The 288,358-nt window shown below is 40.7% G+C and overlaps 6 protein-coding genes across 11 annotated transcripts in view; 5 read left to right on the top strand and 1 right to left on the bottom strand.

Annotated features, from left to right (window-relative positions):
* Positions 1 to 53,598, top strand: part of trappc9 (trafficking protein particle complex subunit 9) — a 257,722-nt gene extending 204,124 nt beyond the window's left edge. For both annotated transcript variants that reach the window (XM_030412357.1, XM_030412356.1), the window contains 2 exons: positions 47,210 to 47,433; positions 51,612 to 53,598. In XM_030412357.1, the coding sequence (XP_030268217.1) occupies positions 47,210 to 47,433; positions 51,612 to 51,791 (404 nt within the window). In that variant the 3' untranslated portion in view covers positions 51,792 to 53,598. The remainder of the gene's footprint in view (positions 1 to 47,209; positions 47,434 to 51,611) is intronic.
* Positions 53,599 to 66,401: 12,803 nt separating this feature from the next.
* kcnk9 (potassium channel, subfamily K, member 9) lies at positions 66,402 to 120,944 on the top strand. Its single transcript, XM_030413078.1, has 2 exons — positions 66,402 to 68,108; positions 113,403 to 120,944. Exons 1-2 carry the CDS (start codon positions 67,496 to 67,498, stop codon positions 114,284 to 114,286), a joined length of 1,497 nt encoding a protein of 498 aa, XP_030268938.1. The 5' UTR covers positions 66,402 to 67,495; the 3' UTR covers positions 114,287 to 120,944.
* Positions 120,945 to 124,873: 3,929 nt separating this feature from the next.
* On the top strand, positions 124,874 to 128,293 carry LOC115578508 (uncharacterized). Its single transcript, XM_030411504.1, has 2 exons — positions 124,874 to 125,158; positions 126,928 to 128,293. Exons 1-2 carry the CDS (start codon positions 125,144 to 125,146, stop codon positions 127,966 to 127,968), a joined length of 1,056 nt encoding a protein of 351 aa, XP_030267364.1. The 5' UTR covers positions 124,874 to 125,143; the 3' UTR covers positions 127,969 to 128,293.
* Positions 128,294 to 133,055: 4,762 nt separating this feature from the next.
* On the top strand, positions 133,056 to 191,336 carry col22a1 (collagen, type XXII, alpha 1). Of its 2 annotated transcripts, XM_030412406.1 has the most exons (66): positions 133,056 to 133,115; positions 133,215 to 133,333; positions 136,219 to 136,367; positions 136,454 to 137,020; positions 141,444 to 141,524; positions 146,823 to 146,934; positions 148,049 to 148,172; positions 148,578 to 148,853; positions 148,996 to 149,076; positions 150,474 to 150,590; positions 150,703 to 150,747; positions 150,849 to 150,911; positions 151,151 to 151,189; positions 152,852 to 152,905; positions 153,011 to 153,064; positions 153,147 to 153,200; positions 155,224 to 155,277; positions 155,368 to 155,412; positions 157,243 to 157,296; positions 157,414 to 157,467; positions 157,970 to 158,005; positions 158,657 to 158,686; positions 159,038 to 159,091; positions 159,220 to 159,273; positions 163,491 to 163,544; positions 164,178 to 164,231; positions 164,330 to 164,383; positions 164,510 to 164,563; positions 165,888 to 165,941; positions 166,069 to 166,113; positions 166,201 to 166,263; positions 166,617 to 166,670; positions 166,860 to 166,901; positions 167,046 to 167,078; positions 167,870 to 167,923; positions 168,527 to 168,580; positions 168,660 to 168,713; positions 168,809 to 168,862; positions 168,993 to 169,046; positions 169,692 to 169,796; positions 171,663 to 171,707; positions 172,230 to 172,307; positions 172,404 to 172,439; positions 172,518 to 172,571; positions 173,459 to 173,503; positions 174,079 to 174,114; positions 174,567 to 174,680; positions 175,002 to 175,055; positions 175,310 to 175,363; positions 175,512 to 175,565; positions 175,726 to 175,779; positions 175,961 to 176,014; positions 176,129 to 176,182; positions 176,333 to 176,386; positions 176,477 to 176,521; positions 179,523 to 179,576; positions 180,448 to 180,501; positions 180,665 to 180,718; positions 184,528 to 184,599; positions 184,697 to 184,732; positions 184,826 to 184,870; positions 185,302 to 185,481; positions 185,593 to 185,659; positions 185,793 to 185,975; positions 187,385 to 187,462; positions 187,554 to 191,336. In XM_030412406.1, the coding sequence occupies exons 3-66, from the start codon at positions 136,277 to 136,279 to the stop codon at positions 187,745 to 187,747; spliced, it is 4,869 nt and encodes a 1,622-aa protein (XP_030268266.1). In that variant the 5' UTR covers positions 133,056 to 133,115; positions 133,215 to 133,333; positions 136,219 to 136,276; the 3' UTR covers positions 187,748 to 191,336. The 2 variants fall into 2 exon arrangements, with proteins under 2 accessions (XP_030268266.1, XP_030268267.1); XM_030412407.1 differs by lacking the exons at positions 150,703 to 150,747; positions 150,849 to 150,911; positions 151,151 to 151,189; positions 152,852 to 152,905 and having other exon boundaries at positions 133,067 to 133,333.
* A 1,242-nt stretch (positions 191,337 to 192,578) lies between these two features.
* On the bottom strand, positions 192,579 to 229,414 carry col9a1c (collagen, type IX, alpha 1c). Of its 3 annotated transcripts, XM_030412408.1 has the most exons (38): positions 229,258 to 229,414; positions 224,663 to 224,751; positions 223,050 to 223,121; positions 220,940 to 221,069; positions 217,533 to 217,929; positions 217,068 to 217,148; positions 214,996 to 215,013; positions 214,012 to 214,101; positions 213,832 to 213,867; positions 210,846 to 210,917; positions 210,710 to 210,754; positions 210,588 to 210,623; positions 210,448 to 210,471; positions 210,286 to 210,339; positions 209,337 to 209,408; positions 208,644 to 208,682; positions 208,405 to 208,461; positions 206,695 to 206,748; positions 206,428 to 206,481; positions 206,278 to 206,331; positions 206,118 to 206,171; positions 205,965 to 206,018; positions 205,831 to 205,884; positions 205,680 to 205,733; positions 205,197 to 205,250; positions 203,897 to 203,941; positions 203,686 to 203,739; positions 203,524 to 203,577; positions 203,293 to 203,346; positions 202,650 to 202,721; positions 202,481 to 202,516; positions 202,330 to 202,374; positions 202,198 to 202,230; positions 201,794 to 201,940; positions 200,472 to 200,526; positions 200,141 to 200,335; positions 199,424 to 199,510; positions 192,579 to 193,513 (listed from the first exon to the last, which is right to left on the bottom strand). In XM_030412408.1, exons 1-38 carry the CDS (start codon positions 229,275 to 229,277, stop codon positions 193,314 to 193,316), a joined length of 2,841 nt encoding a protein of 946 aa, XP_030268268.1. In that variant the 5' UTR covers positions 229,278 to 229,414; the 3' UTR covers positions 192,579 to 193,313. The 3 variants fall into 3 exon arrangements, with proteins under 3 accessions (XP_030268268.1, XP_030268270.1, XP_030268269.1); XM_030412410.1 differs by lacking the exon at positions 208,644 to 208,682; XM_030412409.1 differs by lacking the exon at positions 214,996 to 215,013.
* A 7,312-nt stretch (positions 229,415 to 236,726) lies between these two features.
* On the top strand, positions 236,727 to 287,884 carry fam135b (family with sequence similarity 135 member B). 2 transcript variants are annotated; one of them, XM_030412396.1, is made up of 20 exons: positions 236,728 to 237,223; positions 245,951 to 246,047; positions 250,019 to 250,098; positions 259,605 to 259,744; positions 265,161 to 265,231; positions 266,277 to 266,450; positions 268,316 to 268,442; positions 272,089 to 272,248; positions 273,043 to 273,092; positions 273,634 to 273,789; positions 275,205 to 275,278; positions 275,361 to 275,515; positions 275,636 to 277,610; positions 279,319 to 279,485; positions 279,770 to 279,861; positions 279,997 to 280,094; positions 281,056 to 281,207; positions 281,353 to 281,463; positions 282,015 to 282,128; positions 284,001 to 287,884. In XM_030412396.1, exons 2-20 carry the CDS (start codon positions 245,971 to 245,973, stop codon positions 284,204 to 284,206), a joined length of 4,179 nt encoding a protein of 1,392 aa, XP_030268256.1. In that variant the 5' UTR covers positions 236,728 to 237,223; positions 245,951 to 245,970; the 3' UTR covers positions 284,207 to 287,884. The 2 variants fall into 2 exon arrangements, with proteins under 2 accessions (XP_030268258.1, XP_030268256.1); XM_030412398.1 differs by lacking the exon at positions 266,277 to 266,450 and having other exon boundaries at positions 236,727 to 237,223; positions 284,001 to 284,206.
* The last annotated feature ends 474 nt before the right edge of the window (positions 287,885 to 288,358 follow it).

Here is a 288,358-nt window from a genome sequence, read left to right as displayed (position 1 = left end):
AAGTACACTTTTACAGGCTTGCAAAGAATTGTTGTATCAAGAAAGTTGTTGCCAGGTAGCACACAAACATTTTAAATGACCTCCATTAAAAAGATCAATTTAAGATAACATTAATTTAAAACTAGAATATGATTCATTGTTACAGATTAACCTACCAAACGGTATATCAGCAGGTCATAATGCTTGTATTGCTGACTCATGATCACCACTGTTTATTTTCATTGGCAATGGCAATCTTAGAACATACTATGCGTTTGAATACAATTTTGATTGCAGAACTTGTATTATAGTACTTTCACACATATATAGAATGAAATGTTATTGACAGCATTCTGCAACTGCACTTATCAGAAATTCACAGTGATGAGCAAGTCTTAGAGAATATGTTGACAGTTTGCAGTGCAAGGTGTTAAGTCTGACGGCAGTTCTCTCTCATAAAGCATAGTTTTGAGTTTTGTGAGCTATTCAATGATTTTGTATGTTACCACTTCTGTAGTCTTGAGCCAGCTCAAATGGTGCAGTTCACAGACACCTAAAAGTTTCACACTCTTGATATGGATAAAATTTGAGTATTGGTGTTAATTACAGAAATAAAGATGAAGGGTGCCTAGTGCAGCTGAGGTCACAGTGTGCAGAGACAGGCAGTACACTTTGGATATTGTTCGTGGCTGGCGGCATGTAGGACACCTGGTGCTCACATAGAGCATATAGCTGTCCCTGTGAAAATTTATCAATACTGTCATGTGACCAATCATTGTCCCATTTACCTACATCTTGCTCTTCATCATAGCTGCAGGTTTGTGTGTTTACTTTAAAACAGCCTGGGGCTGGTTGAGCTGGATTCAATCAAGATAACTCGATTAATCTGGTGTATGTATTCCTACACGTCGCTCAAAATTAGAGACTGCAGATGGAAGCATATCTACCAGCTGTTAAGAGGGTTAATCACTTGAAAACAGAGGGCTTCATGCATGCAAGCTGTTGGGCAGAGAGGTTCTCAAAGCAATTAAATATAAATCTATATGTTTAGCTGCAACATTACTATAACTGGAATAAAATGCATGTTGTTGTTTATTTGTTTTTACAATTTAATTTATTTTGAAATTGAAAAATATCAGGGTCATAACTATCAGAAGCAGCTCTGGCCAATATAGTGCTTCTAGTGCCCGATGACAGTTTGGTTTGACATGTTCAGAGTGGGTAAGTAGCAGAAGGTGCACAACATTGTCCATTTGACACCAAAATGGCAGTGTGCTAATGGGTTACCAGAGATGCAAGTCCTGTAAGTCCTCAGACCACATATCAGTTACATTTTAAACCCAAATAACATCCCAAACTGCAAATTTAGAAAAGGGGCTCATTGTATTCATGCCTTGGGTTACCTGAGAGGGCGGGATGTAAGTCGGACTAAAGTTGAGGCTGATTGGCTGGCCGGGCCTCTGATCTTATTCCTGCTTGCTGTTAAATATCGTATTCACTCTCCTTACAATCACTGGTCACTACTGTGCGAAAGTTACACCGCGTCTCTTCTTACTGAAAAAACTTTAGGCATGAATGCCATCTCAAAGAATCCCAGTTTTTGGGTTAAGTCTGCACCCCCAGATGTTCCCCGACATGGCTGGAAATTATTCCACGGTCTCTTGTCTGTAACTTAAGCACCATCCCCTCCACCTCCTGATATGAAGCTTTCCCAAAGTAGATTATAGAGGTTCAGACTTTACTGATCTGGTAGAAAGTGTACCAGAATAATGCAGTATTAGTGGCACGTTTTCCTCTACGGAGGAGGCATAAAGGGCCTCCAATCTGCATTGATTGTTATGCAGATTTGTAGCACTGTGCTCTATTGACACCTGAGTCTTTGCATTTCTTCGTGTTTAGATGTAATTAAAAAAACTCTTTTTCAACTGTCACTCTCAACTAATAGCACTGGGATTGTGGGGCATCTTAAGCATCAGCTCACACATGCTATGCCGATGTTCATTCTGCAAATCCTCCTTGAAGCTTTCCTTTCCTGGACGTATTGATTAATTTAGGGCTGCAGCTATCGAATTTTTTTAGAATCGAGTGTTCTATTGATTATCCCATTGAATAATTGAGTATTCTAATAAAAAATAATTTTGCATTATTAAACAATAACAAATAATGGCATACGAAAATGGCCTGTTTAAAAGACCAAGCAATTTGCTTTTATTCCTGGAAAAAACATACAGGTATTTATTCCAACTCGATGTTGTCATGTGCTGAAAAAAAACAAAACATTTATTAATATGCATAACAAATGTCATGATGTAAACTAGCCCTATACTCACTTCAAAGTAATCATCTTAATATAGATTTTGTGCATCTGCAGCATTAACTATTACTACCAGATAACCTATTAATAATGTCTGGAGTAGGCGTGTGTTTGTGTGTGCACGAGTGCGAGAGTGAGAGAGACGAGATGTGTGTGTGTGTGTGTGTGTGTGTGTAAAGAAGTTATTTGGTGTAGGCTATCACTCTCTCGCAATGAAACACATATTAGTTTCCACATCTTAACATGATATCTAGTCATACCAACATCAGGCTACAGCCTCTACAAATACCATACATTTTAATCAGCGACGGTAGGCTACGTTAAATTAGCTGAAATCAGTTAGCTTGTGTCGGCAACACTTAGTGAGCTGGTGTTAACAGCTGGATGCTTTCGGTTCAGATGTTGAATCATTGTTGACGTGCTGTTATGGTACGCCAGTTCTGCTTTGCAGTCCACTTTGTTATCTTCTTTTTTAAGTGTGAAATGATCCCAAACTTCTGACATTCTCTGTCTTTTACGGGCGGTTCTTGGCTCTCCGCCATCGCGCAAGCTCAATTGTGAACGTAGTGATGTGTGTCCGCAGTAACAGTCTGTGTGGAAAAATGATCCCTGAGCTAAACTAGCCACATAACGCGGATGATAGGAATTAAACGAAGCCTCAAGGCAGAGATTTTGCTTCAACCATTTTTGGCAATCGAATTTTCAAGTTACTCGAGAAATCTTTTCAGCTCCAGATTCATTCAACCATTCATTCATTCATCCATTCATCGTTTTTATCTCATAAGTAAAAATCTTATTTTGGCTCTGCCATTTTCATTCCTAGAATTATTCCTGGATATAAAGCCCTTAAAATAGGAGGGTGATGCTGGAGAGAGCATTTCAGTACTACGGCCACTCGATTATGAAATGAAATTTCCCTAGTATTATTCTCTGTTGATTTTACTGAATGTTTTACTGCTTTCCTCCAGTGTCGAGGGCTGGGCAACATGGCTAAAAAATGTATCACGATATGAGTGTTTGATATCAGTCAGTCGATAATTATTGATTCTTTTTTCTTTTACCTATTTGAAATGAGAATATAAGTGAGGTCAAGCATGTGATTAAGACTCTTGTATCCAGACTTCTCAACTGTTTTCAGCAGTAGCAAGTCCTTCACTATATGATACGCCACTGCATCCATTATTTCTTTATAATGTTTTGATGGTTTGTCGCATGGCACTGCTGCAGAGTACCTCTCCATGGTGGTCTGTTGCCGCTTGTGTGGTGTTCCACATGTACAGGCAGATGTTGATGGCTGTGGCTGTTTGACGCTGCTGTACTCCAACGGATGAGAGCAGCTGAGGTGGTAAAATAAATTTGTTGTATTGCCAGACTTGATAGGGTCGACGACCTTGCATAGTTTGTAGACATCATTGATCTGACTCTTGTCAGATTTAAAATATCCAAAATACTGCCGAAATGGTGACGTGACCTTTCCTCTTTTATCTACAATTTCCTCTCGCGCTGTCGCACTCCTTTTCTCTTTTCAATCCACACCGTTTTTTGTTAAAGTAATTATGAGGCATAATGGCTAAACATGAAAGTGCTATTGTGCATGTCACTCAACAGGTTGTTGCTAGTTTACCAAAGAGCGAGTGAGTTTGTTCATGCCACCAACCTTGCTTAGCTGGGCCAGGAGAGGTTGAGAGGCTAAAGCCCTTCCTCTTTCTACATCCCCCAGAATGCCTTGCGGTTCTGGATCAGTGTTTTCTTCCTGTTTTTTTCTAATGGAGTTCCATGAAAAGATCGAACCTTATATCGAACTTATTTTCTTTTGATATTGATCACGTGTCTTTCGCAATAACCGAAGCCCTCGGTTATTATCATTCTGGCCTTTTGGTCAGCATCAGATGAAAGCTTAATTTGCAAAACTTTCCATTCTATTAGACCGAAGCCTGTGGGTTCATGGGAATGTGTAACAGTGTGGGATTCATGAAAATCACTTCTTTGCACTGTTTTATTGAAATGGATAGAAGAGAATGAACCTCACTTACCATGTGTTCAGCTCATTATGCTTCCTTTTGCACCGCTGGTCCTGATTAGTTTGTTGTTCAGCCTTTTCCAATAATGTAGCCTCTTTCTACAGTATTTATTTTCGATCTTCAACATATGTTAGCCAGAAGCAAGCACCAGAGCTCATTTTGTTATGAGACTGATGCCATGGGGAAATATGTAGTCTGCACTGCAAAGATTTTTGTGTTTGTCTTCATATTTACGTGTTTGCTTGCTTGTTTTTATGTCATGACTGTATTAGAGGTAAGTGGGAAAGTGATGCAGCACGAGATAACCAGCCTCTACTGTGAGGGGACTCTAGGGGATCTTCAGGGAGGTCAGGAGTGAGAACACAGCTGCAGGATATTAACCAGTTAAGAGCCTCTGAATTACTTTGCCACGGCTTATACTCCAACCAATACCTACTGAACCTTTAATGTATTACTTAAAACAAAATAAATGGAAAAAACCCTCCCATGTAGCATAGGTGCATGGGAGCTGTTGTCTTTGTCATTAAACAACCACCATTGCTGTTGAAAATCTATCCACTTTTTTCGAGGTTACGTTTAGTCTTTTTCATTAGCTTGAGTTTTAAACATCTCTGGAAACATTCAGGAAAATCTAAATACACAACTCAACAAAATAAATAACCAAGATCGAAGGGATTTTAGACATTTTAATACAGAATTAAAATAATAATAATTTTAGTAACACAATTATAGTTTTGTTGATAAAGTGTCCTTGAGGTGCATTCTGTCATTTAGGCTGTAGTTTACACTGGCGTTGATCAACATCGATGCAGCAAAAGCTGTTTTTTCACATTTTACTGCAAAACCAATGGCATTCCCATCAGCCTCAGCAGTACATACTCTTCAGTGCCATTTTGCAAAGTTATCTATCTAACATTACACCTGCTACCAACCATCTGTTTGCAGTGGGAGCATGTTAGCATATTAATGTCAGCATTTCACTCACAGCGCTTATTCATATTTGTTGTTGAAACTGTTTTACTTTGGTGATAGACTCAAAATATAACCTAGAAATATATTGAACTATTGACAAGGATAGTTAAGAGTTAATCCATCTGTTTTCCCCATCTTCCATCCCTAACAAAGGGGAAAATCATCACTTAGTACATTTACATTAACATTTACACTTACACTTACATTTAGGGCATTTAACAGATGCTTTTGTCGAAAGCAATTTACAGTAATTCATACATACATTCATACAGTGATGGCGGTGGCTGACATTCAAGGTGCTGACCAGCACATAAGGAGCAGTTTGGGGTTCAGCAGTGTTTCCCACAGTATTTCCTGAGACTATGGCGCTGGGGGGGGGGGTCATCATATTGTAATATTTATACTTTTGTCATATGCTACTTCGGGTATTTCATTTTTTTTCTCTGGTTGTAATACTCTCACGCAGCCATCATGAACTCCCCTGCATGGGCCTCGAATGAAGATTAATCTACTATTGTACATAAATACTATTTTTATTATTTGTTTCAAGAGAGGAGTTATCTAAGTCAGAGTCCTGCACGGATGACCCACACAATTTGGATGAAACAGGTGAAAAATAATGTACTGTGTCGGACACCGTTGCAGATCGGGTCGGACGCCTGGAGAGCACAGGTCGGGTTTTACGATTGCCATTTTCAAGGCGTGCATTTCAAAATGATAAGCATTTATATTTCATATGAGCTCATTCATGCGTGCTTGCGCCCTCCGAGAACTCCCATTCCCCACGCTGGCTTACTTTCATTTTTAAAAATTGCGTCCGTCTAAATTTCCTTCGGGTGCGGGTCGGGCATGGGTATCAATTTATGGCTGGTCAGTTCAGGTGCAGAATGAATTTTTGCTACTGTCGGAAAATGGGTCGGATGCGGTTTTAAGTATGGCGGGTACGGGCGGGTGCGGGTTTGCAAATAAGATCCGTGCAGGACTCTGATCTAAGTGACCATTTTAACTGGTAAAATATTTCCTTTCTCTAACACTGGATTAACAATAACAACGGTAACAACGGTTATATATGAAATCAAATTTTTTGTGAATATATAATAACAAACCAGATGTTTCTGATACTCTTCAACTCACCGTAACAGTAAGTCATAGGCGACATTTTTGTCATATTGTAACTAATTCGGCACACAGACACACACACATGGTGACAGATGGTGGGTGTGTGCGCGCGAGTAAAGGAGCCTCCGGACCGCCACAGTCTCGTCAATGTATGGGAAACACTGGGTTCAGTATCTTGCTCAAGGACAATTCATCATGCAGACCAGAGGAATCGAACCAGTGAGTCAAAATAGTCAAGTCATATTTCTTTATAGAGCCCGATATTTCAAATCACACTGATAGACCAGGGCCTAGGGGAAACCCTGGTGCAACATGAAAGTGAGACTCCCCTCTTCCTGTCCCCCAAGCACCACCAGCAGAAAAGCATTTTTAAATAGTTTTATAAACCAAACATAGTTTGTCCACAATCACAAATGCTGGCAATCTTAGACAGCAGAGGAGGAGAGCCTGCAGGAACTGGGAGGAGCTGAATCCCTGACCCTTAAACTCCTGGCATCCAGGCAGCAACCAATCACCTCTCTGGGACAACCTGCAACAACTCAGACACACCTGTAACCAATTACCCACACACACTCTCACTTAGGTAAAAAGAGGGATATATAAAGACAAAAATGAAACATTTATGACCTCTAGGGTTATAACACCTCCCCACTTAAAACTGAACATTTCTCCCCTAAAGAAATGTTCAAGTTCATGTGATAGGGTACTTTGCTACCTCAAGTCAATCACCCCCTTTCCTGTTGAACCACACAGTCACACACCAACTGTGGTAACACACACCAAAAACAGCAACAGGTGACCAACACAACCGTGGAGTGCAACAGCCACCACACAAAAGGAGTCACTGTGTAGTCACTACTACACACAAATGTTGCCAGCTTAAACCTAAGCTGCAACCACAAGAGACTCAACAAATGTGAACTGCCACTACCACACCCAAAATGGACACCTTGTGATCTGGAGTGTAACAAAAAAGACAAAGTGACCAAACAAACTGGGAAGCCATACCTACCACTCAAGATCCACTGATCTGTGGAGTGACGATCGATACACTAAAGCAGCAACACCTACATGACCACACCAAAAGTGGACTGCATCAACCACACACAAAAAGGCATCACACTGTAGTCACCACTAAACAAATATTGCAAGCTTAACAAAAGTGGAGTCCCGTTGCCACAACCAAAAGGTCACAAAGTTACTGCACACAAGTATTAATTAGGGCCACCCATCACAATGTGATCAACACAGAAGCAGACATCTCATCCAAAACTACATTGCTGTGCAAAGTATAAACGAAGGGAAACTGCTGAGACACCCTAACTTTACCTGCCTACCAAGATGGCTAACTCATCTAGCTAGTTTTCAGTGGCTTACCTAGCTCGAGGCGTCTTTAAAACGCTGAACTCAATGCATCACTGAAGACCGAGAATCTAGTCAACTGCAAAGCACCGAAGCTTACCTCCACTTAAGATTAACACCAAAAATAAGAAAAGCAAAATAATAAACATGGCAAATCCTTGAAAATGCCTGGCAGCTTTCTGTCAGGGTGATCAGACAGAGACACAACTAACATGCAGCAACAACAACTTAACAAAAGAGATGACCACTGCAAGGTCACTTACACAAACACAAACTAAACTCCTTTTCCCTTACCTCATGGACATTCAGATCCCGGACGAGCCCCCAATTGTTACGACCAGGGCCTAGGGGAAACCCTGGCGCAACATGAAAGTGAGACTCTCCTCTTCCTGTCCCCCAAGCACCACCAGCAGTGAAGCTTTTTTTTTTTTTTTTTAGGTTTTTTTTTTTTAGCCTTTATGGCTTTTATTGATAGTACAGCTGAAGAGGGTGACAGGAAACAGGGAGAGAGAGAGGGGGGAGTGACACGAAGCAAAGGGACCCAGGCCGGGATTCGAATCTTGGTCCGTTGCAAAGCCTCAGCACATGGGACGCGCCTCCTGTTATTAATAAACAAAGTTTGTCCACAATCACAAATGCTGACAATCCTGGACAGCACAGGAGGGGAGAGCCTGCAGGAACTGGGAGGAGCCGGCTCTTAAACTCCTGGCTTCCAGACAGCAACTGATCAGCTCTCTGGGACAACCTGCAACCACTCAGACACCCATGCAACCACTCACACACTCTCACTCAGGTCAAAAGAGGGATATTAAAAGAAAAAAAAGAAACATTTATGACCTCTAGGGTCATAACAACACATTTGCCTCAAAGGGCTTTACAATCATTACATGTACACATACACTATATGACCCTTCTTATTCTTCCCCTCTCGGATAAGGAAAAACTCCTCACACTAGAAGTCCTTGTAACATGATATGCGAATTGTAAGTAATTTGTCATTGCTGACTATCAACATTATATGTAACTTTTTTTTATACCACTGTTGTCATCATGTAACTCACTGTTGTTAGCTTGCATTCATGGCTAGTTCTAATCCATTACCTAAAAACAGGACCCTGATACCTCCCTTCAGGGTATGCAACTTGATAGACTTTTTACAGTACAATAATCCAATATCCATTAATGGCAAGCACCTTGTATAACCTCAAGAGTTGGTGTCATTTATTGATATTCGTGTTTTTCAGTTATGACTGATCATTCAACTGGATGTTAAAAGAAAATTCCATGGAATTCATTTTCTAAAAATATTATATATATTTTGTGGCTTCGTAACACATACCTGGGGTCGAAAATTTTCAGCAAGGGGAGGAATCTCCGGCTTTGCCACTGTATATACGTGTACCATATCTTTAGCCATATGTAGCGTGACTGCATCCGTAATAACTGTCCACCAGGATCCTTTCTTCTCATACGGAACACAATGATTAAATGATTCCGCTAATGTTGGCTGCTTTATAGTGGGTGTTTGTGGGTTGCCGCGCTCCTGTGCATCTCGTAGTGAACAACAAGTGTCCAACTGTGATGCAGGCATCTGTTTGAGATGCTGAAATAAATGGGTCGGTCCACTGCCTTTAGTTGCGACAGCCTTTGAACAAACTTTGCAGCGGTTTGTGGTTTGTTCCAGGTCCGACGCCACAAAACCAAACTACTGACGAGACAGTGCCTTTTGAGGCACGAACTCTTGGCTTGCTGCCATGTTGTTATGTTTGTTTCTCTGTGGAAAGTAAATGCCAATGGGGAGCAGCAGTGGAGCAAGTGAAAGAGAAAATTCTTTTTTTTTAATTGTCCAAAACCACAAACTCAACATAACATACCACTAAGAAATAGCATATGTCAGCAAACCAATACTGGGATGTCATCAGCCAGTTTTAAATCTCTGTGTGACTGACTGTCAGATCTGAAAAATATACTGCATCTTGTTAGCACTGTGAACCAGCCTTTAATGACCAGCACTAATTAGCTCATGAATCATCTTGCTGTATGCTGTATTTTTACCCAATGCCACCCTGGAATTATTCCACTTCTGCAGTTATTGGCACTGCTGCCTTTGACGCCACACTCTTGAAATAACCATTGCCAGCATGGTCATGTTTTTGTATAAGCAGTATAGTGTCGATGGCAAGGACACCATTTTGAAATCTGTGCAGAAATATCCATGTTGGAGACTTGTGAGACCTGCTCTGTGATACTGAGGTGAGTGTAGGGATACAAGAGACATAACAAACAAATCACTTTTAGCACTGGAACAGTCCAACGGTTTTGAAAAGAGATATGAAAATGTTAACTGGCACGGTGTGTGTAACCCAAGGAAGTGTCTGACATAAGCAGCCTCGCCTTTAGGGACCTTGCTGAGCAGTAAACATATTAGTCTTGTGAGACAACTTAAAGTAGCTTTTATACCAGCCACTGTAGTAAAGTCCATGACATTTAGGAGGCTCAGTAAAGGTGAATTATTACTCACAATAGAAAAAACAATATTTCTTCATTCCAAACGTACTCCTTACTTACACTACTGAATTATTACAACCAACAATGGCTAGAATATGTATTTTATAGATTGTTATTAAAGTAAGTCGGGGCTAAAATGAACAGATGTGATAATCTAGCCTCACCAACTGGTTTTGCTATGAGCCATATGAGCATGACAAGCAGTGACCTGGGAGCAGATGAACGACTGCGTCACCATCATTTTCATCTCCTCTGTTGATGAGGAAGGATTAGAAACATCAACTCCTCCCCATTTATATGGTAAATATTGTATAGTTTGGTATATTATATCTACAATTTAATCTGATATATATCAAGTTTACAACAGATATTGCTGGACTTAATTATGATAACTATAATAACTTGAATCTGTGATGAAATATTCTAAATTTAAGGTTTACTTAGGACTTTCATACTGACTCCTGTTCCATGGCGTTACCCTGGTGCTCACAGGCAGCTAATGTTTTCTGTTTGTGGTGTTCAATAAGTCTCTTGTCCAGGGTCCTGTCCAATTCACAGATGTCGTGTTAACCACATTTGCTCAGTTTTGGTGTTCAGCAGTAAAGTTCAGATGTGGTCATAAATAGCTAGTAAGAGGACTTTGAACTCTGAATAATTTACCACAAATGTTCGTTTTTAAAGAGCAAAATGAATGTCTGTGCTCAACTTACCTGAATTTCTGTTTTGTCACTAAATGATAAGAGAAGGACTTGCAGAAATGGACCACTACTGCTGATCTGTTTATAATCATAACTCCAGGGTGGTGCTGGGGTTGGCTCTGCCCTCCAGACTTCGCTCCGCACACACATCTGTCCTTCAATTTTCTATGGGTACATGAGGTATAGTGAAGTAAGAGTAGTGTAACCCTGTATCTAAAATAAAAAAGGCCTATAAAAAGACATAAAAAATTGTTGCATATGTTTTATGCTTCTATCTACACCACTGTAATCACAAGCTACTACAGTACAAGCAGCAGACTCTGTGATAATGAAAAAGACTAATGTCAAGGGAAAAAAGGACTGGAGCATGCTGGATGATTTGCAGTCTCTATAGTACAAACAGAGCACGAGTTGAACACTAGTGTGTCTTCATCAGAGTCAAGATGGACAAAGCCACAAGGCAAACACATATATATATCGTCAACCTCGAATAGGTGCACAGTTGACATTAGATAGGTGGTTGAACAGGACTTTATATCTGCTGGATGATGGATCCAAGGTAGTGTCCAAGTGGCGCAACCCATCCACTATCATTGCATAAGAAACATAAACATACATATCTTGTTGCAGACTTTTAAAAAGAATAAAATAATGTAGATAAGCTCTTGATCACGTCTGCTCCACTCATTTGATGTTTTGCTGCTGTGTTGACTGATCCCTGCTTCGCCCCGATTGGTGGCAGTAGACATTAATATTGCCAGCTATATCATTGAGGTAATTTGATAGTTCATTTAAAACATGATAGCTGAATTATAAAGGTGCTTATCTAACTGTTTCCTGTCTGTAGCTTCACAGTATTTAGTGTAGACATTCAAATGGTATTTGTCTGCTTATGTAACCCTCGGAGAGAAAAGAAATTTGTGTTCTTCCCAAAATGTTGCTCCATTCCTTTTATATCCTCGAAGGCGCAAACTGTGGTTGGAAAAAAGAACATCTAATTGGGACAACGTGTTACAGCACACAGTGACAAGTTGTTATTGTAAGTCTTTTTGCAAACACACCATACCTGCACTAGCATATCAGTGCTCAAGGGTGTGTGAAACATTACAAAGGAGCAACTCTGACTACCTCTGAGCTTTTGGTTCACTATCCAATCACCCATAATTCATTTAAATGCCAGGTACAAAGAAGGTACATTCACTAGATATCTGTAATGTAGTTCCAAGCACTGTATGAAGTAGCTGCAATTAAAGTACTAAAATATCATCATAGCGATGGCAGATTCTTGTGAACAAGACAACATACCATCATATCCCAGTCACATTGCAACTTGTGCTATGTTGAGAATCACACCACGAGGGTGCTAATGATGATGGCTATCGCAGCCCGTAACCAGAGGCAAGTGCAGCTATTCTTAGAAGCAGCACTTTTTATTTAGAAGGAGAGAACATGTCGTCGTTGGCATCGTCAAGCCGCCTGTTCTTTTTCTCTCACTTCATTAATTTGTTCATTTATTCAGTGGACTACTCCTAATCTCATTCCTGTCTCACTCATTCATCATGCTGGGTGCGTTTCCTCCCTCAGTTTCCTTTTGTGTCCATTCCTGGTTCAAGAGCAGTCCAAGACATTAGTCGTCACCATTGATTAAAAGAAAAACTCAGACATCAGCAACTAGGTCCATGAGTTTGTCTTTGTGTATGTATCATTTCTCAGCCTGTAATGGTTTCTTTACTGAATGGGCACACATACCTGCAGTCAGGACAGTATTTTGAAAATGCTGTGCAATTTGCAAACACATTTCAACAGGAAGCAAAGAATCTGCTGCGTAGTTTTCCCAGGGTGTTTATGAAGGACTCACATTCAGCAACAGGATCAAGACCCAAACAAGTATATATATATATATATATAGTGTCTTGGTAGGAGGACCACCGTTACTCTCCTGCCCATGAAGTCGCACTCGGGTATCAACACTTTTTGTCTGCCATGATGGCGGCGTGCCGCAGATCCAGCTACAACGGTGAGTAGTTCAAAAACCTTCTTTTTAGTAAACTCTCTGTACACAAACAATGTTCTCAATGCTCGTGTTCATGTGTAGAGATCCTGGTGATACTACGAGCAAAGTTTCATGTTGTGTCGAGCCTTCTAAGTGATTTAAAAATAGCGATTTTGATGCTAGCGTCAGAGTGCCCCTGCACCCCATTGAAAATTAGCTTGCCCGAAAACGAAACTACGGTAAATCTTAAAAGTGCCTCTTTCATCGTAATTATGCATTTACGCGAAGGTTTGACTCATATTCAATCACAAATAAAGCCTCGGTTGCTTTTTGGCTAGAGTTTAACTTTAAGTTGAAATGGCAACTTGTTTGCAAAAGCTTGTTTGTTTACACACCCAGCAGATTTGGAGCGCCATTAGCGTTCGTTTGGAGTTGTGTTCCAGGCTACCTGAAGAATTTCAGTTTAATGATTACTGTCCTTTTAGCTCTGTTTTGGTCTCCACCAACTTCAAAAAATATCTGGCTCTTGATCTGCAAAATGCTAATTTAGTCTGTCTTCTGTTTATTACAACCATTTTACATTGCCAGGAACTGATGCTGATGAGAGTGGTAAGAAAGAACAAATACTTCCCAGCTGTAAAACCAAAACAATAAGTTATAATTCTCTGTGAATTATATTATAAGTGACACTTCTTGCATACATGTAGAAAGAAAAATATTACAGTCTTAAAGTAAGCTTGCACGCTGTATAGAGTCAAATTAGAGTCTTAACCTGCATTTTAAGATCCAGCGGCAATGTCTTGAGGCAGTGTTAGTAGCCTGTCCTGTCAGTCCTGCCAGTCCTGCCATCATGGCTGCTTTTGACTGAACCCAAACTTCCAGAAAATTTGCAAGCCAACCCAAAGGGCACAAAGAGACATAGAACATCTTAAGCAATCCTTAGGGCCACATTGACAAATGTGATTCTGCTGTCAGCCCTCAGTAGACTTAGCTGATATGCTGTCAGAGGAAATTGCGTCTTCCTCCTGTGCTCATCTGTCATGCATGTCTGCATGTCTTGGTGTAATGCTGAATGGGCAGGGGCATCCATGCAGAACTTAATATGCATTACAGTCAGACCATCTCACACTACACTGAAGTCAAAACAGTGTCTTGGATGATGGGAAAATATAAGACAAGTCCAAATCACACAAGAGATATGTAGGAAGTGGGTCAGTGTCCCCACTCTTTACTCCCTCTCCCGGGTTATTAGATTGACATGCAGAAAGGGAGCCCATTTTAACTGAACTGGCTATGTGATTAGATTGGAAATTCTAGATCTAATTCTTGTGAGACTTTTTTTGACTACCAAGTGTCCTCTGGTTCTTTCCTCCCACATCATGTAATGGGTTATTTACCTTTGTCCTTGTAATGAATTATCGATGTGAAGCACTTCTGAAGCAGTAATTGTAACTCACAAATTCACAATTTCTATCACATTCAGCAGGCTGAAGATTCTGATTGTGTTTGCTGTGAAATAGCATTTCCTTGGTTTCGGTATTGGCAAGCACATTGCTGAATAAATATATGTACTACTTGGTACTATAAATACTTCACTGATGGGCTTATGTCTATGATATTTTTATGCAAGTATGTCTGTGCCAGAGAAACAGCTGCCACAGGTAGAATAAAATGTAAGCTTTTTCACCAGACTTACATAGTATTAAAAAAAATGGGGTACATTGTTACTCTGATTGCGAAGGGACTTTGATTAGTGACTTTTAATTGAGTGTTTAAGGTTCAAGTCATAACACAGGCACTCGTGTCCTTTGATTGGATGATTGAGTAATTTATTAGTATGCCTCACCTGTATTATTTTTCAAGTCATTATACACTTAATTATACTATCTTACAAAATTTTCATTACCAAAGGAGGCCACATTTTCTTCTGTTGGCAATCACGATATAATAAAGTGAGTTGGAGGAAGCAAGACTAAGAGTCTGTAACTGAGCTACTATCTCACTGATGCTATACTTAGAGACAGTGGTGCTAGAAGCAAAATGCTATATTGTCCACAATAACAGTACTAATTTGCTATGTAAGGCAAGTATAATGTTTACCATGTTATCATCTTAGTTTAGCATATGACCATGCTTGCACTTGCTAATTGGGGCTAAACAATCGGTATTTAAAGTACAGCTGAGGCTGACAGGAATGTCATTGTTTTTGCAGACATTTCAAACCTAAATTTGAATCACAAAAGTTGTCAATTCGTGAATGTTTTACCAATTTCAACGGTAATCCATCTACTACTTTTCAAGACTTTTCTCTCATAACCACAAATGTGAATATAATGATCGCACAGAAGATAAATTCAGAATGTCACTAAAGTCCTTTGCTGACCATGAATATCTTAAAAGTCCATAAAACAGCAATGCCTTGATGCATCAATAACAGTGCCTTTGTTAGCTTCATAAAGCATGACACCTAACTCATTCTTTTCTAACATTAGAAGACTATTTAAGTCATTTAAAACTCAAAGGCAAAGCGTTGAATTAGCCTCAGACTTTGTCTTATTTGCAGTGAGACTATCATCCTCTACCTCCCAATGGCGACAAAGATATTTATATCACCCTGAGAAGAGTAAAGCACAATGGGAACCTTCTCTGAGTGTCTGGAGGAAATTTGCCTACTTCCCCCTGCGGCACAGAAGCTTTGGGTTTCTCTACTCATATGTTCTGACAGAGCTAGTGCTTAAGATGAAGCCCATTTGTCTATTCTTCATTGTTGTGTTACTGAATTGTAAGCCAGCATGAAGATTCAATAATAGTAAAGGGGGGATAGGCACACTGACTGAATAATAGAAGAGCACCAGGCCTCCTTTATTTCAGTATTGTATTTTGTATTTTGTATTTGTATCAGTAGAGGTTAAAGGTTGTTTAGAGTTACAACTACTATTTGTCTATGTTTTGTCTTTCAACTACCTTGCTGAAAACCCCCGTCTGGACCACTTTTACAGCCATGTTTCTGTGTCTCAATCCAGACTCTCAAAATACATCAGCCTGCGTTTATTATAACAGAAACTCATAAATCATTTAGTGGATTTTGGTAACTTGGTGCCCTCATTGGCTGTTTTTAGAAGTCTGAGCTATTTCAGAGCCAGCACTTACACAGCTTGTATTAAAATTAAATAATTCAAGAGAAGTAGGGATGGGTGAAGGGAAAATGGAATGAAGAAATTACTTGTTTTTATGCACCACTTCTTTTCCATGATATTGATGGGTCTTTCACCTAGATTAAAGTTTATGTAGATTCTCATGTCTTAAAGTTGTATTTCAGTATGCTTTACTTCTACTTGAGTAGTATATGTTCATTCAAATTTTGTGAATGATGGTAACCATTTCATCACAGTTTACTCAATTTTCCTTATATGAAAATAGAAAATTACATTTCTTGATAAATATACTATAAACCAGTATCAAACCAGTAACGGTAATGTATGATGCATTGAAGTTTCGGCCTCATCCCTCATTAGTCAAGGCAGCATCTGCTTACACACTCTAATGTTTGAAGAAATGATTGTCTGCATCAAATTACCAATATAAAATAGTGAAGTGTTTTGGATGAAGGTACTTGATCAACAAGTTGTGCCTGATGCTCATCTTGGTCCTCGTCTGTGACACAGCCTCTCCTCTACCTCTTAATTATATCAACCTCAGGCAAACCTGCTCTACGTAATTAGACCTTGGCTGAGAGGCACAGAGGTCTCTCTCAAGCCTCCTGTGTAATTGCATCTGATATTCACTCCTTAACAAGATTTTGTTAACCATCTATTGACATTTAGACTATAAAGTCTCCTCCTGCTTTTAAGTTCTGATAAGAGCAGCAGACCTCAGTCGGCCAGTTTAACCTCTTCATCCTATCTTCACTAAAATATTTATAAATCTTTAGCATTAATTCCTCGGCCATGTTGTCAATGTCAGAAATCATAAATAAAAAAATGGGACTTTACATGATACTTTGTGATATCATCCCTTAGTCCGTCACTTCTTTTCATCAGTTTCATTAAAGAACAAATGACAAGAAAGTATCATAATGGTTTGATATCACTGGTCACAACAACCTGTTACACAACCCTGTCTCCTAAAAATCATGTACAACTCATTTTGAAACATTTGAAGAGGACCATAATGCCACCCAAATTACATTTTTATCAACATGATGAGGAAATGTTTTTCATTAACAAATCTGCAATGTCACAAATTGGTCATACTGAACATAAACTACCAAACTATATAATATATTGTTAGAATTTGCTCTACCTAGACTAACTACTATAAGACAATGCTGCTAATACATTTTTTTTAAATACAATTTTCTTGCTAATAGTTACGTTAAATTTCCAATGCAGAACTTACTTACTTATAGCAAAGTTTTAAGAAAGATAGACAGATTGCCAGCCAATAAAGTAAGATAAATTTTGAAATGTGTTGGAAATGCTTTATTGGCTCTGATGGAGCATTCTCTCTCTATCTGTAACCACCACTCTGTGGTAACACTCAGTGTCTAAATCTGCAAAGTTACTAAATACGTAATAATTGTAGAAGAGTGTAAGTATAAAGTAGCAGAAAATGGAAAAAAATCACAATTCTGCACAGGTACAGTACCACATTTTGACAACAAGACTTCTTTACTGCAAATATATATATATCCTTTTAGTTATCTGGAAGTTATTATAGTTATAGTTAAAATTATTATAATCAGTTATCTGTCTCTTTGATTACTCATAATTGGTATCAGTATCAGTATTAGCCCTGAAAAGACGGTTATGCTTTGTCTTCTTTTCTTTTTTTGTCTTGCTTCTTTTCCTTCAAAGAAGCAAAAATAATTCTTGTTGTATTAGCTTAGCGATTTATCTCTGGTCACAATATTTCATCATTGAATACAGAGAAGTGCATACTAAAGGTTACCGAACAACAGAAAATGTTTACAGATTGGACACTTCATGTGGAGCTCAGCAGAAGTTTACTTGACACTACTACTTCATTCTTTTCCTCTACTCCTTTATTTATTATAACCCCTAGGTCACTTATTTTAGTTTCTATCCATTCATATTTTCCCTACATCCCTGCACAATACTGTAGCTTATCAATGGAAACCAACCAGTGCTTTGTTAACAAAGCTACGCGTTCGTAAACTATTTCTTCATGAGAGTTTAAATACCAAGCAGAGTTTTTATACTCACCGTTGTATGTGGAGGCACAAATTAACTTGGAGAAGAGTGCAATCCAGCACCAGTAAATGAAACTATTACTGCTCTAAAATTCATGATACAGCTGGAACCTTTCTGTTAGTTTCAACAAGAATTGACCATAACATGCTTAACAAATGTCTCATTTATTGCAGGGCCATTGCATTGGATTGCATTACAGTGTACAGGTGTTCAGCAATAGCCATAACAAGTTTTCATGAGCTGGAACACAAGTTTGGCCCATGCAGATGGTAAATAATATAGACAGATGTTGGTACTTTGTACACAGGATTTATAAAGCTTCTGTTCCATGTAAGCAGAAGACCCTGTGAATTGTGAGACCTTGTAATACAATTGTTTTGCATCAGTTTTTCCATGACTATGATCTGGAAAGGGGTTCGTTCAAGTTTTAACATCAAGGACATGAGGGTCGGCAGCAGTACTGTATAATACATGTTGAGATTAACCTTGGGATTTATTCATTTGTCATCATTCTTTCATTACCCAGCTGAGGAGTGCACATGGAATTTTGACCAGATTCAGCTCTTCACCATTTCATTAGCTGTATATTTTCACATAGCTGAAAATTGACCCTAACATCATCTTGTTTGACTATGACAATCACAAAAATGCATTACATTTGATTTGTGGTGTTACTTTTTCTTCACTGAGGATATAAATGTTCATTCTGAGCACCTAGGGAAAAGGTTGATTGCATACATAAGACCTTATTGAGGTCTTGAATTTTAATTCAGACCTGCTTGATTGGTAGTATTTGCGACCACAGTTTGAAACAGTAAGTGTTGTGTAACATTTGGAAATGTTCTCTTTCCATCGGTTGTATTTTAACACAGCTCTGATACAGCTGTAAACTGAAACAAGGTCAATTTTAATCAAAATGTGAAATTAATTTAATCGTCATAAAGCAACACAAGATTGTATAATGCAATTCCTGTTTTAATTCCCTAAAATAACACACAAAAGCAAAAGCCATATACACTAATGAATAAATAACAATGAAATCATAAACATAAATAGAGCACGGGAATGGCAGAGCCCCCCACTAACGATGAAAACTACCATATGGCGAAGTAGTCACAGAATATTTTATATGAAATGGTTACTGCTGAAAAAAAGCATTAATAGTAGAAAAATAGGGGTTCTTTGGATTATAACTATATATTCCCAGTGTAAAGGTTTAATTAATAGTTTTCCGTCACTAATTAATAAACACTGGATTTTAGGGTCCCTGTTTGATACACGCTTAACATTATAGTAGCTGCAGGGGTCAATTGAAGGTGAGGTGGTATATTAAACTAACCTGTTCTTATTTTCAAGAACTTAAGTCTTAAATTTTTAAAAGAACCAGTTTGTTTCATCAAGAGGAAAACTTGCTGCAAATAATAGAAATATGTTCTATCTATCATCTTCAAGTGTCCTGTAATGCATGAGGCTGAACACTGCTTTGTGGCTTAGTCTGAAACTCTTATTAACCCAGAGACATTTATTTCACCCCTGGCTGTCTCTTGATGAATGCCTTGATGACCCCTATAGCGATTATATCCCACTTATCTGCTATAGAAATAATTGATAGCTCCCAGCATTCATTATGTTTTCCATATTTGTCATGAAATTCTCTATTGTTAACAAGTTTAAGTAAATACTTTGCAATGGTAGTATAATGGTCTGTTTTATTGTCTTTATTACCAATTAACATAAAACAATTCAAGCCTTTTTAGTTTTGGAGTGTTGGTCTCGGTAAAAAATCTGGTGTAGAGGAAGTAATGTGTTTTATTATTTAGGAAAGCTACAGTGGGTTGTATTAGATAAAGAGGGAAGGGTATGACTTCAGAGAAGTGAAGCACAAATCCTTAACCCTCCACAGTGAGCATTTGGCACAAGAGTTTTCAGATTTTTCAGTTATATTATTAGATTTGCTCAGCTGAGTGATCATCACACCCAAATCGTCTAGTCTTCAAATCAGTGTTTGTTTGTTTTTTTGTATAATAATGTATTGTGTATGTATAATGTATGTATAGTTAATAAAAACAGCACTCATAACAGCTTGTTAAAGATATCACCATTTGTAACAAAGTCTCACATAAGGAGAAGATATGACTAATGGAAATTAAAATGAAAGATTGTAGTGATTTAGCTGGTTAGAAGAGGACAGAGAGGGGTTATAGGTTCTGGGATAAAAATGAATGAGAAAGAGTAGGGAGGAGGAATTAACTTTGACTGAAGATAGCTACGACAAGCAAGTCCCACAGCATTAATGAGAGGGGGTGATAGAGTCGAGAAGTGACATAGTGAGGAATGGAGACGGAGTGTGGCTGGTGGACAAGTATGGAAGAGTTTCTACTGGCTGACTGGTTGATCTAGGAGAGGAGAAGGAGACGACAGGTACACAGAGCCCAGACTGATGGAGGGAGTGCATTTGGGTACCTGCTTTAGGTAGGTGATTGATGGCGGACAGGTTAGAGATGTAATGCAGTTGAGGGTGATTTAATTTAGAGGCTAGGAACTTAGATCGCTTAGCATAAGCTAATTCTTTTTGACCTTCTTCAGCCTGTTAGAGAGATTTCACATTATTTCCCCATTAATCTTGTTGAGTAAACTCACTCAGCTGGATTGAGTTGACTCCAGTGATTTGAGAGCTGTCATTCCCTGCTGTGGTAAAGATGATGTTGATAATTACCCCAGCTAGGTGTTGCATTAGTTTCACCAAGGCCAAAAATATTTAGACTCGGATGCCACTGGATGCATTTATAAAGGGTTACATACCCTGTCAATAACCCTGTTAAATATAGGACGCCTCGTCACTATATCTTCCCAATTAAACCCACACACATCAATTTCATGGTCAGTGCTCTTAGCAAGCTGTGTTAACATTTACCCTGTGAGTTAGACGACTACAAAATATGAAAAGTGTTACCCAGTAAAAGTGCACTGTAGGACATGCTTTAACAAACTGTCACAAAATGTCTTTACTGCTAGTGCATCACCTAATAGCAGTCACCTCTAAATAACCTTTTTTTTTTTTTTTTACTGATTACAATATAGAAAAATTATTTAAGGTATTCCAATGATGTATGTATTATCAACAAATATGAACGACAATGAATTGGTCTGATTTTCTGGATTTAAAAAAACTTTGAAGTTGACTTCTAGTGAAATACTAATAAAATATTTATCATTGACACAGTTAAGCCCAGATGAAAGGAAAGTTCTCTCTTACCCTATTTTCCTTCAGTTCAGTTTTATACTTCTTTAAAGAATCTAATTTCTTTAGCATTATGGAAACCCAAATTAGTTCTGTGGTTTATGTAATAGGTTGAATGTCAATTCTGATATTATTGTGTAGTACTCACTGGGGGTAAGAGGTCTTTGTTTATACTGTTTTCCCCACCTTGAATGATTCAGTGATTCCCTAGAAAAGCACTAATGACCCATTTGATGCCCTCCCAGACAGTCCTGGCTTAAACACTGCATACAAAGATCACAACAGAGACAAGAGCTCTGGCTGAACATGGTCATCTGATTTACCTTTGGGTTTAACAGGGGACGACATACACACACATACACACACACAAATAATGGCCCACAGCTGTAGTTGCAAACCTTGGACGTTCAGCCTTGTCAGACCTACTCAAGTTCATTATTCATTCTAACACACACAGCACTCACCCCTTTAGTAGTATATTCTCTGGTAATGAAAGTTTTGTTTACAAAGTAAGATAAAGAATATCTGTGGATCTGAGTTTATGTGAGTAAGGGGGATGGTAGAGCAAGTCTTAAATGAGAGGACTCTGCTTTTACAGCAGCCCTTGCTGAATCTTTGTTACCTCTGCAGGTGGCTGAAGTAACTTTCTAAAACAGCTATTGCCATTCATTCTGTAAAGGAAATAATAACCCTTCAGGCAGCTCTGCTGTCTCAACTGATTTGCCCCCCAGTGCAGTAGTGACAGCTCATTACCTTCTTGTTCCTGCTTCAACACTGACAATTTCACACAGAAAGTCGGACATGTCATGCCACTCGTTTTTTTGTTTGTTTGTTTTTTTCACCAAAATTGGTGATTCATTCATGTTGTTAAATGTGATTTTTACAAAAATTCAATTTTGTTTCAAATGTTTGACGGAATAGTTTGATAAGGACCTATCTCTTCAGACACAGACATGTTGATTGGTTTTCAGTGAACAGACAGATAAAGGCCAGGTCATACCAGCATTACTTGCAGCGCTTTCTGCATCCAAATGACTTCATTCCAAAGGATAGACACAGTTGATGGATTTGAGGTGAAATTGAAATTCTGAAATCACTTATTGTTATTTTGAAGTCTGACTATGAGATGTCATCTTTTTCAGATTCAGATTCAGATTCAGAATACTTTATTAATCCCCGGGGGGAAATTGTTTTTGTTCCAATGCCCCACGCAAAGTAGATATAGAAATACAGCATGAATGGAAACAAGAGATAAAGATGAAGATATAAATAAAATACTAAAATAGATAATGAAATAACTAAAATAAAATATTAAAATAGACATTAAATAAATAAAATAAAATATTAAGTAGACATTAAAATAAAATAAAATAAAATATTAAAGTAGACCATAGAATAAAATAAAATAAATAATAAAATAGCAGAGTAGACAATCTATTTATTTGTTTGAATTAATTTATTTGAAAGCCAGTATTGATTATCCCAGTGAGATATTTTCTGAATGTGAATGTGTAGTCAACATCGTGAAAAAGTAGATGAGAAACACTTTTTTGACATTTTTTTTTTATTAAAAATATTGTCAAACCTGTTCTTAACGTCTTTGTTAAAATCTTTCCAACCAAAAGCTGCTCACTTTTGTTTTTGTTTGTTTTATTTTTCACCTGCAAAAAATGCTGCTTTTCATGTATCATGGTCTCACACACCCATTATCAGTCAGGCTGTATTATGCACTGATTTACATAGGAATGTACCCATTTTTCTATCAATGTTTGAAGTTTCCTATATGATTTTAGATGGCACCTGCCAGTCAATCACAAAACAAGCATCTAGTACCCTAACCCTAAAACCTAAGAGTCCTTGCTTCCTCTATTCACCTCCCCTCTTCTGCTCTTCAAACACAACCAGCAGTCTGTTACATAAACTTTATATGCTGTACATTCTCATTCCTTGACAGTTTGTCAAAGTAAAAACGGTAGTTATAGACTCGTCAGTGACTTAGGGTTAGTTTATCTTGGCTGTAATTGCATCATAGAAGTACTGTAACCCACAGTGTCTGTGTGTGTCCTATTATGTACTCATGAAACGAAAAAGCAGCAACAGGAACATCGTGCAGCAGCAGATTGTGTGTGGGTGTGCAGGCAGGGCTTTGTTGTGCTCTTCTTTTTTTTTCTTTACATAAGAAAACGACATTCCCTTTTGCAGCAACCCCTTGGTTCCTTCCTGGGAAATCCTCTTCTAGTCAATGCTCTGTGTGCGTCATCAGGAGCAATTTTTATAGCTTTCAACTTCCCACATGATGGCAAGCTTGAAACACAAAGAGGAGGCGGATTGGGAAACAGAGGTGCTTCCCCTGACTTCTTTAAGACAGCTCATAGTCAGACTAACCTTGTCCTTTATAGTTTGTTTTAGCAACATTTTTTTAACTGTAAAACTCAATTCAGTGAAGAGCAAGTCTTTTTACCACCTGTTGAAAATGTTACCACTTCTTTAAGCCGTCATTTCAGATTTTACAATATCAATATATGGAATGAGAGTCTCGTACAGTTGCACAGAGTTTGTCTTTTCTAAGATCAATGTCATGAAAGCTAATCATGTTGGTGTAGGTTGTGCCTCATTAAGCAGAGATCAATGTTGATGCCAGCAAAACAACATGAGCAGTATTTTTTCTCACTTGTATTCAATTGACTTTGGGATTAGGACTTGAACAGGAATTCCACCACCACGCCTGAAGGTATCTACACATATTAGAGTTTTAACGTCGAAGGTAAAGTGGATTCATTTGCCTAATTAGAGGAAGAAAAGGCAGGGAGGCAGAGCATAGTAATGAGGCGGGGAAATGGGAGTAAAGTGTGCAGCGCAGCATATGACAGCAGCCATGTTTAGTCCTCACTAAAGTGAATATCTCACGGGGGGTTTGCTAATGATTTATGACAAATGATTTTTCTGGAGATGAGTCAAAACAGTCGCCAGCGCCTCCTCCAACTCCCCCACTTAAATCTGTCCTCCTCAAACAAGCACCTCCGTCACCTGTTGATGTTGTGCCAGTGTAGAGCGAGGAATTGACACAGCAAGCTATTGTATAGTGGTCTTGTTTGGTTTTCCATTCTTGGAGATTATGGCAGAGGAGGAGAAGGTGGATACTTGACAGTGCAACGTGTTCCTCGCACTGTCCAGTACCATAACATCCCAGTGAGCAAATATTTGATGGTGTTAGAGCCTTTGTACTCCATTGAAACCATTCGGGGAACACACTTCTCATGTGCAGCGTTTGAGTTTGTTTGCATCTGTTTGTTTCCAGAAGGCAGTCTACACCCCATTGTACATATTGTTCTGGCATGGTCAACACACTTAACTGCCCTTTACTGTGATTCCACAAAGATTATGTTTGTTTTGGTTTGTAAGCCCAGTTTATCCCATTATTTCACAAATTAAGATATATGATAAATTACAAAATAATCAAAGCAATTTTCAGTTTTGTATACTGTGAAATGTGTTCTTTATTTTAATAAGCTTCAAGCCAATTACATGCACCCTGAGGACTGCTTGCCAGGCCAGTTGTGGTACTGTAATATTTATCAAACCAGATGAGCCCCCATACACCCCGGAAATATGTCTAGTCTATTTCTAAGCCAATGGGCAAGATAGCACCCAATTAATTATAATGATACCTTCAAGAAACTGCCATTCAAGAAAAAAAAAGGAATCCAAATTTAATTAGGTGTGATGTGCACAGAGTTGTAATCACAGATATTACTCGGAACTGCATTACTGTATGTTCAGAGTTTGATATTCAAGAAGTGCTTTACAAAATGAGCGGAAAGAACAGAATCAAAGTGCTTGAAGCCCCTTGTGGGGAGATACACCACCCAGTGGAGCTGGAGGAGATAATGAAGGATAGGTTATCCCAGGCTATGTCTTAATTAGCCCCAGGCTATATGAATGAGATGAGTATGTATCGTTTTTATTTACTGGCTAAATGTTAACGCAAACGTTAAACTGGGAAACCGTGGGACCAACCAGCCTGAGTGATCTTCCTCTTAGCAACTGCACTCGCCAGTGACAGTGGCCCTCCCAGCAGGACAATGTTCCCTGCCACACTGAGAAAAATTGGTGGGGTGGCCCAAAAACATGACAAAGAGCTCAAGGCATCGATGTGGCATCCAGTTTTCCTGGACCCCAAACCAATGGAGGGTCTATCGCACAGCCTAGTGCCGACACCACAGGCCACCCCAGAGGTCCTGTTTCAATGCCTCAGCAGATCAGAGCCAAATATGATCTACGGTGGATGCCTCCATGGATTGGACATGTTTGGGGATGTCCCAAGGATGCTAGATCGCCATCTCAACACCTTGGGCTCTTTGTCATGTTCCACAGGCCATTCGTGAGCAGTTTTTGCGGTGTGTCAGTGTGCATCGTCCTGTTGGGTCAATGTTGGTGGGGTGCTGCTGCTATGAGGGTGTGTACTTGGTCTGCAGTGGTGTTTAGGTGGGTTGTGCTTGTAAAGTGGCATTAACATCAATGGCAGGACCCAAGGCTTTCAAGCAGAACATTTGATTGTAACGAGATGATCAATGTTATACAATCCACAAGTCAATGTTTTTAAGGTTGTAGCTTGTCAGTGTATATGAGATTAGCATTAATGTTTTTGCCTAACCCTCAGCAAGAGAGCAAATGATTGTTTTTCCTAAAATGTTGAACTATTCCTGTAAAGATTTTTGTTAATCAAATGAAAACCAGAATATTGTAATCACTTCCTATTGACGAACAGTGTCGTCTATCCCCCCAATGCCAAACCAACGAATCAATCATCCAAGTCATTACTTTATGAGCAGACGTTCTCAGAATCGTTCTATTGACAATACATGAATGAATGAGTTTATGGACTGTGACAGTGGCCAGAGTCAATTAAACACAACTTTGTACTTAATTTTTGTTTTCTGGCTCTACACCCAGTCAGCTTGATTTTCTAGAATTTTAATTTGGATAATGAGACCCTATTTTTTTTAAACACCTTGGATAGAGTTTGTCTTTACTAAGGTTAAATAGGGTAATCAGTGTGAGAGAACATATGCTTTACTGCGTGTAATAATTATTTTCGAGTGAAAACGATATCTTTAAGCAATGAAATTACAGCCCGTCACTGACCGTGAGAATAACTGTTCTGGTCGTGTTCAAATCTGCATACTGGATTATTTCATCTGATTTATTGCAGCAGCTGTTTTTTCCTGCTTCACCACCCAGGCTATCGACGTCTGCCGGGGGAAGATAGCCCTAATTTTTTTCCATCCATATGTGATTAACAGATATTTGCCTTTAAATGCTCAGTCGGCTGGCCTATTGAACACTTATCTCCTGTCCAAGTCAGCGCAGACACAGACCAGTAGCTTCAGACTCGCTCCATTAGCTCGTGGTTGACTGTGCTTCAAGCTTCCATGGGGATATGGGAGTATGAAATTGCATTAAGTATGACTAACAGTGTTTTAGTTGTAACTTTGTCTCAGCAACTTTGTGTTTGTTGTAAAAGGGTTTTTAAGGATTCAGCATAAATTTGGAAATGTATTGTTGGAAAGGTCAAAAAAGCAGGGAGGCGCTGCTGTTTATCATGGAAGCTACCACTGAGCCAAGGAGAGCTACTATTTGGCCTGTCTTCTCTTATGTACTGTAGATAGGGAATTGTTGCCCCTTCAAGCAGGTAAGTGCAAGTATGGGCTGCTTTGTTGGTTAGTCTTAATTAATTAGTTTTCTGACATCAATCCCAAACTGAAGGCAACAAAAAGGTGTTTTTTTTTCTCCCTCATTAAGGCCAAGTGGCGATAATTTACATTTGGAAAATGGAAAAATTACATCATTAAAGTACTGATGCTGTTAAGTTACAGGTGAATGTGTGTGAAGGGAAGCAGATAAGAAGCAGATGAGAAGGATTGTCAAAACCCATGGCTCATATTCTGTAGATGTGTAATGATGTTTACTGGGGAGATATGCAGAGAGGGAATAAGAACTCACATAGCAATGGGACTCTTGGAACAATAAATCCACAAAATTATAGTTGTACATGTCTAGGTTTTTATGTAAAAATATGCACAGTCTACTGGCTTCAGTTTCTTAGTGTAGCTGCAGAGAGGAGGGGCTTTCCTTTCTACCATATGAGATACCATGGCTTTCCTTTTAGTTTTTGCCAAGCTAGCAACATGGCTACAAGGAGAGCAACGTAGCTCAGCCGCTCAGTTGGTTGGTTCGAACTGAACTATCTCAACAGTAATTTTGTCATCAGAAAATGTTATACAAGCAATCAGGTATATTTAGTCCTTAAAGTCTTGCTATGGAACTTTGCTCTTTCATTGATTCTCTTCTTTAGGTTAATGACTTTTGTACTTACAGCATGTACTGTATCATGTTTTATTAATACTCCAAAACCGCTTTTGCACAGAATTATGTGGTCCAGATCTGAGCTCAAAGGAAGTGAGCTCCAATGCAGTTGAACCTCCCATACAGCCACAGAAAGGGATCTTCTTGAGTAAACACAATGATAATCCTAAACATAATTTTATTACCGGTCTATTTGGGATGACATGAGTGTTGTGTTTTTAAGTCTGTTTTTATTTATTTTTTTCGGTAGGATACGTTGATTTATTCTTGTCAGAATTCAGGAAGCATCATTTTGAAATAATGTGGCTTCTTTTACATCCAGAGCTCTTAGTTGTGGTAGTTAGAGTCTCATGTCTAATCACAACTTCTGCCTTTTATGGAAGTTTAATTGAACATTTATTCCATCAGCATACTATCCATAATACTGTGAATGTGTAGTAGAGTACTGCTGTATCAACATCTACAATATCAAGTCGTGGGTGGTTGCGGTGGGTTTCATTTATACTTACTGACATTTAAACCTCTGCGCAATTAGTTAAAAAGTAAGATTTTGACTGAAGCTTTTTACTGGCTAATGCATGAAATGAAGCAGAAAAACACATTCCTGCTCATAACAGATTGAAGATCATTTTCAGCAAAACACTCAAAAATCATTACACTTTCCACAAACTGTTATACAAGCATCTGCACTAAAACACAGTATTTTAAAGAACCCATTCCTGCAGAGTCGATGGGGGACCTTAACTTAACCAGAAATTATAGAGAAAATTACAGGTTGCTGGGTTGATAGGATGCTGCTCAAAGGCTGGAACATCGAGTACAAAAACTAAGGTTTTTAGGTATGGCAACGTCACTTTCCAGCACAATTGAAAACATGTTCCGGAGCTCGGTGGGCAAATTCAGAGTGGTGTTTTCAAGGTATCACACATTTTTAAAGTTTTCAAATATAAATATTAGTGTTCCCTAATTTGTAACAAGGAACTGCTTCAGTTAGGGAGTTGCCTCACACAATGTCACTTAATAGTTGAGGCTGAAGTCTAGCATTAACATTTTAAGAAGTTAGCATACCAAGACCTCTTGTTTTCATCCAGTCGACAAATTGCAAGACAACACATTTTTAGGATTTTACTCTATTAAATGCTTTCACTAGCAATATACAAACAAAATGGTGACATAGTTTTAGAAATTGCACATTGTACTTAAGACAAAGCATGAATGTTCTTCAGAAAAGCTGTAAAAACACTGTACTAGCAGTGTTGATTTAGTAACCCAGGTGCTTTGGTCATGGTTTTGGTGGCTCTCTTTGGTTGCTTCCATGTAAGGATGCTGTTGTGTCTTTGGAGAGGCTTCCAGCGGGTGTCAAGGTCAAATATCTGTTTTTACTTTCTGTTTGGGTGTTCTCTGGAGGTCACAAAAAAACTGTTATGTTTTAAGTTTCTGTTTCTACATTCTGCTTTAGCCACAGTTAGATCTGGCAACAGGTCAAGAACTTTATCTGTTTATAAGAGTTTTACAAAAAAGTGAGAGTTGACTAGTTGCCGCAGCATGGAGCAAAGGGTAACAGAGTGTCAAGGCTGATGTGAGATCAGTGAGATGAGTTTTTCAGTCAAACCCTAATTCATATACACGATTGCTGTATAGAATTGTCAGAATTCAAGGTCAATTCCAAGTTATATCATCAACTGTAGCTACAATTGAGTCCTTTTAATCAGTCCTTGAATAAAAAGGCTGAATCATCCACTCTTACAAATGTATTTTGCACCTGTATGATGACATATTCACTGCAGAGGTCATAATACAGGCACTGCTCATCTTTGAACAGAGTATTCAAAATAGTAGTTATACTTTTAAAAAAAGAGTCAGGTCCAATAATAATGCGTCTGCACAGCAGGAAGCCCCAAGCCAAGACAGCCATCTCAGTACAGGGCCATTAAAGTGTAATGGCACCCTGCCACCACATTATTGATTTGTTCTATTTTGGGAAGTTGCTGTGTTGCAAAGATACTAGACCTACAGCGTTATTGTTTCTGATCAGCCAAACTCACAGTTGAGTTGAAAAACTTGAAGAAATGTCCCACGTGGCTACGTTTTTTTCTAAGTGTTGTCAAACTACATCGCCCATTTCTTCTCTCCAAACCTTCCCTCTTTCTTCACTCTGGTGGCGGCAAATGGAGAAAAAATAGTTAGTCTGTATGTGGATATGATGTAATCCCCAAGACATTAAATGCTTCCAATTTAGAGGCAGAAAGGCAAATGGAAATATAGACTTAATAGCCACTCTATTAAGCACCACTGCTCATTAAACAGCATGATTCACTGAGTTATGTGGCTGCATATATAAAGAATACAGATCATTCATTCCCTGTTGGCATAAATATTCAAATGTGCAAGATACATGATCTAAATAAGGAGTGATTATTGGAACTTATAGCTGCAACAGCTTATAAAATGTATGTTTACAAACTGTTTACAGACTGTAAAAAGCGAGAAACATACAGAGGCAATTAAAAAGACCTTGTTGATAGGAGTGGTCAAAATGTTGGGGTTAGATTGGCTATGGTTTTTGGCACTTCATCAAGATTCATATTCAGATGTCTTTATGGTTTCAGATTATGAAATGATTTAAATGCATCTCGAAGCATTATATTTTGGGGATTTCTATACTTGATTATTTTTTTTCTTACTGTGTGACTGCTTGCTATGTTTAAAACCTAGCACATTTGTGATGGTCCACTGTTAAATTAACAAAACGGATTTACGGCCATTATCTTTGCTTTCAAGGTAGCCTACTTTAGAATGCAAATATGAGGTGCATGTTCACGTACATTTGTTAAGCCATAAGGAATGTACAGTCAGTGTTATAGAATTGTGACAGGGGATCATAATTTTGATAATTGGCTTTTAATGTCCAATTATTGTTTGGACATTCCTTTCTGCATTTTTTTTCCCCAACCATTAACTGTCACTGAGAAGTAAAGAAACCAGAACATATTCACATAAATGAAACTACAATTAGAGAGTTTAGACTTTTTTTCTTAAAGTGAAACTTTGGCCAAAAAGCAAACAAGGCTGTATTTGTGTTAGAATATGAGTCAGACCTTCGTGTAAAAGCATAATTAAGACGAAAGAGGCACTTTTAAGATTTGTTTTCGGGCAAGCTAATTTTCAATGGAGTGCCGGGGCACTGGTATGCAATTTACTTTTTTAATTTACTTTGTATTTTTAAAATGCTAAGAAGCCTCGACACTACATGAAACTTTGCTCGTAGTATCACCAGGGTCTCTACACATGAGCAATAGCATTGAGAACATTTTTTGTGTACGCAGAGCTTACTAAAAAGAAGGTTTTTAAAAAACTCATGGTAGCAGTAGCATCTCCGGCGCCGCCAGTGCAACTGCTAACGTGCTAACATTGCCCCCGCACTCCATTGAAAATTAGCTTGCCTGAAAACTAATCTATGGTGAATCTAAAAAATGCCTCTTTCGTCATAATTATGCTTTTACACGAAGGTTTGACTCATATTCCATCACAAATAAAGTAGGGGTGCACCGATCCGATATAAGGATCGGATATAGGCCCTGATATCAACAAAACGGCTGGATCAGTAAAATGAACAGATCCACGGGCCGATCCAGTTTTTTTTTTTTTTTTTTTTCTCCGTCGCAGCACATCCTATGTCATTTGTCAGCGTTAGTGTGTTGCATGCTGGAAGAGCACAAGTTGTTGTTTGACCAACTCTTTATTAGTTTATTCTCAGGTTCAGCTGCTATGTTTTATTTTGTCTTCCTGTTTGCAGGACTTTGCACTTACTCACATCACATTTCTCCGCTGATTAGCTAGTAGCCCCGCCATCAGCTGTTAGCCTCACCGATCAGCTGTTAGCCTAGCAACGCTAACTTTCAAACCGATGTACTCAATACTATGTGGGCTGCTGTCACTTCAACCCAGGCTTCATTGCTTGGATTGGATCTCTTGGTCTCCTGCGTCGCGCCGCTGTGTGCACAGAGCCTCCAGACGCTAGTTTGTACACGGACGGTGCTACTGACTTCGTTGCCAATGTTCCCTTTGTGCTGACTGACAGGCGCTCCATTCTTATTCTCATATTCTTTGTTTTGTTTGTTCCACTTTGTTACATGTATCCTTGGGTACCCTGACAGGCGCTATATAAATTAAATGTATTATTATTATTATTATTATTATTAATGTTACACATGTTTACAATGTTCGGTAACTGTTTGATTATTTTGTCTTAGTTAGGAAAGTCTGGTGCCTTTAGTCCCTTTCACATGGTGGAAGGTATACAGTTTATTATTAATTCAACAACGGAGTTTCACTTTAAAAAATGACAGGTGCAATTAATTATTTATCCAAATAGTTGCCAATTAATGGCTGACAACTACTCAAGAAACTGATTAATTGTTGCAGCTCTATTCTTGTGGATACATTTTGGATCTAGTTCAGGATTTGTGATATAAGAAATTGTGGCAGCCTGGGTCGGGCTTGACCCAAGCTGCCAACCCACAACATAACCATTTGTCGATCTGGGGATGAGGCTCAACAATCAACTTGCTTTCAGTCTTAACGGATCGTTTGGAATCTTTATAAATGCTGTGGCTCTCTGGATATTGCTCAGTTATTTAGTTTGTTCGATCACCCACTTTGGTTTAAACCGAATTATCTAAACTATTAGATAGATTGCCATGAAATTTTGTACAGACATTCATAGTTCCCCAGACATTGAATCCTAATGAATTGGTGCTCCAGGGTTTCCCTTGGCTCCAATGAGGTTGATGACCCAAAAACAAGCAGCTGTGGCTCAGGAAGTAGAGCAGTGGTCCACCAGTCGGAAGGTCTGTGTTTTGATCTCAGGCCCCTGCAGTCTACATGCCAGATTTCGCCTGGTTGCCCATTCATCGTTGTGTTAAATGAGTGGTTGTTGCTACTGATAAGCAGTGTCGGGGCTCGTTACTCAAAAAAGTAATATATTACTCATTACACATTATTCTCAAAAATAGTAATGCCTTACATTACATGATTACTACCTGAAGAAAGTAATTAGTTACATTACAAGTAGGGCTGTCACTTTTTATTCGAAATTCGAATATTCGTTCGAAAGTGGGGGGAAAAGTTCTTATTCGAATGTAATGACCTATTCGAATTCAAAAAGGATGTAACAAATAAGCGCAACAGACCGTTTGAAGTAGTTTGCCTTGTGATCCAACAGAGGGAGCTTTAAAACTTCACTATCAGCTTGACCTATTGCACGCCCTATTGACCCTTGACCTATCAGTTCAGCTAGTAATATTATGTTGTTTGCTACGAAAATGGATTTATTCGAATACATTCGAATACATTCGAATACATTCGAATAAATTGCGTGTCATTTCAAATTTGTTCGAACTTGATTTTTTGAAAAAGTGACAGCCCTAATTACTAGTTACATTACTCGTTACATTCATGTTGCTCCGCGGTTCCTTAGCAACAAGCTTTGTGTGTGTGCGTGCTGTCTCTGTAGGTGCCTCCGGATGCTTCGTTAAGTTTGAGGTAGTGTTAGCAGCGGTGGAGAGAAGTTTTCAACACGGGTAAAGTGTGCACCTTACAGTCAAGTTATTTTCCTTACGTTCAACAAATTCAAAGTAATGTTTGTATCTCCAACTGTCAAAAGTGGCTTTACGCAGCGGGAGAACTTCAGGCAAGTCGCATGCCGCAGCATGTTCTGCTCGTGTTGTTGACGCTGCCATTGTTATCCCATCCCCCCCACCGGGTGGCGACTAACCAATCGGTGATGGTGAAAGATACCTTGTGCCAAATCCCAACCAAACACTGTTCCATTATTGACGGCAAGGCATCTATTAGTACGAACATAGAGAAATCTGGTGCTGTTGGCAGCTTATACTATATTCATATTCATTATTCATCTCGGAGACACCTCTTAATATTTATGGCCGTCAGCGACAGTTATCATTAAAAGTACGTTTACCATTAAAAATATGTGAGATTCAGGCAGTAAGAGTTATCCTTCATAAAGATTTGGTCACTATGTCAGGTTACATTTGTAGTCATTCATTATTCCTTTGTTCTCACTTATACAAGAGTCTCTTCGGATCTATTGTGATACCCTTTTAGAGCACCACAGAGTGCATTCCTATTCCCACTTGTCGTAATGTTACGCAACAATAAGTTGCACCGTTGAATGTCTCAATAAGTGTGTGTAAGCATCTTACTGCTTGAATTAAGATACCATTCGAACAGCGAGCAAGCACAGTACACTTCTGTTCTTGAATGTTCTCAAACAGGAAAATAGAGAGATCCTTGGAGGTTGAAAGGAGAACTATTTTTTGAGTAAACATTAAGTCACATAGCCACCAGTGGGGAATGAAAGGGATGTTGAATGTTTGGGATGAGCAATGCTGTGACTCCAGTGGTCATGATGCTCATAGAGCAGCCATGAGTGTGTGCAGGCTGGGAGCAGCTCAGCTCAGTTAGGTGTCCTGTGAGGAGATGAGCCAATATTACGTTACCGATCTCACAAACTGTTGCTGCAACATACTGTGACCCTCAATCTTTCTGCCACAGGCTGCTGCTCACTGCTGATTGAAATTATAGCACCCGAGCAATTCTGCTTGTTTGGGGTGACGCTTTTTAAATATGTCCTGCTAACAGTGAAATAATTAGACACAGTCAGTGTTAGATCTCAAAGAGAGGCACAGATGGACAGCGATTACTCAGACCTTTCAGAGAGATGCCGCAGTGGGAGAATCTACAAATGTATGGTTAGTTTACATTACCTTAACCAATGCACTATGTATTAGACTGCAAATGTCTAGAAGAAGTGGATGTCTACAGTATAAGATGCATAGGTGATAAACGTGGAAATGTTTAATCTTAGCAGAATATTCAGACATGTTCCTGGCCGCTTTTCGTCAGAGCAGATGGAATCTTTAAAAGTTTGTTGAAGGAAAAGACAACAGATATCAAGTGAGTGGTTGTTATGGGGATAATTATTAAAGGGGCAGATGGCTTAGGGGGACATTGGAGGCAGCAGGTTATTTTTAGACTTACTGCAGCGCACCTCAACCTTTTAAAGCACATCCTCCGGCTCCATCAGAGCATTCATCAATGACCCTGCCTGGCTATCGGCTGCTGGCCGGGATGAGCTGTTAAACCCTCATGACCTGGTCATCTGGGCTGGACCACAACTCTTTGTTAATGCTCATCCGCGAAGAAGGGACACAGTAACTCAAGCACATTTAACAGGGTTACCTATCACTGTCTTTATATTTATCAATAGAACTGTTTTATTTTAAAATGTATGGCAAGTCTGGTTTCTGTTTTGAAGCTAAAGGCCACTTTTTTTAACAGTTGTTGATGTTGAAGGTTTGTTTTATATGAATTCAACATCTGTTGGACAGTATTCATGATAGCACATTGCAGCAATAATAAAAAAAACACTCACGCATTATTGTGCTTTGTATTCTAGAGTTGGCAGATCATCTCTGTCCACCCAGTGATTGAGTCACTGGTATGTTTTATTTATTAAGCCATTCTGGGCAAAATAACATCATATCTTTACCAATTTAATTTACAGTGTTCCTGTGATTAAGATCTCTGATCGCATGATATGCCTGCACGATATGAGAAAAAATCTTATTATTCAATATTGCGATGACGATATAACTTCGATAAATAAACAAATATTGAAGTTTGCATATTATCGTTAGTTTTGAATTGTTGGTGTAGATCTTCATGGTTGTATTGCAGGTGGTGATGGAGGTTGGTTGTGTTTCCTCTAGAAGTTGCAACAACTGCTCGGCATGTTTTACACAGTACCTGTGATTGTAACACAATCCAAAATAAGTCCATAGAGCAGAAGTTCTGTTTCGTTTCACCACAAGGTCTTCGTCCACCACATTTTCATCACTTTTCTCCCCCCCTCAGCCATCATAACCATGCCGATTAATTTTGTCTGGGCAGCTAACGGCTACCTGGGGCTTCGTCTGATTGGCCCTTGTATCCAGGGCTCCATGTGATAGGCTTAATGTTGGCATGCTCAAGGTGCATGCATGGCGCATGTAAACAAAATGATTTTTCTTGTTCACTGTGTGCCCAGCAGTCTTTTGCGATGTGTTTATCGCGATAACGATGAAAATTCAATTTATCGGGCAGCCCTATCACATGACATATATCTTGTCTCAGTCCATACAGACAGAAATGCCACTAGGTATCCATACCAAAAGAAAATCATTAGTAATGCTGTTGGCGCTACCTAGCAAGGCATCTCACTTTCTTTGGCAGCTTATTTATACAGTTCCTGATCGGTCCTTGGCTGCAATCAACATCCATAGCTGTGGCTGGAGGCCATCATGTTTCCATAGTTTCTCAGAAACAACAACAAATGTGGCATACATGTCTGCTTGGACTTCAGGATGAACTGATTAGACTTTTGTAATCAAAGGTCAAGGTCACTGCAAACTTAACACATTTTTGGCCAATACTTAACAATTCATGTGATAATTTCAACATTTTACACAAATGTTTAATAGGATGAAGTGATTCCATTTTATATTCAAAAGGTCGAAGGACAGGTTAATCAGGAAAAGCAACTTTTCTTCACTCTTCAATCTTTATTGCTACAACGTACCCTTGTAGTTGAGCAGGTTGTAGCAATGATCTCCTTATATCTGACATCAATTAATTATTTCTGTGAGATAGTTGGAGTAGTTACAAATTTTGCCATTTTAAGTACACAAATAATAGCACTTTGTGACAAAATTTGAGAGCTCGACCACAAAGATTCCGCGAGTTACAGGTACTGAGACAAAAAGTGTCTGGTCTCCCCTACTTAGAGAGCCTGCCCTAAAATATACCATACTGCTGAAGTAATCAGTTTTACAGCAGCAAAGTAACACCCCCCTTGTTTGATAAGCTTTTCCACCATGCAACCCAGAAATGTCATTTTTCATGAGGTGTGATGAACATGACATCTATATTTGTTCAGCTGCGATTTGTCAGCGTTCCCCTCTTGTTGCACAATATTGTGAGTGAATCTTAATGAGATGAATCGACAACCGGTGTGAGAGCGGTGTAATCCTGTAAACACTGGCAAACCTCTGAGTGTCGGCCGTCATCTTTATCTTCAGCGTGGGTGACAGCGCTATGACGAGAGGCGGAGAGGCTTGTTTTATCTCTGAGTCGTAGTTTGATCTGTGGCGTTCATACTCGTACAGGAGGGTAGGTTTCCTCTCTCTCTCTCTCTCTCTCTCTCTCGCGGTCTCTGTGATTCTCTCCTGGTTGCTGTGGCGACGCCTGCCGCAGCGCTTTGCCTCTGCAGACTCTGCAGCTGCGTGCTTGCTAATGTGGAAGCCAAACACAGCTACACGTGTTACGTCACATGTTGCAAGTGCTGTGCCTGCACATTAGAACAGGCAGGTATTTAATAAACAGATCAATTCCTCTTATTTCTCACAGTTTATTAATGAACCCGTCACAACACAACTAATCGATCCATTAAAAAATGAGCCGACTAGAGTCCCAAGTCAGCTCTGAACGAGCAGCGTCTTTACACACACTCAGCCTGTGGTGTACCTGTTGCTCGTGCAGCACTTGTTGGAGCAGCATTCTGTCGCAGTGATAATTCTCTCTCCAACTCCTCATCCTCCCGCATGATGACAGATACCTATTCTGTTTTTTTTGGTCTGTTTTATTAGCCCAATTCTCATAAATGGCCAAACTGCTCCTCTCCAGCTCTCCCTCCTTTGCCTCCACTCTCAAGCTAATGTCATCTTCAGGTGGTGAAGAAACTCCACACTTTATTCTTGTCTTTGGCTGCAGCCAGGATGTTAACTATGACATTTCTTTCATTTCTTTTTCAAAGCCTTGATTTTGATTGCAATTTGCATAATTGTCCTGAGAAGCTACAACAAATGAAAGTTTAATAATGACAACCAAGAGCAGCAACTTTACTCAGATGTAGTTAATTAATGTTAATTTTGTGTCAGAAAAAAAAAACATGTCGGTTTTTGAAGTTTGGAAATAAGTGGGCTTTGTGCTTCTGCTATTCATTAAAGACAAACAAAGAGTCCCTTACTACTTCAACAAATCATGCGTCAATACTCTGCCTTGCCATCTCAGATGTGTGGGCGTGGGGGGCGAGGCAAGCCGATGGCAGCAGAGCCAAGCGGCTCCTGCATTGGAATAGAGGTGATTATGTGACGTGATTCACAGCAAAAAAACTTAACTCACCATGTCTCAGTCTCCCTCCACTATAGTGTTGTTGTAGTTACTGTCTCTGTAAACGTATATTGACAAAAATCCAAGCAACAGTCAGAGTTTAGTTAACTTTTCCCACAGAAAACCGCATCAGTCACTGAGAGTGAGTCATACAGGGTCCTCTGTTTACTGATGGTGATTACATAATTATATAACTTTGTCATTTTCCAGGATGCGTGTCGGTCCGGATCTCACTCACAACACATTATCTAAATCTATATGATTATAAACTGTCAGCCGATACATGTTCAGATTAACAGGTAGAAACACGTTAATTAAAAAAAGACATTTTCAACGTCATGATGTGCACCGTCACGCCTCTTTTGCTTGGTTCAGTGTGAACAAACAAAGGCAACATAAAGGCGAGCCTTAGTCATGGCGATAATGCAGAGTCTCTAATCGATAAGGGCTTCTCTTTAAAGCTAATGTTAGTTTAGGCTGCTACAGTGCATGTCAGCCATAACACCAATACGAGCTATACTGGTCTTTTCCATATAGGAAACTGTATATAACACGTCCATACAAACGTGTGGAAGATTTGTTTATGTTGATTGATGCTGCTGGTCTATGTATTTCTTTTTGAAGGACTCAAGTTGTATTTTCTCTGACCATCCAAAGGATGTGACTCTCTGCAGGGTCTCCAGTGTCCTGTCTCTGTGCCTCTCTCCGCTCTGCTAACAGAGAGCAACAGTAGTTAACATATGTTTACAAATGGAGTTGAATGGCTTCCTGCACAACACAGTTGTTCCACAGAGCCCCTTTGATTAACTGATTAGTCTAAGAAAACATAAACCTGGTAGGGCCTCATGAATAAAAGAAATATTTCATCTGATAGCATGTAGAAACAAAATACATTTCTCATTTGTTGGTTTAATTGATTTCATTTTCAGTCACAATTGTGGTCCAAGCAATCGCAGCCAGAGCCTGAGGGATGTAACCTTTGCTCACTCAGCCCTGGGGACACTACAATCCTCAATATACCTACGTAAAGGAGAACTTTGGTCGTTTTTAAGTCATATCCCTGTTGATCGAGGTTACCGAGTGCTGTCAGTAGGAAAGATAACGTGAATTTTTTGCACGATATTGACTAGTTATCAGGGCGGCAGCTAAAGCGAACCTATGGGCAGACATCCTTAAGTTTCACTTTCGGTTATGTCTGCCCCCATAGGTTCGCTTTAGCTGCCGTTCTGATACTCAGTAAATATTGTGCCAAATGTTCTCGTTATTTTTCCTAATGACAGCACTCGGTAACCTCGATAGGGCTGCAGCTATCGATTCTTTTTGTAAACGATTAATCTGGCACTTTATCGGTCGATTAATCGATTAATCAGATACAATTTTTTTTTTGCATTTTTAAACAACCAAAACAAATAATGCATAACGAAAATGATTTGGCTGTAAAATGATCAAGCATTTCTCAAAAAAACAGAGGTATTCATAATAAAACAATATATGTATATATGTAAAAACAAAAAAAAAAAAAAAAAAAAAAAAAAAAACATGTAGAAAGTGTTCTCTGCTGTGCCCTGTGTTTTGGTGCTTAATGGGGGCGGAGCTGTCAATCACCCACGACAGGTTAGACTTAGCGACATTTTGGGAATCCATTGGTCAATTTGGATGATTGACACCTCTATCGAACCGTCAGAGCCAATAGAATCGAGGTGCAGTCCCCAAATCCATGATAACCACACTAATCCACCAATCACAAGGAGGCAAATACACTGTGTGCGAAGACTAGGGTCCTACCTACTCCACATTATACCTGTCCTCCTGGAACCGAAACTTATCCTGAACTGTCAGGAATCATTTCAAAGTGACACAGACACATTGAATTAGCCGGTGGAGGCGGTGCAATGCACTCAAACAGAGTTTATAATCACAAAACAGCCAATGTAGCATGTAATTCATGATCATGTCTGTATAAAGTGATGTTTATTTTTGCTCTTCTTCGACGGCTGTTTCAGTGAGTTTTGGGCGCAGAGTGATGAGACGTATACAGTTGAAATTTGTAGAGTCCCAGCTTTTATATGACATGCTGTATGTAGCGTTAGCCTGAAGTAGCGTAATCGCTAACGCCGATTTTTCCGACATGCGCCATTAGCATGTTTTTTCTACGTGCTCCTTTAGTTGCTTGGTGTCGGAATTGAGTTTCAATTAGGTGAAAATGATTATCATGAGCGTTTAGCCGAGCTTCTTCCCGTTAAGTGGGTGTGCTGCATTAATATGTTGCTACATGGTTAGCATGCTCTTATAGGGTGTATAATGCAACATGCGCAGCTCGGGTTGAAGAGGTTAAAAACATCAAAGCTAAACATCATATCTAGTCAAACCGCATCACGACATCGCTACAAATACAGTATGTTATTAAAATCAGTGGAACAATCAGATCCCTGCGTATATAGTGCGCATCATAGGAATTTAACGAGGCTTCGAGGCAGAGTTTTTGCCTCGAGGAATTTTTATAATTGAGTTAATCGAGTAACTCGATGAATCGTTTCAGCCCTAAACCTCGATCAACAGGGATATGGGTTAAAAACGGCCGAAGTTCTCGTATAACAGAAGCACTGTGGAGGCAAACTAGAGAGCATCGGTGCAGCATGACTACAGCACTCAGCTCTGCACGACAGGAAACGCACAGGTGATCCTTTTAGCAGCAGCGTTTTGTCATGCCCTTTCGTGTCCTCTGTGAAGATACACAGATGTTTGCTGAGAGCCTCAGAGAAACCTCGCTCTCTTCATTCTTAGTTGGTTTACTTGTTTTGAAGGTTACATAATGAATGAGTTGTCCACCCCATCTCATCTCATCAGTGCTAATTTACCACAATTGTAATTTTTTTTTTTTTCCAGAATAACAAGAATTGTGATATACAATTACGTGTCTTTGAACACAGTTGTAGCTGTTGTCATTGCAGCGGGCCACCAGTTCTTCCCACTGCTTTTTCTTGGTTATCCGAATGAGTTGATTGTCTGAGTGCTGATACACAATCCAGGATAGCTAAGTGGAGAAACTCTGTAGCAAATGTTGAGGCTGTGGGTGTGTGTGACTGAGGCTTGTGTGTGTGGGAGTTCATCGGCTCATTACAGACTAACCATTCTCTTTTGTTTGCTTTTAATGTGAAAGAATGTATTTCCAGTTTTAGAACCAATGTAGGCTACCTATAATTTGCACATCTCCTAGCAACAAGACTTTGAACAAACTAAATATAACTACATGCTAAGGTGTCACTATATGCTCAGCGCTACTGGCTAAAAGAGGATTGTGTTATATATGTGTGCATGTATATGAGGGTTTGTGTGTCTAAATGCACCATCACCAGAGGTCTTCCAGGAAAAGCAAAATGAACAAGTTTCCAAATGCAGTTCAGTGCAGGAGAGGCAATTGAAAGGATCTTCAAACAACAGTAGAAAATGGCAAAATGGTCAAACAAAATGGTCATATTATGACCTGAAGTTTATTGTCTTATAGAGCTGACTAATAACAATACTGTCCAAACACAATATTTATACATGTTGCCAACAAGGTTATTACACTGTAAAGCCTCATTCACATCTTGCATTAACAAGTGATCTGTATCTGGATACGTGGAAACATACATTGATTCAATTGTAAACGTGTGCAGTATGCAGTCACGTCAAGCACACCTGGGGGTGGAGATGGTCTAGTATGGATTGTAATTGGATCTCACCTGGGTGTTAAGACAGGCAGTTTGGTCACATTACTAAAAAAAGTAAAGGAATTGGCCCAACAAGTTCCTGTGATCTCAAGTAAGCCCAGCTAAGGAAAGGAAAATTAAGAAGAGCCCATCCAGCAACATTGCTAACAATGACACACATCGTCTCAGTTTGTTCTTATACAAAAGGTTTTGTCTCTTTCCATTTGAATTCTTCACTGCCTCATATAAGTGTTTTTAACTTTTTTACATCCATATTATAATACATCATTTGGCAGATATTGGCCGTTCACAGATATATTGGTATTGGCATAAACGTTAGCCGATATGCAACAGTATGAAAACCTTCTCTCTCTCTTTTATTTTGGAGATTATAATGCAGAAAAAGATTGTTGGGATAGTTTATAACAATTCAATTCATTAAAGCTGTTTCAGTTTATTGTTAAACTGTAAAATGTTCTGGAATCATTGCAAAAAATGTGTGTATAGAGGTCAATATAGCAGTATTGGAATGTTTACCCCGTAATATCGTTACTGGCATCAGCTCAAAAAGGCAATTATCGGTCTGGTTCTAATCCAGATCGTTTCAAAGTTAGAGTTTATCTCAATCAACCAGTGAACAAGTTGAGTAGATCGTCAACCACAGAAAACAAACACCACCACTCAATCGATAATATCTGAGGTTCTGGAGATACGAACTATAGAAACAAATGGAAAAAAATGGATCCACATACTGCAATAAGTCTTGTGTGGATGGTTTTTCATTAAACAAATGGCACCAAAATATTGAAAATGCAAAAAGGATGATCTGTACTCTACTTGAACTGTGTAGTTGCACTATTTGACAAAATGAAGGTGAAATGGCAGTGCTTCCCTCAGTGATAAATGATACATTGGCACCCTGTAATGTGAGATTTTATATTCAGTTTACAGGGTTTGTAATGAAATTAAAATGAATCACCACAAGGACTAATCTTTTTAAATGAAAAATGTTGGGGTTTTTTTGGGGTTTTTTTTAGATTTGCCTTGTTGCTCTCTGTTACTGCAATCACGTGTGACCTGAAAATTAATGACTGGGAATATACTGCAGTATTTGATATCTACTTGGATATTGTACAGTGTTCTGTTACAATACTGTGATTATATACCGTAGCTCATGTATAATGCTTGGTATCACTTTTACACTGTTTTATGGTGATATTAGAATAGTACCTGAGTTAAAGATATAATAAGTAATAATTCAGCAAATGTCTCAAATGACTTCAATCAAAATGTCACAGTAAAAACGATGTTTTCCCCATAAATGACTTCTATAATGAATAATGTACATGATGTAATCAGAGGAGAATAACATTTACTGAGTATTAAAGAACCTTTTAAGAAAAGGCCATTATTTATTTTTAGCTTTTTATATATTTTCATAACCAAACTCTTGAGGATAAAGACCTCCTCTGGGACACTCAGTGCGTGCTGCTGGTTGTCTGTGTTGACTGAAGTGTGCTTCTAATACAGACGTGGAGCTGAATGTCAACCTCCTGTAGCTGCAGCCTCCCTGGGGCTCTCCCAATGACTGTGACAGCACGGCCTCAGCCAGCCACACCCACAATCTCCCCTCTCTCCCTCCTGCTGGATTGTCTGTCTATCTTCCTACCCCCACCCGTTGACCCCCACCCTTTGCTGTACACCACAGATCAGCACACCAGCGTCTCCGAGCACAGCTCGCCTCTTTCATCAGGCTGTCACACAGCTGCCCTGACTCACAGTGTTTATCACAGCCGCTGGTGTGACACTCGAAAGCGTATGACAACCAGTTTGTGCGTGAGTGTTCGTGTATGTACGCTGCCATTTTTTTCTCGTAGGACTCATTACCCGGGTGATCTGTTCAAGCGCTCTTGAATCCCCCATCTTCGAAGTCAGTCTTCTCCTCAGCCCGGCAGGAGCGAGCCAGAGCTCAGTTCACTGCGCTCGTTGTTCAAAAACAAATCATCGTGTCTCCCTCTGTACCTTAGCAAAATAGGGGCCACATCAGCAGTGACTGGCCCCACATTAGCCAAATTGAACTGAACTCACTCAGTGCCTCTTGTTTGGTTGTGACAGGAGGGGAGGAGCTGTGAGAGGAAAGAAATTTATTTTAGGGTGGTTTAGGGTGTGTGTGTGTGTGTGTGTGTATGTGTGTACTGGTATATGTATCTAACAATGGCCCTCTGGATCGTATCAATCACACTACCAGGGGACTTGAAAGTCAACAGGGGACATTTTTCAGGTCCCTTCTCGCACGTGCCTTGAATCATGCCAGAATCATGCCTTAAAGGAGAAATTCGGTCGATTTAAACATGCAGCTTCATTGCTGAAGCTACCCTTGACTTGTCAGTACCAAAGACGCGAACACATTTGGTCCAGCCATTACAGAGCTCCGTGAAGGAGATTTAGCGTTTACAGCTAACAGCATGGGGTCAGAACTTTACACTGTGTTTTAAGCGTCTTAACATGCTCCACATCTCACACCAAAAGTTATGCAACATTACCAGACACCTTACAACACAGCACTGTAGCTATATGACTCAAAATGAATAAAAGAGTAGTTAAAACAGTGTGTTTGTGCAAGCAGCCACATACCTGTTTGTTGACATCGGCGTCTTCCGGTAGCTAGACCAAACTACTCAATCCGTCGAGCGTGCGCTTACTCCCTCACTGGCAGAGACGGAAACATATTCCAGCATTTTCGTGTTTCTGTTCATAATGTACATGTCCATGTTACAGCCTGTCATGAGAAATGAGCCTTACAAAAGCCTGTTAAGCCTGTTGAGCGCACGCTCGACGGATTGACTAGTTTGGTCTAGCTACCGGAACACACAGATGGCAACAAACCGATATGTAGCTCCTTGCACAAACACACTGTTTTAACTACTTTTTTATTCATTTTGAGTCATACACGCTACAGTGCTGTGTTGTTAGGTGTCTGCTGATGTTGCATAACTTTTGGTGTGAGATGTGGAGCATGTTAAGACGCTTAAAACCCAGTGTAAAGTTCTGACCCCATGCTGTTAGCTGTCAATGCTAAATCTCCGTTCACGGAGCTCTGTAATGGTTGGACCAAATGTGTTCGCGTCTTCGGTACTGGCAAGTCAAGGGTAGCTTGAGCAATGAAGCTGCATGTTTAAATCGACCGAAGTTCTCTTTTAAGCCTGCTGGTAAAATTTTTTTCGTATTTTCCAAGAGGGGACCTGCAGGTGTCTGTATCATCACACCTCTTTTGGATCTGCAGCGCTGACTTTCTGTGTGAATTATACACTGGTTCATCTTTACACTGGAGCTGCTTGGTTCTGTGTGAACAAACAATTGCAGAGAATTGGCAAACCACCACTGCGGCAATAATGCGGCGACTCTGTGTTATAAGGCCTAGTGCTTAAACATGAAAACAACAATCTCACAACTGATCATCTTTATTTCAACTTTATCCAGGTTGTTCCTTTTTATATTTTTGAATAAACATTTTATTTTGCCGCCTTTGCTGTACTCCTTCACTTTCATAAAGACTGAAGCTTTAACCTGGGAAATCGACTACTACAATGAACTTAATGCATTGTTATAAAAGAAAACAATATTTGAAGAGACAATTCAGTTGAGTTTTTTTTCACAAGTGTTATTAATGCTCCTGTTTTCTTCTATTCATCCATGTTGCAGTGTGAGTGTTGCTCCATGCTTTCCAAGAGGGAACTTGTGCTGTAAAATACTAGCTAACAGGGGACTCCTGGGGATGTTTCAGTAGCCCCATCCTCACGGCCCTTTGAGTGTGGGGATCCTGCTCCAATTCTCCACATGCTCCTCTTTGTGAAAGTCTCAGATGGAGTGAGGGGTGAAATTCCGCTGTGCTCTTTTGGATCCGAATGTGAAAAAGGCTAGTGCTTAAACATGAAAACAAAGATCTCACTACTACTCATCTTTATTTAACTTAATCCAGGTTGTTCCTTTTTAAAAAATTTAAACTAACATTGTTTTTTTTCCGCCTTCCCTGTACTCCTTCACATTAATAGAGACTGAAGCTTTAACCTGGGAAATCCACTAAAGTTGAGCTTAATGTATTGTTATAAAAGAAAACAATATTTGAAGATACAATTCAGTTGAGTTTGATATACTCCATGTTAGAGTGTGAATGTCACTCCATGCTATCCAAGAGGGAACTTGTGCCGTAAAATACTTACAACAGGGGTAACAGGGGACTCTTGGGGATGTTTATAATAGATCCATTCTTAGCAGTTAATTAAAAATTAAAGGAAACTATATTCCTTTTACTCTTGACTTTATCCTGATTGATTTTATCCTTTATTGGAAGAACTTGTTACTTCCTTTCACTCTGCTTGGCTCCTCATTTTAATACAGAGAAGATCTGGTAAATGGCTAAGCCATCCACTAGAGCTAATCCTTAATATTTTGATATTAAAACAGAATGACAAAGCAGGTTTAAAGAATATAAATGGCATTATTTAGTAGATGAATATGCATTCCCCTTAAAATTTGTGTCGTGGTGTAATTGATCACTAAAATGTAACTCTAAGTAAGTTAATTTGCTTATACTAATATTTGTGTATGCAGCCAAATTACTTCTAATTTACAGGTAAAACATATTCTTTATTTTCCAGAGAAATGTTTAAATATTGATGACATCAAAGTTAATTATCAACTTCAGAAAGAGACAATGAAAATCTCTTTAGTAAACAAACTATCATTAGGTGAAAGAATGGGTGCAGACAGCTCCAATGCAGGATATGGAAGTCCCCTCTTTGATAGGTAGACGTCGCTGAAGGATCCAAGTCCCCTCTTTGTTTTTTCTTTGAAAAAATTAAGAGAACACATTTGAAGTAATATTATGGTAAAAGACCTTAAAAGAAGCTATACTATTCTATTTTTGTTTCTTCACAATGACCAGAAACAGGAGTCCCCTCTTACATAGTTGAGCCTGACAGTGCCCTGTTGGCCCTGTTCACGTGTGTGTGTGTGTGTGTGTGTGTGTGTGTGTGTGTGTGTGTGTGTGTGTGTGTGTGCGTGTGTGCATGTGTGTGTGCATGTGTATGGCACTTTGCGATTGTTCCAACAATCTCATTCGTCCAGTCTTGACAGAAATTAGTCATGCATGAGATTAACAGGAGGGAATTGGGTTTAATACCAAGAGCTCCAGCACTCTCCTCTGATGTCAATAAAATGTATTTTAGGACAAACAAAGCCAATTGATCCTCCATGAGAAGCTTTATGACAGGCCATTAATGCTTGGGCCGAGTTTTGATGAATACAAATGAAGACTAGATTGGATGGGAATCCCATGAATGACCGTGCACTACATTTAACTTTTGGTTTGAAGTGTCTTATTCATGTTGAAACAATTTCTTCAGAATTTCATTTTTGTACAAAGTGCAAGACAAAAGAAGCACCCCCCTTCAGTGCCGCTAATCCCCTCTTTCTTTCCTTCTGTCTTTGTCTGTCTCCAGATGTGTTGGTGAATGGGAAGCCATGTGACTGTGATGTCATTGCCGACTGTAAAGTGGGCGACGCTGTGAGCCTGGAGGTAAAACTGACAAATCTGAGCAAGAACTCAGTGGGCCCCCTGGCTCTGACTGTGATGCCCTATCAGGACTTCCAGAACGGAGTCCAGAACTATGATTTGGAGGAGGCCGTCACCTTCATCGGCTCCAACACCTTCTACATTGACACGGTCAGTATGGGCTGGAGTATTTACCATCAAACGGGAAGACATATTCTGTACATTTAGCACAATTATGTCACATTATGTAACCAGAATGTTTCAGGTTGTTGCAGAATATGCCCAAAGTTATTTTCAGGAAAAAGAACAATTATTTGAAAGCATGGAGCTTACAGTACAGACACACACAATGCACTGATGATAAAGTAAATGAGCTGAATGATTAGTTTTAACACAGTTACACTACTTTTTCCTAGGTAACATTCTTTATTAATGTTTCAACTTTGGAATTAGTAAAATGAAATGTAAGTCAACACATTACAATGAGTGCAGGCAAAATTGACAAAGCAAACCTAACAGATTCCAGGGTTTCCTGCAGGAAAAAACTTTGGCCAGGGGGGAGGTGAGTGGGGGGGGTTCAACCCAAGAACGGTTGCCAAGAACCGTTCTCGGCAAAAAAAAAAAAAGGATAAATTAATTAATGAGATTGTTATATTATTATTTTTGCCCTCAAAATGAAAGAGAAGTTGCTTAATCAATTATCATTTTTGGCTCTCAAAATATGAGAGAAGTTGCTAAACAACGAACCCACAAACATGATGATGGAAAACAGGAACTGCTTATTTTTGGGGTCATGGCCTAATAAGTTTGAGAACCCTTGGCACACAAAGCAAACAGAAAATTCAGAAAGCAGGAGCAGAAACAGAAACAGGTATGTGACGCTGTTACTGTGATGATAAATGACACTTAAATATTGAATCTGTGTCTATAATAACTACACCCTGACATGTAAATGTGACATCTGTCTTGGTTCATTTAATTTAACTTAAAATTTGGACAACTGACTGCATAATATATGAATCAGAAACAGAAATGCTTTACAGCAGCTCCCATTCAAAGTCAAGAATATGCAGAAAAATAGTAGTCGTAATAAAAAATGATAATAATAATAGTAATAATGAAAAACTATATACATGCTGCATATTTATAATAGAAGTCTCCTGCAACTGTACTTTTTTTTTTTTTTTTTTACCATTAAATGTTATTTTATACATTATCATATTTTATAATATTCTGTCATGGACTATGTCACTTCACTGCTAACAGAAAAGAAAGCAGGCTCACTGCCAGTTGCAGCTTCTTATCTTGGTCTGCTGTCTTTGTTAATTTTTTGTCATGATTGTTATTAGTACTTAGATTATCAAAAATCACAGTTACATGTCAGGATGTGGTTATTATAGACAGATTAAATATTTAACTGTCATGTGTCATCACAGTAACAGCGTTACATACATTAGCAGCTGTAAACACATAAACACATAATAAAACACATCATGTGGTCCATCATGTGGTTCGCCTTTTTTACATATCGCGCTTGCTTTCTGTCAGTCATCACACTGATGATCGCCATGACTCAAGTGCAGCAAACTTTCTGTCTTAAAATATGCAGAGGAAAACTCGGTAGAAGCAGCCGCTAGATGTTTCTCTGTCAACCTCAAGAGAGCGAAAAAATAAAACTGAGCTTCAGCGTCTGTCTGAGGAGGACAGCAACAGGACCAGGCTGCCTGGTGGAGGGAGGAAGAGGGCTGGCGAGGAGCTTCAGATAAACATGCGGGGATGAGTTATCAGCAAACGAGCACGCCACGTGTCCTGCAAAATGATCAGGTCCATGGAGAAACAAATGTCCGCCACCGTGAGTGACAGCAGAGATGAGGAGTTTGCAGCGAGTGCTGGTCGGCTGAATCGTTTCCTCCGCCGCAACAACTTCACTCGCAGAGGACTACTGTTGCCCAGAAGGATGCCAGAGAATTCACAGAGAAGCTGGAGAAGTTTGTGACATTTTCATCCCGGATTTTTGTGAGGAGGGAATTAAACGCCTGTCCCAAATAAACACCTGGTCTGCTAAAACCTATTGGTGGTTAATGGCGGTCCTACGCCCCCCCACCGCCAAAAAAAAAAAAAAAAAAAAGCGGATTTGCATGATTCACAAGGGCATTTTCATGTTGAAAAATCCGGAAAAATCACATGCCTGATCTATGTGCGCTGGTAGATTAGTTCTTAAGCGCTGCTGTGTCGCTTGCATGCATTGCATCAATTTTTTTTTTGCCCGACATTCTAGCCCGGCCGCTACAGATTTCAGGCCGGGCGGGGTGCCTGGCCAAATAAGGTCTGCAGGAAACCCTGGATTCAGGCATGAGTCAATCACAAGAGGGGAACAAGGAAGGCCAAAGTACTTACTGATAAAGAGGAAAAACAGCAGACAATGTGTAAATCAACCAAAATGTGACACAAGTACAGGATAAACAAAGTAAGACATTTTTCCTCAAGACAGTAGAAATATTTGATTCCTTTATTTTTCTCTTTATGAAGATTAAAGAGTTAGACCAGATGTTGCAAAACTTGCCTTCTTAATTATAAATTCTTGCAATTGATGATTGGCAATGTCCATCATTAACTTTAACCATCATCGAAACCGGTCTTTGTCGGACTCTTCCAGTGGACAAGTATCATAGTTAGTCCCATTAAAATAATTTCCCCCTGGGATTATTAAAGTATTTCTGATTCTGATTTGTTAGCCAGAATACATGCTTTGGTGGGAAAAGTCTCAAAAAGTAAGAAAACAACCTTTCTGATTACAGCTGATGGGCAGTTTTGAGCTAGTTCCAAGCTTGGTACCTGTTCCAGCTAATTGTCTTTATCACAGGTTATTGAACACATCTACATGTAGGCTGTAATAAGAGGCAGCAGTAGAACCACTAACCATGTAAAAGTACCTACACTCAGTAAATGGTAAATTATAGTGGAGTAGTTATAAGGACATTTGTAAATGGGTATTAGTAAACAGCATTTGTCAACAACTATGACTTCTTCTATGAAGACACATTTTCATGCCTCCCTACCTGCTATAGATGTGGTCGGTGGCATTATGTTTTATTGTTGTCTGTGCGTCCCTCTCATTCTGGTGAACCTGATATCTCAAGAAGGCTTTGAGGGAAGTGCTTCAGATTTGGCACACATGTCAACTTGGACTCGAGGATAAGCTGATGGTCAAATGTCAGTGGTCACTGTCACCTCAGAAAACATATTTCTGGCCATTAACAATTCAACAATACAAATCATTTTTATGACAACATTTTACAAAATGTCAATTTGGAAAAATTGATGCAGTGATAAAATTTAACTTAAAAAGGTCGAAGGTCAGCTTCACATGACATGTTTATCCTTCATTGACATCACAATGCTCCGCAAAAAATGTGTATGGCCCCTTTTTCAACAACATAGCTCAGAAACAGCAACTTGACTGGTGTGTGGAGGCAAACAGCCATGAAGCAATAATTCAGTTCATTATTTCTATGTGTTAATATAGTTGTAAGTTGTACATTAATAAACATTTCTGCTGAGCTTTTGCTTGCAACAGTGATCGGAGTTATATGGCTTTGCCTATGGCCATAGTGGTTGAAACAGGGCATTAACAGTACATGTACATTCAAGACTTTGAAACACCATGTTCTAAAAGCATGAATTAGCTGTTCTTCCTTCCTAGTAGAGTGGTTCCCATATGATGCTTAACTTGTTAAGATTTAAAATTAGTAGTCATTACATAATCATGGCTGCTTTTTCTTTATTAACATTGTTTCATTTCAGTAGATCATAACATACACATTATGTACCTTGGGGAACAGTGGAGGCAGACATGCTGTTTGCTGGATTACATAACTGCAGCATGTTAACAGTCTTGGTAAAGTGTGATTCACATAAAAATCTAGAGTGTCCTCTGCTAAATAATCTAAAACGACAAAAACACAGGTGTGGTCCTTCACAGGTCATGACTGAAATCTTTGTATTAAAAAGAGCCGGATCAGAGGAGAGGCTTTGTCCGTAACAATTCTCCCTCCTGAATGAACATGCTGAAGGCGATGAAAATCGACTTGGTAGATGCCAGAACAAAGAGTTTATAGTCTGAAAAGCAGATGAAAGAATTCTCTATGTTCCTGAATGTGCAAAACATCTTCAATTTGGGAATTTTTCTCAACTGGCAGGGGGAAAAGCTGCACTCGCTCATATCTTTCCATCAAAGCCACCATCAGCTTCAAACTTCACTCCTGCTGGCTTCACTGTGGCTGACAGTGTGCCAGCTTCATTAAGGGCTGCTAATGAGTCCTCCTGCGGTCTGTCTTTGCTTTCACCAGGTTAAACCCAAAGAGAGCTCTGTCTGTGTGGGTGCCCTGCTCTTCCTCTACACCGGAGACTTCTACCTTAAGATCAAGTTCCAGGATGACAGCACTGGACGAGAGCTTCCTTTAGCCTGGTTCACTCTGCCCAGCGTCCACATCCGGTCCCTGGACACTCCGCTGCAGGCCGGGGCATGAGGAGCCTCTGGCTTCGTCATTTTTAGTTCTGAATGAAGGATAGATAGTTCTGATGTGGATGTTCTATGTAAATACACACATGTAAATATGATATTGTAAAAGGTTACAGCATGTGTGTGGGTGTGTGTGTGGGGATTTGAATTCTTATTTTCAAAACACTTGAGTGCTGTTACATGTCTCAGTCCGCAGATGTGTTCAGACAGAACTCAAAGCGAATCTTTAAATCTGGATTAAAAAAAGAGCTTGTCCTCAGGTCTTTTTCACACACATACAGAGAGGAGAGGAACAAAAAGAGAAACTGGACTGACTGACAGAACCTACTTGAGTTTGATATCAGTCAAAGCAGAGCACAAACACACTCCTGCATACACTCAGTGCATGTGTAGAGATATAGCTAATGATACAGCTATCATCTGTGCATTTGGCTGTGTGGGGTGATTAAAACCTGCCCAGTGGACAAATGTGCGCGTGTGTGTGTGTGTGTGTGTGTGTGTGTGTGTGTGTGTGTGTGTGTGTGTGTGTGTGTGTGTGTGTGTGGCTGTTAGCTTCTTTCTGAACACATTTTAAAGGCTTGGACCTAAATTGGTTAACTTCAGTGGACTCACTTGTTGAGGCAAATAAGATTCAAGTTATGTTTTAGTGTTGAGTTTATATTTGACACATGACCAACAGGAAACCACATTGACAATACTGATCTCCTTCGCTCCTCAGAAGACGCAGTGCATTTCAGCTGCGAGACAATAATTGATGCTACAGCTGCATTTCTTGAATATTTGCTGGTTCTGTTAGCCAGCCTGCTACGAATAATTCCAAAAGAGTTAGGACACTCCTGTTCTTCTTACTTTGCATGTCATAGGCATCAAATTCAAAGTGAGTGTATATTTACAAGAGGCAACAAAGTGAATCAGCTTGAAGATTAAATATATCGTTATTAATACTGTATTCAACTCCATATAAATTGAAAAAGGATTTGCAAAACATTAAATTGTGATTTTTCTTACGTTTCACTGCTGATGCAGTATGTAAGAATTTCTCACTTGTCAAAGGTCACTCAGTATCAATATGCGGTTACTCTGTTGATATACAAACTACCTGCCGCTGTGCAGCTAGCAGTCAACACTGGGGGCTCGGAGTGGTATTATGAGACAGGATGTTGCTGGTTAGCATGCTAACTTCAGTTGATATCCCTGCAACACAACAAGTAGACATCTTTGGTGTTAATCTTATTACCTCCCATTCTATCAATCATTTCAATTCAATTTGGACCTAAATTCCTACATATTGCACCTTTAACATGTGTTTTTGGCTGGCTAGCTGTAGCCTTTCACCAGCTAGCTAGACTGATCTTAAAGAATTGTTGCCATGCCATGAAATTCAATAGATTTTTATGTAACCAAGCTTTCAGCACCAACTTTTCCGCAAGAATATGTAAATGTCCACTTTCTGGTGTGACCATGCACTCATATTATAGTCACAGTTTTTGTTTTTGTTTTTTTCAATCACAGTGCCATTAATTCAGTGGATTCTCTAACAGTTCTTCTCTTTAAAAGTCAGAGGAAGTAGTGTAAAGGGACAGAAGACCTCAGAGTCGTCACTGAAGATGAGCTGCACACCAACCCTGAATATGATCTGCCAGAATGAGAAGCCAGTTGTGTACAATTAAATGTATTTATTTCTACTGCTGTATCGCAGTTTCTCTTACCTCTGTGCCACAACACTGAAACACCTGATGAACGAAACTGTGTTAGATTAGTCGGTCATCATGTGTGACCTATAATTGTTGTAAATAAATGTTAAAAGAACTCAACATTTGTTCATGTTCTCATTATTCAAACTCTGCTTCCGTTTGCCGCGGTCATTATATCTCTGCGGCCTCCTATCTTTTTCTACCTCCTGAGGTGACCTTTATTGCCTCAACATTTTCAGAAACTCCAGTCTGACATTCACAAACACCAGAATCCATAAACAGTGGTTACCGAGGAAAACACTGCTTACAGATAATCATTTTTAACATTTTTTTATACAGGGGAGGGTGACTAAGCAACATGATACCTAGCAAACTATGTATGATACTAACAGTGTGCATGACACCTCTCCCACTACTTCCTGATGCAGAGTTAACCAGTTTATCCACAGCACTTCTGGTGTGCCGTCAGGAAAACTACTCACCATTCTCCATCTGGGAACCTGAATCAGCCATCTTGGGGTAACAAACTCACTCTCCGAGCCTTTAGGTTACCACTGGTCCAAACAGCAGTTTTTATGGGATACGTGTTGAACGTTCACTGCAGGCCCTCCTCCCGTCCCCCCCACTGGTGGATCGAATGTGAACTGGGTGATAAGGAGATGCTGAGTGAAGACTAGCCTCGTCCAAGGGCTACACATGTCTTGGGGGACATTGGGAGGCCTGAGGGTTTTATGTGTCTTTGAAAAAAGGTCTATCAGTGAATTAAAAAACACAGTCAGCATGTGGTGGCCCAGCGCCTGTGAAGACAGCTCACGTCCCACCTCATGACCGGCCATTACTGGATGTCACTCTGTATATGACTCGAGGGGCCTGGTGTGGAATGAGAGGATCAGAGAGTGCTTTCTTTTTTACCCACACTGCCTGACCAATAACCTTCCACCAGGAACAAGCACCTATTTATTGAAAATAACAGCTCAGACATTGTGGTGGAGAGCAAGCTGTTATTGTAGAGTACATCTTTCTCCGTTCTCTTGGGAAAATGTCCCAAATTTCTGACGCGGGTGGCGTCTACGATCCTGGTGAAAGCACGAGAAGTGACGAGCGTTCTTTTTTCCGACTCGTGGCGTTTCCCCCGCATGAAGGTCACATTTGAAGTTCGGCGACAAAGCGGCTTTCCCATTCTGAGCAAATGTGTTGGTTTACATATGTGAATAATACATCAGTAAATACACACAGTTCATCAGTTATGCATACAACGCAAACAATTCCAAAGTCATGCCCTCAATGCTGATTAATTTGTTTATCAGCTTATTTATTTGATTAAGAATAGTGTGTGTGTGTGTGTGTGTGTGTGAGAGAGCTTTGAAAAGTCAAATTAAAAATGGAAAGCAACTCAAATCGAGCAGACTCCTGCGTGCAACAATGAGACTAGACTGCGTGAGGCCAAGTCTCTGTGAGCCCACCTCTCAAATGCAAATTCTGTCTTCTGCACGCTGTTTACCGACCCCCGTGGCTGTCTTCTTCAGTTAAGGTGACTGCGTCTTATAAAGCTAAATAACAGTGTGCCTGCAATTAAGAGTGTCCTATCCTCGCTTATCGAAACATAGATTCACCTCAGTCACACTAATTAAATTTTAAGGGTCTGGCAGGGACACTCTGGGAGACTTCAGAGCAAATAAAAAACAAAACCGTCTCCAGCAGCAGGTAAGACCTCTGTTCAGGGATTCATCAACAGTCAATGTTTTTTCTTTCTCGTGATTCATTAGAGCGTCACAGAGTGACCCGGTTGATAACCATGACAAACATTAAGGTAATGAGCTTCACAGTTTACAGTTTGCTATCAACAGTTTGGCTGGGGGGGGGGGGGGGGGGGCGGAGGAACACACCTGCATGGAAAATGTGGCTTTGGCGTGTGTGCTGCATGAAATATGCAGGTCTACAGTCTACAGGTTATTTGTATGCAGATTAAAGCGACTGGGCTGGTTCACTCAGTTACCATACAGATCCTTTTGATTACTTGAGTAATTCCATCCTGGCAAATGTTCCATAACTCTTGGCTTTAGTTATTGGCTAGGACACCCTAACCCTCATGTATTCAGGTGAGTTTCGCTGATAGCCATGCTCTCTTTTTCAGGAAGGCCTTGATCACAGTCACACATGGAAGATGCTCAGCACAAACACAGTCAGATTAGTTGGGGTTAATGGCACCTCAGCGGTGGTAATGAGGGAGGGGCAGGCATTGTCCTTCACTTTCCCCACCGCAGAATTAGACTGCCAGTCCAGGGGATGGACCTGAGAGCCTCTGGTTACAAGCTCACTCCTCTAACCTTCAGGCTACTGCTGATTTGATAAAAGACTAGAACATGTTAGAACATGTTTTACTTCCTCCAAAGCAATTTTGAATGGGTCTCTAACAGAGGTCAAATAACAGTAACTTGAGCACAGCCAAGAATTAACTATCAACTGTATTTTTTTTACCTAAATCTCCTTGACATGCCCAAATAGTTTACTTTTTTGTGAGGCCTTGCCTTGCATAGTAAATGCATGGATAGAACTAGACACAGTGCACCGAGTCAGGCTTGGTGCCCTTTTGCCTTAAGGCCCCCATACACCGGCCAGACTCAAACCAACAGCCAACTGCCTTTATTTGACCAATCCATTGCCTCTCGCCTGACCCGTTTGGCAGAAAAGTTGTATGGAAACATACCGCTTTGACGGCTGCCAAATATATAGTAGCGTGTACATTCTGCTTCACTAGTCTCGTGCCAGTAATCCAAAACATGAAAACAGGAAATAACTGAAGGGAGTGCATAGAAAAACAAAGCGCACACAGTATTCTGCCCTTCCCACATCGCGCTGATTCGCTAGCACACCGCCAATCAAAACGGTCATACAGCTAGCACACAGCCAATCAGGATATCCAGTGGCTCAGACGGCCAACAGCCAACGTTCTCAGACTTTGCATGTTGAATCAGTGCAGGCGCTGTCCGCACAGTCCCAAAAGCTTCCATTGCAGCTGAACACACCCAACAGATTTGTTCCCGAACTCGTCCGAGTCTCCCCAAACACTTCAGATGGCCAATATATATAGCAACCCATGAAGTTTGGATATCTATGAAACTTTCCAAGAGTGTGACATCAACCCAAAGGAACATCTGTGTGTGGACCAACACACAGATGCCAGGGACAGTGGGCGCCATCTGTGAGTCCAGTATCCAGTTCCTATGACAAATTTTTAGCTAGCCTACATATAGTACAGTATGTACTTATATTATAGTTTTTTTGTTTTTTTGTTGGGTTTCAACCTGGTTAATTTCTGAAACTTTATTGAAAAAAAAGCTCCCTCTGGAGCCACTGAAGACATTATTCAAGTAGGAGAACTCATGAGTCAGCTGATCTTGATGTTTAAAACCAGCAAAGTTTGTAGTGCAAGACCTCTATTTGGGTATTCTACACAATACTTTTACTCCTCTAAAGGTTTCCAGTATGCCTCTACTACCGTTTATTACCTTTTGAGCAGCTTTTAAAGTCTGTAAGTAAGATGTTCATGAGTAGAAACACAGAGCGTCAGTGTGCGCCAGGTTTGACGCATCGTCACACACATCACCGCCCTAAACAGATGTCTGACCTCCCCCGAGCCGAGGACACCCAGAAGAGACTGAGCATCCTGTCTGGAGTTTAAATGAGGATCCTTATCAGAAAATCCACCGCGCGTTATTAGCCACCAACCTTCATTACCTTGCAGCAAACCTGTAATTCTGATCGTAATCAGCCGCATAATCACCCATCAATCTGCCCTGACGCATCTGCCTTCCCCCACCTGATATTAGCTGCTAGTTAGGACAGTGGAGGAGAATGAGTTGTTTGAGAGCAAACAAGAGCCCCCCCCCCCAAAAAGAACTCTGCTGTAGACAATGTGGCGCCTCACTCTGCATGAAAACATTCATGCAAATGAATCTAAGAGAAGCCAGAGTTCAATTAAATCCATTTCTTCTCTCTGTCAGTATTGAGTGGTAAGTCGTGTCCACTCATATATATATGCAACCTTGATATGTAAATGATGTCAGGAGTGGAGTGGTGCGGGCGCTGTGGGGGGATTAGGGGTGTGTGCCAAAGAAAGACAAGCGATTTGACACCTGCACTGCTCTTTCACTCGCGCTGTAGCACTGCAGGGAGGAAGACTGGCAGAGGAGAAACGCATAGGAATCCTCAGCCGCTGTATTTTTACCGATCCACTGTGACTCTCCGACTTAATTAATACCCTATCTGCCACGGCACACGAGCTGCTCAATATGAAATAAAGCCCACCTGAAGTCTGGAATGTGACTGCAGCTTGTGTTTCCTCCTGGTTATAAATCCCCATGAAATGAAAAAAATGACGTTTTTTTTTCACCTTGTTCTCTAACGTTCCATGTCAGAGTGTGCACCTTTATCACATTCAGTCCTTGAAATTGACAGAAATGTGTTGTTTTGACCTGATGTCTAACCCAGAAACACCTTGGCCGAAGCTTCATTGTACGTGGAAGCAATTTACGTATTGACAGTGAAGAGATGCCTGATATTTTCTAGCTTCTTCTGCTTTCAGCTGAATCCCATGGTCTTCATCAGTGGACGGAGTTTGCTCTGTTAATGTTAAGTTGTCTTGTTTTTTGGGGAGAATAAAGACCTGGAGATGCAATGGAAAGCTCTAGAAAAGTCCGTTCATGGATCTTGTTTCGGAGTTATTTTGTCAAACTACTAGCCAAGGTCAAGATTTAACTTTAATATTGAAACTTAAAAGGAGTAAAAAAAATGAAAAAAATCATCATCAATCATTCATTTTTGTTTGCAGATTTTTCGCTCCGTGTCCTCCAGTCACTGAAATACTACTTATAAAAGAAGTCATGACCTCTGCATCTTCCGTTGTAGCTCCAGCCCTGAATGCTGTTGTTTGCTGCTCACACCGTTTATGTGTAATTCAGACAATCAGTGTGCTCTGCCTCTCTATCTCCGCCAAAGTGCGTGATCGACATGTATTAAAGGGAATTGATTCTCTTTTGGTACAACACAGAGAATTTGGTAAATATGTAAAAGGAGAGCCAGGGACCATGGGGAGGCTCGTTGAGCTAATCTTAAGAGATGCAGTTATGTTCAGCCAAATCAAATAAAGACGCTGATCGTCATCCAATGAAAGAATTATAAGAAATAAAGACTTAATTTAGAAACAAAGGAGTTCATGTCATATTCATCAGAATCATTAAAGCCGAGATTCTGCACGTATTGATTTTGTTGAGTTTATATTGGTTGCTGTGAAGCAATATCACAAAGATACCTTGTTAGTGTTGCTGGTATTGATGTGTGGATGATGTATGGCACTCTGCTGCGCAACATGCCTGTGGCGTAGGCAGGACAAAAGACATCTGCAAGGACTGTGAAGAAAATGGATAGCACCACTTTTCTTATTCTGGTGATACCAAAAAACCCCCACAAAAAACCCAACACTGTACACTTACATATTTCCTCTTCTTCTTACTTTCTTTTTTAAAATCAATTGCTACTACCCGATTTTGACTACAGGCTTGACGTGATAGCCTGTGTAACATGCTCTTGGCAGGCATAACTGCGATGAGCTCTCAGAGAAATAAATTGACAGCTGAGATGTGCAGACCAACAACAAAGCCAAAGGAAAAACCAACCGGACCAAAAAACACACACCATCAAGCAGCTGACACATGTCCTCATACGAGCAAAGCCAAGACATATTGACAAACAATACAACAATGTGTAGACTCAAGCGCACGTTCGGTAACCGCCTCATATTCATCATTAACTTTTAATGACCAGGGCGCTTATTGACATTCACGAGCCACAATAGGAATGAAAGTTGTGTTGTACATTGCGTTGTTTGTGTTGAGACCCTGCTGGCGTACATCACAACTTGAAGGCGGAGTGGCTTTGAGCTCAACATGGAGATCATAATCCAATAAATTTGCCAACTCATGTCCATTGACAGTAAATTAACTGCTGTTTGAATGATCAGTGCTGACCGGAGACGCTGAAAGCTGCCGTTGGAACTTTGGCAAAGACCCTTGAACTTCATATTCAGGCAAATATCTTGATGGCAAGTGTCCAGCATCGATAAAGAAATAGTTGAAATTTCTTTATTTATTTTCTGTAAAAACAGAGAAATACCAGTCTGTTATCATCAGATATAGGCAGTTTGCACATTTTTCCCAACCCTACTTATTGTATCACCTCAACTCCATTACAGCATTTCTTCACCTAACCAACACATCCCAACCAAGTCCAGTCCAATCAAACCTCCGCCAACCCCACCCAGCCACCAGATCTTAGACCCCAAACATAAGGAACAAAACAAAAGGCACGTGAACATGAGCAGAGAACATGCACACATATGTATATTCGTATAAGCCATACGTTAAATGAAAGTCAGGTCATGAAATGAACAAATGAGTAAATCACTGTCATCAGGTGAGTGTGTCTGTGAATCTTAAAAGAGTCCCCCCTGTTTCACTTCAATTAAAGGTCCAGTATGTAGGATTTAGGAGGATCTATTGGCAGAAATGGATAACATTGATAATTATGTTTTCATTACTGTACAATCACCTGAAACTAAGAATCAGTCTGCTTTTGTTACCTTCAAATGAGCATTTTATATTTACAGAGGGAGTTTGCACGCTTCCATGGAGTCAACCATGTTCCAACATTAGCCCAGGATTGACAAACAAAGCACTGGCTCTATAAAGGGTGTTTAAGCAAGGAGTATTCAGTCAGTCAATCTGCAACCTCACCATTAGATGCCACTTAATCCTACACGATGGGTAACAGTGTGTTATAGCGTACGCTGTTTAGTCAGATCATCTCTTGTTTTGTGCACTACTTTCTTCTCTCGTCACGGACTCTTTCAATATCTTTGCTTTGACATGTTAATTACAGAATGTAGAAGCTTTTTATGTGACTGCAAAGACTGAATGTTTCTGAACCTTGACCCCTGAGGGCACTTGGCATCGGCAAGCGCACACAAACATTTTTAAATGCAACTGTCAAAGGCTGCCCACCCGCACTGATGCTCCAGACTTCAAGTTGGTGATCGTACGCTGGTGACATCTCCAGAAAACAGATCATATTCACAGCTGGTAAAAAATGCAAACAGAAACAGATTTAAATCATACAGCAGTTCTGGATGTTACATGAATATTGTAAAAGCATCAAAAAGCTCAGTCGCAAGCTTGTATCCAGAAACTGTCTTTAACAAGCTGTCAGGACTTCTGTAAGGTTGTCATGTCACAACTATACAGTCATTGCTCTCAGCCACGCCACCGGCATGACCAGGGTCGTTATATCACATGCAGAGCTGATGCCTACTCAGGCCTGTGAGAGCTGACCAATCAGAGCAGAATGGGCTTTTTGGAAGGTGGGCCTTGAAAGGACAGGCACTAAAACACGGTGATCAGACAGAGGGTGAATTGATGTGCCTTATGACAGAAATGATGTGTTTTATGAATATTAAAGCATGTAAACATTTTCTGGTGGAGTGCATGAAACTAAAAATGGCTCCTTTAAAAGTGAATGATTTCTCTCCAGACTGTCGTCAGAATTATCAGCTGAGGCTCAGCTGTCAGTCAGTTAATCCAGTTGCATTTAAGCTCGGACATCTTCCATTCATCACCCCAAACTATGCGTGTCTGATGTGGCTGCTGTCAGTTCAGATCATATGTGGAGAAACTGTGCCATCATGCAGCCTTCACAAAGGATTTTTTCTGTGTCTGCGCAGGCCTGTATGATGAGCGGCGCGATCGCACTCTGAGTTCGGTGTCATTACCATGGAGACAGTTGCCGTTATTAAACTTTTTTCTCCCTGAGCTTCTCCAGAAATGCATTAGAAGTTCTGTAGGTGGGCTGAGCGGGAACTTGAGATGTGAGAAAAGGGGGAGCCAAATATAGCGCGGCTACATATCCAGACACTGTTGATTAGTGAAGCTGTTTAGACTCCTAAATGGCTGCGATTATGAAACACTGTGGTTGATGTTCTGGCTACTGCATGCACTCAGCTGTCTTACTGACACAAGCTTGTTCCTGTTTGTGTCTGTATCTGTGCACACAAGTGTGTTTTCATCAAGAACATGGACAATTTGCTTTTCTTACTTTTAAAGCTAAAATTAGCCAGGCACGAAAAATGGCTCCCAAAAGGCTTCTGTGGCAAATAAAAGCTACAGAAGTGAAAATCAATGCGAAGAAAAAGACCGATCATCTCTTGTTTTGTGCACTACTTTCTCCTCTCGTCACGGACTCTTTCAATATCTTTGCTTTGACATGTTAATTACAGAACGTAGAAGCTTTTTATCTAACTGCAAAGACTGAATGTTTCTGAACCTTGACCCCTGAGGGCACTTGGCATCGGCGAGCACACACAAACATTTTTAAATGCAACTGTCAAAGGCTGCCCGCCCGCACTGATGCTCCAGACTTCAAGTTGGCGATCATACGCTGGTGACATCTCAAGAAAACAGATCATATTCACAGCTGGTAAAAAATGCAAACAGAAACAGCTTTAAATCATACAGCAGGTCTGGATATTACATGAATATTGTAAAAGCATCAAAAAGCTCAGTCGCAAGCTTGTATCCAGAAACTGTGTCTTTAACAAGCTGTCAGGACTTCTGTAAAGTTGTCATGTCACAACTATACAGTCATTGCTCTCAGCCACGCCACCGGCATGACCAGGGTCGATATATCTGTGCACATGAGTGTGTTTTCATCAAGAAGATGGACAATTTGCTTTTCTTACTTTTAAAGCTAAAATCAGCCAGGCGGGAAAAATGGCTCCCAAAAGGCTTCTGTGGCAAATAAAAGCTACAGAAGTGGAAATCGATGTGAAGAAAAAGACTGTACAGATCATTAGTGATCTGGAACTTGATCAAAGCTTTTACATTTGCTTTCCTAATCACTGGGTTCCCTCTGGAGGAAAATTGGTTTACGTTAAGAGACAAATTATTCACAAATAGGGAGACCGAAACCTTTAAATAGCTCTAATAAAATAACATCTTTAAGGGTTTTTTTCTCATGAGTTTTTCCCTCAACTCTGTCCTATTCCCTTAATAGATGAGTTGAGGTTTAGGCTAAGGCTCTCTAGCTCCCAGTCGAGTGGGAAAAAAAGGACCAGCACAGGATTTGGTTTTATGGATCGATTCTCTGATGATTTCTTGCTAAAAATGAGAAAAGCTGTTGCACATTTGCCTTGAGTTGAAGGAGGCCATGGAGACCGGTCACTGGCATTAAATGTGGACAGGATGGTAATGTTTTAGGGGGATTGTTCGTGGATATTATTATTTTGTTTTAATTGGTTATTTAAATAATGACTGTGGGAACTTCTCCTGTACTGTTCCCTGTTATAATCTGTTATATGGTTTTATAGATAGAATTAGAGATACTTGCCTTTTCTTCTGGATGATTTTCTTTTTTTTTAAAAGATCCTAATCTTTGTCTGTTTAAAGTTATAAAAATATTAATAAAACAGAAACATGACTCGAGTTGCCACAGGAAGACACTAGATCAGTTGACAGACAGCAGGCAGCACACAGACTACATAACAACTGACAAACAAGACACAGGTGAACACAGTGAGAAGGGCAGGGAGGAGAGGAGGAAATGTAAATCAATACATGACAAATGAGGACAAAACTTCAAAATAAAACAGGAAATAAGAGAACCGCTAACTGAAACATGACCAGCCGTTCAATAGTAAATTAACTCAGGATCCCGATTACTTGATATTTGCAGTGAACAGACAGACAGCTCCCTCAATGAGAGGCAAAGGTTTTAAGATTAACACCAAAAGTCAAATAATACGCTTCACAGTCAGATTTAATGAGGTTTAGACCTGGAGATAAATGTTAACGACTTATAACAGGAAATAATGGAGAGTGATTCTTTATTTGATTATAATCCTCTCTCATGTTTAAAAGACTGAAACTATATCCTATTATTATTAGAATGTCTTATTGAAATGTAAAGTCTATGTACTATACAGTATATTGATCTTTGGTCTCCATGGATCAATAAGGCTTATCAAAGTACATCAGACTCTCTGTAATATCAGATTCTAAACAGCATGAATACAACTATGAAAACCAAAAGATGCAATGCTGAAAAACCTCCCCTCTACTGTTCATTTAGCAGCTGCTTTCAGTCAAAGCACTTGACCTTCAGCAGCACGCATCACAACCTCAAGTGATCGCAACAGACACCGAGGCTTTCTGTCAGAGGCGAGTAAGAGTATAAAAATCAATGGTGATGAAACAGAACAGAAAATAGATAAATAAATAATAACTATATACATATGTATATATATATATATATATATAAATATAATATATATATATAGATAGATAGATAGATAGATAGAGAGAGAGAGAGAGAGAGAGAGAGAGAGAGAGAGAGAGAGAGACAGCACATACTGAGCCTTTAGGTTCAGCTGAAGGAAGTGTGCCTTTTCAAACCTTTCCTGAAACCTTTCTGTCATCAGTCTGTCCTCTGCTGATGCCAGGGGGTAAAATTCAGCGGTCACGATCATGTGTCAGTTACATAACAGCAGTGGTTCGGCTGCAGGGATTAACTGCCTTGCTCAAGAGCACTTTGAGGTTTTCGAAGCCGGTTGTGGAACGTGCTCTTCATGTTTGCATCCTGTTGTCCTGTTCTCTCTGCAGGGCTGAAGTCTGCTCCTATGGAGCCCTGAGGCAAAATGAACTGTTGGCGCCTTATACTCCCCATATTTCTACTCTGTGCGGATTGTGTGTGTATTAATTGTAATAATTTAGTTTTAACTTGATTAAGTTCTAATTTATTCAGGAATGCGCAGCAGTTTTTGAACAATATACACAAAGCGTTTCATTAACCCAACGTTTAAAAATTGAAGTAATGAGTTTCTCTATATATTTTGATATAATCAAGAAATTTTCATTCATTTAACTGAACCTGTATTTTTTCAGACAAGGGGAACATTTATGCAAACAAACTATTTCTATAAACTATGAAAAAAATTATCATTATACTAATTATTTCCTGCTATTTCTTTATGTTCACACTTATATAGGAGTGCAGTATTGTATTATAATGATTAACGAGCTCTGGCCCTCAGTACACTGAGATTTAGTGAAAATAGGGTGAGTTGGGGCGATAACTAATCACTAATAGAACTCTGTGTAAATCACAATAACACGAAAGGAAGAACCTACATAGAGCTAGACTTGTCTATAAGTTTGTTGCCACAGTGCATGCTGGTAGGTTTCCTTCAGGCCTTATAAACTCATTTGAACCATAAATATCAGGTTGACTCCAATATAAATTTTTAATAGTTTTTCCTCCAGCACAAATATAATATAGTTTATTTAAAAAAAATAAAGAATAAGACACTTCCAAAACTCTAAAATCAAAAACTTTTGGGCTAGACAAGATTGAATAAAACACAAATCATTTTAGACTCTTGGAACTGCCAGATTTATTGCATCAGCGGCTGCGTTGTTACATTTTTCATCTAAAAAATGGAAAACACGAAGCCTTAGAAATAGTTTCTGGTGCCCCGACAAGATGAGGACACGAGATCAGGTTTCTTTAAAGGAATCACTCATCTGAAAATCAAAATGCAGTCATTATCTGCTTGGAGGGTCAATTTCATAGACCACAATGTTTTTTGTGAGAAAACAGCGTGCCAGCATTCCCTGAAACAACTGAGGTAGATGGGGACTTGTTTTAAAATGTCAAAAATAACAAAAGTTATGGCTCCATACAGCTAGTCCGACCTAATCAAAGTCTCTGGAAACCCCAAGATCCCAGATTGATTCAAAAAGACATTATTTACTCCTTTTCTTAAGCCAAAATATTTCCTTTTGCTCCAAAGCTAAAAGAGTGAGTAGAAGCAGGTGGGGACTTGTTTTAAAAAGCAAAACAAAATAATTTCTTTTTTAAATAAACTGAAATAAAACATTAAATTATTTGAAAAACATGAAACATTAAAAAACATAACATTATTTACACCCTTGACGCTCATGCACCCACTTTAAATAGGGTTCATGCTAATGTTTTAGCGTAGCAGCTAAGGAGATGATTTTGGCTTTAAAAAGGGTGTAAATAACAACTTTACAAAACAGTTTGGGTTCTACAGGCTTCCATAGACTCCGGCTCCCGCTCCGGCTGGGTGTTGTGCAGCCATTTTATGTTTTGTATAGAGTTGGGTTTATTTTATTTTTTTACATTTTGAAACAAGTCCCCATCTACTTCAAGTCGTTCAGGAGAATCCGGAAATGTTTTTTGTGGACTACAGAACTTCACCTGATTCTTTTGATCGGCATTATGAGCAGATAACGTCTGAATTGTATTCTATTAACAAACGATTTAGCAATTACTCCAATTTCCACAAGGTATTTGCTACACTGTGAACTTGCAGTGAATCTTTGGGGCCCTTGAGGCTCAGAAGCTCAGAGGCTCTTCCTCTGGTTTGTCGTTTTCTTTTTTCTTCCTTTTTTTGTGACATTTCTTTCCTGGCTGGATTGTCTTTAAACATCTCTGTGTCTCAATTCCTCCTTGTTGCATAAGACGTGTCTCTATGATTCCTCAGTGTGTGTGTGTGTATGCGTGTGTGTGTACAACAAGTTACACTGCATGTTGAGCAGCAGTGCTTCAGTCCATCACCTTCAGCACCTCGGACAGCGCAGCAGCCTGAGCATCTCATCTCAGCCTGTACTGGAGCGCTGATCTCTCTCTGCTGCCGGAATGTAAAAAAACAAAACAAAACAACACACACACACACACACACACAAAACCCCCACTAATGTGAGCATCCGAGCCTGAGTAACCCATCTCTTTCCATGTAATGAGTAGGAGTGGTCAGTGTGGGAGGGGTCGCTCGGTGTGCAGACTGGTGGGGGGATGCAGTCAGTCAGCTGTGTGTTTTTTTTTTTCTCCTACTTTCCCTGAGAGAAAGCTTCCCAGAGTCAGCAGCGGATACTCAGGGCCAGAATCTGGATGATTCGTGACACTTGGAAAGAGAGGAGAGCACAGAGACAGGAGGAGCAACGCCCACCGATTAGAGTCTGGAGTGTGTGGAGACATAAAATGTGGAGCCTTCAAAATACGAGCAGCTCGTGACACGCAAGGTTAAAGTCAGAGGCCCCCAGCACGCCGAGGGGAAACACGTGTATTGTTTATTTTTTGTTTTTGCTATACCTCTCTCTCCAGAATGAGCTGAAACTGATGCGCAGACAGTGCGGGAGAGGAGGCTTGGATATGCGCAACGGAGCATGAGTGCCACTGCGGGCACGGAGCGCGCTGTAGCCTCTCATCAGCGTGTTCACTCCTGCTGTAAAAGTCTCTTCTTCCTCGTCCTCCATCCTCTTCACGGCCCGATAAAGATAGAGATTTGGGGGGGGGGGAAACTCTTGTGGAACCTGTTGTCTTGCTCTGAGCTGTTGCGTGCTTGGAATTTTTTTTTTTTCTTATTCCTGTAACAAGTGGTGAGTTGATCCTGGAGCAAAGCAGCTGGAAAGGGAACTAAAGCTGTGTTCCAGGTGCTGGTTTGCGCTGATCTGCGCACTGTGAGAGCAACATTTCACAACTTGATGCTCCCCCGCGCTGCTCCGTGACCCTCCCGTCTTATCGGCGACTCAGCACATTTTCCCCCCTGATGAGGATGTCCTCTGTTCGCGAGGAAGATTTGAGGATTTCACACAAATGGGATCTTTTGTGCGAGAGGGATGGCTGCTAAAAATAGACTGGCTGCTGATGAGGCTACAATGAACAGGTTGGTGTTTAGCTGAAACTTAGAGCCCGGGTGCTCAGTGATAGGACATTTTAAATCACAGCACAGACAAAGTGAGAGTGGAGCATCAGAGGAAAGAAGAAGCAAGAAAAAAAAAGAGGAGCCGTTAACGACTATTTAATTGATTGGAAGAATTCACACTGATCAGCATTGTTCACTTGAGGGGAATAGAGACCAACAGGCGATCTTGGAAGCAGCTTGTTGATGGCACTGCGCACCGGGAGGACTTGGTTTGGGCAGGTCTTGCGCAGGGTCTTTCGGCTGCAGGGCTCCTGGTCCAGGCGATCGAGCAGTCTCTTGTGTCTCTCCGCAAACCAGGAGCAGGATCTTGGCTTCTGTCACCGGGATCACCACAAGGCGGGGGGGTACCACCGCTGCTCTGACTCCGGCGTCCACCGCGTCCACCGTCACCGGAGCGCACCTTTCTGCGCCTCCGCCTCCAGGCGCCGTCCACACGGCTTCCCCGACGCTTGCAGCGCCTTCCCGGAGAATCCGAGGGGACATGAGCCCCTCGGTCGCCGGTTCCTGTTGGCCATGAAGCGGCAAAACGTGCGGACCCTGTCCCTGATCATTTGCACGTTCACGTACCTGCTGGTCGGGGCCGCTGTGTTTGACGCCCTGGAGTCCGACTTCGAGATGCGGGAGAAAGAACAGCTGGAAGCCGAGGAGAAGCGTCTCCAGGGGAAATATAACATCAGCGAGGATGATTACCGCAAACTGGAGACCATCATCATGGAGGCTGAGCCCCACAGAGCCGGGGTGCAGTGGAAATTCGCAGGGTCATTTTACTTTGCCATCACGGTTATAACCACCATAGGTAAGTGTCAGTCTCTGTTGGTGAGTCCCAGTCTGATACACCAGTACAACCAAGCTGCCATAATCATTACAGGCGCGGATTATCACTGCTGCGCAACGGGACGTGATTTATTATGAGGGGGATGAGCCCGTTTTTGAAGCACATGTTCATTCGGTCACAAACGTTCACGTTGTGCCTCAAGTGCTCACATAAAGTTTTTAAAGCAACATGTTGCAGCACTCTGTCTGCGCTCCACGGGGAGCTGCGCCGCCAGGACCGTCACACACAATCCAGATTCAGACTTAAAAAAAAAACAAAAAAACAATTAAAGAGAGGAGTGACGTAGCGCCCACAGAGGACTTTTCACACACACACACACACACACACAGCTGCAGCTGGAGCAAACCGAGGTTCAACTTTGACGGTGCGTCACCGCCACGCAGCTCCCAAGTGTGGCGGAACGTGTGTGGAGCGGAGGGGTGTTAGACGCACGGAGGTTTTTATTCAGCTTGGAGCGGAGGAGAGGAGATGTGCGGGAGGGTAGCGGGGACCGATGCGGGCGGTGCTGAACGGACAGCTCCACAGGCAGGACCAAGAGTTCAGAGACTGAGCTGTGACGCCGCTCCTCCTGATCCGGAGGCACTCTTTGACATTTAATGCACGACTCTAATGTTTATTCGCATTGTGTTATCATTGTCACCGCGAACAAAGTGTGAGCCGTTGAAAGACCCTCTTTTTACTACGAGAACAGATGAGTGAAGCATGAGGTCTGGCTCAGGCTCTCCCAGTTTCATAATATCATGCCCCCCCCCCCCCATTACATCAGTTTGACGCTACTTATGATGATGCATTTTCGTCATGAAGATGTATTCCAAGCTGTGAAGGAGGAGGAGGAAGAGGAGGAGGAGGAGGAGGAGAGGAGGAGGAGGAGAAGGGGAGTCCGCAGAGTTTCTCGGTGTTTACGCTCCACAATCAAACCACTTTTTTTTTCTCTCTCTCTCTCTGTATTTTAATCACCACCACGGCGAAGAGAGAAACGAGTCGGGAGTTAATTGAGTTAGTCCAAAATGTGCGCGCCAGCGCCACCTCAAAAAAACAACAACAAACAAAAACAAAGTTAAAATGCAAACCTTTCAAGGCGTAATGTTTGAAATGAGCTTCCTCTCCTGCTCAGAGGTCACACAGAGCCGCTGGCTCCATTATGGGAGTCACATAGTGTTATTCAAGATGTGGACTTTTAGCTGGGGGGGTGGGGGGGCTAATGCACCAGGCCTGTCCTCCAGTTTGCCAGGCAACACTTAAAAGGGGCGACTGCACCGAGCGGCGAAGGTGGACTGTTGTTTCTAGGCTACAGCGACGAGCCATTGTAATATTCATGTTGCGTGAAGTGGTAACATTTACTGCAGGCTGCTCTGTAGGAAACAGGCCGCTTTTACGCACTATCATACTCTTAACAGTAGTAGGAACAGTTCAGGGGGACGTCCAGAGTCTGCCTGCTGAAACGGACAGACATGTCTCCTGTCTGACTGCCTTATCTGTTATTTTTTATGCATATCCTTATAAGGATAAGGATAAAGAAGAGGCCTTAGGCCGGCAGTTGTTTAGACTGAAGAAAAAAGGAAATTATTTCAAGACAGTGACTGCGTTTATTTAGGTGTAGTAGCAGACCGCAATAAAGGAAAAGGGATGAGATAACAAGTCGGGCAGAGCAAGGGATTTTTCTTGCTGGATCCGAATTACACTGCTGTTATAAATGCAAACACACCTCACACACACAGGTGACGCGCGGCTTAAACACAGTTTGAGGTAGAGAGCTGCAGGGTTTAGCTGATACACACACACACACACACACACACACATATATACTTTATAAAACGATCAATTGCCAACTATTTTGAAGCTCCTAAAATGTGAGGATTCGCTGCTTTTCTTTCTGTGTAAATGCGGAGTGTTTGGGATTTGGACAAAAAGCAGCTGTATTTTTACACTTTTTAAAAAAAACATTCAATAGACACAACACCGAATCGTGGGAATAATCAGCTGGTTTATCCATAATGAAAATATTCGTTGCAGCTGCAGCCCCGGTGATGTAATACTGTGTTTTGTGAACCATCACTGGAACTGCGTGGTGAGGACAGGAGCATATTGTGTGATAATAACACACATCTTACTGTCTAAGTGAATGAATCAAGGCAAATCATGATTAAGTGAGAATCTGAGAGGGTTGTTTTTACACGTTGGCAGACCTGTGAATCCTGTGAAACAACAGGAGGAACAGCAGGAGAACACACTGCACTGGACCGAATCCATTCCAATCATTCCGTGTGATAGTTTACCTACATGTGGCATATTCTGATATGGAACAAGTATAATAGAAAATACTTACCTCTTACCTGTCCTCCACTGACGATCAAGAAAGCCTGTCTGATCTCATGTAGTAGGATGGTGATATTCCACACTTACATTTTCATAAAACTTCACGAGCAGACCATAAACCAACATATGACTGACTCTACTAACAGATACTGTCTGATATATTTCATTCCTCCATGTGACAGGGCCCAATAATTGTCCGGAACTAGTGAAAACACGTCAGTGAGCCACACTGTTGCACTGAGTTTGACACTTCATGACCTTAAACGTTGTAGTTTCTTGTGCTTAAATCCTACAGTATATACAGACTGCTGCTGATGTCTGTAGAGCACTGAATGTGTAAATATCCACAGCTGAAAATAGTCCCAGACAATTAGGGAGTCAGTCAGACTCATTCTGTGCATTTTGAAAAAGCAACCACTAAGTCACACTTAGTAATGGTATCACGTTAAAAATATCACACTGGTAAATATCGTTGTACATATATTCACTTGTGCTTGTGTGTATACTGTATTCAGAATGTATATGTTTTTCAACCTGGCTGTGGATAAATTAAACCAATTTAAAAATGTGCTACTTTGTGGCAGTGATACAGAATGAAGTCTGCAAAGGTAACTAGAAACTACAGTTGTGAAATGAATGTAGATGTTAATGTGAATAATAACAATTTTTGCCTTCACAATGTAGTGGAGCGGAAGTATAATGTGGCAGAGAATTGAAGTAGTCCAGTACAGATGCCTGCACCTGAAAGATGGGTGGACACACTTTTGGTTGTGGACTTTTCATGACATCCGCTGACAATAACTGAAGCACAGAATGTCACCAGACTTCTGCTTTGACAATACTGTTCAATATCAGATAGACCTCAGTGGAGCAAAGGCCAGCAGTGTTTCTAAACTTCAGTTTCCTGAAGAAGAAAAAAAAAAGAAGTAACTTTCTATGAATATCAAGGAACTTTTTGCAGAGAAAAGAGGGGTAAAGAATGTACAAAGCGGTTCTTGGGTACACTATGTTCAGCACTCGGAGTGAAATCACTGCAGATTGGGACAGATGGAATTCTCTGGATGCCTCGGACCATGACGTTAAGACAATCACAGGAAAGTGTCTTGATGTCACTTTGATACCTTTTTCGGTGATTTGCTCGACTATCCAGACTTCATAAGGCAGACCCATTTTATCTGGCACTCCAAGCAGGTTAGATCTATGGCTAAGAAATATTTGCAGGTAGTGTTTGACCCAGCCATCCGTGTCTTTAGGCGGCAGGAGCTCTGATTTGATGAGCTCTAGCAATGATTGGAGGGCTGTGCTCAAATGTACCGACGTGAGCTTCATCACCGTTCACTCTCACCTGTTCACTCCCTCAGAATGAAACCTTCCCCTCAGAAAATAACGAAACTAGATTTGCTCTTCGGTGCGCAAGTTTCAATAGATTTTTTTTCTTGTAATTATACCGTCCGGAAAAAAGTGAAAGAATTGAAAGAAGCTTTGCGCAATGAATGAAACTCTGCTGCAGAGATAAGGCGACAACGTGCACTGTGTCAACCTTGAGCTGTTTGTGGAAACTAATTAAATTTAGTGTCATCATGGGGGACGGTGAAAATGGTACAGAGATGTCTATTAAGATATGTGCGGCCAAATGCTCGAGCTCGGCGCTGGATGTATACGTTTACATCGGGATAAATCACGTGCAAACAGCCCTGGATTAATGTTACGATACAGTCCGGTAAACCATGTGCACACAGAGCCGTACACACTGATCGCCTGCTCACAGAATATATGAAGAGCCGGACTTCATTTTCACAACTTTTTTTTTCTAAACACATCATAGAATTCTCCATTATAATTAACTGGGTATAACATGCATACTTCATTGGACCGGTGGGAAATTGGAGGTAAAGGCTCAATAATTCAGTGGAGAAACAAAACAAATGGAGACGCTTCATACAGATCACGAGAGGTCGCTCCCTCTATCGCTCTCTTTCTCCCCCACCATCCTCAAAACACCCATCCCGTCTGTGCATGCAGAACCACATACGTGCAGCCAGCTCACCTGTTCTTCTTCACATCGTGTCTTCTTTAGTATCTTCCCGGTGCTGTGTTGCTTTCCCTCGTCCTTAACATTCTAAAAATGATAAAAAACAAAATATTGTTTTTCACAAAATAAAAACCTTCATAGCAAGGACAAGAAAAGAGCAGCGCGCAATGAAGATGCAGAGGGAAAGTAAATGATGCAGTGTAGAAGAATAAGGAGTGAAAGTAAACAGAGAAAGTATAAAAATGGTCTTTTATTTCCGTTTCACATTTATCGTCTGATATCAGTTCTTCCGGACTCATTTGATCAGGGACGTTGCAGTTGTTCAGTCGGAGATGCAGTAGAAGCAGTGGTGGCAATATGAGTGGCAGCAGTAATAAATACACTTGTAAAAACAGTCGTTACAGCATCTATAACCTTATAAAGCAACTCCATGTTACCTTTAAAGCAGTTCTGGAGAAAGACACATACTGATGCTGTGGGGCGGCGCTGGACCCGAGGCCCCAGACCAAAGCGTCAGTATTTGACATCTGTGATGAGACTCAACAATTGACAGCAGTAGTTGTAGTGTCAGCAGTGGCAATTATGGAAATAATTGCAGTACATGAAAATGTCTGAATCTCAGGCCTGCACTATCTGATGTGTCACACACAAAGAACATCTTTTTTTACAGAACACTTCATGTTGTTGCTATGTCATAGTAATAGTAGCAGTAGCAACAGTGCTAGGTTTAATATTAGAATTTTTTTTTACTTCACCAGGAAGTGCCATAATGATCAAGATTTATTTTACAGAAGAGGCCTGTCCAAGGTAGCAGCTGTACAACATCACAACACAATCAAATGTATAAAACATGATATACAGACAACCGCAATAAAACAGGAGAACAGGTATTCCATCGCAGTGGCCTTCAACACGGTGCCCGTTTCACCCGATTCCTAATGATGACCTAAAATTCCTCAATCAATATCAGTGTGTCTTATTTCAGATCTCTTTGTTATTCCATGACCGAGGTGCATAGTATGAACATCCATTTTCCCTAAATCTTTCATAACCCTAGGTGCATTAAAAAGCATCCACTTATGAGCAGCAGAGACAGGGAAGGATACAGAGGTAATGCTTTTGTCTGCGAGTGGTCGATGATGTCCGACCCACCAAATCATTATGAAGATTAGATATGGGTGTTTTTGTAATAGTGGCAGTACAGGCAGTATTAACAGTAGAAGAAAAAGTAGTAGTGGTAATAATACCAGCACATTAGTACTAATGGCAGTACAAATCACAGTAGTTGTACACACATGTCAACAAGCACAACAAAAACCATAAATCACTAATAAAACATTCACTGCGTATTTATTATGCTGGACAACTCAGAACAACTGACAGGCCAATCATGTATTTTTTTTTTTTCAGACTTCAAGATAAAGTCAGAAAATGTGTCTGTATTAAAACAATATCTGATATTTCAAGATTCCTTGTGCTGATTTATGGAAAACTGACAGATACAGAGGAAACAGATGGCAATCACACAGCTCACACAACCTCTATGTTTTTCATTTTATCACTTATATTACATCTATGTTTTAATCTGCCTCATAGCCTAAATAACCAGAAGAAACGTAACAGCACCACAATAAGCACCAATAATAGTAACCGCTAAAAACGTTTTATATATTGATACTGAACAAAAACAGAAATGATTCCTGTAGAAATTTAACATTTTAGCCTCCTTAAAGAACGACTGAGGCTCTTTCTCACGGTAATAATGGCGGTAGTAAGTTGTATAAAAAAAATCTTATCTTGGAACGTGTGTCAGGCTGACACAGTGTAATCCTAATGTGATTAAAAACGTAATGGTGGATGCAGTGGCAGCAGTAACAGTAGTAGTTGTAGTGTCAGCGGCGGTAGTTATGGAAATAGTTGCCGTATATGCAAAAGTCTGAATCTCAGGCCACCACTTTAATTGAGTATCTTATGCGTCACACACCCGCGCACACACACACGGACACACACACACACACATTTATGGAGGATTAAGAAATCTCTAATCTACGCTGGTGGCCTCACCTGACAATAACTGATAATAGGCCTCACACAGTAAAATCTGCAGTTTTAGGGAACTTGGTGGAAATCCGTGCTCAATATGCTCATCATCATTATCATCATGCCTCCATAAACTATGTGAGCAAAAAAATGTCTGCGACTGGAGCCCAGCTGTTATACTGTTAGCACATGTCACACCAGCTGTCTTGAGGGGGCCCACGTCGTTCGGTCTGATCAGAGCTCTCCCCAGCACCCCTCCGTCCGGGGCTGACCCTGCAGGTTGACTCCATTTACACCTGTGACTAATTGAACCCAATGTGAGGCTTGGTGATGACAGCATGTGGTGAATGCAAGGTGTTCTCAAATCTGCTCGGAGAGAGAGAAGCACCAGCAGCACGCAGCTTTGTGTTTGTATACCTCGCTGTCTCACGGTGTTGAGTCGCTCACATTGTCGGGAGACTACAGGCAGCTTAAAAGGTGAAAGTTATCGCTGCTAAATGTCTGAAAATATCAACATGTTTATATACAGTAGACAGGCTTTTTAGGGTATGTTTGATATTGGAGTTTTGAAGACTGAGACCGGTGAGATTTTTGGGAAAATAACTCCAGACATCAGGAAAACTCTTCCTGCAACACAGACTACTGATGTTTAATCATGGCAGGCAGCTCTTTAAGGCAATTTTAAATGGCAGACAAAGACATAATGATTTTTTAATGAAGGAGACAATAAGCTACAGACAATAATCAAATGAAAAATGTTTCCAGAGCATTACAATAATTGCAGATTTTACAGGCTGTTGCAGCTGGAACGTCTGCCGCTTTGTTCGTTAATGGTAAAACTGGTCAAGATGTCATTTGTAATAATAGACACACAAATGTTATGGCACACAGATACCTTTCATCCCCAGTGTCACTGAAAAAATTATGACAGTCACATATTGGCATAGCAGTAACAATCTGAACAGGAAAAGAAAAGAGCGTTAATTGGAGGAAGAGAAAATCACAGAAGCTGTCAGAATACCTAACGTACTGTTTGATTGACAGACGAGTTCTGGGAAGGACAGTGTAAAGACGCCACATTAATGAGCCTCCTCACTTTTTTTTTGTATTTGATTACTCATTCCGTATAATGTTAAGGAATACGGAACAAAGTGACAAACAAGTAACAGCTGCATTCAGGATTGACATTTACTGAAATTGCACATAATGTAAATGTATTAATGTAGATTCTACTTATATAAAAATGCAATCTGTGTGAGTTAAGGCCACATTAAATGGCATGAATGGATTTTTCACGTTTTCACGACAAGTAAAGCGTTTCAGATACCACACAGTTATCTGATCCATTGTTGACAAAAATATTCATAAGTGCAGCTATTAATGTAATACTTGGTTACACATTGTTGATAAAACACTGTTTTCACACAAAAAAGATACATTCACATGAGTCAGTGAATGACATCAGATCCTGTGGCTTTGTATTGCTACACAAGTGTGTAACATCCTCACAGATCAATTAATCACCTGTCGTCTCTGATCAGACTGCTTTGTGAAGATGACTCAGATGCCGTGTCTTTGTTGGACCTGTTGTGCAGGTCAGAGTTTCCATTACGCTGTGCAGAGACCGCCACTTACACTACAGCATGTCTCTCTCTGCAGGATTTCTCCAATAGCACTCATACATACATCCAGTCTATGTGCCACGAGGAGAGTGCATTAGGAATCAACCCACTAAATAAAAGAAGCCTTGAATATAAAGGTCAAAGGTTTATTTAGTTGTTATTTACAAAACAGGGCTGTGCAACAAAATTTAAGTTTTAGTCCCTTTATACTACTCAAGGAAAAAACTGTTTTTCCTAAGGGGTCTCACAACTAGAGGAAAGAAGTTGATGGTACGGCAGCAGATACTTCTGTATCTCTTGTCAGACTGCAGCAGAGTGTACAGACTGTGGCTGGGGTGGGTGTTGTCTTTTAGTATCCTTTGTGGTCTGTGCAGACATGCCACTTCAGTAATATCACTTATGCTCAGTAGATGGTTACCAATGATGTTCTGCGCAGTTTTAATGACCTTCCTGTAGAGCATTCCTGTCCAGGGTGCCCCAGGTTTGAAGCTCCAGGTACCCTTCAAGTGTCACTTGTTGAAGTGCCCCTCTAAAGCAATAGTATAAGGACCAAGACAGTCCCAGTCAGGGGGTTGTTAAGTGCATCATTTACAGGACTTTGCCTCTGGAGACTGGGTTGTGTCCCGTTTGTGACAAAAAGAACAAATAGTGATTTAAAAAAAAAAAAGTAATGTAAATAAGTGAGGGTACGTAAACGTCGTAATGGATGTCACGTACATTACATGACGTTAGTTATATCACTTACAGAAATTTCGCTAGTAATATTAACCCAAAGTAGGATCTCTTCCTAGCCCTTACCAAGTAGTTGTTTTTGCCTCAACCTAACCAAAATGGCTGAGCCTGCGCTCAGCTGTCATCCTCTGGCTGATAATACACACAGTAATCTTGACAGGGCTTGTTTGGTGGATTGAAGTGAAGCATGTGGACAGTGATTGCTGAGTGTTTAAGTGTATGAAAACGGTTCGTGCAGTTCAGGGGAAAACGTATAGAATTGTCCAACTGCGTAGCGTCTTGACGAGCTCTGATTGGAGGACTGGATATATAATATTACAATAGATTGCTTTTCCTGACAGACAGCAGAGTTCTTTCATTCCCCAAGAGAGGTACTTGTAGTTTTCAAGCTGTCTTAGTGTCTTTTGTTCCCGCTCTCATTTGAGCATCAAAAAGCACAACTAACACGAAGGTCAATAAGCCCGCCCACTCATCTGAATTTCCTGATGACATTTGGGCTGTAATACCTCAAGTTTCCCATTACTTGTATGGATTATGTAAATCTCCAATACATCAATGACACAGGACTTCCTCTCTCAAGTAGCAGTCATTAAAATGATCGAGCATGTTTTAAACCAGGTTGATTTGCTCATTCATAATGTATGACACAATGAGTTTCATAATAGGTGTTTATGTAAGGATTAATGGATTATGTCATGTGTCTCATGGTGTAACAGCAGGAAGAGATTTTCAGAATAAAATGAAAATCTATTAATGATGATCTTTTTCACTGATTCCATGTTGTTTTTGGCAATCATATATTATAGAGTATATAGAGAGAGAGTAGGAGAGATAGAGAGACTAGAGAGAGAGAGAGAGAGGGACAGAGAGACAGGTATAGAGAGATAGAGAGAGAGAGAGAGAGAGAGAGAGAGAGAGAGAGATAGAGAGGAGAGAGGGACAGAGAGAGGCAGGTGAGAGAGAGAGATAGAGAGAGAGGGACAGAGAAATATATATAATATATATAATGTATATATATAATATATATATATGTACATATATATATATATATATAGAGAGAGATATATATATATATAGGTATATATATATATATATAATATATATATATATAATTATATATATATATATATAATATATATATATATATATATATATATATATATCTATGATATATATGTACATATATATATATATATATATGTACATATATATACATGTATATATATATATATATATAATTATATTTTTTTTTACAGAAAACACATTTCTGAGAGTGATCTCCGCAATTTGTTCTGTTACAGTGCACCATAACATCAATCTCAGTCTTGTTTGTAAGACAAGATTAGCCTCCAGGCATTAATGTCCAACATATGGTTATTCTTCAGGGATTAGTTGACTAGAATTACAAAAAACCTCTAGAGGTACAAGCAAGGCAGATAGCTTTTGAGGTATCTGTGTCTGAGATTCATGCCTCCATCATAGAATCGCATTCGGGGTGCTCACAGCATTGAAAAACCTAAAAAAAGAAAAACAAACATGAAAACTCTTTACTCTGAGACCACAGAACATGTTTATAACTGTTTTTTATTGGAACTGTCTGTCTGTGGCTGGTCTGTGAACAACGTGTTCACAGTTAAGTAATCACAACATCCAAAATTCCACTCACCTCAATATTGAAGCAAAACTTTTCACATGTTGCTAGAGGTAGTCAGAACAATGTGTTTTTTGTGGTTTGAGTCTGTCTTTTCAGCTGTGTGGCTCAGGGGCGATGTCAGTCTGTCAGTCCGTCCAGCGCTTTGATCCACACGAGAATATCTCTGCGACTATAATAGACTGGGATGAAACTTTGGGCAGGTTTTCATGGATGAATCACGCTGACTTTTGTGATCCCCTGACTTTTCCTCCAGCGCCACCATGACGTTGATATCTTTATTTAAGTAAACTACCTTGACAAGTTGGACAGAGTCACTGAAATTTGATTGTGTGGTGGACTCTTCTTGTTACCTGAGACTTGATTTATTTTTTTCATTCTTTTCTTTTTTCTTCAGTGTGTTTCTTATGTTTTTGTTCATGAAGAAGATCTTGAAAGGCAAAAAGTCTGCACCAACAGAAGCTCCTCTCTCCCACAGAAAACACTGCTCCTAAAAAGCCTCGTCAGTAGTCCCGCCTTTAAGTCTGTGTTTTTATGTCACCGTGCCAGACATTTGCATAATTTATGCCTAGTGACTAGTTTGGCACATGATAAATTATTTAGCACAGCTGCTTCCTTTTTGTTAGCATTGCTGGTTAGGCAGCAATGTGAGCTGACCAATCAGAGCAGAGTGGGTATTTGGGAGGGGGAGGCCTTAAAGAAAAAGGACCTAAAACAGAGTGTTTAGGACAGAGGGGGAATGCAGTGCTCCAGCACTGGACAGTATAAGAAGACTGATGTGTTTTTTGAGCATTAAAGCATGTAAACCTATTCTAGTAGTAAGCCTAAATAAAATGTTGAACCCAAAAAATTTACATAGTGTCTTGTCTTCACACATCCACTGAAGCTGCAGCTACTAACACAAGGGGAAAATTAGCAGTGTACTAAAACTGACTTGTTTTGAGTGACGATGACTCTGATGTTCATCAAATGAATACCGACACAAACAGCAATGTCATATATCACTGGCATGCATTTCTTTACATCGCATATGACTGGAAAATCGATGCCTTCCACTGCGTATTTCAATGAACCAATATTGACGATAAAGGATGCAAAAGAGACAATTAGACACATTTTGTTTCACAAATGTTCAAAAAAGTCGATTAAAATATGTGCTTTGTTTGGATACATTTTAATAGGAGTGCTAATGCTATCTCAAGAGATAGTAAAATAACACCTCACAGGGCCACGAAACCCCTGGAGGTCACTTCATTTCAAAAGGTCAAGGTCATTTTACAGTTGTCTTGATCCTGGATGATGTGGTTGAGACAGGTCTCTGTAAAGATGTGGACACAACAGTTTCCAGGTTTATCAATTTCATTATCCTGCGGCCAGACATTAGCCAGGAGAAGCCTTAAATCCAAGCTTGGATTAATATGACTCTTCTCCTGATCTCTCCTCTTTCCTCTTTGGGGTGGTATGGTTTGTTAGGTTGGATGGTCGAAATAGGCTGTGGGCAGCGATCGCTCTTAATCCTTTTATTCACTCTTTCAGCGACAAATTTGAAAAAAAAAAAAAAAAAAAACAGTTAAAAACAAAAATTTGAGGGAGGAGCGGCCCGCCGCACTTGCATGCGCTGCTGTTGCCATGGAGAGATGTGCAGGTTGTGAGATAACATTCATATCCACATGTAAAGAGATATGGTGAGAATTCCCAAAAGTTTTAATTGTATAACAATCAGCATTTCTCTCAGAAGGCCAAATCCCCTTCGCCATTACACTGAATAGCTGTAGATGATTAGGATGAGGAGCTAAACACCAAACTCATTATTTAACGCGCAACCCATGTAAGAGCATTGTCCTAATTACTTCTCTTCCAATTAATCTGAAACGTTTAACCAGTCATAAGCTCAGAGAGGTTGATGAATATGAATGGTGTGACTGTGTTTCAGTATTAATAGGCTTTCAGTGAAAGACTTATTTGTTTACTTCGGTATTTGCATTTGGATTTTTGAATTTTAGTGTTGTGCAGTTTTGAGCGGTGTGATTTAGTGCTTTAATGAGGGAACGCTGTTTAAAACAAGTGGGACTATTTGCTGTATCAGTGAGGATTCCTCCGTTGTTATCCCCTCCTCTATGTTTTATTACCTGGATGTATCCAGTGAGATCTATCAATGATTAATGGAGTGTTGTGGTTGTGTTCACTTGAGATTTTTTTTCCGTGTCCCCCGTATGCGAGCTCAAATCTGTGCAGTAAATTAAGGTCTTGGCAGTGCGCGGACATTCCTTAGAACGCTGGGCCACATTTATACTCGCCGCACTTCTTAAAACAGGGAAGCTGTTAATGTATCGTCTGACGGTTGCTCATTGACAGATGATTCCAGCCGTTCACCCTACTTGCACTTTGTAGCGAGTAGATTATTTTCACTTTGCTGGAGTGTCCTACCGGGAGCTTGATGGAGGTCCCCACACAGATCGATGGGAATGGGTTCCTGTGGTGCTGATGCTCTCTGTGGGAGGCGCTGGCTCTGGAGCCGGCTGGTGTATTTCCACTTCTCAGAGGGTAAACTGTGCTCACAAGCTCCCCTCGCTGCAGCACAGTTTGCACCCACAGCTTCATCCTAAAAAAACAAATGTACCGCGCTCCTATTTGTCTGAAAGAGCGACACAAGGGACTGTAATAAGTCTAGCTGTCGTCATCTTTCCATTTTAAGTCAGTCATAAGAAGTATGACTCAGCCTGTGAGAAAAAAAACAGTTGTATAATGTAGTCTGCGGCTCTGATGGGGGGAAAAAAAAAAAGCCTGGTGATGTCATCAAAGGTTACCTCAGCTCGGACTGGAGGCAACACATTTATTACAACACCTCTGTTACAAACAGGAAGTGAGAAGTAGGAGAATCAGGGGCATTAACATGAAACACAGATTCTTAAGATGCCGTCATGGTGCATATCATGAAGTGTAGCATCAGGTGTTTCTGGAGCTTGATCAGCACAAGAGACTAAATGTCAGGATGTCTTGGCCTCTGCTGCTTTGACTTTGAACATTCATCATTCAGACTTCAGTGATCCTCAGACACAAGCTCTGTCCTGCGGTGTCGTGTCGATTTTACAGTGTAGAGGGAAATCCACATCATGCATCCGACAGTGCTTGTGACCATAAACATTAAAGGCGTCCTCCTTGATTTAGTTGTAATACACTAGCTACACATTATAACAATCATCATTATTAAATTAATAGTTGTTAATGTTAAATTAATAGTTCTTTAAAGTGTATTCAGTAGTTATTTCATTGGTAACAAACAATGAAATGTTTCATTAACCAAACTGTTTATTAAAACTAGTTAAAAAAATAAAAGTTATGTTCGTTATACTTTTTAATTGTTAACAAATACTGTGTCGCTCATCTGTAAACATTATTAAGAGTGCCATGATCAAGCTTCAACTGGTTTTTATAAACGCTTACAATTGCTTGATAAAAGTTTTATAAAGCACATCATTGTTTGTTGTGACAGTTTAACTAACTATAAATTTGCCATTTATAGATGATGGTTATTGTAAAGCACAACAATTCAACTGGTGGCCGTTTCACTAGTTGTGCCTGTTGCTAAGCATAATAATACTCTTATTTTATCAAAACGTTTTAACCCAGGCTGTTTAAAGAGAGGGAATGTATGAAAATCAAATTGACAAAGTCCAGGTCAGAAAGGGGCATTTTTTCATTTTTTTTTCAATTGTGTAAACTAATGAACAAAGGGGAGAAAAATTCCAAAAGTTCTCAAAGTGACATTTCCTCTTTTTTCAAATCTGGCCCTCTAAAAAGTAGTAAGGCCTGTTATAAAGTTTTATAAATCTTATCGTATCATTCCACAAGTGAAAGTAGCTCCTTTCTCTGTATTGATCCGGTTGGTGAGTGTTTGGCAGAAGGAAAATAGTTCCTCCATGAAACTGCTCTCAACAAGATTTGTATTGAGTAACGGGGTCATGATTTCTGGAAAGGGACATTGCTGTTGTATTATTTGCACACTTTGCGTGCCCTCTGGTTCCATTATACTTGAGAGTGGGCAGACATTACCACAGCTGATATCTCCAAAATGCTGCAACTCACACCAAAATATTTTAGATGAATAAAATACCACAGGTAAAACAAAAAATATGTCTTTCAGGATGAACTCTCCCTTTAAAATGTTTTTTAAAATGCTTACAGATTCAAATGTTTCATGGTTTTATTATGTGCAGTAGATGTAAAGTGGTGTGCTCTTAAGAATAAGGGTGCAATGTAATGTAACGTGTTTAAATTACAGCAAAGAGCCACGTCTCACCTAGAGACAGGATCCTTAAAGCTACTGTATCTTTACCTTAAGGCAGAATGTGCATTTGTAAATCCTGCTGTGCTCCCCTCAAGTTGGTCTAATTCCTGGCTCATACTTGTCAGTCATCTTGAAGAGCTATCTACCTTGAAACAGCATGTAGCCCGAGGGCTGAGGTAAGCATCATCCAGGGAGATACAACCAGAGGTGAGGCAGCAGCTGGGAAACGTAGGTAATCTGAAGTAAACAGGGCGTAATATACCAAATTCTGTAAAAACTTGGAGTCGATTTATTCTCACTGCACTCTGCCCACTGCTTTCCTCTGATGATGTCGGCACTTCTTCTCTGCAGTGTGCCTGATTTTTATCCATCTGGCAACGTCACTGGCCTGTGACCATCATTTGTTGAGCGTCTTCTCATCGGTGTGAAGATAGAAGTCTCTATCATGGAGAGATGAATGTGTTCAAATACCCCACAGGACAGGGTTCTCTCACCCCTCTGACTTTCTTAGAGGACTCAAGTGGTGGCGACTGGCTGTTCCACTCCAGCACAGATGAAACAGAAAAGAGCGGCGAGCACAGTGGGCTCTTTCGGGCTCAAGTGGGCCAGTGTGCGTGAGGATGATGAACCATAGTGCATCTTTGTAATCTGGGGGGGTCGGGGGGGCAGCTGGCCAAGAGGGACCGCGTTGGCTGAACACTGAGGAAGGAAATGGAGGTCGACGGTGGCAGGAGAGAAGAGGATGAGGGAAGAAATCCCATATGAATAAAGGGCTTGTTAGGACGGATTTCAAGGAAAACAAGCATGATTTTACATATCTCTGAGGGCTGCACCAGCTCTAATGTCTGTTTTTTTTTTAAAATCTCCATCCTTGTTGAAATTCCTTCTGGTTGCAGATGTCAAAATACAAGAATAACATCTATCATCTATCAACGCACCTGCTCCACCAGCTCTAACAAATGTGCACAGTGAAGTCCTGCACTTTGCGCTAAATAAACCAAGCACACATTTTTAACTGGTTGGCACAACACACCGGCGCCGAAAGCCAATGTAAATGTCATATTTGATAGAAGCAGTGATCGGGGTATGGAATGCTTTGGGCTTGTCATTACTTTAAAACCACTAAAACTCCAGACCTTGATGTGGCAGTTTCCTACTGTATCAGACATGACTATTCATGAAAATAAAAATATCATGAAGGACACCACCGCAAAGGGCTCTGCTTATCAATAATACAGGAATATTAATGCAGTTGTTTCACTGAAATATTGATAGGAGATTTTATTTCAACACACATGCTGAGCTAAAATGGTTGTTTAATACATGAAGAGGGGAGGCGGATGGCGATGGGATAACTTAATCATCTCCACATAGTCCACAAGAGAGACATCCTGGACTTTGATATATCTGGATTTACATGTTCTTAAGGGCAATATGAAGTATAACAACTAGAATGTTTTTTAATAGCAAGGCCGTCAAAGGTTAAAACAAACTCGCATTTACCAAGTACATTGCTGGGAACGCTCAGAGAAGACAGACGGGGCAGGAAACACGAGCAGCAGCAGGCCGACAAGACAAATAGACCCCACAGGTCATCACAGGTCAACATCCATCACTGTTTACCATAATTGCATTACCATCACCAAATTCTTTGCTCCACTCATGTTCAGTTTACCTCCAAATAAACTGGTTTAAATAAATCTAGCTTAGCTTCTCGTTTTCCTTGCCTCATTGGATTTTGTTGTAGTGGTGTTAACACTGGCACCGAGTCTAAACACAGCCATTACTTTGCGTCAAGGCAAATATCCTTTATAAAACTTCAAGGCTGAAAATGGTCCCCAACAAACTGTTTTTGCTTTTTCTTTTTTTTTTTGTACATTAAAAACTGCCCCACTGTTAAAGACAAGTGTTTTTTTTTTATAAAAAGAACAACTGTGATCCTTTTTATAAAACAAAATTGGCTGTAATTTCCTCAGTCTAAAACCCTCTACATTGTTTGGTCCTCTCTGTCCTGCTTTTTTTATAGTATTGTCTGAGCCCCTGGACTCAGCCAAGGATTGTTCACCTTCCAGGGGTACAAATGAAAAAAACCAAAACAGTATGTAATGTGTTAAATGGAAGTGGTGTTAACACTGGCACTGGGACTAAACACAGCCATTATTTTGAGTCAAGGCAAATAATATTTGTAATATTATCCTTTATAAAACTCCAAGGCTGAAAATGGTCCCCAACAACTGAACTAGTTCTTTTTTTTAATATTTTGTACTTTAAAAACTACCCAGCCGTTTAAGGAAAATATCTTTTTATAAAACGAATAACCATGATCCTTTTTTATAAAATTTGAACTTTATTTTTGTGTCCTTCTGTTAGGAAGCACTCAGAGATCTCTTGAAATTGCTCGCTGAAGAGACATCCTGGACTTTGATATATCTGGATTTACATGTTCTTAAGGGCAATATGAAGTATAACAACTAGAATGTTTTTTAATAGCAAGGCCGTCATTATCAAAGGTTAAAACAAACTCGCATTTACCAAGTTCATTGCTGGGAACGCTCAGAGAAGACAGACGGGGCAGGAAACACGAGCAGCAGCAGGCCGACAAGACAAATAGACCCCACAGGTCATCACAGGTCAACATCCATCACTGTTTACCATAATTGCATTACCATCACCAAATTCTTTGCTCCACTCATGTTCAGTTTACCTCCAAATAAACTGGTTTAAATAAATCTAGCTTAGCTTCTCGTTTTCCTTGCCTCATTGGATTTTGTTGTAGTGGTGTTAACACTGGCACCGAGACTAAACACAGCCATTACTTTGCGTCAAGGCAAATATCCTTTATAAAACTTCAAGGCTGAAAATGGTCCCCAACAAACTGTTTTTGCTTTTTCTTTTTTTTTTTTGTACATTAAAAACTGCCCCACTGTTAAAGACAAGTGTTTTTTTTATAAAAAGAACAACTGTGATCCTTTTTATAAAACAAAATTGGCTGTAATTTCCTCAGTCTAAAATCCTCTACATTGTTTGGTCCTCTCTGTCCTGCTTTTTTTATAGTATTGTCTGAGCCCCTGGACTCAGCCAAGGATTGTTCACCTTCCAGGGGTACAAATGAAAAAAACCAAAACAGTATGTAATGTGTTAAATGGAAGTGGTGTTAACACTGGCACTGGGACTAAACACAGCCATTATTTTGAGTCAAGGCAAATAATATTTGTAATATTATCCTTTATAAAACTCCAAGGCTGAAAATGGTCCCCAACAACTGAACTAGTTCTTTTTTTTAATATTTTGTACTTTAAAAACTACCCAGCCATTTAAGGAAAATATCTTTTTATAAAACGAATAACCATGATCCTTTTTTATAAAATTTGAACTTTATTTTTGTGTCCTTCTGTTAGGAAGCACTCAGAGATCTCTTGAAATTGCTCGCTGAAGTTAAATTACATGATCAGCGCCAATCTTGCTGCCCTTCACTGTAGAGGAAGCCAGAGAGAAACAGCTAGTTCTGCTGCTCACAAGACAACATGAGGGTCATAGTGAAACTCAGAGAAGGCTCTGCGAGGCGTCATGATGTTATGTCTCTGTTCACCTAGCACCTGTTATTCAAAGCAATCTCTCTGCTTTTCTTTCCGTGATCATTCTGAAAAAATTCAAGTCGGTTTTGAGAAGTTTCTTTCCATGTTCTAGGGTAAATCGGCATCCGCTACAGCACTTTCTCTTAAATATGGAACCTTTGTGAAGTTAACAACGACTACTTTGTCAACTTACATAACACAACAGCTCCCATGAAAATATACTTAGGTTCCATTAAATCCATAAAATTCACTAAAGTCATTTTCACAACTTTTTGGCTGTAATTTGTCTAAAACCTAAAACCTTAAATCCTCAACACTGTTTGGTCCTCTCTGTCCTGCTGTTTTTGGCCCCTGGACTCAGCCAAGGATTGTGATTTTTTTTCTTTTACCTTCCAGGTGTACAAGTGGAAAAAAAAAACAGGATGAAATGTGTTAAATATAAGTGCATTTGTTCGCTGAGGAGTGAGCGCGGTAGGCTGTCACCCTGCCTCCAGATAGAGAGAAATGAGAGTGGGATCGATTATGTCATCTAGCTCTCTGCAACAGCACGGATATGTGTATTTTGAGAAAATGTCAAACTATTCTTTTGTTAGGAGTCCTCAGCAGCAACGGATGGACCTGGTTGGGAAGTCTAAAATGTATTGAGAGAAAGAATACGTTGTGTTTGGTCTGGTCAATTACAAGTCAGTCACTATCCTTTAATGGTCCCTTTATTAGAGAAAGAGAGACTTCCATGTCTTTTCTGATGGGCTTTTTGAGAGGGTGGGGGGGCTCTAGTGGGATCTAGTGTGTTCCTCAAGACCTTTGAACTGTATCACTTGAATCTAACAGCCGTCTGGGACTCAAGTAGACACTGCAACACGAGTTCTCACATTTATCTCACGTCATCCTCTGGCTGCTGGTTGCATTTTGATCCTCTCCCCGGCTGCCCCAGGCTGTGAGTCAGCATGATACAGTACCCGGTAGCTGAAGTGCTCGGTTTTCCTCCGCGCAGCTCAGGCGAACAACACGGATTTGCATCTCGTCTTATTGTTTTTGTGCATACGCTGTGCTCCTGCAGTCACACACCCTGCTCAGGCACGTTATTCCCCTTAAAGACCCCGCACATGAAACTCCAGCGTGTTTTATGTAATTTGTCAGTGTGTACAGTCAGAGTGCAGATGACCGGTGCCGCTCCATCATCACCACCTGCTGTTAATTCTCTCCGGCTGGACCCTGACAATCATCTTCTCTCTGTATAGCTCTGCACTGTAATGCACTCCCACACGGTCTTATCACAACCACTTTATTCCATCTGCAGAAAGAGTGGGAGTGTGTGGTCTCCTGTATGAGTTATTGCCGCGGAACAGCAGCATGAAATCAGCGTCGGCGGCTTGTGCACAGTGTGTGGTCCGCTAGCGTTTTTTGATACATGAGTAGTGTCTCTGATACTAAATGCGGTACCCCCAGAGGGTGGAAAACAAATACAGCGTGATAGCACAGTGACAGTAGAATTACATAGGGTGGAAGAAACAAATAAAGCAGCAGGATGAGGGCTGTAATTCTCACAGCACCTTCAGTCTCCAGTCCTATGATTAAGTCATGGTAAGTGGAAGGATTGTACCATGCAGCTGAGTTACCAAGATGAAACATGATATGCAACATAAGACTACTCAGTTGCATGATTGCCGTAACATGATGCATGCAGATGTTCAGTTTTTGCAGAGTAAACGTGATATATAAGATGGTTTATGTAAATACAAAGCCTTATTAGTCTCATGTCATCGCGTTTGCTTTTGTAAACGCTGAGCCGCTGCAGAATTAATTGCCATGAAAACAGACGTGAACAAAAATGAGGTGGAAGGAGCCACTTTGCAGAATCTTCTGTTCCAGATCTTCAGCCTTTCAGAGGTCACGTGACGAACAAGCTGTTGCGTGGAGCCGAGAGGCGGCTAGCTGAGCATTAGTGAAGGATGCCCGGCTGCTGTGGTCAACATGATCACAGACCTGCTGGGACTGACATCACATGTCTCCGTCTCGCAAAAAAAATTTAAAAAACCCACCCGAGACATCAGTTTGAGATGACCCTCTGACTACACCGAAACACATCCCTGTTACAAGTCAGCTGGCAGAGAGGCAGCAGGGCACAGCAGGCCAAGTGGTCTCAGTTTCTCTGGGGAGGTGATGTTAGTGAGAACAACGTGAGAGCCTGTTGCTTAGCAGCACTCAATGGCTGTATTTCTTAACGCTGGGCAGTGAGCTTCATTAGGTGATGCCTAACAGGGGATATAGAGTGGCACCTGGGACAGCTCATGGTCCTGCCAGCAGCAGACTGCAGGATGTGAATCTGATGTGACTTTGAATATTGTGTATCGCGAGGACTGTGATGACCGCGCAGGGCTACGGCTTCTGCAGAAAGCATCCAGCCTAAAATTCTCGACAGAGGTTTAATTGGTATTTCATGGGAAGCGCGAGGAGATTATGCTGAGAAGTTAATGACAGTTATCAACACTAAGCAGAGCTGATGCTGTTACTGTACTCCAGGTTCCCAATGATCCTCTCGTTCATCTAGTGGGACATAATGCTACAGTTAATCTCGCCTTAAGCAGTTTTAGTCAGGTTTGTTTCTCTATCAGCAGAGCTGGATATATATATATATATATATATATATATATATATATATATATATATATATATATATATATATATATATGTTTGCACTTATACAACCATCACAGAGGTGACTAACAAATGTAAAGAGGTGACACCAGACACCAGAAGCCAAGAAGCCATAAGCTTATACAGAGGACCTTAGAGATGAAGGACCAGTGGATATAAAGGACATGACTTGATACAAAAGAGATTATTCTAAATTCAACTTAAATTCAAAATGAACGGAACAAAGTAGATACAGATCGTATACATACCCTGATGCAATGGAGATATACTTTTCCATACAGTATGTATCACATCTAATATATTACATTCTTTTATATAATCATCTTCTTTCATCATGTGTGTTCATTAAAAATGTTGTTTACCTTGTTATTACATTTTACATTGATATGAAGAGACACAGGGTTACGTTTGACAAATGTACCTGCAATGTATTACTGAATATGATATTATATCTCTATATTGAAAATAAAGAGATATAATATCATATCCCCTGTCCGGGTGGTGTTTGAACGCTCACGTTGTGTATAGCTGACGCTGAGATAAGTTGTTGTTGAATTTAAGTTATTATTGTTTTGCTTATAAAGTAGAAATATTATGTTTGATCATTAAAAATACACATGTAAATGACAATGAATGGATAAAGTGTTTCAAGACAGGAACTGTCGAAACCGTAAATCAATCAGAATCAAGTTAATTAGCGTTTCAATTAAATCATCTGGTTGGAGGCAACTCAGTAGCTTAAAGCTTTGGCGTAGCTTCTACAATATATGTAATATATTGTAGAAGCACAATGACAAGGTATTTGCATTTATTGTCAAATATATTGTATGTGGGCTATTTAGAAACCTTATTATTAGTGTATTACTTTATATTTCCATAATAAATCAATATATGCTTGTTCCATAAGGGTTTAAAAAAAATGCAGTGCACCATGTTAAAGCCAGATAATTAACAAAACAATGCCAAGTTGGTGAGATGTTGAATGTGTGCAATTCCATATTTCACTCTCATACTGACGATGCCTACTTTAGTTGAAGGTGAAGGTGAATAAGGCTATTTGGGAGTAAGAGAATGAACTTGAGAATGTAGTTTTAAAGCAGCTATGATCACTGAACAATGGAATAAAGGACACCATGTTTCTCCTCACAGCCTGAGATTTATCACAGATTCCCTCAGCTACTCCTCAGCATTTAAGCATCTTTCAGCTCATTGATTTGGTTTGACCGGTAACAGCTATTTTCAGTTAAACATCTCTAAAACTCCACTGTATGCTCACTGCTCCGCATGAAAGGGCCGGACAAATTTAGCAAGTAGCTGGTGAAGTTTAGCAGAGCTTTTATCTGTTAAAGAGACACATTTTCCTCAGGAGTTGGTGGAGACAAAAAGGGGTGTCCAGAAACAAAATTACACTTATGTTAATGTTGCATCTACTGGACGTGTACATAACCAACTCTTCAGCATGAACTGCACATTTCATCATTTTTATAATGATGACAATGGAAGTGTACCTTCCTTCATCAACACTACACCTGACACTGATAAAGAAAGCATACAAGGTTCCGCACCTTCATTTATGCACAAAGCCTCAGTTTGAAATGTTCCATCCGTTAACACAGGTTAGACGAGGTTGCGGGTGTGCCAGTGATCTTGACGATATCTGAGCACGATTACACTAAACAGGAGTGTTGCAGTGGCAGAGAAATAACCTCTGCAAAGTTCCAAGCTGTAAAATCAGGTACAAACTGTGCTGTAAAATGGTGAAGAACCCTGCTCTTCCATGATGAAGCAGAAATCCATATGGGGCTCTGGCCCATAATTGTCAGCTAAGTACAAGTAAGCCTCCCTGCACAGCACTAATTACTGGCCTTTACATTATTGACAGCCTATTGACATTTTACATCACTGTTTATTGGTGAAATAACATTGGAGTATCTGCCTCTGGAAATAGCTTTTTCTTTCGATTGCTTCTGTTTGAGTAATCTGGCTGCTGAATGTCCACTAAGATGATAATATGTTTTTTCAGCCATGAGCTGAAAGGATCCAATAGCAAAGTGGGTGGAGAGGTATTGACTGTATGAAGCAGAAACCATATGGTCAGTGTGGCATATTATCAACCCTGGCGAACATAGATAATCTGGAATTATGACAAATTGCGCTCACTAAACTACTGAGATCTGGGGACACAATGAAAAGGGAGGAAAAACAAAATAATGGTAGTCAATTTTCACTGCATTGGAATGTGTGCACACCATTACTGCAAGTATCTTAAGTCAAAGTTAATCTGTAGACAGTGTCTGAACAGTTTCTTCCGTTTGCTAACATTGCTGGTTAATTTAAAACCTGCTCGTGTTAGTCTAAGTAATTAACTTGATGAGTCTTTGTTGTTGTTGTTGTGGACAAAAGTGGTATAATCTGACTAGTGCTTGGTTTGGAAGCAAGTGAGACGAAGATGCATCATATCTTATATTTCTGATACCATTTTTTTTCTTCTATACAGCTGCGATAAAACTGTAGCATGATTTTACACTAGTCAACTTTGAACAAACTGGAGATTACTAAATGAAGGCTTACCAGTGGCATAATATCGTAAAGCTAGATAAGACCACACAACATGTTAAACAACCTAGCTGGAGTTTTATTCCTACATTTTTTGCTACATGCTAACACCAACTGTAGCATGCACTGAAAGCAGAAAGACCAAGTTGATATCAACCTCCCTGATAGGACACCGAACCTGCTAATCCCCAAATTGTTAATTAATTGTACTGTAAACACAAATTCGAACAGTATTACTTTCCTTTACTCGTTACTGAAAACGACATTGCTGTTTAATGTCCAGCGTTAGTTGTTTAACCATTTTTGCTAAATGGACAAAAGTATGTATGTAAGATGCAAGTTGTAATAAGTGAAAACTATCTATTCAAGCTTCCTTGTGCATTTTTTTTTTACTTGGCACTGACAAATGGAAGCACAAAATTATTCTATTACATTTTGGAGGTTTGAAAACTCAGCAGTCCTGTAGGTGGACATCAAACTTGCACACAGCACAGACTGGTCTGTGATCATTTTTCTACCAAAGGATATTTCACTGGAGGTTTGTTTTTTTGTTCAGTTGTTGTGGATTTAAAAAGAAAAAAAAAGTGTCAATCTATGAACAGACAGTGTACCATGGGTTCACTTCCCTGAGGGTTAATACAGGTTTTTACTCATTAATTCACAAATCAAAACAAACCCCACACTTTCAACCCGGGTAATCTCCCGAACCAATCCCTGCGTCCGGCCGCCCGCTGCGAGAGTCACACGAACACTGCATGCTGCCGCTGACAGCTCAGCATCTCGTAGTGAACTCCTCCAGTCATGTTTATCAGCGGAGCCGCTGTAGTAGCTCACTCACAGTCTGAGATCAGTGGCAGGCGACCGACACAAACAGGCTTCAGAGGGGAGACTTCAAAGACAGCTCACAGCGTGCATTTAAAAAGGACAAAATTAGTGAAACATCCTTTCAAATGAAATATGGAATTATGGTTTGCCTTGAAGGTTGCAGAAGCAACCTTTGTTAATACTCATCTCCCCCGTGGTGTTTTATCAGTGAAATTGCTCCCGGGCAGCATTGTGCTGGGTGCTGAAGTGAAAAACAGAAGATTGAAGAGCGGCACTACGATGACTCTCTGATAAAGTGTTGGGTGACTTATTGTTGATTAGTAGTTTTCAGGTGATAGGTAGGCCTCTATCACCTTTGTGAAAGTATGTTTGTGTGACTGAATGCGTATGAGAAAGTGTTGGAACAAGGTAAACAATTGTAGAAGAGAATCTGAGAGGGAAGCACCACTGTGATTTTTAAAACATTCTGATTTACCTCGGACACGTGTTGTCATATCTTATCACCATTGTCATCCTGACTAAAAGCTTTTTAAAATCTGATACCAAAGCTTAATGTATCACATCAAAAGTTAAAATGTGTTGGGAGGGTGTTGGAATAATCTCCCTGATGGAGAATGAAAGATTATACTTTTTTGTGCAGTGATACTGAACTTATCTCCTCTGATCCCAGTATTTGGCCTTTAAGTGTGTTACAACAATAGGTAATAGTAAAACACATACGTACCCGTTTATATCGTCTCTTCAGACACATACCGATGACAATATAAAGGTTTAAAACAGCCAACTGAAAGAGTGCAAATGCCTCATATAAGTACATATAATAAAACAAACCTCTAAATTCAGCCCCAGCACTTAAATATTCAATATTTGAGTCTATCTTGCTGCAACCATTCTCTTGCTCTGCACATGAGAAGTACAAAGACTAAGACTCTACAGCCATTCAACAGGGTTACAATTACTGTCATTTATATTATTAAGGGGTTACTGCCTGACTTTGTAGAAACCTGACTTGAAATGGAGGGTGGCTGACATAAGGTCATCATCAGTCTTGTAATTAGAGATGTCTGGTTAAATGAGGGCAATTACCCACTCAGAATAATCAAACTAAGTTATGACATCCTTGAATGATTTCTCTTTTTAAAACTGATCAGACCGAAACCCACACATTTTTACCTGCGGAATGCTAATATAGCGCCAACACTTACTGTAACCACAGTCAAAACTGATTTGTATTATCAGACAGTGGGCTGGTTGTAACATCACCTGCACAATAGCTGATCGGCTCATGTACTGCTGCAGTCTAACCCCCAATTTCCACTGGATACGTGTCCGCTGCGTTCTCTGCCATGCCAGCGGAGCTGATAGGTTAACCTTAACTGGTCACAGGCGTGTTCTTGGTGGTTTGTAGACATCTAGGTATAATTGTAACCACTTGACTCTGACTGTATTTCAACATGTAGGACCTGATTTACATTAATATAGTCACTGAGATGCTGTTAGTTTAAAATGTTCCAATAATGAAGTAACATTTGCAATTAGAAGAATGTGAAGAAACAGAAGTGATGACCTGCTGGCAAAACATCTATACACTTTGCTGCAGAGATACCTACTGAACTTAGCCTGCTAACCAGGTAGGTGTCCTGTCTTTTAAAACAACATTGTACCACAGGAGGCGATAGTGTGATAGTGTAGCTACCTGTAGTTTTAGCTGGGTAATGCTGCCAGCAGGGAGTTTGCTTTTCTAAGTCTCTGTAAGCCTTGGAGGATGTGTTCAGTCCCAGTCTGGTGTCCAGTAAGGCTCAGTCAGGGGCTGCTGAGCTCCGCTGGGCTAAGTGCCGTTGCCAGAGGTGACTCCAAGCAGCCTCCAGTCAGCCTATCTATGGTTAACTGAGCTGGTCAGCTTACGGCAGTAGTTATCTTTGTTGGTTGGGTTGTCTTTCGTTTGACTCAAATTGATTGCTCTTTGCTGCTAGAGTGTCTCTGGGCAATGCAGACAGAATGAACAGGTGTTAGCAACGCGGGCTGCCGCAGGCCTGCACTAGTCCGCTAACTAGCCCAGAGACACTGCAGCTTTGACATGCAAAGAGGGCAGTTTGCTCACTGGGGAATAATTTCGCAGTATCAGCTCCACTGCTGGCTATTTGCTTTACAAACCAACAGCAAGAAAATCACACACACAACCCGTTAACACCAGAGAGCCATTGAACAAACTGAATAGTTGTCTCATTTGTGGTGTGAATAAAGGTGCATTCATCGTAGCCAACTGACCTCCCTCTCTCTGGGTGCCCAGTGGGCTATGAGGACACAGAGGGTGTGTGAACACTGGAGAACACCCTTGCAGGGCCACAAATTGTCTTTGTTTGTTGTTGTTAATGAACAAAGCGTAAAAAATTGGGATGGATGAATTTAGCACAAAGTACCAGTACCAGTAGCACAAAGCCATCAAGGCCTTTGCTTTACGCAATGAAGGGAGGGTCTTGCAAGAAAAGCAGTGAGATCATATTGATGTGCCAAAGACAGCTGGCAAAAAAGCTGCAAATGCTGGTTACTCAGGTGATATGCTGTCCCCTGTATTTTTGAAACTCAGTGGCGGTTCTAGACCAGTTTTAATAGGGGGGCCAGGGTGGGGCCAGCTTTTTTGTTAGGGGGCACATACAACCCGGAAAAAAAGATAAATCCCTCATTCAGACAAAACAGTGTTTACAATTTCAGCAATTTTCATTGGGTAGTAAACTGCTAAGACACTTTATTTTTGCCTTTCCCTTCAGGGAAGAAATCTGTCATTGTATTATTGATGCAGACTCCCTGTCGGGGGGGCCACAGGGGGGTCCAGACTCGGAGTTACGGGGGCACTGGCCCCTGTTGGCCCCCCCCTAGAACCGCCCCTGTTGAAACTACATTTGAATTCTTGCCATGTCTTACAAGTTGCCCTATTAAAAGTAACTTAAACCATTTTGAACTGTGTAGAAGTCTTTAGACCTGCAGCTGCTCACTGATTTCACCCATCACATTCTACAGACACAGTAGTGGCCTTTTTTTTTTTTTTTTTTTCAAAACCTGATAATCTTTCATTCGCACCCACGATGGTCTTGATGCCTGTCAGGTCTTACTTCTGCTTGTTACTTCTGCCCACCACACATCGCTGTCTCAGCCTGTTCCCACTGATTCTCCCTCTGCCATACCAGCTCCTTCCTCTCTACTCGCTCATTACCATACTTGGCGATGGCGACTCTTTTTCGGCGTGTCCTATATCTCAGTGATGTGTGTCTGTTGGCTTCTGTTCTTTGCAGCCTTAGGGGGTTGTTTGTTGCGCTTCCTGCTGAATCCTGCACTGCTGCTCAGATTCACCGGGGAGCACAGTCATGAGGAGAGGCCTGTTTCATAAAATAAGGGTATAACCATTCATGGAATGAATGGATCTACATCCTTTGCCTCCAGTGTCATTGAGAGAATTACAGTAAGGATAGACATAGCTGGGCTTCCTTGTGAGATGGATAACATACCTAGCATACATTGGCCGTACCTCAAGATTTAAGGAAGCAGAGATTCTCTGAGGAGCAGCATTACCAAGCTCCTACAAGCAACACCTAGGATTACCAGCATCTCTGTTGAGGCAGCTCAGCTTCTGGCCCAGACTCCTTTTGTAAACTGTCCCCCTGTCTCTCCAGGATAAATCAGCTCTCCAGAGCAAACAGACAACTGAGGGACTCCAAAGTTAAAGCCACACCGTCCTTATTGTAAGTTGACTCTGCAAGGCTCCCCTCGCGTTTCTTAATCCGGCTGATTATCGCATTTTCTGCTTGACACACAGAGACAAAATGACCCTTCACGTACAGAATTTATTTTCTGTTTATTTAGCCTTAATTGCCGGTGCAGGCAGTCCAACACTTGCTTACGCAGTCACCTTGAGAACTTCATTCCCTGACAGGAAATGTGTAAATAAGGATACAGGCAATGGGAGCTTTTGATGTGTTGGAGCACTTTGGCAGGGGCTTAGCGTATTCTCTCATTGCATATTCTTGATTTGGGTATTGGGTCTGTGTTTGCCTATGACTCATTTGTCAAGTCACTCATAGGCATTTGATGATGATTTGAGCCTCTGAGGGAGGTGTGCTGCTCGTCGTTTTATTTATTAGTAACCATCAGGGCCAGAGAATCAAAAACTGAATGAAGAAATGGGAGAGCCAGGATGGAAATCGAGTTGAAAACAGCCAACCAGGGCATTTACTCGTCCTCTTACCGTGCAGTACAATAGTTGTTGTTCTCTATATAGTCGTAAAGCAGGGTGGAGGTTGTAGTGTTTGGGTCAGCAACATATTTGACACAATAAGCTGCTTTTTTTAACCTTAAAGCTGCACTACTCAATACTTTTATGATAAAAGGGGTCGCTCAGGGAAAATCAGGCACTGCAGCTTCCCTCAGCTCTACAGAACAATATATTCAGTATTTCTAAGCTGAATGTTTTAGGTTTTACTGCCTACAGTATTACTCTTCAGGTTCCGTCTCTCTGTCCACAAGCACATGTCCAGCTGCTGCAGGCAGATAGTTTCAGTGAAAAAGCTCTGAGAAATCCACCATTTACACAACCTACTCAGCATCCAACAGCAGACAGACATAGTTAGCAACCGGTTGGAGATGATAATGGAGTGTGTAGCAGCTAAAGAGCCAGGTTCCCTAAGGATCTAGTGGAGACCAAAACAGAGTCTGAGGACAGTGAATATTGTACTTACATTCAAAACATGGATGGAAACACAACTCCAGATTAATTGTAATTTATCTGCTGGATGTGTTGACTAGCAAGTGCTTCATAAAATGCTAGCTAAACAACTTAATGAGGTGACAATATGTGGATATTGTGTTTACAGGTTGTTTACGCTGCCACCAAGTGACCAGCATTGCATGAAGGCTTCTTTAACTGCTATAATGTTTACACCCAAATTAGCACGGGAAAGCACACACAAAAAAATGGCGATTGACTGTTTTGCCATTGCCAGTTGATGAGTTTGCCTTTCTGTTGTTTTTCTGATTTCAAGTTGGACTTCATGAATGCGCGAAAAACAGGGAGCAGTAGAAAGCGGCATGGAGGCCAGTGAATACGAAACAGTGATTACTTTAATGCAAGTCTCTCTTGCAAAATGTATCGTCAACTGAACAATGTTCGAGCACAGAGAGACGCTGAGTGATCATGTGCCAATGTCCTTTATTTCTATGTGTGTCATAGCATTGTGCTGGAAAAGAGCAAAAAATGATGTTTCATCACCGCTGATCACAGCTGGAGATGATGACACTCAATGACTACTGAATGTTAGCTGGTTTTTGCCTGGTGTCAAAGGGGTATGTGTCTTTTTAAAAAAAAAACAAAAAAAAACATTACACAATCATGCCCTAAACGTCACTATATTTAGTTGCCTAAATTCAAATCTTAACCATAAAGGTCAGAGATCAGACAATGCTACTCATGATTTTTGTAATTTGAATTTAAACTATTTTGACATTTTGATATGAGAGGGTGTTTGAAATGTGCAGCCTGACACTGTGGCTAAGACACCTGTCAATCAAAGTGAACTCGTCCTCAAACTAAATCCTGTCTAGTCCCGGTGTAAACAGTTGTCCATAACACACAGCAGAATACATGAAATTTTGACACCTTTGCTACTTAAAAATAGTCAGGTACTGTTTACTTAAAATAGAAATATAGTTGTGACTTCAAAGGAGCAGTTTCAGTTTTCACACTCAGTTTTCTTGGAGCCAGAAGCTGCGGTAGCTGCCATCAGTAGAGCAGCATCTTCTGCTGCACAGCACTTTTGTGCCTGCTTTGTCCAAAGCTATAGTGGGACTGTGAGACAATTAAATTGGCAATGAAATCCCCTTCCCTCCATCTTTCCTTCCTTTTGTGTTGATTAAATTTGACAATTCTGTGCTGCGTGTGACCCTCGGTGTGCTCGGCCACGATGGCGATTCACATTAGCTTCCCCTTTTACCTTTTTTTCCCGGAATAAACGGACAACAACAACAGAACCAGAGGAATGTTCTCTGGAACATCGTTTCACTCATACATGGAAAATCTTCAGTTTGAGCCATTTCTGTGTTAAATACAAGCAAAACACTGAAACTATGTACCATGGTGTCTTTAAGGTGAATGTGCTCGTTGCGAAGTGTATGTTCTTCTGTGTGATCCTGCGTTCATCGTGCGTCTCTGGATAACAGCTTTGGACAAACACTTAAAATGTAAATGTGATCTTTCTGAGCTGCAGGCAGGCATCTCTGATATCGCTGGAATTGCCTCTTTGTCACATAGAATTTAATGTTTGACATTTTCCCCTTAACAATAGAGTGAAGATGACCAGCAGCTGAAAGAACATCACCATTATGGCACCATAACGTAGTGGAATTGTAGACAGACTTAGTGTTGTTTTTCCTTTGTTTTGTTTAAAAAAAGAAAATGAAGAAAAAAAGCTGATTGCAAAAGGTTCCCTGCCTGTAGTAGGTAACCATGGTGCTACCACTTTCCAGACACATTAAGCTCTTGTCACTGAGGTGGTGGAGACTCAGGCAGAGACTCAGGCAGAGAGCTGAACAAGGTGTTCTCACCTCTGCGCTCCCTGCTCTTCTTGACCTTCATTAAAATGCCATGGCCTGTAGCAATTAATGCCACCGGGGCGGCTGAAATAATACGAGACAGATTAACCTGCGGATCAAACAAGCAAAAGGTGTTGGTTTAAGCAACTACTTGACACTTGTAGAGTAACTGCCCAGGCTGTGTGCGGTTGCTAATGAGGGGCTACCTTGATAGGCTTATGAATAATGAATGACACAGATTGTAGAACAAGCAACATGTGAAAGTGAATGAAAGCCAAAGGGAGATACCCTCTACTTTACTGTGCTCTCCGATGAAATGATGTGCTCAGATGTTAAGCGGCTATCAACTGTGTTTCTAGCCCATCTGATGTGAATTGTATACAGAGGTGGCAAAAGTACTCACATTTGGTACGTAAGTAGAAGTATAGATGCTAGTGTAAAAAAATACTCTAGTAAAAGTAGAAGTACTGATTCAGCTCCTTTACTCAAGTAAAAGTAGGAAAGTACAGGCTCTGAAATGTACTTAAGTGCAAAAGTAAAAAGTAAAAATACATTTTTTGCCGTCAATAATACACAATACCTCTTTTGATAACTCAACAAAATGAAAAGTTCTTTGCACACAAAATAGGAACGTTTTTTTTTTATTAACAACCTGTTAAAAAACATAAATCACTGGACACAGTCTGTTTGCTGCCAGTTAAACTTCAGACAGAATAATCAAGACTGAATTGACCAGAGGTCCTGCATTAGTACCTAGATAATTTAGCTTTTAACAGCTTTGGTACTCTCAATTCTATACTTAACATATTACTTTTAACATAATTTGTATCTTTTAACACTTTATATAGAAAAACTAGCCAAGTTTTGACAGGCTTACTTAATGCCAATGTGCAAATCAGTTTTTCATTTCAGCAACAGAACTTAAAACATTATGATCAACATGGAAACTAGTTTAATCAAGTTGTTTTTCTTTGTGAGATATTCACTCATCTCTACAGGAATCCCAAAATCTGTTATTTAGCCTCAGCAGAAGCTGGTTCTCAAAGTTCTTTGAATCAAGGCATGTACTTTTGGGTCGGAAAATCAGTCCTGCAGTGCTAAAAAGCCTCTCGGAGACAGCTGAGGCAGGTAGAGGTGTGTTCAGCTTCAGTGACAAGTTGCAGACTGCTGGGAAGGATTTCAGGACATCCATGGTATCATCTGGGCAGGCCAGGTAGGACTCTAGCTTTGTTTCCTACAGTTTATGCTGCTTGGATGGGCCTTCATCTGAGGTCAACTTCCTCCTCAAGGTAGGTGCAGTGAGGTATTTGTATCTCTCCAAGTGACTCACGTGCTTTCTGTAGGAGTGACAATACACACATATAAGACACAGACGTACACAAAGATAAGAGAAAAGTGGTTCACCTGACAGAATTGTTAGATAAATGTCTTTGTGCTGAGTTGATGTAGATGATTAACAACTACTGGCACACAGGGGACGTTAAGCCTTCAGATCTTTCGGCTTAAAAGCCTTTTCTGACAGAAAATTTATTTATTTTAACCCAAATCACCATTCAACCCCTAAACCTACCCAAGAGGAGCTTTCTGGCAGAGATCCCTGAAGAGTAATGTCTCACAACAGTGGCAAAACGGCAATTAATTGAGGATTATTGGGTTTTGTTTTTTTTTTAAACTGAGCGCTAGCTAGTGTTAGCTCTATACTATAAAAACAATGTGTTGTCATAGCATTGCTAACGTTGTAAACTGGCCTACAAGAAATGCTAAATGAGCTGATAATAAAAACTGAAAATACACCTTACCTGTATGTGTTTATTCAGATTTGACGGAGAGTTCTTGAACGCCAGAAGCTCCTGGTTTTTAGGTTGGCACAGGACACAACGCATTCGCCATGAGCCGACAACCTCACACAGTTTTCTTAAATAAGGTCATGGGTGGGGAATGTCTTGCTTATCCGAATATGATATGTCGTCGTTCCCTGGTTCACTTTCTTCCTCCATGTCGCTGCTGCAAGTTTTCTCTCTAACATAACCTGTAACTCACAACGCTTCTCTCCGCGGTTGACTTTCCCTCTCTTGGTAGTTACGTCTTATACGTTGTGTCGTCATCCTGTAAGTATTTTTACTTCGTTACTTGCCACCTCTGATTGTGTATGCTGTCTTCAAAGTGAATACTTATAGATTAATATAAATACTTAAATCTTTAGGTACGAGACAGCAGTTTTTGTTTTGAAAAGGTTTATTTGAAGAATTAAAGTGTATTTTGCTTACATTTAATCAGTTTTCTCATAAAGAATACAAATAAGGTCTGAAGCCACTTACCACCCTAATACCTGCACTTGGTAATAAGAAAACAAGCTGCACTATATATATTAATATTTTTCAGGCTGCCTCATCAGAAATAATACCAAGTAGATCAACTTTGAAAGGAGCTTATTACAGCCCATTTGTTGATTGGCCAGGACCTCTAGTGGCTGCAGTAATTGTTATGTCAGCAAAAGAGGAAGTGAGGCAAAGTAGAAGAAAGAGCGAAACAATCAGAAGTCAGAGATGGATGGTCTGTAACAAAAGTTACATACATGTAAGTACAATAGTTATTCTAAACCAAACCGTGATGTTTCCCTATACCTAACCAAGTGGTTTTCTTGCTTAAACCTAAACAAACTGCGAGTGTACGATGAAGGTCTGGTACGACTGTAGGATCGGGCTGTTTTCGCTGTTATCGATCTGTTCAGTTGGTAAATGTGAGGATGTGCCGATATTGTCATTAAACAACGGATTAGATTTTTACCGTTTTGAACATTTGAGCATCTTTTATCTTTCTTTTCATTTATAGTAATGAGGTGTTAAGTTAACACAGTATTATTTGCCAATATTATATCTTTTTAAATGAGCGGTTTCTGAAAAGCTTTTCTCACTAGTTTGAGTGGTGGCAGTGACTCGTTAGAAAAAGGTGACCTCACATATTTCTGTGCGCTGATCAGCCTCAGATGACAGTTCAGAGGTTGTGTTAAAGGTCTAGTGTGTAGAGGGAATTGTTGGCAGAAATACCATATAATATCTATAATATTATTTTTAGTTGTGTATAAATCACCTGAAACTAAGAATTTGTGTGTGTTCATAGCCCCAAATGAGCCTTTTATACCTATATATAGAGACTATATTGCAGCTTCATGTTTCTACAGTAGCCCAGAATGGACAAACCAAATGCTTTTAAGTGGCCACCATACATGATTAGAAGGGGAGCTGAGGGGGAAGGGTGTTCAGTGGGTTGGAGCTTTAAAATCTTTATTATAAATCCCCAGAGATCTTTTCACACACTTTGACTCTGATTGTCTCTTATCCTGTCATAAATAGTCAATGTTTCAGAGAAATACGTAATAGATTTCAGTTGTTTTCAGGATTAATGTTGATTTGCTACGTAACAGTAGATGAGTTTTGCTGGATCTTAGCTCCTGAACTTTTACTCTTTTCAAGGTGGAGGCTGTTGGTTTATTCATTAATCCATTATATGACCGTGAGATGTTCCTTTTTCCAGTGCAGAAGACATTAAATATTTATGATATAATAATAGAATGATATAATTATTGGATTGAGGCTGCCAGCTGTGTCAATTCAGAGTTGCAGCAACAATGACTCACTCTCTCTGACACGGACCTATGGAGATCTCATTGTGGGTGTGGGCAGACATTCAAAATAAGTCACCGTAAAGTGGATTGGAGCCAAACACAGGTTGAGTCATGTGGTTTATGATGAGAGCTGCCTTGGTATATAGAAAATGTGTAAAGCATTAGTAGCACTTTGGATGTGACTGTGATGAGCCACGTGGGGAGGGGTGATATGTGTTTTCAATTATAGATGAATTTTGTGATAGCTGAAACGAATAAAGAAAAAAGGAGAGCTACATTTTGTGTGAAATGGATTATATTCATCTGTTTGTGTCAGAGGGTTTGATGAAGCGATACACATCTTAAAGCACTGCAATAATCTGTCTAATATTCTGCTCTTTGGTTTTCAACAACGACAATCTTAGTCATAATCATCACATTTGTTACGATCATTTTTCACCCTGCTGGCGTCATGGCTCTCGGTGGCAGTGTCAGTATGTCTGTCAGTTGATCTACCACTTCTTTTGATGGATTGCCATTACTTAATTACACAGAAACCGGACCCAGAGGATATGTTCACAAAGACTCCAGTGATGCCTTGACCTTTCTTGTAGCGCCACCATGAGGTTGATTATCGTTTTTTTGTTACGTGCCTGGGCAACTATTAAATGCATTTCCATTACATGTCACAGATATTTATGGTTCTCAGAGGATTAATCATTTACATTCAATCATTTGGTAGACGCTTCTGTCCAAAGCAAAAAAGTACAAAGTGAGGTCATCCAAAACACCGAGGATTGAGGATGCGCTTTGGAGAATAACAGCCTCAACCTTCCTAACCCAGCACCAACCCAAATAGAGTGATATATAAGCCCGTCCACTGTGTCACTGTTGTGTTTGGCTCTGCCTCTACCTGTGAAAACTACACAACCTCATACCATTGTTAAGTCAGCAATGACAGACATGCACTGTCCATTTACACTTTCAAAATAAAGTCTTTGTTAAGGGAAACATCATTGTTCTGCTTATGAGTACTTATTTTCAACAGTAACGATGGACTATTTGCTTTTCACACTTGCCATTATCGCCCCCTGTTGGTGTTAGACCTTCACACACGTTCTTGCTTTCTGCACCTAAGCAACGAAAACTGTCAGACTGATAAGATGTCCTCTAGCTGATCAGCTGATATATTACATGCTTTTGCGTGAGACCGGGCTGGCCTTCTACCTGACACAAGTGCAGAGAAATACAGTGAGTGAGAGAGAGAGACAGAAAAGGTGTAAGTTATTTTGGAAGAGGGAGTGAATCAGAGGGACCACTGAGGAGAAGAGTTTGGATTGATATTTGCCAGCCTCACCTAGACGCCAGGATTATAGTCATTCATTTGCATCAAACTAAATAAAGGACTTTTGGTAGGTTGGTGCTACACTAGAAGTAGCTTAACTTACAGGGAGCCAGCAGAGAGCAGTGAAAAATGGAGAGGCGTGAGCTGCTTTTGGCTGGCGAAAGGCCGGACGTGCTGCAGCATTTTGGACCATTTACAGAGTGTTTTACTGTGCATATGAGCAGCCCTGCCAGGTGGGTGTTAACAGCAGTCAAGTTGAGAGATGACCATGCCTAATCATTTCGGTGATCCCAGAGTGCCAGCAGCAAATCAGAGTTTTCACTTATCCAGTAAAATATTTCAGCACCTTCTGGAAGGACTGGCATACATCTTCACAGACATTCATGCTTCCCAGACCATGTCTAATAGCTATTGTGATCTCCTGACAGCAAGAGTATTTACTTAAAAGGATAGATCGTGTTTTTTGAAGTGGGGTCATATAAAGTACATATCTACAGTCGGTCTGTTCCTTACCGTAATCACGATCAGCGCAGCCTTAGTTTGGAGAAGTAGAGAGTCGCTCCAGCCCAGACACTCAGCTTTGTACTGCAGTGAAGGGGTCCAGAGAAAAAGCGAAGTTAACCACCTAAAACAAGGCTCACCTAAAAAAATCTATAACAGTTTAAGTGTACGTTGTATAGAGAAAATTCGCACTGCTTTACATCGCCGTCAGACCGGCCTTTCTTTTGGCACTACATTTTCTCAACTGTAGAACCTCCGTATCCCTACACATTTTGCGTAGGGATACGGAGGTTCTGCGGTCTGTTAAGTTTCCTTTTTTCGAAAGTAAACCTCTTGTCCAGCAACTGGACCTCGCACTGTATTTCGCCGCTCATAGATCACCTGTTGCCCACTTTCGCTAATGCGTAGGGATACGTTTGAGAAAATGTAGTGCCAAAAGAAAGGGCGGTCTGACGGCAAAGTAAAGAGGTGTGAATTTTCTCTATATAGGGTACACTTGAACTGTTATAGATTGTTTTAGGTGGGCCTTGTTTTAGGTGGTTAAATTTCGCTTTTTCTCTGGACCCCGTTCACTGCAGTACAAAGCTGAGCATCTGGGCTGGAGCGGCTCTCTACTTCTCCAAACTGAGGCTGCGCTGATCGGTGATTATGGTAGAGAACAGACCGACTATAGATATGTACTTTATATGACCCCACTTCAAAAAACACCAACTATCCCTTTAATTGCTGTGACATTTGGCACACATGCTGATGTTTACCCTCATTGCCTGACTTTTCATCTTGATGTCAAAATTTCACATCGTCCATTAATTTGCTAAACATGCAACTAATGCTACATTTAGCAGACGCTTTTATCCAAAGTGACTTACAGTGACTCACACATTCATACACTGATGGCGATGGCTGCCATGCAAGGTGCCTACCAGTTCAGTATGTAAACCAAATGACGTGCAGACCAGGGGAATCAAACCAACAACCTTCTGATCACAAGACTCTGTCTCTACCCCTGAGCCACAGTTGCCCAAATGAAACCTTGTTAAGTGCTATTTTACAAATGCTACACTATCATGGTCTAGATGGTAAACATTGTGCTTGGCTAAATGCTAGCATGATATCACTGACCGTGTGTGAATGCTGGCGTGCTGACACATGCTGCTAGCATGTCTGTAGACTCTTCGGCTCAATCCCATATCCAATTTTTACCCCTTCCCCTTAAATTTTGAGTGCCCGCTTGCCCCCTGGAACCAAGTTATCAGGGGTAGTGGGGTAGTCAGTGGTGTTTATGGAAACAGACACAACTGGACACAATGATTTCTCTTGTGTTACCGGCAATTCTGGAATTATCACAGTGCCTTTTGCCATTTATCTGATGCAGATGGAAAAACATCGATCATTGGTACAACTCTACATGCAAGAAAGGCATGCACAAATCAGCAATAACAGCAAGACATCGGTTAGCTGCTTGGCTACCAAGGCATCAGAAAAGTAGTAGTGGTTATTTTTTGTATTTTTTTGTAAAGAAGAGGACCGTAATACATTGAAACACCAGAGGATTCTCATAACCCTCGGTTTGAAGTGCACCTAATGTAGCCTAAACACCTCACCCTACCCCTCTATCCCAACAAGAATGCTGACACCCTACTATAAGGCCTGAGGCAAAACAGAAGGGTAAGGCTAAGTGGTATGGGAAAGGGGTGCGTTGAGTACGGGATGCAGTCTTGTTTTATAATAAAAAAAAACGTTTGTGACACCAAAGTGTACTGAGCTACAGTTCTTATCTCTTCCTACTCCAAATGACACTAAAAATATTCTCATGAGTCAACTTTGAGTAGACAAGTTACAACACTTCCCACTCTGGTTTGTTCAACATTTAAAGAGTGACTCAACAGATGTGCAGTGATACAGAAGGCTTCAAACCGAAAATGTTCAGGGAGAGAAGCTGCTAAACGGCCCCGAAATGCTGTTCTTAGCTCACGTTGAGGTACACAGAAACCAGACGACCTTTCACTTTACTTTCTCCTGTTTATTTCTTCACAAATGGCCGGCTAGTTTTAGTCCATGCGCTGGCTTATTGAGCGATGCTACAAGCACTGCAATGGGGGTTTTTTTAGCAGCTGGTTTCTTTACAAAACGTCTCAATTGTTTATTAAAGCAGTCAGTTGTTACATTGTTTATTATAATCCAACATCCTTTAGTATTAATTTGCACCAAAGGAGGCCCAAAGACTTTCTGCTTAAGGCAAATCTGTTTAGGAGGCAATTTCTCAAAGATTACTTCTGATCGTCTCCACATCAGATTTCCGTTTGGGCAAATTTACAGCATCTCAATTAGCGGATTGTGGAGCTCTTCTCAGTCGCAGACACACTTTGTGCTTCCGGCAGATAAGGCTGATGTGTTTTTGCAAACAAATCTTGTCTGCCGCAGCTTGTGGGAGAGTGTAGATTGAAAACATGCCACGTCTGTTTCTTCCCCCTTCAGGACGCCTGAATGGACGTCCAGGACATCTGCCTCAGAATGTTTCGTGTTGTGTAATATTTGAGTGGCTTTTCTTTTTCTCGTGCCTTTTGTCTCTCATTAAAGAGTGTGATTCTCTTTCCGCTGCGCTACACGCTGCGCTGAACACACGCGTTCACCTGTGCACACACAAGCACAAAAGCACCTGTGCATGGCAGGCCTCTGTGTGGCAGAGCAAATATGTCTGTTCCCAAGACAACAGCAGATAATAGAGTCATTATAACAGGACAAACAGATTACACAGTGCGGCGCCGCCTCAGAGAACCCCACATCCCATCAACGACATCAAAGAAATGCTTTAAGAGACTGGCTCGGAAGAAATAAATAACTTTAATTTGAATCTATAATCATCTTTTTCCTCTCTTACCTTTTCAGGGCAGAGGAAATCTTTTTGGTGTGTTTTCTTGTGTGAAATTCATCAGAAGTTGTGCAGCAGAGGATCTTTCCCGGATAGAAAAGCAAACCGAACCCCAGTCATGAACTATTTTCTTATCGTCTCGTATCAATCGATGATAGACAGTAGCTGAGTGGACATTATTTGATATGAGAATGTCGCAGATGATTACATTTACAAGTAATTATGCGGTACAAGTATGCTCTGAAGGTCTGCAGACCGTCTCAGTGGGTCCCTGGTGATCCCTGTTAATCGTCCAGTGTTATTGCATTGGAGATGGAAGGACAGTAATGAATGTGGGAGCTAAAGCTGATATGTTGATATGACCTCACTGTAGGATGGATTTTCAGTGTTACCTCATCATTTTAATGTGCCTGGTGAATTTTTGTGTGGTTCTTGTTATAAGCATTAGTGAATTGGTAATATGGCCCTTGATGATTCTTATTAACATTATTATGTTTTACTAAGACTATATCAACCCCCCATAGCAAACATTTCAACCTTGACTATACATAGTGGTAATCCCAGGTTGAGAAGCTGTAAAAAGTTATTGTAAAAAAAAGTAAATAAGTACATAATAAGTGATTGATTGACCGTAAGGGGGTACTGTGTAAAAAATTCAAACACAGAATTTTGATATTTACAATATAATGAGGTAATAATACAAACTCAGAAATATTCTTTTTTTTCCATAACTGAATAAACAAGCTGTTCTCAAAGGAAAATAAGGTCCCAGAACACTGTTTGAAACTAGAGCAGTGGCAGGGTCTGCAACATATAAACAAAATAAAACAGTATCAATTGTGTTGGTCTTTAAGGTCAGTTTGTTTATTCCGTTTATTCTGTCATAAAAATAAGTAATTTGTTTGTTTTTTTTAGTTTGTTTAGGAATGAAAAAACTCAGTAAATAAAGATCTTCTCTTCTGAATAAAATTTCTTCCCCAATACTACATAATGCAGAGTTCTCGCCGTGGATCAGATAGCTGCAGAAAGGACTGTTCATAGGTAATAAAATATGTATTAATCATAATCAAAGAACAAAAACTTGTGTTTGTCATGTCATCTAACTATAAAGTAAGGTCTGTTTGTCTGTCTGTCTGTCACATATCTTGAGAACGGGTCATCTGATTTATCCACACTCAGCAGGTTCCTCGCTGAGGAGCCAAGGGAGTGCAAATTCAGTGCAATTTGTACACGCAACACGTTCAATATTAATACCTTTTGAATAAACAGTGAACACTACTCTGTACAGCAGCGGCGGTGTGGCTTAGGGCGGGTCTAAAGTCACAGAGGGGTTGTTTACATTTGGTACCAACATCCAACCTGGGAGACCCGATCACAAGTAGACAGCTGTACGTCCATCAGTTCACACCTGGCATTGACATCTGCCTCGACATGATCCTAAGTGAACATCAACGGAACAAACATAAATAATGTTTTATACACAGAAAAAGAGATATCTTCATGTAAAACAATTGCTGAATTAATAAGAAGACCAAAGTGATTGTTGTAGACAGTGTTTCACAGAGTCTATAAAGTTTCTCTTATCAAAATTGTGTAACTTCTTAAGGGAGTCTGGGGACTTTCTCCACAGACGCCAAAGAAATTGCCTATATTAGTTACTTTGCACTGTTTTTATAAAATTCTACATGTTTACCATCACTAAAATGTTGCCTACTTTCATAAATTTAGCATAAAAGATTAAATCAGTTGACGCAAGGTGTACAGTGTCTTAAGTGTCTCTAAACTATTAACAAGCTTCTCATAAGTGCTTCTAATGTCTTACAGTCTCGCAATTAACATGTTTATGATGTCATTATAACCACTTATATAGTCTTTTGACACCATTATGTATTATTATTATTATTATTATTATCTTAGAAGGACAAAGTGTTACTGTATTCTGCTTTCATGACTTGACTGGCCTGTTATCACTTACAGATCCAGACTTTGGATATCACAGTGCAATCAAGCATCACCCCACGGACACTTAGGTCCAGTTTTAAACTTTTAAAAGAGGAGGACAGGAACAGGAAATACATACCAGTGTGGTGACCCTGGAGTTGGCGGCCGTTTAATCGATATCTAATACACTGCGGTCTGAAGTCGCACACAAACCTCTAATGAATTTTTTCAAACAGAACTCTATGTTTTTGTCATGACATCACATGCTTGAGTGTAAAAACATAATGTCTAATGATACGATGCAGACAGGAGAGTTGTGGTAATCTGACTGCACAGTAAAACGGGAGAAGAACTCAAATGAATGCTGTCATTTCTTCACAGCTGCCACTGTAATTCATTATGTCCTAATTAGCCAGAGAGAACAAAATTTAAGCAATGAGAGTCAATATCAATTAATTTGCAAATTTTCAGGGAGGGAGAGAAGAAGACAGATGTCTTGGCAGAATACAATTCTGCCCGGAGATGTAATTATAACTGACTAACACTTTTAGGGTGGCACAGGCATATGGTTTTTTTTTTATCCTGCATTAATTAGATTACATTTAGATTAGGAGGTATTTTACTAATGACAGTTATATTTATTATTTGGCTTACTTATCTTTCACACAGGACATTAGCATTAATATCTTGTCTGCATTATATGACAGCAATCAAGATTTGTGCATTAAAGATAGTTCTTGTAGGATTGTTCATGTATTTAAAGGAAGCCGCTCTCCCATTGTTTGTATGTGGAAATAATGTGCACATTGCTGCCCAATGTCTGAGGAATTCGATCAGCTCATTAGCAGTCAGCACACGCCGCCGACACAGTGAGTTGTTGCTGACCTGCAGCTGATCCTTCAGCTTCCTGCGCAGACCTCTAACTTCAAGGACCGAACACTGATTCCTAATGTTTGGTTGCCTTTAAAAAAAACAAAAAACAAAATCTGTGTATCACAACTACAATTCTTCCTAATCCAATGGCCAGAATAAATGTTGGCAAAGCAAACATTTCTTTATGTTGCAATATATATTTCCTTGGGTTCAGTTTTCAGTTTTATCTTGTGAAAACGCTGTTACACTCTGGTTATGTTTACAAAAACACTTAGTTTGGGTTAAGAATATATCATGTTTTGGCTTAAAATACCTTTTTGATTGCCAAAAAAACATTTTTTTGTTGGAACAGACTCTGTGTCACACTTACGAATCTTGAAACAGTCTTGAACTAAGGTCACTGGCTTTACAACCTTCTGCCCGTTACTTCACCATTCCCTCTACCTCCAGACATGAAAGTTAAGTCATAAATACGAAATGTAAATGTGATATTACATGTCTTGTTGAAATGTCAATATGGCATGTAGACTATGACACGTTTTTAAATCATTTTATCCTTCTTGAGTCTGCTGCATTTTCCAGAGCAGGCCATATTGTATTTTCGTTTTTTGCTCTGTGCCTTCCAGCTGCCCTCTAGGTCCCACTCAATTCAACCCAATATGAAAGTTGCCTGAAATACTTTAGATAGTCCACCCTGCTGGTTAGAGCTTTTAATGGAGCTTTCTAAAACATCTCATGTTCTTCATTTGCAAATGGCAGATGCTCTCTTGTCATCGCATGACCTTGGCTGCTGTCACATATGAACCATGGTCATATATGGGGGGGAGATGGTCATTTTTTCAGTAAGATGACCATGAGTTTGAATAATTCTGTGAGACATCTTTTTCTAGGGTCAAGAATAATCTCTTACTTAAGTTGTATTGTTGCTGAATGCTGTCCTGCAGAATTTTCAAATCAATTTGCGACCACAAACCCATTTGGATTAAATGTATTTTCACAGTGTTCTGAAATAGGTTCTGACTGATGGCAAAAATAGGAATGAAGGAAAAAAGGAAAAACTGCAACATGTTTTTTTAAGTATATACCGTACATAATTTGCAGTTAGAGAGTAACCTCTGACTTGACTTAGAAGGAGAAAAATCATTGCTGGTCTGGCCTCTAAGGTATAGCATTACAGCTAGGTGTGGTTGGCTGTGGTCTGTGCTTGTGACCACACCCATATGTGACGTAGCATGGTACTGTAGTGCCATACAATGTCACTGCCGCACAGGGTGATGAGTTGGCAGGCCGGGTGAAGTTACTGTTTAAGTTTTGAAATGCTACTGAGAGAGAGATTAGTACAAGAGATGGCTGGCAGGCAGATCTTTCATTCAAAGTAAACCTCTGGATCAGGTATACTGAACTGAACCGAAAACTGGAATTAAAACAAGCTAATCTGGTGAGGGGATGAGGTGCAGGTGGAGAAGGACGGGGGCGTGAGCCGAAGAGGCAAGAGAGCTTGAAAAGAGCCGATAGGCAAGAACACTAGGAACAAAGCCCTGCTAATGAGGCTGATACAGGACAGGTGAGGATGGAAAATCAGGCTGTAACACAGGAAGGAAACATGGCACAAACTGCAAAGAAAACACAAAGTAATTGTAAAGTCAATTTAAGTTCAGGGCAAATAGGATGAGCAAGGTTATATCAGCAAGTGTTAAGTCATGAGGATAAGCGTTGGACTTTTTCCTCAAATCGTGTAAGTCTGTGTGGGAGATACGATCTGTTGTTGTTCTTTTCCCGAAGATACCATCTGAAGTGGGTACTAATTTTTGGGGTTGGTCTCCATGCTTATTTTTGTGATGGAAAAGATGTATCACCAGTCTAAGCTGCATATTTGAAATGATACAATCTCACCATCATGTCATTTTAGTCAACAGAGGAAAGAGCAAGGTTCATGGAGAGATTTAACCCCAGTACAGTACAAACTAGGAAATGTGCTAATAAGCTAGTTTCTCTTGATGCCATGTTGTTGTTCATTCACCGAAATTAAATCTTCAAGGTGAATTACTGATTTTGTCGGCCGATTGTGGGCAAACGCACAAGGTGAAAACATAGCAGTAACCTCACCTGATAAAAGACACACAAACACATTCAGATTCATTCGTATTTCTGGCTACTTCTTGACTGTAACTCAAATTTTTTCTCTCCCTCTTTGCTTTGCCAAATGATCAGCTACAGGTGGGCCAAACAGGCGTACAGAGGGTTTAAAAATACTTTTTGCAGAACTGGTACTGAATGTTCCTTTATATTCCACTGATGAAACCTGAAACCACTAACACAAGCTGCACATGCAAATATAAGTGCTCTGGTTGCCGGTTCAATACAGATTACCAGAGCTGAATATTTTTTTGTTTTTCTAAGTACATAACTAAACACATGCTCGAGTGGGTAGAAAGCCACACGGGAAAACACAATATCAATATTTGTGAGATCGAAACACCGAACTTGTTCAGGACATATCCAAAATAAATTAATAAAAAATGATGTACGGTACACCAAAAATATGATGTCTCCATTTGGAAGGCAGTTGTTGAAGTGATACACATGCCAACTGATGGTGGGTGTTTCTTGGCTATGATTTTGGTGTTTAATACTCACAGTTATGTGCCGTGGTAGAGGAGAGAAAATCAATACGACACTCTGTTTTCAGCGCTGCATATTCAAGAGCAGTAGGTTTCATTCATACTGTCAATTCTGAAGTAACCGTAAATATTGTGTAATGCACATAAAATCATTTCTATAACATTTAAGGATGGGACGTAACATAATGTATGAACCCCATTGTTAGCCCCTTTTTTCAGAAGTCTGTTTGTGTGTGAGTCAGCAGCTTGTGGTCTAAAGATAAAGTTTAATTAAGCTAAAAGCTTCACTGGCTCCCACATGACTTCTTTCCAATCCCTCCTCCAAACTCTTCTACCTCGCCGGAAACTTCTGACTAATTGGACGACCCACTCGCCATAATCTTTGAGCCCAAATAAGATTAATGAGCAGACACATTTCTGTGGCATGCACCTATTCAATAACCCTTTTGGCAGTGCTCGCAGACTCTTAGGCAGATTTCTTGCTTGGTCATGTTTGTAAACAGAAAGTGATCCAGGGCTTTTTGAGCAGCGGGAAGCGCTCGTGATGCCACCGCCACTTCACAAATGGCCAGCAAAAAACTTCCTGCATCACTAACTTCTGCTATCTGTCTGCTCTCTTCTCAGGTTATGGGCATGCTGCGCCGGGGACCGACGCAGGGAAGGCCTTTTGCATGTTTTATGCCGTCCTGGGAATCCCTCTGACTCTTGTCATGTTTCAAAGTCTGGGCGAGAGGATGAACACTTTTGTCAAGTACCTCCTGAAGCGTATCAAGAAGTGCTGTGGCATGAGCATCACAGATGTGTCCATGGAGAACATGGTGACCGTAGGATTCTTCTCCTGCGTGGGCACGCTGTGCATCGGGGCTGCTGCCTTCTCCCACTATGAGGACTGGAGCTTCTTCCAGTCATACTATTACTGCTTCATCACATTAACAACTATAGGCTTTGGGGACTTTGTGGCCCTTCAAAAGAACCGGGCCCTCCAGAAGAAGCCCCTGTATGTGGCCTTTAGCTTCATGTATATCCTGGTGGGCCTGACAGTCATCGGGGCCTTCCTCAACCTGGTGGTGCTCCGCTTCCTCACTATGAACAGCGAGGACGAGCGGCGCGACGCCGAGGAACGCGCCTCGCTAGCTGGTAACCGGAACAGCATGATCATCCACATCCAGGACGAATCACTGCCACGGGGCCGGCGGCGGCGCGAGCCGTACCGGGCAGAAGTGACTGATTTACAGTCAGTCTGCTCCTGTATGCACTACCACTCGCATGACTTCGGCAGCTCTGGGGGAGGGATGGCAGGCCTGGGCTGTGCCTTCTCCCATCAGAACTCGTTCAGCTCGCAGCTGAATCCCAATCAGTACTTTCACTCGGTTTCCTACAGGATCGAGGAGATCTCGCCCAGCACCTTGAAAAACAGCTTCTTCCCTTCGCCCATCAGCTCGGTGTCTCCGGGCCTTCACAGCTTCACAGACAATCACCAGCTCATGAGGAGAAGAAAATCCATCTAAACCCTGACACAGACAGGACAAATGAGTTTCCATGTTTTATACACAAGGTCAAACATTTCCAATGCTGCTCCTTACCAAATCTTATTTCAGCACTTTTTTTCCCTTTTTATTGGTTGTATGTAATATCAAAAGTATTCTTGGGAACAGATGAAGAACACTACGCAGAACAGCAAGCGTGGACACAATGGGATGCAAAGCATGAAGCATGGATGTCTATTTTTTCAAGAGATTGCTCCATTTACACAAACTACAAGACCTTCCTTATTTCAGATTTACAGTACAAAATTGATATGAATTGATAACTTTGGTTACATACCAAATGATGCACACTTGGGGAAATGCTATTTTTCAAAAGGGAGTATGCTTGTTTCACCTTAACTTGAAGAAACTTTTGCCGTTATGTACTATTCCATTGCCTCACTGCAGACAGAGATTTTAAAATGACTTAAAGCATCAGGTATTGTTTTCTATAAGCAATCATATATTTTAATGGTTTCACCACTCATCAAGCCAAAATATTGTTGCCAATGTTAGCATGTGCATTAGATGTCATTTATTGAGTGTGCCATGGTTTTGTGACATTCGTCTGTTTATAGAACAGCTGTATGAAGGCCGTCTATTTGTCTTGGATTTAAAGGATCATGCTGCTGTTATTGATATTTCTCCCTTATCTAGAGTCAGATCGGGCCACACGGACTTCAATTCAGCATTTTTCACAATAAGAGTTTAAAATTGACCAAAAGGAAAATCCACCCTCTCCACTACACTAGTAACCACATTTGCCAACTATGGTTTGTTTTGTTTCCCATTGACATTCACATTGAATATCAGTTCAATCAATTAAAGTGCACTCCTCCTCTACATTTATTATTGTACACAAATACTCTACAATCATACAGGGATAACACCACTGTAAGAGAGGCACACAGACCAGATCCTTCATTTACAGTCGCCTTAATAGATCAGATCATGCAGTGCAGCTAAAGACATCGAACAAAATGGTCTTTCAGTGATGTAGTATTCCATAAACTTGGGGGAGACGAGAGATGGATAAAACTAGAATGGCACTCAGTAGAGTGCATACCTCTGACAAGGCCCAAAAGTCCCCTTTCATTCAATCAAGACTGATCCAATATCAAACCCATTAAGTTTTAAGCCACCCAGAGCTACTGAACCATAATTTAAGCTGATCATATCTAGGATCCAAATCAAATTGTGCTTGCTCAGATTTTTTTTGCCAAGATCTGTGCATTATTACCTGAGAAACTAACAAAGATGTAGAACAATGCCATATCTTGCAACTTTTCATTGTTAAAATTAGTCAGAAAACCCTTTACTCGGAACTGCACCAAGAGTAAATGGGGTCCACTGTTGGCTGGGACCCATCCTCCATACAAATTATGTGGAAGTCCAACAAGCAAACAGACTTGGGTCATAACATAATCTCCTTGGCAGACAAAAATGGTAGAGAGGCTGAGATATCCTGCATTTCAGTTCCCAGTATGGATCAAGCCATGAACCAAAGTTTAAGTATTTGACGAGTTGGTGATGGATCCTGTAAAGAGCTTCCTGCAGAGCCACAAAAAGACAGTTTACAAATGTAAAAATTGGTATAGTACCCATTTAAGGCTGTGTTGTGAGTAGGTTCACATGATCACTGTATGAATGTAATATTTAGAAGTGAATATGGTGACCTCCCTTTCAATTTTGCCCTATGGCTACTCACAGCACTGCAGCTAAAATTCTCCTGTGGCCCACAGAGCATCATTATAAACGAGTCCTCTGTAAAACTGTTGACAGGACACCAAGAACTGCAAACAAGGTCAATTATGATTCTTTCTATTATGAATTTTGGATCTATGGAGGTTTTTTATTTGTACAAATTTCCTCAAGCCAACGTGCTGTAAAGTGTTTGGTGTTGGCTTGCAGGAGAAACTCTAGTCTACAACATAACCAGAAAGTAAACCTGGACGACAAAAACGTTTTGGCTTATGCACCATTGCAGGCAATTCTTGTTGGGCTGGCTCTGATATCCAGTTCTAAATAATAACCATAGGAATCACTGACATGTGGCCAGATAGCTGAACCTTTGATTGATCTCACGACCTTTTCAGAAGCATTGTTTGACCAGTTTGGGCCAATGAAATGGGTAGTGGGGAGTGAATTCGCAGGTTTTTGGAAAATTATCAAACAACTCAAATGACTGAAGTAAATATCATGGTGTGATGATACAACACAGCGCAAGAGGATCAGAAGGTGGATTTCTCCTTTAAGCAGGGACCAAAGTGCAATGAAATGACTCCAGCTGAATTCATAACTCCAAAGTCCTGCGTATTGCGTTATGCATGCCTGTAGCATCTGACCCTGAGTCTGCTGATGAAACCAGCTCAGATCTAAACGACGCAGCACCGAGAGCAGAGCTCTGTGCGATGACGGAGAAGCATGTAGATCTAAACTGGCACCTCTCCGAGTTTGGATGCACTTTGGAGCCATTAAGGAAGCACAACCTTATAAATGCATCAACACGGAAACGAGCAGGAACAGTGAAGATCAGTTAATGCGAGGGGATGGCTGAAGATCACAGATAAGAACAGCTGAATAACATCAGTATGATCCTTTCAGTTTCTGTGAAGTATCTGAAGGAGAAAAGGGATCAGGGTGATTTTTTTATGTTTGCAAGAGCTGATTAGTGCATGAACTATGTATGATGAATGGGGAAATTATTTCAAAATAACTTATCTAAAGTATCTTAATGGCAAATAACTCTTAAGAATGATTCACATCATGAGCTGTTTCTTTTGCCAAAGTCTTTTTCATTCAAACTGTACAATAATGTTTGTTCTCAGGTTTGAATGAACCACCTTTTTGTTGTTTTGCTCCTATAATGAACACAATCCCAGAAGTGCAAGTGCATTGGCAGAACAATACAATGTACATATCGAATTTTCATTCCACAACAGCAGGAATTTTCCAAAAAAATGCGACTGAGATGCATCATCTCTCTGAGGCCTGTGTCGCATCCCTTTTGAGAGCCACATGTAAGCAAGTCTGGTTATTTATGTTGATCACAGGCCTTTTTTCTTAAAGCCCGATGCGCCTTTTTTTGTCACAGCTGGCCCAATGCTAGCATTTTCACTCTCACTGAGCTCCTAAATTAAGCAGGATTAAAGCTATAAACATCATTTCTAAATGCTTTTTAAGATGTAAATGTCTATTTGAGTATGTAGAGACCAGAGGTTTTTTTTTCATGTTACACAGGGCTGGGAGCTCTTTTATCCCTCAGCAAGTTCTATCCTTCAAAATCAATCAACACTTTTGGAAACTGACAAAACTTACACCAAATTTCTGGACTTTGACTTTAGGGAAATGTTACCTTCAGTATTCTTTGCAGCTTAAGTGTTTAACAGGCTTCTATTAATTTCCCGGGTAGCTGAGCATGCCTCACAAGGTGAATGCCACTCTGTTTGGGCGAATGGTGAAATGCCATGGATCCTATTCAGTCGTGACAAACATAACCAGGCGTGGAGTCCGAGATAAGCCCTAAAAGCATTGTTTCATTACTGGAACTATACTGGCTTGTCTAAATATCATGTACAATATGTTTATAACAACCTTTGGAATAAAAAGGCCTTTTCATGGCTGAGATGCATATGTATTTTTACACATTAGCATATACGTGCCTTGAAAAAACAGCAGTCAGTGTTTCTGTTGAAGTGGGCACATTTGAATACGGTGGCTGCAAGGTCTGTTTGTGCTTTAGCAAACCTACTGGAAGATTATGAAAGTCTGGCTTTGGGGCTGACAGGAGAGCAGATGTGGTTAATGTATGGACCGGTCAAAGTCCTGACAGACGAGTTCCCATGAGGAGATGGAATTCAACAACTGATCTCATATCTAGCTTCTATAACTGCGTACGCACCCAGCGCTAAAGCAGACTGAATCACTCCCTTACTTTTGATACAACAGATTAAATACGGAAGCCAAGAACGGCAGAGATAACAAAGCTGGTTTTCTGGTGATAAGGGGTTAACTTTTAAATGTCTTAACTCGAGAAAACAAAAGGTTCTTTCCTTTTATTACTTTTAATATTAAGCAGAGACCAGGAGTGCCATGCCAGCATGTAAAGATGGCCTATTGAGTAGCCATTATTGATCGAGGCATCAGACCATACTTCAGCCTTGCTTTTTTATATACATACTTTACTATACTATTCAAACACCTACCAATGTGTGTAGAGTTCTTTCCCTATGTATCTTATGAACACGTTTTCTCCTGATAAATTATCTCATTATCTTGTCTTTTTGTTTTTCTCAGTAAAACCTCGCAAGAAAATGAGCTCTGTTATCTCGAGATCGCACAGTGATTAACTTGTAATCTCGAAGGACGGAAAAAATTGGGCCTTTAATAATAAAATGAGGCGGTTCTTAGCTTCCGTACTTAAAGGATCATTCCAAAGTATAGCAACTTGGGTCTTCTTTCTTCGTCTTGATTTGGCCATCATTCTGGTTAGTCACGATAGCGTACTCACAGTAGAATTTGCTGGGATTTGGGAATACCACAACAATGCTTAAAAAAAGGCCAGATGGTGCAAGAAACATAAACAGGCAGATGATTAGACAGGTTTAAAGCTAATTAACGCTTGCGATATTCTGCTGAAATATCCCAAAGCAAAACCAAAAAGGAATTGATCCTACAGTATACTAATTGGTATTGTCTGCGTAGCATGAAAGCTTGAAACATCTTATCCCCATGTGCCATGGAGCTCCGCTATTGTCCAAAGCTATTTTAAAAAAGCACATAAATGAGCCACACTGTTGCACTGGGTGACAGTGACGAATATCAGGATGAGCATGGGCATTGTAGTTTATTTTGATCCCACATACATTAACCTTCTATAAAAACTCATTATAGCATGCGTATTGATTCATCCATGGTCTGATAATTGACTCATTAACCTGTTTTTAAAGTTGCATTAATTCAATTTGGCCGTGTACACAACATTGTGTTTACATTTTACTTTTAATTTAGAGTTACGTATCTGGAGACCTGATGAGTGTAAGACCAATTATTGCATCTACCAACTCATTTAATTCAATTCAGCTAGCTGCTGAATGTGTCTGCTCGCTGGCTGCCAGTGGTCGGGTGATGCACGGCAGATTTTTTCTGAGCTTTTTCACAGAAAAAAGCTTGTGGAAACAAGGTTGAGGAGAATGGGCAACAGAAAATAAAATATTCATCCAAAATAGACTCTGTAGAGGAAAACTCTGTGTTCATCTCTACAAGCATTCCAATTTACCTTACACATAGTTGAACTATTGTTGTGCATCTTTTAAGCTTTTAAGATTCACCTCTCGTGGTAACAAGTGGACCCGCAAATTGTTGGTTTGAGTCTTTTAATAGGATTTTTTGGCAAAAGAAAAAAAAAAATAGCAGAATAATGCTGGCCTTTGGCTAGGCTGTTGACTAGTTGTTAGTTTTGTGCCTCTTTGGAATTAGTTGTTGTGATGTTGCCAGATCTTAAGTATTAGAAACATGTCAAAACATTGTTATAACCATAAAGAATGATGGCCAAACGTGCAAAAATAAGACCCAACGTGTAATAAATCCGAAGAATCCTTTACACATTTTCCAATACTGATAGGGTTGAGCATATATCTCCGTCGGTCAGTGCCGCCTGCCTTCCATTCAGTTCACAGTCAAACTTTTCCAAGCAACATTTCGGGGAATGTATCAGCCATAATGGACTTTTTTGGAGAGGAAGCAGCAAACAAATGGACTCATTTGCTTTTCATGAGCTACAAGTCACATCGTTTTTCATCGCCCTCCCACATGCACACATATTACTCAGATTTCTCTGCCATCATGCCATATTGATGGTCCTTGACTGAATGTTACTCTATATCACAGATGGCGTAGAGAAACAGCCACGCACACACCATCGCCCCTCAACAGACAAACAGTGCGACATTTTGTTTTCTCTCGTGGTTCCCTGCCACGTGGCATCAAACAGCACCAAGATGGATCGATAACTGATGGTTATTGTCTCGTCGTTTGTTCTTTGGCATTTCGTACGTGGCCATGCTTGGCTTCCAGGCCTTATTTACTGCATGTGGCAGTATGTGCAGGCCATTTCTCTGTCAGTAGTGCCATGTTTTTCCTATGGCAGGGACAAAGAGACACAAATTGCACTATCTGTGTAATACAATATAATAGAAAGGCTGTGTACCATAACTTCTCTTTGTGAAATATCCTTTGCAATAGTTTCTTCTGTAGGTCTGATGAACAAATAATACCATGTACCATATTCTTACAGGAGATTATATCCCGTCTCGTTGGCATCCATGTGGTTCGACGCTCACGTTGAACCGACTGACGTCTTCTGTCACATTTTTGAAACTGATGTCTGTACAGTACACTCCAGTATGGGTCCGCTCTCTTTTCAACACGCAGAGAAGAGATTGTTGAGAATTGTTCAGAGTGAAATGAACATTTTACATAGCATTTTACATGCGTATGTTTTCTGTTTTCTTTACTTTTTTTTTTTTTTCTTTTTTCTTTTTTTAAGTGTGTGTGCATGATTTGGTGTGGATGACTCACTGGGTTAACACAGCCTGGGTGAAGCCATAACACACTTGAATAAAAATGATGAGCCTCCTTCCGAAAGCCTCCGTTGTCTTCTTCCTACTGACCAACATCACCGGCCCCACTGAGAAGTTGTTTTAATTCACAAATTAGTTTTTCATTGTTGAAAAAAATTCAGGCCTGCAGCTATAGTATGACTTATTCATTCAAACAAGACCTTCAATGATTTCTCAATGTGCCGCTGGCTGCTATCTCAAACTAAACAGATTCTAGGTCAACTTTGAACTGACTCAAACATTCATGAAATGTACCTCTTGGGTATGTTTCATTTACAAAGCAGAAACTACTATTTTTCTCAAGATCCCAAGACATTTTTAAGTCGAGGTCTGGAGAACATAGTATTTCTTACATTGAAAGTTCAGGGAGCCTGACCTCAAACAGTATCTGTTGATTAATACAAAGAGAAGCTTTTAAATAAACTGAACCGTCTCACTCTTTCAAATTCACACCTTCAGCGAGGATCAGATCAAAGTGGAAACATATTAGCGGTGAGGTAAAGAAATAGATAATCGTATGCTCACTCAATCACTTATTCTAACCTCTGGTTCAGCTCATTTAACTTTCACTTTATTTTCAGTTGTCACAGTCCTCAGTCAGACCGAACACAGACATTACAATGATCAGCAGCAGCTTGTGGGGTGATGTTGGAGGACATGTGGGAAAGTATCAGTATATAATCCGTGAACTCATGGCTTCTGCTCTTGCTTCCACCAACTGCAACAGATTGGTTTAATTTCTCCTCAGCTGCTGGTGCAGTCTCCTTGCTGCACAGCACCATGCAACGGAACAGAAGTTCAGAGCAACTTTGCAAACCTCTGAATGTTCAACACAGCCTCACACCTAAACAACTGAATGGGATGATTTAGGTTTAGGAAAACATTGTGGTTTGGTTTAAAATAACTATGTTACGGATGTTACAACCTCAGGTTTTGTATAAGATTTTAAATTCAATATGTTAGCAAGAGAACAGAACTTACTGTTGACTTCTGATTTCACACTGGACAAGAAACAGCTGTCTCCTGGTTGAATGTCTTGTGCTTGTTAAACCCGACCCACCATCCCCAGCCTCCTCGCTATGTGGACCTTACTCTTGATACTACTTCACCTGACTTCCTCCCTTACTTGCCCATTAATACTACAGCCACTAGAGGTCGCAGTCTAACACCAAAATTCAAAATGGATCTTAATGATGAATACTGTATGGTTGTTTTTCTGATAAGGATTAGCTGGAGTATTCATGCATCTTCTTTATATATCGAACAGCCAGAGACTAGTTGGTATCAATCTTCTGATCAATCGATCTCTTGCGAGAAAGCTAAAAACTTTATTTTCCTAAACGCGGCATTATTCCTTTCAGAAACATGTACTTAGATCTATTGGTGAGTGATCAACTTCAGGAAGTCAGGAAGTGGGAAAAAAGATTTAATTGTCCCTCAGTCATTGTTATTGTAAGCTTTGGTCTGGAAATACTCCAGAACCTAAGACAAAGTGTAATATATTTCTTATAACTGGTAAATACTATGAAGCATATCTACAAAACTATCTGTGAGAAAAACAGTCAATCAATCTTAATTTTGGGTAGCCGACTGGTTTGCTAGTGAGGGTATTATCACAAAATACCACTGATGCCATTGATATTTACTAAGCTAACTGTGAAAAGTGAAGTAACGGACTTAAGAGATGAAAAAGCAGTGTTATCAGTCTGGTTTGGAGGCAATCATCATTACTGTTGAGCTGACAGGAGGTAATGCTAAATTACATCGCAAATACAAATTACAAGGAAAGTATTGGCAAATTAGCCTTAAAAATCTCCCATCGGAGCAACTTTATGCCATGCTATGTTCGAAGAATTTGGGCAGAATTTGTCTAATAAAGCTTGTCTGCTGTCCAGCGGCCTTTTTCTTCTTCTTCGTAAGTGATCCGAGTAGTGCAGCTGGATGTTCAGTAGGTGGGAGAATGAGCAGGCAACATCCTTTTTATCCCATCCCACACCGCGGTAATTATACTGTCAGCTGTGAACATCAGGCAACGGAGAGGGCGACACAATAAGAACAGTGGCAGAGGGGCGTTAAGGCCATCTCTTGGCGTCAAGCCTGTAATTTCGCATCTTAAATGATCATGTAAGCGCAGCCAAGTTGCTCTGCAGCGGGACCGTCACCACTATACCAATGATATGATGAAGCTTCGCAATAAGCAGGTGCTGACATGCTGCTTTTTTTGGGGCCCGAGGCGAGAGAATGAGACAACGGAGAGCAGGAGATTTTCAACGATGATTGAGTCTGTCTGCCTGATGAAAAATGGATCCACTGTAGGAAGCACAACTGCCCGCTAATACGACTGTCATCCATCGCAGGGAAACTCGGCGACAGTCTGTCTCTAAATATAATAAATGAGGCTGATGTGGGAGCGATGGAGCTAAAATTTAAAACAAGCTGCTGTCTGAAAGTGATTAAGATCCACAGATATTCCTGCAGGCAACACACCCCCCACATCACCGTCTTATCTAGCCTGTCTGAAGATATTTACCCTGAAAACTATTATCAAAGCCAGGGGCTCGGAAGAGATTCTGATCAAAGTTTAACTCCCGTGAATGTTGACAATTTTAAGGACCTCTCTCTGATATTGAGTTGCAGCACCTTTATCCAGTATTCAGTCATTTTAAGGTCACAGACCTTTCTTTCTATCCGTGACAATTGTGCTTCCTTTTATATCTCCGTCTTTGTGACTCGTTTGTAGTGAATACAAGGAGGTAAAAGAGGCATAATAGATCATTCTACTCGGTTTCTTTAAAAGGAAGCATCTCCAAGATAAATCCGGTCTCCTATAAGATGGCTGCACTGCTGTCTATGGGCTGACACATTAAAGGATAGTAGAATGATTTTGGTGCACAGTTTAATACTAGAAGGCTGTTTTTACATTCACTGCTGAAAATGTAGATTTTTTCTGTGCTCACTGAACGACTGAAGAGTCAGGCCTATGCCAGCATGATTTGTGACATCACAAATATTTTGGAAGCCAATCCTGGTCCGGTACTCAGTATACATTTTTACTAAAGGAGGAGATATACAATTATGTATTATTACTGCTGATTTTTTTGATGGAGGGGGGCCTTTAACAATTTTGGCTCATAGCGGTCCCTTCTGACATTTCAATCACAAGCAATGGCCTCAGTGTAAACATGAATTGTGAACAGTTTAACAAAAGTGATTTTTCCCTCTTGGAATGTTTCATTTAAAGTATTTATGTAGAGCCTGAAGAGTCGAATGTAAAACAGTGATTTGTGGAGATCATGCAGGGAAAAAATTAAAAAATGTTCTGTGTAACCCGACAGCCTGTGACACATCACATTTTTCCTGCGATGACTTTAGGGGTTCTATTTTCGTAAAAGCCCTTCTAGGGACGGGTGTTGCAAATTAGCATCTGCTACAAACCCTGTGATACTTGCATCGGACAGCTGTTTCAGTTTGTCTTTGTGTATTCTTTCTCTTCCTATCAAATAAACCATGAATAAATACATACTAAGCCCCAGCTTGGGAACCGCTGATATAAATATTTTCGAAGAAAATAAAACGGTGTATTGGGAATATGAATATACGCAGTATGTGTCTATGTTAATGCATATTTCAAGAGTACTGTATCTTTTCTACATTCTATCCAAATCTGAAGGCACCATATGCAGACTGGGCCTGCAATAGGTGAGTTCACAGTACCCAACATGAGGCTGTGTTGTGCTGATTCCCACCAGTTTCTCAGCAGCTGTCTGTGCTCCACACGTAATCATGACGAGGCCACAACACTGCGCCGCTGTTGCTGATGCACAAAGGAGGTCTCTGGCACCATCTAGCGGCGAGTGGAGTCGAAAGATTCCTGCTACATGTGACTTCTTCATCATCATTTAACATCTTACCACTCCTTTAATGTCCCATTCAAACACGCACTGCCAGATGATCCAAACGAACGCCTGTCAACACCACTTTGCCATGAGTGTGCATATTGGCTGCATTAAGCTGGAGATCATTAGCGATCACTCTGCTGCACTGTGACCCTAATCTGCCTAATAACATTATGGCCGTTAAAACCTTTTTGCAGCTGCAGTGTCACTGCCTTTGGCCAGGTGACACGGAGCAAACACGCACAGGGACAACAGCAGCAGCAACAACAACAACAACACTGTAGTTCTGCGAGAAGTGATTCAGCCAAAACATCGGGCAGGAGATGTTTCCCAAAGCTGTGAGTATACGGGAGCGTCTCTATAACAAAAACGTTTGACTAGCTGTGAAGTGTTTGTTTATTTGCAATGTGCACAGCAGATGTTAGTTTGAGCAATACATAGTGACAGTGAGGAACTTGTTCACTGCAAACTGATCAGCTGCTTTAAAGTACACTGTATATTGTGAGATGTGTACAGCACTCAGAGTACTTTGATCTACTGTTTGGCATTAAAGAAAGTCAAGGTGCATGTGTGAATATAATTATCGTCTTGTACTATTCACTATCTCAAAGTGGTTTTGTTACTAATATTCTTAACAGGCATACTTTATAAAGGGTGTCCAACTAATGGCTTTAGCAATGGTACATACATTATTTACAAATGCTTCAAAAATGAATTGAAACAGTTTGTAAGAACATCTGGCTCAGTTTGGCTCAAGTGCGGCACAACTTGTTTTGTCTTTTTAGCTTTCTCTTTAATTCATCACAAACAGCTGAGTGCGGGGGCAAAACTGAATGTTCCAAAAAAATATTTTTGATCCATTTTTTGGTTCAATCAAAATCGTTTTCTCTCCAACGTTTATGAACAAATATGTTTTGCCAGAATAATCTGGCCAAAGTTCATTACATTTCTTTTGCCTTCCATGGCTTCCGTAGAATCCCAAATTCTCTGACTGCACCAAGGGTCATTCTGCCCACTGTGCTCAGATAATAGAGGCCAATTAATGATTAGGGATCTTATTTAAATATAACATACAAACATACAAAAATATTATGAACATCATTTTATAATTTTCTTTTTGTTATTATCTTTTTTTTTCATGAGAAACATCTGGGAAAACAATTGTTCCCAAACTGTTTTGTGCCCCTACATTTTGAAGCTATATCCCCCTCTGACCCCTTGTCACAGGTTGCATGCCTTAGTTGTGAGCATTCATGAGGACATCAGGACCTCAGAAGGACAAAAAAAAAAAAAAAAGAGAAAAATGACTGAGAATAATTCTGAATGTCATATTTAGATTTCTTATTACCCATTTCTGTTTGTGTGGAACCCCTGTTCTAGAAATGAGCTGCCAAGCATTTGGTCTAAAAATAAATTCATAAACAACTTATTAACATTTACATCTTAAGCCTTGATGGATGATAGCGGCAAAACAGCCATTTAATAATAACAACAGACCATGTTTTTTTTTTTCTTTTATAAAGAATGGAGCCTGTGATCCCTCACTGATGACTTACTCGGTTTAAATAAGCCATTAAGCCTGCAATTCTAAATGTTAGGGAGCAATGAGTTTATAATAAGCCATGTAGTCTGCTGTTGTGAAATTTAATCTGTTGTCTGTAGACAACAGCTCAGACGCTCTGAGGTCATTTTTCCTGAAGTAAGTGGCCAAATTGTTCCTCAGAGGGTCTTTCTGATGAATTAAAGAATTATTTAAAAAAATAAAGAATAAAGCAGCTTAAGGTATTTTTCAATACCTAGCACAAAGTTGTCATCATTAGTGGTTTACTCTCAGTCTATAAAACGTGAATAAATAATTTATTTACATTAATGTACACCATAATTAGGATTAGAAGCCTCTATTGAATATGCCTTATTGGAAAAATGACACCTAAATTATTAATCTTCAGCACCACACATTGGATTTGAATACCTTTATGCTATATTGCACTATGCACTATTGTGGTAGAACTTTTTTCAAGGTTAAGTTGTTCTAAATAGAAACAGAGGCCATTTTATCGTCTCTGTAATATAACTGATATGAGTTACTGATGTGTCTTTTGTCCAGGGGGCACCCCAGCGAGAAGAAATGTTGACCATCCAGGTTAAAAATACCATGTTGCATCTGACTGGTCAAAACCTCCGACTGGCAGCTAAAAATGGCAGCGATTCAAAAACACCTGGTCTCCATCTGTCAGCAACACATGGAGGAAAGGACTCAAAGGCACAGTTGGACTCGCTGCTCAAGTCACCCAGGCCTGACTTAGAGAGCGAGGTCGAGAACCAACCGGTCAGGCGCCCTCTGACGCTTGCCCCGCTGGAGCTGCCAGAGGACGTGAAGGAGGCTCAGAGGCAAAAACTGAAGTTTATCCAGCAGGAAGCCAAACCTCCCTCCTGTAAGCTGGATGTGACAGTGAATGAGCCCCGTACAAGGAAGAAGGTGAAAACCTGTGTGAGGCAGAGGGTGGTGAAAGCTGCAGCGTGCCCTTCTGCTTCCACTGAGCCGCTCAAAGCCCAACAGCAAAACAGATCCTCCAGGCCTCAGCTGACACGCTGCAACCCCATACCGCAGAATGGAGACTGGCATCTGGAAGAAGTGGTATGTCTGGGTACCCCAGCTCCTCTGTGCAACAAGCCGGCCCCTCCTTTACTTTTCCCCCGCGTTAAATCTCGGGCCGCACGTGGCGCAGAGGCAGCACATCAAAACCCCAGCACCATTGGGGGGGAGACGGGGAGGAGACGGCTGAGGCTGAGTCGAGCACAATGCCTAGAAGAGGATCAGTGCAATTCAAACACGTCAACGGGGGGATTATCTGCGGATAAAGGCAAGCTGGCCCAAGGAGTCCAAGGCAAAGGGCAGCGGTTGGAGAGGGCTCCGAGAGGCCAGCCGCATGCTGGAAAAGGCATCAAAGAGCCTCTTGCAGCCTCCTGCGAGCACGGGAGCGTCAGGAAGAGCCATCAGGAGGATTGCAGTCAGCAATCTGGAAGATGCACTCTGAACCGACAGTCGGCTGACGGTGGAAGCAGCGAACACACACTTGATGGTGTTAAGCCAAGTGCTTCTAACTGGAGATTAAAGAGGAAAAAAAACCTTGATAACAAAGCATAACAACACAGTCCCTCTGGACTGTCTCCACCTGTGATTAAATTAGATTTTTTGGCTTTTGCAGCTCAGCAAAACGATGTCATGCTTAGGGATGCACTTGTGTCATTAAGAGAGACACCAGCAACAGTTTGGCAGCTGATGCATAGTCTACAAAGACTGGATCCATGATCAGAACGTAAAGAATAACTGTAATTACAAACATGTAGGAATAGGAAAATGCTTTCTTAAGTTGTCCCATCTGATTAACAGTAATGATGAAACTGATTTTGTTCTTTCTACTTACACACACGACAACAAGGACAACAATAAAGCAAATTTCAGAACGCTATTCTCAAGCGTTTCATTTGAACAGCTCAGTCCATCATATTATTTGAACAACATCTTTTCTCCCATGCTTTTATGAAATGAAATGCCCCGTTCGGTGTATTGCCGTGAAATCTCCGAGGGAAACTGCAGCGGAGCAGATATCTCTGGCAGAAAGCCTGACCAATCTAAAGTTCATTAATGGTCGGACGTACTTTCCCTTGCGCTCCCAAAATAGAAAATAAATAAATAAATAAATGAATGAGCAACCTTTCGTAAAAGTGTGTGCCAAGTTGCTCCAAGTTATGGATTGTCCCATTTCCAAAAGCTATTCCCCAGATCAGAGAATGCACTGATTCAATTAGGTGAGGCAGGCGCAGCACAAAGAGAGGCTGCTGGCACATCGCAGGCAGAGTCAAATCACTATAGATGATCCAAAATAATGAAGCAGCACAGAAATGTCTCCTAGAACTAAAGGTGGTGTGATCAGTAATTAGGGAGGAAATCTAACAGACACAGTATTGACCAGCAGTCAGTGAACTTCTTTATGTGGCTGTTCTACACCACTTTCATCAGTTATAATTTTGTATCAGCGACTGTGGTGTATATTGTGGATATGAATTACTTAATCCAATGTTCATCCAGGTTTAACTTCCAAATGTCTCATGCTAATTACTATCTATGTGTTTGATCACAACAATATTAAAGGAGGTTACATTCGCTTCTCTGTGAAAGATATGACTCATTGTTGTTCGATGGCCCTCCTTCCCCCTACCCCCCTGCAATCCCCTGCACTCTGGAAGATTAGGCTAATGCTCAAAGTCCTCCTTGAGTGATGCTTGATGCGACCCTTGGTCATTAGCCAGACAGGTAAACATTAGTGATATAGCTCAACATTGAGTGGGTCCTTATGATCTCACTGCCTGTGCCATTATCTGCTGTCAGATGTTTGGTCTTGTTGCAAAGAGTATCTGTTCTTTTCTCTCTAAACCAACGTTCACTGAAGACGATGGACGTTCTGAATTGAGTTTCCTCATCCTCTGCTCGGGGCCATCAGTTAAGAACACCTGCCAGATGCCACTGAGGAAAAGTTGCCAAGGTAGCTTTCGTTGCTGTTGGGTTTCTTTTATCGATCCCTCTTAGTGAATCATGCTCTTGCATAGAAGATGGTGACTGTGGTCAATTTGAACTCAGAAAATAGTTTTCATGGACTTTCCAGAAAGTTCCCAAGAAAGTTCTCAAACCAAACTTCATCATCTTAGAAAACATCTTCCAACTCATGAGAAAAAATATCTAGCTTTTAACTGCCAAGTGCTCCACTATGTTAATGGGCTAGTTGCTTTGTGCGAAGCTACTAGCTTACAGTTTATTTCATATTATATTAACTGAAAACAGCTTCCTGCACTTAAAAAAGAGCTTTTTCACAGCAGCCGGTGTTACCAATGACACTGATTAAGATTCTGTTCCATTCTCAATGTGCTGCTATTGTTCATGTTGACTCACTATCAAATCTCAGCTACACTAAATGAAATGGAACCTTTGTTAATTGTCAATAACTAAACATGTGTTTACCATCTATTTCATATCAATATGGCTGCTGTGAAAAAGGTCCATGAGGTTGATGATGTTATGCTAGAAGCGGGTCATAGAGCTTCAAGCTGCAGAAATTAGGAGCAGCTGACGAGTTCTGGTAAATTAATTTCGTTCAAATGAGTCTACACAGCCTCTTTTTATTTTAACACTTGTGGTCTTCAGCCCCAGCTGACGCTGACTCAAGTGACATCACTTGAGGACATTTGTCAGATTTCACTCAGCTCCCTCTAAAGACACTGAAGCAGGGGCCTTCAACATTTTTAGGCCAAGGTCAGCTTAGCTTGTAAAGAGACAGGGCAGAGACCCCTACAACATATGTTTTATGAAATTCTATTGGATATTAGATTTGACCTGATTTGATTTTGTATCATAGCGAACGTTCACCACATTAGCCTTAACCTCTGCAGTTTCCCCAATGGGTTCTGAGATGAAGAATCTCTCGCAAGATATTTCAATGTGGCACAAAAGAATGTCCACTTGGGATAATAATACAGATAACTGGTCAATATTTTTCAATTGTAGTCAGCTTATGAGCATATTAGTTTGCCATTATCGGTGCTGCACTGTGATTTAGCAGTCACAGACTCTCGTTCATCAAGAAAAGAGTTTCCTGATGGCCAGATAGCTTTACTTGTACTTAAAGTAACCATTAACTGTAGCTGCTGTTAGCTATTTCGCTCAGTTAGCCTTTCAGTTAGCAGTCCCATTAGCTTACTCTGTCTGGACTGGCAACTCAGAGCGCCAGGGTGTGTTACCAAAAACTCTGGTGCTGGAAGAGCTGCACCATCCTGCTGCTTCTTGCTGTTAAGCAGTAGCCTAAGGCAGGTTTCCCACTGAACTGGGGCATCTTTTGGCATACATGGTGAAACAATTTGTAAAAATTATTGTGGCTAATACAGTCGTATGGTGAAAATGTAAACTTAAAAGTTGAACCTAAGTTCTATCCAAAAAAAAATTCTGCTTCAACTCTATTTCGCACATGAATATTTTGAACATATTTTGGAAGCAGAGCCTCTCTCTGACGTGGGAGGATGAAAGCTGGCTGTCAATCAGATGACAGATGGCATTCTCTAACACTACATGATGCCCGCAGCCTCTCGCTCACCCGACGTGCTGGTCACCTCTTTAGCCCTCTCACATACGGCGACAGACGGTTCCTCAGACTGACACCATTACTCATAATGTGCATCTGCCCAGAATCGTCAGCCCACTTCCCATCCACTTCACACTGAGCCTATAGATAGCCTGGTCTGCACTCACTTTCCTTGGCTACAAAGACCCCGTAAATAGGTCTGGCTAAAATGGCTTACTTGTTTGTTGTCCATGACATTCAAATATTGACACTGTTATTCAGAGAATTTCGGTGCCTCAACAGCACCACAGCCGATTTGGAAGTGTTTCCCTCCTAATGTAGGAGAAACATGTGGGAACGACTGTAGGAGCACACTGAGGAGGAAAAGTTATATCAAGAGCAGCCAACATGAGATTTGTGAAGCAGGGGACTTCAGAGGAGAAACACAGAAGGTCTGCCAAGCAGGATGTCTGACACACATGGAGACAGAGGGCTGGTGTGTTTCACTGCAGCTTCCCCCTCTGCCAGGGAGCGTGACCACACATGACAAGGACATCAGCGTACACTGAATGGGAATTACAGTCATCCTCTAAATGTGCATATATCATATCAAGTACATGCAGATTTGAAGGTTGGCAAACAATACTGACTTTTCTATCAAAGAGTGCTGGTTAGAGAATCAGAAATGGGACTATTCAGCCATGAGATGTTTGAAATGTGTCTTGCGTGTCTGCTTGTTGTAAATAAATAATCAGAGTGGATATTATACAACTTTTATCATTTCTGAGGCAATTGTGTTATTGTCAAAAATAAGTGAAATTCTTAGTTTCAAGAAAAAGCAAAAGTTAGAACTGAAAGAATGTCACTTTTTACAGATCCACAAATTTCATCGTAAGTAGGTGGTAAGTACCAAGTAATATATTTTAATTTTCTCTTAAATTTACCCCCAATTACAACAATAATGACCTCAAAATTGATTGAAGTTCACCCCAACGTGACTCGTTTGTAATATTTGGCTATTTCCCAAAAAGCAGCTAATTAACTCCAACGTCTCTAATGCATTCCCAGGAAACTTCCAACCGGGTTTTGCTTAAGTTCCGCTCATTATGACATTTTGATTTCCAGTTAGTTTCTGTCTAACTTCTGTAAGTCAGTAAGTTTTAGTACATTTTTTAACCATATATATTCTAACTAATTTCTGTGCTAATCCCTTTAGCAGATCAGTTCAACTTTGGAACGTGTATCCTACATGTCAGCCATGAATGCTGATGCTAATTACTGACAAATATAACTACAAAAACAAGAATATAGTTAGTAATTCACCATTTCTTAATTGCTTATCAAGGCCTAATAATAATGTCTTCTATACAATGAAGTTAAAAGTCATTATTGGTATAGATATCAGTTTCCTGAAAATGTAATAAAGAAATTAGTTTTATTATTTACGAATCATTGGGGCAATTTTCAATCAATTTTGAGATAATTATTGATGGGGTCATTTCAATTAAATTTCAAATGTGTTGCTTGTAATTACCACCTACTTACCATGAAATTTCAGGACCTGAAAAATTAAGTGTCTGCTAAATATCTACTCAAAAAGTCTAAATATGACTCAGAACAACAGACACTACTAAGCCAATCAAAGAAGTTAATAAATAACTGAATATTTGATGTGAAAAAGTGTAAAAACATGATAGATGTGCGGCCTGACATGATTGTAAACCTGTCAGAGCAGCACGACGCAAGTAATATAGATCACAGAGCTTTACTGTAAGTCAGTGCAAGGACAGACATTTAACACAAAGCTGCAACGATGAGTGTTCTGTAATCATTTCCTCAACTTAAATACAGCCTTTCTCCATAAGTGTGTGGCTGGTTGAAGCCAACGCGGCCCGGCCCACGACCAGACCCAGGGCGGCTCCGCTGTGGCTATCGCAGTGGACAGTTGAGGCGGTTGCCAAGTAGCTGTGCCTTTTTCTTTGAGGGCAACACTACAGATGGGTGCAGCCATAAAGAAGAGAAGAAAAAAAAAGCGCCCAAAATATCCAGAAAGTTGGGTCTATAATTGGCTGTGCCTCGCAGCCTTTTTTTTTATGTGTGAGCACAGCCCAGGGAAGAACCAGTGAAACCCTACACTTTCTCCTTTCGCAGTTCCCTCCTACTCTGTCCACCCGTGCACAAGGTTTTGAAGCTCACCTCACTTCACTTTTTAACAACACTGTACTCTGGATTGTCACCCTGGATTATATAATAATCCCATTTTGATTTTTGGCACCTGAAGGGAGGATATTTTGGATTATTATCACCTGATGACGATGCTGCCCAGGTGCTGATTCAGGCTGCAAGTGCTGGAAGAAGAGAGACAGACACCTCAGTTACGCTGACTGAGTGACAGGCCAGGTATGGAAAAAAAGAAAATCATAAAACCATCCATCTGTCACTGCTATCTTCCTCTAAAAACAGATTCTAACATAAATATTTATTCTTTAGCTGTTTTGACTTGTTGGCAAGATGTCCTTTTTTTGTATTCACATGCTGTTCACATCCCCTATCAGACAGACTTCTTTTTTCTTTTCTTCTTGGGTTGCACTTGGAAAAAAAAGAAAAAACAGTTTCTGCTTTTCACATTTTGGGAATGATAACGTGCTGCTTCTGTTATAGACATCTACATTGCAGTCCCAGGTTTACCATTGGGAGAGGAAGTGGAAACAGGCCTGATGATACAGAGCTGCAGTTTGCAAGGAATCTGGCCTCAGGCTGAGATGTTAATAGAAGCAAACCATGTTGCAAACCATTCTGTGACTGCTCGTAAAACTATCTACCAGTGAGCCATTTAGTGGATTAAAATTTAATCAGAGATGAACAAATGAGAATATGTAAGATTTATACAAAGTTGGGATAAAAAAGATATTAGGAGCATGAATCCAAATCTTGCTCAACTGCTTTCATCGTTTGTTTTTTGCTGAAATCTCTGCCCGACTGAATATCACTGATTTTAAATGCACACTAATTGGGGCAATTAGAGTGATTCAGCAAGCGTGCCTCATTAATAGCACAAGTGAAACCAAGTAGCAGAAATAGCCTAATGGAGAATCAGATAAGAAAAATTGTGTCTAGAGGCCAGAGAACACTTTCCTTTCGCCCACAATAAATAATGCACTCTCTATTTCACAGGCTATATAGGTCAAGCCACAGTCATTGGGTTGCTGTTTTTAAATTTCTGTTTGCCGGAATCATTTTCTGCTCAAATAACTTTCTATTTAAAAATCATACAAACCCATGCTCATATACATTTTTTTTCCTGTCACACCACTTAGAATTAATTTTATGCTCAAAGGAGTGGCCCTAGTAATTTGCTCTGCTACACCTGTTAGCAGTGGCGGAGTTGGAATGTATGAGGGGCAGGGGCGTATAAAATAAAAAGGGCACCAACCTAAAGGGCAATTTATCTCTTTTTGTCCACTGGAAGGGCACTCTGGAGGGAGCGTTCTCATGTTTTATTTACCATAGGTGCATCCAATCAGGCACTTGTGCTGCGTTTTTGTGTCTATTTTTTTCCATTGTAACAGGAAGTACTGTGGTTTACAGCTTCCTGTACATAATACCACAACAACAAAAAATCTGCTCATAATGATCATAATAATCTCGATTTTCTTTCTTGCTGAGAGTCAGATGAAAGGATGGACAACACTTTAATTTGTGTCTAGAGCTTCATTACATAAACCAGCTTATACTCACTGATTATCACAATATTTATTTATTTATTTATTTTAATTTATTACTTGAAAAAAAACTGTCTAAAGCTAACAATGTACTCTTTGACCGAGGGTTCATAGGAGCATGTGCACTAGCTGGCTGACTTCCTGTTAGTTCCCCACGAATACCAAATTCCAACTTCAAATTTAACGCACCACAAACTCTGCTTGGAGTCACTGCTGTTGGCCAACAAATAGTTCAGCACATAACCCCTCCAAAACTTTTAATTTGTCGTTGTTATACTTTTTGTACATAATAGACAAACATCTAGTGAGCCTAACATATCTTTTTTTACATTTTAATACAGCTACAAGCTGTTTTCTAGTCTTTGTGCTAAGCTATGCTAACAATACTCCTGGTTCCAGCGTTACATTAAAGAAAACATTTTCTTCCAAAAAAATATTCCATTAAGCACTTGACAGGATGCCATTCACCTCAACAGCACAAATGCATTTACGGAGAAATTCAGTGGAAAAAACTCAGAAAGGTGATTAACTTATCCTGGTAAAGGATGTATTCAGAACACAGGGGACTCATTTTATTGCTTTCCAAGATGTGCATAACTCAGACTCTCCTCAGCCTCCCCCAGTGACCCCCCGCAATGAGACATTCTCCCAGTCAGGATGAGTCCGTGTTATGGCTACAGTCAGTCACACATGAGCCCTAATGGCAGGTAACACAACCACTGGTGTACAATAAGCGCAAGAATAGTTTTGTGTTTATATGACAGGTTTCTGTCAGGACCATCCAGTTACAACAGTCTCATAAATGAAACCAACAGCTACGGACTGATCGGTACTCGAAGCATGTTGGTGCTGCACAAATGTTACTTTCGGAGCTCAAAATGACAACTAGATATACCAGCATAAATTTACAACTGAAACAACAATGTGGGAAAATCTTCCTGTGCAACATCAGCAAACAGCACATCCCAACATTGCTCTTTTATTGTTCTGTGGTTGGAGAAGATAAAAAAACCTTTTCTGGCAGCAAGTTGCAACACTCTTTGGTGAGTCCAGTTTTCACTCGCTGTTGGGGAGAGGTGTGTAGTTCAATCTTAGGTTTCAATTATCACATCTTGAGAATGGAGAATATTGCCTGCCAGCTTTCATGACAGAAAAAAATTCAAACAGGAGCCAATGGAAATGGAAATGGAAATACTGCACAATGGGCAGGGTGAGATCGAGATTGTTTTTTTTTTGTTGGAGCCCAAGTTTCTACATACATACAAAGTGCCTAATTCAGTCCTAAATCAGCTTTCCGCCAGTCCCTTGCCAATGTAGAGATGGGGCAGAAGACACTGTAGGAGGCCTGTTTTCTTTTTTTCTTTTTTTTTTTCAGCAATCTCCCTGCGCGACAGGAAATGCTTCATCCATTTTGGTTTCACTGTTGGAGAGAAATTATTGCAACAATCCTGTTTGCCAAGGGACAGCTTGGCAAACTGGATTAAGATTCTGAACTGTCTTATTTTGACTGCTAGAGTCCATGTAGTCGTGATTTGTTGATGTTTCCCACTGACCTTTCCACAGACTGGACAGCTTGATGGTGGTAATAAGCTAAACAAAACAGACCCAAACTGAGGCCGAGATGGAATTACGAGTAGGATTTCGGATCACCCTGGTCTTGGTCATCCTGGCCCTGACTCTTTCTGGCGAGAGAGTGGAAGCACAGAGGGCAGGTAAGACCATTAAGATTGAATTTTCCTATAACTCCAGTGGTAGACCTTGTATTCACACTAAATCCATCTGTATTTATCTGTGGCAGGATGTAAAAATGTCCATTATGACTTGGCGTTTATCCTGGATACGTCATCCAGTGTTGGAAAAGAGAATTTTGAGAAGATCAGGCAATGGGTGGCCAACCTTGTAGAGTCTTTTGATGTGGCACCAGACAAGACAAGAGTAGCCGTGGTTCGCTACAGTGACAGACCCACCACTGAGTTCAACCTGGGCAGACATAGGACCCTGGAGGATGTGAAGCGAGCTGCCCGTAACATTCGCTACCTGGGGGGGAATACAATGACTGGGGACGCTATCAGCTACACCACCACCAACATCTTCACAGAGCAGAATGGAGTGAGGCCCGCCGCCAGAGGCATTCAAAGGGTGGCCATCCTTCTCACAGATGGCCGAAGCCAGGATTATGTTCTGGAGCCTTCTAAGGCAGCTGCCAAAGCTGGCATCAGGATGTTTGCTGTGGGCATCGGTGAGGCGCTGAAGGTGGAGCTGGAAGAGATTGCCGCTGAGCCAAAGAATGCCCACGTCTTCCATGTGACAGACTTTAATGCCATTGACAAGATCAGGGGCAGGCTGAGGAGGAGGCTGTGCGAAAGTAAGTCAGCCACCAGGCTCGGGGCCAACACATCACTCACACTGCATGCCTTCTGTTTGAAGCCTGGCTTTGAAGAGGCTGCCTCACCCTGAACGTGCACAAAATCAAATTAGACTCTTATTTTAACCTTTAAGCACCATGCGGAGGAAAGACCCCAAACCACAAAACCCCACCCCAACCACAAAGAGCTGCAGCACATGCATACAGAGTTATCATGGCTTCATTTTGACTTGTTTTTTGACTAGAGTATGGACCGTGTGAGGGGGCTGTTGCAAAAATTGGCTTGTAAATGACAACTCTCTAAACAAGACATTTCTGTGGCGTTACAGCTGCCTTTTTGACTGCTGCTTTGGTGCAGAGGTGTTTAGCACTGGAAAGCCTGTCTTAAGCTAACCTCAATGGTTTTTCCACTAGTGTGCTGAGAAAATCTTTCAACACAGCCACTTAGAAAGTAGCTTACATAGCCAAACGAATCGTCTAAAATAGGCTTAGAAATAGAGTAATAGCTTTATGTTGTCCAGTAGCTGTGCAGAGAAGCGAAGAAGTGTCTGTGAGTGAGTGTTTTCACGGAGGAGATGGATGCTTTGCACTCCAACGCTTGAAATTCCTGCCTAAAATTAGCCAGACAGGAAAGAAAAGGATGCCATAAGTCTTAGCCGCAAACAGTAAATACAAAAGTGGAAATGACATGATTACATGGTTTAAGCGCACAGATGAGCAAAGATGAACTCTTAACTCTGGCTCTAAATTGTCAAGATTGACGAGGCAAAAGAAGAGACTCCTCAGAAGAAAGAAAGTGTTGATCCAGACTCTAAAACTAAGGGCGTATCATCTTGCAGAGCGATACTGGTGCAAGGGCTACATGGAGAGTCATTTTAAAGCCACTGACCTTTGACCTTGCTCCTTGACTCTGTAGACTTTCAGTCTGCCGACCAATGATTTAGGTTATATTATTCTATAACATGGTGTACATGCAAGTTCAGAGCACAATGAGCTATGTAGAACTGACCAAACGCTAAATTTACACAGAAAGACAGTTCCAGTGTTTTCTTTTCTCTAATCTCTAAAGTCGCCACGAGTGACTCTCTAAGTATATCAGTGGTCAGCAAGACTGGCTCACTGAGCAATGCAAGTTATTTTCACCCAGAAAATTATAGCTCTAATGTTTCAAGTGGATCCTTTGCAGCCGCTCCAGTGTCCATGTTCAATGCTTTCACCTCTTAATCTATAGGTTTAAAAAAGGACACTACTTATTACAGGCTGCACTGATTCAATAGACCATGTGTGGCCTAACTGGCCTGTAAGATACATACTTGGACTAACTTGGCCTAGTGATGGGACAACTCTAATATCAGAGCTCTTGTTTAACACCTGCAGGGTATTTAAAAAATTTAGCAGCCATAATGCTGACAGGTAACACTGGTAATAGTAAGAATTAAAAATGTATCAGTCTCTGAACAAATGGCGGCTGTTAGGTGTGCAATGTTCAAGCTTCTGCTGATACTGTGAACCTGTCTGAGACATTCATTTCCACAGGCAGGTTTTTACATTGCTTCCATTTTAACTCACAGCCAGATCCCTAAATTATAGCTTTAGGGCCCACAAGTGCAGGGAGTAGCTCAGCTATCTAGCATGCTAAGTCTCAGGGCTGTGCAACAACACCATCTGTAAAGAAGAGTGACACACTCCCATTCATTCACAGAATGGTAATTTTTGGTAGACTCGCTGGCTTTATAAACAATATAGAACTTGTGAGATCTTCAATTATAACATTAAAGACTTTAAGAATGAAAAATAGAATCCTTTAATTTGAGTGCAAAACAAACAAAAGCGAGGACTAACTATATAGCTGAAATTAAAAATAAAGCATGAGAAATGGAGATAACACCACTTGTAGGATCACTAAAAAAGTACGCAAATGCTGACAGCTAAATTAGCTGCTTGGATTTTCCTATTAGACCTGCTTTGGGCTTTGCATGGAACAAAGAAACAAGCCATGTCAACAGAGCTGTCCTCAGGTTAAAAGCCACTATGACATGTTGATTTTTATAGTGGTGATTTAAGAAAATTGCAGGGTTTCATAGTAGATGCTTGGCAGATACTTGATCTATGGGGGGAGCTGGAGTGTCTCACAGTGACATTCTCAGCCACTGATAGTATTTGAGACTGACAGTCGGAATACAGACAAATTGTTGGGCTATTTTAGTTTTAATAGATTTAATGAGAAGTCCCTCTGAACTGATTGATTGCAAACTGATGAAAAGACCCTGCATTGGCTGTCACACTTAATCAACAGTGTGGACATGTGTCTCACCCTGTGGGATGGATGAGAAGGTTTTATTTGTGTTCATCTAGTCAGTTGTGAAATGAATGCAGGGAAAGAGATCTAAGACCATCATCGTCAAACGCTGATGAGTCCTGATTTGTCTTGATAAAAGTAAGATTCAATTTGTACACCAATCTGTGGCATTAGTGAGAGGGGATGGGTCATTCTTTTCTGTTGTGGTCCTGCTGTTTTGCCTAATTTATATTTGAGTGAATTGTTACATAAAAGGGAGTCTAAATCTATGCTACAGTAGCTGGTCTGTGAGGCACAGAAATGCATTAAGCTGAATGCTAAGATCCTGGTTCACTGGATGTAGACTGTTGGTATAACCCCTGCCACTGGGCGACTATTTCAGGCAGCATTCTCATCTCTTCCACTATCCGTGTGCTTCTGCTTTCAAAATTGCTAAAGGAAACAACTTCTGTGCTAGCAACCTTCAAGTTTGTCAGAAGTTACCGCAACTGTAACCTGGTTAAAGTTACAAACTTAAACAAGTAAGCAGCTCTGGTATGTTTTGTTTTGCTGGGATTTAGCATAGATTCGTATTGAAGAACTAGATAGGGAATGCAAAGATGGCGCCCGCCCATACAGTCCAATGTGAATCGCTTACTTTACACATTAGGCAATAAAGTTATCTAGCTTCTTGCTTTACATCCTGGTTAAATGTCCCACTGAACATGCTTAATAGAGTTTGTCCTTCTAGCCCCGCCTTTGAGTTCCTGCTCTGCCAAAAGACTTATTATGAAGGGGTCATTTTGTTTTAAACAGCTTTTCTTGGTTTAATGAAACCTTTACAAATATAAAACCAACATAGATCTAAAATGCATGATATAGAGAGGGTCATAATTGACTTTGTTTGCATTTTGAGGTGTACTGTAAACAGTTTTACAGATGTCTCTTTTATAATGGTGACCTCTTGGGAGAACGATTTGCCGGGCACAGGGGAATTTTTGCTGCAATACCAAAAGTGGCCAGACTGAGCTACATCCTTGTAACCAGGTCTGCAATACACTCATGGGATTGAGTGTTTTTAACGGGCTAAGCACCTAAGACTTTCGAAATGTAAATCTTTTAACCTTTTCACCATCTTAATCTAGGTGTTAGCATGCTAGCGGTTGGTAAAAAGCATTATCATCAGTCATAGTTTCGCAGGTATTTGGTCATAAACCAAAGTACTGGACAAAATGAAAATTTGACTAAATTATGGTACAACATGAAAAGTTAAAATTCATCCTCAGCAAGATCTCTGGACCAGATTTCAAGGCAATCTGTCCAATAGTTGATGTTGATATTTCAGTGTGCACCAAAGAATCCAGCATTGATACTGCCATCCCTACAGACATGGTGCGAACATAGTTTTTTGACGTCTTTTCAGAAAAGGCCCCATGAAGCTACAAAGTCTTTCCCTGCTGGTGAATTATTTCTTAGGCAAAATGCATCTCCGATAAAAACAGTTGATAGTGCTGTCTGAGACGAGAAGAGAAGACTTTACATTTTTTAAATGACAACCATAATCAAAGCTCCCCACTTCCAAGTGACAAAACATGTTTGTTGTCTTTGGTAATTTAGGTGCACTGACCCTTTAAAAATGTCACTTTCATCACTAAGCCAATATTTACATCTATTAAACTAAACAGGATATGTGGTCTTTAGTAGTGATGCTGGCGTGTTGATACAAATAGAAAATATCCCTCCTGCCAATAAAAAGCCAACCTGACACTGTTGCTTTCTCACTGTCAACACCATCACTGAAATATGTGTGTGTTGAAATATAAAACTGTTACTGCTTCTCGGGCCTCTGGATATAACTCCTGTTCCGAGAGCCATCCTCCACCCACGCTCCTCAGACATCAGACAGCAGCGATGGAGGGCAGATCACATGTCAGTCCGAGGCTGCACACCTTCGCACCTTTTTCCTCTGACCCCTCATAATATTTCATCACCCCTCACAGCAATACCCTGATTAGAACAGTCACATACAAAGTTACCAATCAAAAAAGTGTTTCAACAGTTCTCTTTGCCTACCCTTTGTTCCCAAAAGATCATCACATCCTGATTTACAGCGTGTCTCACTGAGCTATTGTCCTCTCTCCCCAGATGTTCTGTGTCCAGACATGACGGTCCAGCCTGATCGTTTTAAGCCTAACAGCACCAGTTATGGTCTTGAAAAAGTTCCAGGTATGTGCAAAGTGTTGCTTTCTCTCACGGGCGACACGCAGCGCTGGCGACACTTTTCAACCACAAAGTCAGCTCTTTACTTTTGAAAGCATTTCCTACATTCCCACATGTAGCTTTTTGACATCAACAGACACAGCATCAGGACATGCCTGTACAAATGCAAAGATAGATGAAACATATACAAACAGTGTCAAATGGGTGTTCAGATACAAACATATCACTTACAGTATTATACATTTTGTATACAGTATTCGCACGCTCAGCATTATCTTTAACCTGATTACATATCAGTTAAAATGAAAACACCATCAGTTTTGGTGAAATAATGATCCACATAACATGTCTTACATTACAATAATGTAATAACAATATCAGTCTCTACATTTTTTTTATCCATCAAGTTATTATGTTATTGACAATTTGCTATGTTTTCATGTATCACATTGAATGATTCCTTCGATATTGGGTATAACAAGCCCTCGACATGAAAAACAGACGCTACAGGGGTAGGTAGAGCGTCAGAGTTGGAGGATTAGGGCCACTGATGAGTTGCCAGTGGTTTTCAAGTTCAGCTGTTGAACTTGTCATCTACCAAGTAAAGCACATTGCTAGTTCTCCATCATTGAATTATTTTATTACATATATTCCGTGAAGATTTCTAAGAACTCTAGGATAGCATTTATCCAGAAAGGGTCGGATGTTGTTACAAGAGTGTCTTTGGGGGGATCCGAGTTCCTGTCTGTCTCCCACCCACATCCATCACGCTAAGAGAAAAAACAGATGCCCAGGCATGACTGTTTGGACTTCATGGAAAGAGAGTTGTCAGACCGCTGAATGTTGTGTTTTAGAAAGTTTGACTCTTACCACATTTGGCTGGCACACTGACACCAACATGTGCTAAAACAAGATGTGGACAGATAGGAGTTTTTGATAGTAAATTACTGACATTTTGTTGAGGGACTCTTTTGTGACAATATCCAGTTATTTTTTTTTCTAAAAGTCAAAGTAGTCTGTGTTCCTTGTGAATTTCATTCTTGTCGGGCTGTAAAATCCTCTATAAACAGCATTTCAGCCTTCATGGGTCACTAAAATTCACCGAAACCCAGAGCAGTGAAATCCTTCAAGAATCATCACAGTTTTCATGATGGAAGGCATTCCAATGAGCAGTTCTTTTCAAATAGAAATTTGGGATAATGCTATCCCAGCATGCACTGGATGAGAGGCAGGGTACAACTTGAACCACATGACAATGACAGGCTTATATTTGATATCTAAAGCATTCTCGAGCCTTATTTCAAATCCAGTAATAATGCTTATTTCAGGGGTTACTTATAAGTTACACAGCTATTAAATGCTTTTTACTTTTCCTGAAGCCAAGCCATGGTGGAAGAAGTATTTCTCTTTTCTATCTTAGCAAAGTAGCCCTACCATAATGTAAACATTAAAAAGAATTAGTCCTTCTCAGAAGTAGAATCAGTTCTATTAATCAATTCTATTTTAACACAATGCATTGAATCCTTCACAACATGGTCTTGTCGAAGATTTGTTTGTTATACGTCCATTGTAATGTAGTGTTGGATGCGGTTTGAGGTAAAAGGTACTATATCTCCAAGAGAGGTATTCAGAATTGTGGAGCATAAAAAGGTAATACTCAAGTAAAAAGTTCAACTAAATTATACAATAAAATACATTTACTTTTATCCAAGTAAGTGTTTCTTCACACTGTTAAGAAGGGAAACCTTTGAGTTAAACATGACAAGTTGACAGATAAAGTTTACATGTTTTTTGCCAGAGTTAAGGAACAGCCAATCAAGGATAATCTGGAAATGTATACTGTGTGTGCGTCTGATCATAGCCGACAGCATCCCATCTAACTGGTGAGGCATACCATCAGATCTTCTCCAGTGGGCATTGCTAATTATGTGGTTATGCTTTTCCTCTAAAATGCAGAGGAATCAGACCGACCTTCAGATAAATCACTGAAACCACTGATGTTTTCTTAAGCAGATGTACCACTTTGTCAGATGTGCTGTAAGCACTCTAATTTGAATAAATCCTTTTGGGCTGTGTTTTGCTTATCTTTTAATGTCAGTTCCAAAATCTTTCAAAAGTTGCAAAAGCCCAAAAAAATCATATAAGAATCTCTTACACCTAGAATATACGACACTACTCTGATTTAAATTTCTTTTACATTTAGCTAAGAGCACCACAAATCAAATGGTCCCCGCTAAGAGCTACCAGTCATATTTATCATTCTAAATCCTCAGTTACTGTCAAAGTCTAAGATTTGTAATTTGGAAAAAGATTTTTATATCCTTACCAGCTCCCACAGTACATTCAAAGGAGCATCGGGAATACAAAGCAGGTACAGCAGGTCGCCTGAAAAATGTAGTTTTCATTTTACAGAAAGTGAGAAAAAGGTTAAGGAGGATTATTGTCTTTCTCTACCTACAGTGTAGCACAGACAGTTGTGTCATTACCAGACCTCAGAGCCCAGACGTGCACCGGGTCCCGCTTGGGGCAAAATGTTATCAAACAGTGGTCTGAGGTCTGAAGCTCCCTGACATGACAAAGATGTCCGGGGTTTTCCAAAATGCAGTAAGTCGATAACTGTGGCCTTGCTCGAAGACATACATTATCAAACTTACTTGGGTGAAGTACCCTATTTTTTGAGATTGTGGCTGAGCAGACATACAGAGAAGAACAAGATAAACAGTATTTATCGTCACTACAGCTCCTGTACACTCCCACTTATAATTGCACAATAAATGCTCTCTACGCTGGTACAGTAATGTAATGCTCCGTGAGAAATGTCAAGACTATTTGCCACTGATTATGATTTGACAGCCAAGAGAGCTGTGGTTTGAGACTTGTATTTATCTAGTCTGACCCCTCGGGGTAGCGAAGCACACACAGGAGTCTGCTGAGTGTCTTTGCGGCTCTGTGCTCACTATCTACTGCACAAATGTTGCCATCTGCTCTGATCAAAAGAATGCTGTGTGGATGCGTTTGCTTTTCCCAGTCAGTGAACTCATCTGGCTTTCCCGCAGATCACCCATTGGCCGCTTTTGGCTGTCCAAAATAACTTTTTGGGTTGATTATACGCTATCTACTGCCAGTCCAAATTACAGCTCTGTGCTGAGATGGCCCGCAAACAGCCAAAGAAACGGCGCGGTGACAGAGGGGATCAAGGCCAGCAAGACTTGCAGCTGCACGGCTTCCTCGAGAAACCCTTCAACAAGATCGATAAGCAGCAAAACATCCCTTTCACATCGCCGATGCTTAAAGGATCGAGCTGAGCACCAGAAAACATCAGTAACTTGATTTTGTCTTGCTAAAAAGTTGGACTTCTGCTCTGATTCAAAATAAGCCACATCCTTTCACATGAGACTGCTATCAGCAGAATTCGATAGCCTTTTTTCAATTAGCTGCATGTATTGAAACGCGGGTATGACTCTGTTTTTGGTATTAAAAATGAGGAAACTTGAAGACGGGTACCATTAGAGAACACAGCTACAATAATGGGTCAGACTGCTTCATCACAATCAGTTATCCTGATTCAAACCATAGTCGCTGTGCTTAGCCTGATGACTTGCCACAATGCCATCATGTGGTTATGCTACAGTGTAAAAGCTATACCGTTGTTACCAGATATGAAGAATAAAATCTAATATAAGTAACTGCACTGTTAATGAAAAGTACAGTGTGTAGGATTTACTGGCATCTAGCAGTCGAGGTTGCAGAATAAAACCATCTGAATACCCGTCCCCTCCATCTCCGCTTCCAAGCAAATGGAAGAAACTACAATGGTGCTAAAGATGATAAAAAGTCAAGTCATCCACTACAGCCAGTGTTTGGTTTGTCTGCTCTGGGCTAAACATGGTTGTGCTACATGGTGGACTCAAGCCCCCAGGAAGAGCGCCGGGCTTTGAAGCGTCTGACCATCATAATTTTAACCATCTGATCCGCCAACATTTGGAAAGTCCAGAAGAGCCACATGATCAAATGATATTATCCCCGTTTAGAAGTTAGCCGCTTAGCAGATGGTAGTCTCTTGCACGCATGCTCTGTGGGCCCCACAATACAGAAGCTATGCGGACGATCTGCGTAATCTTTGTCTATAGAGATCGAGCACATCAGCTGTTAGAAAACCGCAAAAACAACAAAAAATTAGGAATCAAAGCAAACTGGTCATCATGTTTATATTTACAGAGGCAGCGCTCTATTAATATAGCAGAAGAGGTGATAGTTAAAGAGGCAAGTGAACAAATAGCATCCAAAATGAATGGAAGTGAATGACAAACATCCTTCTTCACTCTGCGGGGAGTGTAAAGAGTAATCTGAGAGCACAGTAATCTGTCACCACTAACAGTGCATCTGAGACACTTGCTGGCGTTCACTGACAGACAGAGTAGCATGGCGGTCGTCTGGTCCCCTCAGTTATTCAGTCTGTTGTGATGGCTCTTTCTCTGCTGGTATTTTTTTACTCTGTTGCTAATGGCACAGGGGCAGCCTGTGTGTCTAACCACCTGTTTCCAGGCTATTTCTAATAACATCCACTAAGCTTATGCCAGACTCTCACATTACCACGTTAATGTCCCAGCTTCCTCTTTGGAAGATTAGTGCGCTGCTGTTAATATTCCCACCGGAAACTTTACGTCTCATAGATTTTGCTGCATTACTGGGGCCATGCAGGAATTTGTTGAGGCAGTCCTCATCCAGTTGGCCCACTAATGGCACAGTCTGCATCCAAGAAGGGCTCAATCCACAAACATGACCACCAGCTTTCAGCGAGATCTGCTGGACAAACTGGCAGCATTAGTGCTGTTCAGGCTCTCATCTTGCTGCTGGCATTGCCATAGCTACAGCACTTGTTTGTTGTACAAGGGAGTGTCCTTTCTAAACCACCTAAATATGGTCTGTGGTCACACCACTTCAAATCACACACTGCAGAGCAACGTGCACACACGTGCACACACTCTCAGACTCACATGAGGACCTTACCAGGGATGCCAGCTAGTTTTTTCCTCTGGTGGCAAATCTGACAAACGTTAAAGGACCAACAGATAGCCCTTTTTTCCAGTTATTCAGTAATACTGTTATTTTAATCCTCCTCTGAAAAGCCACAAACACAGAGGCTGCAGGGTGTGGTGGGACTGACCCAATTAAACCCCAGCATACCCTGAGAAATCTGACAAAACCATAACTCAACCTCACAACTCAAGAGCCCTGTGTGCTTATTTATGTGTGTGAGAGACTGTCTTGAGTCCAACCAGGCTCTTTACTGTGTCGCTGCAGGGTTCGACCTAATGAAGTACTTCAATGTGAGAGATGTTCTGGGAACCAGAGATGATGATGGCCAAAGTTCTTATGTTCGCCTTGGAACCATGCCCATTGTACAGCAAACAGAGTAAGTGACAATCCAGTTAGACAGCAATACATCTTATTCTAAATATTTGTAAAGATGTGACCTAAAGTTGTGGTTACAGTAAGAAACACACACAAGACTATTATTTGCCCTTGGGCAGATGTAGTACATGCATTCAATGAGTAACAATATTAAGTTGTCCAATAGTTTTAATATATATAATTAGTTGTGTGTAATCATACACAAAATAACTTTATTTAGGAGTATGTATCAGACAAGCACAGCATTGCTGAAAACAATAATGGAGACTGAACTAGATTTTGACACAGGGCCCTTTAAAAAACTGACCAATTTTCAGTCATCCACTTACCAAAAATGGTTGTTAGACTAGCACAAAGACTGAAAACAAGGAGAGACTGCTTGCTTGGCGTTGTCCAGAGGTAGGCTACATTTCCTCCTACAAACATCTCAAAGTTTACTAGCTAACATGTTAGATCTTTGTTTACTTAATCTGTACAACAACTAAAGTGTGAAAAGGAAAGGCTCTGGTTGGTTGGAGTATGGGCACTGAAAATGTTCATGTACTTTTCCTAATCAAATACTTTAACAGCATAATAGCAATATAATTCACCACAGAATGTAAGAAATAGATAGAAATTGAGCAATTTGTCATTAAACTCTGAGAGTATGTAATTAGAAAGACTACAATCCAAGCATCATGTGATTCTGTTTAAGGTGACAGCCACATATTGGAATTTTACTATTGTATGACAAAATGCAACTTTCTTGACTGGCAAAATGATCTTTTAAATTAATAAACGTTATATTTATCATTCAAGTTTAAAAATATGTCTCTCCCCATTGACGACTGTACAAATCTTTTTTGAAATTGGGTGCCATGCACACTGGTTGGGGGGTGACTTCACCTCTACAATGTCAAACTGTATGATATGTCAATGTTAAATGTCAATATAATATATATTGTATATTGTTATCAAAACAATAGAAAGTCTTTCTGCTTAGGAAGCAGAAAAAAAAATAGTATATACAAGCAAAGTGGTTACTAGGTAAATCATAGACACTGTTTGATTTGAGGTTTGTACATTCACACAATGTGTAGAGTAAAACAAACAAACACTGTGCTTTTATTCTGCAGAGATGTGTTTCCTCAAGGGTTGCCAGATGAGTACGCCTTTGTGACAACATTCAAATTCAGGAAAACCTCAAAACGTGAAGATTGGTACCTTTGGCAGGTTTATGACAAATATGGAATCCCACAGGTGAGTCAGCCAAATGTAAATAGTAATAAATGTGACTATTATGTGTCTGGATTTAGCCAATTACACGGTTCACTTAGAATAGGCTCAGGTTTCTATTCATATCCTTTTTAAATTACTGGGCATAAAGCTTGGAAAAAGTGTATTTACCTCTGCCAGGACAGACAAAATTAAATCCAGACTCCTGATCATAATTTTCGAATAGAATATCAAACAGTAATACCATATGTACTGCTATATTTCTACCTTTTAAAGCTGGTTTAACTTGGAGTCTGTTTTATGTTTACTATCGAAACTGGCCTCAGGGGAAAAAGGTGTTCTCTGTACATGTCTATATTTTGGCTTGAGCTAGATCGCCTGTATCTCTCAGCTTCTATTGTTGACGTTCTCTTGCCTCTGACTTGTCAGGTGTCCATCCGCCTGGATGGTGAGAACAAGGCGGTGGAGTACAACGCTGTCGGGCTGACAAAGGATGCCGTCAGAGCTGTGTTCAAAAACCCTGACGTTGACAACCTGTTTGACCGCAGTTGGCACAAGATTGCCCTTAGCGTGGAGGCCAAGTCTGTGTCTCTTTACCTGGACTGCAAACACATCCAGACCCTGCCCATTGAAGACAGGGAGGATATTGATATCCAGGGGAAAACAGTGATTGGCAAGAGGCTGTATGACAGTGTGCCGATTGATGTGAGTCTTCACTTATATGTGCAAAAGTCCGATATCCTCATGTAGTGAAATGCAGCACTCCAGAGATATTATATTCTATTTAATGCAAGGTTATTTTCTCGAGGTTCATCTGTTCATCAATTGTTTGTCTGTTTTCATGCAGTTTGACCTCCAGAGGATGATGATTTACTGTGATTCCAAGCATGCAGAGCTGGAAACGTGCTGTGATCTTCCCAATGGACCTGTGAGTATTTTAGGCAGTGTCAAAAATCATCAAGATTATTAAAGATTTGGTTGTCTCCAAATATGGTGCTTTTATGTAAATTGCAAAAGTGGGAATGCATGAAAAAGATGGGCTCTGTTAAAATTAATAGTTATAGGCAGATCATGTAGATTTGTGTCCAATTGCAGGCTACTTTAAGCTTTCTTGTCTTTATCCCGAGCTAGTCTCTAATTAAAAACACTTGGATTTTTAGCTTGAAAACACACAACAAGGTTAACATGAACATTCAGTATTTGTATGTGTTACAGCTTACATGCCGCCTAGCTAAATTTGGAGGAAGCCACTTAATATCATTACAGGCTTACAGATGTGCTCAAAGCAATGGCAGTCAGCTGCTAGCTAGGCAGCTGAACTACAAAAACAAAAGTAATCAGCTGTATTAGTGACAAAGTTTAGTTCACAGTCAAAAAAGCACATAAATATACCATTTATATCTGGTTGAGCCAGCCAGTTCTTAAATGTGAAGGTGTAGTTTAACATTTTGAAAATTATGCCTCATCTTTGTTGGCTGGCTAGCAACCTTGCGGTAAAGACAACACTGCGCCTGCCATTGTTAGCAAGAATATATTTAAAGCATGTAATTCAAAACCATTTTTTATGTTTTTGTTTTTTCCTATTGATTGAAATGATAAAACATGTTAATTAGTTAGCTTTAATGGGTTGTTTGTGTATTTTTGGAAATTGGAGCCAGTCTTAATGTTTCCCTCCCAGCATGTAGCCTATTATTCAGACCTGGATACAATGGCGCCACTCAGCCTTGCTTCTAGTTTTGCCCTGCGGCCACTTGCGTTATTGCAGCCAAAAATTTCCCTGCGGCCCAAAAAGCATTTCCCTATCGAGTGCCGATATAAAAGAGATGTTTGAAAAAGTGTCAATAGGACACGTCAATTTGCAAACAGGGTCATTTATGTTTCTTTTTTTTTTTATCCATTGTGGATGGGGGTTAGCAGGAAAACCCTACTGCACATAATCAGTTGGCCACATAGACGGGAAGTTAACCCAGAACATAGGCATGTTTTTTGCAGGTAATTCTCATTTGTCTCAATAGCTGCCATCTTTGGGTCCAGCATCTAGTTCTGCAATTAATCTATATGGTTCCTCCCTGATGTCCAGGTTTATAATCGCCTGGCACTACTGCCCTGTATATATGATTTTTCCTATCTCCATATTTAATACACAGACATGAGATTGGTAGTGAACTTATTAGAAAGGGAAAAATGACAGCAAGGACTACGAGAATAAAATACATTTTTTGTCAAGTGGCTTAATGTTCATCATTTCCTCTTTCCACCTCATTCTCACTAGCTTTCTTTTAAATATCAGATGATCACGGTTGGCTTTTCATATTCTCTTTTCAGTGCCCAAAGAAAGTCGTTACAGAGGCCCCCCCTGTGGAGATTCCAACTCCAACACCCACTGCTGTGGAGCAGCACCGAGGGCCTCAAGTGAACTGCTCCTGTCCTGCAGGAGAGAAGGTAAAACCACCTGACCTCACCAGACCTAATCCCTGCCTATTATTTCCATGGATGAGTGGGAGTCCTTAATTTAATAGCTTTCGAAAGACAAACATATTTTTATTTCTCACAGGGAGGGATCGGCCCACCTGGTGTTGCAGGTCCTAAGGGTGATAAGGTCATCTGCCATTGCTTTTAAGTACTAGTTTGTGTGTGACACAATTTCATTATGTTCCAGGTTGTTTTCTGCTTTTTTATTGTATGAACATACGTTTTCAGGGTGACACTGGAACTAAGGGCGCCGTAGGACCACCTGGGCTCAGAGGACAAAAAGGAGAAACTGTACGAAAAGTTAAAGTGTGCAAATGTACAAGTGTTGTTTTTTTAACAGCTAATTGATCGAGTTTCTTTAGCACACTGTGTTTAGTGCTTTAATGATAGCTTCAGAGCTTTGTTAGCACTGTAGATATACTATCATACACGTTCCATTTATTTCAGATTGCATGCCTTCCAGCTATTATCTCATCTGCCTTTCCTCCCGCCTCGATAATAATTGATCCTTATCGATTGATTATTTGCAGGGCAGAATAATCTCTGTCAAAGGTGACAGAGGTGAGAAGGTAAGTAGACCTGCTCTGACTGATGCTGCATGAGCATCATGTTAACCCAAATACACGTTTGTCTTTGTGCATATTTGATATGCATGTAAACATAAGACACTGACTTCTGCAAAAGACATTTCATATCCTTGCTTTTACTATCTTTTGTCTTATGTTTGTCTTTTTGGCCTCTTTTCCGCCAAGGAGTGGCGAGAAAAATGCTTATAGCTGTTATTGTCAGAATTACAGGACAGGTTACCACAGAGGATGTGTAGTAGAGAGTGCAGGCCTACGCAGACGCCCACCCAGTTCAAATCACAGCCTCTGTACTGCCTGGCAGTGCCAGCAGGGAGTCTTGGAGTATAATTTATTTCTTCAGACAAAGCCCTCTACATGCATCATTCAAGCTGTCCAGAGAGGGACACTTAAGATGGCCACAAGAGGTCTAGAAAACAAGACATGGTCCTCTCATCTTATTATCAAGTTAAATTTGTAATGGTTATGAGATGCTTTGGATGATACAGAGGTACCTGCAGTAAATAACTCTGTTCTCTCATTCAAAAAAAAAAAAAAAAAAAAATGAGTAGGGAACGTTTTCATTTCAACATCAGTTATGCAGCCAGACAGGCAGCAAAACTCATTTCATGAGAAATATATTTTCATTTTGTAGTTTCTTGCTGCTGGTTTGATAAAACTGCATTAAATCAAACTTTAATGCGGAGCATCCCTGCTGCTTTTCTATTTCTCGCTGTCTGCATGAGCATCTGTCTCCACTTTCTTCAAGAGAAGGCTGCAATTTTTTGTTATAAGCTTTTTTTAAAAGCTGATGCAAAAACATGACGTAAGCTGACGACTTCAAGCTGCGGTTATAAGCGGCTATGTCGGTCATCAAGTCGTATGGGGTGAAAGTGAATCCATCCTGTTTTGATTGCTTCTAATTGCATCTACAACCGCCAAGAAAAGGCAATTCCCCATGTAGCAGCGTTTAAATAGATAATGTTGTTTCCGTTATTGGGCACAGAAGAGCGGAGGCCTTTCTGCTAATCTCTGTGATGAAGGAAATGACGTGCGTTAAAATGATATAAGCCTCTAAAATAATTAAAGGGCAACCTTGTGTGACTTGTAAAGTGGTTTATGAAGCAGAGGGAAGTCTTGTGGTGGGCAAGACCTCGTGTTACTGTGTAATTTAACAGCCATTACTTTTCACTCAGTCCAGATTTCAGATTCCACGGGATTCCTTGGCATTGCATACGACATCAGTGTACAAACCAAAAGTGCAACAGTGTGAAGACAATAGAAAGCCATTGTTCCTTGAGTCTTGAGTTGGATGGGCGACCAGACCATAGTGGGTCTCGGTGAAGTTGTTGACAGCTGTTAGCATATTCTGGCTCCCAAACATTTACTCAAAAGTTTGTGTGTGTTTTTGTGTATTTCTATTATTTTTTTTAACTCTTTGTGTTCTAATCTTAGTGTGAATTTCTCTCTTTTGTCCTCGTCAAATGTCATTTAATCTCTAACTTTTGTACCGTGTTCAGCATTAATCTTCCAACCATCATGTACTTAACCGTGTTGTGTGGTGCTACCAGGTTGACTCTCTGACAGCACGCCATCGTCGCCATCGGCCATCTTGCATGCTTCTGTATTACAGACCGGTCAAAGTAAACACTTGCCTTCTGTTTGCAGGGTGATACAGGCAGCATAGGGTTGACAGGTGCTCCTGGACAAAAAGGAGAGAAGGTGTGGCACTCGAGAAACTGGACGTGCGGAGGATTTTTCTTCAATATGTCCAATCGTAAAAGTTCACATATCGGTATTAATTATGTGTTTCCAATTTTCTAACAGGGACTTGGTGGTGTGCCAGGTATTGATGGCTTATCTGGAGACAAAGGAGATAAAGTAAGAGACACACTTTTTATTATTTCAGTCAGGGTTTGTGCAAATGTGAATGTTTTCATCTGTTTGTTATTTTTGTAAACAGGGTGCAGCAGGAACAGCTGGTGCTCAGGGGCAGCCAGGCCCAGCTGGACTGAAGGTGTGTAAATGTGGTCCTTTAATTTGGTCCTCACTGTTGGAAGGATTCTAAATTTGTGATGCAAAAGAAAAAAAAAAGGATATCTGTAGTCGTTTTTTTTTACGGCGCTGGTCTCAGAGTCGCACTTGTTCTGTTAAGTGGGTGTACATACGTTTTTCTGGACAATTACCTCTCAGCCATTCGATCGATTTCCTGTGAAAGAGTGGGGCAGTTTGGTTGACTGTCCCTTGGATGAGGCAGCAGCTGGTGAAAGAGCCAGCAGGGAGAGGAGAGAGCTGGCTCAGGTTTGGCCAGTGGACTGTGACAGGCTGTTTAAGCGAGGACTGGCAGCGAAGGATTGCCCCCTTTTGATAGAACGCAGGGAATAATAAACCACTTCTAAATGCTTCTCTCACGGGACTGAGGATGCATGTGAAAGATAGAGCTCACCCTGTAACCCTGGCTTTGACATTCTATACGGTATACCATAAAGATGTGATGTGCAAATGACAAAAGACAAAATAAATAATTGAACAGATACAGTATGTATCACTCAGTGGAGAGGTGAACACTTATACGGATATACCTAGAAGCCTAATATACCTTATTTTGACATTAACTTAAAATGTGCCTGCTAACTTTGTAACATGATGCCTAATCTGCAGGATATGTGATAAAAATATGTTTTCTAATGTTGAGATGACATGGTTTTTATTAAAACACCACAATTTGTTTTTAACCATAGCCTGTCTTATGGATCAAAGGACTATCGCTACAGTAACCCTAACCCTAACCCTAATCTCACAAAGATTAGGCTAATATACAGGTAATTATCGCAAAATATTGCCTTTTTAGCCTCTCTTATCTCATTGCTTTGTTTTCTTTATTAACTTTAAGGTTAAGCGTTTCTGCGTTTCTGCTCTAACTAGACTCCATTTCCAGCAACAAAAAGGGCAGCTGTTTCAATCTTTGACAAGCCTTGTATGCTAACTACCTACCTTAAACGGCAGACGGACAGGGTTAGCAACTAGTGTTAGCGAACGAAAATGTGCAATTAGAAGCCAGTAGCTATTCCAGAGCAAGCAGCAAGTATGCCAGCAGGCTGTTAGCCCAGTATAATAGGCCCTTTTCACAGCAGCAGATGCAGGAAATGCACAAGTGCTATCAGTAACATTAATGCTGACAGAGTGAAAGTGAGCCAAATTCAGTATATTAGTTTCATTATGTACACCTGTGACAGGTCAGAATGTCTTTGCCTTAAAAAATGCGACCGTGCTATGATGTGATGGCGTATGTTCAAAAGGTAACCTTGCTCGGGCCCGGTTGCGGCCTGGGGAGGAGGGGCAATCATGCTTTGGCACGGTATGGAGCAATTGGGCCTAGTGTGAGTGTGACTTTAAAGAGACTCTATTACACAGCAGTATCATCATTTTTTCAAGACAAAGTCTTTAAAACCAACTTGGTAATACAGAACAAAACATAATTTTCCCCTCTGTGTTAACTGTGATAAACCTGCCGTAAAGCAATAAGGAAACAATCTGTCAGTTATTCTGTCTTCACAGCTTCAAATGAGTTCCACGGTGTAAACAAATGGCTTCAGATATCAATCAGGGCGACAGCTATTCTCAGACACATCCATTGTTAACCAGAACAAGACAAACTGTGGTGTATTATTTAAATGAGAGCACTTTCTGAATTAATACCTTACCGAAAAATAGAGCGGAGACAAAAATAAAGACACCTTGTGAATGATTGCAAGAGGACACATTTCTTTCATTCTACACAAGAGAGAAGAGTGAAAGTGAGGTGAGAGTTCAAAGGTCAAGGTTCTCCCATGGGAGGTCTTGTCACTGACATCTGCTGTTTCTCTTTTGGAGGTTTCAGGTTTCTTGGTTGGTCCGTTACATTTCTAACACTGATTCGGCTCTGACTCAGCGGTCTCCCAGTTGGCCTGCTGTGTATTGCTGAGTCACTCTGACACTTTTAGAAAGTGCCAAGTGAATAATGTCCACAAATATAATGTTGTTCAATTTATGTAATACAGGGAATTCAAGGGGACGCAGGAACACCTGGCATGCCAGGACCGAAAGGTGTTACAGTGAGTATAATCTGAATGCACTGGTCAGGATCTGACTAGGGTAAATAATCTCATTCAGTTTTTAAATTATATTGTGTTATTTTGTTGTAGGGTGAATCAGGCACAAAAGGCGAAAAAGGAACTCCAGGAGACAAGGTAAATTATACTGCCCCCTTTTTCTGTTATTGAAATATCAAATTATATCCAATTTGAATCACAGTTCTGCATGTTCTTACATATGACCAGCCTGCTACAACTGTTGGCGCTGGACACGTAACATTACTTCAACATAGGGGAGTACGGTAGCTTACTTAAGGGCACTTAATCAAAACAGTAGTTCCTTTGGGACGAGAGAGAGTAAGTCGTTTACTGTCCATGTTTTCCCAGCTTGTCCTGAGGTTTGAACCATGATGTTAGATTGAACCTGTACAAAGTAGAGTTCATACTCCGAACCCTGACAACAGGGTTTACTTCTGAGAGGGACCATTCTTCTCAGAGGAACGGAGAACTGAGGGGCGTAATTGTGCAAACAGATGTGGTTTCCTTGATTCACTCTCCACACTTCCTGTCTGGGACTGTGTGGGGGCGTTTGGCTATAATGCAGCCCATTCAGGTCGGCCGAAAGCTTTGTTGATGTCTGAGGTTTCCTCTGGGCTATGAACACCTTCCACCTTTTGCCGCCACAATGATGTTAGAGTGCAATTCAGACTAATAAATCAGTGAAAGGTTATCTACCAGCATCGAATCGGTTGATCTGAGGTCAAGTTGTCAGGATGTTTTTTTGTGATTCCCAAGACACTACGAGTAACAGATTGAGCAGGACGATATAAGAAACAGTGGTAGCAGTTACTTTTGTATCATGCAGAGGATGTCAGCTTCAATTTAAACTTAAACGGCTTTAACAACTGGTCTTTATAAAGCTGTAAACAAGGAATCGGTACACTGATTACTTTCGCATATGGCATGAGGATGTGGAGCAAGATCTAGGTATACTGGAGCTCCTTTCAAACATGCTGATGCCAGGTTTCGAGCTTTCTGTCAGTCAGTGAGCAATTTCCTGTAGGTGAAAACTGGAAAAGTACTTGCCTCAGTGAAGTGATAAAGGGAATAGGTGGTTCAGAGGAGTCACCTGGGGTACAAGTCAGGGCAGTGTTTGAAAGGTCAGAGGTGTATTTTCGGAGACACATCACTCCGCTGTTTCAAATCTGTTCCCTTTTAGACGTGGTAACCTCTAGGGATAGTAATACAGGTCTCGATTTTGGATCAGACAGAAATATCTCAACTGGACTGGACATGTTAACATTGTGAGCATGCTAGCGTGCTGACATTAGCATTTAGCTCAAAGCACCGTTGTCATGGATGTTTGTAGCAGAGCGCTGTGCCACGGTACAGCCTCACAGAGCTACTAGCTTGGCTGTCGACCCTTGAGTCTTGTATTCTACCTTCGCCTTGTAGATCATGTTTTTTCACCTGTGTCTTTCTATCTTTTCTGTTGAATGGTTGGTTTGTTAGCAGAATTACATAAAGAAAACAGAACAGATTTCCATGAAAATTAGATGGAGGATTGTACTCGGCCCAGAAACTTTGGCCAGCGGATAAAGGGACAGATCCTGGATCTTTTTCTCACTTTATTTAACATTGTGTGCTAGGGTATTTTCACTGTTTCCATTCATTTCTCAGGGAATTATATATGGATCTTGATGAAAGAAAATCAGGGCTATTGAGGTGACTGGAATCTATGAGTGAGCAAATTTGATGCTGACCCTAGAACTGGTGAGCTGAGATTAAGGTTTTAGAGTGATTAGGAGCTAACAAGTTTGATGTTGGATTAGGCTAGATTGAATTGAAAGACACTGTTTGGCTTTGGCAGATGTATGCACTCTACTGAGCGCCATCAGACGATGTATATATATGTTATGTTATATATTATTACATTGATCTCCTGGCATTACTTTAGACATGCTCTCTTGTACACTTCCATTTTAGGGCGAGTCAGGTTCAGCTGGATTTCCTGGCAAACCTGGCGTTCCTGGAAAAGATGTAAGTCATGATTCTCTTTAAGATCATACAGCTACATTCAGACCACAGATATTCATTCTTGACAGATTTGATGAGTCACCTTTTGTACTAATGAATCTGTTGTCAAAAATGTATTAGGGCCTGAGAGGACTGGTTGGTGCTCCTGGCCCCGGCGGAGTAAAAGGCACCAAGGTATGCCTTATGATTAGATTAGGTATGATTAGAATCAATTCAAAGAGGGTATATCATGTAAGCAGAACGTTATTAAGCTGCACTGGTATAAATCATGAAACAGTATCATCGGTTTCCCAAGCTACTGTCTGCACTCTCCAGACATTCCTCAGTCTCCTCTGTGTACCATCAAAGTCAGCCCACTCATTTGTCTGAGTTCATTTGTCTGTCTGTAATTACTGACTTTGATGATTCTTCCAGTCGTGTGCACATGCCAATACCACACCCATATGCATGCACAAGGATGCACGCATTCACACATATGCATAAAGAATTTCCTGTGGTCGTTCACACACAAGATTCGCTTTTCCTTTAGGCCTACGATAAGTACGCTCTTTAACAAGCGTCATCTCATAAATTATGGTCGTTGCCATATCATTATCATATTGCCCAGGGTGCTTTACTCTGAAAGCGTCTTGATTCTAATGATGGGGTTTTCATCCTTGTGTGCACTACGTCACAGGGGGAGAGAGGCCTTCCCGGATTACCTGGGGATATGGTAAGTACTGAAAATAGACCAAAGGGATGTAAGATTTATATTCTTGTGGATTACAGGCTTGTTTAGGGGTGAAGAACATAATGGAAACATGGAGTTAGAAAGATTAACAACATTTTTAAAAAGCAAACGAAACCAAAACAACAAACAAACACATGACTAAAGTATAATTAAAGACAGTCATGCACTTTTCTGACTTATTATTTTAACAAACCAGGTAATAATGGAGAAGATTGATCTTCTGACCTTGTTCTTCAATGAAAAGCATGTTTCAAGACAGAAGAAAGTAAACAATTTGTTGATTAACTGGTTTATTTTAGCAAAAAATCTAAAAATAACTTCTAGCTACCTAAGTTGTTGATCCTTTTCTTTTTCTAAATGTGATACTAAACATTACATTTACATTTTGAATACTTCATGTAATAGGTATTTTAAAGAATATATATTTTTTGACATTTTTTATGTAAAAGTTTGCTTAAAAAATTAGGAGCAGAATGATAATTTTCCACAAAACAATTGGTTTGTTTTGGGTTAGGGGAGGTCAAATGTGCTGTGAAACACAGTAATTAGCACAAGGTATCACAATGAATTGGATAATTATGATCTGAAATATCTTAATGTAATGATTTCTTTATCTATACTTTTTTACTCAAGATTCAACAAGAAGGCCTACGGGGCGAAAAGGTAAGTGACTGCTCATTGATTAAATAGTTAATCCTGTTTACCACATTAAGATGTACTTAGATATTCAAAGACTACCTCATTGTATTAATGATATTAGTATAGTTTAATTAACTACTGGTCATTAGGAGAAAAGGTGGGTTGCAGATTAAAAATGACAAATGCAGTCATCAACATTACACAGAAATTAGCCTGTATGTGAGAAATAAACACATCAATTTCATTTTCACTGTACATACTGTAAGTTTCCTCAACAGTGTGAACAGAAACTGTAACTGTAATCTCCCATAAAAATACAAGATAATCATATACAGTTATTTGTTATAGCTTACTCATGTGTTTGACCTTTTTTAGGGAGATGCTGGACCTCCTGGGCCTCCAGGGCCTGAAGGCCCCCAAGGGCCTCCTGTAAGGACCATGATTCATTACTTCCTTCCTATGTTTTCTCTCAGCTGCTGTTTCACGTCTAATATTGTGTTGTGTAGATGTATTGCTGAGCAATTCAAGAAAACACTGCTGAACATTTTATTCCACAGGGTCCTCAGGGTCATCAGGGTCTACCAGGGGAGCCTGGAGAGTTCGGCCAGAGGGTAAGAATTTAATTTACTTTTACTGCTGTTTCTGGCAGTTTTAATATCTACAATTGAGTTCACAGCACGTATCAAAAGGAGAAATTGGGGTTCTCTTGTAGATGTTTGTTCCAGGGCTAAAGCAAATGTCAATGATGTCAGAGTCACAGTATCTATTTGGGCAAAAGAAGTACACGTTGGTTATTGGATTGGCAAAGAAAATCTTAAATCTTAAATGTCCATCCAATCAAACTTTCCATTTATGAAGCTGGCATTCATGATTTAGGCTAATATGGCAAATATGAACTTGTGCAGAACCATCAATTTATAACTCTGTATAGCAAGATTGCACCAGTTACTGGTAGGTCTGGTAGTTACTGATGCAGTACCTTATTCTAAAAAATGTATCACATCAGTTTTGCCAGGTTAGTGTTTGTATGACATATAATGATTTTTTATAATGTTATTAACGTTGTCAAAGATCACGGTTTGTTTAGATTGAGGCTCCAAAACTAGTGCTAGGGAAAGATCACGTTTTGGGTTGAAATAACAACACTCAGGCTTGTAGCTTAATATACCTTTACTGTACAGGACAGACTTTGCATCAAATAGGGATGTTTTACTGTTCCCATGTGACTTGGTAACATTAGCAAATTTAAGTTAAACGGATTACAAATCTGTGTCTCACTTGGTCAGTTTGCTGCTCAGAGGAGCTTTATAATGTTCGCTATTAGAGCCACAGATGTAGACTTACTGAACCTCAGGCACAATGTTACTTTGATAATCTGTCTCATTTACCTTGAGTTACCTTCTTAATTGTTGAAACACAGTCACTGATAAAGTGGTTCGGAATCAGGCATAAAAACATATTCTTTAGTTCAAATCTTTAGTTCATGGTATGCACAGTAATAACGTACACACATGAATGGCACCAATAATGATAAACCAGATTCATACCAAAGACTACAGCATAAGTTTTCTACAAGCATGAGGGTTCAAAATACTTCTGAAAAAACTGTTCACTGGGTTCCCACAATGCATCTGTGCATTTGAAATGTACAATACTGACCCAAGTGCCCCCCAGAATGCATTGCCGCTCACAGTAATACTGTATTCATGAATATATGAATATATGCTGCGTAAGTCATGTACAACGATGCACACTTATATCATATATGTAAATTAAAGCTGCTGTAAGCGTCATCTGTCATTGGTTTAGCTAACTTCCTGTCTATTTTGCAGTTATCAATCCCCTCCTTCCTCTCTAAACTCTCTCCAAACAATCTATAACAGTGATTACTTTTGGAATATACAGGTATTTAATACTAATTTTAAGTAAAAAAATATATTACTTGCAGCAGCTCTTACTTACCTGCATCATGAATTAAAAACAAATCACTGTTGAGTCTTGACCGTGCCATCCACTCCAACGAGAACTAAAGGGGTACCTGCTGCATCAGACTCAGAGGTTTAGGGTCACTGACGCGGCTGTTGTGTTTGACGCATTGGAAGTGGGAACGTGCCGGGAGTGTCCCTCTAACTATCTGACACCATAACACTGTTGTTTTTGTGTTGACAAGAAACCTTGTAATGCCTAATTAAAAAAATAATCATGTGATAATAAGGAAAAAAAATACATGCAAGCTATTTTCATGCTGGCTGCTTTTGGAGTTCTGTGCTTTATTTAGCTTTTGTTTGGCTTTACATATGCAGAAAATATCCTGTCTGCTGAGTTTTAACTAAAATGGAATTATTATGTCTCCAGAGAAGCTCTTGTAATACAAAACTCTAATAAGCAGTAATTGGAAGTTTACACTATTCCACTGGGCTTATGTAGAATTAAGAAAACTGATATTTATTCCTCATGCTAATGAGAGTTCAAACTGTTGCCCTTATTTTTATCTTCAAAGACTTTCCCCCGTCTCTCGTATTCCTTTCCCTCCATCTCACTCCACAGTGGTCCCGTCGCACAGTGTGGTGTAATTAAAACCGACACAGTGGTCCTACATAATTTGTTCCTCAAAAACATTAACAAAGATAGTGACCTCCGTTCCCCCTTTCTACTGGGAGCAATTAACTTCTCATCAGCAATATGTTGGAATAAACATTTGCAGCTGCTCAGCTGGGCAGGGGAGGCTAGGCAAGCCTCCTCTGGCCACAAATGAAAGACTTTTTCCACCACCAGTATGCTTTGTCCTCCGCCAGACGAGCTTCTGTAAGATCGAGGGATTTATAGTTTATTAACATGAATAATACGATCACATTGGGTTCAGATTCCACAATATGAAGAAAATTGTCCTCTGTGCGGCCCTTTATTTTTTGATATCATTGGAGGTCCCGTCCCACTGAAGCATTTTACAGTCCCACGGGATGCTTTCCAAGTGTATCCTAGAAAAAAACAGACAGATGGTGAGGAGCTTGACCTATTTTCCCCAGCTTTGTGGTTGTTATACCTCAGCTGAAGATGCACAGGGAGAGGGTGTGAGGAGGGGATGAAGGTAGTGCTGAAAGCTGTGATAATATGGCAGTCCCCACTGCTGGCAGTGCTGATAGAGAGGGCTGTATGGTTGAGTCGGTATAGATTGAGCCACTCTCACCTCCACTGCAGCAAAGCTCTCATCAGTCGTGTGTGTCACGGCTGCTGAGGCCTGTCTGTTCACCTCTATCCTGATATGACAGCTGAGAGCAGCCCAGGCTGGAGCGTGGACGGTCTTATAGGCTGCAGAGGACGGCATCAACAGAGAGAAAAATAAGACAGAAAATGGTTTCCAAAGCAGGTGTCAGGGTTTTCGTGTTGACAGGCGTATGGAAATGTGACATATTGCATTCCCATATTTTGGGAATGCAAGGGGAGAAAAAAGGAGTAGCATCATCCAGAGACAAAGTGTCATCTTTACGCTTTCTTGGACATTTTAGTAAGGCTAAAATAAAATAACAATAATTAAGTTGAATGATTTGCTTAACCAAGCAAAATCACGGACATTTTACTAGACTGGAAAGCTGGCAGGAAAGTTATTGCTACTCACTTAAACTAGTTATGTTAGCCTTAGCCCCGATTTAGGTTTAGTTGCTGCCTCGATTAGTTGTGGAATAACCAGCGGAATTATCTGACTGGTTAATTTATTTTTTCTCTCCAGTTACAAAGAAAAGAGTTAGGGTAGAAATTTGTAAGTAAATTTAGTTTACAGTATAGTTTAGCTAAGGCTAGCTGTAGCCGTCTCAGCAGCTAGCTTTCACTGGGCAAATGTAGCTCTCTGTGTTGAGCAGTTTTCTATGTGATAGCATCTTCTGGAGCCCAGGAGTTTAGACAGACATTGAGCAAATTTATGCCATAATGATTTTTAAATGTTAAAACATGTACGAGACATGTGTTTTGACTCTGTAGAGGAGAACTGCATGTAAGCTCAACACAGCTAGCTAAACATCAACCAAATAACAATCTCAGATTTGTAAGGACAAAGTTAATTAATCTCAATTTCAACAATTTATTCTTGTGGGGGTAAAATGGAAGTAGGCTCACACTTCTGCGTTAAAATGCTAAATAATGACTAGACATTTACTGTTGTATATTTTGTTGAGTTGAGTTGAGTTACATCAAATGTTTCCAACAATGTTCAACCCCAGACAAAAAGAAAGAACATCATTTTACTCAAGATTTGTTTCCTTTGGTTATTCTGGGACAGAGTCAGACAGCGAGGAAGTTGGCTAACGTACTAAACCTAACATGAATCTATAAAACATAACCTTGTCTGTGAACATTTTTATCCAAGCCATGTCAGATAGCATTTCATCAGCAATGGTTATTTAACAACAACAACAGCTCCCATGATCCCACACTAGCCAACTTAGGTATTTTGTTTAGAGTGAGACACTCCCAGCTGCAGCTATTACATCCTGTGCAATGAAATGACAAATGAAATGACTTGTAAATTTAGGCGTCACTGTTTTATATTCTAGCTTTGTTTTCCCACTGACGTTTCAAAGCCCTCTCTAGCCCGCCGCACTCTGGTGGAGAGTGGTGAACGGTTAAATAAATCTCAGTTTAAAATATATAGGCACTAAAATGCAACTATGGGAATGTTTAAAAGCAGCTTGGTCAGTTGAAACCCCTGGATGGGTGCCATTACATGACGTCATTGCGTCAGTAGTAGCAGTTAAAGCCTAGAAAAACAGCTCACCCCATGTATTTAATGTTCTTTAATTTGAATTTGAATTTATTTTTGGCTGTTGTCTTCCAGGGAAAGAAGGGTGAAAGTGGATTGCCTGGAGTTGACGGCCTTCCTGGACCCCCTGTAAGAACACATTTCAGTTTCATAACAAGCAAAATGTACACACATGTTGTTTAAAATGACCTTTTGCTCATGTAAGAGCTACTGCTGGTGCTTGTTCTTGCACCTCGATGACCTCTCAAGGAGAACGGAGGAGAATTCATTCTGCGTTTTTTAATTGTGTGGGTTTGTGTGGGATTTGATTTGTGTGACCCACGGAGCACAAAATTACTGCTCTCTCAGAGGTGTCTTCACTGTGTGTTTTCATGGAGGGAAAATAAACAAGCTTTATTAAAACCAACAGGTTATGTCAATTAATTTTCCAAATTGCTCCCTGGAGCAAAATAGAAATGCACCTGTCTTCGAGTGGCATCCAAGGTTGAATGAGCTGTAAACATTGCTATGATACCGCCCTCTGGTGACCGTTCACTGGTACTAACATCTAAAGAGTTCCATATGGATGAAGCTAGGGAAAATCTGTCATTGTCAAGAGAGTATTCTAAATATATGGCTAATTGGCACAGTGTTTATATCAATTATATCTACAAATGTACATATTATCAAAATCCCACATTATCTGAGTATAATCATGAAATGCTGATCAAGTTATCAGCATTCGATTGATCGTTCTCACTGTTGTTCTTGTTCATTTTGCAGGGTCCTCAGGGTCCACCTGGGCCAGCAGGAAGCCAAGGACACACTGGACCTCCTGTAAGTGCCAAGACGTACAAATCATGACACACTCATCCTTACGTATGATCCTTATGTCACAGGATGAAAGCTCACATACCTTTTGTTTCTTCATGAAGGGTCTGCCTGGTGAAATTGGATTTTCAGGCAAACCCGGAGAGCCTGGAAAGCCTGTGAGATGGCCTTTTATTCTCAAATAAAAATACATTGTATTGTAAATGGTACTTTGAGTCATCGGTGTTCAGTCTCTCCTCTATCCATGTCTCTAAATGTCAACCTTTTGTCATTTATCTTCAAAGGGTCTTCCTGGAAAAGATGGTCTGGACGGTCTTCCTGGAAATGACGGCGCAATGGTGAATGTGACCTTTAAAATGAATTTTCCTTGTTTCTTTGTTTCTTTTTTTATTCTTGTTTTTGCCCTCCATGTTCACAGTGAACAAATCTAGCAGGTAAAGTTTGAAGCTGAACCAGTCAATAATTTAATAGGTGCAATGGCTGATAATGTGCTGTGATATGAAACGTCACTTATATTGACAAAACAACTGAGAATTTTTACTGAGAATAATCACCCAGTCTACATTCTGCTAAGCTTTTTTCTGTCTTATAGCTCATTGTTTTGGTTTTCAGTCTGCAACTTTAGTGTTTTGGTTCAATCTCACTGCACTCACCGACCTCATTTCCAGCTGCAGCAGGTAGCCGCTTTCAGTGAGAAAGATTTGAAAACCATACCTTACACTGCCAAACAGCAAAGTTACAAACTAGCTGTTGAACTAAAGTTAGCATCTAGCAGCATAAGACATGTTCCTAAGGAGTTGGTGAAGACAACAAAGGTTAATCCGATGACCAAAAAACATCTCTTCAAATGGATGCTAATGATGATATGCATTTGGATGCGTAATAAGACAACTGACTCTACAATGCCGGAATATGTCAAATGTGTGTTGTTAAGCTCGGCTCTGTGAGGGTTGTGACTGCAAAGTCTCTATTCCACAAGTCACAAGTTAACAGAATTTGCTCCTTTTTAAATAGTTGAGTAGCGTAACACATAAACATATGCTAGAGAAATTGGAGTTGTTAGCTATCACAGTTTTTGCCGAGAATTTAAGTGTGGGGCTAGCATCACCTAGCCTATTTCCAGGCTGAATCTTTGTTTGATATGTAAATCAAGTGAGGCAAATTAGTAGTGCAGTAGCATTTTAGGCTAAACAACAGTGCAGGAATGAAACTAAGTATATTCACTGAAGTACTGTACTTCCATTTTCTGCTTCTAGTCTATACTACCACTCCACCACATTTCGGAGGAAAGTACTGTGCTTTGTACTCCACTGCATATATACGATAACCTAAGTTATCAGTTATTTTGCAGAGTGCATGCTGCATCAGTATTTTGTAAGAAACTTCATTTTAAAGGCAATCAGATAAAAACCAAATACAAAAAACATTCATTCTGGTAATCTGAAAAGTCATTACAGTATCCATAGTACACACATGTAAATATATGTACATTTTTTGGAAGAAACATGCCTTGTTTAAGATATTTAATTCACACAATAAATTGAAACTGAGCTGTATTGGGTTTACCATTAAGCCTGCGACACACCGTAACTGGCAAATGTTTCTGGTAAATACAGTTCTTTGAAAGAATGACATCTAAATCGAAATCTCGTATCTCCGAAGGGACCCAGGGGAGAACGCGGAGCAGATGGTTTTTCTGGCAAGCCTGGACCTAAGGTACTCTGACTTAATCTTACCCAGCAACGCAGTGGACACGACTGCAGACATATGCAGCTTATGAGATAGCAAGTGTATTTTCCATATGCAAATCTAACATTCTAATGGCCGTGCTTCTTCTCCCCAGGGTGATGAAGGGCCTCCAGGACCGAGAGGACCTCCAGGGGAGAGAGTGAGTGAACAGCTGTTGACTTTTGGGACATTTTGTAAGATAATGAAACATAATTTATAACGCCACATGTATGTTGCTGTTTTACAGGGAGAAGGTGGTTCCCCTGGACAGCCGGGTGCTGATGGAGCAAGAGGAGACAGAGGTGTCCCGGTAGGTGTGATTATGCTTCTTACATCTTTTTATTGAGCATCACCAGGAGTTCACTATAAACCTACATTTTACAAAATTATTCCTGATTTAGTATTTCATTGTGTCATATCTACAGCAGTGCACAGGGAGATGTTCTCATGAGGCTTCTGATATTATTAAGCAACAGAAATGATTTCCAGTGAATTTACCTGCTCCTAATTTGGCTGGGATATCTCCAGGGACAACCGCAATGGCTGCTGGGTGTCACCAAATACTGCTTAGAGACAGACTTGACTTCCTTTTTCCAATTAAAAAAGTCCCTATTTGCTAGCTGTAAATGTTTTTAAATTAGGATTTTGGCTTCTCTTTCACAGGGAGAAAGAGGACAGGATGGACCACTGGGGCCGAAAGGTGATAAGGGCGACAAGGTAAATAAAAAATAAGCATTTGTCAAGCATATTTAAATGCAGAAGCTGAATCCATGCTGTGTATCCTATCGTGTTACTCTGCAATCACAGAGTCATCCTCTTGTGTCTCAGTAATGGCCACCCTGCAGTATTAGCTGTAATAAGGTCATTAGTATGCAGACAAAGTGAACATATTTTCTCTTGCCTCAGGGTGAAGTGGGAGCTCGGGGACCACCTGGCACTCCAGGAGATGTAAGTAAAACTTCTGCAGTTTCTCGTGTTCATGGTAACACGGCGCACGGTCACAGACAGGCAATATATGAAATTACTATGATGGAGGAAATAGTGGTGATACTGCTTCACTGTATTTTCTACTGTCTGTTTTTTTCTTCACAGGTGGCAAATGTCATTCCTGAGCCTGGTGAACCTGTGAGTAGACTCCTGTTATTACACAGACCAGACTCTGTTATAAGATTTTTGGATGTTAAGATATAGGTTTTTTTTTTTTAGGTTTTTTTTTTTCTGATGATGATTCAAAGGTACATATATTGATGAATGTAACCAAGTACATTTTATCAAATACTGCACTTAAGTACAATTTTTGGGTGCTTTACTTGAGTATTTTCATTTTCAGATGCAGCATGAATCTGCTAACTAGTTACTAGTCAGCAGATTCGTCCTGCATTTGAGCCGAATTAGTGCATGTTTAAATACATTATTTCATCAGCAAAAATCGGAAAAAAACACACATTCTGATCATCAGATATCTTAAAGGTGCAATATGTAAGAACTGACCACCTTTTGAATTCATACTCAATGCAAATAGGAGGTAGCATATCACCCAAGTAACAGCTAACTGCAACTGCCATTAGCTAGTTAGCTCAGTTAGCCTTGCAGACGGTGGTAGGGACTGGGAACTCTGGAAGATTTGTGTTTTTGAGCACCGAAGGTTTGGACTAGAGTCAACCAGGCATGGCAGGCATTCAGCAGACATCTCTATTCTGTTGAATATGAATTTCAACCAAAATTCTATCCTGTTGTATAAAGCACCTTATGACTTTTACTATTCGTACTCCTGGGTGACTTTTACTATTACCAAAGTAATATATTGTTTTGTTTTTTTATATAATCCTGTACTGAGGAGTTGAATCTTCTTTTGTTCTTCACCCACCTAATTTGTTATCAGAACTTCTCATTGCATTGTTTGTTCATGCCTCTAGGGAAGACCTGGAGAGAAAGGAGAGAAAGGGGATCAAGGGAAGCCAGGAGAGATGGTGAGTTTATCCGTCTTTGTTGTCTTCTTCCCTTTAACATAACCGAACCTCATCTGGCAATATGCAGAAGCTTCCACTAGATGTCAGTAGAGATTCAGTATGGCAGCAGTGAGGCAGCATTGCTTTAACATGAGAGCTCAAGGGACTGTCTTTAATTGGCTGAGTAAATTAAACTGTAAGAGAGAGTATTACACTGGCCTTATTCTCTATCCATTTCAGTATCTACATTACACTGGCTGGACCAGAATAGAATGAAGGAATATATTAATATATTTAGGTTGAGGTTGGCCTGGAAGCAGCATCATGCACCATGTTTAAAACCACACTTGCTAGCTAGCATGTATGTCCATTATCTTTGCCTTCTTTAAGCACCCTGTGAAGATGATCAGTAACAGAAAATTGTAAAAATACTTCCTGGATGGATGTTGTTAGTATCTATAGCCTTCATTTTACAAATCTCATTAATGTCATATCTTTGAATCATACGAGTTCTTACAGCTTTATGAGAAACATGAAATCATGATTTTAAAAAGAGTATGTCTCTAATTGGCTTGTAGGCACACACCATTAAAACTCATGTTATTTGATGTGTCTTCTCCGAAGGGTCAAAGAGGGTTACCTGGTGAGCAAGGCTTTAAGGGACCAGCTGGACCGATGGTAAGACACCTGTGATCCTGTCAGTGTGTTGTAGAGTGATTTAAAGTGGAATAGGTCTGATTTTACATTTTAACTCCAGGGTCCAAAAGGTGACACTGGACCTACAGGAGAAACAGGACGTGTTGGAGACCCTGTAAGTTGTATGATTTCATGTTATGCACCTTTTTACACCAAATGGGAAGATTTACTGTACAGTTCTAGGTGTAACGGCTGATGTGTTTCTCCCAGGGTCCACCTGGCATTGCTGGCCCTCCAGGTGCCCGTGGATTACCAGGGAATGTGGTAAGTCCTTTGTCCTCTTGAAATTAAATTGAGGTGCAATTCACTGATAAATGTCTTTTCTTCAACAAAATACAAACAATATCTAGTTGCAATAAAGTAATTAACTGTGAAACTACCAATTGTCTTCTAGGGCATACCAGGGATTATTGGACCTCCTGGTCCAGCCGGACAGAGAGGAGACAAGGTTAGCCTATTTTTAAAAAAGTGTATGCTTGTCTACGATAGATTGTTTCTCTGAAAATATTCTGACTGCTTTCAGAGCGGTTCTGGCAAGGCTGACTCTGAGTCACATTGCAGAGGAGAGAGTGACCTTGCATGTCCTCCATTATTGTTTTAGCAGTCTTTGAATTCATTTGGATCCTGCAGCAGCTACATGTGGCCGTGAAGTTTCACAATTGCATTCAGAACACTTTCTTTTGTGTCTCATGGCTTTTTTGGTGTCTTTATTTTCAATCTTTGTTTTTTTTGTATTTGGTTTTATTCAGAGGTTACTAGAGTGTCACTCCTTAAATGTGTGATATGTTTCCCACCTTGTCTTTAACGTTCACTCACCTACTGTTAGTTAGGACGACTAGCGGCTCATGGTTTATCGTTTATTATCATGACATGATACATATCGGTTTTCAGTGTGTATGTATCGCAGTGCAGTTATGAAAATATATTAGTATTGTTTGTCATTAGTAACTTGCCGTTAAATGAGAAACCATTCACAATGTAGAATTCTGAACAATAACGGCTTCATGTAAACGTATAAAAGGCACCTGCTGATGTACCTTTTGTATTGTTGAGAGTCACTAAAGTTTTTTCTTAATTGTGTTGTTTCTTTTAGGGCGAACCAGGTAAACCAGGACAAGCAGGTCCCACAGGCACCCCCGGAGAGCCCGGTGTAATTGGACCCCCTGGACCACCAGGGAAAGGGAAAGACGGTCAAAGTGTAAGACACATATGTTTTCTTTCACACTGCGTTTATTACTTAAATATACTGAAGTATACCTCAGACATTTTGTAGATTTGCCAAATAACCTTAAGCTACAGAGTCTTTAAATGTATGTGTAAGCTATATGGTATCATGGCATTTATAGGGAAAAACACAGATTATGCAATATATTTTTATTGATTAGTAAAATCTTTTCATATATCATATATAGATGACCTTGTGATTTCTTTTATTCACCGCTACAATCGGATTTAAAGGGTAGGTTTAGCATTCTCAACCAAGAAATACATTAATACATGTTGTTTCCTGTTCCTCGTGATGAGATACTGATGTGTCTCAGTAAAATACCTCTTTAACACTTTGGAAAAATTGTCTATATCCACAAAATTTTCACTAAGTGAAATATTTACGCTCCCTGTCTTAATAGCTGAAACGTTCCATCACATACAAAAATGACTTGTGCACACTTTTGTGCTGCTGTGTACAGTAGCTGTTATGTTTAGGAACTTTTTCATCTCCGCTAAATTTCAAAATAAAGTGATGTTTAATATCGAGTTTGTACTGTAAGGGCTTGTCCAGAATTGTCTGTTTCACAAACATGGCTCTATTTGACGGCTCTATTCTAACCTGGCTACATCACTGGGTTTGGTCCAGGTTATTAAAGTTTTGTATTAAAGTCAGCTGAGAAAGATGAACATATCACAGTTTTTTTCAAAATATCGTCACTCTGTAATTAATTGTCATGAGCAATACCCGTTCTCGGCTGAGGGAATAGTCTACTGTTGATACTTCAGCACTGTGGATTGTGTAGTTACACTGCTGCAATATCAGGGCTAAGAGAACACTGAAAAAAAGGATTATTGTATTGGTTTTCATCACCAATTACATTAAATCAATAAAATAAATTCACTTCAACACAAAATGATTCCCAATATCCTTTCAAATGTGACAGTGCCAGACCTTAATGTAATTCTCAATGTAATATTTGAATAAACTGTATCAAGTTTAGGTGTTGCCTAAAGGCTTATTTTTTTCACATTTTCCATCTGAAGTGGTTTGCTTTGCATTTTGTGCAGAAGAAGGGTCAAATGAAGCACCAAACGCTCTTTTGTATGGGAACGTTAGTTAAAGAAGAAAGTCTGAAGGAAGTGGATAACCATCATTGCGATACCCTTTATGTATGATTGGAGATTCAGCTCACAGCCTGGCTCTGTCAAATTTTATTTATTTTTCCCTGTCCCGAGTCAAATTTGCTTCATAGCACAGGGCCCTGGTCAGTGAGGTTTGAGACATAACACATGTCACTTTAATTAAAGTAGTGCTGTGTATGACTGTGAATCACAGGAAACAATATCATGATGGTGGAAATGCATGTCCACCAGCTCAGTCTTCCTTATAGTAACAGAAAAAACTCATTTACGTGCAGTCTCGGGCATTCCACATGTGTTCTGCTTGTAAACACCTCCCAGCCGGCAATACATGTTGAACCACAGCACAATATGACCGGCCGTATGGGGAGAAAAACGAGGCTGAGTTGGCACATTTGCGCTGCAGCTCAACATGTCTCTTCATCATTTTTCACCCCAGACATGTGGCCGTCCTGCTGACGAGGCGAACAGGAAAAACATTGTTAAGACATATCACGTTAAAGCAACAAGGCAGCACAACAGATTTGGCTCACAGCAGCTCTGCTTTTTTACAGCTGCCATGTGCGGCCCAGAGGCCCCGCTATGGATTTTCGTGCATGAGGAATTGCAACACACGCACGCTTTTAACTCCAAGTAATTTCATCAAAAGAGGCTTAATTTTGAGCTTGTCTGAGTTGCAAAATACATGTTATTGTTGTGATTTGTGATGTTACAGGGAGATCCAGGACCACAGGGAATTCAAGGACCACCAGGACTAAAGGTAATGTAATTCAAGAAGTTTCCAAGAAAGTGTGTGTGTGTGTGTGTGTGTGTGTGTGTATGTGTGTGTGTGTGTGTGTGTGTGTGTGTTGGCTTTTTTTCATGCACAGGTGTTCTTTTGTTGATTTTTTTGAGCACGGATAAGAAAAACAATTCATTTTTGTTGAAAGCAGCAAAAGCAATTTCTATGTCCACCACACTGTGACCGTTGCTCTGATTATGAGCGTCTCCTCGCTGTGAAGAGCTTGATGTCGAGGGCACGGAATGGGAGAGGCTGGACAAGGGGCATTTGCTGGATTTATGGTGTCAAATCGCTCACCCTCATCACCCATTCGTTTTTCTCTTCTGAGTACCAAAATGTCAGCCGTAGATTGTTTTTTTTTTCGTCGCAGATTAAAAACAGAGTGGTATTTTTGGGATCAGCAGGTATTGCTGATTGTAACAGCTTCTCTGCCAAACATTACGGCTGAACTGACATTGTCTGAGGTGCAGGATGGCAAAGTAAACTTTGTTTTTCTAACAGGGTCAACCAGGGTCACGAGGAGAACCAGGGTTACCAGGGGACAGGGGCCAAGCAGGAGAGGGCAAAGTGGGACCAATGGTATGAGCAACGATGCCAGCCCGTGTTACATCTTCATCTTCCTCCAGCGCTTTTATGTACACGTTTTTAAATGTGAAATGTGACTTTATTTTACAGGGGTCTCCAGGAAAGAATGGGGAACCTGGACCTGCGGTAATTATTTTCTTAAGATTGATATCAAGTTTATGAATATAAAAATGTCTCCCTCTAATAGCAGTTCATCTCTTCCAGGGCTTGAGGGGTCCACCAGGAGTTGCTGGTCCTCAGGGCCCAGCAGGACATAATGTGAGTCCACAAGTAGAAAAAATTAGTGATTGGATTTGATAAATAAATAAATGTCCTATTGCTTTGAGAGCCATTAGACCCAGAGTGACTGCAACAGCCTATCACGTATAGGGCTCCGATCTGCTTGCCTTGATTAGAGTTCATGAACGGCCATAAAAAGTGACATGATGAGATGAAAACTTTTTTTTTATATTTTATGGTTGCATCATAAATTTCACTCTTGTGATTATTTCTTAAGGTGAAATTTATGACATTTTGAACATTTATATAGCAGCAAATAACTATTTGCCGTATAAGGACTTAGTGGAGCAATGGTCTCCTGAACAGAGTATGAGGTCACACTCCCTCTGTGTATGATGTTATCCGAGTTTCTCTCTTTATTGTTTTGATAGCAGGTCCAGCCGCACATTCTTTTTAATGCATGTTTGTCCTCCCTGAGTTCTCTCCACGTCTGTTTTATTATAGCTTGTTATAGCTAAACACTAAAGTGTAGCTCTGAAAACATTTTAAGTGAGAAATAAGCAACATAGTAACAGAATCTGGATTCATACTGGTCAGCACTGCCTAATGTGTCAGTTTGATCTGTGCTGGCTGCCATCTGGTCGTGAACTTACTTGTTTCAGAGCTAAAAAGTACATTAGAATATGATTCCGAAAACATTCCAGGCATTGTGAAGACCGCGCAGTAACGGATCACCACTGCATAGTTTGATCTGAGCTCCGTCACACCGTGTGTGTTCAGATGCTGCTTTCTCTTTCACCCCCTTTTTATTGGTCTGAGAAGCTTCTGCTCTAGTATCTAGTGGCAGTGAATGTCCTGTCACTTGCTTTTAGTGTCTTAATTATTCATTTTGTCTATTGATTCACTTCCCTTTGCTCCACATGCAGGGTTTACCAGGAAGGCCCGGAGAGAAGGGATCACAAGGAGAGCCTGTAAGTACAGAAAATGGAAGGGAACAACATTTACCTGTGCTACTGGTTTTAATTATTGATAATGTACACATAGTTAATTTACATTCTATATTTAACAGTCGGATGTAAGGAGAGAATAATCGTGCACTGTTAATGCACAAGTCTGTGTAATAAAAGTAAACAACACTTACTCTCTTAGTCTGGGGTTGTTCTTCATGATTTGGGTTACCCCCATAGCGAGCTGTCCATAAAGCAACAGTTTTCCCAGTTTGGTGTAGCTGAACTTGACCGGCCTGCACAGAGGTCTGACCTCAACCCCACCCGACACCTTTGGGATAAACTGGAACACCAACTATGAGCCAGACCTCATCACTCATCACCAGTGTTAGACCTCACTAATGCTCTTGCGACTGAATGGGAGCAAATCCAGACAAGTGGAGGCTGATTAAGTAATGTCCATGGTGTCAGAATGAGATGAGTTGCATAAAGGTGTTAACATGGCATTTTTGGAACAGAGCCCTCAGTTAGTTACTGAATTAAGACCACTAATCTTGTGTTTTCCTGATTGATTAACTCTTCCATCCGCTGTCTCTCAGGGGAAGGCTGCAGACCTCTCCGACCTGAATCTGAAGGTAAGGAGCATCTCCACCAGTCTTTATTGAGATATGTTAAGACTTTGTACCATTAACCAATGGTAAGTTAATATTTAATTCAACTTGTGTTGTTTAACAGACAATTGAATACTTTATAAACCATTTATCAAGCACTTGTGAAGGTTTTGAACGATCAGTTGCAATCTTGTAATTGCCATACAAATAATGTTTATTGATGAACTACAAGGATTTATTAACAATTACAAAGGGCTATAGACATCAGTTTTAACCTCACAATAAACAATTGCATAATAAAATGGTTTGTAAAGCTTTTCTTTGTTCTTTAACATTGAAATAAATGTTAGATATTGTTTTATTATAAATTCAGCATTTGTTAATGATGGTTGGGATAAAGTTTAACCAAAAAAACTTTAATGCATGGATCCTGAGAACTTTCTGTTTATCACAAACACGTTTCTGCCACCATCCAGGATGTTTGCTCAGACTGCCCAGCAGGTCCACCTGGACCACCTGGTCTCCCAGGAGTCCCAGGGGACAAAGGACACCAGGGACCTCCAGGGAAAAATGGTGAAAATGGATACCAGGTACAGTAGGACACAGCTATTAAGATTCAGCCATCATAACCTCACTTCTCCTGTAATGAGAGGGCTATTATGATAACTCTGCTCTTCTTCAAAGCCGTATTATAAAGTGTGTGTCTCCACTGTATTAGCCCTAAGTGAGGCATGAGGTCCTTGGTACACGTTTGTCATCATCCATCACAGTTGGTGTGACGGATGGAGAGCCTCTCTCTGCATCATTAGCTCAGCCTCCTCTGGGGGCAGCAGTGAACGATAAGGACCCAGTGACGGTGCTCTCCACTGTCCACCTGGACAGAGACTGATGCTCTGCTGGTGTCATTACAGGGCCCGCCGGGAGCAGCTGGACCTCAAGGACCCCCTGGAGCTGACGGTGGAAAGGCAAGTGTACATACTAACTGTTGACTTACGGCTCCCAAAGGGCCTGATGCTAATTAATTGCTATCAACATTTCTTTTTTTCTCACAAGGTTCAGTTAATTGAATAAGAGCACAACTTATAGTGTTACATCTCCTCTTTGGTAATATTTGGAACATTTGGGGGTTTTATTTTCTGTTGACAAACAGTTTCTTAGATGGATGCTTTCCTCTTGAGATTTGACGTTTCATATGATCTTTCTCGCTTTTTCACCACAGGGTATTAAAGGTGATCGAGGACCTGCTGGAGGCCCTGGAGACAAAGGAGACAAGGTATATTTGTCGCTTATGACTCATGAGCCTCGCGCTTATTTGTCGTTCCCCCTCCTTTCTTTTTGTGTTCAAAAAACGTTTCATTGGAATATTATTGTCTGATAAAATGACATTATTAGATTTTAATAATTTTCCTCTCTATAAACAGGGTCACCCTGGACCCCCTGGCCATCCAGGCACTCCTGGCTCGATGGGTGCACCTGTAAGTCACTATTTTGGGATTATTTGTTTATTTCATGAGCTCTAAATTCTCGATTTAAACTTTATGTAAACAGGACTTGTTTGTCTAGTTTTTTTTTTATCTCACAGTCAGGCTTTCTATTTCTGTTGACCTCCACTGACACTGTCTCTTTTCACTTCAGGGTAACGATGGACAGCCTGGTTCCGTCGGCCCCCCGGGGCCCCCTGGAGAAAAGGTCAGACTGCACTCCACGTACTTTCCCCTCAGAAAACTTATTACCCATGTGTCATTATTGTACAAACCTCTTCCCTCTAGCATGTAGGTCAGCCAGCCTGTGCAGTAATAGTGGCCATTAATCATTTCTTCTCCTTTGGTGACGCTGACCTGTTTGTGTTTGTTTGTTTTTGGTTCACCAGGGCAAAGAGGGTCTCAAAGGAATCCAGGGACCACCAGGTCTTCCTGGCATTATCGTAAGAAAAGCAATTTGATGTTTAACCTCATGAATATACATACAGTCAAGGCAATGTGGTGTTAACAGTCTTTAGAGAAGCAGACACTAAATAATCACTTTCATTGAACTGCAGGGTCAGCCTGGAAAAATGGGAAAAGATGGCAGACCAGGGGAAACAGGAGAACCTGTAAGTAGATGGAGATGTTTACCTTGCTATTGATCCAAGGAGTTTAAAAGTCTCGAACAACATCAATAAGGCATTGTCTGCTTTTTAAAAAAAAAAGTGAAATAATGTGACCAGACAATGATGAAGTAACTGTGTTGGATTTTATTTCAGGGCAAGCAAGGTGAACCAGGACAGCCAGGAAATCCCGGGCTTAGGGGACTCCCAGTAAGTGAGCACCAGTAAACAGATCTGATGAAGGAAACTGTTGTTGCAAACCTCTGTGACTTACTCGCTTTTGTTTCTCCTCCTGTACAGGGCTTTAAGGGCCACAGAGGAGAACCTGGACCGCCAGGACCTAAGGTCAGTGTGTTACTTTTGTTTTTCGTTTATATGAGCAGGTCAGTTTGGATCTAAGAATAACACTGAACACAAACAATTTTTACAATATTTGTTCACATCCAACTAACTGAGTTTCGTTTCCAGAAGCAGATCTTACACACTGCTCTTGCTCACCATTACCAGATGTATTACTAATTTGTTGTGTAAATACATTTGGTAATCCCCAGCAAAATCAGTGTGCGGGATGAAACACAAACCATGCTCTGCTTGTTCTTTACCACCATTTTCCTGCCTAATGAGCTTCAGCATCTGTAGGAATTCACAATTGCTTCCTGTCTAGTAGATTGCTCAACTATTACTGTGATGAAATGTGGAGAACAGAAGGACATGTCACTGGTGGCCTGTTAATATGGAACTGGATGTGGATGCCTGTACTACTTATTCTTGCTTTTCCATGTGCTGCCAAAGGAAATTTCTTATCTTCTTATTTTGGTCAAGTGTATTTCATTACAATACATTTTTCGCAATTCACCCATATCTGCAGTGCCATGAATAAAAAAAGAACACTTGACTTCGGGTTTCAGAGGATAAGAAGCACCAACATGCCAAATTTTACTTTGACAAGGCCACTTGTCACATAAAAGCTTTTGCATTTTGTGCCAGCAGTGTTCTGTTGAAGTTCAGTCCTTAAAAATGTAGACCAAAATGGTTCAATCTGATGCTGCATAGAAAAGTAGATGAACCAGCCCCAACCCTGGTGAAGCTTTATATGTGTTAGGTGACAGTTTTTTTAACTCTATTTTGAATATGAGGTCAGTGGCGCAGCATGCTGGAACAGGCACCCAGGTAGCACCAATTTCTCTACAGGCCTAACGACGTCATGTGTCCTCTCTGAAAGTGTGACATAAAATAATTTATCACTCACGGCCTCATCCCAATTGTCTCAATTAAATAATAAGAAAAGTGTAAACACAAAAGGTAAAATGATGTTGTACTAACTGAAACGTGTCCATGCCACAGGAGTTTATAGAGACAGCATTTTGATCCCATGTCTATTTACCTCTGTGGCATGGAGTGTTCAGTGTCCAGGCGTTACGTTGTTTTTTAATTACGCAATTTCACTGCCGCATTGCACTAAGATGATAGAGATGCATCAGATAAATGTTGAAGAACATTGTCTTGAAGTGTTTGGATTTGTAAACGCTTAACGGCAGCAAAATAATATAAAATGAACACATGCATGATTAAAGATAACCTCCTCGCCTCCACGGTCATACACACTGCATGAGATCAGGGAATGGTGCAAAGCCACATTCAGTTTTCGTCCTGCTGCGCTGCGATGTTAATATGCGTCTTGCACTTTATTCAGACACCTTTCTCTGGGAGAGTCACTGCACCTGCTGCTTTGTCTCTCGCACAGCACACACCCGCAGGAAAGGTTTCCGCCATAGCGCCATGACCAATAGCATGGCTCATTACAGCCGGCTCTGACTGAGCCCCAGTGAGGCGCTGGCTGCACTGCCACACAGACAGCAGACAACTTATTAGAGGAACTGTGGAGTGTTTCCATAGACACACCGAGTATTACCCTGCACTGCTTATGATTTACTGTCACTAAATGTCAGTCATACGGAAACTTTATTCACCATTATTCAGGAAATTGAAAGTTGATGCCTACAATAAAAAGGGCAGATTGCACAAAGAACCTCAGTACAATGTAGAAGTGTCGCATCAATCCTCATAATTAACTCTGTGGATCGGAAGTCTGGTCTTTATTACGGAGTGCCAGAACTGACAGAAAGCAGTGAAAGACCATCAGATGGGACAAAAATAATACTAAATAAATAGTAATTAGCAAAACAATTAAAGTATAGCTTGCACAGAAATGGCGCAGGCTAAAGACAGTGAGCACCTTGTCAGGAAGCTAACTAGCTACAGCTAACATCAATAAAACTACACATGTGAAGGTAAGGTTACTCATCCATATGCTGCTGAGTGACTCTGTGCAAACTCTTCTTACAGCAGCAAAAACATATAATAACTATATCTATAACACTGGCCTCCATTAGCCTTGAAAGTTGCTACTAGCTGCTATTAGTTAACACTAAATATTTTGTTTATTTTACATACAGTTTTTCTGTACCTTATTTTAAAAGCTCTTCATGTAAACCCGATTTATTAATTTATCCTAAGACTTTCCACTAATAAAAACTTCATTTCTGATGTTTTGCAGCTTTCTAATGATACTAATACAATACAGTACAGCTAATAAGATATTAAGTGAAGTAGGAATTAAGCTTTAAAGGAAATTAACATAACATAACTTTAAAGCCGCTATGTGTCATATTTTAATATTTTGTGTCACACTCTACCCCAAAGTATTATTTTAATACTGGTAACATAAAAAATACATGTCCCACGTATGCGACAGACCCCCCTTCCTGGGAATAAAGAGAGTTGTCAAGATTAATGACCTATAGTAAATTATAATAAATGTATAATTTTGAATAATACAATAACATGCATTAAAAAAACAAACACTTGTGCTAGTTACAGCCATAAAACAATGTGTTTTTAAAACTTTGGTCCCCCCCTTAAATGCCTCACAGTGGTTTGGTCCACTATACCAATCCCCCACACATAAGCTTGATACGATTTGCCTTAAAGCAGTCTCTGTGGGTGTAGGAGTAGTGTCTGACCTCCAGTAACTAGATACTTTGCCAAAGTTACCTTAAAAAAAAACAGGTGTCCCCTTTAGGAATCAAACTTGAAAAAAAATGTATGTAGTCCCCCCCAACAGCGAAATGAAATACATCACAGAATGATTAAATGTCAAAAGCAATAAAGTAGATGTCAACTTAGCATAAAGTAGAATGGCCAACCTGGATTGAAACATTTTGGTATGATTATGAAACACTGTCACTTCAAGCTGAGACAATTTTCTCCTGGGCGATCAAGCAAACCTTACCTGAAACTAATCCTCGAAGTTTCTCTCATTTGATATTTTTCATGGTTTAAACAGGGAGAAGATGGAAAGTCTGGATCACCTGGGCGTGATGGCAAACCTGGGAAGGAGGTATGTTATGTGATATTTTTACACAATGACTTGCAATTTCTATTCTATGCGTACACACTGAAATTATAACAACCAGGAGGAGAAATGTTGTTTCTCTCTGCAGTCCCCTCATCTGAGACAAAGAAATAAAGTCATATGAGGATACAAAAGACAGCAATAATTTTAAAACTGTACAGTAGCATCCTTTTAGCATAAGCAGTATACATGCCACCCACAGCAAATATCTGGCTTTCGTTTTATTCCCTACAATGCAATCTTGGCTCAGTCTCCCAGTTCTGTAAAGGAGCCAATCCTGAGAATAATCATCACTGCTGTCTGGAAGCAGCCTCCAAAGATCGATCGAATGCAGATAATACTTCTAAGTTTAAAAAAGTTTTTGACAGAATACAACATTTTCCAGCAGATCACACAATCTTTAATCAAGTCTCTTTCACACAAGAGGCCCGGTACTGACAGTGTAAAATTTAAAACCCCAGGAACCTTATATCTTTTGACATTGCACAAGTTTCATCCCATTTATCAAATGACAAACCTTAATCCCGCTCACATACACATTTAAAGGCTGCAGCACTTTTATCCCCCCACTTGTCTCGTTGCAGGATGTAACACTTCACCCAAAACCCTTTTAGCTAACTCATCCTCCGGATGTGGGGCTAAGAGACAGAATGCTCTCCTGAAGTAAAAATATTTTTCCCACCGACTCCTTACTCAAAAACTAGTCAGTGCTCCAGTTGAGGCTGAAGTCTAACAGAGATTAAAATGATCAAGCCTGCAGTATTCCCAGCATGCCCTAAAGGAAGAGATATGATTAAGATATTTTGTTTTCAGCATGTGTGAGACATAAAAAAAAAATGGCTGTTTGTTTTCGCAGGGCTCCTTGGGACCTCCAGGCCGAGAAGGGCTTAGCGGCCCAAGAGGAGAGCCGGTGAGTCATTTTCAATCACTCTCCAGGCTGTCTGACGCAAACAGCAGACAGGCGCAGCACAGTGTCAAGCAGACTAATAGATATGGACAGCAAGTGGCACTCAAGTCGTTTCTCTTCCAGCCTTATTTTCTCACTTTTTTTTCTTTTTCCTTTTGCATACCAGGGCAAGCAGGGTGAACCAGGGCCATCAGGAAAAGCAGGTGTCCCCGGAAGTCCGGTGAGTCGTCTAGTCCTACCGGCATCACCTTAAAATTGGATTTGCAAAAGGCGCTTGGATGACTAACAGTGCCAAAGAAACACAGAAACACTTTACCACAACACATCAGTGAACAATAATGACTAAAAAGGCAGGGTGGAAAATTAGGGAAAAGTAGCATATTCAGGGCTAATCGAGCAAGCGGTCACTGCATGTGGGATCGGAAGGCGAGAGGAGGAAGCAAGGGATTTCTAGCAGAGATGAGATGTCAGATTATGATGGAAGATCGGAGTAAATGTTGTCCTGACCGCGGTGGAAACATCGCTCTCCCCTGGGTGAGCCAGGATTGAAAGGAGTTGACCAGGCTGCTGCCAGTAGGAGGAAAGTGATTGCCAAGTAATATCAGAGCACGGAGAACAGGCTGGAGCGGACCGTCTCCTGGAGGCACAGGGCCTGTAATTCCCTCAGCAGGCTGGCGTGCCACGCAAAGGTTTTGGATTTCACAAGTGCATCCATAGACAAATACCCACGCAGAGTCCCTGGTGACAAAGGGCCTGAATCATCTGATGATGCAGAATGCAAATAAGGTCATGTGGGGATACAGGCTCGTCAAGGTTGTCCTCGAGTTAGAGATGTGAATATTAAGCCGAGTGTGTAAGGATTGGTAGAGAAGATGAGGACGCATTTAATAGGCTGCTTTAAAACTGGCATTAGCATAACTGCAATTTTAATTGAATAGATGGAAAACCAAAGCAAATCCAAGGACGATAATCACCAAATAACAATGAAGATCTTGTGAATGCCTCTTATCTGAAACAACAAAAGGTGGCGTGACAATGGAACAATGTCCTCTTTGTCTTCTGTGTGGTGCCGTACGAACTCAAGCCCACCCTGAAATAATACGAGGCGCCGTTTAAAATTCAAATCAAATTCATATTTATTGAAAAAACAAATTGGTCGAGGTTCAACTGCATTTAAGACTGTTAATTAAGTCACACACAAAAAGTCTTCACCATGGAGCTGAGCACGATTTCAGGCCTGTCCTTGCATGTAGTGCATGAAATACATCTAGACTAGTGGTTTAAGATTCATGAAAAGTAATTACTGCCTAACTTGATAGCATGTCTAGCTACCAACAAAAGGCTTAAAAAACAAGATTTAGTTTCAGAAAAGTGCTGTGGTTATTTTAAACTATAGTATAAGAGCATTCTGTATTTTTGCTGGAGAAAAGAGATGTCTGATTTCAGTATGGCTTAAATCCATACAATAATGTTTAAGCTACCTTTACCTGTCCAATATCTCGGGAGGTATCAATGTAGGTGTTAAAGATGAGTTGTCAGAAGTCTCATAAATCTCCTCAACTGATGTCACAGTGCTGGTTGGGGCTGAATACCACATCAAAAATGGTGTAGCTGCTCCTCATCTTGAGTCCACACTACCTGCTGCTAGCATAACACAGATGTGTCTATGACCAAACTGTCTATAGTAGAGTTGAATTGTGGGTAATGTGGGCACTAAGTTTTGCCAAAGAAAAAGAATTCAGGGAGTATCAAGATAAGTTCAAATGAAATGCAATGAAGAATCTGTGAAGCAAAGGAGGGGTGAGTCCCTGTCTGTACACAGGTGTTTTAACATGTGCTTCAGACAAAAACAAACTGTGATACCAAACAAGTGAAGCCCTTCAGAGGCACACGGAGGAACACAGAGGCAGACACAAAGACTTGGCAGATAGAACTGGGAGACATCTGACTTTTTTCAAGATGAAGCTTAAAGTCAGCAAAAGGCAGATGTCTGGGACAAGGAGTCCAGGAGAAGAAAACTCTGTGGAGGTAGCTGGTGATAATGACTAGAGGGGAAGAATCTGGAGAGATGTAGCCCAAATGATGACCCTCACAGATCCACAGTACTGTATGGTAGTGTTGTAGTACTCCAACTTTGTCTTAATGACCTGTATTCTTTATCTGGAATTTACCACATTTTTACTCAGTCTCAGACAAAGAAGATTTGTGTCTCTAATGATGAACCAGAACTCCTGAAAAAGTCAAGTTCATTTGGTTTCTGTGGGTGTTTGAAAGGGATTTGGAACTTACATATCAATTTAAGGACTGTGTATCATTTCCATGTTCCACATTTTCATGTAAATGCAGTGGTCCGGTCCTGGTCTGGACTCGGCATCACCCTGCCTTGGTCTTGACTTGGTCCCTGTCACAGTTGTGTTCTCAGTTTAGGACCTGATTAACCTGCGATGGTTCAGGACTGCTGGACCTTAAAATCTGCATGTGCTTTAGGGGTCCCCTGAGGATGTCCTGGGCCCTGATGCATACTTTATCTACTGTATGAAGCCTATTCAGAAAAAGAGACATATGCAGAAAGTTTACATGTACCAGCAAGCACTGTGTGCAGTTCTTCATTTTTTTTTTTTTTTTGTTTGTTTAAGTTACCTGTGATAAATGATCCGTACACTTTGCTGCCCAGGTAACAATGTCATTTCAAAGTGTTGTGCCAGCACTCATAAAGCTTTCAGAGCCCCGTGTACACTACATAATCTCACAATATCGCTGAGTACACAGATGAGTTTAATTAAAGTCTGGGAGGGTTCAGTGATTACAGGGTTTATAGGCTGACACTGGCACTGGGGCCCAGGGGCGGACTCAGGCTGTTTGAGGGCCAGGGGCTGAAAAAAAATTAAACGGGGCAGCAGATGGCTGAAAGTTGTGATGCACTTATGGTGAAACAGTTAAATTAAAATAGTTTTATTATGTGTTTTATTAGTCCTAACCACTACACCTCTCTAATCAAAGACACAGGCAACTGTTAGCTATTCAACCGTTTACAGTACAGCTACGTTTCTAGTATCTAAGGCAGCATTTCATGATGTTTTCTTGCATATCGGGCCACCGTAGAGGGCACTGTGTCATGTGTTATCTGAGATAAGGTATCTGAACGGCCACTTTTTCAGTCTTTTTACCTTGGGGGCGCCAGGGGCCGGCCCGGAGATAAAGAGGAAGGGCAGGCAGAGGTCATCGTGACAGATATCATACCTAATGTTGGAAATCAAATTTTATTAGTTATTTGTTGTTATGAGACCTGTGAGGGAGTAGAGCTTTTTTATTTGACAAGACAGTATAATTTGCAACACATTTGTTCAGAGACAAATAGATGGCGCTGCACACTGTCTGTGGTCTGTGGGCTGAGGAATGGTTCCTTGGGAGGAGGAGTAACTGTTGCTAACTGGAGGGCAGACGATACGTAGCTTTCAGAGAGGAGATGATGATATCAGTCAGCAGAGGGAGCAGATCATCAGAAAGAGCCTGGAGGAGGGTGGAGGCCAGGAGCCAGATGCAGAAAGGTTGGCAGAGGAGATAGAGAGTGATTTCAGTGGAGGGTGGAGGTATTTAGTGGGAGGAATGAGGTAATGCCAAAACTGTTATCAGATGCTCCAATTTAGCACACGGAGAAAGGAGGCTGTAGTGTGTCCATTCAAGATTACAAAAATCATTTTTTCAAAAGAGTAAATGAAATATCAAATATTAAATAAAGAGAAATATTCCTTACCTCCTGCTAGAATTAATGAATTTCTTCACTCTGTTTCTGCCACAACCAGTGTGTCTTGAGGCCCACATATTCTCTGCAAATATGAATTTTAATCTCTTCAAGCTGCCATGTCCTGCCGCAAGATTGGTTTATGAGATTTTTATCCACAGCACTGCTGCATGTTGATAAGGACTGCAGCTAGCAAGTTAATCTTTCAGTAATGAGCGAGGCTTTTAGAATACTGTAAGCCATGTGTGTGCCACGTGATGGACGGCCATGTCTCTGTTGTCACACAGGGTCTCAGAGGGGACAAGGGAGAGGCCGGCAACCCAGGATTACCAGGCTTTAGTGGGCCCAAAGGCCCCGCGGTGAGTGCTGGATTTGACACATTTTGATTTAAAGATTACTTTCAGCTCATAAATATGACCAGCTGTGGATAATGTCAACTTTCATCTCGATTTCCAGGGTCCACCTGGTCCAGTCGGCCCAGAGGGGAAACAAGTAAGCACTTTACAAGACCACTGATGGCTAGCGTGCTATAAAGTACACCGTTTTTTACGCATTTCAACATTTACCGTTTTTGGTGTTTTGTAGGGAATGCCAGGCAGAGCTGGTGATCGTGGCCTGAAAGGAGATAAGGTGGGTACAAGAGATGGTGAGAAATAACATCCATCACATGGATATTAACAGATAATGTGTGATAATATGTACAAACCTGTCAACTGACTGCCAACATGGAAGAAATTAATCATACCCTTAAAACACAAGGGTGTAGGTTTTTACTTCAAAGTTCATTCATTCATCAAGGTCAAATTAATATCCTTCTCTCAGTTTTCATTGCAGCATTAAGCTTGGCTGATATGTTATTTTGACTTGTTGATATGATATTGAGGCCTGGTAGCTTGTCGAAATTGCCGCTTAGACAATTTAACACAGAGAATGACATAAACATAAACAAAAAAAGGGACATGTGTGAGTACATGTCCATTAGGGTTTTCTTCACTATCCAGTAAACTATTAGTCATGGGTCTTTGAGCCTGAACATATCTAACTGCTCTCCTCTATTCCAGGGAGACCCAGGAATGAAGGGAGATAAAGGACATTCAGGAGATCCAGGTATGCCTGGAAACCCAGGACCCCCAGGAAGAAAGGGCCACACAGGGATGATGGGCATGTCAGGACCGCCAGGAGAAATAGGAGCTCCTGGACCACAAGGACCTTCAGGAAACCCCGGTATCCCCGGCCAAAGGGTGATTAATTAGATTTTGAAACAAAGATGATACTACAATGATATGCACCACAGACGGTTCAGATCTCAGTCTTAATAATTGAGTAAACCATTAACATCTTTGTTGTCTCAGGGAGAGTCAGTATCACTGGAACAGATGAGACGGCTCATCCAGGAGGAGCTGGCAAAACAATTAGATGGTGAGGAGACAATTTCTTTTTGGTTCTCGTCCTGCCTGCAGCTCTCAGCGGGATGTTTGATTCATCAGGGCTCATTTGGGATAACGATGATAGAGTCGTAGCAGATCTAAGTCGTTGTTCTTTTTCTGTCCAGCCAAAATGGCTTACCTCATGGCTCAGTTCCAGCCAGCCCACGTGAAGAGTACAGCGGGCCGCCCAGGACCACCAGGCCCTCCAGGTAAGGACGGCAGTTCTGGACGCCCTGGACCCCCTGGAGAGCCTGGTATGCCCGGGCAGAGTGGAGGAGAAGGACCCAGGGGACCCATGGGCCCTAAAGGTAGGACCGATACCAGTGTTATTAGTTTTGTGTAAAAGTTTTTGTTCCTTCCCTTTTACCAAAGTGCTACTTTCCACTTTTTCAATCAGAAACTGGTGCACGACATATTACTGAGTTCTCGACTCCTATTGAGTTCAGGCCATTTTAGATTTCAATTTAAATATCAATTTGTCCAACTTCATGTCTTCAATGGAATAGTTTCACCAATTCAATCATAAATCAGAAAGTAATCTCATATGACTTTAAGACAATATCTGAGGGATGTTGTAAGAATATGTTTTAAGAAATTTGCCTCTGTACAGAAATATAGATGAGAAGATTGATACCACTGTTATGTTGGCTTGTCTCCAAAATACTATCTCAACTAACAAAATCACCTCATGGTTTTTAAAAAGGATAGGGGACTGTTCCTGAGGTGACGTGATATAGTCAATAAGGACTCAAACGCAAGAATCAGGGCGACAAGTTGTAGAAACAAAATACGGGTTTTACTAACAGAGCTGATTCCAAAAAGACAATGGAAACACGGGCAACTAAAAGCAACAATCCAAGAGCAAAAAACAAAGTTTTTGCAAAGAGCAAAAATCCAGAAGAAAACAAAGGAACAGAAGCAGCAAATGCAGGTAAGACACACGGTGGGAACCAGGACTGAGAACAGAAGTGAGAACACAGACGAACGGACAAAGAGTGAGAGAAAAAGACTTAAATACACAACAGAGGGACGAGTTATAAGAGGCGGGTAGTAAGGGCATTTAAAAAAGGCAGGAAAAAAACACAACGATACGACGTGCAAAACAGAACGTGACACATTAGGATAAAACCTACAAAATAAATCAGGAAACAACTCTACTAAAATTCAAAAGCCATGACATGAGGTTGACAGGTAACCAGTGGAGTCTCTAGGAAGTGACTGTACTTGGGACATTACCTCTACCCACTAAATGTCGTTTTTACGCTGACGATTTTGTACAGAATAAACACACAAAACCCTCTTTAAACTTCATTCCATTAAAATGTATGATGTCTGAGCCTGAGCTGATTGAACTCAGTTGATATAATTTGAGTCATTTTCACAGACTCGACCGCACTTTGACAGAGCTACAGGAGACATTATACAAGAAGCTGAGCAGGACGTGTTCTATCGGCTTGGCACTGTAGACAGACACCATCGATTTATCAGCAAATCAAAAAGGCTTTCAACGGTTCAGACAACCCCGCTACAACATACTAGCTCCTGAAATGTCCAATAGTAACCCGTTCACACTTTCTCTCGTTTCAACTCATCATCCCCACACAATTAACATTATTCCTTTCCTTGAAACTGTTGATTGATAAATAAAATTGATAAATTAAAAGACTGATAATGTGCAGAAATCATAGTGACTGTTTTTTTTTCCTATTCCTTCTAGGTGAGAAAGGAACCAGGGGAGAGAAGGGAGAAACTGGTGTTGGTGATAGAGGAGAGCCTGGACCTACTGGCCCAATAGGTAAAAAACAGTCTCCGACTTACTGTATGTATTTCCATAGGCTTCGTCTCAACCATCTTTGAGCCGTAAATTGTTCCTCCTTCCACAACAGGTCCAGCTGGTCTGCCTGGTTACGGTAAAGACGGAAGCCCGGGACAAGCCGGAGCCCAGGGAGAGCCAGGAAACCCCGGTCCCCACGGTCAACCTGGACCTGCAGGTCCCCCTGGTCAATGTGATCCCAGCCAGTGTGCCTACTACGCCAGCCTGGCGCAGAGACCCCACATCAAAAATGTCAAGGGGACTTAAAGAAGAACAGACACATGGAGCTTGAAGTCCAGCTGTATTTATGAACTTGGTCGTGTCAGTCTGAATCAAGACCTTTTCTTTTTCAAGATCACCTCAGTACGGAGGAGCTGAAGCAAAATGTGCTGCCGGTCAGATTTTTGTTTTGTTTTGTTTTGTTTTCGATATGAAGCTTGGGTTGGATGGGGATTGAGCATGGAGGGACTATTTCAGATTAAACACGGGGTAAAGAGGGCAGCTAAACATTTTTTTTTTTTTCCTCACTTGCATGCTTCCTGTAAAATATATAGGGAGATAACAAGGATGATGCGATCCTCTCCTCTTAAAACCCCACATCGGGAGTGAAGATTGGGGAGTGTGATATTGTATTGTTTCATCTGAAATTATCTCAGAAGTTCAGTTAGAAGTTTTCTTGCAGGAACATGTCGGCACCACAGGCTGTTCTTTTTATCCTGCCTGACACCATTTTGCATCAATTACCATTCACAGCCCACACTGTCCTGCGTCAATAGATGTCAATTACTGCACACTACATTGATCTCTCGCTGGGGGTCTTCTACCAGTCCATTGGTAATTACTCAGTCAGGGGAATTATCTGTTTTATTGTCACTGAGGGGAAGGAGGGAGGACAGTGTGAGGCACAATCTCAAATACCAATAGTGATTTTGTGTAGGCGGAGTGTTAATGAGTTAGTGTGGAATGTGATGAATGAGCACATTTGTACACTTCTTGCCACCAAGCTGGTAGCATTGTTCATATGTAGCCTTGTTTTGGACAGTATTGGCCCCCCTTAAACATGCAGCGATAACTGTCCAAATGTCCCCTTTCAACAAATTAGGATTTCTTTTTTTATTTATTCAGACGGATCAAAACAAGATTTTATTTTGGGAATAAACTGGAGGCAGCAGAAATTACTCGTAAATTAGAGCTTTGGCATTGTTGCTTCGAGCTTTGGGAGCGATTTGAAGGATTTCATTCCAAAATTCTGTTTTATTTGCCTACAAAACGCAACACAGCACCAACACTATCAATCATTTTCATTTAAAGGTGGATATGCAATTTGAAAATGAAAGGCATTTAAATTTGCTTGAAATCCTTTCCAAAATAGAAAGAAAAACTCATGACATGTATGCGTAATTCATATGTGCCACGTAATGATTTGTGCCAAACTCACCCTCAGGATGCCTATTAGTCTAAAAAGAGAGACAGGAAGAAATGTCACTGTTAGAATTGTACTTTTAAGTTTAATGAAGTGGCTCTGGTCATTCTCGCTTTGAGGTATGCATAGACTTGAGCAGTAAACAGCTTTGAGGAGGTGGTATAATTGCACCCTTTGTTCACCTTTCCCGAAAAACTGCTTGTTTCACACTGATTTCTTTAAACGTGTCACTTCCTTTCTGTTCAGTGAGGCCCATTAAGTGCCTATACTGTGGCAGTCCCCGGGTCGCTCTGCCCTGCTCTGAAAAGACCTTGCCTTTCTTATTTGTCCCCTGGAACCTAAAATTGGAGAGCTGCTTCCTTGCATCCTGATGACCAGAGCATTGTGAAATCCACTTGAAAGATGGTTTGCCTTTCATCCCTTATGGACCAATTACACCTCTCCCTCGACCTCAGACGTGTTGGTAATCTAGCACCTATTAAATAGCCTCCACAAAAGGTATCACATTTATCTTCCTTTTCCAAAACATGAAACGATTTAGTTCACACAGGTGCAAAAGGGAAGAGGGAGAGCAATTATCAAGAAGGGAATCTAGAAATCTTATGTGAGCCTGTCAAGACATACATATCAGAGGTTATCACAATATGGGCCAGTCATACTTATCATCTCACTGCTCAGGTTACCTAATGGAACGTCCTTTATGAAGAATGTAAAGTTGTGCCTCGGACACAGATTAGTTTTGAAGACATTAGTAAAGAAGACTGAACATTTTAGATAAATATTTGCGGACTGCTCTGGAGGCAGGAGTAATTTGATTTGTGGAGGTAAGACATGACTGTGTAATTTTTGAAAGATGAAATAGCACATTCTTCACCTTACAAATGAAAAGTTGGATTCATAAATAACTTAATTGCACCCTTGATTGTTTTTTGGTACACTCAGGTTTTTTTTATTCTTCTACAGACTCACTTGGTCCGGTGTGACCAGTAGTTTATGGTGGCTTATGTTGGCTATTGTTAATGTTCAAAAGGTTTGCTAACTGGTTGTAGCCTATACACCACAGTTTGGTCTCAAAATAAAGAACATTTACACCAACATGACTTATTTTCACTAATACATGGCCATGGCTTAAAGTTAGAAATACAACAGGATGGAAGAACTAGCTTGCTAGACTAGCTAAAAGTGGCTAATTTAAAATTAGCTTAACAGCTATTCTAACTATCTGCTCTTCAATGGACTTTACATTATCAACAAAACTGTAGAAGCCACAGCGAATAAATGTATGTTGCATTCAAAGCAGATCTGCTTCAAGAAACGTTTACATCAGTAAAACTAGACTGTCATTTTTAAATAGTTCAAATCAAATCAAATCAATCTTTATTTATATGGCGCTTTTCATACAAAAAAGTATCTCAAAGTGCCTTACAGAATAAAATGAATAAAATGTATCCTTGCTAAATTTGGTACACTCAGGGGTTTTTTCGCTACAGCCTTACCTGGTCTTGTGGGACCATTAGCTTATTGTGGCTCATGTTCGCTGTGAGGTTGAATTACCATTCACCATTTTTTGGTTCACATTCTTCCAGACATGGAGAATGGCCTCTGTTAATCAAAAGCTACATAGTTACATGGACTTTTTTTATGCTCAATAACTGGGTGTTATTTTTTCAAAGAAGGTTAGCTAACTCTAAAATATCACAGCACCTCTGAATGAATTTCTTATTTTGTTTGCCTTCAGAGCAGCCCTGCTTTGAGAAATGTTAATATCACTAAAACACGATGTTCAGAGAAGAGTCTTGTCCTAATTGTGTGATTATTTACCCGCTCTGTCAATATTGTCATACCATTTAATGTATCTTGCTATTAGCTGCTTCTTTGTCAGTGATGAACCGTAACAGTATTGCCCTTCCATGGTTTTGTAAATGCTCGTTGCAGTTACTGTTAGACTAGGTTTTACAGGGTGGGTTGGTGAGTAGGTGCATACAGCTTAAAATGTTATAATAAATGTGCAGTAAGCCAAATATCTCTCAATATTCAAATTAGCAGTTTTTGCTAATTAAAAGAGTTTTCTAAGTTATGCCGCTAAATTATTAATTATTTGAACCAATACAAATGTGTTTCAATGCAGCAACTTGTTTCCCCCAATTTTCCTGAGGAATTGGTGCTAAGGTATTTTAATTAGTAGCATATTGTAAGTATTGGAAAAAAAACACATGTACTGTACTGTATAATAAAGACTGGAACAGATTCATTTTATAATACAGGCTTTGCTTTGTTTTTTTGAATAGACAGCACTGGTCTCACATTGTTAGAGAGATCCTGCACAGCTCTATCACCATGCATTTAAATAAGGGTCCTTATTTGTTGTACCTCTGTCATCTTCTATGTTAAATACTGTATCTGTAAGCAAGCATAAAAAAACAATCACCAGTACTTTGCTGTTTCAAACTTTATGGACCTTCCTTTCGTTTACGCACACAACTTAAATTCACTGGCTCTAAGCCACAATCAGATCTATTAAATCAAAGGGATGTCCTCTGGATGGCTGCTATGCTGACTCCTTCCTGCAGCTTGGTAAAGGTCATGTTTGATCTGTGAATGTATTTGTCCTCTGCAGACAGAGGTACTGTAGGGATGATGTTGACTCTCCTTTGTAACCAGGCAACAGTGAAATGCCCTCCTGGATCCAGATTATATCCATAACAACCCAAGGAACTTGTTTTCAATACAAAACCGTTTTACTGTAAAGCGGCTGTAAAGTTTCACAGATCGATCACATAGCACGTGCAAACCAATGTACGTAAAGCAAGAAATTGTCGCTTTTCTTTCTAATTAGTTCCCTCCATCATTTTCTAAGTTCAACACCATTGTTGTAAATACAAATACTGTACAAAACTTTGTCATAATAGTGTTATCCGTTAAAAAAACTTAACATGTATGTACCAATGTGATCCTTCCTACTTACTGAAGTTACTGTAATGTAAAGTGATGGGGGGTGAAGAGGCTGAAACAGAGACACCATTCCCTGTATTTGAAGACACTGTAACATCAAAATGATTTTGGAGCTGTTAAGTCAAAAAGTCACACAATGGTATTCGAAGGTAGGTCCAAATTATAAGGGGCACCTAAACCACTACCTGCTGCTCACAACATCTTTGTTGTAGCTATCTTTGGCTGTACTCACTAGTTGCTGTTAGCAGGTAGCATAGGCTCAGCCGCCTTTCAGTGAATGACAAAGGATACAGTATGGAGGCGATTTACAGTGGCTGCGATTTGGGGCGACAAGACACAGCAGACAGAGTGTGCGGATGCATTTTCCTCTTCAGTATGGAAAATAGGTGCAAAAATATATCCTTTTTGACATTTTGTGGTATTTTGTTTAGTTATTACACAAAGAAGCACATTTGTCCACAGCATAGTTACATAAATGTTTTTGAAATAACCTCAAACAGTGTTGTTTTCTTGACATTCTGTTGATACTAGTTAATTTTGTGTATGAATTAAAATAAACTAATGGCCATTTCTTACATTTTGCCCCTTGAATTCTCTTAACAGTGCTATGTAATGATGCGACTCATCATCACTTGCATATCTTTGAATTTTAATACAGATACACAGCTGCAGCAGCTCTGAGATAGATGTTTTGCTCCATTAAACAGTCTCAATACAGCACTGTGTGCACACTTCCAAAACATATTCACTTTATTACATTGTTTGAAAAAGAAAATTAATATGACAAAATCAGGCAAAACAAATGAATGAGCCTAAATGAGAAGCACATTGTTGAAGCAGTCAGCTCAGGTCTGCACTCGAAGTTAAGTGTTACTGTGAACATTTTATTCATTTTTAAGGTTTTGTTTGGGAAGCAGAGATTGGACACATAGTTCCACTTTACTAAATTCTGTTCCTAACTGGCTCATGAATGCAGCAGTGAATAGGTGGGTCAAAAAGGCACCTCGGATTCATGGAGCTAAAAGAGTAGAAACAGTACCTTTCGAGGAGCTTATTCAAGAAATGAGAAAGTACACGCACAAGAGGAAATCAGAGAGATGTACGGTTACTATATGTTACAACCTGCTCATGTTTGTTCTCCCGAAGATACGGGGGCTGTAGAATCTCTATGGGAAAACTCATGGGCATGCGTGCCTGTCGTCAGCTGGAAGAAGTTGCTTTGGCATCAGTAGCAGCTATCTTTGAACATTAGATAAGCTCTCACTATAATCACATACAAGTTAAAATGTCTATACAGTATTCTACAATTGTGCCATGTCAATATTTCCCCTTGCGTCTCTTGGTTCAGATGGAGACATTTGAAGACTCCCAAAGATCACCGCGCCTGGTTCTCTGAGAAGGCCTGATCGTGGTCATCGCAGGATGAGATCTGGAGTGTTTCAATGAACTGTGATGTCATTAGTTTTTGTAGCCAGCAGACTTCTTTCCGCTGACCATATACAAGGGTGGAAGTCTGCCTATACAGGTTGATGGATCACAAAGCCCAGGTGCCCCTGTAGGTCCCCTAGGACCGGATGCTCCTGGGACACCAGGACTTCCTGTCTCACCGCGTCCTCCATCTTTGCCATCCTTGCCAATGCCAGGAGCGCCTGGTGCACCTGAGGTTGAGATGAAAGATATGTGAAATGTTTAAGTTGAACTAAAAATAACATTTATTTTTGGAAGCAGAGAGTACAGATTACACATATGTATACCCCCAGGTTAGCTTTGACAGAAATTTTAGGCTAATAACATTTTGGTACCTGAATTTAATTGGGACAGTACAACATCTTGGGCACTAAAAATAGTTAATAATGATATCATGTCATTCACAATGGCTACAAATGAAGCCAACCAGCAGGAGGACGGACGCCAGTAGTGTCAATAAAGTTACATTTTTTCTCATTTCAAACAAAATGCTCATTAAAATAGAAACATGGGAGTGAATAATCATGTTCTGTCCATCATTTGGCAGAGGGCACTAAATACTTGGGTTTAAAACTGGTTTAAGCAACAGATTCTGAACACAAACATTAGCTTATTTCCCTGTTAGCAACAGAATCCTTAGCCATTAGTAAATACTTTTGACGACACTCGCTTTAGCAGTCATCATTAACTTCTACTACAGCAAGTTTGTGTATACACCAGCTTTTATATCTTTTTTAGATTCAATAAAAAAATTATTCGATTTTTTCAAATATATTTGTTAAGTCTTTGGCAGTGATTCCTCAACTAAATATTCAACTAATGAGTCAGGTATGCAGACTATGAAGGTATAAGGTATAAGAAGTGAATGCAGCCACTGTGATGTCACCAATTGGTTTTAGGGTCAGCATCTTGCTGTTTTGGAGCTAGAAGTGACCAAAGGCACCCATGTCCCAAAGCATATCCTGCTTTATCATCTATTTTACTCTAAATAGGACCATGTTAAATGATTTCATAGAGTTGAAACTAGCAATTCCTCCTTGAACCGGCACCTTATCGTGGTGGAGGGGTTTGAGCACCTGAATGATCCTAGGAGCTATGTTGTCCGGGGCTTAATGCCCCTGGTAGGGTCTCCCAAGGCAAACAGGTCCTAGGTGACGGGTCAGACTAAGATCGGTTCACTCGCCCCTGATGAAAGTTATACTACCAAGGACGTGCACGTCGCCCGGATCGCCCGGATCGGCGTCATATAGTGGCCCCACCCTGGAGCCAGGCCTGGGGTTGGGGCTCGCAGGCGAGCGCCTGGTGACCGGGTCTCTGCCCACGGGACCCGGCCGGGCGCAGCCCGAACGAGCAACGTGGGCCCGCCCTCCCATGGGCTCACCACTCGCGGGAGGGTTCAGAAGGGGCCGGTGCAGAGGGATATGGGTGGCGGTCGTGGGCGGGGACCCCGGCGGCCCGATCCCCGGATGGTGACTCTAGCCATGGGGACATGGAATGTCACCTCACTGGGGGGGAAAGAGCCTGAGCTGGTGCGGGAGGCTGAGCGGTACCGACTAGAAATAGTCGGGCTCACCTCCACGCACAGCCTGGGCTCTGGAACCCAACTCCTTGAGAGAGGCTGGACTCTCTTCCACTCTGGAGTTGCCCGCGGCGAGAGGCGGCGAGCTGGTGTAGGCTTGCTTATAGCCCCCCAGCTCAGCCGCCATGTGTTGGAGTTCTCCCCGGTGAACGAGAGGGTCGTTTCCCTGCGCCTTCGGGTCGGGGATAGGGCTCTCACCGTTGTCTCGGCTTATGGTGCAGAGTACCCGGCCTTCTTGGAGTCCCTGGGAGGGGTACTGGAGAGTGCTCCAACCGGGGACTCTGTCGTTCTCCTGGGGGACTTCAACGCCCACGTGGGCGATGACAGTGTTACCTGGAGGGGTGTGATTGGGAGGAACGGCCTCCCCGATCTGAACCCGAGTGGTGTTTTGTTACTGGACTTCTGTGCTAGTCACAGTTTGTCCATAACGAACACCATGTTCAAGCATAAGGGTGTCCATATGTGCACGTGGCACCAGGACACCCTGGGCCGGAGATCAATGATCGACTTTGTGGTCGTGTCATCTGACCTCCGGCCGTATGTCTTGGACACTCGGGTGAAGAGAGGGGCTGAGCTGTCAACTGATCACCACCTGGTGGTGAGTTGGATCCGCTGGCGGGGGAGGAAGCTGGACAGACCTGGCAGGCCCAAACGTATCGTGAGGGTCTGCTGGGAACGTTTGGCAGAACCCTCTGCCAGGGAGATCTTTAACTCCCACCTCCGGGAGAGCTTTGACCAGATCCCGAGGGAGGCTGGGGACATAGAGTCCGAATGGACCATGTTCTCCACCTCCATTGTTGACGCGGCTGTCCGGAGCTGTGGCCGCAAGGTCTCCGGTGCCTGTCGCGGCGGCAATCCCCAAACCCGGTGGTGGACACCGGAAGTAAGGGTTGCCGTCAAGCTGAAGAAGGAGTCCTACCGGGCCTGGCTGTCCCGGGGGACTCCTGAGGCAGCTGACGGGTACCGGCAGGCCAAGCGTGCGGCAGCACGGGCAGTCTCGGAAGCAAAAACTCGGGTCTGGGAAGAGTTCGGGGAGGCCATGGAGAAGGACTACCGGTCGGCCTCGAAGAAATTCTGGCAAACCATCCGGCGCCTCAGGAGGGGGAAACAGTCCTCCACCAACACTGTTTACAGTGGAGGTGGGGAGCTGTTGACCTCGACTGGGGACATCGTCGGGCGGTGGAAGGAATACTTCGAGGATCTCCTCAATCCCACTGACACGCCTTCCATAGAGGAAGCAGAGGCTGGGGACTCAGAGGTTGACCGATCCATCACCCAAGCCGAAGTCACTGAGGTAGTCCGTAAGCTCCTCAGTGGCAAAGCACCGGGGGTGGATGAGATCCGCCCTGAGTACCTCAAGTCTCTGGATGTTGTGGGGCTGTCTTGGCTGACACGTCTCTACAGCATCGCGTGGCAGTCGGGGACAGTGCCTCTGGACTGGCAGACTGGGGTGGTGGTCCCCCTATTTAAAAAGGGGGACCGGAGGGTGTGCTCCAACTATCGGGGGATCACACTCCTCAGCCTCCCCGGGAAAGTCTATTCCAGGGTACTGGAGAGGAGAATTCGGCCGATAGTCAAACCTCGGATCCAGGAGGAACAATGCGGTTTTCGTCCTGGCCGTGGAACACTGGACCAGCTCTATACCCTCCGCAGGGTGCTCGAGGGTTCATGGGAGTTTGCCCAACCAGTCCACATGTGTTTTGTGGACTTGGAGAAGGCATTCGACCGTGTCCCTCGTGGCATACTGTGGGGGGTGCTCCGGGAGTACGGGGTCAGGGGCCCTCTGTTAAGGGCCGTGCGGTCCCTGTACTGCCGGAGCAGGAGCCTGGTTCGCATTGCCGGCAGTAAGTCAGACCTGTTCCCAGTGCATGTTGGACTCCGGCAGGGCTGCCCTTTGTCACCGGTTCTGTTCATTACTTTTATGGACAGAATTTCTAGGCGCAGCCACGGGCCGGAGGGGATCTGGTTCGGGAGCCAATGGATCTCATCTCTGCTTTTCGCGGATGATGTGGTCTTGTTGACTCCTTCGAGCCGGGACCTCCAGCATGCCCTGGGGCGGTTTGCAGCCGAGTGTGAAGCGGCTGAGATGAGAATCAGCAGTATCTTGGGGTCTTGTTCACGAGTGAGGGAAAGACGGAGCATGAGATTGACAGACGGATCGGTGCAGCGGCCGCAGTAATGCGGTCTTTGTATCGGTCTGTCGTGGTGAAGAGAGAGCTGAGCCGAAAGGCGAAGCTCTCGATTTACCAGTCAATCTACGTTCCGACCCTCACCTATGGCCATGAACTCTGGGTCATGACCGAAAGAATAAGATCCCGGATACAAGCGGCCAAAATGAGTTTCCTCCACAGGGTGGCAGGGCGCTCCCTTAGAGATAGGGTGAAGAGCTCTGTCACCCGGGAGGAGCTCAGAGTAGAGCCGCTGCTCCTCCACATCGAGAGGAGCCAGCTGAGGTGGCTCGGGCATCTGTTTCGGATGCCCCCGGGACGCCTCCCTCGGGAGGTGTTCCTGGCATGTCCCTCCGGGAGGAGACCCCGAGGAAGACCCAGGACACGCTGGTGTGACTATGTCACTCAGCTGGCCTGGGAACGCCTTGGGGTCCTCCCGGAAGAGCTGGAGGGAGTATCCGGGGAGAGGGAAGTCTGGGTGTCCCTGCTCAGGCAGCTGCCCCCGCGACCCGGCCCCGGATAAGCGGAAGAAAATGGATGGATGGATGGATGGAAACTAGCAATTGCGATCATAAACTCAACAGTAAACTGTTAACTGAGGTAATAAATCAAATGAGAAGTAGGGTCATTTTCTCATAATCTTACATGAAATCTGTTTGAAACCAACGGATTTAACCGCCGCTGGCTATTAGAAAGATTGCAGGCTTGAGGCACTTCCGCATTGGCTTCACTTTTCAGACCAGATAGCTACGCCCATATGTTGTACAGTCTGCGGTCCTGTCACACTGTCTGTAGGAAAAATGAATAGGAGTCTCCTAGGGGTGGGTGAAAATATCGATTCATCAGTGCATTGCAATATATTTTTTCCCAATTAAATATCGATTCATAAAATCCTCTGAATCGATTTGGACAAGCGACCACCTGCTGTCCCTCGCCGGACCTCTCGGTCCCCGCCTCAAGCAGCTGGAAGCGTCTCGCCCACGACCTCGCTCGAGGGTCGGAGGGTGGTGCGCCGCGAAAACACCGTCGGAGCTGCAGAGGCGGGTAGCCGATGTCTGACGCACCGCTCTTTCGGAGACTGTAAACTCCCAGCACAGCCGGTCTCACCCTGGCCGCTGCACCGTGCGCCCGCGAGTAGCACTCTCTCGTGGGAGGGGGGGTCAGTGTCAACGTTTTACCCCCTCGCGTCTAGCCGAGAGCGGAGGGACGGTGGTCATGTCTATGTTTATGTCAGACAAAAATGTACCATGCAGTCCCAGAAACAATGGCACTTTCTCAGCTTAACTATGGTTGCACTATTTTATACCTAAACACATCGAGTACCTTTGTTTACATTTCAATTTGAACTAGAACTTCCTAGAGGAAAGATTTATAATTTAAGATGACTTTTTTTAATTAAAAAATTATCAACAGGTACTCTAATGAATTATTTGTTTATTACTACTTATTACTGAATCGATATCGAAACATTTAAGTCAATATTGAATCGAATCGATATTGAATCGAATTGCGACCTAAAGAATCGAAATCGAATCGAATCGTGAGGTTCTTAACAATACCCAGCCCTAGAGTCTCCTCTTTGCAACTCTATTACTTTCAGCAGTCTGTACATGTTTGCCTAGGACAAAAAAACTTGTGCAAAATGCTGAATGTTGTTAAGGGCCACACGTCACATCCAAAACGACTTGAATGACTGAGAGAGGAGACAGGAAGAGATACCTTGTGTCCAGTCGGTAGCGTAGTTTTTGACAACTAATGGCAGCTAGTAGCGCAACTGTTTTTGTTCCTGTCTTGCAAGCACATTATATGATGACCATGGATGCATAATGTGAACGGATGACACATCCTTCTAATGATTTAACACCAATCCACTGATCCACAGTGGTTATATACCAGTGAAGTGACAGCAGAGGCGGGGAGGAGGGCAACTGCTTGGAAGCAGACTTCAAAGCAGGATTTAACATGTTAAAAATACAGCTTTGTTAGGTTGTCAGCATGTTTGTTAGACTTCAGTGATTCACACAGTGTGTTGTGGTGATTAGCTCTCAGTGCAAACAGAAACTTTGTTTGTTCACAGGCTAAGTCCACAGAGCATCTTTAACAGCAAAGTCGTCCCTAAAAAGTCAGTCAAACGCCGTTGGGGGAGACGCTCACCCAGAGGCTTTATAGCTTTGATGCTGTTTCCAAAAACACATCCAGTTTTGATAAAAGGAAAATCTGCACAAGAGCATTATTATAGTGTATATTTCCTTACACATGAAGTGATGAGTGTTTAACTTTCAGATCCACTGTTCACAAAAAGGAATGTAGACATTTTGAAGACCCATTTTGAAGCGATGGGAATGTAGCTTTACCTGGTGCACCTGGTGCTCCTGGGCTGCCTTTGATTCCAACCCCGTCCTCTCCCTTGTCACCCTTGTCTCCCTTCTCCCCAGCATCACCTGCAGAACGGAGGAGTACATGGAGGGCACACAAATGAATGCTGAGATGAGGTGGAGAGGCATACAGTTGTCACAGGGATGGGGATGTAATTAGGTAACTTAATGACTCCACTGTGACTCAGCCTTGCTCAGTGAATCATTGATTGTATAATGTTATGCACGGCTGAATCCCTTTTCATCTGCAGAGCTTTCTGCATTACTTCCTCCACTGCTGTGCCAGTGTGAAGACAAAGGCTTACAGCCAGGACCCACAGCCTGGTTATCACTAAAGGCTCCAGTTAATGTCTTGCCACTACATCCGCTGTATTTGTTCTGGATGCTCTCCAGGAAAATAAAGCAAAAAGCTATCACAACAGCACAGCAACTATCACAGTAGGGATGAAATACATTCAGTATTTGCAAAGCATTCAAGTCCTTTGTGAAGACTGCTGTATTCAGCTGCTTATTAAATCCCTTTTTTGAGCCCTTACATGCAGCCTAATGTCTGAATCAAACCCAGTGGCTGCTAAGAAATTCACACCGTCAACCAGGTGAGGTACAAGGACACCCCATGTCTGGTTTCTTTGGGCTGGCTTTGTTGGAGTTCATCGCGCTGACTAGTGAAAAACAGATTTGAGAAGGTGCACTGACCTTTCTTGCCAGGTGTGCCTGGAAGTCCAAAGAAGCCTGGGTGACCTTTGGGACCTGCCGGCCCTGGGGCTCCTGCTGCTCCTGCCGCTCCAGCCACCCCAGGGGGGCCGGGAGGTCCTGCTGGCCCAGGGGTACCAGGGGCACCCAGGGCGGCTGGCCTCTTCAGAAACTCTTTCAGAAACTCTTCCATTTGTTCTGAATAGACAAATGACAAATCACACTGAAACACAAACATATCCTGCAAGAGACGCCCATCATCAGTCTGACCATGAGTGAAACATATGTGATGATAAAGATGTGATAATGTCAAATTAAAGTGAACAAATGGCACCTCCAACAACAGCTGAGCACATCTCCCGAAGCTTCTCATCACTGACCTTTGGGCCCTGTCAATATAATGAGTATACATTAACACAAAGAGACCCTTGTTGTCTTACAATTTCTGTCAGTAGACATCCACACTGCATCACAGAACACATAGATTTAATCATGATGCATGCTTTAAGGCAAGAGATGAAGACGAGGAAGCATGTCAGTAGGGAGCAGTACTGTTACTGCCACTCCCAATCTACAGCCATGTTAGCAGCTGTATGAGGCTGCACCTGAGCTACAATAACAATGCTAACAGATATAGTATAGTTAATAACGTGAGTGTTTAGTTCGAAGTTAGCATGTGATGTACACATAGCTTACATACAACAGTGATTCAAATCAAATTCTTCAGATCTAATTTGTGTAATTCAAAAGGGTCTGTGACTTAGCGAATACAGAGCTCTAGATACAGAGCTCTAGATACAGAGCTCTAAATACAGAGCTCTAGATACAGAGCTCTAGAGATGATTGAGGGAGATGAGAAGGATAGAAGAAACTGGACCTTTTTGGGCATGTAAACAAAGCTTTGCCAGCTGAAATTCCAACATATAATTATTTGGACCTCATGGGACCTTATTTGGGAAAATGAATGCACATATGATGTTTGTCATGTAAAAGATCATTTTCCAAATAGTTTGTCTTAAAACTACAAGACTTTGAAAATCCATTATCACAGTCACATGCTCACAAAACTGACAAACTCTCCGTTCACATAACTAGAGTTGCCAACATGAGCAGATTTATTGTGATTTTTAATCTTTTTTAGTTTATTTTCTGTGCCGAGTTGGCGTCCATCTTGGTGTTAGGGACGTGTGTTGTGGTTTAACACAAAAGTAGATGATATCACTAACTCGCAACACATTTGATTGGATAAACTGATGCAAATGCCCCTGACTTCTTAGGGAGTCAAGACAAAAGATGGAGATTTTTTGTTATTACAATAATCACACTAATTATTTTTTGATGCATATTAAGCATATACTAAGAGACAAATGCACATTTTTTTGTCTCGAAGCAGATATGATATGTTTCCCTTCTTAATGTTTGTCAGTGCTAACATTTGCTACCTATGACACTGACATTGCCATCCCTAGAGCACCGCTAGCATGGCAGCAAAGAACCTATACAACCCCATGGTGCACAACTAAATATGGCGCGAACAGATTATGGAACCAGTTGTTTTCTCTCTAAGTTAGAGATCTAATGTTTAGCTCTTGGTGGCGACTGCTGCCTCTCCTGCACATATTGCATCTCCTGTATATTGGTAAAGCTAACACTTACAGGTAGACCTCGGGGGCCTGGTGATCCAGGGATGCCTGGTTCTCCCTCCATTCCTCGAGCTCCCATTGGACCAGCCAAACCCTCGTGGCCCGGCGGGCCTGGTCTGCCATGGTCTCCTGTAGCTCCTCTTTGGCCCTTGTCTCCTTGCTTAAGGTTGGAAAAAAGAGACAACGCAATCCACATTTGACATTACTGAGACCATTACTACATGTGAGGCTGTATGCCTTGTTTCTTTAATATGCGCAGGGTTTGTATCATGCTTCGAGGTAACAAATTCAACTAGTTTGCATTATTTTAATCATATCATTTTACTACTTGCAGGTGTTACAGCACTTATATGTGAAAAGATCCTTAAGCCACGGTTCAGTATGAGACTTGGAGTACACAGAGCATATTCTTTATACCTGTCCTTTGATTCCAGTGACACCTGGAGGGCCCTAAAAACACACATAAAGATTAGTTGACTTCTCGGAAACCAACACACAGAAAATGCTTTTCAGACATTCGTTTTTAAAACAAAACCAAGCCTCACACACCTGGTCTCCCTTGACCCCAATATCTCCAGCTGGACCTGTGTCCCCCTGTTCACAACAAATGACATAGTGATTATGTACAGTGACTGTTGGGCTAATGGAAGGTCATTCAGAGGTACATCAAAACCAATTCAGAGATTATAATTGTCCTTACCTGATTTCCTTTTGGTCCCATTGGTCCCATAGGCCCCTAGACAACACATGGAAAAACATCAGATACCGGCACTTCACCTAAGGATTGTCATCATAGTGGATTTTAAAATAAAGGAGAATTCAAATTGAAGTAAACAAAAGGTGATGTTAGAAAAATGTGATTTGTCTACCTGATCACCTTTGTAACCGGGATGACCCTTCAGTCCTTTAGCACCAGTGTCACCTTTATCTCCTTTGTCACCCTGGAAATACAATATTTTATACGTACATCTGCTAAATACATTTTTACATTTTTAAACGTTGGCAATTTGATCTGTTTTTGTGTCTATATATTCTCCTTGAGGACGATTAAATCTGTAACTGTTCACCCAAGTATCCATGTCGGTACTCGCAGATGTTAATATATGCTTGAAATTGATCACTAGTTGCTATATTTATTATTAATTAGATTTTCCCTCATTATGAGAACAGACACTTGCTCAACTCTGCTGTCTTTATCATTACTGGAAGGGCTGCTTTGTAAAGCACTTGCTGGGATTCAATTTGATCTGTAGATAAGGTTTCTTTTAATAATTACAGCATTAGGGACAAAACGTTAGCTTGCAATGTTAATGTTATCTGGCTAGCATTAGCAATGTTGGGTAGTGCAAAAAGTTGGCATGCACCTTGAGGGGGCAGATGATTTAGACAGCAGCGGTGTTCTGACGTGATTTTAATGGAAGGGGGGCTGAATGTTTAGTAACACCTTTAAGTAAATATCCTCAGTTGCATTCAAACACTGGAATATAGACCCTTAAATTGGTAATGTCTCACCTGGATGCCTGGTGGACCTGCAGGCCCCACTGGCCCTTGTTTTCCTGTTTCACCCTGGAAAATTATCATTGATAAGTTTAACACATCAACTACAGATTACACATCAACTTGTTAATTCTGATGTACCTTAAAGTGCAACTAACATCCATTAAACATCAATATCGATAGAAAAGCAGGAGCAGAAACATTAACATGACCTACACAATGCTGAAAAGGTGAATATGAACTCACAGTTTTTCCTTTATCTCCTGGTTTACCATCTTCTCCATCTTTTCCAGCCTCCCCCTGCGTGAAAACAAAATGAGTGTGGAGAGAATATGACTCGCGTCAGACTAACAGATAAACAGATGAATAAAATCAGAGTGTAATAAGGGCTTGATGGGAAACTCTCACAGTCTTTCCAGGAAGTCCAACTGGTCCGATGGCTCCCTCTGCACCAGTCTCGCCCTGAATCCGCAACAGAAGACTGTGTTAGCCTCCAAGGTTTTTTTTATTTCTATCAGCTCATGATGAGTGGGCTGTGTGGAAGTTTAATAGTGCAGCAATGAAATATTGGATGTACAATGTGGGCATGGCTCATTGAATAGGAGATGATTCCAATTACCTTTTCACCGGGGGGTCCGACTACTCCCTGCTTCCCTGGCAGCCCCTTGGAACAACAACACATCATATGAACGGAAACTTAAAGGCAAATGAATATGTTACTGTTGCTGAGCGCCCTGGAAGCATTTTAACTTCATTAATAGGAAAAAGGTCAATGCATCAAAAATAAATAACATATTTTCAAATTCTTAGACAAAAGACATTATACAGCCATACTAATGGCTCCTTAAGGATCTGTTTTTGCGATTTAGTGCAATTGCAGACGGACTTCCAAAAAGCATGGAAGAAGAGAATAATGCTAATGCGCAGGATTACCAAGAAAGATAGTAGTGCTGTAAACCATGAGGGAAAAAAATAAAACATTTAAACACCTTATTTTGGGGCAAATTCTACTTCTGAAGTGTTTTCTTTCAGATTTGACTGATGATTCTATACGTGCGGTTTTAATGTCCCAGTGACCATTGAAAGTGAAGCCCTGGCTCTCTTCCCATTCATTTGGACAGAGGCCTGGTCTTGTTAGCCTAAAATAACTTCCCGGGGCCAGTGCCAAGATGGCTGCAGAGTGGCAACACACATGCATAAAGGGACTTTGATTAAACCCAAATTTAATGGTGGTGCTATATTGCCGATACAAAGTATTTGAGTCATCATACAACCACCTCAAAAAGCTATCTTAATCATGTGAATCTTTACCATGTCCACCAATGACATTGCGTCCATGTCTGTATGTGGAATGAAAATGTCTGTTACTTTTAAAGATATGATGGCAACAAAAACCCACACTGACACACAAAACCTCCTTGTAAATGTCATTAGTCGAGGCTTTATCGCAACGCATTTTCCTGAAGTGGCTTGCAAATGATTTGCTTTTCATTCCCCCCAGTATTTTCAGTTAACAAAATCACTCTTAAGAAAAAAAAAAAAAAGAGGAAATCATAACCTCTTTCAGAAAACAGCCAGGTACGTGTATAAAGCGTGCTGCTCTTTATCTACAGTTCCATTTGGTATCGTTCAAGCTCTATCCGTTAGCCTGTCACCTCACATACTTGCCGGCAAAGGTCGACGTGCTCTTAGCTTTAGACTTTTCCTTCCCGCTGGTTGTTTGACTTTCATGTTTTATTTATCCCACCTGCTACGTGACCTCAGAGAGCGGCTCGTCCTCCGTCAGTTTTTACTCGCTGTGACTCAGTACGAATATAACTATTCCAAGTCGTAATCACCAATTTGAGATATCACTGCAAAATCGTGATAAAGTTTAATGATCTGTCTTTGATATAGAAATAAGATGAAGTTGGACTTACGGGAATACCCACAATGCCCCTGATACCACTGGCTCCAGGAGTGCCAGCCTCTCCCTGTTGAGTAGAAGTTCAGGCACACAAGTATGATTATAAATATAAGTGATGTCAATACAAATGAGTTCGTATGCATACCTTCCTCATGAGGTAAACGAAGAAACGTGTTTGGATCTATAAAAACTTTTGCTTGTGCAGTGTCAATGTGTGGGATAAAAAACAAATCTCCTGCAAATGAACTTGAATTTGAATTATTATTATTGAATTTATTACACACCAGTTTTGCTGACACAACCTCTGTTGGTTTCATGGTGGATTATGTTAGCATCTGGTTTTTCGTTACGATCTATACATTGTATCACCGACTCCACACCCTCACAGGTGAACATTTCTTTAAGGAAAACTCAACATGCGGGTGTGTTTGGTAATAATGTATACAGGTATTGAATCCTAGAACAAAAGTATTTGCTGTTAAAGATCAAAAGTCACCTTGGCTCCATCAACTCCAGGAACTCCATCCAAGCCGTCTTTACCAGGCGCTCCCTGTAAGTTCACACCACACAGTCACAGCCTGAGCAACAGTGTGTTTAAGAATAAATGAGCCACAGGGAAGTTTATTCAATCCAATCAGGGTACTCACAACATCTCCTTTATCCCCTTGAGGACCCTGCTCTCCTTGAGGTCCAACAGCTCCCTAATCACAATCAAAGTCTTTTTTTACCAAAACAGTCTTTCAAGGAATATTTTGAATCTAAGTTGAAGTGCAGAACTCACTTCTTCACCCTTGGGCCCCTCCAGACCCTGACGTCCACGGATTCCCTCCACACCCTGAGAGCAGAGATTTAAGTTAGCTTTCAATCACACAAATGAATTGGAGAGAAAAAAACAGCAAAGAGCAGAGAACAGAGATCTGATAAGACTTCTTACAGGAGCTCCAGGTGGGCCAGTGGGTCCTGGGACGCCATTGAAACCAGGTGGACCCTGTGGACAGAGGAGTTTTTTTCAGAAAATGAAATGCTACAAACATTTATATCATCATCGCATCGGTAAAAATGTTTATATTTTTCAAAACTTTGGTTTGACTTACTCTGTCTCCCTTTTCTCCTGTAGTACCAGGGAATCCAATGGGCCCTCTTTGTCCCTAGACAACAAAAAAAAATGTAGATATGATACCTGTTATAGATACAGTATACCGGCCGGTAATAACACACTGTAACTTAGGAATTATCTTCCTTACATCATCTCCCATGCGACCTGGTGGCCCCTGAGGACCTTGTTCTCCAGCGTCTCCCTGTGGAAAAAAACAAGCAAGAACAAATTAGTTATATTCCAGGAACAGAGATAATCATATCAAGCTGTTAACGGGACATAATTTAATCATTTACATGCAAGTTCTTCTTGGCGTCTGTCTCCTTCCATACACAGGACCTACAGGAGTTACTAGAAATAGGAATTTGGTGCAGAGGGAGAATAAAAAAGGGATACTAAGAAGTCTCATAGGTACCTTGTCTCCAGGAGTTCCATCTTTTCCAGGCTCACCAGGCAAACCTTTGTGTCCCTGAAGGCAGCAATCAATTATATTAACAATTAGGTATTATTAGATTTGATCTTATTACTGTCACAGCTCGAGGTTCCTGTATATTAATTATGAATTTAATCGTCTTAATGTATCCCAGAGTTTCACTCTCCTCCTGAAAGTGGATGTTGTTTTCCAAGACTCCCAAGCAGCTGCTGTTTCTCTATGATTCTCATCAAGTATAACTACACGCATGATTTCAAACAATGCTAATGTCAGCATGCTAACATGCTCACAATGAGCACGTGATGATGTGCTCAATGAAAAGCTAAAGGTATCACCAGCATTACAATAATTCATACTGTAGGGGCCGCCAATGTCTGTGCCACAATCAATGACAATTCACAAAGCAACTCAAGTCACTTGTTTTTTCAATCCGGGGTTCTCAAAATGTGGCCCGTGGGCGGATGTTGGCCCTCGAACACATTTTGTGTGGGTCCACAAAGTGACATAGAATTAATGCATTATATTTGATTCATTCAATTTTAATACTTTAACTTTTTGGAAGCCTGCATTCAATACACTACTCGGCCAGTTTGTAAAAACAACATGGAGCAAATGCAGATGTATGTCATATAGTTATCAAAATAGGGTCAATTGCATCCTGGTGTGTGCTGGATAATTGATATTTTGAGAAGCACTGCTGTGCATGTGGTACCTTCTGTTTTTTTTTTTTTTTTTGGATAACTCACTGTTGACTTGATTTCACACTGGACATGGACAGCAGTCTCCTGAGTGAAAGTCTTGTGCTTGTTTGTCCTGACCATCCATCCTCCACCTCCTCCCTACAGACTTGTGGATCTTTATATACTTCTTCTTCTCACCTCCTCCTTTGCTGCCGTTCTTACTACCATGGCCACAAGAGGTTGCTGCCTATCTATATCTCTTAATCTAGTGTTTATGGCATTTTTTTTCTATTGTATTTGATCTAATATTTCTTGTACATTTTTATCTTATTCCATTATATATTTGTCTTATTCAACTCCTACTTCACGCTGCTACTTTTTATATTGTGTTGTTTACACGCTGTTTGGTCCTTTTGCAGCTGGTGCAGAAATAATCTAATTGTATCTTATCTAATCTCATAAATGTATATCAGGGTCAAGAATCTTGCACAGTTGACCTATACGGTTGTTTTTCTGATGAAGACGGACCGGCCAACTAGTGGAACCTCTCGAGTGTCGAGGAAATGATATATTGTCATCAGCGATAATGCTGTATTTCAACAGAGGACTCTGCAGTTTCATGTGGAAATGAGATGAAACAAAACCCCAAGTAAGAAACAGTTAAGGAACAGTTACAGGAATAAGAGATTCCCTTTTTCTTTGTCCTCAGGGAACACACGTAAATCACAGATCCTACGACAAGGTCATGGGTTTTACTGTGCAGCCCATAATCATATATCAGCTCTCAGACATCAAAAGACTGAGAATCCCTGTCTGTTTATGTCTCTGTTTGTATGGATTAATGTATAAATTCAATGCTGTCAGTCATCTGAGCCTTGTGAAAGCTACAGAGGAACACGTGAGCTCACGCACTGCTAAATCTCTAACCAACTCACTAGTAACTAAACCACAACCACGTCAAACTATATATTGCAGAAGATATTGTTTTTTTATTGACATTGACATTCCTCACCTTCATCCCCGGTAGCCCAGCCAATCCCTGTGGTCCAGCAGGACAGGCAGCAGGACACTACAAACATACACAGACACAGATGGGATTAACATGAGAGACAGGACAGAGCGTCTAATACTCGGCTGCCGCAGAGCCTCTTAGCTTCAATGACTCCATTTGATCAGAAATTCACTGTCACCGCTCCAATTGCCATGCTTCCAGAAAACATTTGGCAGTGTGTAAGACAGTAAAACACTCACAGCTTCCCCACTTCCCTCATTGCTGGCACCAGGCGGTCCCTAAAACACAGCAGAGTGACATCTAAAACAGTCGTGGGTGTTTAGATGTCCACATAAATCCACCACAGCAGAGACTCCCAGAGAGGTAATGTGAAAAGAGACTGCAGCATGCGGCATCCTCATACACTCTGATTTCACATGGAAATCTGAGCTCAAGAAGTATCTTGTCATGTAAAATGTCAATATAGAGATGACAGATTAGTATGAGGGCGGTTGGGGTTACACTTGTTCAGCAGATGGTCAATATGCAGCATGTGGCTGATACTGATATCATTAATTTTTCCTCATTTTGGCATGATACAATCAGTTGTATACTGTAATGTGTTAAATTCGACCAAGCCGACGTGGCATGGGGTCTATGAGAGGCCACTAATGAGAAGACTGATGAGAGTTTACAAAACAATGTATGGAGGAATTTAGCATCCCAAGGAGTCTTTAAATAATAATACATAATACATGTTTGTATATAATTTATTATATACAAGGATATCAGGTGATATTGACAATCAGCATTTAGCTATTATCCCAAATATTAGTATCTGCATACAGGCATTCAAATATGGAATATTTGAAATGCTTGAATGAAAAAAAAAGGAAAAAAAAAAAAGGACAAAAAGTGTATTGTCCAGAACATGGGTTAGCTCCGGTTCTTACCACAGGCCCCGGTGGACCAGGGGGGCCAGGAGGCCCTGCAACGCCACTTCCCCCCTTGGGTCCAGGTGGACCCTGCAAGTACAGGAAAATATGATCATAACATTTGACATTCAAAACATCAAAACAAGAATTTCATTATGTTCAACAACGATGCTTTAATGATGCTGTGGAGATCGTATTTCAAGATTTGTTTGAAGTAAATAGTCTAGAAGTTGATGCATGCAGTCATCTTGATTTTTCATGACTTATTCATATTATTTGTGAGGGTCAGAAGAAGCACTCAGGCCATTTAGTATAGGTAGCAATACAACAATGTAAAAATACTCATTACAATATAGTGTAGTGTAGGCCTGAATTTGGCTAAATTTAGATCAAGGATTAGGGGTAAAAGTAGTCTTTTAGCAGGGAAATGAACCTCAAACAGTTTGGACAGTAATCACTCTCTAATAGACCTGCTAACAACTCAAAGACTTCATTGTGGATCCCGCCACTTTTCTTTCGAAGACGCCGCCTCTGATTCGATATTTCTTGCTGCCTTCTTCCCACTCTGCCTCTGATTGGCTTACCCTGATATTGTTAACCTAACCCTTATCTATACCACTAAACAGTCATAGACAGACTAGAGCAGGTTCTAGCAAGAAAAGCAGTGGGTTTCATAATAACACCTCACATACACCTGAAGCATGACAAGCAGCTGCGAATAGACACTTTTCTCCTGTTTAAAGAGGTCACAAGGCAAAAATGTTGGGAACCACTGGTTAAATCTGTCTTGTATTTTCTAAGTTTGTTTTTACACAAAAAAAAAAAAAAAAATGTAACCACTTATGTAAAATAGATATTGGGGAGTAAAAATGAATTATTTCCCTCTGAGATGTGGTGGTGTAGAGGCATAAAGCAGCATCAAATTTAAAATCTTTGTTTATTGTGCCCCATCACAGTTGACACTGACCTCAGGCCCAATGTTTCCTTCATCTCCTGGGATCCCTGGTTTCCCTGGTGCTCCCTGTTGGACACAGGCAAACAACAGTTAATACAGGAGCATATTCACTGCTAAGCCATGTAAGAGCATTTCAACAAAGTTTCAGAATAAATTAAAAATTGTAGCACATACAGCAGGTCCTTCAGTTGCTGGGCCCTGTAAAGAAGAGACACGTGCGATTTGAATTAGACTTAAAGTATTGGTAGTTTCTTCATTGTCAAATACAGCACAATTTCAATACATGTTGCTTTAATGAGAATTTCTCTACTCACAGGTGAACCTGGAGGTCCAGGAAAGCCAGGAAGTCCCTGAAATCAGGATGGGAAAATAATCAGTAACATTGCCATCCTTCTTATGACTTAATGACTTTGAAGTGATCTAAATGGTCACTCACTCTCTCCCCTACAGGCCCTCTGGGACCCATTGGGCCAGATGGACCCTGAAGACAACAATAACACACAGTCACTCACGGACAGTTCTGGTAGATAATGTAAAAAGTGTGTATCAGTGGACTAAGTGATGTGTCGTACAGAAGCTCCTGGAAGACCGGGCAGGCCTCTCTGTCCAGGAAGACCGATCTCCCCTTGCTCCCCTTTGCTTCCCTAGGAAACAGACACAACAGAAATAAAACAGCTTTATCTTCTTCCTGCATCTCTCTGCACTGTTGCTAAGATACACGGAGGCAGTGACAGTCAACATTTAATCAATGAAAGGTGGGCCGCTCTCGTTGTTTCTTAGATCAACCACAACCCAAGCTCGTGTAAGGCTAAACAGATAACAAACGGGTTGGACAGGAAAAGAGCAACGGTAAATAACAGAGGCACCATAAAACATTTTCCCTGCAGTTAACCTCAGGCTCAACATATAACAATTACAAATAAATTGTTATGCATCAGTGCAATTACATATTGTTGCGTTATTTGAGTGAGAAGAATGACCCTCAAGAAAACAAAAATGTTGTAAAATTAATTACACAGCACAATACACTGATCCACCTGGAGGCAAATCCCACGAAGGATTGCTAGATCTCTGAATTTCTTGTCCTTTCAATTGAAAGAGAGTAAAGGCAGGAACACACCAGCCCAACCGTTGGACGTCTGAAGCGTTTGGAGAGGCTCGGACGAGGTCGGGAACACATATGTTTGGTGTGTTCAGCTGCGTCGGAAGCTTTCGGAGCCGCGCGGACGTTGTCGGATCCGACTGAGCATGCGAAGTCTGAGGAGGAGGGCCGTCGGACGTCTGAGCCGTTGGATCCTCTGATTGGTTGTGTGCCAGCTGAATGGCCGTTCTGATTGGCGGTGTGCTGGCGAATCAGCGCGGTGTGTGGGAGGGACGGAATACTGTGTGCGCTTTGTTTTTCTATGCACTCCGTTCCGTCATTCCCCGTTTTCATGTTTTGCAGTAGTGGCACCAGACTAGTTGTTACGTCCGTTCAGGACGAATTAATTCTTGTTCGTCGGATAATGCCTCGCTGCATGTTTAGTATGCAGCTGTTTTTTATCGGAAATAGTTAAGTTTCGGTTTGATCGAAAGTAAAGAGAGTTGCGTGCATAAGGTTCTCGTTTACAACTCACAACACAAGCGCCACCCGCTTATTGCATCTCGCGCAAGCGCAGAACGTACACGCTACTGTGGCGTAGGCAGCACGTCGAAGCGGTGTGTTCAATGCAACTTTTCTGCCGAACGGGTCAGACAAGAGGCAACGGAGTGGTCGGAGAGTGGTCGGATAAGGCAGTTGGACGTCTGGGCGGTGTGTGGGGGCCTTAAGGCAACTGTTAGTAAAACAAATCGAAAGCGGATGTCCAGCCAACTACAATTCTTCTCCTTCATAGACATTTATCCACAGGAATTAAAGACTACCCTTTTTGGCTCACCGCTGCATCATTGTTTTCCACAGTGTTTTGAGATGGTTTTCATTTGCATCCTACACAAAATGAAATAGGGTGAATGTTTAGTGGGTTTTCACTGTAAGCTGCCAATATGACCGGACCCCTGGTGAACAGAGGAAAATTTTATAAATGGTTCTGAGTTTACTGTCTGCAAACAAAAGACAGTTTATAACTGCCTAAACCTGCCTCACATTACGCTGGTTGCATCTGATGTTTGAAATCTGAAATTGTGCAATGTTGGCTTGTTAAAGTACTTTTATATATTTTGCAATGTGTTTTCGATTTTTGTTGTTGACCGAACCCAACCTGAAACCTGATACCCAACACCTGCCAGGTTCAAATTGAACAACGATTTATCGTTTTGTTCTGTTGCACAAAGCTCTTAGGTTAGGGTTTGGGTATGGCCCTCCAAAATCTGTATGTCCCTGTGATCCTGGGAGTGCTCGTTGTAGGGTCTCCCAAGACATATTGGTCCCGGTGGAGAGGCAGTCTAAGCGTGATTCGAAGACCTTGCATAAACAGCCATAAAAAGGATGGACGACCTTGCGCGAATTAAGTAAACCAAGGTCCATCTACAAAAATTCAGGTGGGGGAGGCGTTCTGGTAAACTCAGGAGAAGGACTTTTGGATAACCTCAAGAAACAACTTACGAGCAGCCGACGACTCAGGAAGGAAAAACAGGTGGCCACCAGGGAGGACTACTTCTGATCTGCTGGGGATATTGTTGGCTGGTGGAAAGACCGCTTTGAGGAGCTCCTCGGGGAACTTTGGGGGTGTACTGCAGCTTAGCCTTAGAGATAAAGCGTGGTGCTCACACATCTGCAGGTAGCTCAGAGTAAAGCTGCTGTTCCTTTGCATCGAAAGGAGCCAGCTGTGTCAATTTGGGATTCGGATTAGGATGTCTTTTGAGCGCTTCCCTTTGGAGGTCCTCCGGGCATGTCCCACTGAGAGTAGACCCGAGGATAGACCCATAACTTGCTGGAGGAAATAGATATCTCATGACTTCGAAACACCGCAGGATCCCCCTTGCAAACCCAACCCAAAGTGGGAGTAAATGGATGGATGGATGAATGAATGGATGGTAATAAATATATAACAAAAATAGTAATATATAGTATCCTCCTCCTATTCCTCCTCTGTGACCATTCCTGTCATCTGTTGCCAATAAATGTACCATCCCCAGTGGGAATTGGGAAAGTGACAGACTTTAGCCACCGGCTTTTGCATTAGTCTGGCAGCTAACATACAGTAATAAGAGGCCTCTGTAGAATATTACTGTGGTTTAAAAAGATATAAAATATGTGTTGATTTGTAAAGATTATCTTGGTTATCAAATGTCTTTATATGCCCATGAATGCTACAGACCTTATCTTTTTAATTTCACCCTTCAAAAATCACTGGAATATCAGATTACATTTTTCTGGGTTGGCATAAAAAAGCAGCGTTATCTCTCATGTAATGGGAGGTCATATTGTCTTGGTAAACTGATTTGAAATTCTGTTAATGTTTGAATACAGAGGTAAAGTGAATGATGTCCCCCCCATGGCATTACAAACAAAAGCACACAATGAATGAAATTAGATCAACAACCTGCTCAGTAATATATCATTCAGCATTTCATACTTACAGGAAGACCTGGACTGCCAGTAGAACCTGGAAGACCCTGGACCAATTAAAACACACATTTAAAGAAAGCAGAAACATAAAGGCAGTAGCACTTGGTATTTGTTAATAGACATAATCCAGACAATAAAGGACTGTAGATATTTGTAGAAAGAATTGCTGTTATCAAGGAGGAAATACTTACATCTCTTCCATCTCTGCCGTTTTCCCCTGGGGGCCCTCTGGGGCCCTCTGGGCCAGGAGCTCCTGGGGGGCCTTGGACTGATTTGTCAGGCTGAGAGTGGAAACAACAAGTCAGCAATTGACAGTTAAATTACTTTAAATAACAATAATAAATACTATGAAAAAAAACTTCAATTAAAACTTAAACCTTCAACAACTGGACTCTAGAATGGTAAAATGTTTTACATCATATCAAATTTAATATATTGTGCTTTTGCTTGCGTAAAGCCTGAAACACACCAGGCCAACTGTTGGTCATCTGAAGCGTTTGAGGAGACTCAGACGACTTCAGGAACAAGTCTGTTCAGTGTGATCAGCTGCGTAAGAAGCTTTTGGAACTGCTTGGACAGCGTCTGCTCCATTTCAACTTGCGACGTCTGAGAACGTTGGCCGTTCGGCCATCTGAGCCATTGGAAACTCTGATTGGTTGTGCGCTAGCTGTATGACCATTCTGATTGGCAGTGTGCTAGCGAATCAGCGCGGTGTGTGGGAGGGGCAGAATACTGTCTGCGGCACTGAACTCTATGGTGTACACTTTGTTTTTCTATGCACTCCGTTCCATAATTTCCTCTTTTCATGTTTTGGATTACTGGCACGAGACTAGCGCCACCTGATGTTAAGGAGGAAACGGAGTGGTCAGAAATAGGCAGTTGGCCATCGGTTTGATTCTGGTCTGTGTGTGGGGGGCCTTAAGGTTTTTACAGCCTGCAGAGAAGTTTCTGATGACGGTCATTTCAGTTATAATACTATAAATCTCTGTGCTTGAGTACAGTATTTCAAAAGTGAATTGGCAAAGAAATGAAAAAATGTCTTTCTACACAACAAAAACAAACAAATAAAGTCACCACCACAAATTAGATTTAGAACAAAGCAATGAGGCAATTAAGCAACCAAAGCACTGAAGTAGATTATTGGCAAAAAGGAAGTAGAGTAGATAAATAAATACCTCAGCATTGGCATACATCTGAAGAAGCAAGAGAAATAAGATAAAGGGAGAGTTAGTGAAAGTAGTTACACCACCCTCACCAAAAGTGTCAGCAGAAGCAAACCTGCATATAACTATAGTAGAGAGTATATCATGCCGTCATTTGAATATACAGCCCGTAGTACAGTACCAACAATCCCCATGTAGAGAACCACCTCACAGCTGGATGCAGAAATGTTAGCCTGAAATCTATTAGAGTGCACCAGGCCAGGAAATATGTGTCTCTACAGTGAGTAGGAATATTTGCATCTTGATACAAGTGATTGGAGTAAAACATATGAACAGTAGCAACATACAGAACGATATGTGAGACAGCATTATATCATAGGCTGCCAGTATTCCTTTGAGGCAGAAATGTCATTAAATTTCCTAAAGCAACACTGAAAAATGACAGTAACCTTTCACAGTGTTACACAATGTGCATGTGTTTCCATTTGAAGATAAATTGCTCCCAACTATCCTGTAAATCCTATTTCATGTTTTTAATGGTGGATGATCTCAAACATCCTGAATAATGGTTATATGATTGCATTATTGGTTAAGTGAAGGCTAAAAAATACAGTGTGTTGGTAATATAAAACTAAATCAAGTAAATCTGTGTTTGGTCAACCATAGTTGTTATCCATTTCAAGCACTTGTCAAGTTGCTTTCAGCAAAATACTTTCAGTCATAATGACAATTTGTCGGTTATTACAAATGTAATAGCTGGAGGGAATTAAATAAAATAAAAAAAAAAAACTGGAGTTCCCGGTGAGTCCTTAGCTGGACAAAAACACACACGCATACTCCCACGCACATGGTCAATGATTCCATTTCTAGCTAGCTAAAAACACAACTTCGGGATGCTATTTCTGACTTTAATGTAAAAAAAATTAAAATTAAAATCTACCCAGATAAAGAACAGAAACCCTGTGAAAAATGTGAGAAAGGTTAAGTTACTCGTGAAGCCTATTGCTTATGCTGTTAGCTTAAATAGTTCATGCTATGGAAAACTATCTTGGTTAGCTAGTTGAGCTATCTGACCCTTGACATTTGAGGGTAGTAATAATCTCCTATAGTATAGAGCTTTATCATGGGATAAATCAATCTAAAAAAAAAAAAAAAACTATTTTCATGTTTTTTTTGTCTTAAAGTAGCCGACAGATATGTTTGGGGTTGCTAGCTTGTCACACTCCTCTGCAACAAGGGTTGGGAAGACCATCTTTAACTGTCTAAAAAAACAGATGGCAGGTGTTAAACTGAAATCAGCTGGAAGTAACAGCAGGTTGGGTGCTTGTATGAGGAAAGTTACTTCAGGCAAAGCCGACATTCATATCCTGTCAAATCAAACTGAAAAAACAAAAGTAAAAAAACAAAAAAACAAAACGAAACCAAAAGTCTATCATTCTACATTATATGTACCCATCACTGAGACTTATTCATCTTATCCAAACTTTCGTGTGGGCAAAGTCAGTGGAATAACTTTTCAGTTTATATGTAACCATGCAAAACCACGTTGTTGATTGTGGGCTACATGTGGAACCTGTTTTCTAATGCTGACACGAGTGACACACGCTGAATTCTGTTCTGGACTGAAATGAAACGCTTACCATAAATTATCTGGCACTATGCACACTCTGCATGTTGGTCTCTCTGATCGCACACTTTTAATTTAATCAAACTTCCTTTGTGTTATTTTACTGTTTGCCAGTTAGCTAACAAGCGTTTGTGCTTTGGCTCCATGCATTGAGGTTTTACATAGCCAGTGACACAATGTCTGCCCGGCCCTTAACAGCTCTGCCTCCAAGAAATGTCTGTAGAACTGCAACTCCAATCAGCTGCTTCCGTTATTTAAATAAAAACTTTCATCGAACTTGCAAATTGTTCTGGATTAACAGCAAACCCCTGGATGTACTGAAAGAAACTGCAACTCTTCTGCAACTCTACCTCAGCATGTTTGCCCTGTTTTCCTCCAGCATGCTGGAAGCCATCCACCTGAATAAAACCACAAACCACAGCAGATGCTGAGCAGATCCGAGTCCTTGTTACTGTACCTCGGTGGCAGGCAGCTCGTTGCAGCTCTCTCTCTGGGCTCTCTTTGGGTCACAGTGTATCAACATCCACTGGAGTTCAAACTGAAAGGAGATGTTTAATGTAAATACAAATATCTTACTGTGCATTCATTTTCAGATGTGACATTGGCAAAGGATCCCAGAATGCGCTGTCATGGCGCAGTTGTTTCTTTGTAGTTCTGAATCAATCAATCCTCTATGGGTGGTTGAGCTTGATTTTACACCAATGCTATTTTCTGCAGGGATTATGTTTTTTCCTTTTTTCCACTGGAACCCAGCTGAGCGGCTCTGCTGTGACAGCAGCACTTTAGAATTACAGCCGAGCTCAGCACACATATAAACCTCAACTTGTTTGTTCGCAGAGAGCACCATTTCACTGATAGTGCTGGTAGTGGAGAGTCAGGAAACGTGATTAAATACAGCAGGCAATTCTCCATCCTCACTTACCACTACGGAGGCGTTGGGATCAGCATCCAGCCTGCCAATAAGAGTGTCTCCCTCTGTGTTGATGGGGCCTTTGCCCTTGATGGGTTTCTGATCCACAGGCTGGCAGTCCACGTACAGAGTGACCTGGTCGCGCTCCACACCAATCATCACTTTGTGCCACCTGGTGTTGAAGAGCACAGAAAGACCAGGGAACGTAACGGTCTGCAGGTTGCCATCAGCGCCCATCAGGAAGTACTCCAGAGCCTGCTGGTCGCCATTCAGCCTCAGTCCGGCTTGTTTGTTGCCGTCTTCGTCGACTATTTGCCAGACATTCCACACCTTGCTCACTGTGTTTTTGATCATGCGGAAGGTCACCATGAACGAGTACTCATCAGGGAAGCCACGAGGGAAGTTCAGCCTGAGAAGGATATTGAACACATCGTATGTAATCACTGCCGCCAAGTTGCCATACTAAAATGTTGGCAGTTCACATCGGAAAACATTTACATTTGTAAGTGTCATAAGCTACATATCATGTTGACATTTCAACAATAGGTATCATATCTAGTGCATTCGTATACAATATGACTTTCATGTTGGTGAGCAAGGCTGCCAACCAGTGACCACAGTTCGAGATGGTTAGGGTTAGTGAGCCAGACAGCACCAGGGTTTTTTTAAAGAGACCTCAGGAAAATTTCCAGCTGTGTTTGGGGTGAAAAGAAAAAACGCAATTTCTTGTTGAAAGTCAGGAAATCTCAAGCTGTGTTTGTGGCAACAAAACCAGGTGTTTCTAATGAGACCTTGTGACTTCTCCAACCGTGTATTTGACGACTAAACTAGCAGGTATAAGCCAAAACGTGATCTTCTCCTAACCCTAACCGATTCAGCATTGAAATAACATAAAACTGACTAATTCAATGTTGATGAAACCATTTTTTCGCGGACAAAGTAATATGTTGAAGTTTTAATAACATTGGGCACGTTCTCCAAATTCCCTACATCCCTCTGACTCTATCATGGAAGTCATAGCGACAGGCAACTAAAGGAGTAAAGATATGGATTTCTCTGGGTTTGAACACGATTGAAATCATTCGAGGTAATGCCAGTACAAAACAAAATGAGGGTGTAGTTGTTTTTATAATGCAGAATTGTTACATATTATAGCTTTAAGAACAGGGGTTCTAATCAGCTGTCTTATCAGGGTAGAATGTTCCAGCTCGTCAGACTTCATTGTATCTGTTTAATGACACCAAAAGGAAAAGCTTAAAGACAACTGTCTACTTGCCAGGTTATATCCACAAAATGTGTTTAATGTCAGAGTTAATTAATGATAACAAATGAATATAACTCAGAAAAACAATCATCAAATCAAGCACAAGACATGGATAAAAATAACAACACCTCGCCATCACTGTCTTTGAAGGTCAAATTAAAACTAATTTAAGCTACATCCCTAACAGACACAAGGTTTTAAGGCATGCTATCACAAATGAGATGCTTGAAAAAAAGCATAAATCACTGCTTCAATTATAACATGCAGTCCTGGTTAGCATCCACAGTCTGGTGCTCTCTGTGTTTTTAACAAGCCAGATTCTCAGTAGGTGGTGCATTAATAGATGGGCGCTGCAGCTGAACTTTTACCATCTTGTAAACGATCAAGGTGAGGCAATAAAAAAAGCGTTTCCTGTAAGCCAGTTAAACAAATGAAGACCACGCTCTAGTGTTGCCCGAGGTGAAACTGTCTAAAGTATGTGCTGCTTTTGCCCTGCAGAAAAAAGGGAGGGAGTGCAGCTTAACGCTGCCAAGGACAGACTTCAAAGCACAGCCTGTGCCACTGGACCTGTGGAGGAAATAAACATGTATTTACATTCAGTGTGACAGGCTCGAGCGGTGTAGAAGCAGGGTGCCAGCGAGTTATATAACAGCTTCTGAGGAAAGCTGGCCTGCAGGAACAGATTAGCCAAAACAGACTGGAGCGGGCACACTGGGAAACACCGGGAGATGTATTTGGTTATGTAAAGTGGTGAAGCCATTAACCTGCGCACTCTGTACTGAAGCTTTGTTCAAATTATGTCTTAAACAGCATGCCTTTCGCTGGTGTTAAATAAAGTGAAAAATGACTCTGTTTTAATACTGCAGTTGCAGAGCTGGGCTGTGTTAAAGCCTGAAGCTGCCCCAGGATCACACAACTCATTCAAGGGCCATGAAACCCCTGTGTGTCATTTGGTTTTTGGTAGTTAGATTAATTGAAACAGGAGGGGGTGGTATACTGTTGCTCAGAATACTCTTTGATACAGCTATCTTTGGCTGTAGCATTGTTAGCAAGTAAGTAGCTCAGTTTGCAGCTAAGTGGCCCTTTTAGATGATGCGATTCTGCCTGGATTGCGAGTCCGGATCTCGTGGTAGTCGCCATTGGCAATGTGGTTCAGCTGCCTCACAGTTAAAGTGGAAAAAAGTAAGGAGGTGATTTACAGCAACCCAATGTTATGTCTTCAAATTGCTTTTTTCCCCAACACAATACAAAAAGTAGTTCAGTTCACGATGTTAGATAAGAAAAGATAAAAGCAGCAGATGTAAGTACATCTGGCAAAATGTAACTACTAGATATTTGCCCTTTTTTGCATGATAAATGGCTTAAAGGGACAATCCAACAATTTTGTATATAAAGCTCAGGGAACTTACCATGAGGAATACTGCTCAGCCTGTGAAAACAGTTGTAGGATGTCTTGCAGAGACATTTTCAAAATGGAAAAAGTAACCCTGATGATGTTAATGCGGTGTCATCGAGGCGATCTAAGCTAACTTTTTTTTTTTTTAATTTAAAGCTTTTTTTGCACCTGGAGGCTTGGAATTTTTGAAAATGTAGATCTTTTTCAGGCAGAGAGTGTAACACAAACATAATTAGTTGCATTATGGGAAATGAGATCTGGGGCTCTGTGGAAGTTCTGTGTTGTCGTTTGATTCAATGATTTATTGTCTCAAACAACATATCTTCTGTGGAGTGGGGTCTCTCAACAGGGGCCCACATCTTATTATAGCCCCAGGCCTGTTGCTACAACTTACCTTTAATTACAAAGCTAAAATCTTAACAGGAAAGCCAGTGCTGTCTCTTTTCAGTCCGAACCTCTAAAGCAGTACACACAACAGACAACAGAGCATTAAAAGGCGGGGTGAAATATGTTTCTTAACTCTACTTTTAGAAGTTCACACTCACTCATACGCAAAATGCCTCTACTCTGCCTTTCTGTCTGAGAGATACCAAATAGGTTCAGACACGTTTTTCTGTACCAAATTATATACTGCTCGCCCTGTGCAGTAACATCTGTGCCGGACCTGTAATAATGCAACACCTGCATAAGGAGACCACTGATGCCTGTTTGTGAGTGTTTTTATCTGTTTTTCTTTTAAACCCTCTTTACTGTACTTACATGGTTGGAATTTGGAAGTTGGCCTCCCTGTCGAGACGGTAGGCCACCTGATGGGGAGTGGAACCATCCACCTTCCTCACACCTTTCAGAGCGATTACATCCAGCTGGAACTGGGTGATCAGATCGAAACCTGGGAGAGATAATGTACGGTAATGTATACTATAATGGTGATGTTTGACAATGATCAATATCATCTACTAAATAGCGTGTTGCAGGGCTGATAGCGGTATAACACAATAACAAAATCCTGCTACATTCGCAGGAACAAACATTACTTATGTTTTTATCTTCAAGAATAATTCTTCTTCAGGCTATGGAAGATGATTTCATGTATGTTATTTTCTGGTACTCATGATAAAGTTACTTTGAACACACAACATAGAGTAAGGGACCTTATGAAAATGTCACAAAAATCTAAATTTACCACGTGAATTGAATATTTACACGTGAACTACAATTTAAACATGTGAATATAAAATAATGCCACATGTGAGATGGGCTTCCTCAGAAATGCAGAAGAAACATTTTTCGGTAAGTGACAGTTTCCACAATGAAATTTACAAGGCAACAAGGTTAATCTGCGAATTTAAGTTTAAGCTCCTTTGTGCCAATTAGGAGAAACAAACTATTACATTACTATTACATTTTGACATGTGAATAACGTTAATATACAATTTGCCTTTTTTCATGTACAGTTTCCACATGTGATAACAACCCTTACAAAAACAAATAAATGTTTCACATGTGAAGTGAAAATATTTCAGGCAGGGAGTCAAAACGTTCACATACAGAGTTTTGATTTCACATGCTTGAGCTTGTTTAATTGAGATGATTGAGTTTTACATTTATTTCAAAAATAATTATCCCTCAAAGAGTGGTAAATATAGTTGTTCTTGTTATTTAGGAAGAAGGCTCACAGCGAAATGGTAATATCAGAATCTTAACATGCTCACAAGCACAATGCTAACATGCAGACACTGTAGCAGGTATACTGTTGATTCACTTAATTAAGCATTTACAAATTAGTAAGAACCAAAAAGTACGGAGTTGATGGGAAGGTCATTAGTCCTTTGTAGGTATGAAGGTATTTAGCAGAGCCTGACCAATATGCAAAGTTTGGTACTGTTGCCAATACCAATATTAGAAGTAATATAAAATACTGATATATTGGCCAATATGTAAACATTACTGTATGTCTAGTGATCCTCAAATGGGGTTGTCAAACACTTGTGGGAAAGCTATGTAATAGGGGCAGGACATTTTAAAGAATAACAATAAACTTACTTTCCAAAATTACATCAGTGCACTGAAACAGTAAACTTCACTGGAAATAAGATGCTCATAAATCATCCCAAGCATCTGTTTCTGCATTGGGTTTTTGAAAAACCAAAAAGTTTATGTATCAGCTAAGCCATATCTTCAAAAGGCCAATATCAGCCAATAGTATCTGCCTAGTTATATGTTGGTAGGGCTCCAAAGTATTGGACGAATGGGAGGTTTGACAACAAGACCAGATGAAGCTATATCTTGAATTTGTACACAATTTCATGGTAATCCGCCCAGTAGTCGTTTTTCCAACCAAGTGGTAGACCAACCAACATAGCATTGGGTATACATCATTTTGTCACAACAATAGTATGATTATGTCATAGTTATAGGAAATACAATTATAATACTATAATAATATGAAATGCTTGTGTTGACATTGCAAAATGAGGTGACACAATAAGAAATAGTGAATCCATTGTGAAAAAAAACAACTTTTCTATTTAACAAGCGTTTTTAAACCACAGGGCAGAATGTGAGCAGATGTGTGAAGGAAGTGAACTGGGCAGCGGCAAGCAATTACAATCAAGTCGCTGAGTTTGAATTGTTCCAACTAAAATTCTGTATAGCTCAAGTGGAACTTTTTATTTGCCTCATTTGAAATCTAAAGGTGTCTCGAGGCTCACTTGAAGCCCACCCTCTTCAACTAATAAAACTTACCACCTTTGTTTGGAAAGTCTGTTTTCTCTTGTAGGGATTTTCGGGGCTAGGCTTGCAGTTTTAGAACAGCTCCATCTGCTGCTTTCTGCTTCTGTTCGAATATAACCCAATGGGAGGTCATTACCTGGAAGGTCATCTTGTCCGCTTCTCATAGGTGGGCAGACGGTATCGCCATCCAATCGGTTGAGATCTAGTTCTGAGGGGACAAAAAAAATAATAATCCTGATATGCCTGTTCTTTGCTGAATTTGACAAAAGCAATATACTTGCAGTCGGTTTAATTCAGTCGGCGTATTCCAGGAGACAGATACTGGGGATACTGGGTCTTTAATGTCAGAGTGGATTAGCATCACAATGCGCTGTGGTGCATTTTCAATGTGAGATTTTCTTACAACTACACTTACAGTGTTTCACATAATCACACACTGCAAAGCATGAACACAGACCAATCAACACTGTCTGAGATTTATAATGCGCAGACACCCCTTGTGATCAAAATATGTCACAAGAGATGGAAACATAATGTTGATAAATAAGGGGCACTTGCAGCGCGCGACTATGGCCAGAGCCATATGTCATCAGAAACATTTTACTGCAGAAGGTCAATATAGCAGGTGAGGCTCTTTCCTTTATATTTATATGTGTCATTTATCAAGATGGAAGTCTCCTTTGGTGGAAACCGCAACCTGCAAATCATCTCACTGCCATTTGATTTCAGCCTTTATCATTACTGCCTCTTAGTTTCTTTGGAAAAATCTATACTTTTATCTTTTGTTTGAGTTTTGTTTTTGTTAATCTACAAAATAAATGCCTGGCCTGGTGTTTGATCCTAATTAATACACTGACGTTGATATAAATTGTGTGTGAATTTATAAAATGTTCATTATTCAATTTCAGCACAAAAGATGTTGCATTTTGTTGGGTCCTGGACATACTTCAAAAAAATTGTCACGGTGGAAAATCAATTCCTGGGATGTGTCAGAAGAGGGCGCTATGCCTAAGTCGCTACACTGCTGTTCTGAAGTGGAAAAGCCCTTAAAAAACTCCATGAAACAAGGACGATGACAGCCAGAGGGCCTCCCCAGTCAATAACCTGAGTCAGCTCATTTACAGTGAACAGCGTGAACGCAACACATCTGGAAGCCGTTCCCTGATCCCACTTAACTGCTGAGAAATGAGATAAAGTGGTGAGACGGTATTTATAATCCCGTATTTACTACCACTAAACACTTATCTGACTGTGCATGTGGGCCTCAAGTTGTTAAAGTTACTGCCTGCCGCAGCATTATGCTCAGAAAGCCAGTCATTAGTGCAATGAGCGGGAGATGAACCACAATTAAGATGTCACATGCAGTTGCACGTGCGCACCGTTAACAATGAGTGAATTTGACAAAGCGGTACACCTACTGTATCTGGCACTTGCTGTGTGTGCAGGTTAGCTTTATTGTGTCCCAAAACAACAGCATAGAATGGGTTGTTGTGATTATCGAAGGGAACATTTAATCAGATTTTATCCCACAACACAGAGCAGCACAGTGTGTCTGCTATGTCTGGCCCCTGCTTTGTGGGTTCTGATAAAGAGAATGACCTGGCAACAGTCAACATGCACGTGTTACACATTAACCTGAGGCCTCTTTGACTGTGTTTACAAGACAAACAGCATCACAGTAATGGTTGAATTCATGCAATATATGGTACACTGGCTCTGTGATGTGTCAACGACGGGTGGATGACCTACGTCCAAGTGCTGGGGCGAGGAGGAGGAGGGACAGCAGAGCCATGCAGGCAGGGGAGTATGCCGACATCGATAGATGCCGAGGTTGCTTTCTGTTGAGGAATGATGGAGAAAATCAGCATTCAGTCATGCATGTAATTCTCTTTGACAGTTTCTTTGAGTCTGGATCAATATAACACCACAGGGATGACATGAAGCACTTTGCTGGTGTCCTTGGTGCTCATCCTTAAGACATTAATAGAAAGAAAAATTTTACACAGCCCCTTCAAATTCACCCAGTGAAGATAAAAACACACATTACTGTAAGTGGAATATGATAGTAAATGATAAGTGAGAAAGTCAAAACATCACATGAAGGTGAAACAAGTGTTAAAAAATACAAGCAAATGCAAATACAAATTAAGCTACAAATTGTCTATTTCTCAACCTAACCCTTACAAACAATACATTAAGTGTTATATGTTTTAGGTATACAGACCTTTTACCTATGGACAGAACCAGGCTTGCTTTTTTCTTATTGGTTCCAGTTTTAAGGTAAGCCAACTCCCTATCTGTGGCCATTTTCAGATTTTTTCAGACTAGAACGAAGAGTCTGGTCAGTCTTAATTATACTCTTAGATTAGGCTGAAGCATTTTGACAAAATGATATTTGATATTTATCATAGGGGCGACTTTCTCCAACTAGATTTTCAGCTCCTATGGTATACAAACACAAACCACTTGGATAATGCTGATTATTAGCCGTCTCGTCTAAAACAAGCTCACCCAACTATTTTTACTAATTCCAGTTAAACTCTTAAAGCTGTGTTAGCAATAGTAGGCAATAGTTGCCCTAAAACTTGGCCGTCTGACTTTGCTCTCATCAACATTCTCAGCATCAAATGGCAGACAGACACAGTTGGTAGCTAGCTGGTAAGTAGTGGAGCATTTAGCAGCTAAAGAGCCAAATTTTCCCCTCAGCAGTCGGTGGTGACCAAAAACAGAGCTGTTAGGAACATAAATATTAGACTGACATTCATAAAGAGAATCCAATCCCCAAAGAAAGCTAAACTGTAACTTGTAAATACATTTGAAGGAACACTTCCAATTCAAGGTCCATTTAGCATTTTCTGAAGCTCTCAAACTCCTCAGAATTAATATATTTGTAAAAACAGAAAAAGATTAGCAGGCTATCTGTAAACCAGTTTGATTGAAACAAGGTTCTCTGATGTCATCCTCATTGCCATCCTCTTGACTGCTAACCTATTCTCTGTTATGTCACTCGGCAAGTCAAAATGTTGTTCTTTGGCTCCACCCATTTAGACCCAATTTAACCAATCAGATAACTTCTCTTTTCTTGAGCTGTCAAGTCAGAGACAGTTTTTGGATTGGAATTTTCTCCAAATCTCCAATCCGTCTTCAGAATAGCTTTCTTGCTGAAGACATAATTCACTACAAGCCTTCTGAATCAATTATATTAACATTTGCCGAATACATGAATAAACATGGATTTTATTATGCAGAGTCTGCATTATGAATACGAAGGTGTGTTGCTGCTTCATTCACGAAGCCTAGCATCTGTACAAGTGCTTTGAAATACTAAAGAAGGTGGATGATTAATGACAGCAGTGGCTATGCAGCGTTCCCACAATGATCTTACGTAGCAGTACAAATGGCTGAGCTGTGGTACACTTTGTCCTCACTCTCACTAGCATTAGCACACTCTCCTCCTGGACCTTCTTATACGTGTGACTGAGGTGGTGACAGCACTCCACAGCAATCCCAAATGCATCGTCAACATGACTGATAGTGATAGTGAAGACTCTTTTCTACAGGCTGAGGTTGTCGCTCGTCAGTCTGAGAAATGAATGGGTTGGTGGTGGAGTCACTGAGGGCTTAACCCGTCGCCAGTGTGTGTGAACTCTCTAGTAAATGCGTGTGTTTGCTCGATGACTGTGTGCGTGTGTGCTTGAGAGTGCACTCTCAGAGAAATTACTAATGGCTAAGTCAGGAATGTCTGTTCAGAGGAGGAGTTGTGCCCTGACAGTATGCCCTTCACGTTAAAGGAGCACCCTCAGAGCCCCCGTGGGAATGACTGTCTGCCTTCCACGCAGATCCACCTACAATCTGGAGTGGTGCAGCGGTAGGTCACTGATGAAATAAGACTCAAAGGAAACTTTTGCTGCTGAAGCCTTCAAATTTACAAACCTATAGTTATTTAGTAACAGTCCGACATTTTGGGAGATAGACGAGAAGATTGACAGCACTCTTATCTGTCCATTACAAATGAAACAACATCAAGAAGACCATTAGCTTAGCTTATTTAAGCAGAGGTTAAAACATCCACAATTTAAGCCACAAACCGTTTATTCACCTTTTTATTGTGTGGATAATACAAGCAGGATATAAAATGTAAGTGTTTCAGGGCAGGAGAAAGGCAGATTTTTACCTAGTTTCTGCTTCTAACCTAAGCTAACAATTTTTGGGGATATTTTCAGATATTAGTAATCTTGAATTTTGCTAAAGCAAGTTTGACAATTTCACAACAATAAAGGACTTATTTGACTTATTCTAAAGGTCCTATGTGAAAGAAAAGTGGATTTTTGAGTCTCATTTCCAGCTCTTCATCTTATATTGCCGTTGTTTCTATAAGATTCGCATTAACATTGCTCCTGGACCAACAGTGCAATTGATCAAAAAGTAGCCCTCAAAATGAATTTGTCAGCTGGCCCTGAAAGTTCATTTTCAGAGCCAGCTGTTGTGGCTTACTGAAGATTGAATAACACACACTTTAAGCTAGTACACTGGGGTTTGTGTCCTGTGTTGTCATATTTTTGACGTATCATTTTTACACAAAGTAAATGTCTTACTTTCTGTTGTTTTTTTTCTGTTTTTTGTTGCAGCTTGATCAATTTATTGTTTAAATATGAGCAGCATACTTTTTTAGCTGTTTCCCTGGTTTTGACTGAAATAGATCATTTAAGAACATTAAACACATGTAAGAAAGCATAATTTCTCTCATGAGTGTAATTATGAGGTCTTTTCTCAGAGTCGCAAAACATGACATTATAAAAATGTCATCAATCAGTTGTAGTTATGGTCCTGGAGCAATTTTAGATCATGATGAGAGCTTGACTGCTGTGTACAGTGGCTGAATTTAGATATCTTTAGAAAGACTGACCAACTTGGTCAAAGTCTATCTTTGTGAAACCAAAGATTTAAAGTACAGATACAAAAGTATCAATCTTCTTTTCGAACTCTCTGCAAGAAAGCTAAGAAGCACTTTCCCCAATGTGTCAAACTGTTTTTTTTAAGACAGGTGCAAATCAACACCAATGTAAAAAAATCAAATTCTACCAAGTGTGATGTTGTATATAGTGTTCTTTAAAGGATCTCCTCACATGTTTGTAGAATAAACTTCTTACTGCTCACTGTATTTGGACAAACTTGTGGCTTGGTGTTAAACACTGCAGGGATTCCAAAGACAGAATCAACATATGCCTTGCTTTTTCCTTTTTGGTACAAAATCAGTATAGCCCTTTTCACATTTAGGCTAATACAGCGACAACTGCTGCAAAATTGCTTTTTGCAAAGTGAGCAAATAAATCATCTGGAGAAAGTTTTTACTGTAAAGATCTAAAGATTGGGGGATTTAGGGACTTGATAGCTGTCTTCATATGGGCTTTTGGCTGCAGGCACTGCTTTTAACTTTTTATTTGCCATCATACCAACATGAAATGATGTCAAACATGTGCCCAGATCAAATTTACTGGAAACATAAATGTGTGTAATGTGCATCCTGCCAAATAAAAGGTGCTGTTTTACAGTTGTGGTTGGTATTTTGCGCTGCCACACTTCAAAAGGTCAAGAAAACACTCGCAGAGAAAATCCCCAAACATATTCCTGTAAATGTCCCATCAGTCAATTCAATTAGGTAATGACATGCCATCTACTTTCACTCCTGACATTCATCAAGCTTTGATAGGACTTTCCCTTCGCTGCCACCCATGTAGCGATGTCCCTTAGGTGCTCCCAGAATGCTGAGAGTGAGCCAACACCACTGGCACTATTTCTGCTCTCTCATTTGTCTTAATTACCCCAGAATGGATTGCTGTTGAGCATGAAGCGGTTGGCAGCACAACTCAGTCATGTTAAAGTTGATTGTTGCGGGAAATGTGAGGACAAAGACTTTGAGCGGGAGACTTGTGAAAATGTCTTCACAGATATGCTGTAAGCGTTAATAAAATGTTAATTCATTCATCTTGGCTTTGTCCCAGCAAATTAAACGGAAACACTGACAGGCGAAAGAACGGAAACTTGGTGTTTATCACTTGAGAGCTTTTTTTTCCCCCCTCTTACTTTGGCAAAATGTCACGCAGTAGAGGTTTATAGGCTGCGTGTGTGGGCCAGATTAAAAAGGCAAATGGCCATCTTCTTTAATCTATGCAAAGCTACAGATCTTATTGCAACCACAAAGTCACAGTGAGTGCTACACAGAGGGAAAAGGTAGATTAAATGTAGATTATAAGTAAACTCCCAGTCTGAAATTGGTCACAAAAAAGCTCAAAGACAAAGGTTGCTGATGAAGTCCTGACAGAAGTCCAACGTGAGATATTTACCTCGAGCCGGGGAAGGCCATGTTTCACTCCCCTCTGTTGACGGGAGATGAGACGAGCTCAGCGATGAGGTACAGTGGTGAGGTACTGGAGCAGAAGGAGCCACAGATATGAAATTCCCCCCTGAAGTCAGTCCTACCTGCGCATGTTGAGGACTGGCGAAGAGAAGCGGCGCAGAGGATGCTCAAGCATTTTCTGAGGACACATAAAAGTTTGTTCAATGCGTTCCCATTGGCCAGGAGTTCCTCAGGAGGTGGTGACTACTTTTTTTTTATTACCGACACTTAAGACGATGCAGAAGCCCATGGGCCTCATGTGAAACCCATCCCCTCTGCTTTTTCTCTTTACGGTGCCTCCTAATGACACGTATGCCTGTATGTAATTCTCTTAATAATTATCGTCAGGATAGAGAAGACGCAGTGATGAAATGTGGATTTCATGATCACGTGTGCTCATCAGTGTGGCTGAAGAATGCATGTTAGCCAGTTAGTGTTGACAAGAAGCAAGCCTTGTTATTACCTGGAGGGGCCTCTGGCAGACGTGCTGTTTATGCATCCTGCATGTTATGTAATTGATTCTATGCTGTTTGATCTGTGGGGTTTTTTTGCCACACCTTAGAAGATCTGAGAGCCGAAAACGAGCTGTGATGGGACAATTTCACGCAGGATGTTACACTAACCTGAATCAGAAAATACTCTGTGACATTCTTTATTGCTTTGACTTTACTTAGCTTGCACAAACATTTTGATGTTTCTTTTAGGTATGAACAGATTTTCCAGCCCCTATGATGCACAACCATTTTGAAGTGACAGAAACCGCTCTGCCAGTGCGTACGGATCTCTCTGAATTATATGTCGTTTAAAAGCATGAATGTGCTACAAATCTTTGCACCACCTGCTTTAACGTATTACAGGGAAGTTTGAACTGGTTTAAAAATGTAATCTTGCTGCCTGTATATGACCTACAAAGAGACCAACAGTGAGAAGATGGCTGTGTAGTTAAGATAGTTCAACACATTCTTAGTCCCAGCTCCTCATTTAAGGCAGTTTGGTTAGTGGCTTTAGGATTAAAACTACTCTACCTACCCCATCCAGCATCTGTTTAACATGTGAAGGGCCCAGCAGGTCATATTATCCACAATATGTAATTAGCTGTCACAGATTAGACTTTCAAAATAAACCTTGCTGACAGTTCACAATTTCTGATATTTCATGACTTCTGTAATGTGATAATGTTGTCAAACAGTCACAGTTTGGTTAGGTTTAGGCAGAAAAGAGACTTTGTTAGGTTTATGTTCCAAAACTACTTGGTTCTGTTAAGGCACCAAAACTGAACTTGGTTAGGGTTAGAAAAAGAACATATTCTGGGTTAAAATGATAAATTCACTTTTGTTAGGCATATTACATATGTAACTGATGTAACTGACATATGTATGTTTGTATGTATGTATATATATATATATATATTTGTGGTGGAGTTCTGACGATGAATTGAAGAGTCTCACAGCCTGAGGGTAGAAGCTGCTCTGTAGTCTGTTGACACGGCCTGGCCTAGTTTATTTTCTTTCACAATTGTCCTCTTTTGTCCACAGGGGCTGCCAGAATCAACACAAAAAGAAAGTTCCTTGTTGCAGCTCTCAAGGAAAGGTCACTGTGATTTGAAAAAGTGATAACCACTACTGTCCAAGAGCATGATGATCAAATTGTGATGATGATCAAGATATTCTTACGAGAGTGCATTCCACAGTGTTGAATTTCACATTGTTCTTCAATACTTCTATTCACAAAACTGTTTTCCTGTGTGTACATGTTGGATTGTTGGTTTATTGATCCTGGCGGTCTCTCCCTCTGCTATATGATATGATTTTGGAGATCAATAACCTCACAGTCATCTGATCCTCTGCAATTCACTACAACCAGCAATATAAAGGTAGGGTATATGTTACTGTATCATATCACATTAATTGATTGTTACACCACAATGCTGGTCTGAGAGAGCTGCGAGTGAAACAGGATACAGTGACTGTGCCTCCTTACAGATCTGGCTGTGAGATCATGTGTCCAGCCTGGATAATTGAGAGCTCATGCTCTCAATGAGAGGACAGGCACAGACAGTACAGGCAGAGGGAAAGAGAAAACAGTTTGTGACTATTCATCCACGCGACGGGCCCCATGACTAGCTCACTTGTGACCTGGAGTCACATACGGCCCTCCAGACAGGGTGCAGCTTGCATTGCATTGTATTCGAAATCTAATAACAGGAGTGTTATGGTCGCCAAGCTACAATAAAGAAGCGGCCCACCAAAATTAAGGCTATGTGGAGGTGATATCTTTTAACCCTGGTAAGTTTTGGCTGCAGTGGTGGGTGTAGCTTTATGTAGCTGTAGCTAAGTTGACCTGTAAAAAGGGCTGGATGACAGCCTTGTTAGCTAGCCAGCCAGACACTAAGGTAATATTAGAAAGTATGCAGTCAGTACCAATGTTTGTCGCCATGAGCTGTAAGTATGCAGTGCATATCAGAAGACTTTTTGAAACAGTGACACTAAAAAAAAACTGACATTATAAAAATCTGTCACTGAAAAAAAAGTGACATGAAGAAAAAATCTGAAGATTGTCACTGAAAAATAAAAAAAAATCCCAATAAAATAAAATGATAAGATTTTCGGATTTGAATTATTTGAATTACTCTTTGTTTTCAGTGCCAATACTTGTTTCAATGCCAATACAACTGTTTTCAATACAAATGTTTCAATGACAATGTTTCCTTTTTCAGTACTGTTTTTTTTTTCAATGCCAATTTTTTTTTTGGATGCCAAATATTAAAGTCACCGTTCTGGCTCCATAGCTGCTCATTATATAATTAGAGCCTGAGTCTTTTGGCGTAAATAACATTAGCTGGGTGACAAATTAAAGGAAAAACTAATAAAGCATGCCTTTGCTTCGTTGTTTTAAATTTAGTGCAGATTTGAACTTGACATCCTGAAAACTGTCAAAAGAAACCCACTACTGTTCTGCAAATGTTAGGAGTTGGTCCATCAAGATTAACCAATGGTGCAGAAGACGATGCAGCAGTATGATGGAACTGAAATGGCACCAGACAGATCTCAAATGAATGAAAAAGTGTAAAAAAAAAAACTTGATGGAAATATGATTTGTAATTGTCTCATTTATTAACCGAGAGTCTCTGGCAGCTATTTTTCATCATTTCAGTGCAGCAGAAGCTTCAGTTAATGTGTAAGTCACATGCTTCACAGGCTTAATGTGTTATTTGTCAAGCCTGTTTCCATTGCTCCTTGTCATATTCTGTACAGTAGATTGGCTTGTCATAATTCTCTTTGACAGTATGAACTGAGTTAAGGATAACGTTGGTGTGTCTGTGATCATCCCCTCTGTAGATGACATCACCACAGAGCACTTTCTACCAAATCAAATTAAAAGCAAAATGCAGCTGATAAGAGTTAACCACAGCAACCACCGTCAGCTGCTGGGGTTCTCTTTTAGTCGACCAGAAAATCATCATTCTGATATTGAACCGCATAAAAAGAATAGGTGACCTTGCTGTGCGACCTCTCAAAAATTTTCGCCAGTTTTTTTTTTTTTTTTTTTCCCAGACGTAATCTGGCAACCATCTGAAAAATCAATAGTGTTCTCTCTTAATCAAGAGTGCTCGGAGCTTATGGCAGAAAGCCATGAGGGAAAAGCAGCAATTGACTTTGGGGTTTCTGACAGAGAAGGTGAAGCTGGGAACAGAGGAGGTAAACAGTCGTCCTGTTCGGGTTCAACTGGTGCATCAGAGACACAAAACAACCAATGGGGCCGATGGAGAAAAATTCATTTCCTATTGTTGACACACCAGCGCCAACAGCTTATGGGTCATGGACATTTTTATTCATTTGGTATTACATAATCCTCCCCTCCCCCTTATCTGACAAGAGATTAGTCTGTGAGGAGTTGTTTAACCAGGACAGATGGCATTTTAACTGCAGTACCTGACTGCCAGGAACAAATGAGAAAGTGCTGGTTAGTGGTTGTCGAGCTATTGTTACTTTGCAGATACATAGTTTCTCTATACAGGATCAAATCTACATTAGATATCTGATCATTTACACTTCTTACATCCTTGAAGTGGAGACGTGAAACACAAAACTGCAACCTTTGTTCTTTAGTTTTCAGCCTTCTTTTGTCAAGTACTGTTTTCATCAAGGTCCTGCCTGACACAATGTATGTGTAAGTGTGTCTAATGCTCTGTAATAGTCATCATCTCACCCTGTAATTTACTCATTCTAGCTCTTTCATGCACATTTACCTTTAAAGGTCTGTGGGAAAATCAATTTTTATCTTCATCCGTGATGACAGAAGAAAGAAATATTTACCACAGGCAGCATCTTACTTGATTTCCCCAATCTTTGTACTTGGACAGATTCATCTACCAGAGAAAAATGAGCTGTTAAAAATGAATGTGTACAATATTGTCTATGCTGGAAAACCACCTGGACCCACAGTGATGTCATTACACAAATTAATTTCGGATTATGTAATTTTAATTATGAATTGTAATTTCTAGATGTGGCTCTGGGGGTAAAGATGAGGTGGGATCAACGTTGAAAGATGCTTTTTATATTGATAATGGAAAGAAAATGTTGAAAGGTGTTGCTTGTGGTTACAAACCACCTGATATTTATTAATATGTTTATAAAATTACAGAAATTTGCCAAAATTATCAACAGAATGTGAAGAAATGACATTTTCTGCTTAAGTTAGCATGCTAACCAGCTAGCCCCAGGCTTGAAAACCATTTTCTCCCAGCTCTCCAAAGTTCTTGTGCTACTGGGGTATTCACCAACAGTCCCCAATTAGTCCGGCTAGCTGTATGGCTAACTGTGCAAACAAGCTAACAGTAGCTACATGGTTGTACAAACAGAATACAGTTAACAGCAGTTAGCAGTTACCCCTGGTCATATTCTGCCCCTATTTGTTGGGAGTATGAATTAAACAGTTTGTGAATTCTTATATATCGCTCCTTTAAAAAGCATTTTAGCATTTTTCAGTTGATTGTTTCAGTTTTACATTGCAGAGCTATACTTTTTTGGTTCAGCCTCACCTCTCTTATCAAACAGCAGGCAGCTGCTTTCAATGAAAAGGTTGAGATAAACTCACTGAACACAGCCAGCCAAGCACCAAAAAAACAAACAGCAACTGCCTGGTGAATATAGTTAGCACTTTAGCTGCTGAACAGCCATATATGAGTTGATGAAAACCAAATAAGAGCTAAAAAACATATCTGCCAACACTCCAGATACTGCGGGAGTCTACATATTTTTACCCCGCTATGCTTCTGATTGCTAATTTCTACCATTAATCTCCCGAAGTCTCGCTGTACTCGCTCAAGCCTTTGCTCAGTTTACCACTGAAAAGAAAAATAATATGCTTTCAAATTTCACTCGCCTTGGTGCAAGACCTTCCACTTTATCGACATTAGCGAGTGCGTGACTTGCTTATCCTCTCGCCTCCTCTCTGCAGACAGTGGTCCTGCATCATTTCATCCCTATTCTTTTTGAAGGTCGACCTGAAAATGAAAGCCTCTGACCACAGACTCTCTCTCTCAGTGCTTGCACCTGAAAATATCTTTTGTGATGTCAATTTTAGATGATGACTTCTGATCACTTTTTGTACTTTTTGTTTAATTTCCCTTCCACATCATTGTGTAGTCCCTGTGGTCTAGGGTTAAATGAAGAAGGGGGTGGTGACGGTAGGCTGGTATTCTAGAAAATCTCCCTTTTGTTCACAGCCTAATGTTGGCAGGTATAAAAGAGATAGAGAATGATAATTTGACAGCTGGTCCCAAACACGACTACAAATAAACGGTAATTTGAGTCCAAATAAACGGTAATTTGAGTTGCATTGTGTCTTCTGGATGTATGAATCCAAAAGGCTTGGTAACAACCTCTCCAAAATAGACGCTGTAATATCTGTTGTTTTAGCATTTCCACCCAAGTGGCCAAAACGTCCATATTTCTGTCAAGACGTCAAGTCAGTTTCCAGCCATGCCTGTGGCAACAAAACAGGATATTTTTGACCAGCCATTGCAACAATTTACAGCCCCAAAACAGGTATTTTTAACAAGACGTCAGAACACTTTCCAACCATAGATAAACAAAACCATGATCTTTTCCTAATCATTGTGGCTTCACCTAACCACACAAAGCATTATCATGAAATAAAATTAATAACTGAACTTAAAGAAATTGAAGAAGTGCAACATCAATAAAGGTTTAAACTTATTTCTGGTTTGCAGAAACCTACATTGCCAACATTAATTATGGCCCCACACGAGTCGGAGCTTTGCAGAAACCTACATTGCCAACATTTATTATGGCCCCACACGAGTCGGAGCTCTGGAGCACCAGGACAGTGCTGCTTTGCCAGGTGGGTAATCCAACCTCGACCTTGCATCATGGGACTTTAGGCCTAGTGGGTTTTTAGATACGCATAATGTTTAAAGCTCCTGTTTGTAAGATGGTAAAACTGACGCTTTGGGTTTCCCAACTCGTCAGATACTGACGCTTTCAGGTGGTGGCCGACCCACAATCCTAAAGCGTCAGTATCTGACGAGTTGGGAAACCCAAAGCGTCAGTTTTACCATCTTACAAACAGGAGCTTTAATGGGGGCTTTCCACTGAAAAATATAGTCACAATGTTGCCTTAACATATCTTTTTAAACTACAATTACAATTTGAGTTTTGAATGGAGAGAGATAAAAGATTTTTTCATACCGCTTGAATTGTGCCATGACCGACACTTGTGTTTTTCTAATTTAAAAAATGATTTTAATGTCAACGGTCGTCATAATGAGCGCAAAACATCTCGTTCCGTGTTAAACCGCTCAGTGAACGTCCCCCGACACAAACATGGCCGACAATGAAAATCACAATAAATCTTTATGTTAAGTTTTGTGGGCTGCTAATATACAGGAGCAGCTGTACAAGGTTTAGGTTAGGGGTTTTGGTGAGCGTTCAACGGGACAACGGCACTAATGCGACTGTTGGCTGTTTAGTCTTTATGATGACGTATTTTCACAGTCCGATATTTCATTAGTTTGATGACAAACTCTGACTTTATTGACCTGGAAAATTAACTTTCAAATCGACAAACATCAAGCGATTGTGATTCATGACACAATTCAAACAGGAATCGAAAAATGATTTGTGGTTCCCGTGCGGTTTGGCCCACCTGTCAACAAAAAAATAAATAAAAAAAGAGCTGTCAGCTGTTAATCAGTGGTTCATCAACTTCACTGAGTTCTACTCTTCACTGTGGTACCAGACTGCACTAAGATGGCACGGTCACGTTTTTTTTTCTTCCACCAATCATCTGTGGTCATCCTTGTCATGTGATACCCATTTTTTTTTTTTTTTTTTTTGCAACATCATTAACTCATCCTTTGTGTCTGATGTTCTGACGCCTCAGTTCACTTCAGCTTCTTTTTTTGGGGGGGGGGCTGTGACGCCAGCTCGGCCGCTGGACGGACGCACACGCTGTAGTGCAGCAGCAGCAGCGGGAGGACACACGCTGCCTGGGTGCTGCTGCCTGCTGGCTATTAATATTCCCCTTAGGAAGCTGCCCACAGCCCATACTGTATGTACTGTCTGCACATCGGGGGGAGGATAAACACAAAGCCAAATTCCGCGACAGACGCTGCCGCACTTTCCCAAATTGATTGAAATCCCCGTCAGGAGAGAGAGAGAGAGAGAGAGAGAGAGAGAGAGATGGAGGGAGGGAACTGAGAGGGAGAGAGAGAGAGGGAGAGAGAGGGAGAAAGGGGGGGACTGCAGAACATACAGGGTCTGGATGAATAACCATGGCAACAGCAGCAGCAGCAGGAGAAGCGCTGGTATAAACATTGCGATCCACTCCGCGAAGCTCCGGAACCGAAAGCCCCTCTGCGGATATCACTCTTCATCACTGCTAAGGTGAGGCTGTTTTATTCTGCATATGACCCGCTCTGGGATGGCTGTTGTCTCTGCATGTGTGTGGAGCACGAAGCCCGTTGTTGTACATCACAGCAGAGGAAGCTGCTGCTGCTGCTGTAGGCTGCAGGTTAGACAGAGCAGTGTCAGGCTGAGTGAGGGGGGGTATTAACAGGACACATAGAGCCTTATGATGAATTTAGCTCTATGTATACATCAGGTGTGCTGCTTCTATGTGGAGGATATAGGGTTTTTTTTTGTCTGACCTATTGTATGTGTGGTCATTTGCATGTGTCCTAGACTTAAGGGCACTCCACACTGATAAGTTAATGAGGCAAAGAAAAAAAAGGAGCATTTCACAGCATCACATTTCAAAATAAAGGCTTTCATGAAATACATCCAAACACTGTGATCATAAGTGTAGTCTAAATGAAACACAGTGTAATTAAACCCAGGCTGACTAACTAAGCTGTGCAGCTCTGTATCTTCATGGATGTTTGTCGAGGCTGCTCCACAGCACACTGCGTGCTGCTTACCATCAGCTTTCCGCGGCTGCTGCGGTCTGAAATAGTCCTGTCTGGAATGGACAGAGCAGAACTCCCACTTCGAAATGAAACAATGCAGAGTTGTCACAGCCGCGCCGCACGAAGATAAGGACAAGAAGTAAACAATGGCGCAAGGTTAAAACAGATTACAGTTAACAAGGCAGCTCCTACTGTACTGCACCACGAGCTCGGGCCCTCATGTGACCGATGTAAACACTTCACATTTGTGCAGAAAGCCACGAGACTGTTTCATTTCAAAGCAGTCAGTTTGTGCTTAAGCAATTCAATCTATTGTTCTATCTTCATACTTTTTAAGAGACATTTGTGTTTGGGGCTCAAACACACACACACACACACAGTGGTTGTCATTTAGAAAACAAATTAATCTGGAATCAGCGCTGCAAATACAAATCTAATCCATTTCTGATCTTGAGGGCAGATTCCATGCTTTCACAGCTCTCCAAACACTACAAAAGACTCCTGATGTGGTGAATAGGATTTTCCTGCTGATGAATGTAATGCCCCCCCCCCCTTTCCTTTTCCTTTTCCTTTTTTTTATGCAGAAATGCTCTTTGATCTTGAGAGAATCTCATTTGGAGATAGCAAAGATGCCGGTCACATCCTCTAAAAGTCGCACTCGGACTCATTTAACTCGATAACTCAGGCCGCTCGATCTCTCTTCTCCTTTTTTTCCCCTTTTTTTTTTCCTTTGCAGGGATTTGGCGTAGTAATTTTGACAACAAAGAGCCTAATAGAGCATGGTGGAAGGTTTTAGCAAATGCGGGAGATTAGGGCATCACATGACACCGGCTCAAAGGACACTCACATATTCAGTGTGCAGATTCCTTTTCCTTAAAATCAGGCATGGTGAAAAAGGAATGCTCTCGAAGTAACTTTGATTTAACACATCTTAAAATATCCTTAAAATACTTCAGTCATCCTTTAATATCCTTGCTTGAAGGATTTGCCATAATTCATAATTCATAGGTCCTTTGTAACAGATCGCTGTATTTGATGACAGTAATTTTCCTGTTATTGTGTTCTGCAGAGGGAGTTGGACGTTAATGAATGGAATAAAGCCCCAGATTAATTTCCGGCTCTTCGAGCTGTGCACACATACAGCAGCTCCCAGTCGTGGCACTCAACGACTCCGTGTGTCACAATGACACCTACGTAGCCTGCAAAATCAGCTCATCCCACATTCAGTCCCCGTGAACACGTCGCCCCCTTCATCCTTTACCCAAATTGTGATTCAACATGTCAGCCAGCATTCCCAGCTGAGCTGACACCAACAGGAGCAGCCGGAAGGGGAAGAGGGCCTGCTGAAAGGGCAGCCAGGAGTTTGAGATTTTTCCTTTAAAGTGGAGCTGCAAACTCTAGACCTCCAAGAAAGCCAGCGTGTGTGTGTGTGTGTGTGTGTGTGTGTGTGTGTGTGCGTGTGTGCGGCTTGCATTAAATAGTAATAAGACAGCAGATGGCTGTTTTGTACTGATTAGTGTTTAATGATTTGCAGCAAGTAGAAAATCAGGAAGAGATAGTTTGTAGAAGCAGCAAATTATGAGCATTAGCTTGTCCACAGGTTGCAGGACTGCATCTTTGTGCAGTAATCAGAGGATAGTGCGCATCGAACGGGGATTTGTAACAACAGAAAGGTGAATGGGGCTCAAGAGATCCCTGGTTACGTAAGCTAGTTGGTGCTATAGGAAAATGGGAAACGCGATTTTGGTTGAAACCTTCGACACTGAAAACGGTAACAACAGCCACAGGTTTGGTATGTTGTCTGACTTTATTTAAAGCTGCGATATGTAACAACAAAACAAAACTCAAAAATGAACTTGAATTATCAACAGTTTACATCGAGTCAAGACGTGCATGTATTGTGTTGCAGAGATAATTACCAAAGTTTGCATGCTTACCAGCTAACTGTCCTGTCTGGTAATAGTCCTCTGAGCCTCCAGTCCTGGCCACTAGCTGCATGACTTTGCTGACAAGCTAACAGCAACTACAGGAGGCAGCAGCTAGCAGTTACTCTGGTGAAATGTTGCCCCTTATTTGTACAAAAATATTACCATCACAACCAGACAAGGTTTTACCAAGATCAATAACATTAGCATGGATTAGCAATAGCGCCAATATTAGCAGCGATAGTGCTGGCTGCCTCTCAAAAGTAAGTTCTTTTTGTGTATCAGGGAGTTTATCCATAGGCACACTGTTACCTCTACTGTACATTTACCGCCGCTAGGCAACTTCTCAGCTAAACTTTCCGCTCTGCACCTAACAACAGTGTTCTATCTCTCCCTGTCTTGCTCGACCACTCACTATGACCCACTGTCCTGTTTCTTAAAGGAGCCACGCTGCTTTAATAACCCCTATCGGAGGATGGCGTATGACTCCCAGATTCTACCATAGCCATTATTCATTATTCCTCATTAGCAACGGTATAAATGTAGTGACTTTGAGCTCAAAATTAAGTTTTTTGTCAGAAAGTATTTGGCAAATAGTGTGGTTCATCAAGATTGCCAGGAAAGGACTCAAAACATTATGAAATAATTCTAAGTTCCAAAAATATCAAAGTATACTGGAGGGGAGCATTTAAATTGTAATCCTCAGTCCCAGTTGACTTGGTATCTTCTAATGCTGTTTAATACATATCTGTCCAGAGTGTAGCCAAACAAAGTTAAGTTGTAGGCAACCGTAGGGAGGTCATTTGAATCCAGGGCAGGAATGGCAGACCCTGCCACTAACAATGAAATCCACTATATAGAGATTAAAGATAATACATGTATTACAAAAAGTAAATACAGTGAACTGCTTTTGCTGAAAAATACATACCATAACCACCACAACCATAGATAATATAAGAAATGGGTTTTCATTTAAAGAAATTCTTAAAAATCGCAACTCTAAAAAGAAGAACATTTTCCAATAACTTTTTATTATTTGCAGTCTATTTCAGTTTTCTGCAAGATTTATTTAAACAGAGCAATGCAGAAGTCCTGTAAAAAATAACTAACTAACTCAGTGCTAACTCAGAGCTCTGCCTCTATCTTCCATTCTTTCCAGGACTGTCCTTATTTCCCAGCACGAAGGTCTGAATTCTGCTTCAAAGCCCTGTGAAATCCTGCTGGGGAAGTACTGGATCCTGGTTGAAAAAGTCTAATAATAGATCTGCTGGAATCGGTCTAAAAAAAAAAGGATCTGTGAGATGCTGGATGAGGATGAGCCTGCTAATATTCCTCATTTTTCTTTCTCTGTCAACAATTCTAATGAAAAGACCAAAACAAACATTGAATTTGTCTCTCTTAACAAGTATCGTCGGAGTAGCCTGAGGCTTTTTAGACAAGCCGAGACATTCGGGATTTGTTTTGAAAAATAAAAATATTAGGCTACTGTACATCTTCAGTAGACTTAGCCAGCGGCTAAATGCCACAGACGGGCCTTGGAAAGAAAATGCAGAGACAGTGTGCTGTTGGTTTGGTCGTTTCATGGGATTTGTTGACAATATAAGAACAATAGTAACCCCATGTTGCCCTTTGAAGGCATCATCTTATGCTGCAGTTGATGAGCTGTCTCATCATCATCATCATCATCATCATAGTTGTCGGTGTCATCAAAGGAGACACAGTGTATCTTACTTAGATAAATGACAGCTGTACGACTTTGAAGCTGTGGGTGTGGGTGTTTTGGTCGTTGCGTCGCAGATTTGATTAACTTATTGATGAATTATCAGCAGCCGCTGAGCGTCAGTGTGTGCGGCGTCTGCGTGCACTTGCCATGTACCAATTGTTTTGGTGCAAAAGAAAAAGCATATTAAGCCCCAAGTCCCTGGACTGTTAGGATCCATTTAATCAGGTACACAGGTACACATTCTCCTCCTGACTGCCTACCTGGCACATTGCTGGAGAAGCAGGCAGCTCCGTGTTTGATTCTCTGAGACGGCAGATGACAGATAACCAGGACGGAGGCTTGAATTAGGGAGGCAATGAAGCAGACTCAGCCGGCTTCATCAATGCTGAAGAAATCACAAACTGCACATGCTTCAGCGTCTCACAGTCACATCAAGCGACCTATATTTGGCTCATGACATCGTCTGTGGTCGTTCTGACACACACAGGGCCTCACTCTCATGTGGCGAGTGTGACAATGTGACATGACATGCAGAGTCAGCATGTATTTCTATGGGCTATTTGCAGCAGTAGGCTGATGTTCAACATTAGAGAAGGTTCCTCAGGATTGTTTGCTGCACTGACTGCCTTTGTGTTTGTATGCTGTAACATGGACACAGTCACCTTTTTATTCACTTCTAGAGGTTGGCGCTGTATCGAAGATTTACTGGCCCTTTCATTCTTTACACTTGGCAAGATTCTTATGATACATTGTATCAGCATAAGTGAGGTGGAGGAGAGTTTCTCTGCCAACTTGAAAGACACATTAGACTCACTGTGTTTGCACTAATGAAATTTCCCGTGTTGGGAAAGGACACTGGAATACATTTTGCCACTGACAGGAAGTGCCAAATAAAAACTCTTGGCATAATCAGGGAAACTTTTACAGGCAAGGAAGCAAATTCTGAAAGTTATGAAATTCAGCATTTTAGACATAGACAACTGATCTTCCTATGAATAGTAGTACAAATATTTATCATTTTAAGAGTTTGGAGGGTGGTGTTCTTAGCTTTTCCAAAAACAAAAACCCAGTTCTAACATAGGCTATGTCGGGAAATTAGCTTACAACTTACAAGAGATGCTAAACATTTCTTCCATGTCATGGGGCTCAGTCATTAACTCCTCTAGTTTGTAAGATTACAGGTTATTTCCATTTCAATTTTCTCCCTCTCTAGCACTTACCTGTAGAAATTCTGTTGGTGCTGTGTCACAAACACAGCGTTGAGCAACATGGCTAGCAGTCCAGCTACTGTGCAAAGCAAAAAAACACTCAGTTTGACCTACTGTCTCAGCGTTATGAAAAGGCAGGGTAGAACACCTGATTGTATGAACAAGTACAAAGGTTTTGTAGAGAGAATGCCTATTTTTAACATCTTCAGTCCCAGTGGTCAGGGGAAACACACATGAAGAGGGGAAAAGTCTTTGACGCAACACAGTTGTGTAAAAGCCCGTCCATTCACTGTTGTTTGGTTAGTTTCGATTGCTCTCCCTCTTCACCTTCTTCTTTTCCACCCACTGTTTACTATTTCCTTGGAGGCCATTTCTGGATCTTTTCTGGAGCGTCCCTCTCACGTTCTTCATTTTGAGGATACATACAGCAATTTCAGCAACATTTTCAAGATAGCTATTAGAAAACATTTATATATACATATAGCAATTAGTCAGCCTGCTTAGCAGTTATGTGAACACTGCACGTGTTCAGTTCACCTCAATTAAGTGTTATGGTTTGCTTTGCCGATGTATTTTAGGACTTTAGGACTACATAGTAACATGGCTGCTAATGCTAGCAAAGCTGATGGACGAAGATGAAACTACTGCACTTATCCAGATGTGGGGCAAGGAACACATGAAACTCTATGCCAAACAAGAAAGACTAAGGGTTACCTCCAATTTTTCTGTAGTTTCACATCAAGGAAAAATATTAAATAAAATGAGAAACAGTGAACAATTCTCAGTCATCTTGTTCCACTTGAAAGCTAGAGTCCTCTTTCAGTACTTTTGCTGTTTGGTCCACTTTATTATCCACTGAAAGTGGGCTGAGTTTGGTTCATTTTAATAACAAAATGCACTAGATATATAGTCTCATCAAGACATTTGTCTTTTAAAGTTAAAGAAATGTAAAGCCAAGCAGTTATAATAGAAGAAAATATATTTGTTTTCTCATAACTACAGTAGCTAAAAATTGCAATTCAAGGAAAATGCTGTTTCCACTTCTGCGAGTGGAAGCAGAGCTGGGGAGGATGCTAATGTGTGCAGAGAACATGTAGCTTTAGTCTCAGTTATTTTGAGTATATGCAGGCAAAAAACACAGGATTCTCCTTTTAAATTAAGTCAGCTGAAAACATTAACTGACAAACATGACTGAAACTATCAACATAATGTGAGGAAATAACAGTTTTGACATCATGAAGTGACGTAAATCTGAAGGTAACAATGCTAACCAGCTAGCCACGGCCCTCGGTCCAAACCTCCTAGCAAAGGAGTCTTTGAGCTTTCAGTCCAGATAACTCGTGTCAAAGCTAACAGAGCTTACCAGCTAACAGCAGTAAGCAGCTGTTCTGTTGATATGCTGCCGCCTATTTGGTATGAGTATACATTTCACAAGATGCCAGTTCTTACATACTTAAAACTTTAAATGATAATTCTGAAATCTTTCTAGTGCCGTGCTAAAACAAATAGCTTGACAGGCATGGCAAAAGTAACAAATAGTGCCGGGCTAAGCAAACAGTCAATACATTTACTAAAAGCTGAAGGCTGTCAGTTTTTGTAGGCCACGATGGGAAAACTGAAGAATTCACAGTTTATCTGCAATCTGGTGTTAGCTGTAATTAGCAGGAACTTTTGCATTTTAGTAGCAGCGAATTCACTTCTCACAGTGCCCCAGGGTCTAAAATCTGGTGTAATAAAACCAGTCTGTCTAGATAAATCTTCGCTGTTTAAAGAAAACAGATGAAACAGTGTTATGCTTTAAGTCAACTAAGCTGCTGACTAGTCGTAATGCACATAAGTGAAGTTGCACTTCTGAAGGTGTCTCACAGCGCTGACAATGAATGCATCTCTTAGTGGTGGCAGACTTTACGTCATTAAATTAGACACGATTGAGGCACATCTGCAAGGTTTATATTTCAAAGCGTTCAGTGAGAGTTTATTTGATACACTTCAGCGTAAACTCTGTCAGTGTTTCATCTCCTTTTGCGTTTCAGCTTCCACAGCACTCTCTCTGAACCCTGCACAGTATTAAGTCCATGTTAATGTTTTTGCCCCTAATGGCTTCAGGCATTGTAGAGTAAAATTAGATGGTTCATGTTTGGAACTACGGAAACACTGAGCTTTAATTGCTTTTTTGCTGATGGAAAACACTCCTCATACGGGTGTGAATTGAGCTTGAGCGAGCCTGGGACATGCTGATCACAGGTTCATTTAGTGGCCTCCGTTTTCCATGGTCTGATGGATTTAGGCTTGATGGTGGATTCGCTTGCATTCATCTCAATGAGCTGAATGATCTGTATTCCGAACTCTTAGGTCCTTAAAGGGGCATTATGTAGTTTTGGAGGATATTTACAATTTAATGTCATGCCATAACTGAAAAAACAAGCTGTTCTCAGAGGAAAATAAGGTCCCCAGAACACTGTTTGAAGCTAGAGGGTTGGCAGGGCCCGCCACTTATAAACAAAGTAAAACAGTATTAAATTGTGTTTATTCCGTCATGAAAATTAAGAGAGTTTGTTTGTTTAGTTTGTTTCGGCATTAAAAAGCGAACTACGGAAAAATCTGTAAGTGAAAATCTTTTCTCTTCTGATTATAATGTCGTCACCAAAACTGAATAGTGCACCTTTAAGATTATAGTAATTTTAGTCATTGATAAATACAGGTAAATTTGTCATATGTTAAGTATGTCTGTGAAACAGGCCTGAGAAAGCACAGGGATACATTCATCCGTTACATAAAACATCAAAAACATAATTAATAATATAATTATACTTTGAATGGGCAAAGAAGGGAACATGTATTGTAACCACCAGTTTGGCAGGTATTCAATTTTTAATTAAAGGACAATATATTAAATTAGCAGTACCGTGCAGTAGATAGTAAATCTAATTCTAGTGAATATATAGGGATAATAACAATGCACCACAAGGCTGACATTTACAGTACCAGGAGCTGAACACAAATCAGCCGCAGTATCCTCTACTAAGATGAATATTACAAAGACAGCAGTTTCCAGCCGCACACATCAGTTTCTGTACAATTATGTCAAATGGTGTCGTTCAGTTTTCCAACATTTCCCTCAACACTGATGGTGAAAACTATTTTCAGACCATCATGTCGGTCTTGGTCTTCAGTCAAGTCCGTTGTCCACACTGGACTGTATGAGTCATATCACCTCAGAAAACACAAGGCGCAAACATGTGAGCTGTTTTTTGAAATGTCATTATTGTCTCATCCAGCACTCTGGATTCTGGCTTATTTTTCCCATTATCTGATATGTCGTATTTACTCTGTGTCTTCTCTGTTGGCAGGTGATGAGTGGGATTATATCATGTCTGAAGTACAGGGATCACTGGAGTTTTCTGTAGAGCTGCACAAGTTTCACAATGTGGATCTCTTTCAAAGGGGGTAAGCAATATTTCTCTGTGGAAATCCAATCTCCCGGAGTCATGATGCCTGTTTCTGTTAATTTGCTTCACAACTGGCAATTCAACAAACCCACAGATCATATTGACAATGATTGCTGAGAAAGAATCCTCACTGTTTTCCCCTTGTCAAAAAGGTACCTTAAAGTTGTAAGAATTGGACACCTCTTGAATTCATTCTCCAAGCAGAATATCACCGGAGTAACTGCTAACTGTTGCTGAATATTGCTGCTGTGAGCTTATTAGCTCAGTTAGCCATGCAGCTATTGGTTAAACTGGGAGTTCGGAGTGGTAGTTTGAAAAAGATATATTTAATGTATTGTTAAAACGGTTATTTCGCTACAGTCTGTTGGGAATTTTTTATTTGTTTGTATGGAATATATGTATATATTTTAATCTGACATACTTGCACCTTTAATTCAAAACTGAAATCTGTAAAACAACAAAGTAGCTCAGTTAAATGGATTAAAACTTAAAATGAGTACTCACATTTATGAGAACTCACAGTGACTTTTGTTCCTCAGCTACAGTATGACTAAATGCCTTTCCTGTATTCAGCAGTTCAATATGAGCATAGCAGTAGAATATCCCAGAACTTCAAATAACGTTCGCCAGCCATTGCAATGCTAGTCAAAGACAAATGTGTTCATCCCCCCAACTAATTAAAAAAGTGTTAACATGGTACCTGAATGTGCACTGCGATATCAAAATCTAGAAAAAGGTGTGTGAATACTAATGAAGATATGACTCATCCTGGAATTCCGAAGGTGCAATTACATTTTATCGGCTAAATTAAAGTGATATAGCCTCCATCTCTTTCCCATCTGCTGGATAAAGATAAAGCAGTGAAACTGACACACTCCATCCCAAAATGGAAAAAAAACATGATAAAAAATGTGTTGAACAAGTTTAATCCGAGCTGGATGTTGTCAAGCATGTTCGAGCAAGTTCCCATAATCCCCCTGAATATGTATGTCAGGACATCATGTGGTCCAATGAAATGGTAGTTTACAGTTCAGCATGGGGTAAAAAGCGCCTGTCATCAGATCAACAGATTACCCTGCCCTAAAAGGCAAAACATAGTTGATACATGATCAGTCAAAATTCAGTTGAGAGTAGAATAAGAAGTTTTGACATCACAGTGTTGGCTACAACACTAGTAACAAAAGCCAGAGAGCTTCTTCAAGCTAAAGCTAGCTGTGAGATTTAAGGTAGACATGGCTAGCATGAGCTAAAGCTAAATCTTCTTACTATCTATGTGAATATTTGTATAAACAGATTTTGGTAAATCAGTTTGGTCTTCAGCTAAAGTAAATGTAAAAACTGCAGCTAAAATAACCAAGCAAGCAGATTTAAGTAGCTGCTACTCTAGTGGAATCTGCTTTTTTGGCTAACTAACACCACATGTATCACCCATTACTATTCCCCCAATCTTGCCAGTGACATCCCGAGGAAACTCTTGGATAGATAATTAGAATAGATGTTTTTTGTTAGTTAAAGGAGCACATTTTGTCATTGTTTTTTTTTTTTGATAAAGTGTTACCTGAAAAGAAAAGACTGAATCTATGACAACTATTTTTTTGGTAAACAATCCAAAATCCCTCCAAAATAGGGCCATTAGAACCTTTAATTCTGCTGAACTGACCTGAGGAGGGTAACTATATACACAAACCTATACATTACACTAGAACACATAAACAAGACATTTAAATGTAATGGCCTTTACCAACGAAGAATTAGAAGAAGAAGAAGAAGAAGAAGAAGAAGAAGAAGAAGAAGAAGGAGTGTAACAACAAGGACTATATATAGAAGCAAACATTAAAATCTCGACGCTGAAAGACGAAACATGAAAAAGGGCCGTGTTTATCCAGTGATGCTTCTGCAGGAAGATTAAACTCCTTCATCTGGTCGGCCACCGGCTCTCTCAAACACCAGCTTTATCAGAATGATTTCCCTCTCTAAACAGGCCAGGCTAAAGCTTTATCATGGTAATCCCTCAGCTGAGTGCACTAATATGTTTGTTTTTACCGGTTGCCACGTTGCAGAGAGCAACAGACATCTTACGTGAAAATGAAAGAAAATCTGGTCCCAATAAATACACAGTAAAGATGAAGCATTTTTGAACAGGACGAGTTAAGTCACCGGGACCTCTGTGTCTCACATGCCATGTTATTGCTGGAATCAATACAGTTACCAGACTGAGGGACCACACAGCTGCACTCTTCAACGGGCCCAGTTGTATAACGATTGCATTAAAAATGCTGATTAAATCTACGTTTCATCTGTACAGACGCCGATAAGCATATCACTTTGAGTTTACACTGATAGAGGCCAAGTTACAGTCTTAAATTGCCACAATTTAGGACCCAGCTGCTTTTTCTTAATGTCGTTTATTGTAGTTTAATTGTGCAAATAAAATACTGTATAAACTACTCAATAGTTCCACTATCCTCCAGCAAACTACTGTATCATTTCAGTAGTTTCTTTACTAGAATAAATAGTTTAAATGTGTGTTTTCTAGCTCATTACAACTTAGAGTTACAGTGCATCATAATGTACTATATTGGAAATTAAACATTGAGTACTCAAGTCTATAAACCATAAAATATCTGCTGCCGAAAGAGCTATTACATTGGTTTTCTGACAGGTAACTGAGTTTTACTGAGTTTACCTTTTTCATCCATAAACATCCCCTTATTTATTTATTGACCTTCAAAATCTTTTCTGGCTCTTCTCTATCAAGCCTCCATCTTTTCGCAGCGCTGCTGCTAACACACTGATGTGATGACAGTGTTCACAGCCGTGCTTGGATCTCTCAGATTGCCAATGTGTCCCCCGAGAGCTGAGATGTGCCTTTACACAAAGCTGCGTTGACTTGAACTGCCAAAGTGACCTTTTTCAAAGACTTGTTCTCCATCGCTGCCTGTAGTCTGGAATGTCATGTGATTAATCCATCTTTAAGTCGGGAGAACTAATCTATTATGTTGTCCAGTTTTTACAGCTGTGCTGATATTCTGATTTCTTTCTTTTAAATCCAAATCATCAAGCTATAATAATCTAATTTTCCAACTTCCGATCCATCAATACATTCTCTTCTTAGCTTAAATGTTTGAAAGTACTGTAGAATCCAGCACCAGCGCTCATCTGATACCATGCGGAGTATACTTTACAGCCCCTGAATAGAGGTGCATGTCCTCTTCATTATTAATAACCATTTGCCCATTATCCTTTAATAATTTAGCTACGTTTGTACAATTCATGACTGATTATGTTTAACATGAAGTTGTTAACTTCTCAACCATGTCATGAAGAGCATCTGAAACTTGAAAGCCGCACATGTCAAGATTTTTCCACAAAACCTGTCTTGTCAGTGCTTACACAGAGTGTTGTGTGTTCCATCTGGTCATATTGGCACAGTGGTCATAGGTTTGTGAAACAAAGGAATCACTCCAGGCACAAATGTGATCTAGGACATGTCAACAATGCACCCAAAGTACTCCAAATGCCTTGTATTAGACTTAAACTCACCTCATGTCATTTAGGCATGAAGGTATCTCAATGTTATTTTCGCTTAAGCAGCGATAACATAATGGTTACATGAGATCTTTTTTGTTATAGTTTTATTTTATAATGGTTAACAGGCCAACAGCTGCCACAGAAATGTCAGTTTTCTTTCTCAGTCCAGGAATGTGGAATACATTTGTGTTAATTTCTCCCCAGTCAGCAGATTTTAGCTGTCTTGAAACAGGATGCACCACTTTAACTGTTTTAAAGGGAAAAAGCATATCTTTAACAAGTGAATCCACTAGGATATAGATTTACATTATACAAGTTTACATTTGTTAACAAAACAGAATGGACAGTAGCGTTTCTGATTTCTGATACAACAGTCTAACAGATATAACATGTCCATTTATGTAGTGACTCACAGCATGTTTGTATCCTGTCCCTCAGGTTCTACCAGGTACGAGCAGGATTGAAGGTCTCACCTCGAGTGCCCCACAGGTTGATAGTGACAACACAGGACAATACAGGTAAGGAGAAGTGATGTTTACATCCTCGCACACTTTATATACATCACACAGACACCGTCTCACAACACTGTCCTCATCCTCGTCGGCAGATAAGCTTAAAATCTTTATATTGGCTCTCAGTAGGTTTGATCCATTTCTGCACTTTTGTTGAATAAAAACCAGCATGTGTGAAGATTGAGGATTTTAGGTCTCACTGGCAAGAACTTCAGTTCTGTCATGGATGGATTATGATGCACTGGAGCCCTAGGCCCTCCATCCCACCAACAAGAGCAAGACACCCAGACTAAACCCGTTTTTGTAGTCATTTCATGTCGCTATCCTTCATTTTGCGACATTTTGTTGACATTTTGCAACACTTCGTTGTCAATTTGCGACTAGCTGTTTTTTTGTGACTATTTGTGGTCATTCCTGTCTCCTTGTAGTTGTTTTGCGTTTCCTTGCAGTCTTTCTGCATTGCTTTGTAGTTGCTTGATTGACTTTCAGGAAATAAATGTTAACAGTCACTTCAAACTCTGCCCCAGGTACCCCCTGACCACTTTGGTCCCTGGGCTTGGGCTTGGTAGGCCTGTTCAGTCATCTATCCATGTATTCAGTCATGTATATGTAAAAAAGATAAATTGCCTTTTGGACCAAAACAATAAGACAAATATGTCAGAGATTATATACTATAGGGTACATGAACTGCAGCAGTTTAACTAAATATTGAGCAGATAAAAACAAAACAAAACATGAGCTAGTGTCTTTGCCAAATGTTGAAATATTAAATGAAACCAAACTTTCTCATTGGTGTGTATAAAGAGCGTGTAAGACATCACTTCAGGTTAAAGTCACCCTCAATTATAGAAAACAAATAAATGCTTTCTATAATGCAGTATATGTAGTGTTAATATGTACTGAAGTGTCATAATCAGTGACCTAAATAAATTATAAATTATGTTATAAGGCTGATTCTCATCATTTTTGAACTGATTACATTTCACCCACAGTGGTCCACACCCGAAGGGGAATGAGTGTGGGAAATTCTCACTTGACACAAGAGGCTGAATTACACACATTTTGTTGATCGTACTTGTCTTTGAATTCTGTGTGAAAACAGTAATTTTTCAGTGTTTTGTGTTTTGTGAGTACATGGTAGTGCAGGGGACGGCTCTTTTTCTGAGCCTTTGCGGGAACTTGTGAGCATAATTTAACACTATCATGTGATGATCATTCTCTACAGCCTTCTCTGGATAGTAGTCGTCTCACAGAGTAATTCCTTCATGTCTTGGCTGTATTTCTGACATCTGTGATTTCAAAAGAGCTTCAATCAGAGACATGACTAAGGCTTTTCTTAAAATAAAGCAATCTGCAGATGCCAGGAAAACAACCATGTATTTCGGCAATTGCTTATTGAAGTGTAGTGGATGTACTGCAGACTGCACCCGAATCTGTTATTTTAATTAATGATAGACAGAGAATAAAAATAACCATATGGATTTTTTTTAAGCAAGTAACTGCACTCTAAGTGATTCTGTTGCCATTGTCCTGCCATTGTCCCAGCTACAGAGTGCGGCATTGGAGAATGATAGTGGTGTCTGGGAATTTAATGGCTCTACCTTGTCTCGGTGATTTAGGACATTTGGCTGTCTTTGGGTTAAAGACTGACTCACACTGCGGAAAAGTCTTTCTCTTCAATGTCTTCCAAAACTCAAACATAAAACGACGATTTCATTTGTTTAGAAGTTAACTAGTTTCAATTTCAGATTTCTTAAACCTAATTTCATTTTCTTGATAAGTACTGGTCTTCCCTTTATCTGTTGTGTCCCAAGATATTTGAACTTAAACAGGCTCCAGGAGAAGCATTTCTTCTTTTCGTCAAACGAAAAAAGGATTTAAGACATAATTTAACAGAATAGGTTTAAAGCAATGCAGCATAGAGAAAAAAGGAACAGCTAATCTTAAAATACACAACTTAAAAAAAAACTTCATGAATATGTGACTAACATTTAAGTTGTAAAAATATTCGCTTGTAAAACTAAAATCTTTTCATCAAAAGTCAATTTTTTTTGTTTAATCAAGATAATGCAGATAACCAATAGTTAAACATGTAATCAACTTGGTAAACAGGAATGAAAAGAGCACACGGTCATCCCATATGTGCTTTGCATCCTCTAATTGCTAAATACAATTACTTGCAGATGGTTCCTATCATAAAGGATTCCTCACATGTCTCGTCCTCTTTTGTATTCAGAGGTTGTGACACAGTGTTACTGAGTCAACCCAAGCGTTAAAATCTGAATCTCTGGCAATGCAGGAAGCAGTTCCACTGGCAATACTGATTCACAGTAATAATGGCTATTTTTAGCTTTTCATGACTGGAGAGCTGTATGTGTGTGTGTGTGTGTGTGTGTGCGTGTGGATCTAGCTGTCTTTGTGAGGACTCCTGACAGGGCAACCCACTGCTCTTATGAGGACATTTTGGATTATGAGGACATTTAGGTCCTGTCATATTCAGAACATGAATGTGGCTGCAGTGGTAAAGGTAAAAGCCACCAGGGAGATAATGTGTCAGTTTAAATCTAAAGCAGAACTTATGTATGTGTGTGTACATGTCTGTGTGTGGTGACAAGGACACGGCTAATTGTGAAGGCAATGTGTGTCAGTCTAACATGTGACAGTGATGCAAGTCATGTTCAGTGATTTCTCCAGGAACACCATGGTAGGAATACTAGTAGAGAAGAGTATTTTTCCTATACCTCGTTGGTTCATTGGTGGAGAGAAATCCTAAATAGGCAAAAATATAACAGATTTTAAAGGAAATGATAAAAATAGCAGTTCAGTAGTCCTGCTCTCAATAGTCTATTTTTAGGGTGCTAAACCCAGGAGGTGCAGTTTTACATGATGTCAGGTGTGGAAAAGAAGATCGAGCGCAGTCCAGCTGGTGGAGGCTGCAGTAAAACAGAGTTTTTCTGACTGCAATATAGAGACACAGCTTAATAATATCCTGTACAGTTAATATAATGTAGTCAATACATATATTTTAATGTAATTATAGCACATTCTTCCTTATACAACCTGTGTCAAGAAAAATGGCCTTGAGTGATTCACCAGGAAAAGAAAACATCCAGTATAATATTTATTCTCTTCAGCTAAATACCACATCAAGTATATGAATGAGGTCACTCATAGTGAGAAACTTCACTTCAGCTCTATTGCCCAACTAGCCAAGGGTCATTGTTTTGATTTTTTGGCTTGAAACAACTTGTGTCACTTCACTGTCACTGGTGTGTGCCATTATTTTTGTTTCCAAAAGCAACGGGCATCATGAGAGTAACAACACTGCCGCTTTGGGGTTTCCCATCTCTTTAGGCTTGCATGACGGGTCGGCTGTCATCGGATTGCGTCAGAATGGAAATGAGACTCAAACATCAACTATCTTACAAATAAAAATGTTAAGCAAAACCAACAGGCCAATCATTTTACTGTTACTTGTTGGCATGTTGAACATGATCCGAATGATGAGCACGTATTTGACACTTCCAGTCTTTTATTCTTCTCTTTCTCCAACTCTTTAATTTATCATTTCCACATTTTGTAATTTTTGTAAGTATGAAAATTATCAAAAGGTTGATGCCTGAATGTCTGGGTCAGAGGGACGGGGTGGGGTTACTCTGCTGTGCGCTCTGCTGCAATTGGTTGTTATCGCACAGTGAACCAACTAATAACAGCAGCATTAAAGAGTTTCTGACAGAGATTTCAGCATGGTTCACTATTTCAACTGTATCTTACTGCACTTGCACTAATCAAATATTTCCTGGCTATGTCCATGTTTTTGTGGCAGCTGGATTGTACGACAAAAAGCCAGCGGTGGTCATAATACAGCGAAAGTGCCATCTGTAATTTCCCTTGCAAAGGCATCGTCCTCTTCGCCTCGCTGAGGCTAGGCTAGGCGGACGGACAGGCCGGGTGTACACATGGCAGACAACCCATCCACATGCACTGAGCCTGGATGCAGGAAATGTTATTTGGCCTCAGCAAGGCAGGTTCTGCTTGTGGAGAGGCAGCCCGAACTTGAGACACTCAGCCTGTCTGCTCACGTCAGCCCAGAGACACCCAGTGGTAAAAAGTGGCTCCTGAGAGAAAGACCAACAGGGAGCAAGCCCAAATAAGCAATTTAGAAGAAAACAAGCCCAAAAGACTGCCATCCAGGACTGCCAATATTTATAAGACTTAACAGAATAACCAATAAGCAGAAATAGCAGTTTCTTTCAGAATTAAGGAGTAGATTAAAAAGAAACTGCACAGAGTAGACAGACAGCAATTAACGAGTGAACATAGTGAAGCATTCAGCTGCTAAAGAGCCATATATGTTCTCCTCATGAGTAGGTGGCTTACATAACAGGGCTAATAGAAGAGAAAATTATTGGTCTTGTATTCATCTTTTGGACAGGAACATTACTCCCAGTGAATGATAATTTTGCACCATATGAATAGTTTATTAAAAAGTTCACCATATTACCCTTAAAGGTGATAACATTCCAATGGTGTCATTTGTCTCTGCTGCCCCTAAGCTGCCAGAAAATCACTAAATGCAGGTTTAGGTTTGAGGACGTGCTTAGCATTGTGAAGCATACATCCTTGAAGCAGGGGGAAACCGCTAGTATGGCTTTGTACTTGGTGGATAAAAACATCTTCCAGCCAATAATTAAGATGAAGTTTATCGTTTGTTTTAAGACATACATAAAAAGAAAAGTAACCCTTATTTTACCAGGCAGTAGCATAGTTGTCAAGCAACGCACACTGCTGCAGTGTACATTACAGTGAAGATCATATCCATATTGTAATTGGAAGGCTGCAGTGCTCCCCTACCCTTGCAGCTCCGTCCACAAGGTCATGTATTAAGCCTGTGCACCTCGCAGGCTGAATCCTGAGCATAACTGCACCACTCACAGGGACCAAATGCATTCATCATACAAAGACACAGGAAATAATCCCTTACTGTGTTCCCCGTTTAAGGGTATGCTTGACATTTCAATTGTCTGTGCCCTTCAGACAAATGAATTCTGTGTGAAGGATCGTGCCACGCACTCAGCTCAAGTATTTAATGACTGTGATTCACGCACAAAAACGTGGTGATTCTCGTGTCAGGATTTCAACAGGGAGAATTGGATTGCTGTTTAAGGTGTCTCCTACTGCTCCAACTCGCTCATATTAGTGTCATTAAGAGCAATTCTGTGTTGAGTTTTTGTGTGTTTTAGTGACAGGGAGTGACTAAGATGAGCACACACTCACACACTCTCACAGACACATACACTCACACACAGTAGATGTAGAGCACTAGAGGCTGTAAGCAGATTATTTCCTGCATAGACTCACCGCAGCAAAAGCTTGAGGGCATTTCAGCGGGGTTTTTAATGTGCAGGATGTGATAACTCCCCAACACCTGTGAGAACTGCAGTCCGCCAAAAATGACGAACAGGGTCGGCTTGATGTATTTCTGCTATGACATGAGTGAGAAATAATTCACTGAGACATGAATAAGAGCACTAAGTTGTATCCAAAACACATTTACATCCAACGAAGAGCGTGGAAATAATATGAGACGTTGCAAAATATCTTGATAGTGTTGGCATACTTTACTTTGAAGTCTGAATACAAATTGTTTGGTATTAATATCTGATCAAATTTGTCTTCTCATGCATAATGCTGACTTTAGAAGTCATCACTTTTAAATAAGCAAATCTAAATGTTGAATTATTGGAATTGGAATAAGCCATTTTTTAACTCATCTCATAAGTCTGAATTTCTGTTTAAAAAAGTTTTTTATATTGTTGTCATTAAAAGATTTAATTCATGTCTAGAAGTGCAAAGTCAAGGGCAACTGGTCTTACTTGCTCTACATTATTGAATGTACACATAAGCAAGGTACTTAATCAGCAATATAAAATAATGGGCTCAAGTTCATATTGGCGCAGGCTCCTCCTGGGCTCCAGTGGAAAGAGAGGCTTGGTAGAGAGTGTGGCAATGCCAGTCTGTTGGTGCACTGCAGTCTGAAGAATGAGTGTGCCCTGCACAGTTCCAATCTTGCTTGCATTAAACAACTTGACAGCTGAGAACACGCATTTGGTAACTACAAATCTATATATATTTCCTTAAAATCACACCAATGCTTGTTTTCATGTATTTCTGTATTTTCTGACAGGGATACGTGATCAAACAAACAAAAACATATTTCTTCCAAATATGATATAAATGCTAACACTAAAGCCATGTATATATACAAGTTGATGAGTGATTGTTACCAGATAGTTAGTAGTCTGAAGGCCTTTCCTTTACTCTGCTTAAACTCTTTACAGCCATCTATACACAGCAGGTATCTGTTCCATTCAAAACATCCTCAACAACAGAATAGGTTGATTGATTGTTGATCTGCTCCCCAAAACATCATGACCGCTGTAGTGTACCATCAGATATACCAGACATTCGTTTTAGCTTGCAATCCGGCTAAGTTTAGGCACACTACTTGGTAAGGTTTAGGAAGACATTGTGGTTTAGCTTAAAATAACCACATCTTGTACAGAACCTCAGTCATGTCATGTACATGACATAGGTAACTAAAAATAACTCACTCTTGTCCCGAGTAACTTCCTCAGGATTGTCCTCTCACGCATTTCCTTATTTTTAACTAGTTTGGTCACCTGGCACTCCATGTTTTTGATTTACATTTTGAAACTCTGTATTGGTGTTGCCAGAAACAAAAGTTTTTGTAACTCAAGTTAAGAAAATGCCAATGTATTTGAAGACTGCTTCCAGTATCACCCTTTATGTGGCAGCATAGCTATTTAACTGGTTGGGTATTATAATTATTATTTTACATTTAGGTTGTTTTTTGTCTTTTCCTGGCATGAATGGGTTTCCATAGACATTAAGCCACTCAAACATATTTACATATTTTTCCTATGTTACAAATAAGACCGATCCATAAGCAAAATAAACAAACTCTTTGTAACTACAGCTGTACTTGGTCAGGTATGATTACTTACAGTATGTTGACTAATGTTAGCAAACTTGGGATAAAGATTGCTGTTTGACTGACCTGATCTTCTGTACTTGCGCTTGCATACCATTCATTATGTAGTCTGTAGCTATATCTTGTGGCCATAGAACCTAAAAAACCATACTGCAGTTTGAAGTGGAAATTCTAATTCCAATCCGTCTCAACTGAAATCTAACAGTATTTGATTTACAGAAGTAGAACTCTGAATTGTATCACGTTGTACAGTTGCTGCTATCCATTTTCTGCCATCCCCACGTATACAGACTGCATCGCTATCACTGTCGAAGCAGAGATCTTAACAAAGCAGCTCTCTTATCAAGGTCTTATCACCTCTACTCCCTTGGTTCAAATTGTAACACTTAATCAATCCTGTTAAACAAACTGCCATTCAATGACAGTACAGTATGTATGTGAAAGCAGAAGGTGAAGGACACCTGCAGCAACTCATTGATTTAGTGATTTCAGCCACAGGAAAAGAACCCCAGAGTACAGGAGAGACGGCATGGAAGCGCCTAGGGGAGATCGAGTCCTTCGTGGGTCAAACACACAGACAACCATTTATGCTAATTCCCGCGCCCAGTTTAGAGCCTCTAATCCACCCAGCTTGTATGTCTTTAGACGGTGGGAGTAGACCTAAGCAAATCACAAGGAGACACATTTAAAACAAAAAACATCAAAGTCGCATTCGTCTGACTGCGAGGTGACAGTGCTGACACAGAGATACAACTTCTTCACATACAGTACACCCCCGGAGGGGTTACGCCGTCTCCGGCACACATCCACCAAGTCTCTGACAACAGTCACGCTCAAACACATCTGTCATCCTGGCTGGGGCTGCTTGATGCTGCAAGTAGTGACAGCGTTATCAGGAGGAGGCCTGCGGAGAGAGGGAGAGTAAGAATGAGGCAGAAAAGAGCACAACCTCAGCAGGGGCCTTCAAAGACCTCTCACGGCTCGCAGCTGGACGGCGGCTCTGACTTGGCGACTGCTGCCCTGCCAGGGAGAGCATGCCAGCAGCAGAGAGTCAACAGCCATCATGTCACAGACAAACGCGCTGGAACTTTTGGTCCCATTTATCATCATGGGTAGACAGAGCATGATGCATAAATGTGTGCGCTCGTTTCTTGTGAATCAAATCTAATTAGTCACTTCCTTCCTGTACGTGAAGATGTGTTTACATTTAGATGTACTCCTGGCTCGGCGCACCAAAAAAATACATTTTGTCCTGTTTCTGTAGCACAACATCACAGAGCGCTTGATACAGAGAATGAGAGAGTCAGATCTGTAAGTGTAGGCGTTGTGATCAGTCTGCAGTATTATGAACATTTTGCTCTATTCAATCTCATTGATTTAACTTAAATTTATAATGGGTCTGAATGTAGGAAAAAAAAATAATGTGATACTACAGGGCATTAAAACCTCATTAGATGTAATGTTGTACATCTGCAAAAAGTTACTCTATAGTACAATAATATTTCAACATTTTATGGAGCGACACTCGAGGTAAGGTGTGGTCGCACCAGGTAAAGTTGTTAGGGGCGATACTTGCAGATATGGTTGTGATCTGCAGCAGTCTACCTGGCGAGCTGCTGGACAACCATACCTCAGTGGTTGGCTGGTTTAGCACTCATCAACAGCTCCCACAGGTTCTCTTTGTTTCCTCTATACTGATCCTCTCACTCACCACTGGACACAATTTAGCTCAATCAGAAAGGTCTCTTGAAGGAGAATGTTATGGCCAGTACAAAAGACGTGTACTATCAACTCCTGTCTGCAAACTACAGTATGTCTTCGTTGTGGAGCAGTTTATACTGGTTTATACTGCACATTTTAATTAGTGACTTACAAGTGCTGGTAGGCAGATTTTGCAATTTTTGGACATAGACCCAGTTTCCCTCTGCAAACAGTGATTTTCCAAAGCTAAGCTAATCAGCAGTTGGCTGTAGTATTTTTTCTGCAGGAACTTTAAACATGAGTTAGAAGAGACATGCAAAATGATTATTGCATTAATAAAATACGTATAGATAATTGTGTTGTCATACTATTATTAGATTGTTTTTTAAAAAATGTGATAGAAATACAGTTTCTCAAATCTGGACACATGTTCACAGGTCTGAGCACATGTTTGCAGGTGTACACACTTAGATTCCTCACCAGTCTCTGTAAACATTTGCAAATGTCAGGTCACTCATTATGCATTTTCATATCCATGTACATTTTCACGAATCTGAGCACACACTACCAATATCAGGCAACGCATTTGCCAGATCAGAAGCCTAATTTTATCACTGGCTATGAAAAAACAGTGTATTCTTGAGACAGTTAAACATTTATGGTTAGTTCAGTTCTGCATCATAAAATCTCTGCATGTTGTGACCAAGCAGACTGTTAAATCACTGATGAATCAGTGATTCTGCTGCAACAAGCTGATGGTTATTGTGCATGTTGTTGTTGTTGTGTCCCTCATCAGGAGAATGCAGCTTCAGCTCTGCAGGAGTGTACGACGGCACCGCGTTCAGCCGGATATTTCAGATCCTCTACAGAAATGAGGAGATTACGGTGAATGACTGCATGATCTTCAAAGTCCACCTGCTATTGGACGGCGAAAGGGTGAGTCATGCTGGTGACATTTTCTGTACACACAAACATCCTGTCAAAGCACATAGACAGATAATTATTTTTACCAGTGGCTTGGCTATAAAACTCTTGACAGAAAATTGCAGTGAAAGCAATCATATAATGGTTACATGCATTAAATGACCATTAATTAATGCATTTAATCACCCACCGTTCCCTCCTACACAAGTTTGTGGTCTCCTCGCCTGCCATCAGACACAAATAATACATCTCTTTCATAATGGAGCTTTAATCCAGTAAATTAAAGCAGAAACGTAACTATGTAATGAAGTCGTACCATCATGCTGGATAATGGAATAGTAATACAGCTGTGTCATCTGCTAACAAAGGCTTGAAATGTCAGTGAGCTGATGGTTATTGTCGAATAGACCTGTACCGTTGCTGAATCTATTGCCCATACATTCAGCAGATTCAATTTGTTGGAGCTGGTAACTTTGTTTCCTGGCGCTAGCTTACAGGAAATGAGTGGCCTGAAGGAGCAATTTGAATGTGCTGACTCGCAAAGTATTGAGAATAGCTACTGTTATTTATCTCTTCTTTAACCAACATATTCACACTCGACACTCATCATAGACGGCAGTGTGGTCGGCCATGGCCTTAACTGTCAAACTATGAGGCTGTGGTGACGTTAGCAGTTATACATATCAACAATATCTGGTTAGAATTTCAAAATAAAGCTTGCTGACAAACATTTCACACATGATGACACGACTTGTGGACAGTTATTAACGTTGAGATGCTGTCGGTTAAAATAATGATGAATAATAATAGCTTACATTATGCAATTTACTTAACATAACATAACTTAAAGACAAATCACTCTAGACTCCTCAACACTCATGGGATGCAAATCCTGGTCTCCCGGGAAAAAGTCCTGTGTATGTGTCTCATTCTCAACAACCCCCTGACTTGGACCCGCTCTTTATGCTATTGCACTTGAGGGGCTCTTCAAGAAATGATGCGATAGTGTTTGACTACAGAAAATAAGTAAAGACAGAAGGACAAAGCAGACACGGTGATACAAACCAGAAATCCAATTAAACAAAAAAACACTTCTGATGCTAATGTGTATCATGTGATTATGGATTCTTGAACAGACTTTTTCTAATTAGCCTCTATTTTGAACAATACAGCTGTCTACGAGGGCTTTGTAATTGCACTTGGGGTCACATTTACAGACATATATATCATTTTTTAATTCTCATCTATTTTCTCCTGTTTTAAGCATCTTACTGCAGTTATTGTGTATTGGGCTGTAAGTGCTGTGATATTTGATAAGTGTGGTGCTGGAATTTGTTTGTGTCCCTTTTTCTTCCGCCCTGTTAATCATCTTGTACCCTCTCAGATTTATCTTTCAAGCTTCTGCAGAGGGTTCAGAGTCTGACCTGCAGACTGAGAACTATCGATTGTTGTGCCTCACAAACACGGCACAGCCCCTCCCCCGGCAGAGTGCAGAAACTGTAGCAAATATATTCATGGGAAAATTGATGAGTTGGTGAGCTCTTCACGAAAGGGATAGGGATAAGTTCACCCAAAATGTAGTCATCAAGTTTCTTAGTCTGCAAAAAACTTCAGGGTCTTTTTTAATTGAAGTAGATGGAGACTTGTTTTAACATGAAAAACAACTGAAAAAAATAGCTCCATACAGCTCGCCAGGTGGAATCCAAGTCTCCAGAAGCCCAGAGATCCAAAATTGATTTGAAATGACGTTATGTTTGCCCTTTCTAAAGCCTGGAATCTTTGCTGTAGCTGCTAAGCTAAAAGCGTTAGCATGCACCCTTCTGGAGAGGATGCATAAGCTCGAACACACATCGAGAGTGTATATTATGTCTTTTTAAATCAAATGGAATCTACCAGAACCTATGGAGACCTGGTTCATGTGGGATGAACTGTATGGGGTCATTCCTTTTGTTTTTTCAGAAGTGTTTTCCCCCAGCTACTTCTGTTGTTTAGGAGACTGTGCAACACTGTTCTGCTTTGAAGCTCGAAAAATGTTTTGTGGACTATGAAACTTTGCTCGACCTTCCATCAGCATGGGGGTGAGTAGATAACTGCATTTTTATTTTTAGGTGAAGTTATCCTTTAAAGTGCCTCCCAAAGGAAAGAAACCTTAGCAATTGACACTGTAGTTGTAAATCCTTTTCAGGATTTTACAACTAACAGTGCCTGACGACCAAAAAGCAAACAGGGTGGTGAAGTTAATCCCCATTTTGAAAAATAACTCTATGTGAACCATTATAAAAAAACGTCTGAGGATTATTGAGTTCTACAGCCTGCCTCTTGGAGTTAATGTGCTTTAATTCAGAGACAAATGTAAATTGCCGGTGTTGTTTTCTGCCTGTTTTTTTTTGTTGGGAGCCACTGGAGCTCAAAATTGATCAGTGGTGAAAGTGATGAGACAGGCCCCGGGGTTGGGGGAAAGGGGGGCTGAAGATGTCCCCGCTTGAAGCTAATTGTCCATGAGATAGTGTGGCTCACACACATGATTTTAACCTGTGAGCTGCTCTCTGACGTATGTCTGCGGTACCGATGCCTAGAACACTGTGGAAGGATCCATGCTTCAGTCCAAAATGTGAATATTAAATCTCACATGACTCTGCACAAGTCCTAAATTTAGAAGTTTTCATTAAATTTAGACACTCGTATGGAGGTGTGGAGACAGAGGAGCCTTAAGGCATGTCGGATTTTAGCTGTAAGCCCTCCCGCAGGCTCGCCACTCATTAACCTTCAGGAGGTTATCTGCTGCTCACAGCCACAGATAGCACGGGCAAAAATAGCCCCTCGTCTTCCCCCGTGTACACCCATATGTATGCGTAATCAATCACAACTTCAATACCCAGACAGAACTGCATAGATTTGTAGACTAACCGTGCAGTATGTGTGTGTGTGTGTGTGTGTGTGTGTGTTTTGGGTAAGGAGAAAGAGGGGATGAGCTCCGTCTACTCTTTATTATAATTAGCAACCCCTTCAAAGCCTCCACTCGCTGCACCGCCTTTGTAGTTTGCGCTCACCTTTTATTTTTTCCACCTTGCCTTTGGTTTTTCTACATTTGAATAGGAGCTCTTTATAAGCCTCGACGGTCGGTGGCACTTTGAACGCCAGGTAATTCAATTCCGTTCAGCCTACATATTAAAAGACATGCAGGCATACAGTTTGCCTGCCTCACAGAGAAAATAAACACTTCCTTAACAAGAACTCTGAAGTGACTAAATCAACATTGCAGAGAACAAGGGTTACGTCAGGTTCCATGGCAAATAACAGTATTATTAGACCCCACTGTATACCGTCAACATGTTCTCATTCCTTACCCCCATCAGTAATAATAATGAATAGGCAAAATCCGGTTACACTTTCGCTTTCATCTTCTCATTTGAGAAACATTTCACATATAAGCCTATGAGCTCTGGGCTGTTAAAGGAGAGGTTCACTCAGAAATGACAATTCAGTCATTATATACTCACCCCTATGCCGATGGAAAGTAAGGTGAAGTTTCCACAAAACATTTCTGAAACACCACAATTAAACAACATTGCAGAATTCTCCTAAACTACTGAGGTAGATGGGACATAAAGAGATAACTGAAAGCAACAAAATTAAAATGGCTCCCTACAGCTTGTTTGGAGTAACTGAAGTCTTAAGAAGCCCAGAGATCCCAAATTGATTTTAAAAAAAGATGTTATTTACTTCCTTAATGTAGCTTACGATTTCAGCTTCAAAGAATGTTGTAAATAACATGGTCCCCATCTACTTTAATTATGCAAGAGAAATACTGCAAAGCTGTTTTGCTTTGAAACTGTAGAAATGTTTTGGGGACGACAAAACTTCACCCGGACTTTCTATCGGCGTGACGGTGAGTATAAAGACAGATTTCTTATTTTTAGGGGTCTTTTACCGTTAAACTTTTGAGGTTAGATTTAGGCAGCTAAACTGTATGGTTAGGTTAGAGAAAACATCACGGTTTGGGTAAAAATAAGTATGTATAAGTAAGTACAGTTAAATAACTTATGTTACACAACTTAATATCAGTTGAATATAATAATAATATAATAATAATACATTTAATGTAAATAGTGTCTTTCAGGGTACCCAAGGACTCTTAACAAAGTGGAAAAAACAAAACAAAGAATAAATGGATAAACAAAAAATACATATAAGATAAAGTTGATTGATTTGATGGGGCTGGATCTAGAGCCGACAGGCCTTATATAAGTTATCTTTGACCTTTGGGTATGAACAGAACTTAAAGCAGACTCCTCCTGGCAACATAGACTTTCTTGATCTTTATACTACTACACTAGAGGGACACCTCCAGAAGTGATGATAGAGGGGTACCTATAGTTTCATAGTTTGAAGCATTGGGCCACAACATTTAACATTCTGATACAACTTCGAAGCCAGAGCCCGGTTCATTTCTATGAAAGCTGCTCAGTGACACATTAAACCAAAAAAGCTAAACTTTCAGGGGATAAAATTACCTGGATTCTCCACATTGTGGGGTCCATAGAGCCGACGAGTCATTTAGCAGGCATGGCACTCCAAAAAATGTATTCACCTTCTTAAGCTTATCAGAAGAAGTCTTTTTTTTCCCATCACATGAAATTGTTATTCATATCAAAATCAATTCACATCAAATCATTTTTATTCATATAGCCCAAAATCACAATCGCATTGCCTCAATGGGCTTTACAATCTGTTGAGTGAACAACATCCTCTGTCCTTAGACCCTCGATTCAAGTGAGAAAATTTGCTATATTGAGGAAAATACCTTTTAACATGGGAAAAAAAAGATGGCAGAATCCTCCACCACCAGTGTGTGGATCCAGGAGACGACTGAGGAGGCTGAGGTATCGCCAAGTGGAGCCTGAACCATAAGACCTCTTCTCCACCCTGGTGACAGAGGAGATTAATGATTGATTACACAATGATCATTTGAATTATTACACAGTTTGGCCACTACCAGGGTTGGCCTCAAAGCCTGCCATCTTACAGGCTTGATTGGGCCGGAGACCATTTGACATGCTAGATGTGAGAATGAGTTGATTCTGTAATTTTCTCTCATATACCTCAAAGGTCACTGTTGCTGTTCTTTGGCATTGATAAAGTATTCATGTTGAGATGCATGTCACACTGAAGGACAAACATGGGAAACATAACGCAGATGCTACTACACTGGATGGTTTGATTAGTAAAAATTGATGTGAATCATATGCTCTGGCCCTCAAAGTCACCAGCTCTCAATGCAATTGAACACCTATCGGAGATTTCCGTTCAACAAGTTGGATGTGCTGTTGTCGGAATGACAACAAAACTGAAAAAGCTGCTTTACAGTCTATGTAAAAAGTGAGGGGAGAGAATGATGTTCATTAACAATTCTACCCATGTTTTGCAGGTGGAGGAGGCCTTGAGTGAGGTGGACTTTCAGTTGAAGCTGGATCTTCATTTCACCGACAATGAGCAGCAGTAGGTTTTTTAACAGCTTTGTGTGTGTGTGTGTGTGAGTGTGTGTGTGTGTGTGTGTGTGTGTGTGTTTGAGAGAGCGAGAGAATGCTTGACTTTCCCCTTGTGCAGCTTTTATGCAAGAGTGAGAATGCAAACTAGGCATGAATAAGGGCTATTATGTCCTTTGGCTCATAGCCACCTCTTTAAGCACCTGATCACAACGTTTGTGCGAGCAATACATGAATGCTGTGATTTGTCTGTTTGCTCGGGTCTAATAGAAGAAGAAATGGGTACTTTGCATTAGCATGCATGCTAAAAGCTGCCATTTTTGTCGGGGCACTACTCTTGTTATCGTCCAGCAGCTGCACATTAGTCGAGAGGAGTTAGTGTTGTGTTTTTGTGTTGAAACTGTTATTTCATGTTTTTTGTCATACCTGTGTGATTATAGTGCTTGTCAGTGCTTAACAGGGCTGAATTATGGAGTTCCTTCTCATAGCATGGGCTCCGGTCGTCTTTTTAGTCTGCATGACTGTAGAATATCTCTAGGTCTCCATTTCCAACTCTTTCTTTTATAGCTGTGGGAACAATGTACTTAATAATGATGTTAGATTACTTATGAGCAGCAGTTGGCATTTCTTCTCCATCCTCCTCCATAAAGAGAGCTGCCGATTTAAACCAAGGTAGAGACTCTCCAGGGTTAGATGTAATAAATACATTCCAACATTAATTTTTATTATGTGCCATCAAATCACTTCATTTGCACTTACGGAACCTGTACCCTTTGTAGTCACCACTGTAGGACTCAAATACAGTCCCAGTTTAACTGATATTTTTTCTGTGTCTGTATTATTTTCTAATTCTGTTCAATTTGTGTTGGCTGTGTTGCTTGTTTATTTAATGTTTGTTGCTTGAGATTACTCTTTCCATTGTCAGAAGTCTACTGTTCAGTTGGAGCTAGCGTTAAAGATGGGGAAAATACCACAAACTAGAGCTCCTCAGACCGCAGCAAGTAAATTTGGCACTTGTGTTTTAGTGTGACATCTGTCGCCCCTCTTCCATCCCTCAGGCTGGCAGAGATAGTGACGGTCCCGCTGATCAGCAGTCGGACCCTCAGCCTCCACTTCCACCCGCGGAGAGGCCTCCACCACCACGTCCCTGTCATGTTCGACTACTTCCACCTGTCCGTCATTTCTGTCTCCATACATGCTTCACTGGTTGCCTTACATCAGCCGCTAATCAGGTAGAGGGGTTTTTCGTTTTTTATTTTTGTCTTTTTTTACCTTTGAGAGACATTGAATTTACACAACTATGAATATAATCTGAAGGACCCAATCTGTTTTTTGCTACAATAATAGTCCATGAGCGGGATAAAAACGTGGTCACTGGCCTATTTTCTTTGTTTCCAGCTGAATTGTGTTCTAAACCTGATCCATGCTATAAAGACTAGGGCTAAAGCTACAAGGTAGCAATATGTCAGCAACCTCACCAGTTGATGATCCATGTAGAAAGCTTAGTTCTATAAGCATGAAACGGAAAGTGCCATATCTGGCTGTTATTTCTTTATAATATAACCAGGTTTGCCCCCCTACCTTAGATATGTGTTTGTATTTCCAAGCCGTATAAGGTAACATATAAATGTTACCTTATACGGCTTCAGGACTAACTCATATGTATCACAAATGTAACCCTATGTAGAGTTGGCTGGGGTTGGACAAGCAGGTTGCTAACATTAGCATAGCATCTATGGCTAGCTCTAACAGTAGGGGAATACTAGCCTACGCAGTGGACGTACAGTCTTGAACTCAATTTTTGTTTTAATGTACAGTACCCCTACTAATGGGTCTAACTTTTGTTAGTCAATAATGTGCTCCACGGTCTTGGAAGTAATGCTCAGTTACTGTATTTTTTTGTTGAAGAAGCTTGGAAGCGAACGCCAGCTGGGTTGCTTTGCCCGAAATCCAGTAGATAGAGAACAAGCACCTCATGCGTTACCTGACAACTCAGATAACATCCATGACAAGCTTTTCCACAGTAAGGAACTACATACTACACAGGTTCTATGGTCTGCTTAAAGTTACCTGTAACGACTCAAACCTAATTAGTCAAATGTAAATTTCCGCAAATCCAGTAAAGAGAGAAGTAAAAGAAGACGAACCGCTAATGTGAGCTAATATTTCTGATAGCATCCATGACCACGTATAGTTTTGAACACGTTCTTAAAACAATGTGACCGGTAATTTTACTAATGGATGTAACCTAGCCGGTAAATATTGTGCTCTGTGGTCTTGGAAGTAGCGCTCAGTTACAGCTGAATGTGGCAGCTCAAGCTAGCTCAGTTGCTTAACTGTAAATTTCCTCCAAATGTCCAGAGAGAATAGGCAACTAATGCTAAAAACTTAGAGAGCATCGATGAACAGCTTTCTAACGCTAGAGGAAATACAACACTGTGGACTCATAGAATTTAATGTAATTTTTTTAAATGCTCAGTTAAGGTTGTATATTTAGCCATTTAATCAATTCCTTACACAACTGCTGTGTTCTGTAAGGACTGGGTTGGGTTGGCCCTTACTATAGAGCTATAAACACTAATTTGGCATTTTGACAAGCCCAAAGCTTGATAGGCCTGCTGTGCCTAGCTGTTTGCTAAGCTATGATTGGAAAAGTGTTGTTCGGGGACTGGATTTAGTGCATAAGGAATGAGGCTTTTTTTTTTTTTTTTTTTTAGATTACTGAATTAAAGGGCTGTTTACACTGGAGAGAATTAGAGTTTTTGAGCGTAAACTATAATTGCAATCTCATCCAGAATACAAGGAGCAGCGGTGCTCAAGAGAATGTACTACAGGGACGGCTTCTTTGTTTTCCGCAGTCACAATTACAAGTGTGTCTGGTAGCTGCTTGAATGCATAGTTTTCCCAAACACTTATCTGATGAATTCAGCTGTCAATATCATAGGCTAAGCGTTTAGCCATGCATTACATAGATTACCGCAGCACTTGATTGATTGGAACAGTAGCAGCTCCCGTCCCTCGGCTTGTCCTGTCGTCTCCTCACGCACATACGCACTAATGGTTGTCCCTCCATTTGTCCTCCCTGCTTTCTCTGCAGCTTTGCACGTACTGGGAAGGGCTCCTGGCTGGGGAAGGGCTCGCCAGAGAGCACGAGCGACCCATCTGCCATGTCTGTAGAGAACCTTGTGTTCGGAGCTGGCTACTGCAAGCCTGTCATCTCTGAGGTATGTTAACCTTTAGCAGTTCGGCCACGTTCAAATAGAAAAGCAATGAACAGCGAAAAGCCCATTTTCGTCTCACAAAGCTGAAAACAGCTGAAAATGAGCTGGGCGTTGTCCCCGTACAGCTGGTCGTTCCCTTTTTGTAAGCAAGCAGCTAAAATGCCAAGTGATGATGTAAATGTGATCTCGGTTTAGGGACAGAGGCCGGTGGATTTAGTTGTGTTTTTCTTTGGCATGCCATCCAGAAGCAGCAGGATTCAGCCCAAGAGCTGGGCACAGTCATTCTGATCTGGATTACTGATGCTGGACTTGTCTGTCCCTCAGAATCAGCCATTTGTTGGGGCTCCATGGAGTCTTAAGGCTTAAAGACCAGAGGCCAGCACAGAGATTATTACTGGGCTGCACTGTGGCTTTTCATAATATCTGATTAACCCACCTGCCCAGGCATGTAGGCTCCAGGCTTCGCATCTGGAAGTGACAGAAGCTCTCTCTGGAAATGATGGTGTAGTGCTGTACCCCCCCCCCCCCCCCCCAAAGTCTCTGTGCTCATTTACAGTACAGTCAAGCTCCATGATGACAGAAACGATGATCCCAATTATTGTTATCATAATTATTAACCATGATTATATATGTTTTACTTCACAGGAATTTAATTATTTTATTACCCTTTAATCACTGAAACATTTCTTTCAGTGCTGAGTTGCTCAAGTAGCAGCATCTGGAAAATCTCTATAATACGTACTATACGTATTTTTTGTAATTTTTAAAATTTATTTTAAAAAACGTTGCTCAGACAAATTTGGCACATAGTCTGATTGTCTTTGCATTGACTGTTTTGAAACCAAAGTTTCTTCTTGTAATTCACATTTTTAATATCAGGTTTTGTCTTTCATGTTTGGCCAAAACATTATTTTCTACTATGAGCTATATCCCAGTTCAGTACTACATACAGCACTGTAACAACATTAAACTATATTTGAAATAGATCTTGAGTTAAAAGTACAGTTTTATTTTGGGGAAACACGGTATATATTAATATTAGAGGAAATAATGGTAATGAGTCCTCAAACCGGAAATCAGTTAGCATTTTGCACTTCTGTTAATCTTGTCTGAAAGTCAGCGTTTTTTTTTTTTAATGGGTTTTTGTTGAATGCCCGAAATCAGGTCTGTGGTTTCCACAGGTTTAACATATTTTTCACATTTTATACGAACAGATGATACATGATACAATGGAAGCATGGTCGATGTAGATTTATCTATGTATACCATTTTCCCACGATGCAATGCACAAATGAAATAAAGGAACTGCTTTACTACACTTTGATTGACAACCAAACAATTTCTGTCTCGTGTGAAATTATGTTGCACGTTTAACTACGTTTTTTTTTTTTAGGGTTAGCTGATAAAAGGGCACACGTGATGATTAGCATGTAGTAGCTACTGTGCAGAATAACTAGCATGGATTTAGGACACGAAATCAAGCAGATTTAATGTGTCTACCGATGTCATTGATGACAAATGTGAGTAATTTTGTTCTGAAAACCTGCTCTGAGTGTATAAGAACTATGGCCTCGGGAGTCAGCTCAGGCCCATGTGAAAAAACTTATTTTCTTTAGTTTTCTGAACTGTGAATTTTGATGTAGCCATCAAAATGATCTCTCATCTCTGGCTTTCTCTTGTGTTTGCCAATTATTCCGACTCGTGTTTAGCTGTAAAACCCCTGGTTCCATTTTCCCCTCTCTCTTTATAACATCCATCTCTGCGGACGTCACAGTCTACACTGTAAATCTTAATGAGCGTCCTGGTCGCCCCCCCACCCTCCTCCTCCTGGATTTTACTCCCACCCCTGGCTGGGCACTTTAATAAGCTCTGCGTTTAGCCAAGCGGGGGGGTTTCGTTTGATCACGGTAATGAGTTCTGCTCACAAGCGCCACGTACCACATAGCTGCAGGTGAAATCTGCACAGGATGCCGCCTCCTCCTTCACTTTTATTTATTTAGAGCCTTTCACCTGCGGCTATGCTGTGTTTTCATCACTTTCCCCCCTTAACACCACAGCGTTCGTGTTAAGTGAGATGTTGCTATTTCGGAACAAAACAATTCACTTCATACATTTCCACTGATATCAGCTGTTATATCTCAAAAGGAAGTAAAAAGGTTCCTTCCGTGTCATAACAGGATATTTTGAGAGGAAAGTGAGGCTGTTAGAGGTGAGACACCTGAGAATGTTTGGTCTTTTGGGGGGAAATAAAAACATGGCGCGAAACATAAAACAAAAAAATCCTGTCAAATATATTGTCCTTTGAGAAGCCCTTGACCACAAGCACAAGACGTCTTCAACAGCAGCAGTGATTGGATGCTTATACCAACAGACACTGTGACGGTGAACTGTAAAAGTCACATCAACAGCAGCAAACAAAAGCAAGAAACTCTCATGTCAGGTGACTTCGAACCCCGGCACTTCCCAGGCATTGTCAGCTCAGAGAGAATCTGTGGTTTTAGGATAATGACTAGTTTATACTGAAAAATAGCTATTTTTCTCTGCCCTTCACTCGCAGACTGATCCAGGCAGGCCTCTATAAAGGTAAAAAGAATTATGAAAGTAAACATACAGATGTTCCTTCCTGGTTTGGGTATACTGCACCGTTGCAATTACAGAGCGCACGCAGGTATGATGATAGGGCCGGAGACGCGGCTTGCTTGGGGCAAATTACAGTACATCCCCAGATACACAGCCATCACATGCCTTTGGAGGCTAAGAGCCCCACCGGCGCTGCCAAAACATCCCAGCCATGGGAAGTACTTGCTCAGTAGCAGTCCATCTCAGGTCGGGGACCGGTGGGCGAGGGCGGACGGTCACATTCTGGCTCCGTATCATGATGGCTGACGTGCACAATGATAGTTGTTTGGGTAGAGGGCCATTAGCTCTTCAGGAAGATAAATGTGAGACATGATTATGGCATCAAGGCTCTGGTAATTTGTTGCTGTTTGAAGGAACTTAAATTGCACTGCTGCTATACAGTTAATATTTCTACTGCATCGTTAGAGAGCCATCTACTGGAAACATGGTCCATATTACAATTCATTAAGCTAGCACAGAGGTTGTACTTGAGCTAGAGTATTGATTGGATTGTCTTTTTCCTGAAATGTTACTTTTTCATCAAGTGACTTTGACTACTTTGACCTCTGTTGGCATTGTTGAATGTTCCAATGTATGATTTAGCTCAAAATAAATGACCGTCAGTGTTACATACAAACCCCATGTTTCTTGTTTTTTCTACTCATCATGCCCCAGACAAACGCAGACACCTTGGATTCTGGGTCAACTTCTCACACTTGTGAACTTTAACAGGCTTAACAGGGATGCGCTACATCCTCCCTATGCAGCATTCACATATTGATCTGTTTTTACAGCTCACAGCAGGCTGTGTTTAGAGGCCATTTGTGTCTAAACTCGCATTTGATCTTCCAAGGAATTATCTTGCCTCGTTTTAACAAGAGGTCAGAGACAAGCCTGCACAACTGTTGCAGTGGCACCTATAAAGTTCAAGTATGTGTGCGTGTCCGTCATTAAGGAAGGCCAGTTTTCTGAGAGGTGACTACTGACCTACATAGCAGCTGACATTTCCTCTGTGTCTCCTTCTCTGCAGGGAAGCTTTTACGTGCCCAGTGAAAATTGCCTGCAGAGAGCTCACACGTGGCACCGAAGGCTCTGTCGCCTCCTGCTGGTGGCTTACAGAGGCCTGCACACCTACTACACTGCACTGATGAAGGAAATCCCACAGCTCCAGCAGACTCCACTGGACTTAGGTGAGCATATGCAAACCCTGTATTAAAACTAAATGAGAGTGTAGATACAATATGAGTAATGTATGTATTGCACACTCAAGTAAAAGTACCAATATAGGTATGTTGGGTGATTTGTCACTTATGTACATACATCTCCAGAACAGAAATCTGAACATTGGCTGAAGCCAGGGTTTAAAATTGTTGTTTCATTTTGTTTACATGGTTTTGACAGAGAGAATTGTGGATGTCATATATATCACTCCTATATGCTGTCAACAGCTGTTTTCAGCCATGTTTAGATCACGCCAAGAGTGGTATATGAATAAACCCCTGAGTAAAAACCTGAAAACAAGAATTCTGCTAATATATAACATTTCCACATTTTGTTGTTTATTTTGTTGAGATGTGTACTTCCAAGGCTCAAACCAAGAGGAATCCATAATTTGGTTCAAGGTAACTGTGTTTTATTTTGACGCCTGTCAATGGAGTCATATACCTATTAACTTAAGGGCATACACAACAAACACCAAACAGCCAAACCAAAGACAAGAAAATATGACAAGAGGTATCCCACCCTCGACTCCACCAGTACAATGGTTGGAAATGAAGAGAGACCGATGTGTGTTCTGTGTCTCTAAATATTAGCTCTTAATATTAAGACAGTATTAAGACGAACAAGTTAAGATGTCACTTGGAGACTACATCCAGAACACAAAGAGAAGCCTGTTCCTTTTTCTTCATTTTGCTGTGCCTTAACACAACACACTGTAATGAAATCCTTAGTCTTTGTAAAAAAATAACTTCTCTTTCCACAGAGGTGCTGCCTGTAGAAGAAACTCTAAATCAGCTCACAATAGAGTTACAGGTATGTTTATTCATCCATATATCAAACAGTCTTGTGATGGGCACTGACTTTAACGCCACAACCACATTGCTATGTTTTCCTGTTATGATTTTGTTTGGTTGCTATCATTCCAAATTTAGAAAAAGAGACTACCTGCTGTATCATGTATGAGTTGGTGCATGGCTCCAAACACAATGCACCATTAATAACAAATGTAATGGCTTAAATCTAAATGTCCGTAGCTGGAAAATGATATTTTTTTATTGAAAAGCGAAACAACTCTATAGGAATTTGAATTCATTTATGCTTAAGAAGAAACCCATTAGTTCAAGGGGATTGATATGATTATGATTTTTTTTTTAGTGACTAAAAATCTTTCAAGCGAGCTGGTATGATGGCCCAGTTTTTACTACTGGCCTAACTTAACTGACTTACTGTTGGTGGGTATAACTATGTTAGCAGGAAAAAAGAATTATGCAAAATATATTTTAGCAGGAAGGCTAATGATTTCAGTTTGTCATGAAGACATTTCTTTTATCTGATCGCTCTCCGTCTCCATCAGCTGCAGGAGGGCCATGAGAAGGTAGCGGAGCAGATCAGCAGGGACGTGAGCCAGCTTTGCTCCCAGCTGGCTGTTCTGTGGAGCCGTTTCCTGGAGGCCGCTGTGCTCAACCCCCACATCCTCTCCTACCTGGCCCAGGAGCACCACACGCTCAGGGTGAGAGAGAGAGCGAGACACACTCCATCAAAGGCATAGTTACACAATGCTCAGACGTCAACACACTGTCTGTACTTGAGTCCAGGTCGTCTCCGTATTAGAGAGCAATGAAGACGGTGTGCACAGATATTTTTGAATGTAGTCATTTTCATCCCACACAAAAATACAAAAATATTACAGAACAATCAAAATGGTTTCATAACCAGTGACATTTTAGCTCGGTAAGCAGCTCCTCAAGGCATCTTGTGGCCAATTTTCTTAGAGATTTGACACGCTATTGCATAAAATTCTATCGCACCACACAGAAATAATCTCTCTGGGCATCCAAGTGAAAATAATGTTCAACCCAGTTGTGGTGAGGAAGTACACTCCATGCTGAAACAGGGAAGACATATTATATAAATTGTGAGCTGAAGGTCAAAATGATGACTTAAAAGATAGACTCAGCCAAAAGTGTAATGAAAGTTATTATCCACTCATCCCAATGCTGATGACATTAGGTCAAGTTTCATATCTAACAAAACATGTCTGGAGCTTCAAAGCAAAACAACGGTACAGCACTCGCCTCAACAACTGAAGTAGATGAGAAATTAAACGTAAAACGTAAAAAAAAAAAAAAAACGGCCCCCAACAGCTTGTCTTGTCTGAGCTCAGGGGTCCAAATATTGTCTTTTCAAAAGCAATTTGAGATCTCAGGGCTTCCTGAAACTTGGATATTTGGCTGTTTTCTAAGATTTGAAAACAAGTTCCCAGCTGCTTGGGAATGCTGCAACACTGTCGGCTATGAAGCTCCAGACTACAAAGATCAAAACTTTCCTTTTTGAGTAAACTCATCCTTTAAACTGAACTGAACGAACTGATCAGTGAGTGCCCCAAAGGGAATAAGTAAGATGATAAGATGCCATTCTAGACCTCAGTAGCTAAACCCCAGCTGAGCAGGATAATATCATTTCCAGTGCAATTTCTATCTAATCACTGGGATGTTTAATATGAATATGTGCTTCACAGTAGAGTCGCTCTCAAGGCTCTCATATGAGACACTGTTTCGTCTCAGTTGTCTGAAAATAATGAACATGTTTGCTTTGGTATTTGATTACCCTGAGGGGATACTGTCATGCCTCCACCCACCAGTGGAGTTAGGATTTCAATTAACACTTATTCGGTGATTATTGTCGGGTGAAAATACACCAGAAATAGTGTTCTTCGAGATTTGCCTGTCAAGGTGGCTGACTTTCGACGATGATGCATTTCTAATTGGAGCTGGAGAAGGAGAGAGCTTTTGGATCAAGCTTTTGTCGCAGACTCTCTGGGTTTTACTCAGTGCAACTGACTGATTTGTTGTAATGTTGTAAATAAAGATGAGACTGAGTTTCCACCAAGGTGAACATTGCTGTGTCTGTTTCTGGAAATGCCAGGTCAGGAGGTTCTCAGAGGCATACTTCTTCACCGAACACCCCAAAGAGATATCTCTGACTTTTCAAGAGGAACTGTAAGTGACAGCCGAATTAAGGAGAATTAATTTGATCAAGGTGGAGAACAGTAATAGTTATGATATTACTTTGCTATTCCAGAATCAACAGACATGGCCAGATAGCTGCAGAAGTGCGGAGCTCAGACTACCTGACCAAGATGCCTCCTTTACCTGTTGAGTGCCTGGACATTGACGGAGACTGGAACAGCCTGCCTATCATCTTTGAGGACAGATATGTGGAGTCTCCTCAAACAGGTAACACAAAAGATGGCATAAAAAAGGGCCTTTTTTTTTTTTTTTTTTTTTTTTTTTTCTTTTTTTACACCTAATCAATGAAAGTTTTACTCTAGAACTGCACTGTCCTTGTTTTTCCAGAGTGGCGATCACACGTGCCAACTACTGATGGGCAGAACAACTCAGATCCTGCCATCACTCTTGTCAATGGGATTTTTGAAAGCGGCCAGGAAGCCAGATCACCAGCAATAATCCAAGATTCCTTGGACAACGATGACTGCATGGACCTGCCCACTTATGTCTCACTCATAGCAAAGCAAAGTAAGACCAGTGGCAAAAGTACCCAGAACCTAATTTCTTCCATGGACAGTCCTGGACCCTCTTCAGCAGAGGCAGTAAACTTAACGACACTTGAGGAAAACCAAGCCCAGGTTGAGGAAAACTCGAATCCAGGCCTGAGGTACATCACAGTCAAGCCTTGTGATGTGAATCCATACATAGGAGAAGCAGTCCTGGTTCACCGAAATCCCATTGTCCTCAGTAACAGCAGTGATGAGTCTCCTGCTCATCATGTAACAGAAACCACTGTCCAACTTTGTGACTCCACAAACGAAAGCAATGCAGGAGAGAGTGAAACCAATGAAGAGGAGTCTGATATTGCCATGCCATTAAATCACTCCATGGATGACGAGAGTGAGGATATTCCTCTCATTAGCCTACCAACTGCCTATGGGCATCCAGTCATACCTTCCTTTCCCCCTGATCTCAGAAAAGAGATGACTCACCGTGGAGGTCTGGTCGGCTCCAAGATCATGAAACGCTCGTCTTCAGTTATTTCCGACTCAGGTATTGAGAGCGAGCCCAGCTCAGTGGCCTGGCCCCTGGAGGCTGCACTGCGAGGTCGACCTCCTCTTGACTTTTCCAGCGAAAGGGAGATTCCGCAGCAAATTGTGTGTCGTCATCCGGTCCACCGCAGCTCACTGGAAGGCCTGCAGATGGAGAGCAATGGCAGCCTTCCAAGTGCAGGCATACAGGCGTCACTCACCTCTATTAGCTCTCTGCCCTACGAGGAAGACCAGCAGCAGAGACAACTCAGCAAACTGACTAAGTCAGTTTCTGCACCACAGATAAGTAGCCCGGAAGAAACTGAGGAGGACCGTGTGCTGCTCAACCAGGAAACAGACACCAAGAACAAGGATTCATTCAAGATCAACTGCTCCTCATTGAACAGCGACTTGGATTCGGAGCGATCTGAATCATCTCTATTAGACCCAAGTTTAACAACAAATCTGGGCCATATTCTCAAGGAGAATAATCATCCTGAAACATCCAACCCTCCCCCCACCCACCTGTCAGAGACATACAAACCCAAGTCAGTGTTAAGTAGTGTGACTAATGTCTTGCTTTTACAAGAGTCTTTAGAAAGCCCTCATGTGAAGGAAAGTAATGTTATTGGTAGCCATGGGGAGAATATGAACCATCAAACACACATCAGTGAAGTAAGCACCTCAGTGGAGGATGTGCTTCTCACTGAAACGGAAGGAGCGCCTTGCAGCCGTGGAAACGAACCATGTGTGCATATAAGCACTGCAGATCAGGAGAGAATTAACACTGGAGACGAGTGCCAAAGTATCCATCAGACCCAACTGCTTCCTGTTGAGGACCAGGAGTGTCTGGATCCTTCAGAAACACCTCTAAAGCCTTCAGGGCTTCAACACTCCAATGACATGCCCAACAATACCACCAGCACACAGAGACCGAGTGACCTTACAGGATTGATAGTCAATGATATCACATCATCTGTAGATGTCAATGGGATATCAGCTAGTGAGAAAGAACCTTTAGACTGCCAGACTAAGCCCTCCAAGATCCCCAACTCAGGGCTGGCCTTTGTGAATAAGAAGATGGTGGAAGTGGTGAATATGTCAGTGTCCTGTGCCCCGACCTGCCTGCCATTTTCCTCTGTCCTGAGAGACTCTCCATCCATGAGTGGAATGTCCGCTCGCCAGGCTACCTCACCTATTACCCATCAGCCCCTGGGCTCCTTTGGTATCATCTCCTCGTCTTCACTCAATCCCCTGAACATGGATGATGAGACCAATGAGCGGATGCTAAAGTGAGTATGTTTTGGCTAACCACAGTTAGGTAAAATTGTGCTGTGAATGTTTGTTTTACTCCAATTTAAAGGTATAGTGTGTAGGATTTAGGGGTTTTATAGGCAGAAATTGAAAGTAATGTTCATAATTATGTGAAAGTAAGAATCATTATGTTTTTGTCACCTTGAAAGAAGCCTTTTAAGTCTGTAAAGGGAGCAGGTCCTCCCCAATGAGTCCACCGTGTTTCAATGGCAGCCTAGAATGGACAAACCAAAAACTAGATGTAGAAAGGGCCTTTTGTGTTTTTCACCTTTTTTGTAGCAACCATGGGGGGGAGGGTGAGATGATATGTGTACAGTTAGATGATCTGCAACCACAACAGTAGTTGCCACTTTGGACCTTTAAATGAGATAGTATGCTTCTTTCTGAATCACTATAGGTCTGCCTCGTAAACAAAACTTCCTGTATATTAAGTAATATATATACTGTATGTCACTTTTGTCTGTACATGTAAAGGCCAAATGCCATTGTATCTTTATGCAAACTGACAGACAATGACACTGGCGGAAAGCCAGAAAGCAGGTGTTTTAAAACATGAAAAAGCCACAGACTTTTAATTGCGGTTTGGCTTTCAAGCTAGCATTAGCTTTCTAGCAGGCAGAGTGCCATTGTTTCAGGTTAGTTATTTGGGTTAGAAGGGTGAAAATAGTAGCTTTCTGACTTGGAAGTCAGTACATAATGTTACAGAAAATACAGGCCCCCTTCCAAGTAAAACTTTGCAGGAGTGAGCTTATAATCCACACCAACTACAGGAAACAAGGCCAAAACACTGGATTTTATGGGTATGTGGCAGCGTTTGTTGACACCTGCTGCAGTAGCTGGCACTTACTCATGCTCGGAAAGCCTAGCATAACAAAATGAAGTGAGGGTAAAATTGAAGTGAGGAAGTCAAGACGAGGTGAAATGCCTCCTGAGAGTTTTAAATCACATCAAACAGTGCAGGCAAATCCATCATGATTAGCTGAAAGCACAGAAACTGAAATTGGATTTGTTTTGACTTCTCCACTGCTAAAGTCTGCGACCTGGCAGGATGACAGGGTAATAAAACTTAGGAGAGCTACTTGCAAGTCTATGGTACTCTTGTGTATAAGCCTTAGTTTGTTCGGAAGTGGGCAGTGCGAACTGAAATTATTCAAATACAAAAATGCAAGGCAGGTTTTCTATTATATTTTTGTCCAGAGGGAGAAAACTGTAGGAGTGTTTCACCTCTAAGAGACACACTTTTAGTGTTTGAACAGCACAATCATGGATCAGCCTCTTATCTCTGTATATGAAACATGTATATATATGTATATATATATATATATATATATATATATATATATATATATATATATAGATAGATAGATAGATAGATAGATAGATAGATAGTTAGATAGATAGATAGATAGATAGATAGATAGATAGATAGATAGATAGATTTTTTTTATTTAACCTTTATTTAACCAGGAAAAAGGACTCATTGAGATTAAAAATCTCTTTTACAAGAGTGTCCTGGCCAAGACAGGCAGCAGCATATATATATGACAACATATATGACTGTGTATGACTGTGTACTATTTGCTTGTCTTTGCAAATTACTGTAAAGTTATTTTTCAACTGCTAACACACACATAATCTCTTGTTTTTTTTGTTTTTTTTGGTAAATGTTATTTACCTTTTCTCCAGTTTCTACAAAGCCAAAGAGGAGCTGTTCAAAGAGTTGAGCTTTCAGGCCAGCTTGTACAGCGACCTTCCTCTCCTGGCATCGGATCTGCCCTACTTCCCACCTGAGGAAGACGACGAGGAGTTCGATGACGGCATACACCTTGTGGTGTGTGTCCACGGGCTTGATGGTGAGTACACACACACACTGCTGTACAGCGTAATGTTCTGGTTCACGGTCGACCGCTGCAAGAAGTAATATTATAGCTTTTAATTTTTTTTTTCTTGCTAGCATTGTAAATGTCATATAGTCTCTGAGAGTATGTCTAGAAAAATTTAAATATCACTTTGCACTCTGTGGTCTGAAAATACTAATTCTTGAAAACATATTCAAGGTGTGTTTTAAATGGTTAATGGATGCTCTTCATAAGAGCGGAGCCAAGTTCCGTGTGTATAATTTACTCTTTGCTTCCAGGAAACAGCGCAGACCTCCGGCTGGTCAAGACGTTTATTGAGTTAGGACTGCCAGGATCCAGGCTGGACTTCCTCATGTCTGAGAGGAACCAGGTACATTTGTAGATGATGGCGATTGGGATCAAATTGATAACACGTACAGTCACATTTTCTGAGAGTGCCCTAAGGTGATTTGAAGTGCGCTGACTCCCGTGTTTTTCTCTGCTGTTCCCCCACCCCCCCCCCCAGACTGACACGTTTGCAGATTTCGACACCATGACAGACAGGTTGCTGGATGAGATCATTCAGCATATCCAGCTGTACAATCTCACCATCGGCAGGATAAGGTCAGACGATCAGCTTTAATAACTGTGCAACATGCACATTACTGACGACTCTCCTCTTGAGTGATTTTGATTGATTATTGGAGGGCAAAGTCAGAACAGAGGCCATGATCAACTTGTGCAGCATTGGCTTCAGTCAGTAGATGGCAGCAGAGACTGTGCACTGATATGAGGCCTCAGCATGAGTGCCTGAACTTATGAGAATCACTGTTTGATGGTAATAGATCGGCTGTACAAACTCAGAATGGGTAATCGGCACATAATGGATTGGTAAGCCCTTATCATTCAGTGCCAATAAGTTTCTGACTTTCACTTGATAGACTGTTCTCCTTTATGCAGCAGTGTGTTGCCTAGTTCCAATCAAATTAAGCTATTCATCTTCCTGCCTAATTGCCCTCAATGTGCCAATTTATTTTTTTTGTAAGAGTTTCCTCCCAACTTTGTTAACTCTTCTTTATTGTTGCGTATTCTCTAGAGAGAATGTATTACAGGCAAAAGCAATGGACTGCCACAATAGCATCTGGTTCTTCCCACATTTCGTCTATGTTGAGTTTGGTGGGAGACAGATGAGAAGCAGCAGACAAGGCGATGTGGGATTTTGGGGTAGAGTTGGAACAGTGCGGTAATTAAACTAAGTGACAGGCATTGCTTCATGGAACTTATATTTCCCACTGCTGGGAAGACGCCATTAATTTGAATGGTACGTCCTCTATGTTGGTGTCTAAGTTGTCATTGCCTCTGAGAACGTTTAACCATTTAACGAGTTAATGAAATTTCTGTAAAGCTGCAGCTAAATTACCCAAATACTCTCCACTGGAGCTTGTTCCTACTTACAGAAGAGGCTATATTAGGATACTGCACAGTATCGTACTGTAGGTCAGCAGCGTTGGAGGCACTGTTTTTCCAGCCACCCACTCAAGTTGCAAGTTTATCTCTCTGAAACTTGCTTGTCTTCGGCCAACAGCTTCATCGGCCACTCTCTGGGGAACATCATCATCCGCTCGGTGCTGACGAGGCCTCGCTTCCGCTGCTATCTGCCCAAACTGCACACTTTCCTCTCGCTGTCAGGCCCACACTTGGGAACGCTGTACAACAACAGCACATTGGTCAGCACAGGTGAGGCCACCGCTCAGGAGTCGGAAAAACCACACACTGCAGATGTGCTGTGTTTACCATGTCGTACGGCACTGCATTCCGATGTTTTTATGCTCCTCAGCAGTATTTTTCATCTAAGAATATCACCCATGTGTTTGTTGCTCAGGTCTGTGGTTAATGCAGAAGCTGAAGAAATCGGGATCCTTGCTGCAGCTCACCTTCAGAGATCACGTTGATCCAAGGAAAACATTCCTCTATCTCCTGAGTCAGAAACCAGGTACTGGTTGAAGTGGGAAAATTTGAAACACAGACAGTGTATTGACTGACTCGCTTTAAAGACTATTACTTGAAAGGTAGTCTATTCAAATATTCATGGAAATGTTGTCAACTTGTCTTTTTTGTAAAATTTCTGTATGTGTCAGCTCGCTAACACTCAAACCCCTGCCAGCGAGCTGAGAAAAGGCCTGTGAGAGGCCTCCCCACTGTGTGAGTGGAACAAAGCAGTCGTTTGTCACACAGGCTTGAAGAAGATAAGCCTGAAAACACTTTTTTACCCCTCCAGCGCTGTGGCAGGCTGACAAAATGATCCAAACCCTGTCATTGGAAACCCACCAGTGCACTCTCTTAAAAGCACACTGACAGGAGACTTGAGAAAAAACGCAGTTTTATCGTATCAAGCCTGTCATTGTACTTTGTGATTGTACTTTGCGTTTACAACCAATTCAGTCCTTTCCTCTGTCTCCCTCCCTCTCCACCTCTCTCTCTCTCACTCACACACACACACACACTCTGCAGCACCATTTACTCATTTGTTTTGTGTCCTTTTAGGGCTCCAGTTCTTCAAGAACATCGTATTGGTGGCGTCTCCACAGGACCGTTATGTTCCTTTCCACTCTGCCAGAATAGAGATGTGCAAAACTGCTCTTAAGGACAGGACCACAGGTCGGTGGTGCATGTCTTAATGCTACATTGGATTTTCTTTTGTCCTTTTTTCTGGCTCTTTTGATAAAAGCTACTGTCCCACTCTCCACATAGTTGTGTCAATCCCATAGCAGTGGATCTGTAAACATCACTGTGACCTTAACCTGGTTTGATAATGGTTATTTAAAGTAATCCTTTTCTTTGTGGAGATTAAGCCATTTTAATGCCAGGGATCACCTCCCCACGTGCAAAACAAGTTCCCCCCGCACAATTCTGCATTGCTGCACCCTAGGTTTAGCGCTAGGCCGGGCCACGAGACTAGTTTTAACATGTACCATTCTCCTGTCATTGCCACATGTTGCCATAGTGGCGGCTGTAACAAATGTCACGTAGGCTCACTTTAAGAGGCCGTCCACACGAAAACGCTCTTTTCGTATTTCATCGTTTTGGCCGACCGTCCACACGGATCCTGAAAACGCAGCGCCTGAAAACGCACTTTTTTGAAAACGGGTCTCAGGGTGGAAAAATCCGAAAACGCAGCCCTCCCATTTTCATGTGGTCGGAGAATCCGCATACTTTCCAAAAACGATGATGCCATCGCCCCACCCCTCGACCTCTTGCCTCCGACCTCTGAACCACGCGACGTCTCATAATAACAACAACAACAATGGCGGACTACATGCTTGTGTTTGTGCCACAGAAGATATTGAGCCTTTCTTGCATCTTACTCGCCTTGTAGTTGAGTGTGAGTCGTAGCAGTCATTAACGGTCCACACAAATGATTCTGTTCTCATTGTACTAGCCATTTTCATTCGGTTTCTCTATCTAATGTCTGTTTGAATACAGAGCGCAAGCTTAGTGTGCATGCTCTGCCTCTTCTTCTTCACCTTTGGTAAATTTCAGCGCCACCTTTAGGCCTGGAATATGAACTACAGCGTTTTGAGTCGTTTTCAGTGGATCCGTGTGGATGCAAATATTCTTGAAACAATGCCGAGGACGACGGAGGAAAAAAAGATTGTTTTACGTGTGGACGAGGCCTAAGTGTAAAATAAAACGAGGTTCCTTACACCTGCGCGCCACTAACAGCACTACAGCACGAATTGATACTCAGACATTCTGAAAACATTGAAGTATATCATTCCTCAAGGCTTATAGTAATAGAAATAGAGCAGAAAATACATTGTTGTCTACATTTAGTCAGAAGTCAGAAATTTGCTTCGCTTGCATGTGCAAAAACAAACATGAAAAGCACAACACATGACAGCCAAAACGTTTGTGGTAACCAGACATTTGGGTTTGTTTGCAGCATGTAATTGTACTGCCCAGTTTAACTTCTCTGGAAAGCTTTGACTTACTTTTGACAGTCAGGTTCTCCAACCAGGACACAACGTGAAAAATTAGAATACTTTCAATTAATAATAGAATTCTTCTTCATCTTATGACACTGAACCCCAGCACTGACAGCCACATGATGAAGTTGCTTTGACTGCAGTAGGCATTTGTGGTTCAGTCTGTCCTCTTGATCAACACGTCTATTAAGTCAAGAGAACACGGAGCAAGTCATCCATATAGCACATGTGTTCATGCATCTCCTTTTTTTCATTTTGGAGTGTGAGCAGTGTTTTTTAATGTCTCTAAATTGCTCAATCTCCAGGGCTTATACTGGTCAGAGCTAATGACCAGCAGAGGGTCTTCTAAATAAACTGTATGTGACAATGTGTTCGTAATTTCCCTAAAGTAGCATTATGCTAGTGCTATCACCTCAAAAGCTCTCTTATTGGGACATAATAACTTATTTGGCTAATTGATACAACAAAAGTGCGTTAACTGCAAAAGATATATGTCACGTACATTCTAGGACTCACAAGAACTATCCTCATTTTTGCACTGAAGGTCCCGTGTACACTGAGATGATCAACAACCTCCTGCAGCCACTTGTGGAGGCTAAAGAGTGCCGGCTGATCCGCCAGAATGTGTTCCACGCTCTGCCCAACACCGCCAACACCCTGATTGGCCGCGCTGCCCACATCGCCGTCTTGGACTCTGAGCTTTTCCTGGAGAAGTTCTTCTTGGTGGCAGGGCTCAACTACTTTAAATAAAGGTGCTAGCCCTGCAGGCTCACGGGACAGAACCTGATGGTGGCTCATGGAGCTGATCTGGAGGACCTTCGCATTGTACAGTATATTTAATGTATATAATCCCTGGTAACCAAGAAGGCAAGGCCTGTTTATCCCATTTGTTAGGATTGTCAGCAGATCAGTGTATTGTGACTGTTTAAATTGCTAACTCAGATGTCTGAGTTTGATGTGTAGCCATGCAAAACGAAACATCTATCACAGGATTGATAGTAAATGTTTTGTTGGCCTTATGAATAACCTCTCAGCCAGAACACTAACAGATGCTAATTGTGGTCGAAAGCATTTAACTACTTTCCCTTTAGAGTTGGTCTAGAGCCTGGATGATTGAATTCTTCTTTAAGGGTTACACTGACGATAGTCCTAAACTATCCTTAGAGCCGAGGCAATAGATGCGCAGCATTTATCCCCTTGATTGTACATTGTACAAGTATTTTGTTGTACAAAACATAGATGTTCCTTTATACAGAAATTAATATATTGTTTAAACTATTTATTTTTTATCTGCTTATGTGTCTACAGTTTAAGTAGTCCATCTAAATGTGATCTCCTGTGTGTTGTTATCATGAAAACTATCAAATGGAAATCCAAATGTTAATGAAGTATACAGTGGAGGCAGAAGTGTCACCCCATATAGCCTATAAGTCAGTATAAATAATGTCTGCTTCTTCATACATGTACTTACTGTATGTTAAACTGTACATCAGTTCTACCTAACTCACTGACCATGATTAGGAAGTGTAAGGCTACAGCATGAGTGAGCATTACAGTATCTTTGATAGCAAATGAATCTACCTGCTCTGTTAGCCTTCACTTTTTATTTGTTTGAACTGATTGATTAGATTTATCAATTGATCAATTGCAGAGCCCTGCCCTCCTAAGTGACTGTTTCTATGCCTGTCAAGCTTTACAGACTCGAACTGCACATATACAGTTCACAGTGAGAATGGTGGCAGATTGTTACCCAAAATTCTTAGTAATATTGTAAACCATAGGTTCATGGCTTCAGACAAAGGTAGACAGAGGCAGGCTTCCTTTTTCTGTTGGTTTCATTATCTTAAATGACAGCTGTCGCTGGCAGGTTTTAATAGCTGTAGCAAGTGCTAGCTAATGCTGGCTACATGGTTAAAGAACTCTTCAACTAAGTTGGTTGAGTAGATTTGCCTACATTACGGAAAAATTATTAATTTTATGAAAAAATAAAAAAAGACTAATGAGTTTCTCCCAAGACCCATAAAGAGCAGAACAGAGCTGCTAACGTTAGCCTAAACTCTGAAAGCACCCAGGACTGGCTTCACTCAAAAAGGCGATAATACATTTATAATGTAACCTGTGATCCACAAACTAATGCAACCCAACTCATTAATAATGATACTACTGGAGGTAGTAAGCTAACTAGCCTGACAAGCTAACATTGATTTTGGAAAAGCCAAAAAAAGACACCACTCTCTGAAAATCTGAATTCCAAGCACCTATCTTAATATATCTCCATGCACATGACTCCAACGTGTAATAATCTAAAGCTTGACAGGGCTGTTGTGCGTAGTAACAGTTGCTAAGCTATGACTGGGCAATATCTATTCATAAGGAGGGGTTAAGCAAGTGGTCAATTCTTTTGATTAACTAACAGAGTTAAATCTATAGCATTATGACCATCATTATAACGCAACACATTTACATTTTGTCCCTGAATCATGCAACAGGGAGAAAGAAACCAGACTTACGGATATCATTAACAGCAACATGAAAAGGAAACACATTATCCACGACTATGTTATGGTCTAATGACCTTCACTTTCTTAATGAGCCATTTTAAATTGTAGATTAAAATTGTCTGCACAAGGATGGATTCCGCAAGGCGCTTTGTAATTCATTATTTTTAACCGGTGTGAATCAGGGTGTCATTGCTTTTGTTTTCTGGGATACTGGCTGATTTTGCATACAACAGACCCACTGCCAAGATTCTCCCTCACACGCTGTCATTTTGTATGAAACAGATTTCAATATGATGCATGATGATAGCAGGGAAGCACTGTGGTAGCACACACCATCTCGTGTTCTTGAACATATCCGATGCCATATTGTGATCATCTCATCAGCTCAATCAAATAAATGTTGTGTGTATTTTTTTTTTTAAAAAAGAACACGTCTTCACAACCTTCGCTGTCACATTCAAGCGTGACGCGAGTGATGTCGTTTTCCAGCATGTTGGTGTGTGAGGACCGTTTCTCATCACCGCGCTGTCCATCAAGTGATGTTTACATTCTGACATTAGATAACTGTTATGATAGTGTTGCCACAGACGTCTTGTATCCAGCAATGCCCATGCATCTGCTGCATATGTAGTTATGTACATACAGAGAGCTATATTTAACCTTTGCACATGTTTGATGGCAAGTGCACTTTATTGACAACCTTGAATCAACCTCCACTAGCTTTACAACCTCCAAACAGCTATTTTTCCCTCTATGTTTTTTTGGTTTGCGCTGCTTCTTTAGACCTGAAGGGCACACCCAGCACTTCTTATTGTGAACACTGACCACAGCTGTCCGTTCAGGCATTGTATCATCTTCAATGAGTAAAAAAAGTGACATTGCAAAGTGCTCTTTTTTTGTCACTCTGGCACTGCACAGTAAGCAGAGTGTCACCGTGATTGACTCTAATCAAATGGGCTCCTTCAGGGCCCGGAGATCGTTTTCATAAAGCCACTAAGCAAAGCTGTGTAAGCAATCTGTAGGAACTGCCATGCATCATGCATCATTTCCCAACATCTCCCCCACGACACACACACAAACACATGCTGTATATGGATGAGGCTTTAGCTTGTTTGCGTTTAGAGGCCATGTGTGTTTACCCAGAGGGGTCAGTGGGAATTGTCGGAGGGAAAAGTGTTTGCGGTATTGAGATGGGCCCCTTCAAGGGCGAACGCAGGTTTGAAGTTGTTTTGTTAGTCAGATAGCTGTCTTGTAAATGGTTTCACCTGAAGTATGAAACCTGAAAGAATCATATTACATTGTGTGAAGAGTTTTTTTGTTTTGTTTTTCATGACTGAAATGTCTGTACATTCATGCTGCTCTAATATCTGAGAGTGAATTCAGAGGTGATCCATAAATCCAATAGACCCTTGCAAGTGCTGTCAACCTTCAAACTAGCTGACTTGAACCTTTTTGTATTTGATTGCCCTTTACTGAGTCCTGTTCATGTGTAGTGTGTGTGTGTGTGTGTGTGTGTGTGTGTGTGTGTGTGTGTGTGTGTGTGAGAGAGAGAGAGAGTGTGTGGCAGGGGAAGGAGAGTGTGTAATATGTGTCTGAGAGGAGATGTGACATCATTGTCTGCCAGTTGCTGGAAAATACTTCATGCATTTGAACTGAATGTAAAAAAAAACATTTTACTTCACTGTGAGGAACATGTATTTATTTCATTCTGCAGATATTTTGCTGAATGTATTACATGTAAAGTACAGTAAATACTACTTCATCTGTGCCAATACTACTCTAATATTTTTCTATGTTGCTGACTGTACTGTATGTATTCCTTAGTAGCTTGTGTCCTATGTAAAAATATAAATACAAATATATATATAGCATAGCATTATTATAACAGATATGATGTTACAATAAACGTGTTCCTTTTGCATTATTATTTTGTCTGCTGGTTTTTCAATTTGAATTGTATAAAATTGTAGTATTACTGTAATATGAGTTAGTAACATAATGGTATTCCCATCAGTGGGGACATTTCCTTCTCCAAGTCTGATCTAGTTTAAAACCCTTTTGAACCAGGTTGGTTGTGATGGTCATCACATTTTTCTGGGCTCATACACTGAAAATATAATATCATCATGTTAAAATGTTCAACTATCCAATGGAGTTGAACTGAAGAAGAAGAAGTTCTTCTTTTTTTTCCAAGATAAAATCCATCCATCTTAATAGATATATTTTAGGGCATTAAGCAGACATTTTTGTCCAACGCGACAGTAATTCATACATAGACTGATGGTGGAGGCTCCCATCCAAGGTGCCGCCCAGCACATCAGGAGCAATCAGAGGTTCAGCATCTTGCCCAAGGACACTTCAACATGCAGACCAGGGGAATCGATCCTGAGACCTTCCGATA

This window comes from Sparus aurata, chromosome 3, assembly GCF_900880675.1.
Source record: "Sparus aurata chromosome 3, fSpaAur1.1, whole genome shotgun sequence".
Taxonomy (NCBI): Eukaryota; Metazoa; Chordata; class Actinopteri; order Spariformes; family Sparidae; genus Sparus; species Sparus aurata.
This window is presented reverse-complemented; position numbering and strand designations above follow the sequence as displayed.

Excerpts from the sequence above, each read along its gene's own strand:
- col22a1 (XM_030412406.1), top strand. The coding sequence starts at position 136,277 with ATGGAATTACGAGTAGGATTTCGGATCACCCTGGTCTTGGTCATCCTG. Across the intron at positions 175,364-175,511 it reads CTGGAGACAAAGGAGACAAG|GGTCACCCTGGACCCCCTGG; the intron begins GTATATTTGTCG and ends CTCTATAAACAG. Across the intron at positions 185,976-187,384 it reads GGGACCCATGGGCCCTAAAG|GTGAGAAAGGAACCAGGGGA; the intron begins GTAGGACCGATA and ends TATTCCTTCTAG.
- kcnk9 (XM_030413078.1), top strand. The coding sequence starts at position 67,496 with ATGGCACTGCGCACCGGGAGGACTTGGTTTGGGCAGGTCTTGCGCAGG. Across the intron at positions 68,109-113,402 it reads CACGGTTATAACCACCATAG|GTTATGGGCATGCTGCGCCG; the intron begins GTAAGTGTCAGT and ends CTCTCTTCTCAG.
- fam135b (XM_030412396.1), top strand. The coding sequence starts at position 245,971 with ATGTCTGAAGTACAGGGATCACTGGAGTTTTCTGTAGAGCTGCACAAG. Across the intron at positions 273,790-275,204 it reads AGGAGCACCACACGCTCAGG|GTCAGGAGGTTCTCAGAGGC; the intron begins GTGAGAGAGAGA and ends TGGAAATGCCAG. Across the intron at positions 281,208-281,352 it reads CAGCACATTGGTCAGCACAG|GTCTGTGGTTAATGCAGAAG; the intron begins GTGAGGCCACCG and ends TTTGTTGCTCAG.
- col9a1c (XM_030412408.1), bottom strand. The coding sequence starts at position 229,277 with ATGGCCTTCCCCGGCTCGAG. Across the intron at positions 206,749-208,404 it reads CTGGGCTACCGGGGATGAAG|GGACACAAAGGTTTGCCTGG; the intron begins GTGAGGAATGTC and ends TGCTGCCTTCAG. Across the intron at positions 202,375-202,480 it reads TGGGACCAAAAGGAAATCAG|GGGGACACAGGTCCAGCTGG; the intron begins GTAAGGACAATT and ends TGTTGTGAACAG.